This window comes from Ovis aries, chromosome 5, assembly GCF_016772045.2.
Source record: "Ovis aries strain OAR_USU_Benz2616 breed Rambouillet chromosome 5, ARS-UI_Ramb_v3.0, whole genome shotgun sequence".
In the NCBI taxonomy this organism is placed as follows: domain Eukaryota; kingdom Metazoa; phylum Chordata; class Mammalia; order Artiodactyla; family Bovidae; genus Ovis; species Ovis aries.
Genome location: NC_056058.1, coordinates 12,463,924 through 12,737,562, shown reverse-complemented (window position 1 = coordinate 12,737,562; position 273,639 = coordinate 12,463,924). Strand labels below are relative to the sequence as shown.

General features: G+C 51.6%; 17 protein-coding genes and 3 non-coding genes across 48 annotated transcripts in view; 9 read left to right on the top strand and 11 right to left on the bottom strand.

Moving 5' to 3' along the window:
- Window positions 1-5,609, top strand: part of TYK2 (tyrosine kinase 2) — a 29,408-nt gene extending 23,799 nt beyond the window's left edge. For all 9 annotated transcript variants that reach the window (XM_027969630.2, XM_027969629.2, XM_027969628.2 and 6 more), the window contains 6 exons: window positions 198-390; window positions 762-880; window positions 1,268-1,440; window positions 1,670-1,787; window positions 3,309-3,419; window positions 3,604-5,609. In XM_027969630.2, coding sequence (XP_027825431.1) covers window positions 198-390; window positions 762-880; window positions 1,268-1,440; window positions 1,670-1,787; window positions 3,309-3,419; window positions 3,604-3,738 — 849 coding nt within the window. In that variant the 3' untranslated portion in view covers window positions 3,739-5,609. The remainder of the gene's footprint in view (window positions 1-197; window positions 391-761; window positions 881-1,267; window positions 1,441-1,669; window positions 1,788-3,308; window positions 3,420-3,603) is intronic.
- Window positions 5,610-12,972: 7,363 nt separating this feature from the next.
- ICAM3 (intercellular adhesion molecule 3) lies at window positions 12,973-20,908 on the top strand. Its single transcript, XM_027969622.2, has 7 exons — window positions 12,973-13,331; window positions 14,163-14,429; window positions 18,454-18,762; window positions 19,087-19,368; window positions 19,939-20,193; window positions 20,302-20,550; window positions 20,639-20,908. Exons 1-7 carry the CDS (start codon window positions 13,250-13,252, stop codon window positions 20,797-20,799), a joined length of 1,605 nt encoding a protein of 534 aa, XP_027825423.1. The 5' UTR covers window positions 12,973-13,249; the 3' UTR covers window positions 20,800-20,908.
- Window positions 20,909-21,136: 228 nt separating this feature from the next.
- Window positions 21,137-34,851, top strand: RAVER1 (ribonucleoprotein, PTB binding 1). Of its 4 annotated transcripts, none has more exons than XM_027969621.2 (14): window positions 21,137-21,377; window positions 22,895-22,961; window positions 24,555-25,024; window positions 28,610-28,801; window positions 28,900-29,029; window positions 29,361-29,455; window positions 30,421-30,508; window positions 30,822-31,033; window positions 31,131-31,224; window positions 31,300-31,436; window positions 32,193-32,267; window positions 32,730-32,870; window positions 33,291-33,374; window positions 33,464-34,851. In XM_027969621.2, the coding sequence occupies exons 1-14, from the start codon at window positions 21,159-21,161 to the stop codon at window positions 33,608-33,610; spliced, it is 2,151 nt and encodes a 716-aa protein (XP_027825422.1). In that variant the 5' UTR covers window positions 21,137-21,158; the 3' UTR covers window positions 33,611-34,851. The 4 variants fall into 4 exon arrangements, with proteins under 4 accessions (XP_027825422.1, XP_027825420.1, XP_027825419.1 ...); XM_027969619.2 differs by having other exon boundaries at window positions 33,249-33,374; XM_027969618.2 differs by having other exon boundaries at window positions 31,131-31,436.
- Window positions 34,852-35,024: 173 nt separating this feature from the next.
- FDX2 (ferredoxin 2) lies at window positions 35,025-39,351 on the top strand. Of its 3 annotated transcripts, none has more exons than XM_042249933.2 (5): window positions 35,025-35,237; window positions 35,325-35,379; window positions 35,591-35,697; window positions 35,961-36,080; window positions 38,644-38,731. In XM_042249933.2, the coding sequence occupies exons 1-5, from the start codon at window positions 35,062-35,064 to the stop codon at window positions 38,693-38,695; spliced, it is 510 nt and encodes a 169-aa protein (XP_042105867.2). In that variant the 5' UTR covers window positions 35,025-35,061; the 3' UTR covers window positions 38,696-38,731. The 3 variants fall into 3 exon arrangements, with proteins under 3 accessions (XP_042105867.2, XP_060272265.1, XP_027825424.1); XM_060416282.1 differs by having other exon boundaries at window positions 35,961-36,149; XM_027969623.2 differs by lacking the exon at window positions 35,961-36,080 and adding an exon at window positions 38,923-39,351 and having other exon boundaries at window positions 35,075-35,237.
- A 494-nt stretch (window positions 39,352-39,845) lies between these two features.
- On the top strand, window positions 39,846-42,942 carry ZGLP1 (zinc finger GATA like protein 1). The gene is made up of 6 exons (XM_042249931.2): window positions 39,846-39,983; window positions 40,230-40,592; window positions 41,782-41,870; window positions 42,242-42,335; window positions 42,498-42,623; window positions 42,761-42,942. The coding sequence occupies exons 1-6, from the start codon at window positions 39,847-39,849 to the stop codon at window positions 42,822-42,824; spliced, it is 873 nt and encodes a 290-aa protein (XP_042105865.1). The 5' UTR covers window position 39,846; the 3' UTR covers window positions 42,825-42,942.
- A 3,663-nt stretch (window positions 42,943-46,605) lies between these two features.
- ICAM5 (intercellular adhesion molecule 5) lies at window positions 46,606-53,929 on the bottom strand. 2 transcript variants are annotated; one of them, XM_042249918.2, is made up of 11 exons: window positions 53,281-53,929; window positions 52,063-52,332; window positions 51,547-51,867; window positions 51,037-51,324; window positions 50,332-50,586; window positions 49,954-50,202; window positions 49,245-49,487; window positions 48,886-49,164; window positions 48,542-48,781; window positions 47,891-48,157; window positions 46,606-47,026 (listed from the first exon to the last, which is right to left on the bottom strand). In XM_042249918.2, the coding sequence occupies exons 1-11, from the start codon at window positions 53,360-53,362 to the stop codon at window positions 46,752-46,754; spliced, it is 2,769 nt and encodes a 922-aa protein (XP_042105852.1). In that variant the 5' UTR covers window positions 53,363-53,929; the 3' UTR covers window positions 46,606-46,751. The 2 variants fall into 2 exon arrangements, with proteins under 2 accessions (XP_042105852.1, XP_042105853.1); XM_042249919.2 differs by having other exon boundaries at window positions 46,910-47,162.
- Window positions 53,930-54,899: 970 nt separating this feature from the next.
- Window positions 54,900-56,065, bottom strand: ICAM4 (intercellular adhesion molecule 4 (Landsteiner-Wiener blood group)). Of its 2 annotated transcripts, none has more exons than XM_004009292.5 (3): window positions 55,673-56,065; window positions 55,250-55,555; window positions 54,900-55,110 (listed from the first exon to the last, which is right to left on the bottom strand). In XM_004009292.5, the coding sequence occupies exons 1-3, from the start codon at window positions 56,046-56,048 to the stop codon at window positions 54,992-54,994; spliced, it is 801 nt and encodes a 266-aa protein (XP_004009341.2). In that variant the 5' UTR covers window positions 56,049-56,065; the 3' UTR covers window positions 54,900-54,991. The 2 variants fall into 2 exon arrangements, with proteins under 2 accessions (XP_004009341.2, XP_042105854.1); XM_042249920.2 differs by having other exon boundaries at window positions 55,805-56,065.
- A 1,252-nt stretch (window positions 56,066-57,317) lies between these two features.
- Window positions 57,318-66,912, bottom strand: ICAM1 (intercellular adhesion molecule 1). Its single transcript, NM_001009731.1, is given in 7 exon segments — window positions 57,318-57,831; window positions 57,914-58,162; window positions 58,295-58,549; window positions 58,630-58,911; window positions 59,280-59,588; window positions 64,596-64,856; window positions 66,826-66,912. Coding segments are annotated over 7 exon segments (1,599 nt in total). The 5' UTR covers window positions 66,893-66,912; the 3' UTR covers window positions 57,318-57,655.
- Window positions 66,913-101,718: 34,806 nt separating this feature from the next.
- MRPL4 (mitochondrial ribosomal protein L4) lies at window positions 101,719-110,607 on the bottom strand. The gene is made up of 9 exons (XM_027969612.3): window positions 110,508-110,607; window positions 110,355-110,421; window positions 110,126-110,276; window positions 106,986-107,037; window positions 104,982-105,099; window positions 103,972-104,078; window positions 103,721-103,830; window positions 103,564-103,640; window positions 101,719-102,506 (listed from the first exon to the last, which is right to left on the bottom strand). Exons 1-9 carry the CDS (start codon window positions 110,562-110,564, stop codon window positions 102,361-102,363), a joined length of 885 nt encoding a protein of 294 aa, XP_027825413.1. The 5' UTR covers window positions 110,565-110,607; the 3' UTR covers window positions 101,719-102,360.
- A 7,804-nt stretch (window positions 110,608-118,411) lies between these two features.
- Window positions 118,412-118,515, bottom strand: LOC114115053 (U6 spliceosomal RNA). The gene has a single exon (XR_003589556.1). It is a non-coding gene; the product is annotated as a U6 spliceosomal RNA (small nuclear RNA).
- A 7,401-nt stretch (window positions 118,516-125,916) lies between these two features.
- On the top strand, window positions 125,917-133,687 carry S1PR2 (sphingosine-1-phosphate receptor 2). The gene is made up of 2 exons (XM_027969611.2): window positions 125,917-126,048; window positions 131,116-133,687. Exon 2 carries the CDS (start codon window positions 131,158-131,160, stop codon window positions 132,214-132,216), a length of 1,059 nt encoding a protein of 352 aa, XP_027825412.1. The 5' UTR covers window positions 125,917-126,048; window positions 131,116-131,157; the 3' UTR covers window positions 132,217-133,687.
- An 18,044-nt stretch (window positions 133,688-151,731) lies between these two features.
- Window positions 151,732-195,290, top strand: DNMT1 (DNA methyltransferase 1). Of its 4 annotated transcripts, NM_001009473.1 has the most exon segments (42): window positions 151,732-151,863; window positions 160,013-160,049; window positions 160,711-160,818; window positions 161,007-161,226; window positions 162,015-162,090; window positions 163,391-163,466; window positions 166,345-166,379; window positions 166,779-166,860; window positions 168,304-168,338; window positions 169,267-169,354; window positions 171,037-171,071; window positions 171,561-171,642; window positions 173,636-173,670; window positions 173,975-174,020; window positions 174,117-174,197; window positions 174,272-174,381; window positions 177,568-177,686; window positions 178,021-178,113; window positions 178,539-178,690; window positions 178,989-179,176; window positions 179,284-179,397; window positions 179,399-179,411; window positions 179,414-179,467; window positions 180,697-180,794; window positions 181,142-181,289; window positions 182,262-182,377; window positions 182,787-182,991; window positions 183,071-183,204; window positions 184,150-184,323; window positions 186,014-186,235; window positions 187,097-187,289; window positions 188,172-188,256; window positions 188,451-188,579; window positions 188,737-189,019; window positions 189,341-189,482; window positions 191,334-191,500; window positions 191,886-192,063; window positions 192,763-192,958; window positions 193,262-193,425; window positions 193,551-193,667; window positions 194,437-194,527; window positions 194,933-195,290. In NM_001009473.1, coding segments are annotated over 42 exon segments (4,833 nt in total). In that variant the 5' UTR covers window positions 151,732-151,783; the 3' UTR covers window positions 194,965-195,290.
- Window positions 195,291-207,119: 11,829 nt separating this feature from the next.
- On the top strand, window positions 207,120-211,762 carry EIF3G (eukaryotic translation initiation factor 3 subunit G). The gene is made up of 11 exons (XM_004008511.4): window positions 207,120-207,189; window positions 207,338-207,384; window positions 207,980-208,063; window positions 208,172-208,260; window positions 208,405-208,464; window positions 209,633-209,737; window positions 209,842-210,031; window positions 210,796-210,903; window positions 211,026-211,162; window positions 211,250-211,356; window positions 211,638-211,762. The coding sequence occupies exons 1-11, from the start codon at window positions 207,170-207,172 to the stop codon at window positions 211,651-211,653; spliced, it is 963 nt and encodes a 320-aa protein (XP_004008560.1). The 5' UTR covers window positions 207,120-207,169; the 3' UTR covers window positions 211,654-211,762.
- Window position 211,763: 1 nt separating this feature from the next.
- P2RY11 (purinergic receptor P2Y11) lies at window positions 211,764-214,425 on the bottom strand. Of its 2 annotated transcripts, XM_042249910.1 has the most exons (3): window positions 214,303-214,425; window positions 213,485-213,612; window positions 211,764-213,125 (listed from the first exon to the last, which is right to left on the bottom strand). In XM_042249910.1, exons 2-3 carry the CDS (start codon window positions 213,537-213,539, stop codon window positions 212,029-212,031), a joined length of 1,152 nt encoding a protein of 383 aa, XP_042105844.1. In that variant the 5' UTR covers window positions 213,540-213,612; window positions 214,303-214,425; the 3' UTR covers window positions 211,764-212,028. The 2 variants fall into 2 exon arrangements, with proteins under 2 accessions (XP_042105844.1, XP_042105843.1); XM_042249909.1 differs by lacking the exon at window positions 213,485-213,612.
- Window positions 214,426-214,714: 289 nt separating this feature from the next.
- On the bottom strand, window positions 214,715-218,722 carry PPAN (peter pan homolog). The gene is made up of 12 exons (XM_027969610.3): window positions 218,642-218,722; window positions 218,383-218,553; window positions 217,764-217,865; window positions 217,518-217,568; window positions 217,041-217,211; window positions 216,358-216,434; window positions 216,053-216,160; window positions 215,815-215,938; window positions 215,648-215,726; window positions 215,414-215,543; window positions 215,174-215,340; window positions 214,715-215,083 (listed from the first exon to the last, which is right to left on the bottom strand). The coding sequence occupies exons 1-12, from the start codon at window positions 218,657-218,659 to the stop codon at window positions 214,872-214,874; spliced, it is 1,410 nt and encodes a 469-aa protein (XP_027825411.2). The 5' UTR covers window positions 218,660-218,722; the 3' UTR covers window positions 214,715-214,871.
- LOC114115098 (small nucleolar RNA U105B) lies at window positions 216,239-216,318 on the bottom strand. Its single transcript, XR_003589595.1, has one exon. It is a non-coding gene; the product is annotated as a small nucleolar RNA U105B (small nucleolar RNA).
- Window positions 217,644-217,727, bottom strand: LOC114115089 (small nucleolar RNA SNORD105). The gene has a single exon (XR_003589587.1). It is a non-coding gene; the product is annotated as a small nucleolar RNA SNORD105 (small nucleolar RNA).
- Window positions 218,723-219,271: 549 nt separating the features above from the next.
- On the top strand, window positions 219,272-228,287 carry ANGPTL6 (angiopoietin like 6). 5 transcript variants are annotated; one of them, XM_042249913.1, is made up of 8 exons: window positions 219,272-219,928; window positions 223,892-223,962; window positions 224,054-224,195; window positions 224,388-224,970; window positions 226,088-226,265; window positions 226,803-226,990; window positions 227,069-227,339; window positions 227,838-228,287. In XM_042249913.1, the coding sequence occupies exons 4-8, from the start codon at window positions 224,395-224,397 to the stop codon at window positions 228,026-228,028; spliced, it is 1,404 nt and encodes a 467-aa protein (XP_042105847.1). In that variant the 5' UTR covers window positions 219,272-219,928; window positions 223,892-223,962; window positions 224,054-224,195; window positions 224,388-224,394; the 3' UTR covers window positions 228,029-228,287. The 5 variants fall into 5 exon arrangements, with proteins under 5 accessions (XP_042105847.1, XP_042105848.1, XP_027825407.2 ...); XM_042249914.1 differs by lacking the exon at window positions 223,892-223,962; XM_042249915.2 differs by lacking the exons at window positions 219,272-219,928; window positions 223,892-223,962 and adding an exon at window positions 221,118-221,203.
- Window positions 228,246-232,557, bottom strand: SHFL (shiftless antiviral inhibitor of ribosomal frameshifting). 2 transcript variants are annotated; one of them, XM_042249916.1, is made up of 8 exons: window positions 232,449-232,557; window positions 231,867-231,990; window positions 231,626-231,675; window positions 230,217-230,255; window positions 229,925-230,074; window positions 229,389-229,492; window positions 229,093-229,247; window positions 228,246-228,635 (listed from the first exon to the last, which is right to left on the bottom strand). In XM_042249916.1, the coding sequence occupies exons 1-8, from the start codon at window positions 232,467-232,469 to the stop codon at window positions 228,427-228,429; spliced, it is 852 nt and encodes a 283-aa protein (XP_042105850.1). In that variant the 5' UTR covers window positions 232,470-232,557; the 3' UTR covers window positions 228,246-228,426. The 2 variants fall into 2 exon arrangements, with proteins under 2 accessions (XP_042105850.1, XP_027825408.1); XM_027969607.2 differs by having other exon boundaries at window positions 228,246-228,549.
- Window positions 232,558-243,774: 11,217 nt separating this feature from the next.
- On the bottom strand, window positions 243,775-273,395 carry LOC101115706 (complement C3). Of its 5 annotated transcripts, XM_042249908.2 has the most exons (41): window positions 273,272-273,395; window positions 272,952-273,159; window positions 271,178-271,352; window positions 270,964-271,034; window positions 270,787-270,875; window positions 270,623-270,705; window positions 270,285-270,372; window positions 269,297-269,399; window positions 269,037-269,157; window positions 268,665-268,780; window positions 267,851-267,991; window positions 267,550-267,759; window positions 267,141-267,347; window positions 266,680-266,841; window positions 266,284-266,413; window positions 265,037-265,117; window positions 262,814-263,011; window positions 262,547-262,658; window positions 261,710-261,795; window positions 261,457-261,596; window positions 260,794-261,000; window positions 259,759-259,810; window positions 259,499-259,585; window positions 259,166-259,369; window positions 257,102-257,177; window positions 256,695-256,863; window positions 254,196-254,291; window positions 253,893-254,046; window positions 252,732-252,913; window positions 252,375-252,533; window positions 251,122-251,181; window positions 249,888-249,978; window positions 247,791-247,836; window positions 246,657-246,744; window positions 246,286-246,372; window positions 245,962-246,067; window positions 245,213-245,302; window positions 244,852-244,935; window positions 244,673-244,762; window positions 244,426-244,561; window positions 243,775-244,006 (listed from the first exon to the last, which is right to left on the bottom strand). In XM_042249908.2, exons 1-41 carry the CDS (start codon window positions 273,340-273,342, stop codon window positions 243,874-243,876), a joined length of 4,989 nt encoding a protein of 1,662 aa, XP_042105842.1. In that variant the 5' UTR covers window positions 273,343-273,395; the 3' UTR covers window positions 243,775-243,873. The 5 variants fall into 5 exon arrangements, 4 of the variants coding, with proteins under 4 accessions (XP_042105842.1, XP_060271441.1, XP_060271442.1 ...); XM_060415458.1 differs by lacking the exon at window positions 272,952-273,159 and having other exon boundaries at window positions 270,964-271,062; XM_060415459.1 differs by lacking the exons at window positions 243,775-244,006; window positions 244,426-244,561; window positions 244,673-244,762 and having other exon boundaries at window positions 244,919-245,302; window positions 245,990-246,067.
- Window positions 273,396-273,639: the final 244 nt, after the last annotated feature.

The following is a 273,639-nucleotide window of genomic DNA, read 5'->3' as shown; positions in this document are numbered from 1 at the left end:
CTAGGCTGTAAGAAAGCTTTGGCCTTAAAGACCCTCAGCATCAAGGGAGGCCCTGGGAAATTGAAAGGGAGGCCTCGGCTCTCAGGGGCCCCCATCAACAAGGAGCAGGCGGGGCCTAGGATTTTCCAAATAGACCTGCCTGGAAAGTGGGCTTGGGGGGCTGGGGTGGGGAAGACCCTCCTGCACACTCCGGCCAGGGTCACTTCGGAAAGGTCAGCCTGTATTGCTACGACCCCACCAACGACGGCACTGGTGAGATGGTAGCCGTGAAGGCTCTCAAGGCAGGCTGCGGTCCCCAGCTCCGGACGGGCTGGAGGCGAGAAATCGACATCCTACGCGCGCTCTACCACAAGCACATCGTCAAGTACAAGGGCTGCTGCGAGGACCAAGGTGGGCGGGGCCCACAAATGTAACGGGGCGGGGCTAGCGCTTGGGTGGGGCTTTGTGGGCAGGGCCAACATGACCTGGTCATGACCTCCGCCTCTCAGTCCCAGGCGGAGGATGCAGTTTGTGGACACCGAGGTGGGCGAGGCGGGGCTGCCTTCTTTCCATTCTGAGATACTTTTCTGAGATCAGGATGGGTGGGAGCCATGTCAGCTCCCTTGCCAGGGGACGAGTCGAGATTTGATGGTCCCCCCTGAGGACAGGTGCTAGTGTGGACGGGTCTTGGCTTTCCCTCCTCACCTTGGGATTAGGGGGTGGAGGGTGGACAGTGGTCCTAGCCTCCACCGCCCTTATGGGCTGCCCCTCTCTGGTGTCAGGCGAGAAGTCGGTACAGCTGGTCATGGAATACATGCCCCTGGGCAGCCTCCGAGACTACTTGCCCCGGCACAATGTCGGGCTGGTCCAGCTGCTGCTCTTCTCCCTGCAGATCTGCGAGGTGGGCCGGCCCGCCCCTACTCCCAGAACCTGCCCCCTCTTTGACTTGGCCTGAGCTTCCGATCCCCTCTGCTGGCCTCGACGCGCAATCCCTGGGCGGGCTCTCCTCCATCCTTGTCCATCCAGCCGATCATCCATCATCGGGCCACACCCCCGCCGGCCCAGCTCCCCAACCCACGTAATTCCCACTGCTGACGTGGTCCCGCCCAGCGCCTGGCTCCTCCAAAGTCTCTCGCCCCCAGCCCGGGAGCGCCCCCTTGCGGCCCCTCCTCTGCCGGCCGGCTCTGCTCCCGCGCTCTCTGCTGTCTTGCCCGCTTCTCCGCCAGCCTGGTCACGCCTCCTCAGGCCGGGCCCTGCCCCCACTGATCCAGACTCGCCCCGCCCCCAGGGTATGGCCTACCTGCATACACAGCACTACGTGCATCGAGACCTGGCCGCGCGCAACGTGCTGCTGGACAACAACAGGCTGGTCAAGATCGGGGACTTCGGCCTCACCAAGGCCGTGCCCGAAGGCCACGAGTATTACTGCGTGCGTGAGGATGGGGACAGTCCTGTGTTCTGGTAAGCAGGTGGGACCCAGTGGAAGGGGTGGGTGGGCGGTGCCGCGGTCACCCGGAGTAGACAGAGTGGAGTAGGCGGATGCTGGGGCCTCAGACAACAAAGCTTGGGTTCAATGACCCTGCCCCTCCACTCTTAAGTGGGGGCCCTAACTGGGGCCATAGGGCTCCTAAGCCTCAGATAAGGACTCCAATCTGGCCTGGCCCATGGCTTGAGTGCCTTTTCTCCCCAGGTATGCCCCGGAGTGCCTGAAGGATTGTAAGTTCTACTATGCATCAGACGTCTGGTCCTTTGGGGTCCTCATGTATGAGCTGCTGACCTACTGTGACTCCAGCCAGAGCCCTCCCTCGGTGAGAGCCAGGCCTGCACACCAACCCCATGGATGTGCCTCACAGTCCTATTCTGTAAAGTTGGCCACTTACATTGCAGAGGGCTTTGACTGTGACAGAAACTCACTCAAATAGGAACAGTTAATTCTGTCATTTGCAAACCCCAGGGGGACAGTGAGAACATGGCTTGATCTAGATCCTCAGATGTCATTAGGAACCGAGTTTTCTCCATCTCTTAACTCTGCTGTTCTCTGTAGTAGCTTCTTTCCCCCCCCCCCCCTCCCTTGCCACACCATGCAGCAAGAGGGATCTTAGTTCCCTGACAGGGATTGAACCTGTGCCTCCTGCAGTGGGACCTGGAGTCTTAACCACTGTTAGCGTTTCTCACGGCTTTCCAAGAAGCTCAGCTGGTAAAAAGAATCTGCCTGCAATGCAGGAGACTCCAGTTCGATTCCTGGAAATAGGCTACCCACTCAAGTATTCATGGGCTTCCCTGGTGGCTCAGACGGTAAAGAATCTGCCTGCAATGCGGCAGACCTGGGTTTGATCCCTGGGTTGGGAAGATCCCCTGAAGGAGAGCTTGACAACCCACTCCAATATTCTTACCCGGAGGATTCCATGGACAGAGGAGTCTGGCAGGCTACAGCCTATGGGGTGGCAAAGAGTTGGAAACGACTGGGCAACTAAGCACAGCACAGCACATTTCTCAAGTGGACCTTCCTTTTAAGAAAAAAAAAAAAGCAAAGCAAGCCTGCCCTCTGCTTTGGCCGCGGTGGACCTAGCTGAGAGGAGGAGGATTTTTCTCTTTCCAGCATGATTCAGGACTCTCTGACTGGTCCAGCTTGGTTCACGTGCCCTCAGGGAAGCCAATCACTGTGTAGTTCTGGACCGAGAGGCGGAGCCTGCAGTGTGTGAGGGCTTTATGCCCAAAGCCAATCAGAGTGCGTATATTGGAGAAGAGGAAATAAGATTCTCGACAGGCAAAAACAACTAGCTGGGAGGCTTAGTAGTAACACCAAACCTCTAATCCAATCCAGACTTACACTGTGAATATTAGTTTATCTAGGGACTTCCTTGCTTCCAATGTAGGGCGTGCAGGTTCAATCCCTGGTGGGGGAACTAAGATCCCAGATGCCACATGGTGTGGCCAAAAAAGAAAAAAAAAAAAGTTTTATCCAACTTCACAATAACCCCAGGTGGTAGATTTTATCACCCATTTTACAGATGAGAGAACCAAGGCCCAGAGAGGTGAAGTCATAAGTCTAAAGTTATACAGCTGAGAAATGGTTGTGGTTCATTTGCCAAGACATGTCTGAATTCTTGCAACTCCATGAACTGAAGCACGCCAAGCTTCCCTGTCCCTTACCATCTCCTGAAGTTTGCCCAAGTTCATGTCCATTGAATCGGTGATACCATCCAACCATCTCATCCTCTTAGCCCCTGAGGGTCCCTTAGAATCCCTGCCATCCAGCTCCTGGCTCCTGACCTCCTATTGAGGCAGCTCTATCTCTTAAAAAACAGCTACTCTTGTTTCTTCTGTAGAAATTCATCGAGCTCATGGGCCTCACCCAAGGGCAGATGACTGTGCTGAGGCTCATGGAGCTGCTGGAACGAGGGGAGAGGCTGCCACAACCAGAGAGATGCCCCTCTGAGGTGAGATCCTCCCTTTCCCCTTCCCCACTATGGGACCAGGGAGAGAATGGAGTTCACAACCTGGCAAAGCCAGCCTCCTCGACTCCCTGTGCCCTACCGCTATCCCGAGCCCCCACCCCAGTGAACTGACTTTCCTAGACTTACTCTGTTTGGACTGCTATAACAAACTTTTTCCTTTCCCCAGATCTATTGCCTCATGAAGGACTGCTGGAAGGCAGAGGCCTCACTCCGCCCGACCTTCCAGAACCTCGTACCCGTCCTCAGATCATACCACGAGAAATACCAAGGCCTGGCCCCCTCGGTGTTCAGTGTCTGCTGAAGCCCACCAGCAGCTCTGTTTGAGGGGATTGGAGCAGACAGTACCCACTAAGTACTCCTGTTCCTTAACCTAAGTGGAGCTCAAGATGGGAGGCCAGCCTCACCAACTCCCTGTGCCTTACCGCTATCGGGAGACCCCACCCCAGTGAACGGACTTTCCTAGACTTTCTCCGTTTGGACTGCTATAACAAAATACTGCAGACAGAGTGGTTTATAAACAACAGAAATTTATTTCTCATGGTTCTGGAGGCTAGGAAGTCCAAGATCAAGGCACCAACATGGTTGAATTTTGGTAAAGGCCCTCTTCCTGGTTCATAGCCTATGCATTCTCACTGTGTCCTTGCAAGGTAGAAGGGGGAAAGACATCTTTCTGGAGCCTCTTTTATAAGGGCACTAATCACAGTCGTGAAGGCACCACCCTCATGACCTATGCACTTCCTAATACCATCACTTTGTGTGTGTGTGTGTGCACGTGTGCATGTGTATGCTCAGTCATGTCCAACTCTCTGCAGTCCTATAGACTGTAGCCCACCAGGCTTTTCTGTCAATGGACTATTCCAGGCAAGAGTACTGAATGGGTTGCCATTTCCTACGCCAGGGTATCTTCCTGACCCAGGAATCGAGCCTGCATCCCCTATGTCTCCTGCATTGGCAGTCGGATTCTTTACCACTGAGCCACCTGGGAAGCCCCATTTTTGGAATTTAGAATTTCCACATAGAATTTTAAAGGGACACAAACATTCAAATCATGGACCCTTCCAAAGTCATGACTTGACACAGACCCCTGAGGGGCCCAGGACAAGCAAGGAGCTGACCAGGCCCTTGAATTTGATTCTTTTTCGGCCATGCCACTCAAAGCATGTGGGACTTCAGTTCCCCACCCAGGGATCAAACCCATGCCTCCTGCAGTGGAAGTGTGGAGTCTCAGCCACTGGACCACCATGGCAGTCCCGAAGCTGATCTTTCTGCCCTCCCCAGCTCCTGCCCTTTGAGCCCACTATCTCCCCTAACAGGGTATAAACTGGTATTTCCTCTGCTAGAGCCGTGGTCCCTGGGCCCTTTTTCAGCAAGGATCTGCTCCCCTGAGGAATGCAGCTAGGGCCAGACACTCACAGCAGAAGAAGCGAGATTCAAATCTTCAGCCTTTGCTCACCTCTAAATAACCAGCCAGCAATTAGACCAGTGCCTAGAACACAGAAGGCCCTCAAGATATATGTTAAATATATCAACGAAGGACTGGGGGACCGCATGCCATGTAGATAAGATTGCTAGTTCACCCTTTTCTCACTGTGTGACCTCAGGCACATGGCTTCCCATTTTTGAGCCTGAGCTCTCAACTATAAACTTGGGATGTTCCTGCTTGCTGCCTCGTTGTTCAGTTACTATTGTTCAGTTCGACTCTTTGCAACCCCATGGACTGCAGCATGCCAGGCTTCCCTGTCTTTTACCATATTCCAGAGGTTGTTCAAACATGTCCATTGAGTCGGTGATGCCATCCAACCATGTCATCCTCTGTCACCTCCTTCTCCTCCTGCCTTCAGTCTTTCCCAGCATCAGGGTCTTTTCCAGTGAGTCAGTTCTTCGCATCAGGTGGCCAAAGTATTGGAGCTTCAACATCAGTTCTTCCAATGAATATTCAGGGTTGAGTTCCTTTAAGGAGCATGATGTCCATGTGAGAGCTGGACCATAAAGAAAGCTGAGTGCCAAAGAATTGAAGCTTTTAAAGTGTGCTAGAGAAGACTCTTGAGAGTCCCTTGGACAGTATGGAGATCATGCTGCCTTGTAGGACTGTAAAGAGCTAGTAAGGTCATCAAATGCTTAGCAGAGAGATATGCAAACAAGTGCTTAATAAACATTTGATATTATTATTAATCTGGTGTTTGCCAACCTGTTCCTACTTAATGGGTGTTCTTGAGTTGGGTCAGTTACATTGTGAAATGAAAGTCAGTCATGTCTGAGTCTTTTCGACCCTGTGGACTATATAGTCATATAGTCCATGGAATTCTCCAGGCCAGAATACTGGAGTGAGTAGCCTTTCCCTTCTCTAGGGGACCTTCCCAACCCAGGGATTGAACCCAGGTCTCCCACATTGCAGGTGGATTCTTTACCAGCTGAGCTACCTGGGAAGCTACATTGTGGAAGACAGTTAAATTTCTTTCCCCAGGGATTTCTCAAGACCCTCTGCATTGCAGCTTTCCTGGCTGGACAACTTCACATGAATCTAGTGATATTTTCTTTATGTAACAGTTTTTTCTTTTTTTTTCTTTTTATGGCCATACGTGCAACTTGCAGGATCTTAGATCTCCGAGCAGGGATCAAACCCATGCCCACAGTGGTGAAAGCATGGAGTCCTAACCACTGGTCCGCCAGGGAAGTTTGTATAATGGCTTTTAAAATTAAATAATCAGGGAATTCCCTGGTGGTCCAATGGCTAATCCTCCACAATCCCAATGCAGGGGAGCCTAGGTTCAATTCCCTGGTCTGGAAACTAGATCCTACATACCACACTAAGAGTTCACAGGCAGCAAAGAGAGATCTCATGTGCTGCAATGAAGATCGAAGCTCCCATGAGCCAGCAACTAAGAACCGCTGCAGCCAAATAAATACTTTTAAAATAAATACTCAAAAAAGGTTGATTAGGTTAATTTTAAAATAATTAAATAAAATATTCAGTATAATTCTAAATCCTCTCCCCCTCTCTTTTTTGGATGGGTAATATTGACATAAGTACTGAAATGTTTCCCTCCTCTGTCCTTCGGCCACCATTGTCACCTCCCTGGGAGACAACTAATGTCATCTGGTTTCCTGTTCTGGCTTCCAGACACATTTTATCCAGACATAAGGCAATCTGTACACATGTTTTCCCATCATTCACAAAAAGAATAATATGCACTGCTATTCCCCCACCCCCAGCCCCCACATAACAGGTCTCAGAGGCAAGCTTTCTATTTTATGGTTGTGTTGTAACTCACCATTCAAAAGGCATCAGTGGGCTTTCCTGATGGCTCAGTGATACTGAATCTGCCTGCCAGTGCAGGAGACGCAGGTTCTATCCCTGGTCCGGGAAGATCCCACATGCTACGAAACAACTACTGAGCCTGTGTTTTAGAGCCTGGGGACTGAAACTACTGAGCCCATGCTCTGCAACAATGAGAAGCCCAGGCACCACAACAAAGAGCCGCCCCCCCGCTCACCACAACTGGAGAAAAGCCCTGCGCTGCAACGAAGACCCAGTGCAGCCAAAAATGAGCAAATCTTAAAAAAGAAAGCGCTTAAGAAAAAAAATATATCAGCGTTTGTTCCCTGCCGAGGCTCATGTAGTCATTCCTAATCCTTTGCTGCACACGTGCTGCCGTTACAGTGAGTGACTGTGTGCTCACAAGGCATCCCTCACGTTCAAGGGCACCTATAAGACAGGTTCCCAGCAGGAACAGCTGCACGATCTAACCCAGTAATTTAGAAAGTTATTGCCACCGGAAAATGTTTCGATGGTTGATAAGGCAGGTTTCTCTTCATTCTTTTTTCAACATTATTTTGGCTTTTTCTTGGGCAGCTTTTTTTTTTTTTTTTTTTGCATTCTTTTTTTAAAAAAATTACTTTCCCTTATGGTTTATCACAGGATGTTGGGTAGAGTTCCCTGTGTTATACAGTAGGACCTTGTTGTTTCTCTCTCTCTTTTTTCTTTTGTCCTACCCAGTTACGTGGAGATTTTCTTGCCCTTTTAGAAGTCTGACATCTGCCAGTGTTCTGTAGACTTGTTTTTTTTTTTTTTCCCCAGCCAGGCAGCAGGTGAGTTTTTAGTTCCCCCAGGGATTGAGGAGGGCATGGCAACCCACTCCAGTATTCTTGTCTGGAGAATCTGCATGGACAGAGGAGCCTGGTGGGCCACAGTCCATAGGGATTGCATAGAGTCAGACATGACTGAGCGACTAAGCACAGGGATTAAACCCATGTCTCCTGCTGTGGAACCACAGAGTCCTAACCACTGGACTGCCAGGGAATTCCTTGTAGATGTATTTTTTCCTTATTTATATTTAATTGAAAGATAATTGCTTTGCAATATTGTGTTGGTGTCTGCCATACATCAACGTGAATCAGCCATAAGTACGCATGTGTCTCCTCCCTGTTGAACCTCACTTGCCTCTCCCACTCCATGCCATCCTTCTAGGTCGTGTATTTTTGATGTATGTGTGGGAGAAGGTGAGCTCCTTGGTCAGATCTCAGGACCTTGTTGCTTATCCATTCTGTATTTAGTAGTTTGCATTGGGCAGCTACCTTTTTTAAACTTTCATTTTGGACAACTTAAAGCATATTCAAAACCAGGAAGAATAATATAATGAACCTACGTTTAACCAAGAAGGGCTTCCCAGGTGGCGCTAGTGGTAAAGAACCCACCTACCAGTGCAAGAGACCCAGGAGATGTGGGTTCACTCCTGGAGGGCTATGATCCATAGGGTCGCAAAGAGTTGGACAGGACTGAAGCGACTTAGCACACACGCACACTTAACCAACAGCCAGCACCAACAGCTTCTAATACTCATGGCCCAACTTTTTTTTTTTTTTTTGGCTATACTAGGTCTTAGTTACAGCACTCGGGAGCTTCGTTGCAGCATGTGAGATCTAGTTCCCTGACCCAGGATCAAACCTGGGCCCCCTGCGTTTGGAGCCCACAGTCTTGGCCACTGGACCACCAGGGAAGTTTCCCCATGGCCAGTCTTGTTTCAGCTTGACCCCTGCCACTGGATCATTTGGAAGCAAATCCCAGAAATCATGGTATTTCATCTGTTAAAACTGGTATATATCCTGAGAGATGTTACCACAAGCAATAACTACAATGTCATTATCACAATTGAGAAGTTTAAACAGTCATCCCTCAATATCATTATATAGTTTAGAGTGTTTAGATTTTCCCAATTGTCTCTTCAATATTTGATGAATGGTTGTTTATAGTTCATTCAAATAAAAATCCAAACAGAGGACTTCCCTGGTGGTTCAGTGACTAAGACTCTGTGCTCCCAATGCAGGGGGCCTCACGTTCTATCCTTGGTCAGGGAACTAGAGCCAACATGTCATGACTAAGTCTCAGCACAGCCAATACTGCTGCTGCTACTGCTGCTACTGTTAAGTCGCTTCAGTCGTGTCCGACTCTGTGTGACCCCATAGACGGCAGCCCACCAGGCTCCACCGTCCCTGGGATTCTCCAGGCAAGAACACTGGAGTGGGTTGCCATGTCCTTCTCCAATGCAGGAAAGTGAAACGTGAAAGTGAAGTCGCTCAGTCGTGTCCGACTCTTAGCGATCCCATGGACTGCAGCCTATCAGGCTCCTCTGTCCATGGGATTTTCCAGGCAAGAGTACTGGAGTGGGGTGCCATTGCCTTCTCCAGGCACAGCCAATAGGTAAGTAAAATCAATAAGTAAATGTTAATTAACAATCCAAACAAGGGTCATGCACAGCTTCTGGCTGGAGGCAAGTTCCTGTAAGTTTTGGGTTCTTCTTCTTCCTTTTCCCCCCTTGCAACATATTTGGTGAAGAAACTAAGCTATTTGAACTGTAGACTTCACCAGTCTGATAGTGTCCTTGTGATGTAGTTTAACACATTACTTTGTTCTCAGTTTGACCAACCAAGTGTCCTGTTCCGTGTCCAGTTTGGGGGCAAGTCTCTCCCACAGAGGGTAGTGAGTCCTCTCAGCAGGTGACACTCAGGGAATGCTTTCCCTCCTTTTGTGACACAAGCTGCCACCTGATCAATCAAGAGGCAGGCTTTCTTTTCCAACATTTTATCTGAACAATTACAAACAGAAAAGCTGGAAGAAGAGTATGGTGAATATTCCTGTGCTGTGCTTAGTCGCTCAGTTGTGTCCCATTCTTTGTGACCCCATGTGCTGTAGCCTGCCAGGCTCCTCTGCCCATGGGGATTCTCCTGGCAAGAATACTAGAGTAGGTTACCATGCCCTCCTCCAGGGCATCTTCCGAGGCCAGGGGTTGAACCCAGGTCTCCCACGTTGCAGGTGGAGTCTTTACCAGCTGAGCCACCAGGGAAGCCCATGTAGGTTCCACAATTACCACGGTGCTAAATTCCCTTTATCATGCTGTGTCTCTCCAACTAGCTATCCATTCCATCTGTCAGTCCATCTCATGTTTGGGACACAAACCAAAATAGGTGGATGTCACTTCATTTTGTTATGAATGTTATAATTTTAGCCATTTTAAAATGATTTAAGGGGCTTTCTTGATGGCTCAGTGGGTAAAGAATGCGCCTGCATTGCAGGAGACACAGGAGATGCGGGTTTGATACATGGGTTGGGAAGGTGCCCTGGAGAAGGCAATGGCAACCCACTCCAGTATTCTTGCCTGGAGAATCCCATGGACCGAGGACCCCGGTGGGCTACAGCCCATGGGGGCACAAAGAGTCAAACATGACTGAGCAACTGCTGCTGCTAAGTCGCTTCAGTCGTGTCTGACTCTTAGCGACCCCATGGACTGCAGCCTGCCAGGCTCCTCCATCCATGGGGTTTTCCAGGCAAGAGTGCTGGAGTGGGTTGCCATTGCCTTCTCTGACTAAGCAACTAGGCACACACAAATGGTTTAAGTATATAATTCTGTGGCCTTAAATACATTCATGATATTCTATAGTCATCATCCCAATCTGTTTACAGCACTTTTTCGTCTTCCCCCAAAAGAAACTGTCCTCATTAAATACTAGCTTCCCATTTCCTTCTCCCTCTAGCCCTCCTTCTAATTTCTCTATGAATTTGCCCATTCTAGGGACCTCGCATAAGTGGAATATTTCTTCTTTTGCATCTGGCTTATTTCACTTAACGTAATGTTTTGAGGTTCATCCATGTAGCATGTGTCAGAATTTCACTTGTTTTTGTGTGTGTTAGTCGCTCAGTTGTGTCTGACTCTGTGACGCTTGTTTTTAAAGCTGTATAATATTCCAGTTTATGGCTATGCTTCAATTTACTTACCCATTCTTCTGTCGATGGGCAGAATTTGGGTTTCTTCCACCTTTTGGTTAGTCTGAATCATGCTGCTATAAACATTGGTGGGCAAGCATCTGTTAGAATCCTCGTTTTCAATTCATTGTGGGTGTGGTGTCCAACTCTTGCAACCACATGGACTGTAGCCCTCTGGGCTCCTCTGTTCATGGGATTCTCCAGGCAAGATTACTGGAGTGGGTTGCCATTGCCTTCTCCAGGGGATCTTCCTGACCCAAGAATCGACCCCGAATATCCTGCATTGCAGGCAGATTCTTTACCGACTGAGCTGTAGGAGAAGCCCTTGCAATTCTTTGAAGGTCTATATATCCAAGAGTGGAAGTGCAAAATCACTCAATTCTATGCTTAACTTTTTGAGAAACCACCAAACTCTTTCCTACAGTGGTCGCACCATGTTATATTCCTGCCAACAGAATACAATGGCTCCGTTTCTCCACATCATCACCAACGCTTGCTACTTCCTGTTTTGTTTTGTGTTTTTGACGGTTGCCATCGTGATAAGTGGAAGTGCTATCTCACTGTGGTTTTGATTTGCATTTCCCTAGTGGCTCGTGATGTCGAGCATCTTTTTTCATGTCTATTGGCCATTTGTATAGCTTCTTTGGAGATCTACTTGAGTCCTTTGCCCATTTTTTATTTTTTAAAAAATATTTATTTGGCTGCACCGGATTTTAGCTGTGACATGCAGGGTCTTTTCATTGCAGCATGTGGGATCTAGTTCCCTGACCAGCGATAGAACCTGGGCCCCTGCATTGGGAGCGTGGAGTCTCAACTACTGGACCACCAGGGAAGTCCCCTTTGCCCATTTTTGAATTGAGTTTGTCATGGTTGAGTTGCAGGAATTCCTTACAATCTAGATATTAATCCCTTATCAGATATATGATTTGCAAATTCTTTTGATTTGGGTGTTAGTTTCTCTCTTGGCACCATGTAGGAAGTGGACTTTTGCAGAGGCGGGGCAAGGGAGGAGAGATTTAACTGGGGCAGGAACTCCAGGTGAGAAGGGGGCGTGGCCTCAAGGATGGGGCAAGTGGATGAACCCTGAGTGCTATCAAGGTCCTCAAGGAGGTCCCTCTCTGGAGCTCAGATCAGAGGCACGGGAGGCAGGTCACAGGCCTGAGAGAGGGAGCTGATGGAGTAGGAGTGCCCACCTCTCTCTCTCTCTTTCTCACTCACACACACACACACACACACACACACACACACACACACGTGTCCCTTCTCTTGGGATGAGGAGACCAGCTACCTGGAGGAAAAGGGCAAGAGGGATGAAGACAGGGATAAGAACTCAGTTGAAAGTATCCCCCTTGGCAGACGGTGGCTCAAGATTTAGCTGTCCCTGAAACGCTCCACCTCAGCACCGCATGCAAGCAATGGGAGAGCACCCGGAGATCTTCAAAGACTTGTTGTTCAGTCACTCAGTCGTGTCTGACTCTGTGACTCCTTGGACTGCAGCATGCCAGGCTCCTCTGTCCTTCCCTGTCTCCCAGAGTTGGCTCAAATTCATGTTCATTGAGTTGGTGATGCTATCTAACCACTTCATCCTCTGCCGCCCCCTTCTCCTGCCTTCAGTCTTGCCCAGCATCAAGGTCTTTTCCAATGAGTTGGCTCTTCACATTAGGTAGCCAAAGTATCGGAGCTTCAGCATCATTCCTTCCAATGAATATTCAGGGTTGATTTCCTTTAGATTGACTGGTTTGATCTCCTTGCAGTCCACGGGACTCTCAAGAGTCTTCTCCAACACCGCAGTTTGAAAGCATCAATTCTTCTGCACTCAGCCTCCTTTATGGTCCAATCCTCACATCTGTACATGACAACTGGAAACATAAGGAGCCTATAGAAGTCACTCTGGCAGCCAACAGAGAGCCCGGCACAAGTCCCCAGTAAATGTGGGCTCTGTTCACTGTCACAGTTTTACTCATCATAGGGGATCCTTCATTGTCACCCCCCCCCCAAATCGTTTATTTGCCTCCCAGGAACGTTGAGATCTCTTGTTAACTCTTTGAAGCCCTGCCCAGAAGTCTGCCCATTGTTCCCTCCTTGAAACGTCACCTCGAAATCCCACCCCTTTTCCTTCAAGGCCAGTGTGCAGATATCCCCATTAACTTCCTCTTTGGGAACAAAACAGCCTTTTTCACCTAAGTTCAACAGGAAGGGGAGATGTCTTTCACCCCTGCCCCCCTCCAGGCTTTCCAGTACTGAGAAAAAAGGAAGCTGCTTGCACTAGCGCTTCCTGTGGGTTGATCTGGGGACAAGGAGTGTAACCGAGGTTTGCCCTCTGAGACTCCTAGGAGACTCGCCAGCACGCTCCATTTTCCTGAGACCCTCACTGTGGACTCCCAGGGGGTGGCATAAAATATTCCCCTACCCTTCCCTCATCCTGGGCAAGGTGTGGCCCCTGGACTGCTGCATTCTTAGCTGCAGTGACGGTTCTTCCTTCCCCTGGAGGTCCTGCCTGTTCACCGGTGCACAGCTCTTCATTAAGGGAACTTCCGCCTCCAGGCTGAGCACCATGATGCCCTCAGGGCCACCGCCCAGGGTCTACTGGACTTCGCTCATCTTTCTGCTTCTTGCCTGCTGTCAGTTGCCCACAGGTGAGGCCCAGTGAGCTGGGGAGGGCTGGAGATGGGGGGTTGCTGGGGAGGGGAAGGAGAACAGTGCACCTCACACCCTGCTGCCCAGGGCTGCGGCAACACTTCTTTGACTCAGATCTGTCAGGGGGCTTCCCAGTATCCTTGGGGAAAAATGGTGGCTCCTTAACTCAGCCTTCAGGGCTCCCTGAGGCCAGGTTCCTGCCTTTCACTTGTTCCCTGCCCCCTTCACAGCATAGACACTTACCCACCCAAACACTCAAGTGAAAGTGAAAGTGAAGTCGCTCAGTTGTGTCCGACTCTTTGCAACCCTGTGGATTGTGGCCTACCAAGTTGCTCCAACCATGGGATTCTCCAGGCAAGAATACTGGAGTGGGTTGCCATTTCCTTCTCCAGGAGATCTTCCCAACCCAGGGATTGAACCCGGGTCTCCCGCACTGCAGGCAGACGCTTTACCATCTGAGCCACCACTCATGCCTGCACTTATTCGCTCCCTGCTCCATCCGGACTCATGACCTCTGCCTATGTTCTTCAGTCTGCCAGGATCCCTCTTGCCTTTCACTTGGCTAAATCCTCCTTGACCCTTTAAAAGAGACCGTAGTGGTTCCCTCCAGGAACCCTTTCCTGACTCACTTCCTCCTGGCCTCCTTCTCAACTCTCCTTGGTTCCTGATCCATCATCTGTCTTTCCCACTAAACTGAAACACCGCCGAAGGCAGAGACCTTCCTATCTTGGCTGGTGGGAGTGGGGGGGGGGGTGGCGTTGAAGGATGGAACCTGCAGCTGGGTGGGCTGGGGGGCACTGGAGCCCCCAGCAGAGACTCTGTTCATGCAGGTGCCCAGGGACAGACGTACCAGTTACGAGTGGAACCGAAGGACCCAGTGGTGCCTTTTGGAAAGCCCCTTGTGGTAAACTGCAGCTTAGATTGCCCCAGCCCTGGATTAATCTCCCTGGAGACAGCCCTCTCCAAGGAGCACCACAGCAGGGGCCTGGGCTGGGCAGCCTTCCGCCTCACCAACGTGACTGGTGACACAGAGCTTCTCTGCTCTGGCCTCTGCGATAAGTCCCAGGTGGTGGGTTTCTCTAAAATCACAGTGTATGGTGAGTAGGCGTGGCTGGAGGTGGGATGGCCTTGGGCAGTGGTGGGGGTAGATGACCAATGGTGCAGAGGAGCAAGGTGGGGCTGGGGCCCTGAATTTGCACAAATGGACCAGGACACTCAGTCAGAGCTCAGAACTGGGGGTGTGTGTGTGAGAGAGAGAGAGAGACAAAGTCAGAGATAGAGGGGTACATCTCAACTGCATGCCAAAGCAGCAGCTGTGAAACCAACTCCTTTGGTTCTCAATAAGCATTTTGTATGTGTGCATGCATGCTAAGTTGCCTCAGTCATGTCCAACTCTTTGTGATCCCATGGACTGTAGCCCGCCAGGCTCCTCTGTCCATGGGATTCTCCAGACAAGAGTACTGGAGTGGGTTGCTGTGCTCTCCTCCAGGGGAATCTTCCTGACCCAGGGATCCAACCTGCATTTCTTGAGTCTCTGGTATTGGCAGGTGGGTTCTTTACCACTAGTGCCACCTGGGAAGCCCAATAAGCATTTTAAAAATGATAGTTCAGGAATTCCTTGGTGGTCCAGTGGTTAGGACTCCAGGCTTTCACTGCCAAGGGCCTGGGTTCAATCTCTAGTCAAGGAACTAAAACCATGGAACACTCTCAGTATGGCCAAAAAAAAGGACATGTCTTTTACTCAATTTTTAAAATTTATTTTAATATAGTTATTTATTTATCTTGTTTGGCTGTTAGGTCTTAGTTGCAGCCCACGGGATCTTTCTTCGTGGTGCACAGACTCTAACTGTGGCACGTGGGCTTCAGCAGTTGTGACATGCGGGCTCTGGAGCGCATGTGGCTCTCGGGCTTCGTTGCTCTGTGGCATAGGGAATTTTAGTTCCCCAACCAGGGATTGACCTCGTGTCCCCTGAATTGCAAGGCAGATTCTTAACCACTGGACTACCAAGGAAGTCCCTACTTTTTCTTTTTTGTGTGTGTATTTACTTATTTATTTGGCTGCACTGGGTCTTAGTTGTGGCAGGCAGGAGGTAGGACCTAGTTCCCTGACCGGGGATTGAACCCCTGTGCATTGGGAGGATGGAGTCTTAGCCACTGGACCACCAGGGAAATCCCTTACTGCTTTTATTTTTATGACAGGTAATAAATTCATGTGGTTCCCAAATTTTAAAGTATTTAAAAAAAAGGGGGGGTCAGTGTCAAGTCTCCATTTACCTAGTGTGGGCTGTGAGTGGCTGTTGTTTTTAGTGTGGACGCATAGGTGCTCACCCAAAAGCCCTTATGAAAGCCTGGGCTGGGGAGGTACACTTATGAGCCTCATTTCACAGAGAGGAAACTGAGGCTCAGTCACTTGCCAGGGTCCGTGAGCAGAGATGCCTGGAGTCCAGGTCTCAAATCCCTGCTCTTCACAGCTGAAGTCTTCCTCTCTGGACCTGATATCCCCCTGTTACCAGTTTCTTATGAATCCTTCCAGTTTCTCTGCATTTAAAAGAAGACAGGGAGTTCCTTTGCTGTCCAGTGGTTAGGACTCAGCACTTTCACTGCTGAAGGTCCAAGGTTCAGTCCCTGGTCGGGGAACTAAGATCCCACAAGCCACTTGGTGCAGCCAAAAATAAACAAACAAAAGAACCCAATAGACTAGGAAATAGCTGAGTACATCACTCAGGGTGCCTATGGTTTTGTGAGGCCTCAGAAAAGTGTAGTGTATATCTGTAGCTGTGTGTATGCTCTTCCTGTGTGTGCACCAGTGTCTGTATTCATGGTTGTGTACCTATATGCCTGTGAGCATGTGGATCTGAGTGTCCTTATCTTTGTGTGAGTGTACTTGTATGTCTACAAATGTGTTTGTATGCTGTGTGTGCCTGCGTGTGTCTCTGGACTTGTACCTTTTAAAAATAACCTTAATTAATTAATTTATTTATTTTTGGCTGGGCTGGGTCTGCATTGCTTCAAAAGCTTTTCTCTCGTTGTGGTGAGCAGGCCTATTCTCTGGTTGGAGTGCTCGGGCTTCTCATGGCTTCTCTTGTTGCAGAGCCCAGGCTCTAGGGTGCACAGGCTTCCGTAGTTGTAGCTTGCAGGCTCTGGAGCACAGACTCAGTAGTTGCAGTGCACAGGTTTAGCTGCTCCTTGGCATGTGGGATCTTCCCGGATCAGGGATCGAACCCATGTCTCCTGTATTGGCAGGTGGATTCTTTACCACAGAGCCACCAGGGAAGCCCCTGGATTTGTATCTCTGTGTGTGTCTGCATATGTGTGTCGGTATCTGTGCCCGCGTGTATATCTATGTGAGTACGTCTGTTTCTGAGCATGTGTGGATGTCTGGGCCAGTATGTGTCTATATGTATATTTGTGTGTATTTCTGCACATTTGCCTATGTGTGTATCTGGGTATCCCCGTCTGTGTGACTGTGAGATAGATGCCTCTGTCCAGTGCTGTGCAGGAGCCTATTTGTCCTGGCTCACAAGAGCCCAGTGGGCTCATCTCTTCCCAACTCTGTGTAACATTGAGTGGCTTTGCCAAATCACTTCAGTCGTGTCCGACTCTGTGTGACCCCATAGACGGCAGCCCACCAGGCCCCCCCATCCCTGGTATTCTCCAGGCAAGAACACTGGAGTGGGTTGCCATTTCCTTCTCCAGTGCATGAAAGTGAAAAGTGAAAGTGAAGTCGCTCAGTCGTGTCCGACTCCCGGCAACCCCATGGACTGCAGCCCACCAGGCTCCCCCATCCATGGGATTCTCCAGGCAAGAGTACTGGAGTGGGGTGCCATTAAATCAGCCAAGAGTGGGAGTATTTACACCACAGAAATTGGCAAATACGCCACGTGGGGGCTCCCTCATCCACCATAGAAAGCCCAGGCATAATCATCATTGGCTACCATATCACTAGCCCTCGAGTGGAGGTTAAAATGCGGGCCTCCTTGTTAAATACTCTAAAATTGTACATTTGTTGTTGTTCAGTTGCTAAGTCGTTGCTGACTCCTTGCGACTCTGTGAACTGTAGCCCACCAGGCTCCTCTCTCAAGGCAAGAATACTCCTGGGGATTCTGGAGAATACTGGGGATTCTCCAGGCAAGAATACTGGAGTGGGTTGCCATTTCCTTCTCCAGGGGATCTTTCTGGGCCAGGAATCAAACCCAAATCTCTTGCATTGGCAGGCAGGTTCTTTACCACTGAGCCACCAGAGAAGCCCTGTAAATGGTTAGATGTTAAAATTTTTCCATGGTAGTCAGTCCACAGGCCTGTGACAGCTTCAGAGCCAGGCTTGAGAGCTGCTCCCCCAGGGGAGGCCCAGGGTTTGGAATGTGTGCCTTTGAGGGCCACTGCAGCTGCAGCTGGGATTGGACCCAGCCTGGATCTGTTGAGTACCCCCAGGACTGTACAGAGCCCCCTCAAGAGGCTGCCCTAGGCTTTGAGCACCTGGGACAGACTGGGGAGGACTGGACCAAGCTCTGGGAAAGGCCAAGATCGGAGTCCAGGCCAGAGGCTGAAGGAGGGGTCAGGGGACTTCCTAGATCTGATGTCATGGAGGTAGGTGGGCACACAGGTCTGGAGTTTGGGAAACCCACTATCTAAGCCTGGCTCTGCCCCTTCCTGGCTGCACATCCTTGGGCAGATCACCTCACCTCGCTGGGCCTGTTTCTCTGTCCATAAAAGGGAAGAGTAATAGAGGAGATTTCACTTGGTTGGTGTGTGAATGAAGGTAGATGACATCTGGAAAGAGGAAGGAAAACTCAAGATAAACAGGAAGTTTTATGATTACTATTAACATCATAAATGGCCATAAACTTTAGTCCTCTTCCTTGCCGTTTTTTTTCCCCCTTAACTGTGAACAGAAAAACTGATTCATTTCAATGCTTGCCAAGGTGTCCAACAAAACAGGAAATAATAATCATGATGTTAATGATAATGGGAAACACACATACTAGCACACTTGTAAGTCCAGCAGGTTTATTAACTTGAAGTTCACAGTCCTGCACTGGGCCACCCTGGGCTCCCCTCCACGGTGGGGGTTGCCAGGCTGGCTGGTAAGTTCTACTCTCCCCTTCACACGCCTCCATTCAGGGTTCCCAGAGCGTGTGGAGCTGGCACCCCTGCCCCTCTGGCAGCCGGTAGGTAAACACCTCAACCTGAGCTGTCTGGTGTTTGGCGGGGCCCCCCGGGACCACCTCTCCGTGGTGCTTCTGCGCCGGGAGGAGGAGCTGGGCCGGCAGCCCGTGGGAAAGGAGGAGCCTGCCAAGGTCACGTTCATGGTGCAGCCGAGAAGAGAGGACCATGGCACCAATTTCTCCTGCCGCTCCGAACTGGACCTGCGGTCCCAAGGACTGGAACTCTTCCAGAACACCTCGGCCCCCACGAAGCTTCGAACCTTTGGTGAGGGGAAGAACTGCAGATGGTGGGTGATGAGTGGAGCCAGAGTAAGCGTTCCCTGGCCACGGGAATTCCTGAGAATGGGGTGGCCTGGCCCTCAGGGCTTTAAGGAACACATGCCTTGGCCATTGGGCAGGGTAGCCTCAGATGGGAGGCTCACAGCCTTGGAATTTCTGAAGGCTGTGTGTGTCCTGGAAAGGGGGTGACACAGGCCGCAAGGTATCCTGGGAAAGAAGGACCCTGGTTTAGGGGGATGAATGTCATGGGGAAAAGGGATCTCCACAGCTGTGAGACCTCCTCCTGCTCACTTCTTATCCTTCTTTCAAGCCATGCCCAAGACCGCCCCGCGCCTCGTTTTCCCCCAGTTCTGGGAGATGGAAACCTCCTGGCCTGTTAACTGCAGCCTGGATGGGCTGTTCCCAGCGTCGGAGGCTCATATTCAGCTGGCGCTGGGGAACCAGATGCTGAATGCCACAGTAGTGAGCCACGCGGACACGCTCACGGCCACAGCCACAGCGAAAACCGAACAGGAGGGCACCCAAGAGATTGTCTGCAACGTAACCTTGGGGGTCGAGAAGCGAGAGACCCGGGAGAACTTGTTTGCCTACAGTAAGAGGGGGCGGAGCCAAAACTGCTCAGGAGGCGAGGGGTGGGGCTGACCCGGAACGTGACTGCATGTAGTAAGAGGAAAAGTGGAAGTGTCCGACTCTTTGTGACATGGACTGTATAGTCCTTGGAATTCTCCAGGCCAGAATACTGCAGTGGGTAGCCTATCCCTTCTCCAGCGGATCTTCCCGACCCAGGAATCGAACCAGGGTCTCCTGCATTGCTGGCGGATTCTTTACCAACTGAGCTAACAGGGAAGTCCGATAGTAAAAGTAGTAGTAATAGGGGGTGGAGACAAAATAGCTCAGAAAATGAGGGGCGGGGCTGACCCAAGAGAACAAGACGGCCTCTAGTCAAAGGGGGCGTGGCACACAAGCAAAGACTAAACCTGAGACAGGAGGGGCCTGAGTAACCCGAGAGGAGCCTGAGTGCCTAAAACTGGGTGGGGTGAGGGCTGCAGAGTAGACGAAGGGGTAGTCTGGATACCCCGAGGGGAAGGACGCAGGTCGGGGCAGGGCTTTACCCAAGGGAGGTGTCTGGTCAGCAAACTCCTGGGCAATGCCCCGCCTTTAGGCTTCCAGGGACCCAGCCTGACCCTGAGTGAGTCTAACACCACCGAGGGGACCCCAGTGACTGTGACTTGCGCGGCCGGACCCCGAGTCCAGGTCACGCTGGATGGAGTTCCAGCCGCGGTACCAGGACAGCCTGCCCAGCTTCAGCTAAAGGCCACCGAGAAGGACGACAGGCGCACCTTCTTCTGCAATGCCACCCTCAAGGTGCATGGGGTGACGTTGCACCGTAATAGGAGCGTCCAGTTGCGTGTCCTGTGTGAGTAGGTCACGCTGACCTTTAATCCCTTGCTTCCTTGATTTGAGACTTGTCTCTCCCTTGCCCCATTGTGTCTCGGGTGTGTCTGATAATTTGGTGATCCCACAGACGGCCCCACGATTGACAGAGCTAAATGTCCCCAACGCTTGATGTGGAAAGAAAAGACTATGCATATCCTGCAGTGCCAGGCCCGGGGCAACCCGAACCCCCAGCTACAGTGTCTGCGGGAAGGCTCCAAGTTTAAGGTGCCCGTCGGGATTCCATTCCTCGTCTTGTTAAACTATAGTGGTACCTACAGCTGCCAGGCGGCCAGTTCACGGGGCATGGACAAAATGTTAGTGATGATGGACGTTCAAGGTGAGCCTCGGCAAGGCGTATTTATCCTAGACGGGCAAGTTTAGGAGGGGCTGAGACGAGCGTATTTATTCTTCGCTTTTCCGCACAGGTCGGAACCCGGTCACTATCAACATCGCCCTGGGAGTGTTAGCGATCTTGGGCCTGGTGACTCTCGCTACAGCCTCAGTGTACGTCTTTTGGGTGCAGAGGCAACGTGATATTTACCACCTAAAGCCAAGAAGCAGCCGGTGGCGCCTCAGGTCTATATAGCCCGTGACTGTGGTAGAGGAGTTATCCTGAGCTCAGTGATACTGAGCAAAGACGACAGGGGCTTGGCTGTATCTATCTTCGAATCTGAATAAAGGCTTTAAAATCCTTACTCTGTGGCTTGATTCCGTCTCGCAGCTTCGCGAGTCTATTGAGTGACATCGCGATAGCGGAAAAGGGCGGAGCCTGTAGTGCCCAGACAGGGCTTGAACACCGAGAGGCGGGCCGGGCCTTACCCAATGGCCTGAAGGAGTCGAGGGGAGGCGGGGCTCCTCTTGGCCAATCGGCGGGCGCGCCCTCGTTGCCGCTCTATGCCGCTCCGCCCCGGCTCGCTGGTCCCAGAAGGCGCCGGGTTTCCCAAGATGGCGGCCGACGTGTCCGTTACTCACCGGCCGCCGCTGAGCCCCGAGGCTGGGGCCGAGGTTGAGGCTGGTGATGCCGCGGAGCGCCGGGCGCCTGAAGAAGAACTGCCGCTGCTAGATCCAGAGGAGATCCGGAAACGCCTGGAACACACCGAACGCCAGTTCCGCAACCGCCGCAAGATACTGATCCGGGGCCTCCCGGGGGACGTGACCAACCAGGTATGGGGGGGGCGCCGTGTGGGAGCGTGGCGGGAAATACCACCGTGCGCGTGCGCGGGGGGAACCGGGCGACACCAACGGTGGCATGCCCGGGGGTGGGCGTCGTCGGCGGTGAGTCCACGCGGGATCGGGAGAGACCAAAAGCGGGACGTAGGGGTCGGAGATGGAGGGAGAAACCAACTTTGGACTGAGGGAGGACGTTGCTAGGGGCGACCAGAGGCTTGGAAGGAGCCAAGTGGTTGAAGGGGGCGGGGAATGGAAGGGGGCGGGCAGCTTTGGCCTTGTTGGGGGGATAGTGAATGAACAGCCAGATTGGGACAGTGGAATCAGGGACGCCAGTTGGTTCCTGCTCTAGCATGGAGTGGTGGGATCTCATATCCATAAGCTTCATGATTGACTAGAATGTGCCTTTCCATAGCAAGCGTTTTGAATTCCTTTTAGGGATAGATCGGAAGTTAAGGCAGCCCCAGGGGTCCTTTTTCCTCAAAAGCCTCAGGATTAATTTCGAAAAATGGAGTCATCTCCTGTCCCCATGCCACAGACCTGCAGAGAAGGAAGGGGCATTGTTCCATGTAGCCCTCCTTGGCTGATCCTTGGTAATCCAGGGGTGCCCTTCTCTTGGCGCCAAATGGGGCAGGACTTCCCAGTGCTCTTTGGACCCAGGAAGATTGAACCTAGTCTGCCCTGCCCTTCAGCAATGGAATGGGTTCTTTGTCCCTCCTGTGGAGAATCCCTGCTCCCTGGCCCCTCCAGCACACCTGCCACTGGCTCTCTCTGCCCATGGGTGGTGGGACCCTAGGAGTGTTGGGAGGGGTGTGACTTGGGGACAGATCTGAGACAGGTGTTTATAGAGTCAGTCATCCTCCTACTGCCCACCATCTCCCAGCTGGAAACGTTTCTTATCTCCTGCAGGGTGCACAGTGTGTCTGGCAGTAAAAGGCCCCAGAGCCTCGCCTCCGCAGCTGGCTTGCAGGAAGCTGTCAGTAGGAGGGAATGGGGAGGCACGTGAAGTCACACAATGTGGGCTTATTAAGTACACAGGGTCCCCAGTCAGGTACCCAGGGGTGGCATTCCCACTGCTGTGCCCTGACCAGCTGCTTGAACTTTGACAATTTCCTTCACCTCTCTGAACCTCCAGTTTCCTCATCTACAAAATGGACATGTTAATGCTCAATTTGCAGGGTTGTTGGAAAGAGTCAGTCTTGCAAACTGAGGTTCAGACGGGTTAAACAACTTCCCTGTGGGCAGAGCTGGGTCTTGAACTCAGACTGACCTGACTGTCTAATAAGAGCGTGTTGTGTTGGTTAAAAGCATGGGTTCTATAGCTGAGCTCTGCCTCCCAGCCCTGCCAGGTATGGCTGCAATGGCCTTGGGCAAGCAACTGCTCTGAAACTGTTTTCTCACTTGTAAAATGGGGCTGGTGATTGACCTGCCTCATAGCTGGTCCACGTGAATGTGCCGCTGGGTTGCTCTCTTCATTTCTCCGTGATTCCCTGTCCTTTGGCTTGTCTCCACAGGAGGTGCACGACCTGCTCAGAGACTATGAGCTCAAGTACTGCTTTGTGGACAAGTACAAAGGGACAGGTTTGTGGGACCCTGGGGTGGGGTGAGGGGGGGCTAGTGGCAGGTGATGACAGTCCCTGAAGCTGGAGAGTCCTGGCCCAGTGTCTCCTGAACTTCAGGCCCAACGTTCAGCAGAGAGAGGGGGTCCATGAACCAGATGGGAGCCAAGGGATTGGAAGGGCACCAGTTATTCTGGAGGACTTGAAGAAGATCAGACAGGCCTGGGGGACTGGCCGGCAGAGGGAATGTTTGGGATGGGGTCCCCAGTACCCAGGTATCTGCTGGGTAGCCTGGAAGAGAAACAGCAAGGATGCCCCACGATGGGCACCCAAGATGAGGGACAGATGGGGCAACAGTCTGTCCTGCCCTGGGTCTAGGAGACATGTCTGCCGAAGTGACGGCCTCCCTCTGGCCTCTCTGCCTCCACGATTTCATGCCCCTGCCTGCCTTCCCCTAGGCAGCCAGCTTTGATATGATTGCAAATCTGATCAAACCTGGTCCTAATCCTGATCATGCTTCTGTCTCCTCACAACCTGTCTGAGCTCCTCCTGATATTACCTTGCAAAGAGGTACCTCAGCCTTACCATCTCTTCAGGTGCGTAAGGTTCCAGGCTGTTCCCTGTGTTTTTAACGTCTCTTCCATTCAGGGCAGCTCCTCCCAGTGCCCAAGCACACCTCGTACCCCATCATAGCACTGACCACCCTAAGCTGTCCTACTGACCCGCTCGCCTGCCTCCACACGGTCGTCATTTCTATGGGAACAGGGACTGGTCTTGGCCCCCAGCATGGAGGATGTCTGTGTCCACCAGGCGTTGTGCCAGGTGTTAAACCTGTCAGGGCCGTTGCCTGCAGTCTGTAACATGGACGAGAAGGAGCTGAGGATAGGCGACCCCTCGAGGCCTACCTGGTGGACTAGGGTTGTGGGTAAGATTTTGGGCCCCAGAGGCTGAGAGTCCTGGGTTCTTGTCCTGGTTTGTCCTCACTGTTTGGCCACAGGCAAGTGACTTACCCTCCCGAGCTTCAGTTTTCTCACCAACAAATTGGACATGGCCTGTTGGAGTTGGCTGTGAAGCCAAAAGCATTAAAACATCTTAAAAACTGTGGGTGCCTGGGAGGCAGCCTGCCGGCGTTCAAGTCCAGGCTTCTCCAGTGAGCAGGGCGCTGCCCTGTGCCCATTTCCTTGCTGGAAAGATAGTGGTTGTGAGGAGGAAGTTATTCCCATTTGACAAAGGAGGAAACAGACTTCAGAGCCACTCAGAGGCTGGCGTTGAAACCCAGGATCCAGGGACCACATGGGTAACCACTACCACATGGCATATCTTATAGAAAAAACCAAACTTTTTGGCCAACACAGTAGTTCTTAGGATGGGGCAGGCCCCCAGTGCGTGAGCATCACCATGGGTTGTAAGGAGCAAGCCTGGAGGAGCCAGGCAACACTGGCTGTTGTTGCTTATAGCTGGCGACTATTCCAATCCGCTGGTGCCCATGATGTCCTGGTGGTTCAGTATTCCTGAGGTCACCTGTGGTTTAGAGGGAGGTGGGTGTGGGCGGGCATGGGGTAGAGGCGCAGGCCCTCGGGGGGCCCCGCTGACCCCATGCTCCCACCTGCCGCAGCCTTTGTGACGCTGCTGAATGGGGAGCAGGCGGAGGCTGCCATCAGCACCTTCCACCAGAGCCGCCTGCGGGAGCGGGAGCTCTCGGTGCAGCTGCAGCCCACGGACGCCCTGCTCTGCGTGGCCAACCTGCCCCCCAGTCTCACGCAGCAGCAGTTTGAGGAGCTGGTGCGGCCCTTCGGCAGCCTGGAGCGCTGCTTCCTGGTCTACAGTGAGCGCACTGGTCACTCCAAGGGCTACGGCTTCGCCGAGTACATGAAGAAGGACTCGGCCGCCCGCGCCAAGTCAGACCTGTTGGGCAAGCCCCTGGGCCCACGCACCCTCTACGTGCACTGGACAGATGCCGGGCAGCTGACACCTGCCCTGCTCCACTCGCGCTGCCTCTGTGTTGACCGCCTGCCACCCGGCTTCAGTGATGTAGATGCCCTGCGCCGGGCGCTGTCAGCCGTCCACACTCCCACCTTCTGCCAGGTAAGCCCGGTGCCCGGTGCAGGGACCTGGGGAGCAGATGCGAAGCCCAGAGCACCTCGGAGGGGCCTTGTGGGTCACCTGCTCTCTCCAGTCTTTTGGGTTCCTTTCAGTAAGGCAGCGGTGAGGCCACTTTGAATGGTGTTCTTGTTAGAAAGGCCATGTGGTACAGTGGGTGACCGCCCAGCTAGGAGCCAGATGGCTGGGGTTCAGATCCCTGCGCACCCTCTGACGACTTGCTTGACCTCCCCCTGAAAAATGCAAACAAGGCTACTTTTGTAAAAAAAAAAAAAAAAAAATGCTTTGAGTCACACATGGCCAGATCCCAGCCCTGCCTTGTGGCCCCAGACAGGTCACTCACTCTGAGTCTTGGTTTCCTTCCTACCCTTGTAAGTAGAGATTCGGCCCGCATGCAGTGGTTTAGGAGAACAATCCCTGGTTCATTCCGGTCTCACTTGTCAGGCCCTTCTGTAAGGGTGCCTAGCCCTGTGACAGGTGCAGTGGGGCGAGAATAGGCCAGGGCCAGCTTTCAGAGAGCCCCCAGGCCCCCAAAGTGGACATGCCTTCAGCACACACTGGGCTTAACTACTCTCTCTCCACCCTGCCCATAACGGCCCAGAGGGGCAGGAGTCACCTGTGCTTTCAGGTGGGGACACACTGAAGATAAAGGGGGAGATCAGTTGACACATCTCAGGACAGACAGCCAGGGTGGGCAGAGGCAGCCCAGGAAGCCCAGGCCACCCTGGAGGAGGCTGGGATATGGGCTCAGAGCCCAGGTCTGCTGCTGTGGGTGTTGGTAGGAACCCCACTCCTTGCTTGCTGCTGCTTTTGCCGCACGCCTGCTGTGTGCCAGGCCCTGGATGGGACTCAGGACGCAGGTGACATGCTTACAATCAGCAGCCACTGACTAGAGATTGAAGGCGGCAAGGCCATGACCAGTTACAGGTTCTCTCTCTGGGTGTGGCTGTCCCCATCTCAGAACGGATCTGGTCCTGCTTTGTGACTGGGTTATTTTGAATGGTTGCTCACTCATTCCCCCGCTTATCTGCTGAATCCCTGGCCAGGAGGTGACCGCCTCCAAGGAGCCCAGTCACACAGGGCATCCTTGTTGAACAGAGCCTGAGCTTGGGAGTTAACCAGGTCAAAGTCTGAGCCTCCATCCCCCTATTTAGGAGCCACACGGCCTCAGTTGCCCTTTGACCCCTTTCTGTATTCATCAGATGAGATGGATGTGATTGTGAGAAGCAGCCCATCCAGGCCGTGGTGCAGGGCCTGACCGGCAGCAAAGGTGAAGTGTTCACTAGAGGTGGGCTGAAGGCCAACTTGCCCTGCCTAGGCCAGTGGGTGCTAGTCCCCCACCCATAGCCACCTTACCCAGTGGATCCAGCTGATGGTCTCATCTTACAGATGAGGAAACCAGGGGCCATGGATGGGCACTTGCAGTGACCTCCCCAAGCTGGCCAGAAAGAGATGGACTGGGAGTCACGATCAGGCAGCTGACCCAGGGCCCACGCTCTTAACTGGGCACCCCCGCCTCCCATAAGGGAGTTTGCTGCCCATGTCGGGGGTGTTTTATTTCCGACACGATTAAGAGGAGAACGTGAAGGAAAGCCCATAGCAGCCTAGTCTGGCTCACTCTGTCATTTATCGACAGGTCAATTTATGTGTGTGTGTGTATATATATATATATATATGTGGATATATATATGGCTTCCCAGGTGCCTCAGTGGTAAAGAACCTGCATGCCAAGCAAGAGAGGCAACTTCCATCCCTGGGTAGAGAAGATCCCCTGGAGACGGAAATGGCAACTCACTCCAGTATTCTTGTCTGGGAAATCCCATGGACAGAGGAGCCTGACGGGCTATAATCCATAGGGTCGTAAAAGAGTCGGACACAATTTAGCAACTAAACAACAAACAAATATACCTGTCATTTGTATTTATTCATTAAAAAAATTTTTTTTTGGCTGCACAGAACTAGTGAGATCCTAGTTCACTACTGACCAGGGATCAAACCCTTGCCCCCCTGTAGTGGAAGTTCAGAGCCCTGACTACCAAGGAAGTCCCTACATATTTTTTTAATATAAATTTATCTATTTTAATTGGAAGCTAGCTACTTTACAATATTGTATTGGTTTTGCCATATATCAACATGAATCTGCCTCGGGTGTACGCGTGTTCCCCATCCTGAAACCCCCTCTTCCCTCCCCATGTCATATCTTAATTGGTTCATTTTGTTGCAAAGTTGCTTAAAAGACTATGAGTGCTATGTAGTAGTGTTAGTTGCTCAGTCCTGTCCGACTCTTTGCGACCCCATGGACTGTAACCCGCTAGGCTCCTCTGTCCATGGGATTCTCCAGGCAAGGATACTGGGGGGTAACCATCTCCAGGGGATCTTTCCAACTCAGGGATTGAACTGGAGTCTCCCGAATTGCAGGGAGTTACTTCACCTGCAAAGTGGGTGTGCCGGGACCACCTATATCTGCGGTGCAGTGAAACAGCACCTGTGGCCCCTGGCCCATGGGCGTGTGGGGCGCAGCCAGATGCTCTCCCAGGACCTGCCCACCCTGGGACAGCCCTGGATAAGTGTCTAGCAGCCACAACGCCCTGAAAACCAAGAGTCTTGTTACCTGAGCTAAACTGACATGAGGTCATCTGTGGCCTTCCTCTTTGCATCTTGCTGCCAAGCTATTCTCAAGCTTGATTTCCAGGGTGCCCCAGAACCCCATGGAGGTGACTGATACATAACATAGGGTATGTTTGGCTCCCTCTTCTCATCTCCAAAACAGCCTCAATCCTGGAACATAGGGACTTCTTTGGTGGTCCAGTGGTTAAGATGCTGTGCTTCCAGTGCAAGGGGTGTGGGTTTGATCCCTGATTAGGACTAAGATCCCATATGCTGTGCAGCGTAGCTAATAAAATTTTAAAAAGGCCTGGAACACATCCTCCCCTAGGATCGAGGGCTGAGGGCCTGAAGCACCAAATGACTGCTGTTAAGGCAGGTGAAGGGGCCTCTGATTACATCTCTATTTCTGCCACACACTGGCTGTGTGACCCCACCCTGCTGGCCAGCACTACCAGCCTTAAACCCAAGCTCAGTGGCTATCTGCCTCCCCATCAGACTGTGTGCCCTTCCCAGCTGCACTTGTAGCATCCTCGGCCTGAGGCGTGCAGTTGGGCTGAACTCCAGAGCTACCTGCTTCTACCACCAGCCCGTCCTCTCCAGGCTCTGCAGCGTGTACTCCGGAAACCCAGGCAATGTCCCCAAGAGGCACTGGCACAAGGCCTGGTGCCTCTGACCAGTGGGAAGCCTGGCTCTGCCCTCCCACCAGCAGTGTGACCTTGAACATGCTGACCTCTCTGAGCTTCAGCTGTCCCCTCGGAATAATGGGCAGGATACAGCCTCCCAGGGCTGTTGACAGGTTCGATGAGTTAACACAGGAACTGGGCACTGGGCAGCACAGGGCCCAGAGTCCATTCTCTCTCTGCGGGTTACTGTCATCAGAATCCTCATCTGGTCACGGCTGTCGCTTCAGCTGATGGTGGTCACTGCCACCCTGGTGCTCACAACTGCCTCTCCCCTCCACAGCTGGCATATGGCCAGGACGGGCAGCTGAAGGGCTTTGCTGTGCTGGAGTACGAGACGGCAGAGATGGCAGAGGAGGCCCAGCAGCGGGCAGACGGCCTGGCCCTGGGAGGCAGCCATCTGCGCGTCTCCTTCTGCGCCCCCGGGCCCCCTGGCCGCAGCATGCTGGCCGCTCTCATTGCTGCCCAGGCCACGGTGAGTGTGTGCTGGGGGGGTGGGTGCCCCAGAGGAGGGGCATGGGGGAGCCAAGGAGTTAGGCAGGGCTCTGAACTGCCCCTCTGATCTCTCTGCAGGCCCTCAATCGGGGCAAAGGGCTCCTGCCAGAGCCCAACATCCTGCAGCTGCTCAACAACCTGGGGCCCTCCGCTTCCCTCCAGCTGCTGCTCAATCCCCTGCTCCACGGCGGTGCGGGTGGCAAGCAGGGTAAGGCGAGGGAGGCCCAGCATTCTCAGAACTGGGCACCTCCCTGGACTCTTGCTGTCTCAGCTCCGAGTGACATGAGCCCACAAAGAGGGTCTGGGATGACACTCCCCAAGGGAGCTGGTGCCCTGAGTCCCTTGCAAGGGGGCAGGGTCATGGAGGAGGGACTGTCCTTCCCTGGGGGGTGAGGGGGGAGCTCATCACCCAGGCTGTTTCTTGGGGTATGTCAGTTGTCCTCATGTTCTCAATGGGCCTGGCACTGTGTTTCCTCGGCAGGTGGGGGTGGGGGGGGGTTCCACCCTGGGACCACTTCATTTTCTGGGTCTCCCCCTAGGCCTCCTGGGGGCGCCCCCAGCCATGCCGCTGCTCAACGGGCCTGCCCTGTCCACAGCGCTGCTGCAGCTTGCCCTCCAGACCCAGAGTCAGAAGGTAACCTCAGGCCTGTAAGCCACAGGCTCCCTCCTCACACACATCCCGAGGCCCCTCATGATTCCATTTCCAACACTGCTTCTTCTGCCACCCGGTAGCTTACCATCTACCAGCTGTGGGCCCTCGGACTGTGTCCCTGGGGGCCTGGTTCGCAGGTGCTCAGGAAGTGACACAGTGAAAGCCGAGGCCCCACAGGGGAATAGAGGGGCCTCTTGTCCCCACTCCCTCAACACGCACACGGAAAAACTGACCTACCACACACAGGTGGCGCTAGTGGTAAAGAACCCAGCTGCCAATGCAAGAGACTTAAGAGACGCGGGTTCAGTCCCTGGGCGAGGAAGAGCCCCTGGAGGAGGGCACGGCAGCCCACTCCAGGATTCTTGCCTGGAGAATCCCATGGACAGAGGAACCTGGCGGGCTGCAGCCCTTCATGTCACAGAGTCAGACAGGACTGAAACGACAGCACACACACAGAAACACACACACAGAAACACACACCACCCTGTCCAGTTGGGGGCAAGTCAGTGGCTTGGGTGTGTCTGATGGTAACTGACAGGTGAGGCTGTGGGCATGACCTGTTGTGTGAATAAGAATGACTGAATCTACGTGTGGCTGTCACACACTGCATCTCCAATCAGGGTGGTTGTGTGTGTTAGACCCTGTGCGTCTGTGATAATCAGCAAGGGGACTAGGTGTGAACCGGTGGCCATCACTGTGTGAATTGCTGACAGTAACTGACTGGGTGACAGGCTTTGACCCGCTGAGCGTGGCCCATGTTCCTGGGGTCTCCCCAGCACCTGGGCAGGCCCTGGCATGCAGGAGGCCCTCAGTCACTGTTGGCGAGTGGGTAATGGCCAGGGTGTCACAGACATTGGGAGATGCCCTGTGTGTCTGCCTGTGATTGGCTGTGGGCTGGGCCTGTGACCCCCCCGTCTCATCTCCAGCTCACTATCCTCTGTCCCTAGAAACCTGGGATCTTGGGAGACTCTCCTCTGGGCACTCTCCAGCCTGGGGCCCAGCCAGCCAACCCCCTCCTCGGGGAGCTGTCTGCAGGTAATGCCAACTCCCTCTTCCCCATCTCTCTGGGCTTCATCCCACTTCCCCTTCCTTCTCCTCCCTGGGTGTGGTACATTCCCAGTTGTGCAGCTCTGGGCAAGTGACCTAACCTGTCTTGAGTCCCAACCTGTCAGTTGAGCACATGGTGCCCGCCTCCTTGGGGAGCCACGGATGTCCTGGAAGTTGATGGACTTCGAGAATGCTGCTCAGTGTCCAAAACTTAGTGGCCCTGGTCCAAGCAGAGGCTCGCAGGCCCCAGAAGAAGGGGTCCTGTGTGGTTGGGCTGCTGACACCCTTCTTCTCTCTGTAGGAGGGGGCCTGCCCCCTGAGCTGCCACCCCGGCGAGGGAAGCCACCACCCCTGCTGCCGCCACTGCTCGGCCCCTCTGGGGGTGACCGGGAACCCATGGGCCTGGGTCCTCCAGCACCCCAGCTTACTCCACCCCCCGCCCCCGTGGGGCTCCGAGGTGCAGGCCTCAGAGGCCTCCAGAAAGACAGCGGGCCTCTGCCAACACCCCCTGGGGTAAGGCCCCACTCAGTGCCCAGCCATCGCCCCAGCCTCCTGCCCTGTGGGCTCTCCACTGCCAGGAGCCCTCATGAATCTAGCCCTCCCACCACAGGTCTCTCTGCTGGGGGAGCCCCCCAAGGACTTCCGGATCCCCCTGAATCCCTACCTGAACCTACACAGCCTGCTCCCAGCCAGCAACCTGGCGGGTAAGGAGGCCCGGGGCTGGGGAGGCGCTGGGAGAAGCCGCCGCCCAGCTGAGGGCCCCCTGCCTCACCCCCCAGCCCCCGGAGGCGGTGGTGGAGGTGGCAGCAGCAGCAAAGCCTTCCAGCTCAAGTCCCGCCTGCTCAGCCCCCTCTCCAGCGCCCGCCTACCCCCCGAACCAGGGCTGCCCGACAGCTATGGCTTCGAATACCCCTCAGTAAGTATATGCGGCCACCCTGGGGGCAGCCCTCCCAAAGGCCCTGTGTGCCGAGAGCACGTCATTCTCCAGTCCGACATCTAATACTGACTGCTGGGCTGGGCTGAGTGCATGGGAGACAGGAGGGAACATGCCAGACGTGGTCCCTGCGCTCAAGTCTCTTGTCTGTTTGTCTCTGCGCATCATCAAACCCTGCTTCCTGTCAGTCAGTCTTTCTCTCCCAAGAGGCCTGTGGCCACACGTCTGCTTCTCCGTAACAGATGAAGGCTCAGCCTCCTCTCTGTCTGTCTGTCCTTCTCACTGCTCCCCTCTGCAGTCCCCATCTCGGTCCCTGGAGAACTGCTCCTTCTATGGTTCTGACTTCTAAGCCAGATGTTGCAGACTGGCCATATGTGTTGTGTTTGGCCCACACTGGATTTAAAAAAAAAAAAGAGATAAATGCCAGTGACAAAATACTGAGACCACAAGAGTTCGCACCTGGGTGCCCTGCTTGCCTTAAAAGACTCCAAGCTCCTGCCTCACACCTTCACAGCTCTCTGGGTTCCAGGTGCAGCCACCCCCTGGGACCAGGCACCACTTCTGTGTCACTGCCCCACCCTGCTTGCTGAGTTTGCCCCAGGCACTAGAGTCTGGCCCCTCCTGGAGGAGGCAGACTTCCCCAGTGACAGCTGTGCTGTGGAACTGAATTTAGGTGAGGTTGGTTATAGACACACCCCCGCCCCCTGCACTCAACATGCTTCTCCCACTCTCATTCAGGATGTGGGACCTCGGCGGCTCTTCTCCCACCCACGGGAGCCAACCCTTGGGCCTCACGGACCCAGCCGACACAGAGTAAGAGCCTCCCTGTCCATCCCACCTCCTGGATGTATCAGTTAGCTCATGCTGCATAAGAAGCAGTCCCAGTACTTTGTGACTTAGAACAGAAAATATTTTATTATTCTCACTCGCGGGGGGTGGGGGGGGCAGTTATTTGTAGTCACCAGGCAGTTCAGCTGGGCCGTGGGGGTTCGCAGTGGCTTCCTTCATGTGTCTGGCAGTCAGTAGGCTGGAGATGCAGCCCCGGCTGCAGTGACTTCCCTGTTCCACTTGGGCCTCATCCTGCAGCTAGCCAGCCTGTGCTCATGCATGTGGTAGTGGTCCCGGGGTTCCCCGGAGGAGGAAGGGCCCGCTGGCCCCTCTGCTGGCATTGTCACACACTCTCCTAGGCGCCAGAGCCCAGACTTGTTTGGGGGACCTCCCAAAGTGGGTGGCACGGCAGTGACCTGCCTTACTGAGCCGGCCTCCTTTCTGCAGATGTCCCCCCCACCCGGTGGCTTTGGCGATCGGGGCGGTGGAGGTGGCGCCGGGCCTCTCTCCCACCTCTATGCGGGCTCCCCCACGTCCTGCTTCACCAGCGGCCTGCAGGCTGGCCTCAGGCAGAGCCACCTTAACAAGGTGAGGCGACCCCCCCACCCACCCCCCCCCCCCCCCCACCCCACCCCGCCCCCTGAGAACGAGGCCCCTGGGGCAACTAGCATGCATGGGGCCCCGGGGGCCTTCAGTGTCATGGCCAGGGGGGTGGCAGGGGTCAGTTTTGCTCAGGGCTGAGCTAAAACAGGCTGTCCTCCTCAAGCCTTATGTCTTGCATGTAGTACTGCCCAGGCTTCTGGGCCTCTCACTTCCTACCCCAGCAGCCTAGGGTGTGGGTGATATAGCCCCAACCCACAGATGAAGAAACTGAGGCCCAGAAGGATGACATAATCAGCCCCCAGTCTCAGAGCTCATAACTGGCAGCGGCAGGATTTCAACATGAAACCCTCGCCTCTGCTCCAGGGGCTGCTTCCTCTCCCATCCCACATTTCCCATTTCTCCCAGGTGGTTGGCTCCTCCCCACTGGGCTCCGGAGAAGGGCTCCTGGGCCTCGGCCCTGGGCCCAATGGCCACAGCCACTTGCTGAAGGTACAGGCAGGGGGTGGGGACCCTCAGGGCTGGGGAGTGGTGGCCCCTGGGTGGCCCCCGACCCACCAGCCCTTCCCCTCTGTCTCCAGACCCCACTGGGTGGACAGAAACGCAGCTTCGCCCACCTGCTGCCCTCACCTGAGCCCAGTCCAGAAGGCAGCTATGTGGGCCAGCACTCCCAGGGCCTTGGTGGCCACTACGCAGATTCCTACCTGAAGCGCAAGAGGATTTTCTAAAGGGCCAAGTGCTGGAGATGCTCAAAGACCTGCACCAAATCGCTTTGGGGTTTTCTGGTGTTTTGTTGTTAGTTTTCTTTTCCTTTGGGTAATAGAAAAATCTCTGAAAGACTTTGCTGACCAACCAGCAGGAGCCCAAGGAGTGCGGGGGGCATCTGGGAGCACTCTGCACCTCTGGCCTGCTCCCAGCATGGAAACCCTGCAGCCTTAAGAGGGAGGGGCACCAGCCTGCTCTCTCTCCCCTCCCCCCTGCCACTGTGTCCGCCTGTGTCCATCTCTCTGGGAGTCCCCTCCTGCCTCGTTGCTCCTGTATCTTGGCCTTTCGAGTGCCTTGGAGGTTTCCCTGACCTCCCGTGAGGATCAGAGACTGTCCCCCCTTTTCTAACTTTGACAATTGACTTCAGTTTCCTTTTCTAATTTTTATTATTTTTAAACAGTCCAGGATGTTCCCTCCCTGCCCCCTCAGCTCTGATTCCTTCAAGGCCCAGCATGTCTGGGCCTCCATTCCATACTTTCCGGTTTAAAATGGCTCAGCCCTTTTTTGTTTCTCCCACACTTGTTGCAGGCATGGCTGTCTCTTGCCCTGGCCTGCCCTCTCTGGCCTGTACCCCAGCTCCAGGTCCCCTGCTCCCTACCATAGTCCCCTTGCCTTCTGATGCCTTAAAAGCCAGGCCCCAGACCCCGCCGGCCAGAGCCTCTCAGATGCTGAGCTCCGGAAGCTTGACTCAGGACCAAATGGCTCTGGCCTGGGGATTGGGCCCTTCTACCCAAGGTCCCCGATTGTGGGGACAGTAGAAGGCCAAAGTTTTGGTCTTGGCAAACTGGTCCCACCAGCCCTTTCTGCCCAGGCCTAGGTGCGGGGTGGGCTTTCTCTGCCAGCTTAACCCAGTTTCCCTGCTGTCCTACTGTCTGTCGGGCATTGTGCATCTGACTGAGCCTCTGTCCTCTCCCCCATGTTGAAGATGAGCCCTGCCTTGTCATCCCCAAGCCAGATCACCCAGAGCTGGCCTCCCTATGGCCCAGTGCTGGAAAATAAGACAAGGTGCAGATAAACTCTGCCCCTTCCCACCAGCAGGACCTGTTAGCCTGAGGTGACCCTGGGCCGTGACCCTGGCCAGCTGGGCCACCCAGCTCCCCTCCCCTGACTCGGCGTCCACATCCACTCCGGGGGGCTGTCTCCTCCCCAATCTCACACAAACCTTTGCTGAATTAAAGTTTGTAAGTAAATGGTTTTAAAGAAAGCAGATCCGGCTGGTTCTTGGGACAATGTGCCTGGGTGGGAGGTCTGGGATAGCCCTGCAGGTCTTGGCTCATTCGAGCCTGTGCACTGCCCTCCCACTTTGGCAGCCTCCCCTGGACTCGCCTCCTTCCCGTGCAGCGACGCCAAAAAAAGAAAAGGCGCTTGTATTCGGGTAATTACAGGGCCGTCGCTTCTAAACGCGCCAAGGCGCATGCTTAGTCTCTGGTCACGTGATGCCTGTCATGGCCGCCTCCGTGGCCTGGGGAGGTGTGAATGCTGGGTTCCTGCTGCGGGCTGCCAGAGGTGCCTGGTGGAGCCGACCTGGAGGCTTTTGGGGGTCCGGGGAGGCGGCGGCGCCAGCGATAGCCAGGAAATTCCGGGCGACAGGTACCTGGGGAGCCTCGGCTGGGCATCGTTAACCCATCGTACGTCAGCTGTGCCGGGCACGGCAGCTCACCCAACCGTGTTTTCCAGGCTCGTGCCCGGCGGGGGAGGAAGAAGCCGGCGGCCCCGAGCGGCCCGGGGACGTGTGAGTGTGGGAGCCAAGTCCCCCGTTAATAATAGCACGGGGTTCCTCCGGTCCCCACGTTGCCATACAGCCTCATCCCTGTGTCCCCCCTTCTGCATCACCCTATTTCCATGTCCCGTCAAACCCCAAGCATGAGTTCCTCAGCCTATATTCCACCTGGCCCCTGCGCCCATCATCCAGTTGAGGCATCTGCACTCTCATCTGTCCCCAGGGTGAACGTGGTGTTCGTGGACAGGTCAGGCCAACGGATTCCGGTGAGCGGCAGAGTCGGGGACAATGTTCTCCACCTGGCCCAGCGCCATGGGTTGGATCTGGAAGGTGGGAGCCGGGCATAGGGAATTGGAGATATCTTTATTCATTTGTTTAAAAAACCCACAAGTGAGATAGGATTCTCCACTACTTAATCTTGCACGGCTTCCCACCCAGCATGGTTTACTTCAGACTCCTCACCAGGATCTCATCCCCTGCTCTCATAATCTTTATTCATTCAGCAGTTATTTATTGAGCATTTAGTAGAGGTTCCTAAAACTCCTGCCTGCCAGGAGCTTGTATTTTCTTCCTTTTTCCTTCCTCTCTTCTAGCCACACTGACTTGCTTGCCGTTCCTCAAATAGCCAAGTTCATGCCTGCCTCAGGGCCTTCGCGTTTGGTGTTCCATCGAAAGTGCTTTCCCACCAGACCTTCTGGCTCATCATCCTTCAGGTCTTGCTGTAGATGTCATCCTCCTGACAATCGTGTCCCTCTCGGCCCGGCTGCAGTCCCCATGCCCCAGTAACTGTTCTTATCAGCGTGCCGTATTGTCTGCATAGCACTTCTCATTGTTTTGTTTCCTTCTTTGTCGTTTCTCCCCAAAATGAAGTCAGAAACCGTGTTTGCCTGTTCACACTCATCTGTTGCCTGTCACGGTATTTAAATGTAACAGGTATTAAATCAGTATTTGCTAAAGGAAGGATAATAATAGCAGACGTTACTTTAAGCCCCTTACCACATTTTGACTGATTGAATCTATTTCATGACAACATTATGCAATAGGCGAGAATGTTATCCTGTTTTATAGGTGAGGAAACAGCCTCAGGTTGAGCAGACCTGGTCCAAGGTCAAGTAAGTGGCAAAACTAGATTCAAACCCAGCCTATCTTAGCCACTAATCTGTGCTACTCTTCTGTGAATATTGAACACATACTGTGTGCCAGGTAGCAATGTAAAAAAGCAGATAAGGCCCTTGTCATTTCACGCCAGTTTCAGCCTAATAGGGACAATAATCCCATGCATAAACATGTAATTATATCATGAGCAACTAGGAGAGTGGTCTTTTCAAAAGTATATAGTGTTGGGTGTATGGATGTATGCATGGCATGAGTACGTGCTCAGTTGTGTTGGACTCTCTGCAACCCCATGGACTCCTCTATCCATGGAATTTTGCAGGCAAGAATACTGGAGTGGGTTGCCGTTTCCTACTCCAGAGGGTCTTCCTGACCCAGGGATCAAACCCACATCTCTTGCATCTCCTGCATTGGCAGGCGGATTCTTTACCATTGCACCACCTGAGAAGCCCCGGTGTATATAATAAGGAGCTGATTTAATCATTAGACAATGGTTGGGGGAGGGGGATGAATTGGGAGCAGTCCTGGCAGACCTACCTTAAGTTCTGTTCTGGAATCCAGTGGCTGGCAGTTCATGACAAAGATTAGAACATGGGTTTTTGAAGCACGTGGCCTGTGTTCAGATTTTTCTGTTGCCAGCTGTGTGACCCTGAGCAAGTTACTTACCATCTTTCAGCCTCCTCATCTATAAAGTAGGATAATTTAGTTCCTATCTCACCGGGTTGCTGTGAAGATTAAGCAGATTTCACGTGTGTAATACCTGGCACGTGGTTGGTGTGCACTGAGTAGTTGGAATGATTATATTAGGTTTATCTCTGTCTCATGTGGTAAGTACGTTAACGAGCTGGGAGAGAGGGCTGAGAAAGACACCTGGGGATGACTTGAGTTTTGAGGCCCAGACTGTTTCTCCAGACAGGGAAGGTGGGCAAGTTAGTCACTGCAGCCCACGAGGGAGGGTCTGCTGGGTCAGAAAGCTGTCTTGCAGCTCCACCCTCATGGTCCGACCTGTCTGGAAGAGGAAGGAGAATTCTGTCCTCTTTACTTAGAACAAGTATCTCTCAAGGCATCTACAACCTCCCAGGCTCAGTGCTGAATGCAGAAAAAAGAGGCAGGTTGACAGAGCACAGGAAAACCCAGAAATGATGGTGGTAACTTCAGATTGTGATAAATGCTGTCCAGAAATTTTTAAAGAGATAACAAGAGTTGGGGGAAGGACAAGAAATAGGAGATGGGAACTTGGAGGATAACTGAGTAGTGCCCCAAGACAAAAAGGACCTAGCTATGGAAAGACTGGAGAGAATAGCATCCCAGATCAAGAGTATGCCAAGTGCAAAGGTCCTGTGGTAGGGGCTGAGCTCGGCATGGAGGAATTGAGCGAGGGGGCTGGGGTGGCTGAAGTAGGTGAGTGCAGTGAGGTGAGAGAATCTCAAGGACTGAGGTAACGAGTTTGGATTTTATTCTATCTATGAAAACCCTTTGGAAGAGGATACTATCCGGAAGCACAGTGCCCAGTGCTCAGTCAGAAGCTTGGGAATGTGTCCGGGGGAAGCAGGAAACCCTCGACTCTGTACCTTTCACCCCTTTATTTCCTGACCCCTTCTCCTGTTGCAGCACTAGATGCTGAGTGAGTCAGTCCCTCCTTCAGGAGCATCAGGCAGCCCAGCAAAGTGGCAGGGTCTCAGCAAGGGTTCACAGACTACAGGGAACCTGTCTGGCCTGTCCCCTCTCAGCTACACTGAAGTCCAGTCCACCCTCGTTAATGGTGCCAGGTACCCAGCCTGGTCATCAGCCTGCTGGAGAGTTTGGGGGGAACCCTGAAGTCCGTTTGCAAAACCTGTGTGCAGATCAGCAACAGTCAGCCAAGTCAGTGACAGGGTGGAGGATGCACAGAGTGGGCCTGCAGGCCTGGGAGGAAGAAATGAGAGTCACACGGTAAAACAAAGAGATTCACCGGATTCCTTCGTAGTCCAGTTGTTTTCATTGCCATAGACCTGGGTTTGATCACTGATCGGGAACTAAGATCCCACAAGCCTCAGGGTGTAGCTCCCTACCCCACCCCCCAAAAAAATAAGAAACAAAGGGATTTTTTTTTTAAGCCCTTCTCTGAATGGCGCTTGCCCAAGAACAGTCCCTCACCAATGGTCCCTCACTTGCCGCTCCCAGGGGCCTGCGAAGCTTCCTTGGCGTGCTCCACCTGCCACGTGTATGTGAGTGAAGACCACCTGGACCTTCTGCCACCTCCTGATGAGAGGTGAGCAGGGTGGCCCCTCCCAGCTCTGAGCTGCAAGGCTTGGTTGCTGAGCCTCGGCATTTCGGGATCCACCCAGGCCATAGCAGAAGGCAGCCCCAGCTTTTCTCTACCCTCCTGCTGCTGGCGGGAGAGCTTCCCTTCTGGCCCCTAACCCTGGATCCATTAACAACTACTGCCGCCTTTTACTCCAGGGAGGACGACATGCTGGATATGGCCCCTCTCCTCCAAGAGAACTCCCGGCTGGGCTGCCAGATCGTGCTGACTCCTGAGCTGGAAGGGGCCGAATTCACCCTGCCCAAGATCACCAGGAACTTCTATGTGGATGGCCACGTCCCCAAGCCCCACTGACTCGGGCAGCTGGACGGTCCCAGACACTGACGGCCGCAGGGCCAGGACTGGAAGAACACAGCCAAGATGCCAGCCCAGCCCGGAGCGCGGACAGATCGGAGAGGGATGGCGGAAGCACCCAGAAAGTCAAAACCCTTGCTTCAGAGAGATCCCATGTCCCAGCTCCGGTGGGGTCAGGGCCCCTAATGGGGCCGCCTCAACCAAGCTCCTGAGAATGGGGGTGTGGATAGGGGTGGAATCTAATTGGAGCGATAATAAAACTGTCTCACAGATATCTGGCATCTTGAGCGTCCTTGGGGTTGGTGGGGGTGGGTGCAGGCTCTGGGATCTACAGCTGCATCTTCCAGACCTCCCCAGCTTTCCCCTACCACGGCGGTTGATGGGCCAGTGGGAAACTGAGGCAGAGAGGTCTGAAGCAGAGGTTCCGTGAGCCAGAGGATCAGCATGGCAAGGCCCCGCCCCGCCGTCGCGGAGGGATTTGGAGGGCCCCAGGCCGCCGTTGGCCACAAGGGGTAATCACATAGTCTGAGCAGAGTCGGAAGGGAGAGAGGGACCCAGGCGGGCCTGAGGGTGGAGTCTTGGAAGCCCGTGCCCAACATCACCCGCTAGAGGCGCCCAATCCTACTGGCCCCGCCCCCCGCCCCCCCAGGTGGAGCCCCTTGCACCCTCAGCCAGAAGCGCCCCCCCACGCAGGTGGGGCTCATCAAGTGGGCCCGGCGTGGGCGGGGCCAAGCGAGATTTGGGAAGGGGGGCTGGGCTAGGACGCAATGGAGGCCGAGGCAGCCCCGGACTTCGCCATGCTTCGAGAGCTGCTAGCGCCGCCCTGCCTGAACCCCGAGCCGTCCCCGGAACCCCCGATCCGGCAGGCATCAAGAACCCTGGGATGCTTCAGACCCAGTGGCAGGTGCGTACACGAGCAGCCCTTCCCCCCAGCTGGCCCAGTGGTCAATGGGTCATGATCTCTGGTTCCTAGGGTTACTGAGGGGTCAAAATGTTAGTTACTGGTACTTGCAAGGACGAGATCCTGATCCCCAGGGATATTGGGGGGTCATATGGGGGTCAGAGACTGTGCAGTTCTTGCTCCATGTCTTTGAGACCCTCATAGTTGCCGCCCACGGAAGGGGGTGACCACACCGGCCGTTGTCCCCAGGTCCTTCTGGTCTGCACACGAAGACTCGGTCACTGCCCTGCGCTTCCTCCAAGAGACAGCAGAGGAGCTGGCCCAGACCCCCTGGGACACCCAGGCCCTGGGGCCCTACTGGGAGCCAAAGGCCCTGGGACCCCTACCTCTGGCCAAGGATGCTGAGAACATGCTGACCCCAGTCAGCCAGCAGAGCCCCAACCTGGGGCCCCCACAGGCTCCCTCGACTTCTCCAGCCCAACCACAGAGGAGGCCCCGGAAGCAGTCAAACCCCCAGCGGGGTGCCGAAAAAGTGGACCCCCTCTTTGAGGGGGTGACCCTGAAGTTTCAGATAAAGCCGGATTCCAGCCTACAGATTATACCCAGTTACAGGTAGGAGCTGGCCTGGGCAAGGGCACCCTTTATGCAAGTAATAACAATAGCAGGGGGGCTTCCCTAGTGGCTCAGTGGTAAAGAATCCACCTGCCAATGCAGGAGATGCGGGTTTGATCCCTGGGTGGGGAAAATCCTCTGGAGAAGGAAATAGCAACCTGCTTCAGTATTCTTTTGCCTGGGAAATTCCATGGATAAAGGAGTCTGGCAGGCTATAGTCCATGGGGTCAAGAAGAGTTGGAGAGAGGACTCAGCAACTAAACAATAATAATAGTGCTGGGGGGTAGGGAGGTGCTTCCAGGCATTTGCTTATGGACTACCACCCCAGGCCTGCATTACAAATGGCCTCATCTCTGTAACTGCCTTTCTCCTTTATTTATTTATTTATATTTTTAAAAAACTTTTTTTGGCCTGTCAGATCTTAGTTCCCTGACCAAGGGTGGAACACTCACCCCCCTCCATTGGGTGCGCAGAGTTTTAACCACTGGACTGCCAGGGAAGTCCAAACAGCCTCATCTCTGAGCGAGACCTCAGGCTGATGCCTGTTCCTGTCCTTTCTGCTACGAGCCAGTCAAATCCAGGACTGAGCCAGAGTCTTCTCCTAGTGAAATGGCCTCAACATACCTGGGGGCTGCTGCTTCTGTTAGTTTTTCCTGCAAAGATAATAGCTACCATTTGTCAGACATGACATTAGCCACAGAGGTAACAGCACTTGGTGTGTATGGACTCGCTGAGGCCTTGTGAAGCCCACTTTACAGATGCAGAAACTGAGGCACAGAGGATGAAATCCCCATCACACAGCAAGGACAAGGGAGAATTGAGTTTTCAACCTGACAAAGCTGGCCATAGGCTTACTGTCTCCTCAGATTATTATGTTTATGATTACTAATGAGGGGCAGGGCCAGGCCTTTCAGACATCAGATGCCCCCTTGGTTGGGGGAGAGGGGACAGTGCCAGATGCCTTGATAGTAAATCTTCATTTGGGGGAACTCCCTGGCAGTCCTGTGGCTGAGACTCTGCGCTTTCATTGCTGAAGGCGTGGGTTCTATCCTGGTTGGGGAACTAAGATCCCACAAGCCACGGTGTAGCCCAAAACTAAATAAATACATATCATTTAAAAATCTGAAATTTGGGGGCTGTCTGGGGCAGGATCCAGACCCTCTGTGCTAATGCCCTGTCTACTCCCCAGCCTGGCCTGCAGCAGCCGCTCTCCAGGGTCTCCCACTCCAGGCCCTTCCAGAGGCCCAGAGGCCAACCCGGGAGGCAGCGAGGCCCTGGGTGAGTCCTGGAGACTTAAGAGCTATAAATACTGGGGAAAGGTGAAGGGGGCAGCATTTTCTTTTCTTCCTTATCTTTCTCCCCGTCCCGCTTCCCTATTTAGACCCATCCAGGAGCAGTCGCAGCATCCCCCATCCACTCAAGCTGAGTCACTCCCACCCCCAGCTTCCTCCTCTGCTGAGCTTTGCCATCTGTCTCCCTTCCTGGCTTTCCGTCTGTCTTAGATCTGGGGCTGGCTGGGAGTGTGGGGGGGTGGCTTTCACAGAGAGCCCCCTCCCACCCACATGTACACAAAAGGCCCATCCCACACAGGTCTCCGGAGCTCAGGCTCTTGGCCTCTGACCCCTGCCCTTTGGCCTCTGCCCTTTCAGCGCCCCGCTGCTGTGCTTCCTGTAAGACCAAGAGGACCCCTCTGTGGAGAGATGCTGAGGATGGTACCCCTCTCTGCAACGCTTGTGGCATCAGGTCCTCAAAATGGACGAGGGGTTGGGGGTGGGGTCCTCACTTGAGTCTGCACTTAGCATGGGGTATTGGGAAAACACCCACCTCTGGGAATGTGCCTCTCTCGTGGCGGTTTCTGGGCTCCCCCTGCCTGCTGAATGTCGGTTTCTTGCACCCCCATCCCAGGTACAAGAAATATGGCACCCGGTGCTCTAGCTGCTGGCTGGTGCCCAGGAAAAATGTGCAGCCCAAGAAGCTATGTGGCAGATGTGGGGTGTCCCTGGGCCCCCACCCAGCCTCAGCTCAGGAAGGGTAAGCCCTTCCTCACTCAGCCGAGCCTGTCCTGCCTCAGTTTCTCCATGGGGAATGTGGGCTGAATTCCTCCTAGGGGGAAGAGCCTGAATCTAGAGGGGTCCAGCCTACCTCCTTTCCACCCCCTCCCCATGCAGAGACCTCAGATGGAAGACCCAGGCCTCAAGGCCCCAGAGCTCCTGGTTGGGGGGGGGTCACTAGCCCCCTCTTTGGCTCCTGCTTCAATCAGGCTTGGCTGAGCACCCCCCTCAGGAAGTGCTGTCAGCACTGACACTCATATTGTTAATAAAGTGACAATAAAGAATAGATCTGTTCAGAAGGGGCACTGTAACTTTGGGACCCCACCTTGCGCGCCCTCACCTGCCTCTCCCCTGGCCTGGGAATGTGGGGGAGGGGTTTTTTCACCGGGTTTTCCAAGGGACCCAGACAGTCATCTAAACAGCTATCAGCCTCTGCCCCACAAGACAGTCACCTTTGTTACAACATCCCATAGAGGGCAACTGCCAGCACACCCAGAGGCAGCACATTCAGAAAGACAGACACAAGGACTTCCCTGGCAGTCCAGTGGTGAGAACTCTGTGGTCCCCATGCAGGAGGCAAGGGTTCAGTCCCCGGCCAGAGAACTAAGATCCTGCGTGCCGTGCACTGCAACCAAAACTTTAAAAAAAAATTTTTTTTTTAAAAAAACCCAAGACAGACACACAGGCTGGCAGATACATCAAAACACACCAGAGATACATCAGCAGACACACGCGTGCTGTCACTCATCAGACACAGACCACACACAGAACAGAACGACACACACGTCTACCGAGAGACACATATGTTGATAGACGCAGGACACACACGCGCAGTACAGACACACATGGACTCAAGTGGGCCCTTCATCTTGCAGCCCCACCACTGCCTGCAGAGTGTCCCCTTCCTGCCTCCTTCCGCACACCTCTGTGGCCCTTCCCCCTTTCATGTTCTCTCTGACCCCACCGAAGGGTGTCCCTAGCCTGAAGCCAAAAGCCACATGGGAGAGACATGGAGCTCTGCCCCTGTCGCTAGGACGTGCAGGCCACCACTACTGGGAAGGGAGGAGGGAGGGGCGGAGGGAGGGGCGTGTCAAGGATGGGCGGGATGGTCCCTGCTGTGGGGGGGGGGGGGGGGGGGGGGGGCCTGCTTGGCCTCAGAGGGAAGATAAGCCCCTCTGAGACCCCCTTTGTCTCTCCTGACTGAGCCTGTGGGGAAGACCTGGGGCAGATTGCTCAGCCCTCAGATCCCTGACTCACCCTGTCCTGCCTTCCCTCCTCGGCTCAGCATGCCCTCCTGCACCTCTCCAGTAGCTGCCACCTTATCCTTTGCAGGGTGCGGGGGAGGATGCTCTGCTCGGACACCACATCTTCAGAGAAGCCTTCCTTGAGCATCCAGCCTAAAATGGACACCCTTCCCACCCATATTAGGCTCTAGTTCAGCTTCTTAGAACGCATCTCCCTCTTAGAAACTGGGGAGATTCTAAGAGGTTCGGAAGCTTCACCTCTCAGGACTTCCCTGGTCCAGTGGTTAGGACTCTGTGCTTCCACTACAGGGGGTGCAGGTTCAATCCCTGGTTGGAGAACAAAGATCCCACAAGCCACGTGGTGTGGCCAAAAATAATTAAAAATTTTAATTAAATGTTTCCCTTCTGTACTGGTCCAGGGTTGTTTCGTCCACATTCATCTCCCCTACTGGACCATGACTTCAGAGATCCAAGCTCACCACCTCTGTGTTCTTGACCATGAGTTCCCCACCCCACCACCAGTGCCCAGCATGGAGAAGCTCTTGAGGGATAGATACAGCACACAAGGGTCTCATTTTGTGTGTCTCCAAACCCCTGGCTGTTTGTATCCACCAAGTCGTATCCACTAAGTCAGTGTTTATGGAGCAAGTATTGTGTGCCAGGGCCCTAGGGGGCACTCAGTTGGGAATTTAACAAGGATCCCTGCTCTAGCAAAGCCAATATTCTAGAATGATAGTAAGCAAATATTCAGTGAGGACTAATAGAATGTCAAATAGTGATCGTGCTACAGAGAAAAATAAAGTGGAACTTCCTGGTGGTCCAGTGATTAAGACTCTGCCCTTCCAATGCAGGGGGCCTGAGTTTGATCCTTAATCAGGAAACGAGATCCCACATGCTGCAACTAAGATCTGGCACAGCCAAATTAACAGAATTAGAAAAAGAGGGCTTCCCTGGTGGCTCAGGAGTAAAGGATTCACCTGCTAATGAAGGAGAAACAGGTTCAGTCCCTGATATGGGAAAATCCCACATGCTGCAGAGTAATTAAGCCCACGGGCCACAACTACTGAGCCTGTGCTTTAGAGTCCAGGAGCCGCAGCAACAGAAGTCTGCCCTGTGCTCGGCAATAAGAAGGTGCGTGCGTGCTAAGTCACGTCAGTTGGGTCCGACTCTTTGTGACCCCATGGACTGTATAGCCTGACAGGCTCCTCTGTCCGCGGGATTCTCCAGGTAAAGAATACTGAAGTGGGTTGCCACGCCCTCCTTGAGGGGATCTACCCAGGGATGGAACCTGTGGCTCCTGCATTGCAGGCAGATTCTTTACCACTGAGTCACAAGGGAAGGCCCCGAAATACGGTCACACACAACGAAGAGTAGCCATGCTCACTGCAACTAGAGAAAGCCAGTGCAAAGCAACAAAGACCCAGCCAGCCGTAAAGAAAGAAAGAATAAGAAAATAAAGTACATAAGGAGGTGAGGAGTTGAGGATGATACCATGTTCGCAGGGAAGGCCTCTCTGAGCAGGTGACCTCTGTGTAGAGACCTGATGGTAAGGAACCAGCTACGGGGACTATTTGAGGTGAGGACACCTGAGGCCGAGGCAATAACACGAGCCAAAGCCCTGTGGCAGGGAGGACTCTGTGGGACTCTGGAAACCTTGAGGACTCGGGTGAGGGCAGAGAGAGGTGAATAAAGGAGGGGGTACAGCAGGGATGGCACCTCTCTTGGGCCTTGTCGCCTTCTGTACCTGGCACCCAGCACTGGCTTGGCCTCTGGTGCCCCTGTTTCCTGCTCTCACCTTTTCTCCTGAAATTTTGGGGTGGAGTGGCCGGCCTGTGGAGCTGGAGCTGTCCAGGCCTGCTTCCTTCTGGCAGCTCTGTGTTCCTGCTTTTGAGGGAGGAGGAAACGGGGCAGCAGAGGCACAGCTGTTCTCTCCTGCTGCTGCGGAGGGTGAGGGGGATGGCTGGTGGTGTGCTGTGGGGGTTGGGGCACGTGGCTGGTACCCTCTGTGTCTCTTCTGAATCACGATGGCCAAGTCGATGAAAGGCACGTTGGGGGACGTCCCAGTGGTCCAGTGCTTAAGACTGCGCCTTCCAATGCAGAGGGTGTGGGTTTGATTCCTGTCGGGGAACTAAGATCCCACCTGCTTCGGGTGCAGCCAATAAATAATAAAATACTGAAAGACAGGTTAGGGGTAAACTCCACTATGGATGGCACAGGATGAAGGAGGCCTTGAGGGTGGGGCAGGGGTGGCCTCTGTAATAGGAGGGACATCCCAGAGGCTGACACTCACAGACACAGATTTGTTTACCCATCCCTGCAGGGCATTGGGGACTGGTGGTGCCTAGACCCCTGGGAAGGGCCTCCACCCATCCAAGGAAGGCAGGCTCAGCTCTGCTCGGAACCCGGCCTGGGGGAAAGCTCATGTAGCTCCCACCCCCAAACATCAGCCGGATTAGAAGGCAGCGCTGGGCGGAAGAGATAAGCGGCTGAAAGGGAGGAAGGAGCAAGGTCCCCACCCTGGCCCAAGGGCCTAGGAAGGGCAGGAAACGGTATGGAGAGCAAACTCCAGGTCTAGTCATGAGAAGGTGGCTTGGACCGTGCCTGACATGTAGTAGGTCCTCAAAAGCCAAAAGGTTTTTTTGAATCAGCAACCGGCAGGGCTGGGATTCAAACCCTGGATTGCTTCCGCATCGCAGACTGAAGCAGATGGAACCGGAGTCCTTTATAAAAATTTTATTGGGGGAGGGGTAGAAAATGCGGGGTGACGCCCCTGGAATTGAATACATAAATAAATAGAACAATAAATCAGCCCCCGTGTGAATCTGGGGGGAGCGTCCCCGGCCCGCGGGGAGAGGGGTGCGGGCTCACGCTGACGTCAGCTGGATGGCGAAGACCTCGCCCCCTGCCGGCACCTCCGAGGTGCCCGCAGCTTCTGATCCACCTTCAGCACCTGCATCCCTGCCGGCGCCGGCACCCGCGCCGTTGAGACATACGGCCTCGCCTGAGCTCTCGGCCTCCTGCACGTTATACTCGCCCTTCTTGCAGGCGGTGGACTGCACGTAGAAGGCCAGGCCGGCCCCCGCGGCCAGGAGTGCCGCGCCCCCCGCCGCGCCGCCCACAGCGACCCAGAGCCACGGACCTGCGGGGTGGAGACGCTCAAAGAGGATGACGAGCTCCGGGCTCGGTCCACACGCCAAGCCCGGGCCACTTCTTCCCCTCCCCACAGGCATGAAGTCAGTCCTCATGCGGCTGGCAGGGAGCATCAGGGAACTCAGCTTTGGAGGAAAAGAGTGACCCCAGTAAGGGCACCCCCAACTCGGGTGATGCCCTTGACCCATTTTACACACCACCCCATCACAGAGAGGATAAAAGCCCCTAACCCCAGGGATACCAAGTCAACCAACTCTCCTCACCCTCAAAACGATGGGGAGGGTGACCTGGTCATTCCTACTCCCCAGAAAGACCCCAGCCCCTAGGGATTTCCCCAGCGGTTGAGACTCCGCGTTCCAACTGCAGGGGGCGCAGTTTCCATTCCTGGTCAAAGAACTAAGATCTCACATGGCAAAAAAAAAAAGTTAAAAAAAAAAAAAAGACCCCAACCCCACCTAGAGATACACGAAATGAGAGTGGGAATCTTGGGGGCCTCACCCCAATCCTCTTCTCTTGGTCCCTCTTCAACCCCCTTCTCCACAGACACACAGTGGAGGCTAAATTGTATCAAGTCTCCACCGCTCAAAAGTTAATATGAAGTCCCTCCTCATAACAGTCACATCCTCGAAGGTTCCCTTACTTTCACTCCAGCCAGCTCCCTGTCCCTCCACTTGCCACCTCGAACCCGCCATCAAAGCCCCACCCACCAGGGCGCCCCTAATTTCTACCCTGGTTCACATCAGTGTCATCTGTGGAGATTGAGAGGGAGGCAGGGGTGGGATCAATAATACCAAGGCGCAGGTCACAGCCGCCTTCAGATCCCTCACCCCGCCTCCTCCCCATTGCCACTTACCAGCCACTCGCACTGTGATGCGCCGCGTGTGGCGCCCATGCGCGTTGGTGGCTGCGCACTCGTACTCGCCGCCGTGGCTGCCCATGGCGCCAGCCACGCTCAGCGTGCTGTTATTGCTCGACAGGCCAATGTTGAGCGCCCCCGGGGGCGCGCGCCAGCTGATCTGGGCTGGGGGCCAAGCCTCGGCTCGACAGGTCAACGTGAAGTTCCCACCTGGCCGCACGCCTCCTGGAGGTGAAGCAGCCAGCTCGGCCACCACTGGGCGATCTACAGGGGACAGGATGTGGAAGGGGACCAGCTGCTGACCAAGCGCCCCCTTTTGAGACCACCCCTCCTGAAATGAACAGGCAAGGATTCTGCCTTCCATCAGAGTCCCCTCCCCCCACCACTGGCCTGTTGGGATTAAACTGAGCCCTGCTTCACTGAGTGGAAGGAGGTAGGGACCCAGGCCAGTGCCTTTCAGACCCAGAAACTGAGGGGAGCCGACTTTTGTTCCCTAGAGTTTTCCTTTACCCTCATGTTAAGGCCGGGATTCCTTGTCCCTGGGAATGGGACTAGGAGAGGTGCCCTTGAACAATCCTGGGCAATCCCACCTCTTCTATTCACTGTCCTGGAGACCAAGTGCCCTCCATCTGGTGCTGCCCTACTCACATTCCACGCCCACGGTGATCATCCGGGCGTCCGTGCCGTGTGCGTTGGTGGCCAAGCAGCGATAAGTGCCCGCATCCTCTCGGGACACGCGCAGCCGCTGCGGCCGGGGCGCGCCTTCCCGGGAGCAGCTCACTTGCGGGGAGGGGCGACCCCGGGCGGAGCAGGCCAGGGCAGCAGCCTCCGCGCCTTCCAGCCAAGACTGGTGACTTGGACAGGTAGATTCATCCATTTGCGGTGGCGCTGCAAAACAGCCACGGGGTTGTGCGGGGGGTGGGGGGAATGGGTCAGGGAAGGGCCGAGACCCGCAGCGCCCCCTACCCTCCGCCCGCCTGGGCCTCGCTCACACTCCGCGCTCACGGTGACCATCTTGACCATGGAACCGTGCCGATTGGTGGCATTGCAGATGTAGGTACCCGGTGCCAGATCACTAGGGATGCGGGGGGCTCTGGAACCTGGGTCTGGGGGTGCCAGCGGCAGCAGCATCCCCTCACTGGTGCCTCCGGAGCCAACACACTCCACGCTTGGCTGTGGCTTCCCAGCCACCTCACAGGAAAAAAGTCGCCCAGATCCTTCTACCCATGTCCAGTTGCTGGGGCAGCTCACCTCCTCAAATCTGGGGCCATCTGGGGAGCACAGCAACTGAAGTCAGTTATCCAAGGTTATTCTGACATGCCCCATCTTGAACCGTGTTGTACCCACTTACATTCCACTGTCACAGCCACATTTTTAGCTGCCGACCCTCGGGCATTAGTGGCTTCGCAGCGGTAGGTGCCCGCGTGCTCCCGGGCCACACGCATTAGGCCCTCGATGACCTCAGCTCCCCCAAAGCGCACACAGCTCACGTTGGGTGATGGGACCCCATGAGCCACACAGCTCAGGGAGGCCTCTGTTCCTTCCAGCCAGGTAATGCGTTCAGGGCAGCCCACGCTGTCCAGCGCTGGTGCATCTAGAGAGGGGAGCATTGTTGAGTCTGGGGTTTAGTAGACAGTCTAGAGTCCCTGGACCCTTTTTTCCCATCCTAGGCAGGCAGGCTACACTCTGCACAGGGACTGGCCACTGAAGCAAAGGAGTTTGGCACTGATCACTGTTTGACCCTCCCCATTTTGACCTAAAAATTGTTAGTTGTTTTGGAGCACCCACCTTTCCAATATTCAGCTCAAACGCCACGCCCCAGGCCCCTGTACACACTCCCACCTCATCCTCTCCTTCCTTCTCATAGTTCAGTTCAGTGTAGTCATGAGAACCCCATGAACAGTCCTTCTCATAAGATCTTCCCATAAACCCGCTCACCACCTTCTCAAAATCCTGCTCAAAAGCACACCTTAGACCCTGTTTCCACCCTCCTGTGTAGTCAGGCCACCCCTAGGACCTGAGAACCAGACAGAGGTGTGCCCCATGCACCCCCCACTCACACTCCACCGTCAAGGTCACGTCCTTGACCGCCTGGCCTTGGTCGTTGGTCGCAGTGCAGCGGTAAGTGCCAGCGAGCGCACGAGTGACCGGTCCCAGCAAGCCCAGGGCCAGCACCGCCCCGCCGTCAGGCCGCGTGCAGTGCACCGAGGGCTGTGGGTTTCCGCGGGCGTCGCAGCGCAGTGTCTGCTCTGGTCCCTCCGGCCACGTCCAGCTCCTGGGACAGTCTGAATCGTCCAGCCGGGGAGCGTCTGAGGGCAGGGGCATATATATACAGGAGCCTAGACGTGAGAAAAGCCTCCACTTCCACGATACGGCCAGAGATCAGGTAGGCCCTTGAGATGACGAGGAGGGAGGCGAGAGGTTAAAGGCCAACTCACATAAGACGCGCAGTTCTACGCTCCTGTTCTTACTCAGGGTCTCCCCGTCAACTTCGAGGGTGGCGTCGCAGAAGAAGCCACGCCTGTCGTCGTTCTCGGTGGCGTTTAGCTGGAGCTGGGCGGGCTGTCCCGGGGCCGCAGCTGGAATTCCGTCTAGTGTGACTAGGGCTTGGGTCTCCGCTGCGCAGGTTACTGTCACGATCGTCCCCTCGGGGGCGTTGGGCTCGCTCAGAGTAAGGTGGGGCTCCGGGAAACCTGGGGCGGGGGGCATTGGCCGGGAGACCACTGACCACGCCCCTCCCACCGCTCAAGGCTGCAGCTCAGTGACCCGAAACTTACCCCCTGCAGCCGAACAGTTCGTACAGTGCAGGTTCAGAAACCGCATCTTTCCAAGACTCAGCTCAAACTCCACGCCCCAGACCCCTGTGGGCACGCCCACCCCACAGGTGGGCTGTTCCGGCTTCTCTCCCTTCTTGCCCCGCCCCCTTGAGGAGGTCAGGCCACAGATCTAGGTATCCTCGTCGGGTCTGCGATCTTGCCTTTGGGGCAGCTCAGACTCCACCTCTCTAGCGACTATCCAACAGGTAGTAGCTGCCCCGCCCCTTCAGGACTCTCGGGCAACGCCTATTCGGATACCACGGCCCCACCCACTATTGGCCCCGCATTCGCCTTCCTCTGGCTCCACCCCCGAGGTCCCACTCTTACTGTAGACAGTCAAGTTCTCCCGGGTCTCTCGGCTCTCGCCCCCCAGGGTCACATTGCAGACCAGTTGCCTGGCGCCCTCCTGCTCTGCGCTGGCTGTGGCTGTGGTAGTGACCATGAGAGCGTCCCCTTCGAGGGTGACATTGGGACTCAGCCTCTGGTCCCCCAGCGCCAGGTAGACACCAGCCTCCGAGACTGGAAACAGCCCATCAAGGACGCAGCTCACGGGTCCTTCTGAACCCACTTCCAGGAGCCGGGGGGCAGTGAGGCGAGGGGGTTCCGGAGGCAGGGCTGGTGGTAGAAGAACAGAGCTTGAACTTTTGTACCGAACGCTCAGTACGTTCTAAGCGTTTCACATGTACTATAACATGGAATTATCCTCAACGCAGAAAGGAAAATAACTTTCGGCTGGTGAGTGTTGGAGCAAGAATCAGAATTCTGATTTCTCTGCCTTCAAAATTCTTAAACACCAGCCCGACCCCTCTTGGGCCCCTTCTCCTCCTAGCTACTCACTGAAGGTTCGGAGCTCTCTGGGGGCTGACGTGTTCTCAAACAGTCCCAGGCCATGCGGCCGAAGGTCCAGCTCAGCACGGCAGGAGAAATTGGCCCCATGGTCCTCCCTGCGGGCCAGGACCGTGGCTGTGAGCACTGCGCCCCGCGCTCGGGGTGGCTCCCCAGCGAAGCTGCGGCGGATCAGCTCCTGGGGTCCCCGCAGCAGGGTCAATGTGAGACTCCCACGAGGTCCAGCACCAGGGACCCTACAGCTCAGGGTGAAGTTCTCGCCCACTGGCTGCCAGGCTGGCAGCGGCACCAGCTCCACACGATCTGGCCGTTCTGCAAGGAGGAGGAACCACGGCTGTTGGAAATGCCACGCTCAGAAGGACTTGGCTTGGAACTCCGGGGACCAAGAAGGGGAGGGGGTGCGGATTCAGAGAGTGGGGTCTGGAGGAGAGGACCCCTTGACCCAGGGAGCGGGACCTGGAAGGGAGGGAAAGTAGTGGAGTAAGAGCGTGGCCGCTGAGAACTCACGAAAAGTGCGAATGAGCCCACGCGCCTGCAGTGTGCGCCGCGCGCAGCGGAAGAAGCAGACCGGCTGAGTCTCCGGCTCGCGAATGTCCACCAGCTGCCGCGCCAGCCAGCGCAGACCCCTCTGGGTCCCATTCCGGCGCAGCGAGGTCTCCAGGCCACCGCGCTCGGGCCGTGGGCAGTTGGTGCTGCAGTTCAACCACAGCGATCCCCCGCGTTCCACGAGCGCCACTCGGGGCTGCAGGTCCGCCCAGAAAGGTTCCTGCGTGACGGCTGCTCGAAGAAATGCAAGCTTAGCCTGGGAGCCACCTCCCTGGGATCTACGTGCCCCTCTGCCCGAGTCAGGGATTCCCAGGGAATGAGCAGAGGCCACAGCCGGGAGTTCCAAATCCTGCCGGGGTCTCGGGTTTACAAGCGCGCTCCCGCGACCCAAACCTCGAGGGTGTCTCTGGTACGTGGTAGCGAAGAGTCCTGCTCTCCCAGGTGCCAGCAGAGTGATGGGGAAGCATACGGGGAGGGGAGAGATGAGAGGAAAGATGGGGTCTCCAATGCACACAGCAATCCTGGGAGGAGGGGACCCCGGGCGCAGGAAGGGAAACCACCTGGTTCTCACTCCCTCTCGCCAAGAGATGGGGAGACTGTGGTTGAAGTGGAGGGGGTGTCGAAAGAGAGATGAGAATGAGTCAAGCAAGGGTTAAGGGAAGATTACAAACCCCGGTGAAGAGGTGAAGAGTACGGAAAGAGGTCTGGGGCTGGGCTCAAGAAAATAACCGCGGGAACAGCCGACAGCCGATGGACTCGGTTGCTAGGGCTCCGAGCGGAGCGGAAACAGCGCCTTTGAGTCACGGCAGTTGGTGAGATCGGGTCTTCGTTGATTTCGAGTAGGGAAGACGCCGTAGGGACTATGGTGCATAGTAGAACATAAGGAGGTACCCCGGGAGGGGTCAAGGGAGACGTGGTGTCTCCAGAGCTCGAGGATGCATGCAAAAGAGCAACCAGGATCTCGAAGAAGGTAGGGTAGAGACCTGGGCCAGCGAGAAGTCAGGAAGCTGGGTCTTCAGTGTGTGTTTGGGGGAAGAGGGTTAAAGAAGGCCCCTGGGCTCAAGGTGGGAGCAGAAGCGTGGGAGCGAGGCGAGGGCGGAGAGGGGAGGAGCTTGTGGCCGCTTCTCGGGTCCAGGAACTCCGCCCCCACCCTGTCCACCCTCAGCCAGACCGGCTTACCTGAGAGGCTGAGGAGCCCCAGGCCCAGGGCAGTCCAGAGGCCGAGCAGCGCCCGGTGCAGCCCTGGCGAGGGCCCTGGCATCGCCGCCGCGGGGGAAGCTCAGGAGGCGAGGGGACCGCGAGCGCTGAGCTGGGCTAGAGGACGGCGCTGCGCGGCGGGTGGGGTGTGGAGGAGGCTGAGTTGCGCTCGGGGATTGGTTTAACGTTGGTAACTTGGTTTCCAAGGAGGGGGCGGCAGCAGAGGCGGCGGTAGGGGGCGGGAAGGCGAGCTTGCACCAGGCTACAGGCTTTGGTGAAGGCGTGCTGGCAGGAGCTAGCGACCCCCGGGGTCTACGTGGAGGCCGGCCCCATCGCCCGGAGCCTTCTGGGGGCGGCTGCGCGCTCCCGCGTCATCCCCGGCGGCGACGCGAAGGTTGTGGGGGATGCAGGGTTGTCCTTCGCAAACCCCCACCCACCACTTGCTTCCATAATGAGCTGGACTCCGAACTCCATCTCCATATTTAATCCCTCCCACCAGAGCCCCTGGAAGCCGTGCTTGAGTTGGGGGCTAGGAGAGATCTGAGAAGCGGAAGCTGGCGGTGGAAAGGTTCTAGGAGATTTCGAGATGCCTCGCTCACAGAGCCTTCTCCCCTTTTAACCCCTGGGAGCTAAGAGTTACAGCCACGCCTCAGGTCTTTCTCTGGCTCCGCCCCCGCACGCGACAGAAGGGGCGGGGACGAAAGTGACAGCGAGTTGGGAACACGTGTGCGTGCGCGCTGCGTTCCCGGGCGTCTAAATTAGGGTCGGCTCCGCTCTGGGTCTTGTATTTACCCAGCGTGCAGCAGGCACGTGTCTGCACGGCGTGTGTGAGCTGGAGCCGCCGAAGAGCGTCCCCATCCACTTTCTGCGCGGCGGGAGAGGCCCTGGACCACACGGGCCTTGCCAGGCATCCGCTGCAGGTCTGGATTCTGTGTCCACCCGAGGCCAAAAGGCCAGCTGTGATACTTTTGACCCTACCTCTGGGCCCCAGATTTGGACGCTCTCCATGCGCCCACCTGGCCGGGTGACTTCCAGGATGTTTCCAGGCTGCGAGTCTATGACACACACAGCCCCCTCCCCCACACACACCATATGGTTGCTCCTTCTCCTCAGTCACCACCCGGGTATCTTTTCTGCAGATCCACGTCCCTCAAAATATACATATGACCCCGCCCACCTGTGCCCTCCCTCTTAGAGCTAATGGAGAACTCTGGGGATTACTTCTCGCCCCGCCCCTGCCCTTCAGTAAAGTGCAAGGTCTAAAGGGGGCGGGGTAGGAAACTTAACATCCAATCAGAGCTGCTGTGTGGCAGCGCTGGAGCCAATCAGAAGAAGCCACACCAGGAAGCCGCCTTCTTAGATCTTGAAGCCCCCTAGGGCCCATGTTTTGCCCTTCTGCTCCTCACTGATAATGACCAGGAGAGAGGTTTTTACTACACAAGCTGGCAATGCAGGGGGATTGGGAGCCCAGAGTGAGGAAGCCTCAAGGGCCCTCAGGGAGACAAGGAACTTGGAGAAAAATGAAAGAGGCTAGGCCAAAAAAGACCACTTCAGTCAAAGGAGGTGCTCTAATGGGGGAACTTTAAGCCCAGGGGCAGAGCTGGCTGAGAAAGTCTTTATTGATCCAGGCAAGGTTCCACCAATTGTCCCAGATTGCTTTTTCCTCCTGTTCAGCCTGCATGGACCAATGCCTCTATGCCGGAGGCTGCATCGATAGGTACTTTCGCAGAGAGAGGGCCCCCACGACAAGAAAGATCCCCACAAAGGCTGCGATGGAGGTAGAGGCCAAGGCTTTGGACGCAGGACTCCAAGCTGGGAATAGGAGGGGAGAATTCGAAACAGAGCGCTTGGAGGTGTAACGACCCCCATGGACATGCTCTAGCTTGGCCCGCGCCCCCTTTTGGGGTCATAACACCTCCCCACTCCTCCCAGAATTATAAGGGTGCCTCACCGGGGACTGGCAGCGTCGCGGGTGCCGAGCTACTGAGGACCACCAGGCCGTCGAGATTGAGGCGGGCGTGGCAGGTAACGGGCTGCCCAAAGTCACCGGGCCGGGAGCGTAACAGGTAAGTCAGCGTCACGTTGGCCAGATCCAGGCCTGTGAAGCGCTCCAGGCTCTCGGAGTAGATGACTCGGCCACCGCGCCTCAGAGTCACCACGAAGAAGCCCACGGGGAAGACGTGCGTCACGTGGCAGCGCAGAGTGTAGTCACTGCCCATTAAGACCGGAGGCTCCAGGATCACACTGGTTGGCTGTTCTAAAGCAAGAGGGGGCCGCTGGGCACGGTCCGAAGGCTCCTCCTAACGCGACTGTCAACTACCCATACTCCGTCCTCCTCCCCTCACCCCAGACCGGCTTGAGCCCTGTCCCTCACTGTAGGCTGTAATCCTGGCGGTAGCCCCCCGCGTTTCTCCCGCGCAGGTGACGAAGCAGTGCACATCGGAATTCCAGGCCCTCACATCCAGCAGCTGGTAGGATACCCAGCGGGGCCCACTGAGCGTCTCACCCCGCCGCAGCTCGGTGCGGAGGCTGGAACCCTCCGGGAGGGGGCAGCTGCTGCTGCAGTTGAGCCACACTGAGCCCCCCAGCGGCACTGCCTTGAAGTCGGGGCTTAGTCGCACCCAGAACGGTGGGTGAGAGCTGCCCCCCGGGCTTTGCGTCCGCGCACCCCGACTCCTCCGCGCGCTCCCGCCTCGCGGGTAGGAGGGCGACAGCAAAAGCAGAAGCAAGACGAGGAGCAGAGACCCCATGGCAAAAAGCCCGGACTGAAGGGCTGGGCGCCAGGGAGTCACGTCTGGCTCTGGAGATAAGGAGGCTCGTAGCACCGCCTCCTTGGCCCCACCCGGTGGGGAGGGTGGGGAAAGGGGGGTGAGAGACAGAGAGTGAGGGGCCCAGGAGCCTTGCAGGATACACCCCACTCCCACAGCTTAACAAATGGACTCTATAGGCCATTCCAAACCAAACGTCATGTTTTTTTTCTGGAGAGGGATTTTTCATTTTCACTAAGTCTTCAAAGGCCCTAATAAACCTCACATTTGGATTAGAGCCTGAGGGCTGGGCCTTGAACCCCCAGCCTTTTCTTGGAGCAGGAAGTGGGAAAACTGGTAGAAAGGGCTCCAGCTGGACATGAAACCTCGCCTCAACTCACACAAGGCTGGGAAGATGAAACAGCTTTATTAGCACAAGGGAGAGGCTTCCCACGCTGGGAGGGGCTACTCCCAGGCCTCTCCTCCCCACTGCCTGCAGGACCCTCATGGCTGCAGGAATTTGGAACTGTGTGGTCCCACTGAGATGGAAACAGGAAGGGCAAGGCAAGGGCACACAGGGGATGGGCAGAGTTTCATGCGACCCTGTGGGGTAACTATGAAGGAGTGAGCACCGACATTTAGGCCTGCCACCAAGTATCAGAATCCCATGGACAGAGCAGCCTGGGAGGCTACAGTCCATGGGTCGCAAGAGTTGGACATGACTTAATGACTAAACAACCACCAAGTGTCATTGTGAGCATTAGCAGAGATGCATATGGGTGGAGAGGTGTGTTGACAGAGGTCAGTGCTAATTCTGGGGTATAAGGGCTTAGTGGGTCATCTCTGGGCATGTCACCAGCAATACCCTATCATCATTACTAATCCCTTTCTAGGAGAAAGCAGCTTGGCCAATAGAGTGGAAGATCCTAGCCCCACTTAATCTTTTTGCCAGGCACTCTTGTGCAGTGCATAGCCAGAACAGTTGTACCTAACGACCCTGAATGAGATTCGACTAAGAGCTCCCTGGGGGCTAGAATCAATGTTCTTGTTTATAAGTTCTAGCCCCCATAGAAGTCACTCAATAAATAGCTAGTAGAAAAACCAGTGAATAAATATGTCATCATCAAGATTTGGGAACAGTCTGTGGACAGTAATGCCGGAGCTGGTTTCTGTTCAGGAAGTGTGGGGATCTGTGTTTCAGTGCTGCATGTGTCTGAGGAGGGCCACATCTCTCTTAGGACTGTAGGGCCTCAGCACACGCAGCAGAGGGTGAGTTTCAATGTTTCCCAGCTGAGTGTCCCCATGCTGGAGGTAAGGGTCTCCATCACACAGCCTCTGGCCAGGTCAGACTTTGACATCCCTCAGAGTCATGCCCTGAGTCTTGGCCCCTTCTTTTGTCTTAGTCCTGTGGCTCCAGGTCAGGTGTGAGGCCTGGGGTCATAACTGTGCAAAGGCCATGACCCCAGATGCTATTTGTCCTGAGTCCTCTATTTGGTCCTCTGGCATCCAGGGAAGGTGGGTGTAGCTTAACAGCATGTGTCCACCATGGGTTGACGCAGCCCCATTTGTCATGGCTCGGGGAGCTGAACAGGTCCTATCCTGGGGTGGGCTCAAGGCGGCGTGGATTGTGCATTCAGTTTCAAGGCAGCCTCTTTTTGGGCCTTCTGCAGCTCGTATTTCTGGATCTTCCGCTGGTAGTTGTAAATATAACCAGCGGTGCCCAGAGTGCCCAAGATGAGGGTCACAGCTACCACCGGAATGACAATGTCCAGGATATTCTGGCCGTCTGTGGGGAGGACACAAGGCAGTGGTGAGTGTTGAGCTGGCCAAATTGCCCCTGCCCTGCCCATCCCAGAACTCGAACTCACAGAGCACATTCAGGACCACTTCACGGGTGACTCCGCCACGAGCGCTGGTGGCCCAACACAGGTAGGTGCCCGCCACCTCCCGCGTGACGGGCCTCAGGTCCCCAATGGGCAGTGAAGCCCCGTCCCCTTTCCGGCTACAGTTCAGCTTGGGGATTGGGTTCCCCCTGGCCGCACACTTCAAGGTCTGCTCCGAGCCTTCCTGCCATGTCCAGTTTCCCAGGCAATCCCGCTGGTCTAGTCGGGGGCCGTCTGAAGAAACACAGCAAGATTGTGGGAGGGGGGTTGGTAGGGGTGAGGGTGGGCCTTGGAGGGCAGGAGCTCTTAGGGTCTTGGTGTTTGGGGCTTGGAACTTAGGGGTCATTGTCCAGCGGCCTCACTCACACAGGACATGGAGCTCCCGGGTCTGGATTTTGTGGACCTCCTGCCCAGCTATCTTCAGGGCAGCAGAGCAGGAGAAGTTGCTCCCATGGTCGTCGGCACTGACGTTCAGCTTCAGTTGGGCCCTCGGACCCGGAGGCTCAGCTGAGACTCCGTTCAGCCTCACCACAGCTCCATCACGGGTCACGCATTCCACGGTCACAGTAGTCCATTCTGAGACCTCAGGAGGGCTCAGGGTCAGGGTGGGAAGTGGGAAGCCTGGAGGTGAGACACACAGTAAGCCCCGCCCCTGGCATTAGCCCCACCCCCTCGGAAGGCTCACTTGGGTTTCTACTTACTATACATGGTCACGCTGCCTCGCGTCCTCCGGATCTTCTCTCCCAGACTCACTGAACACCTCAAGGAATGGGTGCCCTCCTCATTTTCCTCTGTCCAGGCCTCGGCCAAGACAGAGTCACCGTTGTACGTGATATTGGATTCCAGTTTCTGGTCCCCCAGCTGCACATAGACCTCAGCGTCCGAGGCTGGGAACAGCCCATCCAGCGTGCACTTCACCGGCCACCGTGAGCCTACTTCCACAACCGGGGGGGCCTCAAGGTGCGGGTCGGTCGATGGCAGGACTGGCGAGACAGAGCCGGTGTAAACAGGGGGCAGACAGACATCCTGAAGCCCTCTCCCGGGCCATTTCCATCCCCCCCGCCTGGAACGCCCTCTTCCAGGGAAACTGGCTGGGTCACTCTTGTCTCAGGACACAAGTACCACTTGCCCTGGGTCGCAGCCTTCTCAGATCATCCTTCAGTGCAGGCACCCAGTCCAGAACATTCCACCCCAGTGGCCAAGAAGATGCTCTTCCCAGAAGCCTTTGCAATCAAGGTTGCTACTTTCTCAGCAGCCCCATGGCCAGGGGCCTCTCCTTCTCAGGGACCCCGCATCCCAAGCAAGAAATCCCCCTCAGTCCATCTTCTCTGCTGGCTCCCCAGTGCCTCACCATAGGTCTGGAGCTTCCTGGGGGCTGAGGTGTTCTGGAAGAGTTCCAGCCCTTGTGACCGCAGGTCCAGCTCCCAGCGGCAAGAGAAACTGGTGCCATGGTCCTCTCTTCTCGGCTGCACCATGAACGTGACCTCGGCGGGCTCCTCCTTTCCCACGGGCTGCCGGTCCAGCTCCTCCTCCCCTCGGAGCAGCACCATGGAGAGGTGGTGCCGGGGGCCCCCGCCAGACACCTGGCAGCTCAGGTTGAGTTCTTCACCCACAGGCTGCCAGAGGGGCAGGGGAGCCAGCTCCACGCGCTCCGGGAACCCTGCAGGGGAAAGAGGTGTTGTGTGAACAGGACAGGCTGGCTGCCTGCCCACAGCGAGTGTGTTGAGGCCCTGGACACACCTGCTCCAGGAACCTCACCATTTTCTCCCCAGAACACTCCCCAAACCACCTAAGCCAGATCGGAATGTTAAGAGCTTCAGGATAACCTGGTGAGACGTCCCCAAGTGGTTGTGAAGGAGGCAAAACAATTCTTTATTCACAGCAGCATCTGAGAGTCACAAGTGGGAAAGGAACTTAAAGGCTATTGCCAGGAGTCCCAGCAAATAAATACAGTATATTTAAGCTGCCCAGTCTCTAGACTTTGCTGTAAAAAACAAAACAAAACTTCTGTTCTCTCTTTGGCCATATTTTTCTGCATAGCATCTCTCACCTCTGAGGTACAAAATCATCGACTGAGTTCATTTGTTTCTCTATTATCCCTGCCATGGAATGTTGGTCCAGGAGGGCAGGAATCTTTTTGTTGTTGTTCCCTGTTGTACTGTTGGCACACGGGAGGTGCTCTGTGTTTGTAGAAAGAATGGGGTTGGACTACCCACACCTATTCGAGGCCTTTCGGAAGCCTGCTTTTGAAGGTTCCCAAATAAACTGATCCCCTGAAATATCAAAAATGTAAGAACAACCCACAGATGCTCAAAAAAAAAGTACCCCCGAGTATCCCCTGAAACCACCATCTGTGGGCAGGGTATTCACAGGCCAGGGTCTCCATTCTGCATGAGGTAAGAATTCCAAGCCTGGATCTTCCTGCCAGTGGAAACTGCCAGCATGAGCTGTGGCTTAGCATTGAGAGCCCCCTGCTCTACCCTAGACTCCCCAAGGAGGCTTCCCACTCCTAGTCCCTTCTCAAGTGGCCCTGAAATGTTATTTAAACAGCAGTGATGTTGGGAGTTGGTTTTGAGACATGAGTTCACCTTCTCCCCAGATTGCCAACCCCCTAACAAAGCAAACTTTCCTTTTCCAACCAAAAAAAAACAGAAAAAGCAGAGATCTTAACATGTTAGGAACCGAGAGTTGATTCTTAGCTTTTCTGCTTCTTTGCTATGGGTTACGGGGGAGTGACTTTGTCACTGAACAGTCCCAGCCCTTGTGGCTATAGAAACCAAGCCTCAGTTTTCTAAGCTGTAAGCTGGGACTAATGAAGGTAGGAGTAATATTATTTTTTTTAGGACTATTATTAATCCACTTCAGAAATCGAGAGAGTGACTGTAAATGGGCATGAGGTTAATTTTAAGGTGAGAGATATGACAGATACATTCTTACAGTAGATTGTGGTTTTTCACCTCTATAAATACACCAAAGTTCATTGCATTGTTCATTAAAAGCTATTAAAAAGAGGGGGTGAGAAAACCCCCAGATACTCAACTCTTACTTCTGACCATCTGTTGCAAACCCTTGCTTGCAGAGCTGAAGGCCTCCTCAAACCACAGTCCCCAAATGGGACTCACATCTGCAAGCGTAGCTCCTTGCCCTGAAAGCCAGATGGGGGCAGGAGGTCTGTTCCACCGGTATCTCTCCTTGACTCCCCATCTTTAGTCCCAAACTGAGTCCTGATTATTCCACCCTTCAAATGTTTGTCAGCCACTCCCTTCTTGTATGTGTCACTGCCCATGAGATGTGTGACCTGGGCTGGGTCCATCGCCAGCTGCTCTCTGGCCTCCTCTAAGTTCAGCCCTCTGCTCTAGATCCCTGGCCTGCTCACACAGCCTCCATGGCTCCCTATTTCCCAAAGGAGAAGTCTTAGCTTCACAGCCTGGCATTCGAGGTCCTGTCAGACTCAGGTCCAGTGACACTGACCTTTTGATTGTCAATCCCTCTGGTTTCCCCAATCCCAGGCTGTTTGTTTCTGCACTCCAAACCTTTGCCCAGTCTGCTTCTTCTGACTAGAATGCTTGTCTTTACCAACTCCTACATGTCCTACAAAGCCCAGCTAGGGATTCCCTCCTGCAGGAATTACAACTCCTTCTAGAGAAAGCTCAGCCACCCACAGATGCTCCCTTATCTTTCCACTGGTGGTGGGGCAAGACCAAGCTATAGTGTCTCCTAGGTGACGCCTTGCTACTGGGTACGCCCATCTGTTCCATTTCACAGAGGTGAAAACTAAGGTAAAGTCTGGAACCCAAAGAAAGAGAAATATAGTAGTGCAAGGACTCAAACCTGGAGGGAGGGGCTCTCAACTCTCAGGCTGAGAGGCAGACAGTCCTGTGAGGAAGTTTCTGGGTGGGGGTGTGGTTTCAGAGGTCACTGGGAATGTTTGGGGACTTCCCTCACTTGGCTAGCTGCTGCTCAAACATCCTTCAAACCAGAAACAAACCTGATATTTACCCCAAAGCTTCTTTGACACAGGTACTGTGAAGCCAAAATGTCCTTCAGGCCTCACTGCATCATTAAATCCTTCCAAGGAGGTTTCAAGTGAAAATCAATCAGGAGCCATGGGTTCCCCTCTCGCTCCCCCACATTGGGGTCACCCAGTTAGTGAGGACCCTACTGGGACTAGGGGTTTCCCAGGTGGCTCAGTGGTAAAGAATCCATCTGCCAATGTAGGAGACAGTGGATGCTTGTTCAAACCCTGGTCAGGAAGATCCCCTAGAGTAGGAAGCAGCAACCATACCAGTATTCTTGCCAACAGAATCCCAAGAACAGAGGAGCCTGGCAGGCTACAGTCTATGGGGCTGCAAAGAGTTGGACACTACCGAACACACACACACACACACACACACACACACACACACGCTGGGACTAGAACCCAAGGCTGTGTAATCCCAAGGCCAGTAGGCCAGTCCTCTTTCTTTCCTCCTTTTTTATTTTCTTCTGTTTTCATTTGAAATTCATGTCTCTATTTCTTTACCAACTGAGCTATCAGGGAAGCCCAAATGAATAATATAGTATCCATGGAATTCTCCAAGCCAGAATACTGGAGTGGGTAGCCTTTCCCTTCTCCAGGGGATCTTCCCAACCCAGGGATAGAACCCAGGTCTCCCGCATTGCAGATGGATTCGTTTTTCCAGTAGTCATGTATGGACATGAGAGTTGTACCATAAAGAAAGCTGAGCGCTGAAGAATTGATGCTTTTGAACTGTGGTGTTGGAGAAGACTCTTGACAGTCCCTTGAACTGCAAGGAGATCAAACCAGTCAATCCTAAAGGAAATCAGTCCTGAATATTCATTGGAAGGACTGATGCTAAAGCTGAAACTCCAATACTTTGGCCACCTGATTTGAAGAACTGACTCACTGGAAAAGACCCTGATGCTGGGAAAGATTGAAGGCAGAGGAGAAGGGGAAGACAGAGGATGAGATGGTTGGATGGCATCACCGACTCAATGGCCATGAGTTTGAGCAAGCTCCGGGAGTTGGTGATGGACAGGGAAGCCTGGAGTACTGTAGTCCATGGGGTTGCAAAGAGTTGGACATGACTGAGAGACTGAACTGAACTGATTTATTGCTTATATTCATGTTAACTCACTGTCACACTTCAAAATGCCCAAAGGAAACAAAAGGTACACAGAGAAAACTAGACCCTCTGCCCTCTCCCAGACCTCCCCAGCTTCTCTCCTCACAGCCAGCTATTATTCTCATCTACTGCGTTTCCTTTCAGGGCTCTTTAATGCAGAAACACAGTCTTCCTCACCTAGCCCCTGTGGCTCTCTAACACTGTGGTAGGTGTACTACTGATTCTGGACAGGACCTTACTTCTTTTGAACTTGACAGTGCACGTGAGAGTTTCCATCTCATTCTTTTTTAAAAAATATTTTTAATTGTTATACTAAGAAGCAGAAAACCATAAAAAAGTAAATGTGCACGTTAACATACTGCTTTAAGGTTAGGACTCTTGTAAATACTACTCAAGATAGAATTTTTTTAGTCACCCCGGAAGTCCCCTAAATCCCCCCATCAACCACTAGCACACTCTCTCTGCTACAGTGACCACTACCCCACCTAAAAAGATGGAAACAAGCCAAATGGCCATCAACTAATGGGTAGATAAAATGTTCTACATCCATACAATAAAATATTATTTAGCCCTAAAAGGAATTAAGTACTAATACATGCTGCAACATGGATAAACCTTGAACAGTTCGAAAAGTGAAAGAAGCCAGATACACCAGCCCACACACTCCACGATCCATGTAAAGGAAATGTCCAGAATCGGGAAACACAGAGACAGAAAGCAGACTAGTCATTGCCAGGGGTTGGGGAGCGCGGTCTCCTCCTTCTTTTATACAGTTGCATACTATTCCAGAGCAGTTCCCTACATTTGAGTGGCTTGCAAACTTTTGCGCTTCCAGATCAAGCCACAGTGAATAACCCCGTCCCCTCTCAGTTCCCTCATGGGTAGGAACATCTATAGGCCCAATTCCCAGGAGTGGGTTTCTCTATCAAAAGACCCCCTTATATGACATTTTTGAAGACTGATGCCCCCTCCCCCACTGGAAGTTGTGCTTTCTGCGCCCCCACACTGTCAGCAATGTTCTAGGATAACCTCCTTCCCCACACTCTTGCCAGCACAGCTGTTATCAATTCTCTGGATTGTTGCCAATATGTGAAAAGTGTCATCTCAGGGCTAATTTTAATTCTCATCTTTCCCTCCCCCCCGCCTTTGGCCAAGCTGTGAGGCTTGCAGGACTGTAGATCTCAGGGATTGAACCCAGTCCAAGGTTGTGAAAGCCTGGAATCCTAACCACTGCCGGGAAACCCCCAGCATCTTTTTCTAAAGAGTCAGATCTATGACCTTGTCATCTGTTTAAAGAGGCCTAGAGAGCCAGCATTCTTGAATGTTCTGATTCTCTGACCATACTCCAAAGGCACACCCAAGAAAGTTCAAGGAAGGGTTCCAGACAACAATGAGACTTTCCGAAGACAGACCCCCTGCTCTTCAGTGAGACCCTGCCTTCACCCACCAAGTGATAAAGGTTGTTCCAACCTGCTGGGGACTCCCCTGTCCACTTCCCCCACCCAGTCTGCCTAGTCCAGGCCCTGGACCCAGCCACTCACAGTATATGGTGAGGTTCATCGAAGCTACAATCTGTTCCCCGTGACAGTTTGAGTAGCACAACGGGTTGATTTCTTCTTGCACATCACTCAGTTCAAAAACCTTCCAGTTGGGCCCACGGCTCACTTCCTCCTTGTTTAATACAGTCTCTAGGCCAAACGTTGTCTTTCGGTCACAGGAGATACTGCAGTTCACTCTCAGGGAGCCTCCACGGGGTATGATGGCTTTTGGAGGATGTATTGATATTTCGGCACCTCCAGACCCTGGAATCAAAAGGGGGGTGGTCAGGCATGACAGCTGGGGCTCATCAATATTAATGCATCCAGCCCGTGCTGGGGACACAGCATTGAACAAGACAAAACTCTGCCTTCAGTGTGGGAGACAGGAAAATTCATGAGTAAACAACATAATTAACAACTGATGCTGACAAGGGTTTTGGCAAAAACAAAATGGGATGAGAGAACAGACCGTGCCTTGGTGACTGGGGAATATGTGAGCAGAGATTAGGATGAAGAGCAGAAGCAAGCCATTCCAGAGAAAAGGGAAATGGTCTCCAGGAACAGCAAGTACAGAGGTCCTGAGGCAGGGTGGCTGGAGCAGAGTAAGGGGATAAGTTGGGGGGAAACAGGGTCAAGAGGATCATGCAGGCAGTGTTAAGCCATGCCAGGGATGTGGTCTTCATTCTGAGGAACTTCTAAGCAGACGTGGAGGATTTTAGCAAAAGAGGGGCATGAAGTCAGTGTATGTTTCAATCCCAAGAGGTCAAGGAGAGGGAGCTAGCCCTTCAGGGGTGAAGGGGCTCCAATCAGGCTGGTCCCCACTCCCTTGGACAACTGGTTTCCCCTCTCTGGGCCTCACTTTCCTCTTATCTATAAAGTGGGCAAATACAGTCACCACACCTTCTGCTGACGCAAGCAACTCCTAGCACAGGGCAGGTAGGCAGTGGCTGCAGATAAGAAAGAGGGGGTCTGTTCTGATGAGCTCCCTCAGACCATGGCACTTTCAAAGCTGAAAAAATGTCTCTCTGAGCCCATCCATCAGATTTCTGCCTTCAACTTTGGGTCTACTCCATCTGGGATGGAGGGAAACAGCAGCTCTTTGAATTCTCCAAGGGTGATTCTGGAATCCTTCTCATTTCAGAAGGAAATTTTGAGATCGGAAGGGATGTTGGGCCTTCCCAGGTGGCACAGTGGTAAAGAATCCGCCTGCCAGTGCAAGAGATCCCTGGGCGGGGAAGATCCTCTGGAGGAGAAAATGGCAACCCACTCCAGTATTCTTGCCCGGAAATCCCATGGACAGAGGAGCCTGGTGAGCCCCACACACGAAGGGAGGTTATTCAGCTCGAAAGGGGTAGACTCCAGATTAGAGTCTGAATTAGAACTCTTCGTTGAGCTGGTAACCACGGTGTGGATTTTTCACACTCCTGCTTTTCGAAGTGGCCACCATTTGAGACCAGCTGTCCGGCTTCTCCTGGGCTTCCCCGGTAGCTCAACAGTAAAGAATCTGCCTGCAATGCAGGAGCTGAAGGAGACACGGGTTCCAGTCTCCCCACCCAGGAGACTGGGTTGGGAATTCAGTATTCATGCCTGGAGAATTCCATGGACAGAAGAGCCTGGCAGGCTACAGTCCATAGGGTGGCAAAGAGTTGGACACGCCTGAAAGAACTTAGCACAGCACACAGCCCAGTTCCCCTTCTCTCCTTCCTCCTAGCTGGAGGTGGGGAAGAGCTGCTGGGGCATCCCACTTCTTAACCTCTGCTCCCTGGGCAAGTCAGCCCTGGAATTCCCCCGAGCAGAGTCCTGGACTTCCCCCTAGAGGCACGGGGTGAGGAACAGAATGTGCATGGGGGGGTGGGGGTGGGGGGGGGGGGGGTTCCAGTCTACCTAAAGGTTGGGGCGTGTGTCTACACCGTCAGACCACCTCCTGGGGCCGGGACACAACCACTGCGAGGTGGCCGCTGTTAAACGTCTCCATTTTACAGCGGAAAACCTGTAGATTCTCGGGAGGGGCAATCCGCAGTCAGAGAGCACAGGACAGAGCCATGAAGGGTCTGGATGGGAACCCTCGGCTGCTGACTTTCAATCGGTGCCTCTAACCCCAACTTCCCAGGAACACTGACCTAAGTACGAATGGCCTTATTCCCAGCCAGTCGGGAGCCGGTCCTCCCACGGCTTCGGGGCGCACCTCGGATCCCGAAAGCTGACTCGACGGCAGCCCTCACCCCTGACTCACCTGGCAGCAGAGTCCCGAGCAGGACCAGGAGCGCAAGCAGCGCCGCAGGGGCGGCGCCGGGAGCCATCGCAGGCGGAGGCGGGGCGGACTAGCTGGGGCGGAGGCGCGTGGCTAAGACTGGCGCCCAGGCCTTCGCGGGTCCTTTTATATTGCTGGCTGGCCGAGGGGGGCCGAGGGGGCGGTGCTTCCCGGAAACCTCCTGCTTTCCCCTCCGGAACAAGGGCCCTGGCATTTCCGGATTGAGAGGGTGCCTGACCAAAGTCTGGTTGTCCTCCTCGCCGGCCGCTCAATACCGGAATTTCCGAATTCAAATCGTGAGGGCTGCCTGGCGGCAGCAGCCAAAAAATAACCCGGGGACGGCTCCTGGAGCTAGGGTTCCTGTCCCCGGGCCAGGCTAACCTTGATTTTGCGTTTACACTGCGCTAAGCGCTTTATCGGATCTTGCCAACCACCCTGGACGGTAGGGACTGTTATCGTGTCCCTTCCACGGAGGAGTAGACTGAGGCTTCCAGCTTCGAGGGCATTCGAACTCAAGTCTAACTCCCCAGCGCAAGCAGGCCTCTAATTGAGTGGACCGTCCCTGGCTTCGGTGGGGGCCCAGGATCCTCCTGGGCGCGATCACGGGTGCCCCTGCCCTAAGGGGCAAGTACCCGCCCAGATGACACCGAGATTTCTCGAGAAGCGACCGCAGCAGGCCCAGGCACTTCCAGGCGCCTGTGAACCCTGGAGGGGAAGACTCAAGGCGCATCACATCCGGGGTGCTGCGTCCCCCACGAATGGGCGCTCCTACTCCCCCACTCATCGCTTCCCCTTTCGGCCTGGACCTCGGCCACGGGGGCGTCTTTACAGCTTCCAGGAAAAAAAAAAAGAAGGAAGCCTCGTGGTCCTGACACAGCGAGTTGCTGTTCCCAAGCTCCGCGGGGAAACTGAGGCCAAAGACCTTGAGCGGGGCAGGGAGCGGGGGCCCTCGAACCCTTGACCTCGGCAGGGAAACTGAGGCAGCTCTCAGGCCCGGAATGGGGGAGGAGAGGGGCGCTCAAACCCCCGCCCTCTGCGCGCAGCTTCTGAAACTCCAACCCCAGGTGCCAGCACTAAATCTGTGCGGGTGTTTTCTCGGGCTTGTTCTATTTGCTTTTGTAGGGAAGGGGCGCGGGATGCTGGGAGGTCCGGCGCTGCGCATTTAAGCTGCTCGCAAGCCATCGCCCCCCGCTTCAGGCCTCGCCTGCGCGGGTGATCCACAAACTCGGCAACCGCCCCTTCAAGGCTGGGGATCCTGGAGTCTCCAAGCGCGGAGCCCCGCCGCCTAAGGCTTCCTGTTGTGGGGCGCGCGCCTCGTCGCCATGGAGACCAGAGAAGGGCCAAGAAGGTCGCGCGGCAGACGGGGAAGGGAGGATCACTCAGGGACGCTTGAGCCCTTCCCCCCGGGAAGGGGCTGCCCAGCCAGAAAAGCTTTCCTCGCTCCGCCCAGATTGTTCCTAAGGAATTTCCACGGGGATCTTTCTTCTTAAGGGTGGAGGGTGCTGAATTCCCGCCCCAAACGACCTGGGAAAATGTGCCGAGTGGGGACCGGGGACGTCCCCCGGAAGGTCTGGGAAAATCCTACGCTGGGGTCACTTTCCGGCGGGTTTTTAGCAAGTTCAGATCATTGTTTATTTTGGCCCCAGCCCCAAGTGTGCGAGCGGAGAGCTCCCCCGCGCGGCCCAAGTTTTACAGAGGGTTCAGTTCAGTTCAGTTCAGTTCAGTTCAGTTCAGTTCAGTTTAGTCGCTCAGTCGTGTCCGACTCTGCGAATCGCAGCAGGCCAGGCCTCCCTGTCCGTCACCAGCTCCCGGAGTTCACTCAGACTCATGTCCATCGAGTCGGTGATGCCATCCAGCCATCTCATCCTCTGTCGTCCCCTTCTCCTCCTGCCCTCAATCCCTCCCAGCATCAGGGTCTTTTCCAGTGAGTCAACTCTTTGCATCAGGTGGCCAAAGTATTGGAGTTTCAGCTTTAGCATCAGTCCTTCCAATGTTCAAAAACCATAAACCGTGGTTCTTCCTTCTCTAGCTCCACAGTGGCTTAAACAGTGTTGACAGCCTAGAGTGTGGACTCCCGGGTTGCTCAGTGATAAGAAATCCACCTGCCAATGGAGGGGACACAGGTTAGATCTCTGATTTGAGAAGATCCCACATGCCTCGGAGCAACTAACGCCATGAGCCACAACTACTGAGCCTGTGCTCTAGCGCCTGGGAGACGCAACTAACCGAGTGCCCATCCTACAACTACAGAAGCCCAAGTGCCCTAGAGCCTGTGGCTCCACAAGGAGAAAAGCCCCTTCAAGGAGAAGCCAGGGAAGTACCACTAGAGAGTAGCCCTCATTCTCCACTACTAGAGAAAAGCCCACACAGCAGGGAAGACCCAGCACAGCCAAAAAGAAAAAGAAAATTTAAAGAACCTACTATGCGCCAGCCATCATTCCACGTGCTGGGGGCACAGTAATGAGCAGAAGAGACCAAAATTCCTGCCATCATGCGGAGATTGTTATTAAAAATAGGAGCAACAGAAACAAAAATAAAATACATATAGGGACTTCCCTGGTGGCCCACTGGCTAAGATTCCACTGTCCAAAGGCCCCAGCCCAGGTTCCATCCCCGGTCAGGAAACTAGATCCCACGTGACATCACTAAGAGTTCACATGCCTCAACTAAAGATTCCCCAAGTGGAAGCAGAAGACGGAGGATCACCGAAGCAATAACTAAGACTCAACACAGATAAATAAATGCATAAATGTTTAAAAAATAAAACATGGAGACGTAGCTTGTGCTTGGTGCTAAGAAAAAAAATAAAGCAGGGAAGGGAATAGGAAATGTGAGGGTTCAGAAAACTCTAAATAGAGCATCCTGGGAAAGACTGAGAAGGTGATATTGAGCCAGGAATAGAGGGAGGTGCGGAGTGAGTCCTGATTATATCAGGGAAGGAACGTACCAAGCAAAGTGCACTGGATGTGCAAAGGCCTTGAGGTAGGAATTGACTTAAGGAAAAGCCAGGAGGCTGCTGTTGCTGGAGTGCAGGGAGGGAGCGAATTAGGGGAGAGGCAGGGAGGGAGGGAATGGGTAGAACATGGGCTAGGGAGAACTTTGGCTTTTCCTCTGAGTGAAGTGGGAGCCGTGGAGGGTTCTGAGCAGAGGGGAGACACCCCTGACTCGAGCATTTATAGACACCCTCCTAAGACAGCAAGAGCTACAGTGTGTGGCAGGAAGGTTTGGTGGAGGACAGGGTGGATTCAGGAAACCGGGAGTAATGATGGAGCCTGGAGTGGGCCATGGAGACTAGAGACGTGGTCCAATTTGGCATTCATTTTGGCAGCAGGGCACATTGCACTTTTGGGACTTGGGAGCAGGGCAGAGTCAAGGTCAGCTCCTTGGTCCTGCTGTGATATCCTGTGAGGGTGGAGGGCCATTTCCTGAGATGAGGATGGGATGATAATGAGGGACAGTTTGGCAGAAGAAACTTGCACTCTCCATCCACACTCCTTTGTGCTTTCTTGAAAGAAAGGGAAGCAGATGCTCCCCCATCGCCTTTCCATAGCCACCAGGAAGGGCAGGGCTTCCTCCAGGGTGCCAAGCAGTCTGAGGAAGGAAGGAATGGCTCCAGTGCAGACCAGAGGCTGTGCACCAGGGCAGAAGTACCCAAACCCCACTCCAGGGCACTGTGCCTGCTCGGAACTCATCCTGAGCTCAGGTGTGACCACCTTGCTGTTCCCTTGAACTGGATTTCACTTCCTCTCATCCCTGATGGAGCCAGCCCTTTCTTGGTGTCTCAGCCTCCACTTACAAGCTTTCCTGAGGACATCCCTGGTGGTACAGTGGATGAGAATCTGCCTGTCAATGTAGGGGACAATGGTTCTTTTCCTGGTCCAGGAAGATCCCTCATGCCTCGAAGCATTTAAGCCATGCCCCACAACTACTGAGCCCAGTGCTGCAGCTGCTGAAGCCTTCACACCTAGAGCCTGTGCTGCACAACAAGAGGAGCCACTGCAATGAGAAGCCGGCTCTCCCCAGCTAGAAAGATGTCCAAGCAGTAATGAGGACCCAGCACAACCATAGATAAATAAATAAATACATTCAGTTCAGTTCAGTTCAGTCGCTGAGTTGTATCCAACTCTGCGATCTCATGGACTACAGCACACCAGGCTTTCCTGTCCCTCACCAACTCCCAGAGCTTGCTCAAACTCATGTCCATCAAGTTGGTGATGCCATCCAACCATCTCATCCTCTGTCCTCCCCTTCTCTTTCTGCCTTCAATCTTTCCCAGAATCAGGGAAATTTATTTGTTTTTTTTTTTTTTTTTAACTTTTAAAAAATGCTCCTCTGGCCCCTTCCATCCTAGGCCACAGCCTAATCATTCCCTGTCACTTGCTCTAATGGTTTCATTACTGAAACTCATTCACTGGTTGAAATTCTTTTGACTGACTTGATTATATCACCTCCATTTGCGTGAGTGCCAGAAGGCCAGGGAATCTCAGCCTCGGCACCTGAATCAATGTCCAGTCATTAGAGGCAGACGGTCAATAGTACTGGTTGAATGAATGAACTTCACTTATTCTCAGCATTCTGTACATGCTGTTCTTCCAACCCAGGACTCCTTCCCCACTGCTTTTATGGAAGATACCAGAGGATTTCATCTCCCAGGTTGTAACAAGGCTAGGAACACAAGGTCCAGACATCTTTTCACTTTTTTGGCTCCCAGGCTCTTCGTTTTACCGAGCAGGCTTACTAGCTGCCACACTCAGGCTTAACTGCCCTGCGGCAAGTTCCCTGACCAGGGATCAAACCTGCAACCCCTTCACTGGACAGTGGATTCTTAACCACTGGACCACCAGGGAAGTTCTCTTTCTTTCCTTCCTTTTTTTTGTTTTTTAAGCTGCATGTTTGTGAGCTCTTACTTTCCCGACCTGGGATTGAACCCGGCCCCCACAATGAAGGTGCTAAGTCCCAAACACTGAGTCACCAGGGAATTCTCAGCTATTTTTTCAAAAGAACAGCTTTGTTTCCTTCAGATAAACACCCAGGAGAGGAATGCTTGGGGCATACATTAGTTCTATATATTTATTGAAATAGAGTTGATTTATAATGTTTTGGGTAGTTCTATTTGTAATTTTCTGAGGAACCTCCATACTGCTCAGGCCCTAGTCTGAGTAACATTCCATTGATAGGCCAAATCAAGTTGTGTTTTTCATTCATGGAATGACTTTGGTAGTTTCCACCTTTTGGCTATTCTGAATCATGGTGCTATCAGCATTCCTGTACAAGTGTTTATATGAGCATCTTTCATTTCCTTTGAGTTTCTACCTGGGAGTGGAAATGTTGAGTCACATGGTAATTTCGTGGTGAACGATTTGAGCAACTGTGAAACTGTTTTCCCTGGCAGCTGTACCATTTTACATTCCCACCAGCAACGTACAAAGATTCCAGGGTTCCAATTTCTCCACATCTTTGCCAGCATATATTTTGTTTAATTATTATGGTGATTGTCATCGTAATGGCTGTGTATTAGTGGCCCAGTCGTGTCCTACTGTGTGACCCAATGTACTGTAGCCCACCAGGCTCCTCAGTCCACGGAATTCTCCAGGCAAGAATATGGGTAGCCATTCCCGTCCCTAGGGGATCTTCCTAATGCAGGCAGTGAACCCAGGTCTCCTGCATTACAGGCAGATTCTCTACTGTCAGAGCCCCCAGAAGGGGAAGTGGTATCTCACTGTGGTTCCTCAGTACTTCTGGTACGTCCAGTGGATGAGCCCAAAACAGAGTTGTGATATGCAGCTGGGATGTTCAGGGACCAGCAATTGTTGAGAGGAAGGGGCCAAAGGGCACAACCACCAGCTGTGCCCTTGACAGGCCACTTCCCCTGGTGATACCTTGATGGCCTCAGCTGCAGAAAGGGATGGTAATGCATCCTGCGAAGGGTGGGAGTGAGATTTTCATAAGACCATCAGGGACTGCTGTGCTGGTCCAGCGGTTAAGAATCCACCTTCCAATGCAAGGGACACAGGTTCAATCCCTGGTCCAGGAAGACTCCACATGCCTCGGGGCACCTAGCTGGTGCAGCACAAATGCTGAGCCCACGCTCTAGAACCCCTGCTCTGCAACAAGAGAAGCCACTGCAGTGAGAAGCCCGTGCATCACAGCTACAGAAGTGTCCCCTCCCACCTCGCTGCAACCAGAGAAAGCCTGCAAGCACCAAAGACCCTCGCAGCCAAAACAAAACAACCAAAGAAAGAAAAACTAAGATAAAAAGACCATTCATGGGGCATCCCTAGTGGTAGAGTGGTTAAGAATCTGCCTTCCACTGCAGGGGACACGGGTTCAATCTTCGCTCAGGGAACTAACATCCCACATGCCTCAGGGCAACTAAGCCCTCAAAACTACTGAGCTTGTGAGCTTTAGAGCCCATGCTCCGCAATAAAAGAAGCCCACTCGCCCCAACAAAGACCTGGCACAGCCAAGAGAATGAATAAGTCAATAAATAGACAAATAAAATTCAAAAGACCGTTCCTGCACAGGGAGGAAACAGATAGCTGTAGTTGCAAGTTGTCTGTTTCCTTACGACTGAGCTCTGAGAATCCCACCTCAAACTTCCCAGTCAGGACCACAGGCTTCCTCCTTTTTCCCCACAGATGAGTTCACTCTCGAATCATGGTTCCTCATAACAGCCCTAGAGTGGAAAGTAAAGCTGCGTGGTATGTGGATGTTGATCGAAACAGAACTCAGCTCCTCCAGCCACTCAGTTCAGTTCAATTCAGTTCAGCTGTTCAGTCATGTCCGACTCTTTGTGACCCCATGGACCGCAGCACACCAGGCTTCCCTGTCCATTACCAACTTCCGGAGCTTACTCAAACTTATGTCTATCAAGTCAGTGATGCCATCCAACCATCTTAGCCTCTGTTGTCCCCTTCTCCTCCTGCCTTCAATCTTTCCCAGCGTCAGGGTCTTTTCAAATGAGTCAGCTCTTTGCATCATGTGCCCAAAGTATTGGAGTTTCAGCTTCAGCATCAGTCCTTCCAATGAACACCCAGGACTGATTTCCTTTAGGATGGACTGGTTGGATCTCCTTGCAGTCCAAGGGACTCTCAAGAGTCTTCTCCAACACCTCAGTTCAAAAGCAGCAATTCTTCGGCCCTCAGCTTTCTTTATGGTACAACTCTCACATCCATACATGACTACTGGAAAACTGAAAGTGTATTGTGTGGCGGACTCTGCCATGCCACTGGCTGCGAATCCTGCCTGGAACTCAGGTCCACATTAGCCTCATGTTCAAATCTCTGAACTTGGTGTTGGATGGGAGCCCAGGTCAGGCTTCTCCTGGCTGGAGGCCCTGCTAGAGCAGAAGGGTCTGGACCCCAGCTCTTGACCCTCTGTCTGTCCCCCTCGCCTCCTCTCACCAGCCTTTGGGTCTCTCCTACTGAGGTGTAAGGAGGCATTGCAGGGCAGTTCCTCCTGGGCTGGCGGCTTCCCCTTCCTTAGGTTCCCCAGCAGTGTGCTCGTGTTCTGAGCAGCTTTGTGAGGTATCTTCTTTCCTGGGTATGTCGTTACTAGGTGGAGGTGTCTTTTCTTTTTTTTTTCTGTGGCCCCATCCTGAGCCATGGAACCTGCACCCCCTGCAGTGGAAGCACAGAGTCTTACCCACTGGATCCCCAGGGAAGTCCTGAGATGGAAGCATCTTTTTTCTTAAATGTATTATTACTATTATTTGACTGCACTGGGTCTTCCCAGGTGACGCTAGTGGTAAAGAACTCTCCTGTCAATGCAGGAGACATAAGAGCCTGGGGTTTGATCCCTGGATTGGGAAGATTCCCTGGAGGAGGGTACAGCAACCCAGTCCAGCATAGTTTGCCTGAAGAATCCCATGGACAGAGGAGCCTGGTGGGGGTACAGTCCATGGGGTCACAAAGAGTCGGACATAACAGCATGCACACGTCACCGGGTCTTAGTTGCAGCATGTGGGATCTGGTTCCCTGACCAGGTTTCAAACCCACACTCCCTACCTTGAGAGAGCAGAGTCTTAGCCACCTGATCACCAAGGAAATCTGAGATGGAGGTATCTTTGGTGGGGCTGTGGCTCTTTCCTCAGCCCTTGGGGTCCTCCTATCCTCTCACGTCTCCTATTAGGCTTCTGGGTGTGTGTGTGCCACTCAGCCATGTCCGACTCTTTGCGATCCCATGGACTGAAGCCTGCCAGGCTCCTCTGGCCATGGGATTCTCTAGGCAAGAATACTGGAGTGGGCATCCATTCCCTTCTCCAGGGGGATCTTCCCGACCCAGGGATGCACCCCAGGTCTCCTGCATTGCAGGCGGATTCTTGACCATCTGAGCCACCAGGGAAGCCGAGTGGATTTCCACACCAACCACCAATAAGCAGACACTTTCACTCTACATCACAGCCCCCTTCCTCTTGCCCTCTGCATCTCCAGGATATCAGATCGCAGCCCCATTACCTCACTTGAGCTTTCTTAAGCCAAAGTCAGTCTCAGTCTTGGGTGTTCTGTCTTTAGGATATATTTCAAATGCTATGAAGTCTTCTTTCTCTCTGGGCTCTGGGTTAACCTATGTCCTAAAAGTGTATGATAGGGTTGTTTTGGTTTTTTTTTTTTGGCTTCACTGAAGGGCATGTGGGATCTTAGTGCCTTGAGGAGGGACTGAATCCCAAGGAGCAGTGAAAGTATGGACTCTCAACCACGGGACCACCAGGGAAATGCCAGTGTGATAAGGATTTGCATGCAGCAACAGCTCCCCTGAAGAAATCTCTTCACCCATCTCTCTCTCTCTTTTTTTAAAAAATATTTTAATTGCAGAGAATTTCAAAATAGGCAACAGTGAAGAGGACATGTGGTGAAGCCACAAGTGCCTACTTACACTCCTCATGGCCAGTCTTGCTCCATCCTGTCACGGGTTCAACTACTTCTCTGCCCAGGAAGAGTGGGGAATGTGCTGAGCCCCAGACTGTGATCTTATTTAGAAACAGGATTTTTGCAGATCCTCAAGTTCAGGAAAGTTCATTTGGATGGGCCCTAACTGAACATGACTGGTACTCTTATAAAAAGGGGAAATTTGAACAGACACACAGGGACTTCGCCATTTGAAGATGAGGACAGAGATCATGGTGATCAATCAAATAAAGAAGTGCAGAGTGTTCGTTGCTCAGTCATGTTTGACTTGGACTGTAGCCTGCCAGTCTCCTATGTCCATGGAATTCTCCAGCCAAGAATCCTGGAGTGGGTAGCCATTCTCTTCTCCAGGGGATCTTCACAACCCAAGGATGGAACCCAGGTCTCCTGCATTGCAGGTGGATTCTTACCATCTGAGCCACTAGTGAAGCCCATTGGATATGCAAAGAAGTGTAAAGGACACCAACGAACCACCTGAAGATAGAGGACAGGGAATCGACAGAGCCTGCCTCACAGCCTCAACAGGCATCAGCCCTGTTGATACGTAATTTTTTTCTTGGCTGGGCTACCAGGCATGCAAGGATCTTAGTTCCTTTTCCAGGCCTTGAACCCATGTCTCCAGCAAATGGAAGCACAGAGTCTTAACCACTGGATGCCAGGGACGCTCCAACCCTGATGACATCTTTTTTTCTTAATAATGTCTGTTTATTTACTAAGCTGGGTCTTCCTTGCTTTGTGGAGGCTTTCTCTAGTTTCAGGGGTCAACAGCTACTCTCTAGTTGTGGTGTGTGGGTTTCTCACTGCGGTGGCTTCTCTTGTTGCAGAGCACAGGATCTAGGTGGGCAGGTTTAACTGGGGCACACAGGCCTAGCCTCTCCATGGCATGTGGAAACTTCCCACAGGAGGGATTGAATCTGTGTCCCCTGAGGGATCGAACCTGTGTCCGCTGCATTGGCAGGCAGATTCTGAACACTGGACCGTCAGGGACGCCTCCTGCTGACATCTTGATCGTGGACTTCTGACTTTCAGAACTGTAAGATGGTACAGTTCTATTATTTGTTTGTTTTTTTAAAAATCAGGTTACTACATTTATTTTATTAGTTTCTTCTTCTTCTTTCTGGCTTTACCGTGTGGCAGGTGGAACTTACCCCACCAGGGATCCAAGCCATGCCCCCTGCAGTAGAAGCAATCGGTCTTAACCACTGGACTAGGAGGGAAATCCCAGTTCTATTGTTGAAGCCCTTGTCTGTGCTACTTTGCTAAGGCAGCCTAGGAAATGAATTCACGCATTATGCCCTGATCATCAGCACATCCTGACTCAGAATCCTTTTTAAAATTATTTATTTATTTATTTTTGACTGCTTGGGTCTTCATTCCTGTTCGTGGGTTTTCTCTAGCTGTGGCTCACAGGCTTCCTTCCGTGTGGTGGCTACGCTTGCTGTGGAGCTCCGGCTCTACAGTGCAGGCTCCGTAGTTGTGGTGCGAGGGCTGTTTCTCAGCCACATGTGGAACCGTCCCGGATGAGGGATCGAACCCGTGTCCCCTGCACTGGCAGGCAGATTCTTAACCACTGGACCACCAGGAAAGTCAGGGATCACTTTTTCTGATGCCTTTTTCATCCTTGATCTGGCCAAGGAATCGCAGTGTGGAGCAGCTACTTCTGACCTCTTTCTTCATCCTGTTCCCTGTTTTCAGCCTTGCTGAACCCTATTAAGCATCTCTATGACTAGGCTGGGAGCTGTAAGAGCAATAGAATTGTCTTTCTTGGGGCCTTGGTTCCCTGTGGGACTGATGAGAGGCAGAGAGAGAGGCTGGTAATGATTTGGGTTTAGCTCAGCATTTCCCGCTCAGCCTCTGTATCCTTTCCTACTATTTGTTCCAAATTGTTTTCCTTTGTTTTTTTTTTTTTTAATAAAAAACTGTATTGTTATTTCTAATGGAAATATAGTCGGTTTACAATGATGTGTCAGTTTCAGACACACAGCAAAGTAACTCAGCTATGCAAGCAGACATGTGAGATCTTAGTTCTCCAACCAGGGATCAAACCTGCACCCTTAGCACTGGAAACATGGAATTCAAACCACTGGACTGTCAGATTTTTCTTTTTCTCTCGGTCAAATATGATGCTTTAAGGATCACAATTTATGTCCGTGGAGGACTTTTGAAGAGTGTGTTGTGAGCTCTGTAAGCCAGTCCTGGGAGGCATCCCAGAGATGTTTTCAGGGAGGAGCTGTTCAGTCAATGGGTCACTGTGTTCACATGGCCAGGCCCACACACCAGGTGGCAGTTTTGGCTGACTGTAAAGAAACTACCACATTATTTTGTACTCTGTGTTGTGGCTATTAAAGAAAAAGAATAACTTGGGGGATTAGGGACATCCTTGACCCTAGATACTAGATGCCAGCAGCACCCCCACCCCAGGGGGAACAACAAAAATGTCTCAGACATTGCCAGAAGTCCCCTGGGGCCGTGGAATCACCTGGGAAGAGAAGGACCGATTTAGCCCCAAGAAAGTGCCAAAGCAATAGTCTTGTCCTGGCCATATTTCCTCTGGGCAACATCTCAGAGCCTAAAAGCAGCCCCCAATCAGTCTTTTGAAAACAGTTAAGTCATGGATGGGGTGCATCAGGAGGGGTCCAGGGTGAAAACGCAGAGTCCTGGGCCCTGAAGGCAAATTCTGCAGGTCCTGGTAGGGCCCAGGGAGCTGTATTTCACAACCTCTCCGCTTAAAAGTTTAGAAAGCATTTTCCCCGGCTCTATTAAGATGTAATTAACAAATAAAAACCGCATATATTTAAGGTGTACAACACAATGATTTGATATATACATACCCACTGTAAAATGACTACCACCATCAAGCTGATGCATTCATCACCTCACTTGGTTCTCCCTTTCATTCTTTTGGCCATACCACACAGCCTGAGGGATCTTAGTTCTTCAACCAGCAACTGAACCTGCACCCCCTGCAATGGAAGCCCAGACTTTCAGCCACTGGACCACCAGGGATGCCCTTAGCTAGCATTTTTTGTACGTATAGTAAGAATACTGCCGTCCAACTACACAGTGCGGTATTATTAGCTATAATCACCATGCTGTACATTGAATCCTCAAAACTTACTCATCTAACAACTGAAAGCTTAAATCCTTCAATCAAATTTGCCCCCAGCCCCAGGCAACCACCCTTCTACTCTCTGCTTCTGTGCGTTTGATTTTTTACAATTTCACATGTAAATGAAATCATATGGTATTTATGCTTCTGCGTTTGGCTTATGTTAGCATGATGTCCTCCGGGCTCATCCATGTTGCGGCAAATGGCAGGATTTCCTTCTTGATGGTTGAATAACATTTCCCGTGTATATGTGTCTGATGATCCCTTTCTTCTTTTTGGCCACACTCAGCGGCATGTGGCATCTTACTTCCCCGACCAGGGATCAAACCCATGCCCCTTGCAGTGGAAGCACGGACTCCCAACCACGGAACTACCAGGGAAGGCCCTGTAGCACTTCTGCTTTATTCAACCATCCATTGACAAATGCTGAGGTTTTTTTCCGTATCTTGGCTGCTATGAGCAATGCTGCAAAGAACATGGGGGTGCAGATATTTCTTCAAGAGAGTGATTTCATTTCCTTTGGATATATACCCAGAAGCGGGATTGCTGGATCATATGGTAGTTTTACATTTAATCCCATGAAGAACCTCCACACTGTTTTCAAGAATGGAAATTACTTCCTAACATGGTACCATATACGTGCTTTTATGGCTTGTCTCTCGTACTACCATGTAAGATCTCCGAGGGTAGAAACAAAATGGAGTGTTCAATATGGACTTAGAGGTCTGAATTCTCTTTTAAATAAGCTTACAGAAGCAAAATTTAGAGGCCACAAAATTTTTACCCATTTTAAGAACAGAAATCAATATTTTCTTAGTAAACTTGCCAAGTAGGTGACTGTCATCACTACCCACTTTTGAAACATTTACATCATTCCAAGAACCCTCATGCCTGGTCCCAATTAATCCTCATTCCTGCCCTTCAACCCTAGGCAGTCACCAATCTACTTTCTGTCTTTATAGATCTGTCTCTTATGGACCTTTTATAGAATGGGTCATGCAACGTACATCATTTTGTGTCTGACTTCTTTCACGAAGCATAATTGAGTTCCATCGTGTGAGTATGTGTCAGCATTTTGTTCCTTTTTCTTGCTGAGTCATACTCCATCGTATGGATGAACCAGATCGTGTTGATCCATTCATCAGCTGATGGACAGCTGAGTTGTTTTCACTTTAGGTCTATTACGAAAAATGCTGCTGTACATATGCATGGACAAGTCTCTGTGTGGACATACCTGTTCATTTCTCTCGGGTAGATACCTGGAGTCAAATGTCTAGGCCGCATTGTAAGTTTAGGTTTGTCTTTCTGAGAAACTGCTAAACTGTTTTCCAAAGTGGCATGGCCATTTTGCATTTGAGGTTGGGATTATGAACACACCATTCTACAGACGATGAAACCAGCGGAGACTTGTCAGGCGATTTGTGAGTCTACTTGGAGTGTCAAGTGTTGGAGTTGAGATTCAAATCTGTCTGTTTTTGCTTTTCACTTTAGAATATGCACTCTTGAAACTAACATCGCAAATGCTGCTGACAATGAGTCACACCTACCCATCTCCATTTGCCTTTCATGACAGATTTAACTATTCTCGGACAGGACTGCTTAGGGAAAGGCAGTAAATGTTGGATGTCTGAATTTGAGGAAGTACGTTTGCTTCGTAGATACATGAGAAAGATGTAGACAGTGTGAGGATGGAGAGATGGATTAGAAACCCTTCGAAGATGGCTAATGAAATGACAGGTCCAAGCAACTGTCCCTGGAGGATCAAATCATTAGGGAACAGTCAGAGAGTTTACAAAGGTAGGATCAGGCGGATGGCATGTGAACCTCTTGATCAGTTGTAGTCCTCAGAAACGGAAAGAGAAATGCAGAATCCTGTCCTCCTGGTGAGTGTCTCCAGCACCACCTAGAACGAATTAATGGCTTTCATTTCTTGAATTTGACTGGTGACAAAGGAACACGTTAAGTGACATAAGGGGATGCCATCAGCCAATATCAAACTATGGGAAACCGCAGGGCAAGCAGCCTGGCTTAAAAAAAAATTTTTTTTTGCCTGACTACACAGCATGTCAGATCTCAGCACCCCAACCAGGGATTGAACCCCTTGCCCCTGCAGTGGAAGCTCTGAGTCCCTTCCCAGCCCCAAACTCCAGGACTCACAGAGCATGTTCACGACTACTTCACGAGTGACTTCACCACGAGCACTGGAGGCCTGACACAGGTAGGTGCCCACCACCTCCCGCTTGACGGGCCTCAGGTCCTGATGGGTAGTGAAGCCCAGTCCCCTTTCTGGCTACAGTTCAGCTTGGGGATTGGGTTCCCCTGGGCCTAACACTTCAGGGTCTGCTCCGAGCCTTCCTGCCACATCCAGTTTGCCAGGCAAACCCACTGGTCTAGTTGGGGGACTCTGTGCGACCCCATAGATGGCAGCCCACCAGGCTCCCCCGTCCCTGGGATTCTCCAGGCAAGAACACCGGAGTGGGTTGCCATTTCCCTTTCCAATGCATGAAAGTGAAAAGTGAAAGGGAAGTCGCTCAGTTGTGTCCGACCCTGTGCGACCCCATGGACTGCAGCCTACCAGGCTCCTCCACCTATGGGATTCTCCAGGCAAGAGTACTGGAGTGGGGTGCCATTTAACCCCGCCCAGCATTATCCCGACCCTCCTCGTAAGGCTCTCTTGGGTTTCTACTTACTGTTGATGATCACGCTCTCTCGCGTCTTTCGGATCTCGTTCCCCAGACTCACTGGACACTTCACGGAATGGGTGCCCTCTTCCTCCTCGTTTCCCTCGATCCAGGCCTCAGCCAAGACGGAGTAATCAGGGTACGTGATGATGGTTTCCAGCCTCTTGTCCCCCAGCTGCACATAGACCTCAGCGTCCGAGGCTGGGAACAGCCCATCCAGCGTGCACTTCACCGGCCACCGTGAGCCTACTTCCACAACCAGGGGGGCCTCAAGGTGCGGGTCGGTCGACGGCAGGACTGGCGAGACAGAGCCGGTGTAAACAGGGGGCAGACAGACATCCTGAAGCCCTCTCCCGGGCCATTTCCATCCCCCCCGCCTGGAACGCCCTCTTCCAGGGAAACTGGCTGGGTCACTCTTGTCTCAGGACACACATACCACTTGCCCTGGGTCGCAGCCTTCTCAGATCATCCTGAAGTGCAGGCACCCAGTCCAGAACATTCCACCCCAGTGGCCAAGAAGATGCTCTTCCCAGAAGCCTTTGCAATCAAGGTCGCCACTTTCTCAGCAGCCCCATGGCCAGGGGCCTCTCCTTCTCAGGGACCCCGCATCCCAAGCAAGAAATCCCCCTCAGTCCATCTTCTCTGCTGGCTCCCCAGTGCCTCACCATAGGTCTGGAGCTTCCTGGGGGCTGAGGTGTTCTGGAAGAGTTCCAGCCCTTGTGACCGCAGGTCCAGCTCCCAGTGGCAAGAGAAACTGGTGCCATGGTCCTCTCTTCTCGGCTGCACCATGAACGTGACCTCGGCGGGCTCCTCCTTTCCCACGGGCTGCCGGTCCAGCTCCTCCTCCCCTCGGAGCAGCACCATGGAGAGGTGGTGCCGGGGAGCCCCGCCAGACACCTGGCAGCTCAGGTTGAGTTCTTCACCCACAGGCTGCCAGAGGGGCAGGGGAGCCAGCTCCACGTGCTCCGGGAACCCTGCAGGGGAAAGAGGTGTTGTGTGAACAGGACAGGCTGGCTGCCTGCCCACAGAGGGTGTGTTGGGGCCCTTGGACACACCTGTTCCAGGAACCTCACCATTTTCTCCCCAGAACACTCCCCAAACCACCTAAGCCAGATCGGAATGTTAAGAGCTTCAGGATAACCTGGTGAGACGTCCCCAAGTGGTTGTGAAGAAGGCAAAACAATTCTTTATTCACAGAAGCATCTGAGAGTCACAAGTGGGAAAGGACCTTCAAAGTCTATTACCAGGAGTCTCAGCAATACATTACGCTTAAACTGCCCAGTCTCTAGACTTTGCTGTAAAATACAAAGAGAAATTCTTCCTTCTCTTTGTGGCCTTATTTTTCTCCACGGCAACTCTCACCTCTGACATACAAGATCATGACTGAGTTCAGTGGTGTCTCTACTCTTCCTGCCACGGAATGTCAGCCCAGGAGGGCAGGGGTGTTTGTCTCTTCTGTCCTCAGTCGTACGGTCGGCACCCAGGAGGTGTTCTGTATTCGTAGAAAGAATGAAATAGAGCCATCACCACTGATTCGAGGCTTTTCAGGAGCTTCCTTTTAAGGGTTCCTGAATGAACTGTGTGATCCCCCGAAATGTCAAACATATCAGAACAGACACTCAAAACAAAGCCCTGAGTATCCCCTGAAGGCACCATCTGTGGGTGGGGTACCCACAGGCTGGGGTCTCCATTCTGCATGAGATAATAGAATTCCCAGCCTGGATCTTCCTGCCAGTGGAAATTGCCAGCAGTGGTTGAGCACTGAGACACTCCCCAGAGTCCCCTGGGAGGGGTCTTGAGGCCTCCTGCTTCTAGTCCCTTCTCAAGAGGCCCTGAAGTGAAGTCGCTCAGTCGTGTCTGACTCTTTGCGACCCCGTGGACTGTAGCCCACCAGGCTCCTCCGTCCATGGGATTCTCCAGGCAAGAATACAGGAGTGGGTTGCCATTTCCTTCTCCAGGGGATCTTCCTGACCCAGGGATCGAACCCAGGTCTCCCGCATTGCGGGCAGACGCTTTAACCTCTGAGCCACCAGGGAAGCCCAGAGGGCCTGAAGTGTCACTTAAATAGCAGCATTGCTTCGAGTTGGTTTTCGGACCTGAGTTCACCTTCTCCCCAGGTTGCCAGCATCAAAAAAAAAAAGGGATCAGTGATCTTAAAATGTCAGGAGGCTGACATTCCTAGCTTCTCTGCTTTCTTGCTTTGGCCAGTGGGGGCGTGACTTTGCCACCCGAATAATCCCTGCCCTCAGGGTTAGGGAAAGGAAGCCTGAGTTTTCTAAGCTATAAACTGGGTCTAAAGAGAGTAGGGCTCTTGTTATTATTATTAATTTACTTTTAAAATATTTATTACCGTATGTGTGCAGGATCTCATTGCAGCATGCCAGATCTTTCCTTGAAGCAAGAAGGCTCTTCCTTGCAGCAAACCGTGCTTCTCTCTAGTTATGGTGGGCGGGATCCAGAGTGCTCAGCGTCAGTAGATGTGGTGCTTGGACTTAGCTGCCCTTTGGCATGTGGGATCATAGTTTCCCAACCAGGGACGGAAACTTCTGCGTTGGAAGGCAGATTCTTAACTGCTGTACCACCAGGGAGGACTCATAATGGTTTTATTTGGACTATAATTAATCCACTTCAGAAGTTAAGAGGATGACTGTAAACTGCAATGAGGTTACTTTTTAAGGTGAGGACTGTGTGTGTGCTTAGTCATATCTGATTCTTTACAACCCCATGGACTGTAGCCCACCAGGCTCCTCTGTCCATGGGATTTTCTGGGCAAGAATTCTGGAGTGGGTTGCCATTTCCTTCTCCAAGGTGAGAACTACATTCTTTCAAAAAAAATTTTTTTTTTATTTATATGGCTGTGCCGGGTCTTCATTGCACACACAGGATCTTTAATTGTAGCATGTGGGGTCTAGTTCCCTGATCAGGGATGGAACCCGGTCCCCTGGGAGTACAGAGTCTTAGCCACTGGGCCACCAGGGAAGTCCCTGCTATTCCCTTCTTGTACACACTACTGCCCACGACATGTGTGACTTGGATTGGGTCCACAGCTAGCTGCTCCCTGGCTTCCTGTAAGGTCAGCCCTCTGCTCTAGATGTCTGCCTGCTCACACACTCTCCATGGCTCCCTATCACCGGAAGGAGAAGGTCTCAGTTTCTCGGTCTGGCATCCGAAGTCCTGCCAAACTCAGCTCCAGTGACACCAATCCATTGATATTCAGTTCCTCTAACTTCCCCAATCACATGTCAGTTTGTTTCCCCACTTCAAGCTTTTGGCCAGGCTGTTCCTTCTGTCTACCCTTAAAAAAAATGATTCTTTTATTTTTGGCTCTGCTGAGTCTTCTTGCCGTGTGAGCTTTTCTATTATTGAGGTGATGGGGGTACTCTCTAGTTGTGGTGCGCAGGCTTGTCTGATGGGGATTCTGGGCTCTAAGGCTGGCAGGCTTCAGTGTTGTGGCCTACGGGCTTAGTTGCTCTGCGCCATGTGGGATCTTCTCAGATCAGGGATTGAATTTGTGTCTCCTGCACTGACAGGCAGATTCTTTACCACTGAACCACCAGGGGAGCCCTGTTCCCTCTATCTAGCATGCTTGTCTTTACCAACTCCTGTGCGTGCTTCAAATCCAGTTAGGGGCCTCTCTTGCAAAAATTACAACTCTTTCTAGAGAAATTTCAGCCACCCAGAGATGCTTCTTCATCTAAATACTGGCAGTGGGGCAGGACCAGGCTACAATCTCTCCTAGGTGATCCTTTGCTACTGGGTGCAACCGTGTGATCCATTTCACAGAGGTGAAAACTAAGGCAAAGTCTGGCACCCAAAGAGCGAGAAATTTAGCAGAACCGGAACTCAAACCTGGAGGGTGGTGCTTTCAATCTCAGGCTGAGATGCAGAGGGTCCTACTAGGAGGTTTCTGGGGGGTTTTCAGAGGCCACTGAGATCGTTTGGGGACTTTGCTCACTTGGCCAGCAGCTGTTCAAACATTCCTGAAACCAGAAACAAAGCCACTGATTGCCCCAAAGCTGCTTTTACTCAGGCACTGTGAAGGTGAATGTCCCTCAGGCCTCACTGCATCATTAGACCTTTCCAAGGGGGTCAAGCGAAAATCAATCAGGAAGCCATAAGTTCCCCCTCCCTCCCCAACATGAGGATCACTCCAGCACATGGACTTACTTGCTCACAGGCATATCTTGGTTCCCCCACTAGGGACTGAACTTGTGTTCCTTCCACTGCAAGGCAGGTTCATAACCACTAGATCACTAGGGAAATCCCTCTTTCTTCCTTTTTTATTTTCTCTTAGTTTGAATTTCGAGTATCTATTTATTGCTTGTGTCATGCTAACTCATTGTCACACTTCAAACATCCAAAGGAAATAAAAGGCACATGGAGAAAATGCATCCCCTGCCCTCTCCTGGAGCCCCCTCTCCCACCCCGGTTTCTCTTGTCATAGCCAGCTGCTTTTGCTGTGTTTTTGTCCAGAGCTCTTTAATGCAGAAACACAACCTCTCTGTCCCTGCCCCCATGTCTCCCTAACACTGTGGTACCTTGACAGTCCTTCTGGGCAGACCTTACTTCTTTTGAACTTGACAATACCTCAAATTTTCTGTCTCATTCTTTTACACAGTTGCATACTATTCCATGGGATGACGGAACCATTGTTTCTCTCCTCAGCCCCCTATGTTTTTTAAAAGATTTTTAAAAAAAAAATTTGGACTATTTTTAAGCTCTTTATTGAATATGTTACGATATTGGCTCTGTTTTATGTTTTGGGTTTTTGGCCGTGTGGCACGTGGGATCCCAGTTCTGGACCAGACATCACACCCGCACCCCCTGCACTGGAAGGTGAAGTCTTAAGCACTGGACCACCAGGGAAGTCTCCCCAGTTCCCTACATTTGAGTGACTTGCAAGCTATTTCCTTTCCAGATCAAGCCACAGTGAATAACCCCCTACCTGCTTCAGTTCCCTCGTGAGTGGAAACACCTATAGGCCCAATTTCTAAAAGTGGGTATTCTATGTCAAAGGACCCACACATGTGACATTTTGGGGCCTGATGTCTGCTTCCCCACCAGAAGTTGTGACTCTTGGGACCCCCACTCTGTCAGCAGTGTCCACAGACTGTCTGTTTCCCCACACTCTTGCCAGGCCAGTTGTTACCAGTTTTTTGGATTGTCGACAATGTTCGAAAAAAAAAAAATCTCAGGGCTAATCTAAATTCACATCTTTTACTTATTTATCTATTTCTTGGTCTCAAGGCTTGTAGGGACTCAGTTCCCTGACCAGGTACTGAATCCAGGCCACATCAGTGCCACTACCAGGAAACACACCGCAGTGTGTTTTTTTTTTAAAGAGTCAGATCTAGGACCATCTCACCTTATTAAAGAGGCCTCGAGAGGCAGCATTCTGGAACATTCTGAATCCCTGTCCATATTTGATGGGCACCCCAAGGAAGTTCAAGGAGGGCGTCCAGAAGACATCAGACTTTCCAAAGAGGAGCCTCCTGCCCGTCAGTGAGACCCTGCCTCCACTCACCAAGCTACGAAGGCTTTCCAACCTGCTGGGACTCCCCTGTTCACCTCCCCCACCCAGTCTGCCTAGTCCAGGCCCTGGACCCAGCCACTCACAGTGTACGGTGAGGTCCATCGAAGCCATCGTCACTTCACCGTGACACATGGAGATGCGCATGTCATCTTCTTGCACCTCACTCAGTTCAAAAACCTTCCAGCTGTTCCTGCGGTCCACTATCTTCTTGGCTGATTCAGTCTCTAGGCTCAAAATTGCCTTTTGGTCACAGGAGATACTGCAGTGCACCCTCAGAGAGCCTCCTGGGGTATGATGGCTTTTGAAGGATGTATTGATGTTCCGGCACCTCCACGCCCCGGAATCAAAAGCGGGGGGAGGGGTCAGGCTTGCCAACTGGGGCTCATCAATATTACTGCAACCAGCCTGTGCTGGGGACACAGCACTGAACAAGACCAAACTCTGCCTTCAGTGTGGGAACCAGAAAAATTCATGAGTAAACAACATAATTAATAACTGATGCTGACAAGGGCTTTGGGAAAGACGAAACAGGATGAGAGAACAGACAGTGCCTTGGTGACTGGGGAATGTGTGAGCAGAGATCAGGATGCAGGGCAGGGGTGGGCCATGCCAGGGAAGAGGGAAATGACCTCCAGGAAAAGGAATGGCAAGTGCAGAGGTCCTGAGGCAGGCGGCTGGAGCAGAGTAAGGGGATAGGTTGGGGGAAAATGAAGTCAGGAGGGTCACGTAAGCAGTATTCAGCCATGCCAGGGATGTGGTCTTCATTCTGAGGACCTTGAGTGGCCATGGAGGATGTTAGCGAAAGAGGCGCGTGGGGTCAGTGTCCATTTCCCTCCCAAGAGGTCAAGTGTGAAGAAGCTCCAATCAGGCTGGTCCCCACTCCCTTGGACAAGTGGTTTCCCCTCTCTGGCCCTCAGTTTTCCCTATCTGTAAAGTGGGCAAATACAGTCACTCCACCATCTGCTAGCACAGGGCAGGTAGCCAGTGGCTGCAGGAAAGAAGGGGGTCTGTTCTGATAAGCTCCCTCAGACCATGGTGCTTTCAAACTGAAAAACTATCTGTGTGAGCCCATCCATCCTAACACTGCCACGCATCCCCCCAGACCCCCCTCAAAACAATCTCTGCCTTCAGCTCTGGGTCTACTCCATCTAGGATGGAGGTGTGTGGAAACAGCAGCTCTGAGTTCTCCAAGGGTGGTTCTGGGAGCCTTCCCACTTCAGAGGGAAATGGTGAGACCTGAAGGGAGGCTGGGGCTTCCCTGGTGGCTTAGATGGTAAAGAATCCACCTTCCAAAGCAGGAGACGTGGGCCGGATCCCTGGGTCAGGAAGATCCCCTGGAATAGGCAATGGCAACCCGCTCCAGTGTGCTTGCCTGACAATTCCATGGACAAGAGCCCCTGCAAAAGGGGAGGTTACTCAGCTAGAAAGGGGTAGAATTCAGATTGGAATCCCAGTTAGAACTCTTTGTTGAGCTGATGTGGATTTTGCAGTCTCTTGCTTTCTGACAGTGACGGCCATCTGAGACCAGCTGTCCCCCTTCTCCCCTTCCTCCTGACTGAAGGTGGGGAAGGGCTGCTGGGGCATCCCACTTCTCAACCTCTGCTCCCTGGGCAAGTCAGCCCTGGAATCCTCCTGAGCAGAGTCCAGGACTTCCCCCGGGGGCACCGGGTGAGGAACAGAATGTGCATGGTGGGGTGGTGGGGTGGGGACCCCAGTCTACCTAAGCTTGGGTTGGCCCTCCTCACAGTCAGACCACCTCCTGGGCCAGGACACAACCGCTGAGAGGTGGCTGCTGTTAACTTCACTTTACAGCGGAAAACCTGTAGATCCTCGGGAGAGGCAACCCGCAGTCCGAGAGCACACAGTCGGACCATGAAGGGTCTGGATGGGAACCCACGGCTGTTGACTTTCAATCGGTGCCTCTAACCCCAAATTCCCAGAAACAGCGACCTAAGAACGAATCGCTTTATTCCCAGGCGGTCGCGGGCTGGTCCTCCCACGGCTTCAGGACGCACCCCGTGTCTCCAAAGCTGACTCGACGGCAGCCCCCGCCCCTAACTCACCCGACAGCAGAGTCCACAGCAGGGCCAGGAGCGCAAGCCGCGCGGCACCGGCGGCGCCAGGAGCCATCGCAGGCGGAGGTGGAGCGGAGGAGCTGGTGCCAAGGAGCGCGGCCAAGACTCTGGCGCCAGGGCTTCACGCCTGGCCGAGGGGGCGGAACGGGCGGTGCTCCGAAGAAACCTCGCGCTTTCCCCTCCCGAACCGGACCCTGGCTTTTCCGGATTGAGAGTGCCTAGCCGTATCCTGCTTTGTTCCCCCTCGCTGGGCGCTCAGCACTGATATTTCCGAATTGAAATCCTGAGGGCTGCCTAGCGGCAGCAGCAGTAAAACAAACGGCGGAACTGCTCCCGGCGCTAGGGGGTCCGTCCCTGAGCGGACCTGACCTTGATTGTGAGTTTACTTTGCGCTGAAGCGCTTTAAACTGTGGAAAAATTCTTCAGTTCAGTTTAGTTCATTCGCTCAGTCGTGTCCGACTCTTTGCGACCCCATGAACCGCAGCACGCTAGGCCTCCCCGTCCATCACCAACTGTTGGAGTTCACCCAAACCTGTCCATTGAGTAGGTGATACCATCTAACCATCTCATCCTCTATCGTCCCCTTCTCCTGCCCTCAATCTTTCCCAGCATCAGGGTCTTTTCCAATGAGTCAGCTCTTCGCATCAGGTGGCCAAAGTATTGGAGTTTCAGCTTCAACATCAGTCCTACCAATGAACACCCAGGACTGATCTCCTTTAGGATGGACTGGTTGGATCTCCTTGCAGTCCAAGGGACTCAAGAGTCTTTTCCAACACCACAGTTCAAAAGCATCAGTTCTTCAGTGCTCAACTTTCTTTATAGTCCAACTCTCACATCCATACATGACTACTGGAAAAACCATAACCTTGACTAGATGGACCTTTGTTGACAAAGTGATGTCTCTGCTTTTTAATATGCTATCTAGGTGGGTCAAAACTTTCCTTCCAAGGAGTAAGCGTTTTTTATTTTCATGGCTGCAATCACCATCTGCACTGATCTGGGGGCCCAGAAAAATAAAGTCAACCACTGTTTCCCATCTATTTGCCATGAAGTGATGGGACCAGATGCCACGATCTTAGTTTTCTGAGTATTGAGCTTTAAGCCAACTTTTTCACTCTCCCCTTTCACTTTCATCAAGAGGCTCTTTAGTTCTTCTTCACTTTCTGCCATAAGGATGGTGTCATCTGCATATCTGAGGTTATTGATATTTCTCCCGGCAATCTTGATTCCAGCTTGTGCTTCATCCAGCCCAGCGTTTCTCATGATGTACTCTGCATAGAAGTTAAATAAGCAGGGGGACAATATACAGCCTTGACATACTCTTATTTGGAACCAGTCTGTTGTTCCATGACCAGTTCTAACTGTTGCTTCCTGACCTGCATACAGGTTTCTCAAGAGGCAGGTCAGGTGGTCTGATATTCCCATCTCTTTCATAATTTTCCACAGTTGATTGTGATCCACACAGTCAAAGGCTTTGGCATAGTCAATAAAGCAGAAATAGATGTTTTTCTGGAACTCTCTTGCTTTTTCCATGATCCAGCGGATGTTGGCAATTTGATCTCTGGTTCCTCTGCCCTTCCCAAAACCAGCTTGAACATCTGGAAGTTCACGGTTCACGTATTGCTGAAGCCTGGCTTGGAGAATTTTGAGCATTACTTTACTAGCATGTGAGATGAGTGCAACTGTGTGGTAGTTTGAGCATTCTTTGGCATTGCCTTTCTTTGGGATTAGAATGAAAATTGACCTTTTCCAGTCCTGTGGCCACTGCTGAGTTTTCCAAATTTGCTGGCATATTGAGTGCAGCACTTTCACAGCATCATCTTTCAGGATTTGAAACAGCTCAACTGGAATTTCATCACCTCCACTAGCTTTGTTCATAGTGATGCTTTTTAAGGCCCACTTGACTTCACATTCCAGGACATCTGGCTCTAGGTGAGTGATCACATCATCATGATTATCCGGGTCGTGAAGATCTTTTTTGTACAGTTCTTCTGTGTATTCTTGCCACCTCTTCTTAATATCTTCTGCTTCTGTTAGGTCCAGACCATTTCTGTCCTTTATCGAGCCCATCTTTGCATGAGATGTTCCCTTGGTATCTCTAATATTCTTGAAGAGATCTCTAGTCTTTCCCATTCTATTGTTTTCCTCTATTTCTTTTCATTGATTGCTGAGGAAGGCTTTCTTATCTCTCCTTGCTATTCTTTGGAACTCTGCATTCAAATGGGTATGTCTTTCCTTTTCTCCTTTGCTTTTCGCTTCCCTTCTTTTCACAGCTATTTGTAAGGCCTCATCAGACAGCCATTTTGCTTTCCTGCATTTCTTTTTCTTGGGGATGGTCTTGATTCGATCTCCTATACAATGTCACAAACCTCCGTCCATGTTCATCAGGCACTCTATCAGATCTAGTCCCTTAAATCTATTTCTCACTTCTACTATATAGTCATAAGTGTTTGATTTAGGTCGTACCTGAATGGTTTAGTGGTTTTCTCCACTTTCTTCAATTTCAGTCTGAATTTGGCAACAAGGAGTTCATGATCTGAGTCACAGTCAGCTTCCGGTCTTATTTTTGCTGACTGTATAGAGCTTCTCCATCTTTGGCTGCAAAAAATATAATCAATCTGATTTTAATGTCGACCATCTGGTGATGTCCACGTGTAGAGTCTTCTCTTGTGTTGTGGAAGAAGGTGTTTGCTATGACCAGTGCATTCTCTTGGCAGAACTCTATTAGCCTTTGCCCTGCTTCATTCTGTACTCCAAGGCCAAATTTGCCTGTTACTCCAGGTGTTTCTTGACTTCCTACTTTTGCATTCCAGTCCCCTATAATGAAAAGGACATCTTTTTTTGGTGTCAGTTCTAGAAGGTCTTGTAGGTCTTCATAGAACTGTTCAACTTCAGCTTCTTCAGCATTACTGGTCAGGGCATAGACTTGGATTACCATAATATTGAATGGCTTGCCTTGGAAACAAACAGAGGTCATTCTGTTGTTTTTAAGATTGCATCCAAGTACTGCATTTCGGACTCTTTTGTTGACTATGATGGCTACTCCATTTCTTCTGAGGGATTCCTGCCCGCAGTAGTAGATATAATGGTCATCTGAGTTAAATTCACCCATTCCAGTCCATTTTAGTTCGCTGATTCCTAGAATGTCGACGTTCACTCTTGCCATCTCCTGTTTGACCACTTCCAATTTACCTTGAATCATGGACCCGACATTCCAGGTTCCTATGCAATATTGCTCTTTACAGCATCGACCTTGCTTCTATTACCACTCCCATCCACAACTGGGTGTTGTTTTTGCTTTGGCTCCATCCTTTCATTCTTTCTGGAGTTATTTCTCCATTGATCTCCAGTAGCACATTGGGTACCTACAGACCTGGGGAGTTCATCTTTCAGTGACCTATCTTTTTGCCTTTTCATACTGTTCATGGGGTTCTCAAGGCAAGAATACTGAAGTGGTTCGCCATTCCTTTCTCCAGTGGACCACGTTCTGTCAGAGATGGGCATTCCAGACCACCTTACCTCCCTCCTGCAAAACCTGTATGCAGGTCAAGAAGCAACAGTGAGAACCAGAGGTGAAACAACTGACTGGTACCAAACTAGGAAAGGAGTATGTCAAGGATGTATATTGTCACCCTATTTATTTAACTTTGATATGCAGAGTACATCATGCAAAATGCCTGGCTGGATGAAGCACAAGCTGGAATCAAGATTGCAGGGAGAAATATCAATGACCTCAGATATGCAGATGACACCACCCTTATGGCAGAAAGCAAAGAGGAACTAAAGAGAAAGAGGAGAGTGAAAAAGCTGGCTTAAAATTCAACATTCAAAAAATGAAGATCATGGCATCCGGTCACATCAGTTCATGGCAAATAGATGGGAAACGATGGAAACAGTGACAGGCTTTATTTTCTTGGGCTCCAAAATCACTGTGGATGGTGACTGTACCAATGAAACTTAAAGATGCTTGCTCCTTGAAAGAAAAGCCACGAGAAACCTAGACAGCTTACTAAAAAGCATTTAGGAATCTTGACAGGATTTTTGCCTAAAAAGGTTGGTATAGTCAAAGCTATGGTTTTTCCATATGTATGGATGTGAGAGCTGGACAATAGAAAAGGCTGAGCGCCAGAGAAATGATGCCTTTGAATTGTAGTATTGGAGAAGACTTTAGAATCCCTTTGGCCGCAAGGAGGTCAAACCAGTCAATCCTAAAGGAAATCAGTCTGAATATTCACTGGAATGACTGATGCTGAAGCTGAAGTTTGGCACCTGATGCAAAGAACCAACTCATTGGAAAAGATCCTGATGCTGGGAAAGACTGAAGGCAGAAGGAGAAAGGTTCGACAGAGGATGAGACGGTTGGATGGCATCACCATCTCAGTGGACATGAGTTTGAGCAAGTTCTGGGAAATGGTGAAGGACAGGAAAGCCTGGAGTGCTGCGGTCTCAAAAAGTAGGACACGACTGAGCGACTGAACCACAGCAAGAAGCAGGGAAGATCCAGCACAACCAAAAATAAACAAGTAAATTTTTTTTAAGTGTTTTTTTAAAAAGAGCCTACTGTGGGCCAAGTGTCATTCCAGGTGCTGGAGACACAGTAATGAACAGAATAGACCAAATTTCTTGCTATCACACAGAGATCATTTATTAATAGTAGGAGCAACAGAAACAAAAATACAATATGTAAAGTTGGTCCTTTGGCTAAAACTCTGCTGTCCAAATGCTGGGGCCCAGGTTCCATCCCTGGTCAGGGAACTAGATCCCATGTGGCATAACTGAGTTTGCATGCCGCAACTAAAGATTCCCCAAGGGGACGCAGAAGACGGAGAATCACCCAAGTGGCAACTAAGACTCGACACAGCTAAATAAATACATAAATATTAATATATATATATATATATATGGAGATGTAGCTTGTGCTTAGTTCTAAGAGAAAAATAAAGCAGGGAAGGGAATAGGAAATGTCAGGATTCCTAAAGCAATAAATAGGGTATCATGGGAAAGACTGAGAAGGTGACACTGATCAAGAAATGGAGGGAGGTGAGGAGGGAGTCTTAACAATATCAGGGAAGGAATGTACCAGGCAGAGCTCACTGGATGTGCCAAGGCCCTGAGGTAGGAACTGCCTTAAAGAATAGCCAGAAGCCTGGTGTGGCTGGAGTGCAATGAGGAAGGGAGGGAATTAGGGGAGAGGAGGGCATGGAGGGGATGGTGTAGAGCAAGGGCTGGGGAGAACTTTGGCTTTTCCTCTGAGTGAAGTGGGATCCATGGAGGGTTCTGAGCAGAGGGGAGACACCCCTGACTTGGGAGATTACAGCAGGAGCTACAGTCGGGGATGGGGGGGTGGGTGGAGGACTGGGTGGAATCAGGAAACTGGGAGCAGTGATGGTGCCTAGAGTGGGAGTGAGGACCAGAGATGTGGTTCAATTTGGCATTCATTTTGGCAGCAGGGCACACTACAGTTGATGCGTGGTCCTGCTCTAATGTCCTGAGAGGGTGGAGGGCCATTTTCTGAGATGGAACATGGGATGATAATAGCGGCTAGTTTGGCAGAAAAATTTGTGCCCCCAGTCTACCCTCTCTTTGTGCTTTCTTGAAAGAAAGGGAAGCAGATGCTCCCCCATCCCCTTTCCACAGCCATCAGGAAGGGCAGGGCTTCCTCCAGGGTGTTAGGCAGTCTCAGGAAGGGAGGAATGGTCCCACTGCAGACCAGAGGCTGTGCACCAGGACAGAAGTACCCAAACCCCACTCCAGGGCACTGTGCCTGCTCGGAACTCATCCTGAGCTCAGGTGTGACCACCTTGCTGTTCCCTTGAACTGGATTTCACTTCCTCTCATCCCTGATGGGGCCAAACTTTTCTTGTAGCCTCAGCCTCCTCTTAACAAGCTTTCCCGAGGATTTGCCTGGTGGTACAGTGGATCAGAATCTGCCTGTCAACGTAGGGGACAATGGTTCCTTCCCTGGTCCAGGAAGATCCCTCATGCCTCGGAGCATTTAAGCCCATGCACCACAACTACTGAGCCCAGTGCTGCAGCTGCTGAAGCCTTCACACCTAGAGCCTGTGCTGCACAACAAGAGGAGCCACTGCAATGAGAAGCCGGCTCTCCCCAGCTAGAAAGATGTCCAAGCAGTAACGAGGACCCAGCGCAACCATAGATAAACACATACATACATCAACAATTAAAATAAAAAAAACTTTCCCCGTACTCGCCTACTCGCTGGCTCCTTCCATCCTGGGCCACAGCCTAATCATTCCCTGTCACTTGCTCTAGTGATTTCATTACTGAAACTCATTCACTGGTTGAAATTCTTTTGACTGACTTGATTATATCACCTCCATTTGCGTGAGTGCCAGAAGGCCAGGGAATCTCAGCCTCGGCACCTGAATCAATGTCCAGTCATTAGAGGCAGACGGTCAATAGTACTGGTTGAATGAATGAACTTCACTTATTCTCAGCATTCTGTACATGCTGTTCTTCCAACCCAGGACTCCTTCCCCACTGCTTTTATGGAAGATACCAGAGGATTTCATCCCCCAGGTTGTAACAAGGCTAGGAACACAAGGTCCAGACATCTTTTTACTTTTTTGGCTCCCAGGCTCTTCGTTTTACCGAGCAGGCTTACTAGGTGTCACACTCAGGCTTAACTGCCCTGCGGCAAGTTCCCTGACCAGGGATCAAACCTGCAACCCCTTCACTGGACAGTGGATTCTTAACCACTGGACCACCAGGGAAGTCCTCTTTCTTTCTTTCTTTTTTTTTTTTTTGAAAGCTGCAAGTTTTCAAGAACTCAGTTTCCTGACCCGGGATTGAACCCAGCCCTCACAATGAAGGTGCCAAGTCCCAAACACTGAGTCACCAGGGAATTCTCAGCTATCTTTTCAAAAGAACAGCTTTGTTTCCTTCAGATAAATACCCAGGAGAGGAATGCCTGGAGCATACATTAGTTCTATATATTTATTATATAGAAATAGAGTTGATTTATAATGTTTTGGGTAGTTCTATTTGTAATTTTCTGAGGAACCTCCATACTGCTCAGGCCCTAGTCTGAGTAACATTCCATTGATAGGCCAAATCAAGTTGTGTTTTTCATTCATGGAATGACTTTGGTAGTTTCCACCTTTTGGCTATTCTGAATCATGGTGCTATCAGCATTCCTGTACAAGTGTTTATATGAACATCTTTTCGTTTCCTTTAAGTTTCTGCCTGGGAGTGGAAATGTTGAGTCACATGGTAATTTCGTGGTGAACGATTTGAGCAACTGTGAGACTGTTTTCCCTGGCAGCTGTACCTTTTACATTCCCACCAGCAACGTACAAAGATTCCAGGGTTCCAATTTCTCCGCATCTTTGCCAGCATATATTTTGTTTAATTATTATGGTGATTGTCATCGTAATGGCTGTGTATTAGTGGCCCAGTCGTGTCCTACTATGTGACCCAATGTACTGTAGCCCACCAGGCTCCTCAGTCCACGGAATTCTCCAGGCAAGAATATGGGTAGCCATTCCCATCCCTAGGGGATCTTCCTAATGCAGGCAGTGAACCCAGGTCTCCTGCATTGCAGGCAGATTCTCTACTGTCAGAGCCCCCAGAGGGGGAAGGGGTATCTCACTGTGGTTCCCCAGTACTTCTGGTACGTCCAGTGGATGAGCCCAAAACAGAGCTGTGATGTACAGCTTGGATGTTCAGGGACCAGAAATTGCTGAGAGGATGGGGCCAAAGGGCACAGCCACCAGCTGTGACCTTGACAGGCCACTTCCCCTGGTGATACCTTGATGGCCTCAGCTGCAGAAAGGGATGGTAATGCATCCTGCGAAGGGTGGAAGTGAGATTTCCTTAAGACCATTAGGGACTGCTGTGGTGGTCCAGCGGTTAAGAATCCACCTTCCAATGCAAGGGACACAGGTTCAATCCCTGGTCCAGGAAGACTCCACATGCCTCGGGGCACCTCGCTGGTGCAGCACAAATGCTGAGCCCACGCTCTAGAACCCCTGCTCTGCAACAAGAGAAGCCACTGCAGTGAGAAGCCCGTGCATCACAGCTACAGAAGTGTCCCCTCCCACCTCGCTGCAACCAGAGAAAGCCTGCAAGCACCAAAGACCCTCGCAGCCAAAACAAAACAACCAAAGAAAGAAAAACTAAGATAAAAAGACCATTCATGGGGCTTCCCTAGTGGTAGAGTGGTTAAGAATCTGCCTTCCACTGCAGGGGACACGGGTTCAATCTTCGCTCAGGGAACTAACATCCCACATGCCTCAGGGCAACTAAGCCCTCAAAACTACTGAGCTTGTGAGCTTTAGAGCCCATGCTCCACAATAAAAGAAGCCCACTCGCCCCAACAAAGATCCGGCACAGCCAAGAGAATGAATAAGTCAATAAATAGACAAATAAAATTCAAAAGACCGTTCCTGCACAGGGAGGAAACAGATAGCGGTAGTTGCAAGTTGTCTGTTCCCTTACGGCTGAGCTCTGAGAATCCCACCTCAAACTTCCCAGTCAGGACCACAGGCTTCCTCCTTTTTCCCCACAGATGAGTTCACTCTCGAATCATGGTTCCTCATAACAGCCCTAGAGTGGAAAGTAAAGCTGCGTGGTATGTGGATGTTGATCGAAACAGAACTCAGCTCCTCCAGCCACTCAGTTCAGTTCAATTCAGTTCAGCTGTTCAGTCGTGTCCGACTCTTTGTGACCCCATGGACCGCAGCACGCCAGGCTTCCCTGTCCATTACCAACTCCCGGAGCTTACTCAAACTTATGTCTATCAAGTCAGTGATGCCATCCAACCATCTTAGCCTCTGTTGTCCCCTTCTCCTCCTGCCTTCAATCTTTCCCAGCGTCAGGGTCTTTTCAAATGAGTCAGCTCTTTGCATCATGTGCCCAAAGTATTGGAGTTTCAGCTTCAGCATCAGTCCTTCCAATGAACACCCAGGACTGATTTCCTTTAGGATGGACTGGTTGGATCTCCTTGCAGTCCAAGGGACTCTCAAGAGTCTTCTCCAACACCTCAGTTCAAAAGCAGCAATTCTTCGGCCCTCAGCTTTCTTTATGGTACAACTCTCACATCCATACATGACTACTGGAAAACTGAAAGTGTATTGTGTGGCGGACTCTGCCATGCCACTGGCTGCGAATCCTGCCTGGAACTCAGGTCCACATTAGCCTCATGTTCAAATCTCTGAACTTGGTGTTGGATGGGAGCCCAGGTCAGGCTTCTCCCGGCTGGAGGCCCTGCTAGAGCAGAAGGGTCTGGACCCCAGCTCTTGACCCTCTGTCTGTCCCCCTCGCCTCCTCTCACCAGCCTTTGGGTCTCTCCTACTGAGGTGTAAGGAGGCATTGCAGGGCAGTTCCTCCTGGGCTGGCGGCTTCCCCTTCCTTAGGTTCCCCAGCAGTGTGCTCGTGTTCTGAGCAGCTTTGTGAGGTATCTTCTTTCCTGGGTACGTCGTTGCTAGATGGAGGCATCTTTTCTTTTTCTTTTTCTTTTTTTCTGTGGCCCCATCCTGAGCCATGGAACCTGCACCCCCTGCAGTGGAAGCACAGAGTCTTACCCACTGGATCCCCAGGGAAGTCCTGAGATGGAAGCATCTCTTTTCTTAAATGTATTATTACTATTATTTGACTGCACTGGGTCTTCCCAGGTGACGCTAGTGGTAAAGAACTCTCCTGTCAATGCAGGAGACATAAGAGCCTGGGGTTTGATCCCTGGATTGGGAAGATTCCCTGGAGGAGGGTTCAGCAACCCAGTCCAGCGTAGTTTGCCTGAAGAATCCCATGGACAGAGGAGCCTGGTGGGGGTACAGTCCATGGGGTCACAAAGAGTCGGACATAACAGCATGCACACGTCACCGGGTCTTAGTTGCAGCATGTGGGATCTGGTTCCCTGACCAAGTTTCAAACCCACACTCCCTACCTTGAGAGAGCAGAGTCTTAGCCACCTGATCACCAAGGAAATCTGAGATGGAGGTATCTTTGGTGGGGCTGTGGCTCTTTCCTCAGCCCTTGGGGTCCTCCTATCCTCTCACGTCTCCTATTAGGCTTCTGGGTGTGTGTGTGCCACTCAGTCACGTCCGACTCTCTGCAACCCCATGGACTGAAGCCCGCCAGGCTCCTCTGGCCATGGGATTCTCCAGGCAAGAATACTGGAGTGGGTATCCATTCCCTTCTCCAGGGGATCTTCCCGACCCAGGGATGCACCCCAGGTCTCCTGCATTGCAGGCGGATTCTTGACCATCTGAGCCACCAGGGAAGCCCAGTGGGCTTCCATGCTGACCATCAATAAGCAGACACCTTCACTGCATATCAGAGCCTCCTGCCTCTCACCCTCTGGATCTCCTGGGGGTCAGTTCCCAGCCCTTTTAGTTCATTTGAGTTTTCTGAAGCCTGGTCAGCCTCAGCATGGGCATTCTGCCTTCAGGGATATTTTTCAAAGGTTGTGAAGGCACTTTGCTATCTGGACTCTGGGTTACCCAATGTCGTAAGAGGATGTGATAAGGTTTGTTTGTTTTTTGGCCCCGCTGCGTAGCATGTGGGATCTTAGTTCCATGACCAGGGATTGAATTTGGTCTCCAGCAGTGTAAGTATGGAGTCCCAGACACCGGACCACCAGGGAAGGCCCCCTGTGATAGGCATCTTCAGGTAAGAACAGCTCCCCTGAAGAAATGTCTTCACACATCTCTATTTTTTAAGAAAATATTTTAATTGCAGAGAATTTCAAAATAGGCAACAGCAAAGAGGACATGTGGTGAAGCCACAAGTGCCTACTTACACTCCTCATGGCCAGTCTCGCTCCATCCCTCCGCTTACTCCCTGTTGTGGGTTCTACTACTTCTCTCCCCAGGGAGAGGGGGGAAAGTGCTGACCCCAGATTGTGATCTTATTTTGAAACAGGGCTTTTGCAGATGATCAAGTTCAGTTGAGGTCATTAGGATGGGCCCTAACTCATCTTGACCAGTGCTCTTATAAAAAGGGGAAATCTGAACACACACACAGACAACACCATTCGAAGATGAGGACAGAGATCAGGCTGATGGATCAAGCCAAGAAATGCCAAGGATGCCAACAGATTTCCAGAAGCTAGGGGAGAGGGACGGGACAGATCTTGCCTCATAGACTCAGAAGGAATCACCCCTGCCCACTTTTCTTTTGGGGAGGGGGGATGCTCTGTAAGGTGTTTGGAGATCTTAGTTCTTCGACCAGGGATTGAACTCATGCTCCCCTGCAGTGGACTGAGTCATAACCGCTGGATCACAAGGGAATTCCCGATCCTGCCAGCATATTTTTCAATATTTTTTTATTTTGTGGCACCAAATCTTTAATTGTGGCATGTGGGATCTAGTGCCCTGACCAGGGATCGAACCGAGGCCTCCTGCATTGGGACCATGAAGGCTTAGCCGCTGGACCACCAGAGGAGCCCTCCAACCTTGCCAACATCCTGCTCTTGGACCTCTGGCTTTCAGAAGTGTGAGATAGCACAGTTCTATTGTTGAAGCCCTAGTTTTTGTGTGTTAAGTCATGTCCAATTCTTTGTGACCCCAAGGACTGTAGCCCACCAGGCTCCTCTGTCCAGGCAAGAATACTGGAGTGGGTTGCCATTTCCTTCTCTGAGCGATTTCCTGACCCAGAGATCGAACCTGCATCTCTTGCATCTCCTGCATTGGCAGGCGGGTTCTTCACCACAGAGCCAGCTGGGAAGACCCTCCTAGTCTGGCGTGCTTTACGGTAGCCCAGGAAACACACACATTTTATGTCCTGATTATCAGAAAGCACATTCTAGACCCCAGGTCATTTTTTCTGATTACTTTTCCCATCCTTGATCTGGCTAAGGGATTCCAGTGTGGGGTAACAGGTTCTGACTGCTTTCTTTACTGTTTCCTGATGGCCATGTTGTGGACAACTGAGCCCATTAAACATAGCTATGGGGCCGGGTGCTGTCAGGAAAACAGATGTGTCTTTCTTGGGGCCTCGATGTCCCTGCAGAGCCAGTGAGAGGCACAGGCAGAAGCTGGTCATGGTTTGGGTTTAGTCCAGCATTTCCCACCCAGCCTCTGTACTCCTTCCTACTACTGGCTCCAAATAGCTTTATCTTCTTAAAATTATTTTTAAAAATTGAAACAGTTGACTTACAATGCTGTTAGTTTCAGGTGTACAGCAAAGTGACTCAGCTATACATGCACACCGACCAGGGGTTGAACTTGCACCCCCTGTACTGGAACCTCAGAATCTTAACTACTGGACAGCCAGGGTAGTCTCAGATTTTTCTTTTTCCCTCAGTCAAATCTGAAACTTTAAGGATCACAATTTCTGTCCACTGAGGACGTTCAAAGAATGTGCTGTGAGCTCTCAAGGGACTCCCGAGAGGCATTCCAGAGATGTTTTCAGTGGCGAGCTGCCCAGTCAATGGGTCTCTTTGGCCGCCTGGGTGGGCCTGCAGGCCAGATGGCAGTTTCAGCCAACTTTAAAGAAACCGACCACATTATTCTGTAGTCTGTGTTGTGACTATTAAAGAGATAATAACTTGGGTGGGGGGGGGGGGAGACAGATAACATCAGCAGACTCAAGAATCAGTATGTCGGACTGGTGCTTAAAAAATGTTTATTTGCACATTTACTGACCACACTGATCCTGACTCCATGTTTAGGGAAAATCCCTGCGATGGAAGCCCCAGTTTCCATGTTATACGCATTTGGAGAATCAGGCCCACAGCTGGACGGAAGGATGGTAGTAAACGGGACCATAAGCCCCATCAGGGATGTGAGCACTTGGTCAGAGTGCCTGGGATTGGGAGGCAGCAACCAGTGGGTTCTCAGAGATGGCTGCTTCTCTGCTGCGTGCTCCCCGAGGCTGACTTGCCCTGGCAAAGTTGATCCTGGGTCATTTCTACAAACGGGGTCTTGAGGCAGCTAGGTACCCAGGGACACCCAGCACCAGGGAAGGCACCAAATGGAATTATTCACAAAATGGCAATCAGCTGCTGTGCTTCCCCTCTTTGATTACAAAACAAAATGTGTCTGACACGAAACAGAGATGTGGTCTCTGGCGAGCTGCCTTCTTCCCAGTATTGACGCCTGCTTGGCTGCTCTCTGGGTGTGGCCTCAGCCTCCTGCTGGGACCAGGGGGCCTGGGATGGGGAGGCGTCTCCCAAGCCCACTCAGGGCTTGGCCTGGTTCCGAGCAGGAAGGAGGGTGGTCTGTGTGCCCAGGGGGTGCGGGGTTGGGGCTCAGGGGAAGTCTCGGTAGGGCAGGCGGAAGGGGTAGAGGGGTGTGTAACGTGAGTCATGCCAGAGCAGCTTCTCTTCCAGGAAGGCGACAGTGGGCAGGGTCAGGACCAGGGTCTGGTGTTTGAGCATGCTGTGCACGTTCAGGCCTGGGGGCAAAGGGAAAGGGGGGCACAGTTAGGGCCAGTCCCCCCCTCCCCCAACAGAGACACCGCAGTCTAGTGTAGGGTCCTGAGCCCAGCAGCCTGGGTTCAAACTGGCTCAGCTGCTCACCCCTGGCAAGACCCTGGGCAAGGGGTGGTCCTCAGCTCATCAACGTCAACCAAAACATCCAGGATACCCCGACTCTGCCCTGTGCCAGGGAAGGATTCCCACCTCACCTTCCCGTTGGGGAGACAGATGATAAACAGAGCAGATGAATAAACACGATGTACTGAGGGGGGTCCATGTGGCTGCAGGGAGTGACGAGGGAGGGAGGGGAGGGGAGAAGGGGGAGAGGAGGGCAGGAGGGCAGGATCTGTGGGCCGCCAGATAAGCCAGGTTTTTACCCTGAGTGAACTGGGAGCCCTGGAGGGTGGTGGGCAGAGAAGGGACGGGATCTTATTCAGGTGCTCAGGGGCCCTCTGGCGGCCATAAGTGGGACTGGGAGGGGGATGCGAGATCAGGACAGATCATGACAGTTAGCAGGTGCCTGGTCCCAGGGCAGAGGCGACAGAATGAGATGCTGAGGGCTGGCCCAGGGTGGTGAGAAGTTGCTGGATCCTGGACACGTTCATAGACAGAGCTGACAGGGTGCGCTAACAGACTGGCGTGGAGGAAGGAGGTCTTATGCACTGCAATGACTGAGACCCCCATGTGCTGCTGTCCAGGAGGCAGCTGGGCCTGCAATCAGGAGGCCAAGAGAGGGCTCTGGGGACTAGTCAACCCCTCGATGGATCGGGGGTCCTGCTCAGGGCAGCTCTGATCCTGCGTGTCTGAGTGAGGAGCTGGGTGGGAGCAGCCAGGGTGCCCTTGGACTCACTCCGCCCTAGCACTGAATCCAAGCTTGGACTGACGCGACCTCAGAGCATTTCTTTAAGAAAGACATCATTCTCCCAGGGCTGGGCCAGCTGGGGGTTGTGTAGGGGAGGGCGGTCACTGCCCAGGGCCGCTCGGTGATTGAGTTATAGATACAGGATGTGAACTGGCCTGAGGCCCTTTGCTCACCGACAGCCGGGATCAGGTTGAAGGTCTTGAGCCCGGATGTGGCTGCTACGGCATTCTGGGGCATGTCCTCGTGTTCTCTGAAATACAGGCCAGGAGGTGAGCCCTGCCAAGGACGGAGCCTGCCCCCCACCGCCCCTGCCCAGGGCGGCCCCCTCACAAGTCTACAAAAAGGACAGAGTCGCCCCAGCGGCGGTAGCGGGCCAGCTCCATCAGGTACTGGGGGTCTGTGGTGGGCAACTCCAGGGAATCCACGATGTGCAGGTCATCCTGGTGGGAGGAAGGGACGGGCTGAGTCTCCTACTGCCCCCCTGCGAGCCACTTGGGCCCCCCTGCAGCTACTCAGGCTCCCCTACCCCCACAGGCCGCATCCCAGCACACAGTGGCTCCCGGCAGGATCGGTGCTGTCACCTGGGCCAGCTTGACGGTCAGCGCCACCTTGAGGCCTTGCACCCTCACTTTCATGGGCAGCATGTAGTAGTAGCTGGTGGGGCCCCGGGGGCCATGGGCGATACCTCCTGCAGGGGAAGAGGGATGTGTGAATGGGTGAAGGCCCCAGCTGGGCTCGGAGGTCAGAAATCTGCCCCAGTGGCGGGCCCAGAGAGGAGGCTGCTGGCAGCCAGGCTGAAGTGCAGCAAAGAGGGTGGGGGTGTCAGGGAGGGGTGCGAGCGGAGGATGCATCAGGCACCACCTGGGACAGGTAACTTTGCCTCAGAGGAGCCTGGTGTCCTCAGCCATCAATCCCTGAGTGAGGATAATTCTACTCGGCTGCTCCCCCTGCTCGGCCCTGGGAGGCGGCAGGGGACCTAACAGGATCCCTCCCTCGTTCATATTCAGACAGAGGCTTGATCGCAGAGGGAATCAGGGCTGTGTGGGGCAGCACAAGGGGATTCAAGGGGTGGAGGGGACCCAAAGAGGATCACGGTGGGCTTCCTGGAGGAGGCATGGCCCAAACACAAGGGAAAGGGAAAGTTGCTCAGTTGTGTCCTGCTCTGCGACTCCATAGTCCATGGAATTCTCCAGGCCAGGATACTGGAGTGGGTAGTCATTCCCTTCTCCAGGGGATCTTTCCAACCCAGGGAAGGTTGAGAGGAATTGGCCAGGTAAATGGAAGATGACTGAGTCAGCTCTATCTGGTCAGGAAGGCGTGGAAGGGACAGGAGGGAGAGGGGGTCTGCAGCCACCAGGGCCTGGAAGGCCAAGAGGAGGAGCTCAGACTTCATACAGGAGCTAAGAGGCTTGGGAAGATCCCTCTGGGTGCTGTGTGAAGTGTGGGCCAGGAGAGCTGAGCTGGGAGGTGGGGCAGAAAGGGGCTGTGGCCACGGCCTGATGAGAGGTTGAGGCCAGAGCTGCGGGGACCTGCGGGGAAGTGCTCAGTCTCGCCAGCCTCTGGCCGCACACACGTGGGCAGACCTGCTCACCTCCTCGCCAGATTGGGGAGCGGATGCTGCCGTGTCTGGCGCGCCCACTGCCTTTTTGCTGCCAGGGCTTCCGGCCACCTCCCCGCACCTCGGCCCTGGTCTTGGTCTTGGCGTAGCTCTGTGGGCACAGAGTGAGGAGAGAGTCAGGTTCACAGGCAGATGCCATCACAGCCGAAAGGCACCAGGCCCACGGACAGGGCAGTGAGCTGGGAGGACCGGCTACTGCTGGGGAGCTGGAGAGGAGGCACCGAGACTGGGGCTCCATCAGGACAGGCAGAGTGCTTTGGGAGGGAGGGAGGGATAAAGAAGTCAAGAGCTCCCTCCTCCACTCCAGAACGTCAGCCTCAGAAGGGCAGGGCTGCTGCTGCCTGGCACACAGTCGGTGCTTCGTATTTTTTGAATGATTTCCATGTGTTGTAATTAAAAGGAAGGTAAGGGCTTCCCTGGTGGGCCAGTGGATAAGAATCCATCTTGCAATGCAAGGGACACCAGTTCAATCCATGGTCCCTGAAGATCCCACATGCCTTGGGACAACTAAGCTTGTGTGCCACAACAATTGAAGCCCACCCCCGGCTAGAGTCCATGCTCCGAAACAAGTGAAGCCACTTCAATGAGAAGCTGGTACACCACGACAAAGATAGCCCCTGTTCGCCGAAACTAGTGAAAGCCAGCGTGCAACAATGAAGACCCAGCACAGCCAAAATTAAAATAAATCAATCAATCCAGCACAGCCAAAAATAAGTAAATAAATATATATAAATATATACCTTTTAACAAAAAAAGAAGAAAACAACCTAATTTTTTAAAAAAGGAAGGTGGGGGAATTCCCTGTCAGTCCAGTGATTAGGACTCTGTGCAGGGGGCCCGGGTTCAATCCCTGGTTTGGAAACTAAGATCCCACAAGCCAAGTGGCCAAAAAAATAAGAATAAAATAAAATTTTAAAAATGAAAGGAAGGTGGGATATGGGGAAAGATGTGGGGGTTAGAATCAGGGAGAGGTGTGGGATGGGGGATCCTGTGAGGTTTCCAATGCCAGGCTGATGACTTCATTCCCAGGGCCATGGGGAGCCAGGCAGGGCTCACAAGACTCGAGGTGGGCACATGAAAGGCAGGGACCCTGACTGAGAACGGCATCTTCCATGCTCTTGGCACCAAATCCAAACATCCCACGTTGCCCCTGCTGACCTCCAGGGCCACCCTGGGCTCCCTCTGATCCCACAGGCCTTTGCCCGTGCTGCTCCCACTCCCTCCATGCCAGCCCCACTGCCCCCTCTACCTACTTAGCTCCTACCTATCACACAGCTGAGGTTAAATGCCCCTTTCTTCTGAGACACTTCCCTAACGATGCATTTACAGGCATGACTGTTTGACTCCCATTCTCCCATTCTGACTAGACTGGGAGCTCCATGAGGGCAGGGACCTGGCCTGTCATGCCCCCTAGCACAATGGCCAGTACACAGTGGGTGCTCAGAAAATGCCTAGTGGGAATTCCCAGGTGGTCCAGTGGCTAAGAGTCCTTAGAAGCCTGGTGGGGGGGGCGGGCGGCTATAGTCCATGGGGGTCACAAAGAGTCAGACACAATTGAGCACGCAGGCACACACTAGGGCTTCATCAACAGAACTGTACTGTCTCACACTTCCGGAAGCCAGAGGTCCAACAGCAAGATGTTACTAGGGTTGGAGGACTCCCCTCGAGGTCCAGTGGCCAAGCCTCCATGCTTCCAGTGCAGGGGGCCTGGGTTCAATCCCTGGGCAGGGAACTGGATCCCACATGCCACAGGAAAGACCCAGAGCAGCCCAACAAATAAATAAAGGTATGAGTATAATCAGTAATACATAAAATCTTGAAAAATTCTCAGTGCTCATATCTAAGAAAAAGAAAATGGCCCACTGGGGAATGGTTCAGGAGAGAGAAAATGGGGCCTGAGCCAGCCATCCAGAGAAGACACAGCACAGCCTTCCTCTGCCTCAGCCTCACCCCGCCTGCCCTGCCTGGGGCACTCACAATTCTCTTGAAGTTCTTCTGCCAGATGGCAACCTGGTGCAGGATATCCAGCCTGTGAAGGAAGGAGATATAAGAGGGCCGGGTGCACTTAAAACGCTCCCCGCTCCATGAGATGAAAGCCCGGGCTCCTCCCATCCACTGCCAGGGCCCTGCGTCCGCTCCAGTCCCTCTCTGGGCCCATCTCGCACCACCTCCAGCCTGCTCCATGCCCGTTCTGTCACTTCTTTACAGACTAGCTTGCCTCTCTAACCCTATGCTGTCCTGTACAGTGGATGGCCATATGCGCAGCTACTGAAGCCCTAAAAAGTGGCCAGGGCCACACGACAGTATTTCATATTTTTTTAAAAATACTTGTTTATTTTGGGTTCCCCTGATGGTTAAGTGGTAAAGAATCTGCCGGCCAATGTATGTTCGATCCTTAAGATGGGAAGATCCCACGTGCCTAGAAGCAACTAAGCTCGCGGGCCACAACTATTGAACCTGTGCTCTAGAGCCCAGGGGCCACAAGTACGGAAGCCTGGGTGCCCTAGAGCCCATGCTCTGCAAGAAGAGAAGCCACTGCAATAAGAAGCCCGTGCACCGCAACTACAGAGTAGCCCCTGCTCGCCACAACTAGAGAAAAGTCTGTGCGGCACTGAAGACCCAGAGCAGCCAAAAATAAACAAATGAAAATTTAAAATATCTTTATTTAATTGACTGCATCAGGTCTTAGTTGTGGCATGTGGGATCTTTAGTTCTGGCATGTGAACTCTGAGTTGTGGCATAAAGGATCTAGTTCCCTGCCCAGGGATCCAACCCGGGACCCCTGCACTGGGAGTGCAGAGGCTTAGCTACTGGACCACCAGGGAGGTCCCAACATTTTAGACTTATCAGGCCAAATGAAATATATTACTGAAATCAATCTTACTTGTCTCTTGCCATTTGAAAGAAAATATGGCTACTAGAAGAACTGAAATTACACATGGGGCTCGCATTGGACAGGGGTGCCAGGCTGCTGTGCCAAGGGTTGGCAAACTATGGTTTGGTTCAGTTCAATTGATCAGTCATGTCTGACTCTTTGCAACCCTGTGGACTGTAGCATGCCAGGCCTCCCTGTCCATCACCAACTCCCGGAGCCTACTCAAACTCTTGTCCATTGCATCGGTGATGCCATCCAACCATCTCCTCCTCTGTCATCCCCTTCTCCTCCTGCCTTCAATCTTTCCCAGCATCAGGGTCTTTTCAAATGAGTCAGTTCTTCCCAACAGGTGGCCAAAGTATTAGAATTTCAGCATCAGTCCTTCCAATGAATATTCAGGACTGATTTCCTTTAGGATAGACTGGTTGGATCTCCTTGCAGTCCAAGGGATTCTCAAGAGTCTTCTCCAACACCACAATTCCAAAGCAGCAATTCTTCAGTGCTCAGCTTTCTAAGTCCAACTTTCACATCCATACATGACTACTAGCTTTGACTAGATGGACCTTTGTTGGTAAAGTAATGTCTCTACTTTTTAATATGCTGTCTAGGTTGGTCATAGCTTTTTTTCCAAGGAGCAACGGTCTTTTAATTTCATGGCTGCAGTCACCATCTGCAGTGATTTTGGAGCTCCCAAAAATAAAGTCTCTCACTGCTTTCCTTGTTTCCTCATCTATTTGCCATGAAGTGATGGGACTGGATGCCATGATCTTAGTTTTCTGAATGTTGAGCTTTAAGCCAACTTTTTCACTCTCCTCTTTCATTTTCATCAGGAGGCTCTTTAGTTCTTCTTTGCTTTCTGCTATAAGGGTGATGTCATCTGCATATCTGTGGTTATTGATATTTCCCCCAGCAATCTTGATTCCAGCTCGTGCTTCATCCAGCCCGGCATTTCAAATGACGTATTTTATGGTTAGAAAGGCCACGTCTGGCCTGCTGCCTGTTTTTGTAAATATGCTTGACTAGAACACAGCCACGGTCATCCACTTACTCATTGTGCACAGCTGCTTTTGTACAGCATCAGCAAAGATGAGTAGTTGCCATGGAGATATTACAGCCTTCAAAGCTTATAATATTTACTCCCGGGCTCTTTACAGAAGTTTGCCGTCCCAGCTCTAGGCTGGGAGCAACATCAGCAACCTCAGTGCTCATTCACTGCTATATCCCTGACACCCAGAATGGAATCTGGCACCTGGTAAGCACTTCCTAAATATTTACAGAATAAATAAAATGCCTTCTCTCTCTCTCTTTTTTTTTTTAACCTCGCAGCATGTGGGATCTTATTTCCCCAACCAGTGATGGAACTCATGCCCCTTGCAGTGGTAGCTCAGTCTTAACCACCAGAAAAGTCCCAAAATACATTGTTTTTAATTTTTTTTCCTTTGGTCACCCCTTAGCAGATTGGATTCTGTAAAAACAGGGGACAAACCATACAAACATTATAGTAATAAATTAACAGCAGTTATTATCTGCCAGACACAGTAGACATAAGAGACATCAAACTCTTTGCAAGTGAAAACTCAGTCCAGGGAGTTGGCCCATATACTGTTGAGTATATAGTTTACAAGCTATGTGACCATAAGCAGATTTCTTAACTTGCCTGTGCTGTTTCTTTAGCTACAAAATGAAAATTAAAAAACAATAAAAAGGAATTCCCTGGCAGCCCAGTGGTTAGGACTTTGCACTTTCACTATGGAGGGCCCGGGTTCACTCCCTGGTCAGTGGACTAAGAGCCCACAAGCCACATGGCAAAAAAAAAAAAAAAAAAAAAGAAGTTAAAATAGAATGCAAATAGGCTGAGCCAGGCACACAGTAGGACTTAACCACTGTTAGTGCCCATTTTTGCAAAAACCAATAACAGCAACAATAATCAACATTTCTATAGACCATACTATGGGCCAGAATTATCTCATTTAATCTCTTGAGGTTTGACAGAATGGAGACATCAAAACACAGAGGGAAGGTAGGATTCCAATCCAGTCACTCGGGATACAGAGCCCTGTGCCCTTAACCCACAGAGAACGTTACCTCTCAACCCTCACCTTCACACAATTCTGAAGCAAGAAAAACCATCATTCCCTTTGACAGCTGGAGAAAATGAGGCTTGAGCCCAGGTCATCCTGATTCCTAAACCCCCGATCCTCGTCCCTCTGCCACCCAGTTTACCATTTCAGCTGCCACTGACCTGGGCGCCGTGGAGAAAACGTCTGGGTGCAGTTCGGTCAGACCCACGCGCTCCTGCTCATAGCCCCGCAGAGATTCAACCCAGGCCTGCACCGGACGCCGGTGCAGGGGTACCGGGAGCTCGCACCTGCGCAGTACGGGTGCCTGGGGACCTGGAATGATTGGAAAGTCAGGAGTAAGGGTCATAGTTCCCAGTCGCCACCCTTCCTGGGGTGACCAAGCAACCTCACCTGCGCTCGCCAAGGGTTCTGGTTTCTCCGCCGACTGCACTGCCTCTTCTGCCAGCGCGTTCAGGCCCTGTAAACAGTGGGCGGGAATGAGAGAGAACCCCCCGGGCCCTCCAGCTTTTATCCTCCGACCCCGCCCTCCGTCCTCGGCCTCACCCGGCAGCCCCTGGGCCGAAGCCAGGCCCGGGCCCCGGCCCGGACTAGCTGCTGCATCTTTGCGTAGCTCTCCACGCTTAGAGAGGTCACGGCTTCCTCTGGAGTCTCGCGACGCCTCGAGATGACGTCACTCCCGCGACACCGCCTCCTCGGCTCGTTTTCGGCTTAGGAAAGCGGGGCATGGAAGATCGAGGACGGCGGGGCTCGCCTCAGCGTGCCCCTACCTCCGCCCCAAGACTAACCCCCCCAAACCCCAATTTTCTCTGCAGGCCTAACAACCCTCTGCAATCCCGGGAGTGCGAGCCCACAGTGAGAAACACCGCCCCTTCTTCGGTCCCGCCCCCAAAGGGAGCCTGAGGGAATCCAGCCAATGAAACCTCCCTACTCAAAGGACACGCTCCTCATTCAGCCAATGAGCTGTTAGGTATGAAAAAAAAAGTTCTGGGGCGGGCACTAAAGGGAATATGGCCAATAGTTGTTGCGCTTTTATATCGGCCACGCCCTCTAGGTCCCGCCCAATTGGGGCCCAGAAGACTCTAAGCTGCAGTTTCTACAGGAACGTGAATTTTTGTTTGTTTAAAAGCAGGGCGTTAACTCCCGCAGAAAGCCCTCAGGATAGGACCTGGAGGATAGATCCCCAGGGTATGTCCCCGTTCAATGCCTCAGGTTAGGGATGTGTCTCCCTCATATCCTTGGCCAAGATGTCGCGTCTCATACAGCCTGAGTTCTCAGAGAGTACAATGGAAAGTCCACAGATCCTAGCTTGCTCTGTCATCCTCTCTCACAATAGAAATCCAAATGCTCATTTAAAAAAATAATTTTATTCATTTATTTGTTTATTTAGGCTAGTTCTTCCTTGGTGCGCGAGATTTTTTCTAGTTGTGGGGCACCGGCTTCTAAATGTAGTGGCTTTTTTGCCGAGCACGGAGCTCTAGGCGAGTGGGCTTCAGTAGTTGGGGTACGTGGACTCAGTATTTGCGGCCTCTGGGGTCTAGAGCACAGGCTCAATAGTTTTGGCTCACAGGCTTAGTTGTTCCGGGGCATTGGGATCCTTCGTGACCAGGCATCGAACTCGTGTTTACTGCATCGCCAGGCCGATTCTTTACCACTACTGAGCCACCAGAGAAGCCCCAAATGTTCCTTTTCTAGGTTCTTTGCCACGTTCCCCGTCGGGCCTCCAGGCGGCGCCACGAGCACGAGCCTTTCTTGCCGGCCTCAGTTTAGTCGCTCAGTCATGTCCGACTTTTTGCGACCCTATGAATTGCAGAACGCCAGGCCTCCCTGTCCATCACCACCTCCCGGAGTTCACTCAAACTCACTTCCATCGAGTCGGTGATACCATCTAGCCATCTCATCCTCTGTTGTCCCCTTCTCCTCCTGCCCTCAATCCCTCCCAGCATCAGAGTCTTTTCCAATGAGTCAACTCTTCGCATGTGGTGGCCGAAGAACTGGAGCTTCAGCTTTAGCATCATTCCTTCCAAAGAAATCCCAGGACTGATCTCCTTCAGAATGGACTGGTTGGATCTCCTTGCAGTCCAAGGGACTCTCAAGAGTGTTCTCCAACACCACAGTTCAAAAGCATCAATTCTTCGGCGCTCAGCTTTCTTCACAGTCCAACTCTCACATCCATACATGACTACTGGAAAACCATAGCCTTGACTAGACGGACCTTGCCGGGCTGAACCTGAGCATTTGGCTGCCAGCGCGATTTGGACCGAGTTCAGTGGCTGAGAACGTGTTTTCAGAGACAAATTCAGTGTACTCATCTGGAAGATGGGGAGGTTGTAAGATTTGACGAAATGATTGAGGCAAAGCATGTCATGCATGAAACATGCAGAGCATTATTATATTATTATTATTAACTGAAGGTGAGTTTTGTCATCAAATCAAGACAAGAACCAAGGCAGGGAAAGGGGTGGGCACTGGAGGACCTGAATGCTGTGCTAAAGATGTAAGACATTGTTTCTTTTCTTTTTAAAATTTTCATCTGATATATGACATGGATATTTTTATATTAACGAAAATTTACAATGTTATATTTCATTGTGTACTCTACTCTTGTAAGAACTGTGAATGTGTGTTTTAAACTTCACATACTTTGCAATTTCAAAAGGTCTTTTAAATCCTTTATTTTGTACAGTCTTGTTTATTCACTTTATGTTTGCGTAATTCACACACCTAGTAAAGAAAATTTCAAAAACTGCATAAAGAAAACTAGAGTGAATGAAAAATCTGTCTCCTCCAACCTCTGTTCCCTGCTGGGCCCGCCCCACATCCCTTTCCCTTCCCAGAATCCACCGCCACAACCAGCTGTGTCTCTTCTCTGAGAACCAGTTTATTATTTTACAGGCAGCTTTTCCAAGTCTGTCCTGGGCAAGAGAATTTAGACTTTATGTGGTGAAGAATGGAACGGCACTTAGTTGCTTAATGATTTAGTGGGCACCTACCGTGTACCGCTGGGGTAAATCCAACAGACACCCTTGAAATACTGACAGCTCAGTGCAGAAGGCTGAGAGATCGGAATGAGGGAGGGAAGTCAATAGAGTCTCTGAGAGCCCAGGGGAAGAACACCTAACCCATAGGGACAGGAGTCTCACAGGCGACTTCTCTGAAGCTGTAACCTGAGAGCTAAGGCTTAAAGTTCCATCAAGAGTTTGTCCAAAGGAGAAAATGTGATCCAGGCTGAGGAAACAGCAGTTGCAAAGGGCAGAAGTTGGGGCGGGGGCTGGGGTCAGGGGGAGGGAGGAGGGTTGAAGGGGTGGCTGGACCTTCCTACTTGCCACAGGCTTTGTTTATTGACTCATTCATTTCTGTTGACCCCCCCCTCAGGGTTTTTGCATTGTTGTTCCTTCAGCCTGGATCATACTTTTCTTTCTCTTTAAAGGCTTTTTTTTTTTTTTTTTTTTGACGTGGACCAACTGAATGGTTATGAATTTGAGCAAACTCCAGCAGATAGCGAAGGGCAGGGGAGCCTGGCATGCTGCAGTCCATGGGGTTACAGTCAGGCACGGATTAGCAACTGTGAACAATAGCAGGTTTTATTTTTTGTTTTTTTATTAGTCACTCAGTGATGTCGGACTCTTTGTGACCCCATGGACTGTAGCTCACCAGGCTCCTCTGTCCATGGGATTCTCCAGGCAAGAATACTGGAGTGGGTTGCCATGCCCTCCTCCAGGGGATTTTCTCGACCCAATCTCCTGGGTTGGGAGGCTGGAACCCGTGTCTCCTTCTTCTCCTGCGTTGCAAGCAGATTCTTACCTGTCTGAGCCACGAGAGAAGCCCTTATCCTGCCCTATTTTTTTCCATCAGTATTTATCTTCTAATATCTTCTATAACTTCCTGGATTTTTTTTAAATGTCTTTTGTCTGTCTCCCCAATTAGAGGAGAAATTTTTGTCTCCTCCTTGGCAGAAATTTTGTTCTGCAGCCAGTATAGTGCCTATAACACAGTAGGGACTCAAGACATGTTTCTTTTTTTACATTTTTTATTTTATATTCAAGTAGAGCTGATTAACAATGTTGTGATAGTTTCAGGTGGACAGCAAAGGGACTCAGCTACACGTATGCATGTATCCATTCTCCCCCAAACTCTCCTCCCACCAACGCTGCTGCATGACATTGAACGGAGCTCCCTGTGTTACACACTAGATCCTGTACTGTATGGATAAATGTTGATTATCCATTTGAGTTTTTACGTATTTATTTTAGTTTTACCTGGGCTGGGTCTTCGTTGCTGAACACAGGCTTTCTCTAGTTGTAAGACCGGGGACTGTTCTCTGTGGTGTGCGGGGTTCTTATAGCGGTGGAGCACGGGCTCTTCAGCATTCGGGCTTCAGTAATTGCAGCATGCGGGCTCTAGAGCGCAGGCTCAGTAGTTGTGGTGCACAGGCTTAGATGCTCCATGGCGTGTGGAATCTACCCGAACCAGGGATCGAACCCATGTCCCCAGCATTGGCAGGTGGAGTCTTATCCACTGTGCCGCCAGGAAGTCTGGTTTTCCTTTTTAAATATAGCAGTGTGGACATGTCCATCCAGACTCCCTAAATATCCTTCCCCCTCCTGAGTGAATCCCTTCATTCATCATCCTGATGCAGTGCTCAGTCACTCATGCCGACTCTTGGTGACCTCATGGACTGTAGCCCACCAGGCTCCTCTGTCCATGGGGATTCTCCAGGCAAGAATACTGGAGTGGGTTGCTATGCCCTCCTCCAAGGGATCTTCCCAACCTAGGGGTCAAACCCAGGTCTCCCACATTGCAGGCAGAGACTTTACTGTCTGATCGTCAGGGAAGCCCTGATGGAGGTATGTTACCCAAAACAGAATCGTCTCTGTCTCTTGGGTCTCAGGATCTGTATCCCCCCTGAAGTCATTGGCAAATAAGGTACCCAAAGAATGATTATTTACCCAATGACCCTGGAATCATATAGACACAGGTTTGAATCCAGGGGCTGCTGCTAAGTGGTCAGGTGTCCCTGGGTATGTGGTTATCACTTTCAGAGTTCAGTCTCCTTATTGGGAGATGGGACACCCACAACCTCTCCCCTGACTAGCTGTGTGGTTGATGAGCTCTCTTTCCTTCCATCCTCGGCCCCCACAGTGTCTCTCCGCTCCCCACAACAGAGAGAGCCTGTAAATACCTGACTCAGATCACGTCCCTCCTCGGTTCAGAACCCTCTATGCCTCCTTTTTCACTTAGGGCAAAAGCCAAAGTCCCCACTGGAGCTCACAAGGCCCTGCAAGACCTGTCCCCACTACCCCCCACTGTCCTTCTCTTTCCCTCTCTGGTTTCCAGTGTGCTGGTTGTTCTAGGCTCCCTCCGTGGCGGGGGCAGGGGGAACACTGTGGGGGCTGAGGATGGAAAGAAAGAACTCATCAACCAATCAGCTCATCACGGGAGCGTTTGTGTGTGTCCCACCTCCCAATTAGGAAACTCTACTCTGAAAGTGCTGACCCTGTGCCCAGGTAACGCCTGACCAATTAGCAGCAGCCCCTGGATGCACTGGTTTTCTCACTAGAACCTGTCAGTCTCACACCAGCCCCAGGGCTTTTGCACTAGTCATGCCTTCTACACGGACCACTCTTCCCGAAATATCTGCATGGTTCACTCCCTCACCTCCTTGTGTGTGTTTAGTCGCTCAATTGTGTCTGACTCTTTGCGACTCCATGGACTGTACCCCGCCCATCTCCTCTGTCCATGGAATTTTCCAGGCAAGAATACTAGAGTGGGTTGTCATTTCCTTCTCCAGGGGATCTTCCCAATCCAGACTCAAACCCGTGTCTCCTGCCTTGCAGGCTGATTCTCTACCCACTGCACCATCGGGGAAGCCCTCACCTCCTTCAGGTCTTTACTCAAATGTCACCTTCTCAGGTGACACTAGGTCTAAAAATCATGGTTCTGTTCCTACCCCATGTATCTAATCTACCTTCCCAGTGTCATTGTTTCCTGAACTTTCACCACATCCTAACAGACGACATCATGTTCTTATTTGTCCTGCCTCTTGTCTGTCTCCTCCATGAGAACATCAGCTCCTAGACAACAGAGATCTTTGTTTCTTTCACTGTTGGATCCCTTTGCTAAGAAGGAGAAGGGTGCCAGGCACCCAGAAGGTTTCAGTACATAGTCATTGAACAAATAGGAAGTAGAGGAAGCAGTTTGCACATGGCTCTCCCACTGGCATATTGATTGCAAGCCTTAATGAAAGGGGGTAATGACCTTCAGACCTGCACACCGACAGGCTCAAAGTTTGACCATTTTGGTCCAAGCCTGAGTAGAGGTTGAAGGTCAAGGTGTCCAGCCCTCCCCTGTGGCTCAAAGACTCAATTGTAGTGACCTCTGACCCCAGTGGGCCAGCATCAATCCTTGCAGACCAGAGAGGGTCTCTGCTGGCACCGGGCACGATAGCAATTTCGTTGTTGTTGTTCAATCACTAAAGTTTTGTCCAGCTCCTTGCGACCTCATGGACTTCAGTATACCAGTCTCCTCTGTCCTCCACTATCTCCCAGAGTCTGCTCAAATTCATGTCCATTGAGTCAGTGATGCCATCTCACCATCTCATCCTCTGCTGCCCTCTTCTACATTTGCTTCAATTTTTCCCAGCATCAGGGCAATTTAGGGAGCATATACTGGAAACTGGAAGGTCCCCCAAGGTCTAGTCATTTCTAGCCTCCCATCGTTGTGCCAGGGTTTTCACAAGGGCAGGAGGTCAAGACTGGGATATTGGGGGGCAGCCTTCAGATAGAAGATGAAGACCATGGGTGCAGGCTTGCCTGGGGGCTCTGACCTCTTGGGGGGTGCTGTTTAAAGTATACCCCCATCATCTGCCAACACAGCTGCTGTTTTGCAGCTCAGTTTGTGGGTAACGGCCAAGCAGGTGAGGAGGAGGAGTCCCCATGGAGGTTTTCTCCACTCCCCTCAACCCCTAGGGATGGGCATGATTTGCATAGATGTTTCCATTCTCTTCAGTTCAAGTGGGTGTTTGGAGCAGAAAAAAAGGCTCAAAACCAGCCTCCCAGGTTTTGGCAGAGAGTCAGGCCCCCGCAGGGCACATGGGTTCTCTCAGCCTCAGTTTTCCCTTCTGTAGAATGGGAGTATAGTTGCCCTTTCCTCATTTGGTTTGTGTCAGCCTTGAGCCTATGTATCCTCAGATCACCCACTCCCTGTTCTGTCCCTGCCCCATGGTTAAGGTCTGACCCCTGCATAGGATAGCCCCTCTTTTGCCCACTATTTTTTGCCCAGATTCAGTCAATGGCAGGCACTAAGGGTAGATCGGAGGGTGGGAGGATGGAACAAGCCAGAGTCGTTCTCCCCATTTGCTTCCCACATCATCTCCCACTGGACATAGCCTCCCTCTTTATCAATTTCTCATCAACATAACCAATCCTGGTATTAAATACCGTCTGTTTGAGATACTTCTATTTTCCTAAATTGACTCTGACTCATTTGAAGAGACCCTGATGCTGGGAAAGATTGAGAGCAGGAGGAAAAAGGGATGACAGAGGATGAGATAGTTGGATGGCATCACTGACTCAATGGACATGAGTTTGGGTAGGCTCCAGGAGTTGGTGATAGACAGGGAGGCCTGGTGTGCTGCAGTTCATGGGGTCGCAAACAGTCAGACACGACTGAGCGACTGAACTGAACTAATGCAATGCAGTAGTGAAGGATTTTTATTTAAGATACAATTAAAAAAAAAAAGATGGAGAAGGAAATGGCAACCCACTCCAGTATTCTTGCCTGGGAAATCCCATGGACAGAGAACCCGTCAAGCTACAGTCCATGGGGTTAAGAGAGTTGGACACAAGTTAGTGACTAAACAAACTACATTTAGTACAAAATACTCAAATGGAAAAATAAGTAGGTTTATACCTTTATAAACCCAGTGAAGTAAGCCAAGGATTCAAAAAATTCTTCTAAGTAATGTACTAATGGTTAATTAAGATTCATATCTTCTTCCTGGTTACATTTATAGTTATATTTGGAAGTGTTTTTTTAGGTACATTAAAATGTGACCTGCATTAAAAAAAAAAAACAAAACAGAAATTCTTTTTTTATAGTGCACAGTTCTGCAAATTTCCACAAACATATGTAGTCATATTACCACCACCACAATCAAACTATAGATAGGTTCCATCACCAAAAATTTCCCCCATGCTTTTTTGTTGTCAACCCCTCCCTCCACCCTCAGCCTCTATATATCCCTGATTATTCATTCATTGTCCGTATAGTTTGGCCTTTTTTGAAATAACAGAAAGGGAATCATACAGTATGTGGCTTTTTGTGTCTGCCTTCTTTCTCTCACCACAATGCATCTGAGATTCATCCATGTTGTTCTATACCATTGCTTTCTTTTACTTACTTGGCAGCACCACGTCTTAGTTGTGGGATTTGAGGGCTTTTTTTTTTTTTTCATAATGGAACGCTTCATGAATTTACCTGTCATCATTGTGCAGGGGCCATGCTAATCTCAGTATCATTCCAATTTTAGTATACGTGCTGCCTAAGTGGGCACCACATGTGAGGTCTTTAGCTGCGGCAGGCAAACTGTTAGTTGAAGCATGTGGGATCTAATTCCCTGATCAGGGATCGAATCCAGGTCTCCCACAATGGGAGCCTGGAGTCTTAGCCACCAGACCTCCAGGGAAGTCCCACCACTAGTTCCTTTGAGGACTTGAAGTTTCAGATGTTGTATTCCTGAGTGGTCTTCCATGTGAAGACAAACTGTAGCATGTCTACTCATTCGTAAAAGGAGCTGCTGTGAGCTTCTGCTGGGTTGATATTTACACAGGACCTAGGACAGCAAACTGGCGCATGGTGTATGTTTCAGCTGTTATTACTATGCTGGAGCGGGGCTGAAGTGGGCCACGGGGGCTCCCATCCCCTCACTGCACATCTCCCTCATCTAGAAGAGAGAGCCGACCCTTCCCAGGCTCAACGGGCTGCAGCTCCATCTGGTGCCGACGTGGCAAGGGTGGCCTCCCCCCGCAGCCTCCCTACCCTATCCCTGAAGCTGAAAGTGGGCCTTGAGCCCATGGGTGGATGAAACGAGGCCACTGCAGCTCCACTGCCTGCCAAGATCAGCATCTGGAAGGCCTCTCTGCAGCTGGGCCCCTCCCCCGCCTCGTGCTGGGGTGATGATGAGAAAGTTGGGACCTGTCTCAGACACTTCTCCTCCTGCCAAAACCTGAGAGCTGGGGGGTGGGGTTGGGGGGACAGTGGAGGCCCAGGGTGGATCAAGGGACATTCTAAGCCTCATCCTCATAGGGGAGTTCACAAAATCGGGGGTGGAGACTTCCCTGGTGGTCCAATGGCTAGGAATCCAAGCTTCTAATGCAGAGGACCTGGGTTCCATCCCTGGTCAAGGAACTAGACCCCCACATGCTGCCACTGAAAAATCCTGCAGGTGACTGCTAAAGACCCCATGTGCTGCAACTAAGACCTGGTACAGCCCAAATAAATAGATAAAAAAATTTTTTTTAATTGGGGAAGAGTGGGATCAGAGGTCAGAGGGATTCCTTCACCTCTGGACTGTGGAGAAGAACATTCTACACCTCACCAGTTGGTGATGTGGTTCTGAGCAATAACCACAGCCCTCCTATTCCAAGGCACCAGGGCAGGGATAGGGTGGGAATGGGGGCGGGGTTCACTGCGTCAGGAGTAGGACAGGGGCTTGGGATAAAAAGAAGAGCAGAGAGGGCTCTGGTTCAAATCCCACCATGACTGTGTGCCTCAATTTCTTCATCTTTCAAATGAGGTGATGTGGAAAATGCAAAACTATGGGGACAGAGGAAAAAACTAATGGTTGTCCGTGATTAAGGATGAGGGAGGGGAATGAATGGCCAGAGCACTGAGGCTTTTTAGGGCAGTGAAACTATTCTGTATGATACTATAAGGGTGGATAGGTGCCATTATTTTTTCTTCCATTTTTTTTCCATTTTGTTTAGTCACTAAGTCATATCTGACTCTTTTACAACTCCACGGACTGTAGCCCACCGGGCTCCTCTGTTGGTGGAATTTTCCAGGCAAGAATACTGGAGTGGGTTGCCATTTCCTTCTTCAGGGGATCTTTCCGACCCAGGGGTTGAACCTGCATCCCAGGTGGATTCTTTACCACTGAGCCACCAGGGAAGCCCATGTATCATTATACATTTGACCAAACCCATAGAATGTACAAAACTAAGAGTGAACCCTCATGTACACCATGGACTTGGGGGGTGATAACGATGTGTGTTTGTAGGTTCATCAGTGGAAACAAATGTCCTACTCTGGGGGGCGGCTGTTGACACTGGGGGAAGCTATGCATGTAAGAGGGGGTGGATGGGCCATTCTCTGTACTTTCTGCTCAATTTTCCTGTGAACCTAAGACTGTTCTAAAAAACTAAAGTCTAGGGACTTCCCTGGTGGTCCAACGGTTAAGTGCTTCCAATGCAAGGGGTGCAAGTTGGACCCCTGGTCTGGGAACTAAGATCCCATATGCCACTTGCTGCAGCCAAAAAATGAAAGAAAAAGAAAGTCCACATAAACAATGGAATTATGATGATAACAATAATACCCACCTCCTAGGCGTGGAGGACTCCTGCAGCCGCACCCAGCACAGTCTGTGTCTGCGAGCGTTAGCCATTAGTGTCGGTGGCCCTGTAATTAGTGAAGGCTGCTCCAAGCCTCTTCCTTTTCTTCTTTTTCCCTTGCTTGGGAGCTCGGTAAGAAAAGGGCCCCATTTCCTTCCTCTTCCACTGTTCTCTCACTCAGAGATTCCCCCCTCCCTGAGTCCCCGCCACAGGGAGGTTCCAGCTTTCCTCTTGACAACCCGCCCTGCCGCCCAGACGATCTGGGTGTCTATGCAAGTGGTTCCCAGTTCTCTAGCCTGTCCCCTCAGCTGACCCGGTGTAGATCTCATATGGCCCCAGTAATGGGAGGTGGAGGGGGAGGGGGAAGTTGCTTGCGGGTGTATCTGTGTGTCCCTGGGGACATCACCTTTGTCTAGGCTCCACGATACCCCTAACAGACGGCCGGATGTATCTGCAGCCTTGATATTACCCACACGCTCCCGCCTCCTGCAGGTCCCTTGAGAAGACGGCAAACTGCTGAGCCAGCCAAGGCGAGCTGGGGAGGGGGGCACTTCCTCCCCAGTCTCAGGTCCTCACAGAGGGCTAAGATTTCCGCTCTGATAGCTCCCTTGCGTAGAGAGGACCTGGTTTTTCTTTTTTTTTTTTTTTGGTGTGTGTGTGTGTGTGTGTGTGTGTGTTTTGTCCTCTGTGGGTTGGACACCTGGTTTCTAGACTTTGCATGGCTGCACTTCATCTGGGCAGAGGATTCGGTGAGGTTTTGCTGAGGTTCTGAGTGGACCCCACCATCTAGCCCCGAAGCTGAGTGGACACTGAAATCTGAGTCAAGAAAAGGAGCAAAGTCACTCTCTGGCTTTTTAAAATCTTCTCAACAAAGCCCTGCTACCTCGTGTGTTAGAACTGGTTTCCTCTGTCTCTTCCATTGGACTTTCAGTTTTGGATGGCAGAAACCAACAAGGTATCACTATAGTTAGCTCAGAGCATTCTCTGTTGCATTATATAAATATATATGCCACAGACATGCAACACTAATATATTGACTCTTAATATTTATTTCCTTATTGATAACTTAAATATGTGTATTCTTAATATAAATTCATTTCATAGTGACATGTTGAATAAATAACACAGGTATGTTTATTGATGATGTTATTGTTGATTTATGTTATTGATACTATTTGTTATTATTATTATTGTTATAGAAACAATTTTACAGCTAAAAAGCCTGGTGATTTGTTATTTCAATGTGATTTTTCATGTCTTCGTAAATTTTTTGAATTTGTAATATGAGCTAAAAATTTCAAACATTCCCTCCCCCATGTAAAGTCTGGTCCCCTCTCACCTGTCCCCCTGCCCCCTCTGTGTCCCTCCCTGAGGGTAACCACTGTGACAGGGCCTTGTGCCTCCCCCCTCATCCCCCTGAGATGGCCTGGTTGTCCACAGGCAAATGTGTATGTATTTTCACCTGTCCCCCTGTCTCCCTCCCCGGGAGTAACCACTGTGACGAGGTCTTGTGCCTTCTCCCCAAGACGGCCTGTTTCTCCACAGGCAAATGTGTGTGTATTTATACAATCCTTATAAATAAATATATCCAGAAACGCAGGCAAGCGAGCAATGCAAACTCATCTACATTGTGCTTTTTTTCATCTTACGTTGAAAACAGTTTCATATCAAGACGACTCCGATTTTCCTTTTTAGTAGGCATAAATGGATCAACTTTAATTTCCTTTTTCAAACTTTTGCTTTTCAACCTGATTTATGGAGTATGGTATGCATACAGAAGCGTCACTAAACTTCTCTTTCTCTCTTTTTATTGGTTGCATTTTGTGGGATTCAAGCATCCATAATTTAAAAAAAATTTTGTCTTTTATGAGGCATGATTGACGTGTAAAATGGTAAGTTAAAGTGTACATCCAGGTGATTTGACATACATATATATTGCGAAAGGATTCCCCCTCATCCAGTTAATGAACACATCCTTCACCTCACGTTTTTATCTTTTGTGTATGCGTAACAGCAGTTCAGTTCTACTCTCAGCAAATTTCAATTCTTTGATACAGTATTATCAACTGTAGTCACTGTGCTCTATATCAGATTCTCAGCCTTATTTATCTTATAACTGAAAGTTTGCACCCTTTTGCTAATCTCTCCCCATTTCCCCCACCCCCCCCATCTGGCAATCACCTTTCCTACTCTCTGTTTCTATAAGTTTTTTTTTTTTTTAAGATTCCATATATAAGTGATAGCGTATGGTATTTAGGGGCTTCCTCTGTGGCTCAGTGGTAAAGAATTTGCGTGCAATACAGCAGCTGCAGGAGACCCTAGGTTGGGAAGATCCCCTGGAGGAGGGCATGGCAACCCACTCCAGTATTCTTTCCTGGAGAATCCCCATGGACAGAGGAGCCTGGCAGGCTACAGTCCATGGAGTTGCAAAGAGTTGAACACAACTGAAGTGACTTAGCACGCATGTGGTATTTATTTATTTTTGTCTGGCTCATTTCACTCACCATAAAGCCCTCAAATTTCATCCATGTTGTTGAAAATGACAGAATTTCTTTGCTCATTGGTGAACAATATTCCATTATGTATATGTGTATGTATATATATGTATATTTATATGTGTGGGTATTCTCAGTCACTCAGTCGTGTTCGACTATTTTGGACCCCATGGACTGTAGCCTGCAAGGCTCCTCTGTCCATGGGGATTCTCCAGGCAAGAATACTGGAGTGGGTTGCCATTTTCCACTCCAGGGAATCTTTCCAACCCAGGAATTGAACCCTCATTTCCTGTGTTGGCAGGTGGATTCTTTACCCCGGGGGAAACCGAATGTATAAGTGAATCTTACATCTTTATCCATTCATCTCTTGACAGACACAAGTTGTTTCCATACCTTGGCTACTGAGAATCATGCGGCAACACACATGGGAGTGCAGATACCCTTTTTTGTCATTTTGCTTTACAACACTCTTTACTGAAGTGTATTAGACATACGAGGAATTTCCTGGTGGTCCAGTGGTTAAGACTCCTCACTTTCACTACCAAGAGCCTGGGTTCTATCCCTGGTTGAGGAACTAAGATCCCACGTGCTGTACCGCACAACCAAATACACACAGAAGAGTGTACCTATCTTCTCCCTCTTTTTTCTTACACCGTCTGGGTATCAGGGCTTCCCTGGTGGTTCAGACAGTAAAGAATCCACCTGCAATGTGGGAGACCTGGGTTCCCTCCCTGGGTTGGGAAGAACCCCTGGAGGAGGGCATGGCAACCCACTCCAGTATTCAGTAATCCACAAAGAGACGCTACGAAGTGACTAAGCACACATCTCGGTACAAGCAGTCTAACTTCCAGTTTAATTGATCAATTAATTTTTTTGACCGCATGGCTTGTTGGAGTCTTAGTTTCCTGAGCAGAGACTGAACCTGGGCCATGGCAGTGAAAGCCCCAAGTCCTAACCACTGGACTGCCTTTGAATTCCCTCAGCGTAACTTATTGTTGAAATAGGCCAAGTATGTACATGTTACAAAAGCCAAAAGATACAAAAGCACTCACAGAGTGAAAGTTATGTCCCTCCCATGCCCTGTCCCCTATCTTTCAGTTCCTCTCCCAGAAAATTTATCAGTTTCTTCTCTCTGTAATACTTTAGATATTCTGAGCAAGTATGTGTGCATGCTAAGTCGCTTCAGTCGTATTCAACTCTTTGTGACCCTATGGACTGTAGCCCGCCAGGCTCCTCTGTCCATGGGATTCTCCAGGCAAGAATACTGGTGTGGGTTGCCATTTCCTCCTCCAGAGGAAACTTCCTGACCCAGGGATTGAACCCAAGTCTCCAGCAGCTGCTGCGTTGCACGAAAATTCTTTACCACTGAGCCAGTAGGGAAGCCCTGAGCAAGTATAGTAGAACATCAACTTGGGACAGGGAGTTTTATCTGTTTTGTTTCCTGATATATCTCCAGCCTTTTAGAATGGTGTCTGGCACATGCAGGTGCTTACTGTATTGTGGTAAGTAAACACATAAGCAGTTGATGTATTCATTTCCACAAATAGCGCCCTTCTGAACATAAGTTCCACGAAGGGAAGGACTTTTTCCCTTTTCGGTTCATTGCTATGCCTGTGCTTGGGATCTTGGTCACTCAGTCATGTTTGACTCTTTGCAACCCCATGGAATATAACCTGCCAGGCTCCCTCGTCCATGGAATTTTTCCAGGCAAGACTATGGGAATGGGTTGCCATTTCCAAAGGAGTGAGGGACATATTGTCTAGTCCCTGATTTCACACACACACATCGGTAAATGCAGGTGGGCTTCATCTCTGCAGCCAGGCACACAGAGATGCCCAGGAAAAGCTCAATGAGAAAAAAATGGGAAACTAAAGAACTGGCTAGGACTTCCCTGGCGGTCCAGTGGTTAAAACTCTGTGCTTCCACTGCAGGGGGGATGGGGTTTGATCCCTGGTTGGGGAATTAAGATCCCGCATGGCTCAGCCAAAAAAGACTGGGACTCAACTTGAAAAGCAAGAATTAGCTTGGGCCTGCTGGTCGACCACAAGGAGGGTACTCCACCGACGGAGGCAGTGGAGGCTGCTGAGTGCTCCCAGTCTTCTAGGGCAAAGGGACCAGGGCCTCAATTCTGGGGCCTTATCAAGGCAGAAACCAATCCATTCTTTGTGGCAGGACCTAGAACATGGTCGGTTTCCCTGGCTCAGTGGTAAAGCATCCACCCGTCAGTGGGTCCTGGGTCGGGAAGAGCCCCTGGAGAAGGAAATCGCTACCCACTCCAGTATTCTTGTTTGGGAAATCAAAATCCCAAGGAGGAGCCCGGGGGCTACAGTCCTTGGGGTTGCAAGAGTCGGACACCACCTAGCGCCTAAACCACCGCCACCGCCTAGCACATAATAGGAACTTGCTTATTTGTTGGATGAACACATAGTGGGCGCTTAATGCCTGTTTGTTGTGTTGACCTTAGTAGGTGCTTCGTGGCTCCTTGCTGAATAAGTAAGGAAATTCCTTGCCCTCCTGCAATTCCAGGATCCCAGGCAGGGGCCAAGAGTATATCTGCAATCCAAGACAGTTATCTCAGGTTGAGGCCACCTGGGCAGGAGCGACTGGACAGTACGGGGCTGCGTGACGTCATGCGCTGGCCGGTTCTCACGGGTGGGGGCTGGGAGGGGGCAGGGCTGGAGGTGGGGGTGCGGACAAAGGGACCCTGCGCGCCTCCCCCACGCCCGCCCTCGCGCGCGCCCCGCTGAGCTGATCACATCTGGAATTCATTGCTGCTGCCGCCGGCCGGAAAGGAGGCGGAGACAGGGCGGGGCGAGTGGGGGCCAAGGCGGCTCTTCCCTCGGTGCCCCTGAGTCCCCAGTCCCCAGCCCCGGGACGCAGTGGAGCCCGGCGGGCAGTCCCAGCCCCTGCCGCGGCCGTCCCGGGGAACACAGGCGCCAAAGCCCCTCCGGCCCGGGCAAGGAGTCGGGTCGGCCTAGCCAGGTGAGCGTGCGTGGCGAGGGGGAGGCAGAAAGGGCGGGCCCCGGGCCCCGGAGGTCTCGGATCAGAGCTAGGAAAGCCCGCCAGGGGTCGGGGGCTCCCTGGGCGCGCATGCACTGCCCGTCCTCCGGCTGCACCCAGGGAGTGGTCATCGTGCGCCCTCTCCAAGATCCTAGGAGGCCCCATTGCCTTGGCCGCGAACCCCCAGACTGAGTTCGCCGCCTTCTCCAGCGGCAGGAAGTTGGCCGGGAGGAGAAGGCGGAATCCAAGCGCTTTCGGTCGGAGACTGGGAGGCAGGATGGCGTGCACCCCAGACCAGGGGTTTGGGGACTGTGTATGGGGGAGGGGAGGACGCCCCTCTTTGCTGACAACGGCTGGACGCGGGCGAAAGGTGCTGGCCGTCGCAGTACAGCCAAGCCAAGGGGCGGGGCCCCCGAGGAGGACAGATGCCCACCTCCTGCACTTCTGATCCTCTGCCTCAGTTTCCCTGAGTAGTTCATCTCTTCCAGTCCTCCCTCCCGCCCCCCGTGGGGTCGTGGCTTTGTTCTGGAAGGAAAGTGAACCTGAGACTGCGTGGCTTCGGCGCCTCTTCTTTCCCCTGGGGCCTGGGGATGGGGCGCTGGCGCGGGCACGCGTGGCGCGGACGCCGCGCGGTTCTGGGCCCAGACAAACGTGGGAACCTCGCCCACTTCTTCTGGCACGAATTGACTCACCGGGGATTTCCATCCCTTCACCAGACTCTTCCCTAGTCAGACACTCCAGGCGCCACGCGCTGAGCCCACGGTGCCCCGCGTGGCGCGACACGGGCGCGGCACTCGCGGCGCAGCTGTCGCTGACCCTCTCCCCGCCTCTCCCCAGTCCTCTAGGAAGATCGAGGCGGGGCACCGGGCTGGACGCACAGGCGTCCCCCACCCCCACTTGGAGACTTGGGGGTCCCCTGCTTGTGGCTGTCGCGGAAGAAAGGAGGCGCGGCCCCAGAGGCAGCCAGTGTGGATACCGTGCATTCCACCGCCAGATAAGGAGGCCGAGACTGCGGCCCGAGGGCGGGGGCGGGTTGTGCCGTGTCTCCAAGGAGACTCTGGGCTTCGCCTGGTGGGGGTGGCCTGCCAGCGGACCAGGGGTGTCTCCCGCGTCCCTTTACCGTTGTCTGAGCCTGGGCTGAGTTTAGGAGCCTCCACCCTCGGGGGCCCTCGTTCCCTTGTTCATTCATTCATCAGTTCGTCCATCTATCCATTCATCCATCCATCCCACACAATTTCTGAGTGCTTTCTAAGTATGCCAGGCATTCTTCCAGGGACTGAAGGATTTAGTTGCTGGCCTCTGACACACATTCAACCATGGAAGCTGACAAAAAACAAGAAATACAATGATAATTTCTGAAATTGGCAAGTGCTGTGAATATAATAAAAGATGCTGTGATAGGAGGGGCCTAGGGAAGGTGACTAGGATAGCCTAGTGATTAGAGGCCACTAAAACAGAAACCTGAAAGATAGGAAGGCCGTGGCAGGTGAAGAAATAGCAGAGTTAAAGCTCTGAGGTGGGCATGGGGCTGAACCGGGGAGAGGCCAGTGTGGTTCAGTGGAATGGCTCTGGGGGAGAGTGGGAGGAGGGGAGGTGGGCGGGGGCCACCTTGGATACTGGGGAACCATGGAAGAGTTTGGAGGTGAGGAGTGACATATTGAAGCTATAAATTTAAAAGCTCCCCCTGGCTGCTGCTTGGAGAATGGCAGTATAGGGGGGAATGGATGCATGCACGTGAGCTTGGTCGTGTCTGACTCTGTGATCCCATGGACTGTAGCCCGCCAGGGATTTCCTCTGTCCTTGGGATTTCCTAGGCAAGTATACTGGAGTGGATTGCCTTTTCTCCCTCCAGGGGATCTTCCCGACCCAGGGATTGAAATGCAGGCAGATTCTTTACCACCGAGCCACCTGGAAAATAGAGGGAAACTGAGCCCAGGGGTTTATCCCAGGGCAAGGGGCATGGGACCTGTGAATGCCCAGAGGAACAGTAACCACAGGGCATGCCTCCATAGAACTTGCGGGAGGGGCTCCTGGAAGCCACTGAGACTTCCTCCTGCCTTCCTCTCTTTTAATCTCCCCCTGAACAGTCTTGGTGTGTTTCACTTTCCTTCCCTCCAAACCCCATCGCTTGTCCCTCTTGCTTCAGGCCTGGCCATTCCCCAGTGCTGAGCCTAGTGACCTCTTACTGAGCATCTGGGAGGTGACTGCCTTGGTGAAGGTGAAGAGGACTCAGGCCCTGCGCTAGCCACGCCGGGAGCCTGATGCAGGGAGGGGAAGCAGGCCAGGCCTGTATTTGCCTCAGGGTGACTGTGCCCGCTCCAGCCTCCAGACCCTGGTTCCTCTTTCTGGGAATCGCCTTAGTGGAGAAGAAAGACGCATTCGTCTTCTCTAACTAACCACCCCTCCTTCTGAGGCTATAAGAAGTGAGGGTAGTCTCCCAAGGAAGAAGACGGCATTTTAGTCAGTCCCTGGGGTATGAGGACTGAAACCACTTCTTATTTATCTAGGAATCGGCCATAAATCTTTCTCTGGGCCGCCAGACAGGAGAGGGGTTTGAGGGGCGGTGCAGGGGGCACACCCTGGGCTTCTAGCCCACCAGCAAGGGTGCTTCCCAGACCTGCCACGGGCCCTCAATTCTCAATTATGATCCCCAGGGGGGGGCCAGTAGGCCAGGGCAGCCCGAGGGTGACTGGTACGGGTGACCCAGCGGTCAGGCTGTGGTTCAGACTCTCCCCGGGGACATCCACACAGTCTTAATGTCCTCGAGACGAAATGAACTGCAACCGCCTGGAAAGGACCCTCTCAGTAGCGCAAGCAATAGAGCGCCCCCACCTGGGCCCCCAATCAAATGTCGAGGATGCAAAGCTCAGGCCAATAGGCCTGAGTTGCTCAATACTCTGGGATTGAAAATGAACCAATCAGAGCGCGGGGCTGTTTCTGGCCTGTCCGTCGGTCTGGTAAGGCCCAAGACCTGGACCAAGCCCGCTACAATGGGCAGAGGGCATTGGGGCGCCTGGGCCCCGACCGGCAGGGGAACAAGAGGCCTCTGTGTGGCGATCTGGGCGGAGCGACAGTCCCTGGGGATGCGCACAAGCCTTTCTCTGTTCCCAAACTAGGACGGATGTTCTTTTGCCCAGGGGGAGCAGCTGCCTCTATCAGGCCGGGGGCCAGGGCGCCCCTCCGAGGGGGTGTCCGAGACTGAGATGGCTGGGCGACCCCGGAAGCCCCTCATCCTTCCCAGGCTCACTGAGAACCGGCCTAACCAGCCTTTTCTGGAACTGGTGCTCCTGGCATGCCCATGGTCCTTGCAAGGCATGTTTCCAGGGACTTGGGGAGGGCTGTTCCCGCACCCCGCCCCCCCCATTAACTAACTACTGGTCTGGAGCTTCCTCCTGGCCCCCGTGAAAGGCAGACTCTACACCAGTTCCTCTGAGACCACCTCCTGGCCCCCGCCCCAATTCCCAAGCTGGGGGAAGGCCATGGTATTGGCCTCTAACCCTCTCTGCCTACGCGCTGCTTCCAGCCCCCTCCCCCCACAGCTCAGTTTTCCTTGGGAGAGGGGTGACTCAGGCTTTCATGGAAGGGAATACCGTCCCCTCCTCTTCCCCGCGGGGCTGCACGCCCCCTCACCACTCACATGACTTCAGCCCAGCTGCCCCATCCTCCCAGCCAGGACCTCCCAGACGGGTCTCCTGTGACTCCCCCATCCCATCATCCCCTCCCAGCCTTCCCCACACCGGATGTGACTGGAGAGCAAGGACTCCACCCTGTGTGTTCCAAGGCCCTCACATCTGGATTTCATCCTGGCTGGGGAGGGGGGTGGGTGCCACAGGGCCCTGCCCACCCAGCAAAGACCCTGTGTCCCAGGGCAGGGCTAGATGGTGCTGATGAGAACAGGCTGTTGTGGACTCTTGCCAAGCTGGCTCACTCAATATCCCCTCCCAAAAGACTGGGAGGAAGGCACCTAGTCCCTCCCTGTGGTATGGCAGGAAGAGGGGAGCTAGTGTTATTAGGTAATATTTATTGTGTGCCTGCTATGTGCTAAATGTGCTGCATGTATCATTCAACAGGATTTTCCTATCACCCCTCTGAAATGGGCTTTCTTCTCCCCATTGCACAGATGAGGGCACTGAGACCTAGAGACCAAGCATCGAGTGACTTGGCCCAGCATACCACACCATGTCAGATGTGGGAGTGGGGCTGAACCCTGGATTGCCTGCAAGGTCTATGTCCTTGAAGACGATGTGACCTCTGTGATGCTCAAACCTCGGGGCCGCCCCGGTGTCTCCCCAGAACCTTATCTCGGGAACACCCAGGGCCTCTAGGCTTAGACCCAGCCTGAAATCCAGAGCAGTGGGTGGTAATGAGCAGGGGATGGTGCTATCAGCAACCAGCATCTCGCTGACCCAGGTTGGCAGGTGGCATGGGGCCCGAGGCTCCAGGGTATTCAGGAAAGGAGACAAGCCTCCAGGTTCTGGCTAAGACTCCCTCTCTGGGTGGGTGGGTAAGGCTTCCAGAAGTCCACTTCACGTCTCTTATGCCCTTTAGGGGAGCTTCTGTTCCTTTGCAAGATGCTGTAGCCTAGAGGTTTTAGATGCTTTGGAGTGGGCCTCTGAGGCTCTGCCACTGACTAGTTTTGAGGCTTTGGGAAAAGTGAATTGACCTCTCTGGGTTTTCCATTTGTAAAGCAGTGCTCATTTGCTCAGTCGCTCAGTCGTGTCTGACTCTTTGTGACCCTGTGGACTGAAGCCCGCCAGGCTCGTCTGTCCATGGGATTCTCTAGACAAGAATACTGGAATGGGTTGCTATGCCCTCCTCCAGGGAATCTTCCCCACCCAGGGATTGAACCTGCGTCTCTTGCCTCTTCTGCATTGTCAGGCAGATTCTTTACCACTAGTGCCACCTGGGAAGCCCCCCATTTGTAAAGCAGAGATGGTGATAATTCTGACTTCATGTGACAGAGCTGGAACGTGAACCACAGCCTAGTCCAGAGTCAGCCCAGGCTGCAGCCACAGCACTGACCTGTCTGTCTGTGTTTTCTCTCTGCAGCATCAACAGCCCCATGGCCCCAGCTGGCTACTGAGCCCCACCATGGGCAGCGTGTACTCAGAGTACCTAAGCTCCAGCAAGGTCAGGGAACACTATAATTACACCAAGGAGAGTCCTGACACGAAGGATACGCCCTCCCGTCAGGTGGCCTCGGCCCTCATCATCCTCCTGTGTTGTGCCATCGTAGTAGAGAACCTGCTGGTACTCATCGCAGTTGCCCGCAACAGCAAATTCCACTCGGCCATGTATCTGTTCCTGGGCAACCTAGCGGCATCAGACCTGTTGGCGGGCGTGGCCTTCATAGCCAATACCTTGCTCTCGGGTTCGGTCACACTGGGGCTGACACCTGTGCAGTGGTTCGCCCGCGAGGGCTCTGCCTTTATCACGCTCTCCGCCTCCGTCTTCAGCCTCCTGGCCATCGCCATTGAGCGGCACGTGGCCATTGCCAAGGTCAAGCTCTACGGCAGCGACAAGAGCTGCCGCATGCTGCTGCTCATTGCGGCCTCGTGGCTCATCTCGCTGGTCCTTGGTGGCCTGCCCATCCTCGGCTGGAACTGCCTGGGCGACCTGGAGGCCTGCTCCACCGTTCTGCCGCTCTATGCCAAGCCCTACGTGCTCTGCGTGGTGACCATCTTCTCAGTCATCCTGTCGGCCATTGTAGCTCTGTACATCCGCATCTATTGCGTGGTCCGTTCCAGCCAGGCCGATGTGGCTGCCCCACAGACGCTTGCCCTGCTCAAGACGGTCACCATCGTGCTGGGTGTCTTTATCTTCTGCTGGTTGCCTGCCTTTAGCATCCTCCTCTTGGACTATGCCTGTCCAGTCCGGGCCTGCCCTGTGCTCTACCAGGCCCACTACTTTTTTGCCTTCGCCACCCTCAACTCGCTGCTGAACCCGGTCATCTACACGTGGCGCAGCCGGGACCTGCGGCGGGAGGTGTTACGGCCGCTGCAGTGCTGGCGGCAGGCGGCAGGGGTGCAAGGGCGGCGGGACAGAACCCCGGGCCACCACCTCCTACCCCTTCGCAGCTCCAGTTCCCTGGAGAAGGGCATGCACATGCCCACCTCACCCACATTTCTGGAGGGCAACACAATGGTGTGAGGGGCAAGTGGGCTGACAGCCAGGCCACCCTGGCAGAGAGTTCCGTGGAGAAGCTCCGGGGACCCGGGACAGAAATGGGGCCGAGGGGGGCGGGGGTTGCCAAGTAAGATGCCCCCAATCCACAGACCCGGGTGATGCTGAAGATTCTTCATGCTTGGGATGGTCGACTGAGGCTTTGATCAGTCAGATGGCACAGCAGCAGCAGGGTCCTGGGGCTCAGCATGGTGACTTCTTTGGAACTGGATCGTGGGGAGGACTGGGGATGGGGGTGGGGTTGGGTGGGGGAACCTGGAAAGGGCCCGAGTGACAGCAGGCAGGTGCTCAAATGGAACACAGCATAGAGGCCATTTCCAATCCCGTCTGAAGGATGTCAGCATTTCACAGCGCCTGACCCTCCGCCCTGTTTCTGACTCCCCACTCTGAATTTACCATCCCCCCTTGCCACCTTCTTCTGGCCACCTCGGAGCCTACTCCCTGGAACCACTGTGTTCCGAGGGGCTGGAGACCTCCTCTTTGACCTTTCTGGGCGGCCCTGGGGCTAACAGTTCCTGGCCTCAAATCCACAGCTTCCCCAAATGTCACCAGCTGCCACTCTGGCAACTTCTTCCCTGTCTTTTCTTCTCATTCTACAAGTGAGATGCCAGGAAACCACGTGGGGGGTGGGGGGGACTAACCCCCATTCTCAGACCTCATCGGCCAGATTGCACTACTGGGGGCTCAGAGGAGTCACCCAGGGCTGGGAAAACTGGTCTGGGGGCCTGAGGAGGGCTCTCCCAGTAGGGCAGGGTGGAATAGGAGAAAGTTCTAGGGGAACTGTTGACACCAGACCTCCGGCCCCCCGTAAAATAACCACCCTCCCTCAAGCTCCACTCCCAGACCCAGCCAAGGGACCCAGTCTAAGGCAGGACAGCCTTGAGCCTCCTGTGCCTGCTTTCCAGCTACATCAGATGGAGCACAGGGGGTGGGGGTACCAAGGACAATGGTGGGATACCCTCTTTTAACCCACTCCAGAAGGACTTTGCTAAATTCTGTGGATGGAGGGAAGGGATATTGCGGTACAAACATGTATTTATGCGCGTCTGTCAGTGTCTGTCTGTGTGTGTGTGTGTGTGTGTGTGTGTGTGTGTGATATCTGTGGTCCCCTCCCCTCGCCATGTCTCCCAGGATGCATGCTATTTTGTCTCCTCTCGTCTGTATTGAAGCTGCCAAAGAGGGGTCTGGTCCCTGCACCAACCCCTGTGTCGTTGCTGGCTTATCTCCCCACTGGAGAGCTGGGGTGCAGCTCACCTGGGGGTGGGGGGACAGAACCCTCATGCCTGAAAGTGATTTCTTGTGACTGCAAAGGCTGGGGGAGGGGATCTTTGGGGGGGCAAGGAGCCAGTTGGGGGCTTGTCTCCCCTTACACAGCTCCCCGGATGCCCCTCCTGCCAGAGACTCAGGCCCAGGCCAATAAACGGTTCAGTGTCTCTTTCTGGTGGTGGTTGTCTTTTGAGGCTTAAGGCAGCGGTTGCCCCATTAGCACCCTGGGGGTGGGTGGGGGCAGGGAGGGTGGCTGCTATCCAGACAACTCATCCTTTTCCAGCCTCCCGGTTCATTTGTTCCCCTACCTACCCCTCGCCCTGTCAGAGCCAGGATCTCAGTGGCTTCTGAGAAAACCTGGTAAATACTGACATCCTCCCCACCCCTGGGCAGTTGTCTGGCCCCTCCCAATGATAAATTAGTCCCAGGACCTCTGTGCCATCCTTCAAAGAGAAAGTCTGGCAGATGGTGGGTGCCCCCCTTCTTCATCCCAAGTGCACATTCCTCCCAGGGAGCTGGAGAGATGGTCTTGGGAGACACAGACTCAGTTACCCCTCTAAAGCCCAGTGTTCCCTAAGTGAATGGCCAACCTCATCATGCACTTTCTTTTTTTCCCTCTGAATTATTTATTTGGCTATGCCAGGTATTAGTTGTGGCACGCGAGATCTATCTTTGTTGTGGCCTGTAAGATTTTTAGTTGCAGCATGTGAACTCTTGGTTGTAACATGTGGGATCTAGTTCCCCGACCAGGGATAGAATCCTGGGCCCCCTGCATTGGGAACATGGAGTCTTAGCCATTGGACCACCAGGGAAGTCCCCAGCAAGCACTTTCCAGGCAGGAAGACGGAATCCTCAGGAGGCAGGAGTTACCGATAAACTCCTTTTATGGAGAAGAGGACTCAGAGAATTTAAATGAGCGGCTTAGGGTCACACAGCTGGGTGGGACAGTGCCTGGCTGGATTTTTTTTTTTTTTTTTTTTTAGTAATAAATGTTCCTGTCTGGATTTGAACTCAGACAGACTGACTCCAAACCCTACCAGTTCCACCAGTGGGCCAGAGAAAGGATCCTCAATCCCCTCTTTGCCATGGAAGGAGTGGGGAGTGTGGGCAGCCAGGCCCCACCAGCACCTGCCCCACCCCCTCGATCCAGGAGATGCCCAGCTGGGATGCAGCTGAAAAGTGGCTCCGTAACTGGACTCCGGGATGACACTCCCTTCTTTGTCCACAGGCACAGGGCCCAGCGGCTCCTTTGAAAATAGATCTGGAGTTTTGATGGGGAACCCAGGCCCTCAAACCAAAGCTCTGCCCAGCAACACCTACACAAAGCTAGGGAAGCCAGTGGAAGAGAGGAGTGGAACAGATGGTGGCCAGAGAGTGAGACCCGCGTATGTGCACACGTACACACACACACACCTGCCCCCATCGGAATTCCCCTTCCTCCAGCAGTTCAGAGACAACCTCTGTTTGGAAGTTGGAAGGAGGTTGTTGGGGTTGGGAGGAGGAAGAGGCACAGACCAGGCCAGAGTCAATAAATTTCCCCCAAACACTCACATGCTTCCTTCACCTCCTCCTTCCAGCCTCCGCTCAAATGCTACCTCCTCAGAGAAGCCTGCTCCGACCACCTTCTTCCTCTATCTAGTCCCTCACCAGCTTATCAGCTGGCAGAGTAATATACATCAGTCTTATTCAGTCGCTAGGTCATGCTGCACTCTTTTGGGAACTCACAGACGTTAGCCTGCCTATCTTCTCTGTACCTGGGATTTTCCAGTCAAGGATACTGGAGTGGGTTGCTATTTCTTTCTGCAGGGGATTTTCCCAGCCCAGGGATCGAACCCACGTTTCCTGCATTGGCAGGCAGATTCTTTACCACTGAACCACCAGGGAAATCCATTAGTAACTAAGAGCAACTGATTTCTCACTCATGTACAAGAATTTCAGAGAAAACTGATCCTGGTTAAGAAGGATCACTTACACTTCAGTCCAGGCTCCTGTCTATGTATCTATCTGTTCATACATACTGCTGCTGCTGCTGCTGCTAAGTCGCTTCAGTCGTGTCCAACTCTGTGCGACCCCATAGACGGCAGCCCACCAGGCTCCGCCGTCCCTGGGATTCTCCAGGCAAGAACACTGGAGTGGGTTGCCATTTCCTTCTCCAATGCATGAAAGTGAAAAATGAAAGTGAAGTCACTCAGTCGTGTCCGACTCTTTGTGACCCCATGGACTGCAGCCTACCAGGCTCCTCCGTCCATAGGATTTTCCAGGCAAGAGTGCTGGAGTGGGGTGCCATCGCCTTCTCCGATTCATACATACTTCTACCTAAATATTTCACTTTTCCTAAGGACAAGGCATTCTCTTACAAAACCCAGTAGAATGGTCAAAATCAGAAAATCTACAAACCTTGATCATATTTTGCCAGTTGTCCCACTGCTGACTGATAATAGCAGAAGAAAACCCCAGCTTGTTGTATTCACTTGTCTTTTTAGTTACCTTCAGTCAGAACAGTTTCGGAAGCTTTGTCTTTTGTAACCCTGACATTTTGGAAAAATATATGTCAGTCATCTGGACGCATGTCCTTCAGCAGAAGTTTGATGTTTTCTCATGGTTAGATTCAGGTTATAGATTTTTTTTTTTTTTTTTGCAGAAATATCAAAGAATTGATAGGTCTTTCTCAATTAGTTCCATCACTAACAATGTTAACTGATCACCTGGAGATAGGGGCAAAGTTTCTCCACCTTAAAGTAACTATTTCCTCCTTTGAAGTTAAGTATCTTGTGGGGAGGTCCTTTGAGACTGCAAACAATTCTGTTACTCATCAAACGTACTAATTTAGCATCCATTCTTGTCTGAATCAATTAATACTCACTGGGTATTCTTAAGAAAAACCGGATGATATCACACCATTTCATTTGTAAGTATTCTCCTTTTTATCTTTTTTTTTTTTTTAAAGCGAAACACTTGAAAAAAAAAAACTTAACCACAATATTGTGATCATACTTACATGTTTATCGGAAGTATCAGTCTGTTAAAATTCCCCCATCAGGTGTTTTTTTTTTTCAATTGAAGTATAATTGAGTTACAATGTTGCATCAGTTTCAGATGTTAGGGTTTTTTTTCTTCTTTCTTTCTTTGATGTGTTTGAGTCAATCTAAATGAGATCTTCACATGGCATTTTGTTAATGAATCTCTGAAATATTGCTTAGCAAGTTTGTCTAACCTGGTTAAACAATAAGTTTAAACCAGGTTAAACCTATTTAATGGCTTGATGGCATCACTGACTCACGGATGTAAGTTTGAGTGAACTCTGGGAGATGGTGATGGACAGGGAGGCCTCCTGGCATGCTGTGATTCATGGAGTCGCAAAGAGTCGGACACGACTGAGTGACTGAACTGAACTGAACTGAAACCTATTTAACCCTGTTTTACAGGGTTAGACTTCCTTTCCCTCTTTCTTGTTTGTTTGTTTGTTTTTTGTAATTCATTTGCATGAGAAGTTAGGTTGGGATTCCCCTGGTGGTCCAGTTGTTGGGACTTGGGATTCCATACTTTCACTGTAAGTGGCATAAGTTTGATCCCTGATGAGAGATCTAAGACCACACGTGCTTCGAGGTGGAGGCCAAAAAAAAAAAAAAAAAACCAACCAGGCTGTTTGCTCTACAGTTTCCCCTAGTTTGGTATTGGCTGATGGCATCTCCTTATTATGTCATTTAACATTTGTCTTTGTCCCCAGTCAAATTCAAAAATGGAAAGATATTCAATTCTTTCCAAGTGGTGCTGGAAACTCTCACCAGGGGGATATAAAGTCTGGCTCTCTCCATTACTGAGGACTATTAAGGGTTCACATGCCATCAGCCTGATCCTGCCTTTGTAAATTTTCCTTTGACTGTCCCCTACTGGTTTGATAATCTGTGGACTGTTGCTTAGACCTGTCACTTCATTAGCCATCTTCTTATTCTCACATTCTGGCTATCTTTTTCCTTTGTCTACAAAGCAAATGTACTCCCCCAGATTCAGACGTCTGAATCAGACGTACCACTTTCAGACATACCACTTTTCCCTAAGTGTCTTGTCCGAGAATAGTGAAATTTGTATGAAAGGGAAATGAAGTTGGGTAGGTGTGACTCACTGTTGGCGGCATTTTTGGGTGTTACTTTTAAAAGTGCATACTCTATCTAAAGTGAAAAAAAGAAAAAAGAAAAACCAGATCTGAATCTCAACTCCAACACCTGACAACCCAAGTAGACTTTCAGCAAATCACCTGACAAGTCTTAGCTGGTTTCATTGTCTGTAAAATTGTAGTTCAAAATCCTAACCTTGAATCCAAGATGGCCCTGGCATTTTGGAAAACAGTTTGGCAGTTTCTTAGAGAGGCAAACCTAAACTTACTATGGGCTTCCCTTGTGGCTCAGCTGGTAAAGAACCCGCCTGCAATGCTTGAGACCTGGGTTCGATTCCTCGGTTGGGAAGATCCCCCAGAGAAGGGAAAGGTTACCCACTCCAATATTCTGGCCTGGAGAATTCCATGGACTGTATAGTCCATGGGGTCACAAAGAACTGGACACGACTGAGTGACTTTCACTTTCAAACTTACCATGCAGCCTAGAAATTTCACTCCAGGTATCTACCCAAGAGAAATGAACAGGTGAGTCCACAGAGACTTGTCTGCGCATACATACAGCAGCATTTTTCATAATAGTTCCAAAGTGGAAACAACTCAGATGTCCATCAGCTGATGAATGGATCAACACGATGCGATTCACCCATATGATAGAGTATAACTCAACAATAAAAACGGAACAAAATACTGACACAATAATACAATGGCACCCAAAATAATTATGCTTAGCGAAAGAAGTCAGACACAAAATACCATAAATTATATGGTCCGTTATGGGCTTCCCTGGTAGCTCACTGATAAAGAACTCTCCTGTAATGCAGGCGATGCAAGAGACTCAGGTTCAATTCCTGGGTCAGGAAGATCCCCTTGAGGAGAAGATAGCACCCACTCCAGTATTCTTGCTTGAAAACTCCCATGGGCAGAGAAGCCTGGTGGGCTACAGTCCATGGTGTCAGAGTCGGACAGGACTGAGCAACTAAGCATAGCACAGCACATGGCCCATTGTATGAAATGTCCATAAGAGGCAAATCTGTGGAGACAAAAAGTAGATTGCTGGTTTCGTGGGGTTGAAGGCAGGAGTGGGGGTTAACTAGAACCGGGCATGAAGATTCTTCTTGGAGTGATGGAAATGTTCTAAAACTGATTTGTGATGATAATTGTACAACTTGGCAAATTTACTAAGGAAACAGTGGTTCCTGTGCTTAAAATGGGTGAACATTTTGTGGCCTATAAATTTTACTTCAATAAGCTTATGCAAAAAGAATTCCAAAGTCTCAAATACACATTGAAGCCTCTTTTATTCCTACCCTCAGTGATCTTAGGACTTCCCAGGTGGCGCAATGGTAAAGAATCCACCTGCCAATGCAGGAGATGCAGGAGACAGAGGTTCGATCCCTGGGTTGCGAAGATCCCCTGGAGTAGAAAATGGCAACCCACTCCAGTATTCTTGCCTGGAAAGTTCCATGGAGAGAGGAGCTAGGTGGGCTACAGTACTTGAGGTCGTAAAAAGTTGGACACCACTGAGCACACATACACTCAGAGATCTTACATGCTAGTAGGGGAGACAGGCCCTAAATGCAAATCTATAATACAATTTAGGAAGTTTCCTTTATGGAAAACAGTATGGAGGTTCCTCAAAGGATTAAAAATAGAACTATCATATGATCCAGCAATCTCACTTCTGGGTATATCCAAAGGAAATGAAATCAGTCTCTTGAAGAAATACCTGCTCCAACATGCTTGCTGCTGCATTACTCAGAGTAGCCGAGATGTGGAAACAACCTAAGCATTCGTCAGTGGATGAATGAATAAAGAAAATGTGATAAATGGCTTCCCTTGGTGATCCAGTGGTTGGGAGTCCATATCTCCACTGCAAGGGGCATGGGTTCAATCCCTGGACAGGGAAGTAAGATCTCACAGGCCACACAGTGTAGCCAAAAAGAAAGAAAGAAGGAAATGAAAAAAGAAAAGAAAACATCACACACACACACATATATATATACACAGGGAATACGATTCAGCCACAAAGGAAATCCTGCCATTTACAACAACATGGATGAGCCTGTAGGACAGCATACTAAGTGAAATAAGCCGAACACAGAAAGACAAATATTGTATGATTTCATTTACATGTGAAATCTAAAAAAGCTCAAACTTGCAGAAGTAGAGAGTAGGACGGTGGTTACTGAGGGCTGGAGGATAATGAGGAAATGTTGGTCAAAGGATTCAAACTTTAAGTTATTAGATGAGTAAATTCTGAGGCTCTAATTAATGCACACTGGTGATTATAGTTAATGACACTGTGTCCTGTAGTTGGCCAGTAGTGTTCTCAGCACACACACACACACACACACACACACAGAATGGTAACTAGGGCAGTCCTTGGCAGGCCAGTGGATGAGACTCTGAGCTTCCAGTGCATGGGGTGCGGGTTGGCTCCCTGGTTGAGGAACTAAGATCCCACATGCTATGCAATATAACCAAAAAGTAAATAAATAAGGTAACTAAGTGAGGTGATGAATGCATTACAGCCTGATTGTGGTAATCATTTCATAAAGGACACATATATCATCATCGCATTGTACACCTTAAACATACGCAATTTTTATTTGTCAATATACTTTAATGAAACTGGGGAAATGCTTCTTAAGGGCTTCCCAGGTGGTGGTGCTAGTGGTAAAGAACCTGTCTGCCAGTGCAGGAGACACAGGTTCGATCCCTGGGTTGGGAAGATCTCCTGGTAGAGGGCATGGAAACCCACCCCAGCATTCTTGCCTGGAGAATCCCATGGACAGAGGAGCCTGGCAGGCTACAGTCCATAGGGTCAAAAAGAGTCAGACACGACTGAAGCGACTCAGCACACACACATACCTGCTGTTCTTAAACTTCTCAAGTAGGGAGGATGTGAAAAAAGTACAGTTAGCTGGGCCCTACCAGGGCCTGCAGGATCTAACTCCATGGCCCAGGTCTCGGCATTTTCATGCTGGAACCCTCCTAATGTGACCCATTCATGACTTATAGTTTTCAAAATGCTGATTTGGGGGCTGGCACCAAGATATTGCCCAGAGGAAATATGGCAAGGACAAGACCATTGCTTTGTCACTTCCATGGGGCTAAATTGGTCCTCCTCATCCAGGGTGATTCCACACCCCCACGGGAACTTTGGCTATGTCTGAGACATTTTTGGTTGATCCACCTGGGGGTGGAGCTGGCATTTAGCGGGTAGAGGTCAGTGATGTCGTTAGTCACACTGCAATGCACAGGACAGTCTCCCATGATAAAGGCTTATTCGGCTCCAGCTGTCAGTGGTACTTAGGTGGAAGAAGGGTGCCTGCCCCTCCAGCTCCTTCTACCTGGTCAGCCCGGTTCACCTGGGAGAGTGGGGGAATGCCTCACTTTGCCAGGTATTTGTAATAACTTGGTGATTGCCTTTGGAGAGGCAGTTGTGGCTAATTAGTGGTCATTTCCAGGAAGGAGGGCCTTCATGTGATTTAATGGCCAGGGCAGGCTCCATTCTCATCCCTGCTCAGTGTGGTGAGGATGATTTTCTTTGCAGCTCAGGGGCAAATGTGGTGTGTTTTCACTTCGTGCTCCAGAAGGTGAGTGATGCCCAGAGGTCTGAGCACTGTTTTTCTTTAGGGACTGGTGGCTGCAAATGAGAGATGATCATGGGACCCAGAGCAGTTGAGGAGTGCTGGGGTGGGCTGAGAGAGGCAAGATGGGACCCTGTGTGTCTTGGAAGGAAGAAAGGATGGAGGCCCAAGCTTTAAGTGGGTGACAGAACTGGAAAGACATACCCTGGATCAAAGCGCTCATTCTAGGAGTGCAATTACTTAGGTCAGAGGGCAGGAATATGCTTAGCCTTAGTAGATATCACCAAATCATTTTCCAAAGTGACTGTTCTCTTTGGGGCTCTCCCAGCAACAGAGGAGAGTTCTGGCCTTGCTAAAACTAAAAAGCTTTTCTTTTTCCATTTTAGCCACCCTAGCATGCCTGGGTGTATGTGGGAGCTGATGTCACACTGAGGTTTCATTTTGCATTTTCCTGATGACTAATGAAACTGAGTAGCTTCCCATTCTGGCTGTTTGGATATCCTCTTTTGTGAAGTGCCTGTTCAACTCTTTTGTTTACTTAAGAAGAAGACAAGCAATCTCTTCATTATTGAAGACTGTATTTTAGACACAAGTCCTTGATTAACAGACATATGTCTGTGGCTTTGTCTTTTAGTTTGGCTTAGTGGTAAAGAATCTGCTGGCCAGGCAGGAGATGCAGGTTCCATTCCTGGGTTGGGAAGATCCCTTGGAGAAGGAAATGGCAACCCACTCCAGTATTCTTCCCTGCGAAGTTCCATGGACAGAGGAGCCTGGTGGGCTATATAGCTCATGGGGGTCACAAAAGCATCAGACATGACTTAGCAACTAAACAACAACAATTTGATGAACAAAGTTGTCTTAATACAGCCTAGCATATTTTCCTTTATGATTACAATTATTTGTGTCATGTAAAAGAAATATTTGCCTACTCCAAAGTCACAAAGATGTTCTGTGTCTATCTTGACATTGCTTTCCCATTTGGGTTTCCCTGGAGGCTCAGGTGGTAAAGAATCTACCACAATGTGGGAGACCCAGATTTAATCCCTGGGTCTGGAACATCCCCCGGAAAAGGGAATGGCAACCCACTCTAGTATTCTTGCCTGGAGATTTCCATGGATAGAGGAGCCTGGCAGGCTACAGTCCATGGGGTCAAAAAGAGTCAGACACAACTGAGCAACTAACACTTTAGAACTGCAAGACATCTGGAACTGAGTTTCGTATATGGTGTGAGGTAGGAATCAAGGTTCACTTTCTTCCATAGGGTCACCCAGTGATTCCAGCATCATTCACTAAAAAGACCATCCTTTCACTGACGCTCTGCCAGTTGTTTTTGTTCGACATAAATAATATAGCCACATGGTCCAGTAGTCCAAAAGGGCTAAAAGATTCAGAAAAAATTCCTCTGCCAGTAGCTTCCACTCTGCTGATTAACATCCCTTATCTCCAGAGATAGCATCCCTTATCTCAAGACATTTATTCATATCTTATTTCTTTCCCAAGATTTTACATGTAAACCAGTAAATATACATAATTCCTTCCTTCCTTCCTGTTTTACATAACTGGTAGCACGCTAAGGGTTCTGTCCTCCATATCTTTTTTTTTCTCTCCACTTACAGATAAGAAAAGTCTTTAGGATATTAAGTAGAAAAATATCCTTTTTTTGTTGTTTTTGTTAATGTGGAGTTTGTCACTGTATGAACGGGAAGCCATTCTTTTAAATTAATCCCCACTTAGATTCTTCCCAGTATATTGCTAAAGACAAGGCTCAGTGGGGGGCTGCATCCACTTCTCTCCCTCTCTCTCTCTTCTTTTTTTTTTTTTCTGCACCTCAAGGTTTTTGAGATCATAGTTCTCTGATCAGAGCTCAAACCTGGGACACTGGCACTGAGAGGGCCAAGTCCTAACAACTGGCTGCCAGCGAATCTCTCACTTCTCATTTTGCGTATGTTTGTGAGTACATTTTAGGAGAAATTCCTGGAAGTAGAATAGCTGAATAAAAGGGTGTCTGCCTTTGTTCCGGTGAATATTTGCAGACTGAGCATTTAATATAGAGGGAGAGCCAGCATGCCTTACTCAGGCAGGGCTCCTCGAGTCTTTGTTCTGTGCCAACTACCTCTTGGACACTTTGTTAGATGATGGCAAAAAGCTATCACCCCAAAATGTGTGATCACCAGCTGAGGCATAGGCTGTGAAAGAAAGAGCCTATCAACTCCGAGGCCTGTGGCGGGTGTTGACACGATGTGCGTTCTGCCTAGTGCTCTAATCTAGAAAGATGGTACTGTTGAATCTATTTGCAGGGCAGAAATGGAGACACAGGACTTCCCTGGTGGCTCAGACAGTAAAGCGTCTGCCTACAATGCGGGAGATCCGGTTTCAATCCCTGGGTGGGGAAGATCCCCTGGAGAAGGCAATGGCACCTCACTCCAGTATTCTTGCCTGGAAAATCCCATGGACGGAGGAGCCTGTTAGGCTACAGTCCACGGAGTCGCAAAGAGTCGGACATGACTGAGTGACTTCACTTTCACTAATGGAGACACAGACATAAAGAACAGACTTGTGGACACCGTATGGGAAAGGAGAGCGGGGGGTGCACTGAGAGAGTAGCAATGACTACATTACCATATGTAAAATTAGATAGCCAGTGGGAATTTGCTGTATGTCTCAGGGAGCTCAAACACAGTGCTCTGTGACAACCTAGATGGTTGGGATGGCGTGGAAGGTGGAAGGGAGATTCAAGAGGAAAGATACATATATATACCCATGACTAATTCATGTTGATGTATGGCAGAAACCAATACAATATTGTAAAACAATTATCCTCCAATATAAATTTATTTTTTAAAAAGCCTATTGGGACTTCCCTGGTGGTCCAGTGATTAAGACTTTGCCTTTCATTGCAAGGGAGTGCAGGTTTGATCCCTGGTTGGGGAACTAAGATCCCGCATGACTTGCGGCCATAAAACTAAAACATAAAACAGAAGCAGTATTGTAACAAATTCAAGAAAGACTTAAGAAAAGAAATGAAACTTAAAAAAAAAAAAAGCCTGTCAAGACATCTGATAGTCTTGGGGGAGGTCAGGAAAGGCTCCTTGAAGGAAGTGATGGGTGAGTCAAAATAGAAAGAATGACTAATGATTCTCTAAGCAGGAGAAGTGAACACATGGAGCAGCAGGCTAAAACAACAGCAAGTTCTGAAACCCTACAATATTTTTTTATGGCTAGATAACAAAAAAGCCCACGGTCTAGTGGCTTAGAACATTACCAGCCATGTGTGATTACTCAGTGGTTTCAATAGGCTGGGGATCAGAAAGCAGCAAAGTGAACGGTTCCAGCTTGAGGTGTCTCAGAGAATACAGTCAGATATTCGCTGGGGTTACAATCATCTGAAGGCTTGACTGCGGCTGGAGGAACCGCTTTCAAAGTGGCTCACTCACCTGGCTGACAAACTGGTTCCTCTTCCCATGGCCTCCCCACAAAGCTGCTTGAGCATCCTCATGACATGATGGCTGGCTTCCGCCAAGAGAACAAGGTGGCTTTTGTGGTCTAGACTCAGAAGTCCTTTTTATACTGTTCATGCAGTTCTCACATATAGTCAAAGCTATGTTCCTTTCAGTAGTCATGCACAGATGTGAGAGTTGGACCATACAGAAGGCTGAGAGCTGAAGAAGTGATGCTTTCAAACTGTGGTGCTGGAGAAGACTCTTGAGAGCTCATTGGACTGCAAGGAGATAAAATCAGTCAATCCTAAAGGAAATCAATCCTGAATACTCATTGGAAGGACTGATGCTGAAGCTGAAGCTCCAATACTTTGGCCACCTGATGTGACGAGCCAAGTCATTGGAAAAGACCCTGATGCTGGGAAAGATTAAGAGCAAAAGGAGAAAGGGGCAGCAGAAGATGAGATGGTTGGAAAGCATTACTGACTCAATGGACATGAACTTGGGCAAACTCTGAGAGATAGTGAAGGACAGGGAGGCCTGGTGTGCTGCAGTCCATGGGGCCACAAAGAGTCGGACAGGACTGAGTGACTAAATGACAACAACAACTCAGAAGTCCTACACCTTCACTTCCACCACACTCTCCTGGCCATAGAGACTGGCCCCGGTTCATTCTTGGAGAGGATTCCAGAAGGGTGTGAGTACTGAGAGGCAAGGAATGTTGGAGGGCCCTGTAGGAGGTGGGCTTCCACAGCTTTTAGACAGGAAGGAGTGGGGAGCCTTTAGGATGTAGCTCAGCTGGGTGAACCAAGGGATGAGTGGCAAAAGCTGATGTGGTTGGAGCTAGGCCTGTAGAGGTTGGGTTTATCCTAAGAGCCCTGGGAAGCTATTCAGGTGCCTTCAGTAGGGTAGAGAGGACGTGATAAGATCAGATCTAGATTAAAAATAATAATTTTATTTATTTTTGGCTGTGCTGGGTCTTCATTACTGCGTGGGTTTTTCTCTTGTTGTGGCGACAGGGGGGCTACTCTAGTTGGGGTGCACAGAGTTCGCATTGCGGCAGCTTCTCTTGTTGTGGAGGATGAACTCTAGGACATGAAGGTTTCAGTAATTCTGGTTCATGGGCGCAATAGTTGTGGTTCCTGGGCTCTAGAGCATAGGCTCAGTAGTTGTGGCTTAGTTGCTCCTTAGCATGTGAGGTCTTCCCGGACCAGGGATCGATCCCGTGTCTCCTGCATTGGCAGGCAGGTTCCTCACCACGAAGCTACCAGGGAAGCCCCTCAGATCTAGAAACTTCACACTTCCTTGTGGAGAGTAGGTGGTAGAAGGGCTGAAGGGCAGCCCGGGAAGGAGACCAGGCAGGTGTCCAGGGGAGCGGGGAGGAATGACTTGAGTCGGGGCACTGGCCCTGGAGGGGCAAATCAGCTAACTGACTCAGGGGCTGTTTGAAGGAAAACCTGGCCAGGCGTGGTGGCAAGCCTAAACAGAAAGCCCTCAGCCTGCTCAAAGGCCCTGCAGAGGAGCAGACGGGTCTGCCCAGCACTATTCACCATTGGTTTCCCAAGATCCGATTTCCGGTCACTTGAGCCTAGAGAGTTTGCGAGGCTCTGTCCTGGTGGTCTTCCTGCTGGGCCACCTGCCTGGGGCTGGGAGTGGCAAAGTGTCCCTGTGCAAGCCTTGAGTGCTGCTCCCGGGGCCTTTGCTGGGCTGGCATCAAGTAAGAGCTCAGTGGCTGTGACTAATTCCCCAGCATGTGGCGTGACTTAGCTTCGGCCTTCTGATTGACCATGGCTCAGGACATGTAGCCATCCCTCCACCAGTCCTGTGCTCTGGGCTGCCGAGACCTCAGTTGGGCTGACCCCCAGGACTCTCCTGGCCTCTGGAGTGTGGCCCTCCAGCTGGAGGCAAGAATGTGGCCCAGGAACTGGGGAGGTGGGGAAAATCTTTAAAAAATTTTTTTGGGTTACACTGGGTCTTTGTACACGTGGGCTTTCTCAAGTGTGGAGAGTGGGGACTGCTCTTCATCAGAGTGTGCGGGCCTCTCATTGCGGTGGCTTCTCTTGCTGCACAGCACGAGCTCTAGGCGCATGGGCTTCAGCAGTTGCAGCCCACGGGCTCAGTAGTTGTGGCACATGGGCTTGGTTGCTCTGAGGCATGTGGAATCTTCCTGGAGCAGGGACTGAACCCACCTCTCCTGCATTGGCAGGCGGATTCCTATCCACTGCTGGGGAAAAATCTTCTGCAGGGAAGGAGTCTGGTGGCCCAGCCAGTCACTCTGGAAGCCATGTGTAGCCCTTTCCCCTGACCTTGGCCAACATTTCACCAGTCAGGTGAGTCGAGCAAAGCAGGTGCTTCAGGGACTGTAGACAGAACCTGGGTTTGCAACTGATCTGGTTTGGACTACAGTTTCTGAGTTTGTGAAATGGAAATCATAGTGTTGTGGCGGGGGGCAGGGGAGAAAACCACTGTATACCTACCAACATTTGCATCAGGCACCTCCCATGTGGTAGCCCCCATGTCCTATGTATTCAAAGGATATTTGGATTCCAACTGAGTGAGCCCTTGGAGAGCCAGCTGTGAACGAGGCAGACCACCAAATCCTTGCCCTCTGGAGATCAGTCTTTTCTTAAAAAAAAAAAAAAAATTTGATTCAATTTCTTTGGGGCTGTTCTGGGTCTTCCTTGCTGCATGTCGGCCTTCTCTAGCTGCAGCAAGCCAGGAGTTCTCTTTCGTTGCACTGCTCAGGCTTCTTGTTGCAGTGGATTCTCTTGTAGAGCATGCGCTCTAGGGCGTGCAGCCTTCAGTAGTTGTGGTGCCCTGGCTTAGTTTTCCCACAGCACTGGAATCTTCCCAGACCAGGGATCAAAACGGTGTCCCCTGCATTGGCAGGTGGATTCTTAACCACTGGACCACAAGGGAAGTCCTGGAGCTCATGATTTTTGCAGGGGTTGGCTTGCTAAGTCCCATGGGCTAAATCTGGCCCAGCAAGTTGTTAGAAATTAAGTTTTTTTTAAAATGTAAATAAAGTTTTATTGGAATACAGCCATAGCTAGTCATTTGTGTATGTCTATGGCTACTTCTATGCTAGAAAGGCAGCATTGAGTTGACTGAACATATGGCCTGCAGAACCTAAAATACTATCTGATTCTTCATAGTAAAGTTGTCAACCTTTCCTCCACTCTAGTGGAACAGAAAGACTATGACAGAAATAAGAGTCAGTGACAGTGCTAAGTGCCACGAAGCCACAGGAAGATAGAACAGAGAGGCGGGGGTGAGGGGTTGTTTCCAGATGAGTGGACAGGTTGGGGGATCCTGTGGGTAGCAGCAACTTTTGAGCGGTAGATCTTCCAGAAGAGTAGCCTGGGCAGCATTGACATTGAAAGCAAAGGCCCTGGGGCACTGGCACTTGAGAGCTTGAAAGACTAAAAGTGGGTCAGAGAAGCTGGGGCTCATTGAGGTGGGTGGAAATGAGTTGCATCATGGCAGGACTTTGCGGTGGTGGTGGTGTTTTAGTCATTAAGTCGTGTCTGACTCTTATCACCCCATAGACTGTAGCCCGCCAGGCTCCTCTGTCCATGGGATTTCCCAGGCAAGAATACGGGAGTGGGTTGCCATTTCCTTTTCCAGGGCCTTGTAAAGGTAGTTAAATGCTTACATTTTATTTCAAGGGCAGTAGAAAGTTCTGTAAGATTCTAGTGGGAAAGAAAAGGGCATTAAAAGTGTTTGAAAATGCCCTCTGGATGCAGTGGGCTGAGAGATTGGGGAAGGGGCTGCTATTATAGTACAAGTGAGAGATGATGGCAGTCTGGGTTACACAGAAAGTCATGTGTGTATTTCAGAGGAAGAAGCAACAAATTTCTCACCTCCAGCAGGTGAGGGGAGGAGAGGAATTAAGAGATGGTGCCTGGCTGGTTTCTTCTGAGCAACATGAACAGATCAGCTGGGCTAAGGTGCAGCTTTGACACCAACTTGCTGGGTGAAAGTGAAAGTGTTATTTGCTCAGTTGTGTCTAGCTCTTTGCAACCCATGGACTGCAGCCCACCAGGTTCCTCTGTCCATGGGATTTCCAGGCAAGAATACTGTATTGGGTTGCCATTTCCTTCTCCAGAGGATCTTCCCAACCCAGGGATTGAACCCGGCTCTCTTGCCTTGCAGGCAGATTCTTTACCATCTGAGTCACCAGGAACCTCAGCCAGTCTTTGTCCCTGAGCCCTTGGCCCATCTGTAGAATGGGTCGAATTATCCCTTGGCAAAGGGATTACAAAGAGAATCTACCTGAGAGGGAAGTTCCAATAAATGCAGCTGCTCTCCTGTGAGCTGAGGCCCTTGAACAGCAGGACTGCTCATCTACCTCTTTCCCCTCCCTACCCCATCCCATGAGCGCCCCCGTTCCTAAGCTGGGTTAGGGACCCAGATGCTGGCTTTTGACAGGTCTACACATCAGGCTTTGGAGTTAAAGACACCTGGATTGATAGTTCTTCCTGCTTACTGAGCCTGTAATCTTGGGTAAGCCAGCCTCCTTTGTGATGAATCTCCTAGGCCATGGGAAATGGAGGGGGGAGGGGTCTTGAAACCTCCCTTTGTGGTGGTTAAGGACTGAGTGTATGTTAATCGGTCAGTCATGCCTGACTCGTTGAGACCCCATGGACTGCAGCCCACTGGGCTTCTCTGTCCATGGGATTCTCCAAGCAAGAATACTGGAATGGGTAGCCATTCCCTTATCCAGGGGATCTTTCTGACCCAGGGATTGAACCCAGGTCTCCTGCATTACAGGTGGATTCTTACCATCTGAGCCACCAGGGAAGCCTGTTAAGGGCTAAATAACTCCTAAAGATCCTGGTACAGTAAGTAAGGAAGTACTGATTAAATATTCAATTAATAGCTATTAGTTTTATTCCTAATATTTCAGTTCTCCTGGATCCTGACCTGCAGTGGGTAACCCATGGCGACCAGAGGGTCTGAGGTCCACTTCTGGAAGCTCTCCACCAGTTGCTGGGGGAACTTAGTTTATGTGCATGTTTACAAATACATTCACTTGTAAATTGCATAATACAACAATGTAAATGTATACTGTAACCTGGAACTCCATTCTGATGCTTACGTTGTGGCAGATAAAGTACTTTAAAAACAATGTAGTCCTATCCTATTGATGATTTATTTCTTTATTGGGATAAAAAAACCATAGCATTTATCATCTTAATTGTTTTTAAGTATATAGTACATTACTAACTATAGGCACATTGTTCTGCAGCAGATCTCAAACTTTCATCTTGTGAAACTGAAACTCTATTCCTATTGAACAACTTTCCTCTTCCTCCCAGCCCCTGGCAACCACCATTGTTCTTTCTCTATGAGGTGACTAAGTCAGATACCTCTAAGTGGAATCACACAGTGTGTCTTTTTGTCACTAGTTTATTTCACTTAGCATAATGACCTCAAGTTTCACCCAGGCTGTTGTAAAAGGGCAGGATTGCCTTTTTTTTTTTTTAGGCTGAATAATCCATTTAATACATCCATAATGTATATGCCACATTCTCTTTATCCATTCATCTATCCTGTCCTTTGGGTTGCCTCCACCTCTTGGCTATTGTGAATACTGCTACTAAGAAGATGGGTGTGCAAATTTTTCTGAGATCGTATTTCCTATTCTTTTGAATATTTATCTAGAAATGGGGTTGCTGTTCATATAATTCTATTTTTAGTTTTTTGAGGAGCCTCCACACTTTTCTATAGCAGCTGCAGTATTCTAAATCCCCACTGACAGTGCAAGGGGGGTTCTAATTTCCATGTTCTAATCGATGCTTTTTGTTTTGATACTGGCCATCCTAAAGCATGTGAGGTGATCTCATGGTGGTTTTCATTTGCATTTCCCTGATTGGTCATACTGAACCTCTTTTCATATACATTTGTCCCTCTGTATCTACTTTATGAAACTTTCTATTCAAGTCCCCTGTCTGTTTTCTAATTATCTTCGAGTTGTAGGAATTCTTTATATATTCTACCTATTAAGCCCTTATCAGATACGTGGGTTGCCTACATTTTTCTCTCATTATATTGGTTGCTTTTTCACTTTGATTCCTTTGCTGTTCATGAGTTCACTTTAATTTTCATGAGTTCACTTTAACATAGTCCCATTTGTCTTAGTTTTTGTGACCTGTGGTTTTGGTGTCATTTTCAAGATATTATTACCAAGCCCAATGTTGTGAAGCTGCCCCCTCCTCCACCACACACACACTTTCTTTTAGAAGTGCCACAGTTTATTAGGTCTTTACTCCATCTTTTGAGTTATGTAGTTGTAAGGTAAGGGTCCAATTTCATCCTTTCGCAGGTAGATATTCGCATTCTGGGTATCTTTGGCGTGTACTGGAGAAGGAAATGGCAATCCACTCCAGTACTATTGCCTGGAAAATCCCATGGACAGAGGAGCCTGGTAGGCTACAGTCCCACGGGGTCGCAAAGAGTCGGACACGACTGAGCGACGTTCCTTCCTTGCTTGGTGTGTAGATATGGCTTCTCAGCACCATGTGCTGAAGAGACTATCCTTGCCCGAGTTCTGATGCTTCTTTAAGTACACAGGCTGTGGAAGTGGCCCAGGTCTCTCTACACTGTGAGATCCTTCGTGCATCCTCAACACTTTCTGGAGTAAGTTCTGTTAGCTCCTTTTCACAGATGAGGAAACTGAGGCTGGATCCAAGTGACCTGCCCAAGGTCGTTATAGTGAGCAAATATACTGTAGGTGGGATTGGAAATGAGTACTTGAACTTTAGAGCCCACAGGGTATAATGCCCTGGGGATGTTCCTCGTTCTATCCCTAGCAAGCGGGTAAAGAATGAATGAATGAATGTCTCAGGCAAGGCTGGCAGCAAATGGAGGAGCTTGGACAAATCCACTGCTCCGCGCAGGGGTGCTCTCCTCCCTCGCGCATGCGCGACCCCTGTGCGGAGCCAATTCCACTGCCTCCGCCCACTCATGGTTCAGCCTCTCTCTGTGTGGTACGGCCCGACTTCCCCCACGCCTGGGCCGGGATGGTACGCGCCGCCTCCGCTCGCGGCCCCTCCCCGTCGGTTTCCGCGCGAAAAGCCAGGGCTGCCTGTGCTGCTGCCGCCTCTGCTGCACCTTCCAAGATGCCTGCCCGTACCGCCCCGGCGCGGGTGCCTGCGCTGGCCTCCCGGGCCTTCTCACTGCCTGACGATGTCCGCAGGCGGTAGGTGCCGCGGGGAACCGGGAACCTGGGTGGGTGGCACGGCGGTGGGGGTGGGGGTCATTTCCCCTCGGGGTAGCCCGTGGCCGCCGCTGACAGACGGGCGCGCATGCGTGGGCTGGCTCGGCGCGCGGCGGCAGTTGGCGCGGGCAGGGTGGCACTTCCGGTCGCGCGCGCCCCTGGCCGTTTGGCGCCAAAATGGGCCAATGCCCCCCTCCCCGTTCCCTGGTGACTAGAAACTTGGGGTCTCTTCTGACCTCAAAGTAGAGCAAGCTTTGGGTTTTCCTTGGAGAGCCCCTTCCCGGAGCAGCCTCGGGCCCAGCTCCTGCCGCCAGCCTGGTCGCGCAGGAAGTGGGCAGCCTGCGGCCTCGGGGTACCCCTCGGCCCGGGCACTTCGGCCTCCACTTCCGGTGCCCGGTCCACTCGAGGGGGTTGGGCTGGCCTGGTCCCCGGGGGTATTTGGGGGGATTCTCTCGGCGTCCCACGCCAAGCATCCCGATGGCAGCCTCCAGAGACAGATGCCGCCGCCGGTCGGGGCCCAGGCGCGGCCGGCTCAGGTTTGCGAGCCCTGTCTTCCTTGGGGGGCTCCCTCCATCACCTCATACGATAGTCGCATCCTGGAAGGACCCCTTATCCTTCAGTGAGGGCTAGAGCTGGGCAGCATGACCCCTTATCCTTCAGTGAGGGCTAGAGCTGGGCAGCATGAAAACTGAGTGGTTTCTTCCAGTAAATCTGAGCCGTGGGCATCAAGGAAGCCTTGCTAGGGAGAACTGGCTGGTTTCCTTGTGTATGTGTGCGTGTGTATGTGCATGTGTGGGGAGGGGAGAGAGGGGGGCAGCAGCTAATATTGGGGACGCAGCTACAGCTACTCTGTGCACAGGGATCTTCAGGCAAGACCATTGTGCACCCTAGGCTTCTTGCTGGTGAAGGGCATCAGTTTCTCTCTTGGAAACTTGCAAACCTCACTTAGAACAATGTGGGAACCAGCCCTGAATGCTTCCAACCAGATTTGTGAACCTGATTTTGCCATTTTCCTATTTCCCTTTGCTTGTTTCCTATAGTTGTGCCAGACCAGTTCTGATTTGGGCTTTTGAAAGGTGGGAAGTAGGTGATAGAGGGTATTTGGATCTTCCTCTCAGGTGTCAGACCATTCTTAGCCACAGTTAGAGGGTGATGTCCCTTGCTAAAGAATCCCTATACATCTCCGCCAAGATAAAACATGACTTGAAGTGGAAATGGATTTATGAAAGTGCCTCGCTTCATTTTAGACCCAGGACAGGGATATCGGGCCCAGCCTTCTTTACCTTGATGGTGAGAGTGCTACTCCATTGAGCCATCCATGACCTTGGGCAAGTTTCATAAACAGGTCGCGTCTGTGGACTTGGACAGTTAACATGGGCTTTAAACTGGTATTGGATTAAATGAGAATATGCCTGGCACATAAAGGCCCCCATGTTAGCATTCTTGACTAATCTAACTTGCTTTTTTTTCAGTTCTGCTAATTGTATAGAACACTTTACATGATCTCACTTAATCCTCAACTGTTCTCAAGAGTGGTTGCCCCAGTAATTAACTGTAAGGAAGCAAAGATTTCTGTTAAGATCTGCTGCTTGGCAAAACCTTTCCCTTCTGTGAGGGGTTTTATTGGGCCAGAGCAAGCGTTCTTTTTAGCTGAATTTGAATGTTCTTAGGTGAGTGTTACAATCCATCAATCTATCATTCACCCTAGGTTCCATATTACCTTGAACTAGAATTGCCTACTGTTAGGTATAGAGTCTGGTTTTGGGTTTTTTTGTTTGTTTGTTTTGGGTTATCTTTTGACTACACCTCACGGCATGTGGGATCCATCCCTGACCAGGGCTCAAACCCATGCCCTCTGCATTGGGAACATGGAATCTTAACCCCTGAACCACCAGGGAAGTCCAGTGTAGGCTTAGGTTTCTGCCTCAGACCACTGACATTGTCACTTTATGTGACCCTCTCAACAGCTTTTCTTAAATTTTGAATTTTAGCTTCTAAAATACAGATGTAAACATGGCACTCAATATTCCCTTTAAAATCTTCCCTTATACCACCTTGTAGATGGAGATATAACTTTTTGATTCATGAAAATTAGGTACCTCATGTTATGGATTATACTAAATCTGGTAGAATAGGAACAAAATTTAGGCCTAGTCCTCACTGAGGAATTCTTGTCACTTATGCTAACTTGTGTTTATATGGCAGCTTCTTTTAAGACTCATACCATTACATTAGCTATATAATGATACTAGAAAATGTTCTTAATGTTTCAGTTCAGTTCAGTCCAGTCGCTCAGTCATGTCTGACTCTTTGCGACCCCATGAATCGCAGCACGCCAGGCCTCCCTGTCCATCACCAACTCCCGGAGTTCACTCAGACTCATGTCCGTTTTAATGCTTAGGTATTTGTAAATCTATTTATGGCTGCACTGGGTCTTTGTTGCTGTGCGTGGGCCTTCCCTGGTTGCCGCAAGCAGGGGCTACTCTTTGCTGTCGTGTGTAGGCTTCTCATTGTGGCTTTTCTTTCGAAGCACAGGCTCTAGGTGCATGAGCTTCAGTAGTTGCAGCTCTCAGGCTCCACGGCACACGCTTAGTGGTTGTGGCACACGGGCTTAGTTGCCCTGCAGCGTGTAGAGTCTTCCCAGACCAAGGATGGAGCCTGTGTCCCTGCATTGGCAGGCAGATTCTTATCTACTGCGCCACCAGGCAAGTCCAGTGTTTGAGTTTTTAAAGTATAACTAAGTGTGAAAATTAAGTTCAGGGCTTCCCAGGTGGTGCTCGTGGTAAAGAATATGCCTGCTAATGCAGGAGACATAAGAGACACGGATTCAATCCCTGGATTGGGACGGTCCCCTGGAGAAGGAAATGACAACCCACTCCAGTGTTCCTGCCTGGAGAATCCCATGGACAGAGAAGCCTGGCGGGCTACAGTCCATAGGATCATAAAGAGTCGGACACGACTGAGCAACTTAGCACGCACACGTCCTAAGTCTTCTAAAAATCGGGCCTTTCAGGACAAGCCACATTTTTCCACTTGATTTTTCTTACTGTCCAAGCCACCATCTTTTGTGTAGAAAAAGCATTAGTCTTCCCACTTGTCTTTCTGTTGCCATTTGGTCTTTTTTCTCTAAGGAAACTTATCCTCTTAAGATATAAATTGGAGCTGGAGGTTTTCCTGCCCTATACGCCACGTGATGACTTGAAGTCCAGGACTGCCGTCCCCTTGCCTGACTTGTCCTGTGCCCTTCTTTTCCTTACAAGCCATTCAGGTTATCTTTTAGGTTCTTAGGGCCTGAGACCATGCAGAGCTACCAGTGTGAGGCTGGGCTGCACCTAACCCCTTCCGCATGGTGGCTACTGTCCATTCATTCCCAAGACTGCTCAGAAAGACAGTCCCCTTTTCCCTGCGATGAGAAGGGGTTAAATTCTGTCAATGTACCCCTCATGCTGCCTCTGCAATCTGGAGTTGGTGATCACTTGTCGTCCAAGCATATTTGCCTCATTGATTGCATCTGCAGCTTAGAATCCAGTAGACTCAGATTCTTGCTTGCTAGACTTTCACCTTCAGTGAAGCCTGAATTGACATACTAATACTAGACACCTCCTCACACAAATCTGACTCAGCCTTTGTAATTATGACAGCTTTCCTATCTGCTAACCACTCTGATTGGATTAGACTGGGTCTTCAAGTTCTTAACTAGTCTGTGGCTCGTGAGTAGGTACGGAAGGCATAACTGACTTTTCTAGTTCTCCCCTGAAGTAGGATTCTAGACGTGCAGACTCCTGGGGTTCTAAGCCCACCCTGCCCACTTGCCAGCTATATGACCCAGTAGCCTAACCTCCTGATGCTTTATCTATAAAATGGGACAGAGGTGCCCACCACACCAGGGCACTGTGAAGACTGAGCTGAAAGAGGTAAACGTGGCAGAGCAACACCTGCCCAGAAACCTGCTTCCCGGCTTATCACGTGGCAGCTGTATGTTTCACTTCCATTATTGGGGGGGTGGGGAACATACCTTATTAATGAATTACCAACTTGCAAACCTGATACTAAGGCAGATACTAATACAGCAGCCCATGCCTGCTTATCATTCCAGCCTTCCTATTTGCCTGGCTTCTTGTATACTCATCTGGACCTGTTCTTTGTGCTGCCACCTTAGCTTAGCTTTTGCGCCAGGTGTCCAGTCATTCCTCAGTTAAGATGGTTTCCTCTCTCATTAATTCTTTGTATTCTTGACTTTTGTGATGCTTTTTACTGCCTGGGAGCTTCTTCCCTGATCTCCCCCATATTTCTTTTCAATTCCTGGATCCTTAGTTTCCTCCAGTCTTAGGATTTCTGCTTTCGGCAGTTGAACAGTACCAGCCAGAGATGCCTCTTTGGAGAGCCAGTTCTAATTTCTAGCTGTTAAATAGCCATGTAGATTCACTGGAATGTCTTTCACTTCTAAAATTCATGATCTGCTCCCTTCTTCCCTACCAAAAAGTTCTGAATTTTTGGTACTGTATTAGTTTTTAACTGCTGTCATAACAAACCGCTGCAGTCTTAGCAGCTTAAATGAAACACATTTGTTATCCTCTGATTCTGTAGGTCAGAAATGTGGTGTGGGTCTCACTGGATTAAAAGCAAAGCGTCAGCAGGCTACCTTCCTTCCTGGAGGCCCTAGTGGAGAACCCGTTTCTTACTCTCTCAGGTTGTCAGCAGAATTCAGTTCCTTGTGGTTGTAGGACTAAGGTCCCTCTTTTGATGGCTGTAGGGTGAGAGCGGTTCCCAGCGCCTGGAGGCGACACCATCTGTTGGCTCGTGGCCCCCTTGCTTCATCTTTTAAGCCCTCAAACCCAGTTCTCACGTCACATCTTTTTGACCATTCTGTAGTCACATCACTTGAAATGCAGCTGGGAACTTTCTCTGCTCCTAGGATTTAAATGATTTGATAGGGCCCACCTGAGTCATCCAAAATACCCTCTCCATCTTAAGGGCTGTACCCTTAATCACATCTGCAAAGTCCCTTTTGCCATGTCAGGTAACAACATATTCACAGGTTCTGGGGAATTGGGGGAGAGGGTCCGTCACCCTTCCTTCCACAAATACTGTCTCTGGCCACCCTGTACCACCCACCATGCAGCCAGTTACAGAAGGCACAATCAACAGAACTTTGTAACTTCTCCAGGATGTTCTCAGCTGCTGCTGTGAAGCCATATTACAGATCAGCGTTTCTGATTTAGGATGTCAAGAGTTAGCCATTCAGTCATGTCTGACTGTGATCCCATGCATTGTAGCCCGCCAGGCTCTATCCATCGGATTTTCCAGGCAACAATGCTGGAGTGGCTAGTCATTCCCTCCTCCAGAGGATCTTCCTGACCAGGGATCGAACACAGGTCTCCTGCGTTGGCAGGCAGATTCTTTACCATCCAGCCACCAGGGAAGCCCAATTTAGGATGTTAGAGTGATTTAACACCTTACCTCTTTTTAACTAATACATGTCGTATATTTCTGCCACCTTGACTTTGTTTTTCCCCCACTAAAACATGGCTGATTCTTGGGTTCTTATCTCCCTCATGACTCTTCCAATGGTTTGTTAACTATGGAGAAAATCTGTGATTTTTTAGCCTGACATTGCTGACCTCCTTGAGACAGGCACCCAGCTCCTCTCAGGATTTGCCTTTCTTCCCCTGTGTTGGCCTGACTCCTGTGAGTTTCTTGCCCCTGCTATGGCAGCTCCTCTGCCCAGTTCCCACTGAGCTCTCACCTTCCCTGTGTCCCTCCCTCCTGATTCCATTTATATCCTTTTTCTTCAGAAACCTCAGACTTAAACTCTATTGGCCTTCACAGTGGTCGACGTATATCTTTTTTGCCTTTCAAGAACTGCTCTGATGGAAGCAGCTAGGAATGAATCATGGGATCTTGGACCAGAAGGGAGCTAAGGTTTTATATATATAATGTTGCCATCTTCTGTGACTACTCTACTTGGTCCTTCATATCTGCTGCTTATCCTCCTGGCTATGAACCTAGATGGGAGGTAGTGTTACCAGTTTCACTCGGATGGGGATAAACTCTCCAGTGAAAGCCTGGGCATCAGGGGAGACACGCTGGCCAGCCTTCCTCCCGCCCTGCCTCTGGCTCCTCAGTGCCTGCCCTGGGCTCCCGCCTCCCACTTCAGGGCTGAGCAGGTTAAATCTAGTCTTCACAGGGTGAGACTTTTGAAATACCCCCAAGGTCTGTTTCTCCCTGCCAAGCTAAATATCCCACTTCAATAGGAAAGATTCAAAAAATTCCCACCCGCAGATCTGTCTCCTGCCCAGATGTAGGTGTTGTCAGCGTCGGGCAAAGGGCCCACTGGTGGGCTTCCATCTGAGCGTTGTCCTTGACGCCCGAGGTGACCCAGTCGAGGTGGGAGCTGTGTCCTGCCAGGGTTTTGTGAGCGCAGTGACTGAAGGTGGGTGGCTGTGGCGCTCCGGCTCTGAGCAACCTGTTCTGCAATCGTCCTCAACTAAGGCTCTCCCAGGACCTGAGTTGCTTTGAGGGTAGAATGACTTTTGCCTGGAAGGGCCTCCACATGCTTCTGAAAAGCCTGATTCTGAATCTTGGGTCCAGATTACAGAACACATGTGATACACAGCAGTCTACCGACAGAGTGGTTAATATGCTATCTTTTTTGTTTTGGCTGTGCTCCGTGGCAGTGTGGGTTCTCAGTTCCTTGGCCTGGGATCAGACCCAGGCCCCCTGCAGTGGAAGTGTGATTGTCTTTGCCGCTGGCCCACCAGAAAGCCCCTGCTCAGTCTCTTCTATAGCCAGACCTCTGCTGAGCATGCAGCGCCAGCCAGGAGGCCCCTGCCTGGCAGTGCCTACATCTCAGCACTCAGCTCGTTGCCTGAAACAGGGTCTGGCGCAGAGGAGGCACCCACAGATGATGTTTGCAGCTAGAAGCAGGATCCCCACCCACTCGGAGTAGCCACTGTCTGTCACTAGTCCAGCAGAGCCTGTCACTCACATTCCTGTCTGTGCTGCTTACATCTGCCCTCCCTCTGGGAAGGTCCGTCTGGGAGAGCTCTATTCCTGCCCTTTAGGTTGGTGGTAACCGAGCGCCTTGCCTGGGTGCCCAAAGGGAGGACCCACGCATGGTGGAGGCCCAGTCCTTCCCTGCCCAGGGCAACCCCCCTCTGCTGACGGACGCTGGCTTAGCTGGTTGGACCTGTTCTTACCCCGCTGCCCACAGGAACACTGCCCAAGCCAGGAACAACAGCCTCTCCATTTCCTCTGTGTCTTTTGCTTCTTGTTCTTTTATTCTCTTTGCTCCCTTCCCCTGAAAAGAGGCAAGACACTCATCTTCAGTAATCAAGTCAGACCATGATTTTTCCAGCGAAACTCATGACAGTTCTGCATACCTAAATGGCTAGGTTCAAACATTCACAAGGATGAGCTCTGGGGGGAGGCGCCAGCCAGCTTCTCTGACTTCCTCTCTCTCCCTTGTGTGGGGGGCACCCTGTGCTGCCCCAGGTGACCCCGACTCCATCTCCTGCTCAGGAGTGCTGCCACTCCACTCTCCCCATCCTGGCCTTTGGGGGTGTCAGCTGACTGTTCCCGCAGCCTCCTATTGCCCTGGTTCACTCTCTCTAACCCCTGTATGCCCTTCTGTGGACTCTTGGTCAGGTCCAACTGGAGGAAGACCACCTGTTGGTCACTTAACTTGGGAAGGACCCCAACTATGCTTCCTCTTTCCCAGTGTCTTTTTTTTTTTTTTAATCTTAATTTTTGACTGCACTGTTCAACATGCGGGATCTCCGTTCCGCAACCAGGGATCAGACCTGTGCCCCCTGCATTGGGAGTGCAGGCTCTTAACCACTGGACCGCCAGTGTCTTTAAAATAACATTGTTATAGAGTGCCTGTATTATCCCTTTCCACTATCAGAAAAACACCCCCAGAAAGGGAACCTCATTCAGATCGCAGATGACCTCTTAATGTGTATGTAGGCACTGCAGTGGGGCATTCTACACTTTGGGGGTGGGGGGGAAACTGTTGTATTTTCTAGTATCCGTGTTGAAGTTATTTCCAAAGTTCTTTAAACTTTGGTATTATAGATGAACAGTGTTGCTTAACAGGTATTTTCTTTCTTCCCTTTTTTCCTTCCCCCAGGCTCAAAGATTTGGAAAGAGATAGTTTGACAGAAAAGGTAAGGTCATCTCCACCTTAACAAAATCTGTTATCAGATGTGACTATCTGATAGACTGTGTGGCTCAAAGTGGAAATGGCGCTCTCTTCCTTAAGCTCTTAAGGATAACTTGGATGTTTTTGTCTAATGTGCTATATTAATAGGCTGTTATCAGTTAGCTTTTGGTCACTCATCAAGTTTCCCAATCTAGGCTGCCTATCATCCGGTCTAGATTATAACTTGCCCTGGTCACACTGCTTTTTCAGAATCCGTTTTGTTCTACTATACCATTATGTGTCTGTTTCACTTCCTAATCTTCCCATTTTTCACCACCCTATAGATGGTGTGATATGATCTTTTTTAAAAAAAAAAAAATTATTTGACTGTACCAGGTCTTAGTTGCGGCACATGAAGTCTAGTTTCCTGGCCAGGGATCAAACCTGGGTCCCCTGCATTGGGAGTGTGGAGTCTTAGCCACTGGACCACTAGGGAAGTCCCTCTTAAGAAACAATAATAAGTAATATGATCTTAATGGAAATATCACGAACATGCCTTGACTCAGCATTGCCTGCCATTCAGTCATTTGTTATGTGGCCAGGCAGTGTAACTGTGCCTTAGTCCATTAGTTAGAAACTCATAGTTTCGGAGTGTGGGGACTTCTAAACATGTATCCTTCTCTTAGGAATGTGTGAAGGAGAAACTGAATCTCTTGCACGAATTTCTGCAGACAGAAATAAAGAATCAGTTATGTGATTTGGAAACCAAACTACATAAAGAGGAATTATCTGAGGTAAGTCTTCAGGGTCCTGGCAAGTGCCTTGGCCTCCCGGGTAACTGGTCTGTGACAGGGAGGCCGAATAAGCCCAACTCCCCATGTCACCTGTTAGTTATATAAAGGGAACACTTGTGTTTCTTATTATTCTCTCATTGCCACTTGTTTACATTCACTGCTACTCAAATTATCCTTTCCTGCTGTAGGAGGGCTACCTGGCTAAAGTCAAATCCCTTTTAAATAAAGATTTGTCCTTGGAGAACGGAGCTCATGCTTTCAGTCGGGAAGCGAATGGATGTCTAGAGAACGGGAGCCAGACAAGTGGTGAGGATTGCAGAGTGGTAATGGCAGAGAAAGGCAAGCCCCCCAAACCTGTCTCCAGACTTTACACGCCCAGGAGAAGCAAGTCTGATGGAGAAACAAAGTGTAAGAGCATTCGACTCGTTTGACCTTGTTGGAGTGTGGTATCACCAAAGAGGAGGACACTTAGACTTGGCGCCATAGGTTCATCCCACCCCCTCCCCTGGGTAGCACTGATTTCTTGTGTATCCATATATGTATATATTTTTGGCCGCACTACTCGGCTTGTGGGATCTTAGTTCCCTGACCAGGGATCATACCTGGGCCCATGGCCGTGAAAGTGCCCAGTCTTAACCACTGGACTGCCAGGGAGTTCCCCCTTGTGTACACTTCTAACTAGCTTAGATGTAGAAAAGAAATTTTTGTCTTTGACCAAGTTTGAGAGCATTAGATCTCCAAACGTGGATGAATTTGAGGTATAAAGTAACAGGATCTACTGATACTTAGAACTAAGTTATATGCCTGTTTAAGCTAAACATTTATTCTTAGACTCCTTCCCCGTTTGTAGTCAGAGTAACTCTTCTGAAATGTTTAAAAGAATAAGAGCGTGGGACTTAAGCTCAGGTCAGGCTCTTGACCACTTCACCTTCTGATGATGTAAGTAGAGGTTCCGTTTCCTTGTCTGTGTCAGGGTTGGGCCTGTCATATAAGAGGTTGTGTTAAAATGGTTCAGCAAACTGGCAGGTGCTAATTTGGTGAGTTTTATCAAGATGGTGGTTGCTGAGAATAAGAAGAGGAGGAGTCTTAATCCTTAGAAGCTGGTCTCTGCAGCAGCCTGGTAATTCTGAAGAACTGTACTTTGCTGTGAACTTTTTTATTCTTAGTGACTTTTTTGTTTCTTTTTCTTTAAACAGCTGAAGTCTCTTCTAGCCCCAGGATTACAAGGCAGACTACCAGGCAGACCACCATCACATCTTATTTTGCACAGGGGTCAGTATATAATGAATGGATGAGCCCCTCTTTTAGGGGCCAGCTGTTTTTGGTAAAACACGTATAGAATTAGTAGGATGTAATTTAGTAATTCTGACTTCCACATTGCCTGGGTTTTCACTTTGGTATTTTGTTATTAGATACTCATGAACAGCATTTCTGAAGACCTCATCCATTTTTACTGTTAATGTTGTTGTTCAGTTGCTAAGTCCTGTCCAACTCTTTGCGACCCCATGGAGTGCTACACAGCAGGCTTCCCTGTTCTTCACTATCTCCCAGAGTTTATTCAAACTCATGACAGTCAAGTTGGTGATGCCTCCAACCATCTCATTCTTTCGCCCCCTTCTACTCCTGCCCTCAGTCTTTCTGGGAAGCTTCAAATATGCATACACAAAATCACCAAGAGTAGTAAAATGAACCCCTTGTATATGGCCCAGTGACAGCAGTTAACAGCTCCTGGTGATCGTCTCATCTGCAGCCCCATGTGCCCCAATTGAATTATTCCAAATGAATTACAACTCCATACATACCACATCCCCCCAATTGGGTTACTCTGAAACAAGTCAGACATGTCATCTTATCCATAAATACTGTATTTCTAGATGACAGAGTCTTCCTCCGACAAGTTTTACTTCATATTTTGCTATAGTTGCTAACATTTAGCCAACGAACAGTCTTTTTAAGAAGATAAAACAGAACTATAATTTTGTGCCTCATGAAGTATAATAGCTCCTGACTACCAGGTATACAGCAGTGTTCACACTTCCATGTGTGTTAACAGAGTTTGGTTGACTTCTTCCTTAATCCTTTCAAGATTCCTTATTTTCTTGCCATTTATTTAAAGAAACTAGGTTTTGTTTTAGCTTCTGAAACAAAAGGATCTAGCTGACCTCATCATTAGTGGTGGTTAGTGTGTTCAGTTGTCTCTGGTTTTCTGTAAACTGGTAGCTAGGTCTAGAGGCTTGTTCGGATTCCAGCTTTATTTTCTGAAACTTCATTGACGAACTGGGGCTGTCCATCAGAAGCATGTCACGTCTTTTTGGTGATGTTAGCAGCTGTTGATCAAAGTCTAGATCCATGATTCTATAAGGTTTGCAAAATGGTGGTATTCTAAACCTGTCATTTGAAGAAACGTTAAACTTGAACATCCTGACAATGAGGGCTTCTCCTTGGAGGGAAGGGGGAGTCCATGCCCTGAATCTTCCCATACAGAGGGAGGAATGTAGCAGTAAGTTGCTTCATGCCCACTGGAGGTCTAGAGTTGGGCTGAGCTAACAGTTGGCTTTACTGTGTGTGACAGCCCTGCCAAACGAAAACCCGAGGAAGAACCTGAAAAAGTGAAGTCAGACGATTCTGTTGATGAAGAAAAAGACCAGGTGGGGCTTGCGTTTAAGTTTCTTAACTCTGCGTTATTTTGGTGCGTTTTCTGTAATTGTGAATTTACGCTTGGTCTGTCTGTGGACCAGAAGTGACTGAGAAGGTGTTAGAACATATCCCTGGTCCCTGGGCAGCACAAAGTGTATCGTGATGAGACCCGTGGGCTTAGCAGGCCCGTGGCTTGAGTCTGCTCTCTCCTGTCTCCTGCCTCTCCACCTGGCAAGATGAGATGTTCAAACCAGCAGAGGTGATGTGTTTAAAGCATTTGCTTCTGACATCAGATAAGCTCCTTTCCCACATCTAATTTTTCAGTAAGAGCAGAATTGTCATGTTATTATGTGCATTGTACTAATGCTGCTTAGACTTTTTAGGTTGGAAAACTGGTGGCTTGCCAAAGGCCTCTGGTAAAGACAATGCCTCTGGCGCTGTCCCATGTGGCTTAAGGGGCAAATCTAGGTAATACCAGCTGGCCACATGCTGTCTATTTCAGTTCTGCCGCAGGATTAGCTGTGTAATTTGGGAAGTCTGTAGGCTTTCGGGTGGGTAGTAAATGCCTTGTTACCTGCTAAAGATGAATATTTGTGGTTTGTTCTACGGCTGGATGTCTCAACCAAGGCCTTGACTTTTGGGGGCAAATAAACCTTTGCTGTAGGGGTCAGTCCTGTACATTGGAGAGTGTTTAGCAAGGTCCTGACCTCTACTCAGTAGATGCCAGTAACATTCCTTCTGTCTCCCAGTTGTGACAACCAAAATCACTTTTGGTCTCTCCCAGATGTCTCAGAGGGGCAAAATTGCCCTGGGTGAGAAGCATTGAGCCCGGTATCACTGAGGTAGACTTGATAAGACACACTCATTGTCCTGTCTTATTCTTGGAAATTATATGCGACCATTCATGACCCTTATTTAGGTGTCTGTAGTTAGGTTTAGTCAGAGTACCCACTCACGGTGGGAAACTGAGATGGGAAACGTCTAAGCCATGTGGCCAAGTCCCTTGCCTCCTAGGAGAACATGTCGTGGGCAAGCTGGCTCTTGTAATATTGATAAGTCTTTAAAAAATAAACAAACGCATGTACCAGTTTGAGTTGTTCTTTTCCCCCCTTCTAACGTCTTGGAGGGCTTACATAGCCTTTTCTTTTTGCTTTTAAAGAAATTAACCAGGGTGTTCTTTCCCTAGTAGGAAGCTGTTTCACTGGTGGTGTGTGTGAGGCCTTGCAGACTTTGAGGATGAACCCCTGTGGGAACAGGGTTTATTCCAACATGCTAGAGTACTAGTGCACCAAACCAGTGATATCAGATGGTATTGGTCGAATAAGTCAAACAAGGTCAAAACCTTATACTTCAACCAGTTTAAAGTGTCTTTAAAAAAAAAAATTTATTTATCTGTTTATTTGGCTGCATTGGGTCTTAGTTGTGGCCCACGGGCTTAGTTGCTTCACGGTGTGTGGGATCTTAGTTCCCTGACCAAGGATTGAACCCTGCTTTAAAAGGCGGATTCTCTACCAGGGAAGTCCCCCAGTTTAAAGTTTTGCAATCTTACTATTTTTTTTTTTTTTGAAACAAGTATTACCTACACTTGGTAAAACAGTACAAACAGCTATAGGTTACAAAGGGGTGGTATTCCCACCCTTCTGTCCATCCCTCTCCCGCGCCTCCCTCCTGTATTCCTGCTAGAGGCGAGTATTTCTCGGTCTCCAATATATTGTTTTGGATAGTATGTCTATACATAGTACTGTATTATATTAGTATATAATCTGTATTAGGGTTCTCCAGAGAAATACAGTCTGTGATATCTGTATATATGAGATTTATTTTAAGCAGCTGATTCACATGATGTCAGACTGGCAGGTCCAAAATATGCAGGACGGGCCAATAGGCTGCAAATGCAGGGAAGTGTTGATGTTGTAGCTCAAGTCTGAAAGCAACTTGGAGTCAGAATTTTATATACAATACACACACACATAGACTAATTCCATATAATATATTATGGAGGGGTTCTGTATAATTTACCCAACTTTCTCCAATGGTAACATCTCAACTATAACACAACAGTAAAACCAGGGAGTGGACACTGGTATAATCTGCAGACTTTGTTCACTCTGCATGCATAGTCAGATGTATGTGTGTGTAGATTCTTGTAATCTCCACCTCAAATGAGATTTCCGCTTCATCACCACAGTGTTTTTATCCTGTTTAAATACATAAATCAGAAATCCTGGAAATGGCAAGTCTTGTGAGCTTAGGGAAGCAGTGTCCCGGCCGTTCATTGGAGAAGAGCTGGTGTCCAGTTTAGGTTGTCATCATCCCTTTCTGATGGGAACCCCAAATTACTGGGTTGATTTTTTTTTTTTTTTTGCTAACACTAACAAATCCCTGACATGAGGTAGATCTTTAACTTCACGTAGCATCACTAGACAACCTCTAGTTGTGCGGATGTGCGCTGGGTCAACTCCTGGGCCTCTCCTTTGTTTTGAGGCTGGTGGGACCTCAACACCAGAGTGACAGTTGTTCACATCTTCCCCAAACCCAGATTACCCCCATCCCCTGTTTATAACCATGCATGCATACATGCCAAGTTGCTTCAGATGTGTCCGACTCTGTGACCCTCTGGACCATAGCCCTCCAGGCTCCTCTGTCCATGGGATTCTCCAGGCAAGAATACTGGAGTAGGTTGCCATGCCCTCCTGCAGGAGATTTTCCTGACCCAGGGATCGAACCCATATCTCTTGTCTCCTGCATTGGCAGGCAAGTTCTTTACCACTAGCAACACCTGGGAAGCCTGTATTTAACCATATGAAATGTATTGACACTTTGACTCGTGCTTTTGGTTTTGATCTTCTTTTGAAATAAATGTTCTTCTCGTCCCTTCTCTCCACATAGGAGGAAAAGAGACGTCGAGTTACATCCAGAGAACGGTAAGAGTTTATACCTTTTTGTTCTGTGTAATTTGTAATGTTGACTACTGAAATTGCTTTTCTGAAATGTTTTAAAAGGAAGAACTAGCAAGTTGCCAGGGTGATCATAGATAGCTTAAGGACACTGAGTTTGCAGCCAGATTATTAACCTTGTGATTCAGGTCGAATTCTCTTGCAAAGAGTGAATTGGGGTGGGGGGCAACTGGCAGTTATCAGAAGCAGATCTAAAGGTTGTATTGAATCTTAAATGTTAAAGTAATATGTACTTTTCAGGGCTACTGAAATGAAGATTGGCTTTTGGTGGTCGGGTGCGGGGGAGGAAGGAAGCCCTTTTGAAAGCTGCTTCCAGGGGAGGAGTCTCTGAAAGTCATCCTTAGGGTATGTTATTTTGCTTGATAGAGTTGCTGGGCTGCTCCCTGCAGAAGAACCAGGAAGAGTAAGACCAGGAACACACATGGAAGAAGAAGGAAGAGATGATAAAGTAAAGCCTGGTCACCTCCGTGTTTGTCACTTCTACCTGAATCAGAGTCCCCATTGGTTCTAGGAAGAGGGATCAGGGCGTGGAGAGCATGTAGGAACAGAATGACTTTCACTAATGATCACAATGACCTTGACTTTAGCAAAAATGCTCTTCAAACTCCTCTTTCTGCTGCTTCTCTATGTGGAAGGTGTGTTTATGTGGTTCTGGTGACAGTAAACCACTGATAGGCCTAGAAGTCACCTGGACCTCTGCTACTTGATCAGTTAGTCTCGCAGCTTTAGCCTCTCCCCTCGCCTACGCATCTTGGTTGCTCATGAGGTCTTGGTGGAGATCTCACTTTCAGACACACAGGGTGCTAAAGTGCTATATCATTGTCCAGGGTTAAAGCTGCATTCTTAACTGAGATCAGACCAGTTCTTTCCCCAGACTTGTAAAATCAAGGTGGGCTTAAGGTTCTGTGAAATACAGATGTACCACCGAATCCCATCCCAGGAGCTTGGGGGAGGGTAAAAGAAGGAATTGGGGTTCTGAAAGTGGGAGCTTTACCAGAAGACAGCACTGCCCCATTCGGTAAAAGGCTGGCATTGGTCTGTCCCAGGTGGTGGAACAGTCTCAGATCCCCAAAAGTTTTATGACCACACTGATTAGAATTTTCTTAGAAACTCCCACGGGTGGTGTGTGCCCTTGAGAGCCTGTTAAAGAATGGGTGTCTGTTATTTTGTCCTAATAGGGAATCAACCAAGATGCATGATAATTCTTGAACCATTGGGTACTTGAAGCTAGTCTTTAATTGATCACTTCCCTACCCTGATCCTAGTTAAAGTTAGCAGCAGTTACAGTTGGGACATATGTTAAATCATTTGCGAATAAGCAGTTCCAGTAGACTGGCTCAAATCCTCCAAAGAAGGATTTAGGGCGTGATTGAAATCCCTTGTCTATGGCCAGACTCCATGTGTTTTTTCTGTTTACGTCACCAACCTTTGATCTCCTCACAAAGTGTGAGGGGTTCCTGAGGCTGAATTCTGGAGAGGTGCATTTAGCTGTCTAAATTCAGACTCAAAATGATTTGTTGTCCATGTTTGAGCTGGAGCTCTTGTTCCAATTGGTCATATACTACTTCATTCCTTTATTTAGATTCTCATTTGATAAAGTTATCAAGGAGATTGTCAACACCTAATCCTGACAAGTGACAGTAATTTTGCCTGCAAATTCATCTTAAACAACAGAATCTAAGAGTTCTTTAACTTCCTGCCTACCTACCTCACCCCCCCCCAAAAAAAATGTGGTATCTGAAAAGAAGAGAATCCTTCTTCTTACCAGCTAGACTATAGGATCAGTTTAGGTATTTTATTTCCATAAAGCTCTTTAATAGAAATATTAGAATCAAACGGGGGGAAGCTAACTAGTCTTTTTTTTTTTCCCCTCCCCGTCTCATCCACTTAGGAAGAAAAGAGACTCAGAAGTCAAACCAAAGAACCGTAAGTACAGTTAACATGCCTTTTGTACTTTGTGAAATTTACTTCCAAAAGTAAGTGTTCTTGTAAAAATTATGGATTGGATAGAGCATTAAGGTCATACATGTAATATGTGGCTAACTTCTGTTCTTGGAAGGTCAGGCAACCATAGTGTAGGCTGAGGTCAACTGAGATTTACCTGACCTTGACTGCTGGCCTGTCCTTAGTGGTCTGTCCTTACTGATGTTCATACAGGAAGCAGTTTGTTAGGTGGTGTTTAAAGAGCGTTGAGCAGCTCTTGTCTCTTGCCTGCAGCTATGAAGATGCTATGTGACAAATTGCCCTAGAGCTCAGCGGCTTAGGACAGCAGGCACTTTTTGACCTTATATGTTTGCGGCTTGGTGGCCATTGACTGATCTTGGCCAGGCAGACCCGCTTCAGCCCTAGGACTAGCCCAGCTGGGGCGTGCGCTCTCAGCATTGGCAGTGTGTGAGGGCGGCAGTGGAAAGCAGTCTCTGACATGCAATGGACTGAAGCGAGTATTGACTGGGCCTGAGTCTGGAGTGGGCAGAACTCCTGAACCAAGTGCCTGGGCCCTTGAAAGGAGGGGAAGACTTCTCAGATGTCACCTCAGGCCAGCTACCAAACCTGCACAGGAATCCACCACAGGCAGGATTCCCGTCAGGTTATCAGGGATCAAGGGAGCCCTTTTGTCTCTTGTTTTTAAACTGCGGCATGTCTCAGTAACACATGAAGTGTTGGTGGCATTCTGAGATCATAAGTTCTGAAGTACCAAATGCCTCTTGGGTTTCTTGCAATGAAAACTTGCCCTTCAGATGAGAAAAATCATCCATGCTCTAACTTGGGGAAGGGAACCGTGTAAACCCTCACTGCGGCTTCTTGAAACGGTGATGGGCTCCCTGAGCTGACTGTGTGTTTTCTTCTGTGACAGGACACCTAAACAGAAAGCTAAGGAGGAGCCAGACAGAGATGCGAGGCCTGGAGGAGCTCAGGCTGAAATGAATGAAGGAGAAGACAAAGTAAAGACTGACTCGTGTCACTTATCCCTACCCGATCCTTGTATTCCCAGTTGGTTGGGAGAAATGGCATGGGTTAGGGCTGTGCATTGAAATCCAGCCCTACCTGCCCTGGGGTGGTCTTGGGCAGGTGACCTGCCCCTCCTTGTGGGGCTCGGCAGCTGTCGCTGCGTGTTAGCGCCTGATACGTAGTGAGCGTTCAGTTGTCTGTTTATGGTAATGGTGGCAAGGGCCTGTGTGTGCCTGGGCTAAGATGTGTGTGGACCAGCTTCTCTTCATAGCCTCTGGCCTGAGAAGGCTTGACGTGTCACCCCAGATACCCGTGTCATCACGCTTGTGCTGCTTTATCGACCAGCCAGTCTCCTGAGTTCTGAGTCTAGCTCCTCGCGTCCCCGCCAGCTCCCACAGTTCGGCTTAGTTAACATATTGAAACCCTGAAATATTGTACACTGACCCAGGGTTGGGACTGTAAAAAGTCTCAGATGGTGAGGTTATCCACAGGGCTGTAAACTCCAGGGGACTGGGCTACATCTGCTGGGGGCCATAGCACAGGGATCTTATTAAGCTCCTTAGCAATTTGCTCTAAGAAAAGCCAAACCAGGATGGTCCCAAGATTGTCTCTGGTTTTCTGTGAGATCCAGGGAGCAGAGCCTGAGGTCAGACTTCCTGGGTCCTGAGTGTTCTCGCACCCTTGCTTGTTCTGTGGCCACGTGATCCTTTTGGTGTCACCTCCAGCTTGTTCTGTCTAACATCTTATTGTCTCATCTTTTCTGATTACTCGTGATCTTAATCGTCAGCACTTGCCTGGGATCCCTTCAGGTCTAGAGAGATCTGAGCGGTGGTGTCAGACCATCCGTTTTCCTCAGACAGCAGCTGGCAGGAGCTTCAGACCCCATAGCCAGCGCTCTTGTCTCATGGCAGAAAAGGACAAAAGGACCAAAAGTTTGACTTTGTCTAGTTTTTTTTTTTTTAATTATTGACTTAGTCTGTGTGTATACTTCTTTATAAAGGTCAGCAGCATATCAGCAAGGTAGTCTTTGTATGTGGGCTCAGCTGTCTTGAATGAGTTGGTGGCCGCGTTGGGAATCCCTACTTTTCATTCTTTCCCTTACTGGATTCCAAAGTTCAGCGTCACCACGTGCTTTCCCCACTCCTGTTCCAGTGCCTGTTCATATGACATCTTCACCCCTGACCAAATGACAGATTGAGCTATAGACGTCTGGGCTAACATAAGCAAAATGGCTCTAACAGTCCTTTTTGCTTTGAGCTATCCCGGGACTGGTGTGTAAAATTGTGGTCCACAGGCCAGAATTGGCCCTCTGCCTGTTTTCATGAAGTCTTGTTGCACCACAGCCATGCCATTTCGCTTATGTATTGTTTCTGGCTATTCTCGTGCTGCAGTGGCACAGTTGAGTAGCTGTGACGCAAAGTCTGTGGCTTGGAAACCTGCAAATGTCTGTTTCATGGCCCTTTACAGGAAATCTGCCAACTCTTGTTTGTAGGCGTTAGGGAACTGACTTAAAATTTTTGAAGCCTCATCTCTAGCCTGTAGACCTGCCCAGATTTTCCAATTCTCTTGTCCCACGATGCTGCAATCATTAACTGATACTTTGGGGTTTTGTCTCACTCTTGCTCAAATTAATTTTCCCCCCTTTATTTCTCTACCCACACGTTTCCCCTCTCAGGATGAAAAGAGGCACAGAAGTCAACCCAAAGATCTGTAAGTGGTTAAAATGCTTGTGCTTTTGTGCTGTGCTTTGTGTAGTTTAAATTACCAAAATAACTATTGGAGATCTGTGATGTAGATGTTTACAGGGAATTGCTGGTGCTGTTGGAAGACTGGATCAGTTTGGGTGGGGCTGGATGAGAAATCAAACTGTGGGCCCCATCTTGCCTGTCGCCCTTTGCCACATGGGTAGCACTCCCATCACCGCACTGTCAGGTGTCTTAGTTTCCCGTATCTCATCAGGCCCCATGTCAGGGTCACACGGGGTGTCTGAAGGCCTCTTTTCAGGATCACGTGTTAGTGACGCACCTTTGGAGCCACTGTGACAAGGGGGCTTTCTTTTGGATGGGAAGAAAGTGTCTGTTCACCAGATCTGTTCTGAATATTTTGCTTTTCTATAGGGAAGCATTAGTTTGTCATTTTTTATGTGAATTGGCAGTACAGGTTTCAAGCTGACGTTTGGCTTATTTGTTTATCCAATAGAGCTAGCAAGCGGAGACCAGAAGAGAAAGAGCCTGAAAGAGCAAAACCACAAGTCTCTGATGAGAAAGATGAAGATGAAAAGGTACGCTCTTGTTTTTTCAATTCTTCTGTATTTCATAACATCCCATTGGCTGGAATATCTTACAGTGATTTTTCAACAACTTTCCTCATGGAAACTTTCAAACACACCCTAGAGTGGGCAGAAAAGGGTAGCAAACCCTCGTATTCTCATCAACCTTCATCAGTTATCAACCCATGACTAGGCATGTTTTATCCAAGCCTCAGTTATTCTCCTTGCCCTCCCTAACTCTGGTAAACAGATCCCAGTCATATTACTGAAATATTAACAGAAGTGCTTCTATAAGGTGCTTCCTTCTAAAAAGGAAAGGAGTCTCTTAAACATCATCACAGGGACTTCCCTGGTGGTCCAGTGGTTAAGACTTTACTCTCCAGTGTAGGGGGTGCAGGTTCAGTTCCTGGTTGGGGAGCTAAGACCCCACATGCCTCGTAGCCAAAAAAAAAAAACAAAACGTGGAACAGAAGCAATGTTGTAACCAATTCAATAAAGACTGTAAAAGTGATCCACATCAAAAAATATTAAAATTAAATAAACATCACCACAATACCATTTTGCTAACACCATAGTATCAAAGTCCAATCTCTGTTCAGATTTCTGTGAGGTCTGCATTGCATGTTTTGCTGTTTGATTCAGGACCCAGCTAAGTCTATATATGATACACTTGGTTGCTGTTTGTCTCCCCTGTGTCATCTACAGCGTCACCCCATCCTCTTACTTGCAGTTGGTGTAAGTAGCAGGCTTACCCGTAGCATTAGTGGGTTCTCAGGTTTGACATCTTCCCATAGCCCTGTCCCCTGTAGACCACTAGTTAGGTCCAGGGGCTGGACCAGAGGCGTGTCTCTTGTTTCCCAGAGGACTTCTAAGGTGGTGCTGTATGCTTCCCGTTACATCACACCAGAGGCATGGTTATCTTCGTAAGGCTTAGGACTCATCACTGAACCCAGGTGCCCTCAGCCTGCTCCATCCATCATAAAGTTCCCCTCAGCTTTTCACCTTTTCGCCTGTTTTTAACAAGCACTGTTTCAATCCATTATTTCACTGGGAGTTGCAGAGTGATAGTTCTGTCATTCCTTCATTTACTCGGAATAATTCTGGAAATAAGTTTTCTCTTATTAGTCACCAGGGGTGGGGATGGTACCATAACCAAATACGGCAGTCTGGGTGACTTAACCAACAGACGTTTATTTTTCTTACAGTTCTGGAGAATACAATTCACATATCAAAGTACCAGCAGGGTTAGTTTCTGGAGAAGTCTTTCTTCCTGACGTGTGGACGGATGCCTTCTTGCTGGGTCCTTACATGACCTTTCCCTGTGCAAGCACGTAGGGAGGAGAGTGCTCTGGTGTCCTATTGGATTAGGTCTCTCCCACTTACGACCTCACTTAACCACAGTCACTTCCTTAAAAGCCTCATCTCTAAATACAGTCACATTTGAGGTTAGGGCTTCAACATAAGAATTGGGTTGGGGAGCAAGGACAAAACTCGGTCCATAGCGCCCCATATCAATTATAAACTTATTGAGGTATCACTTAATACAGGAGAGCTAATTTTTGTCAGGCTTCCCTGGTGGCTCAGGGATAAAGAATCTGCCTGCTAATGTGGGTTCTGTACCTGGGTGGGGAAGATCCCCTAGAGGAGGAAATGGCAACCCACGCCGGTATTCTTGCCTGGGAAATCTTATGGACAGAGAAGCCTGGTGGGCTGTAGTTCCATGGGGTCATAAAATAATCAGACATGACTTGGTGACTAAACAACAAAAGTTTTGTCTTTTTTTTTAAACTAGTCTCTCATGAGTCTTTTAAGGAAGTCTGGTTATAAGAATTTTGTTTGTAAAACTAGACACTGGAGGTGGCTTGGGTCTCACTGGTTTTCTGATTGCCTTCTTGCCTCTGGCTAGGTTTTGTGATAACCATGTACATAAAGTTCTTTAACTGCGCAACATAGTCCGGATGGAAAAGACATTTTTACCCTTCACTCTTCTGTTTTCTCTACTTAGGAGGAGAAGAGACGCAGAACTACATACAGAGAACTGTAAGAACTTATTTTTTGTCTTTCTACCAAGCAGATCGTAATACTAAACAGTTGTCTGAGAAAGAAAGAAAAAGGGGCGTTTAGTGACCTCCTGGAGCAGCCTTAGCTTTGTGTGTGATGGACAGTGAGCGTAGGACTGAGACATGCTGGTTCTGCTGTGTGAGGCAGATCCCCTCTGCGTGGCAGAGACACACTTGCCCCTTATGCAGCAGCTGGCGCTCATCTGTGTCTGGATCCGGTATAACTTTGACAGATTCTGACATGTCGTGTAATGACTAAAACAAACCTTCTGCTTTGTTCCTAGAACTGAGAAGAAAATGACTCGAACCAAAATAGCAGTGGTGTCCAAGGTAAGTGTACACCTGGGAATAGAAACCATTGTGTGACGCGAAGGGACTGGCTTAGGGCTGGCTCTCTCAGCGCCGTCTGCGTTCTCGTCCCCACAGACCGATCCTCCGAAGTGCACCGAGTGCTTGCAGTACCTGGACGACCCCGAGCTGAGATACGAGCAACACCCCCCTGATGCGGTAAGTCCCGGCTCTGTCTTCAGCTGTACAGTTGCCGTCTCCCGTGTCCCTGCTCACTGTCCACTGTCTCTCAGGTGGAAGAGATACAGATACTGACCAACGAGAGGTTGTCCATCTTCGACGCTAACGAATCTGGCTTTGAGAGTTATGAGGATTTGCCCCAACACAAACTAACCTGCTTCAGGTAACTGACAGGTTTTGTGTGTTTTTCTTTTATTTAAATCCTGCTGGAGTCTTTTTATTTATTTGGCTGTGCTGGGTCTTTGTTGCTGCTGCTGCTAAGTCGCTTCAGTCGTGTCTGACTCTGTGCGACCTCATAGACGGCAGCCCACCAGGCTCCCCCGTCCCTGGGATTCTCCAGGCAAGAACACTGGAGTGGGTTGCCATTTCCTTCTCCAATGCATGAAAGTGGGTCTTTGTTACTACACAGGATTTTCTCTAGTTGTGGCGAGCAGGGGCTCCTCTCTAGTGGCAGTGGGCAGGCTTCTTGTTTCGGGGACTTCTCTTGTTGGGGAGCACAGGGTCTGCGGTGCAGGGGCTTCAGTAGTTGCAGCCCCCGGGCTCTAGAGCACAGGCTCAGTAGTTGTGGTGCACAGGCCCAGTTGCTCTGTGGCATGTGGGGTCTTCCCGGACCAGGAATTGAACCCGTGTCCCCTGCATTGGCAGGGGAATTCTTTACCACTAAGTCACCAAGGAAGCACAGGTAACTAATATGCTTCTTATCGTAACAAAGCATTTTCTTAAGACAGCTGAATCCTTAATATCTTAGTAAAGTTTTCAACACCTGATCTGCAACGTTTCTTAAGCTGCTAACACTTCAGGGCCACCAAGCTGGTAGATGACTGGTAGGTCTTTGGTTGTTAAAGTTATTCCTGTTAGATCTTGAGTAGGTGAACATCCTTTTAAAAAGCACTTATTTGGCTGTGCCAAGTCTTAGTTGTGGCTGGCAAATCTTTGGTTCTGGCATGTGGGATCTAGTTACCTGAAGAATTGAATCTGGGCCCCCTGCAATGGGGAGCGTGGAGTCTTGGCCACTGGACCACCAGGGAAGGCCCTTGAGTCGGTAAATATCCTAAAGCTCATTCATTCCACTGAGGGCCAGCTATGTACGGTGGGTATTATAGATACAGCACTTCAGATCCCTGGTTTCATGGAAGCAGAACAAGCTGTGCCTGTGGGTAGTGACATTGTGATGGATGTGAAAAGCCTGGGGAGCAGAGAGAGTAGGTGGGAGAAAGTTGTTCAGAATGGAGGGGAAGGGACTTGAGCAAAGACCTCAGCTTAAGAACAAGCCAAGGAGATAGTGAGGGAAAAGACATCCAGGAGGAGGGAACAGCAGGTGGAGGCTGGGAGGGGGCCACGTGGGCTGTGGAAGACTAGGTAAGAGGCTGTGTGGCTAGAGTGGAGGGGCTGGGGGGTTGAGTGGTCCGGGAACAGGGACCCAGGGCAGGGACTGGATCCTGCGGGGCTCTTCAGGCTGAGGCAGTGATGCTGGGGTCTTCTTGGAGGTCGTGGAGTTTGGACTGCGTTTGGGGTTCAGACAAGCCTGTGATTGGGCAGAGTCGCCCTCCTCTCTAGCCTCCTTTGTTCTGCTCTCTCCTGCTCAGTGGAGGTGCTTCCCTTTGCCTCTCTGTGTAAAATAGCTTGGCTCCAGCTCATGTCTCCTTTCAGGGCTCGGCACATGCTTTTCCTCTCCCTGGACAAGAGAATAGTAGGGGCGGCTGGATCGCCTGTTATAAAGCCTCAGGTGGAATCATCTCAAGATGGTCTTTTTGACATTCGTGCCCCACAGTGGGCTGGGCGCCCTAGGAAACCCCGGTGTGTTTCTTCGCAGTGCTCTGTATGCTCGCCGCGTTGGGTGTGTCTCTCCCTCTCCACGAGCAGGAGCCTGATCCACACTGGGACGCTGTCCACTCCCCGGCCACTCCCCGGCTCAAACCTCTGCCTGACAGCACGAGTGATGTTAGCATCGCTGATGTTCACAGCCTTGTGCTGCCCTGTGGCGCTGCTGGGGCAGAGGCTCACGAGAACCAGGGGCTGGAGCCGCTGCAATCAGGAGTATCAGGGCTTGGGGTCTCTGGGTGGCTCCTCAAGAACAGGTCTGCCCCAGACTCCTTCCTGTGGGTAGGGAAATACGAACACACGCCCCAGGAATGGCATATGCATTTGAGCATCAGGCCGTTGAAGCCAGACCACCTGGGTTAGCTGGGGACTCTGTTTACCTCTGGTCCTTGGGCTGAAGGTGGCAGGTGGAAACTAGCCCCTTCTGCACACTAATGGGCCCTGCCCCGGCTGGGGACTTGGCACTTCTCCCTGATGTTACCTCTCCTGACGGAGCACGAGGATAGTCTGTCAGGCTGGGCCCTGGCTCCTCCCCTTCTGTGCATCCACCGTGTCCTGCCCTCCGTGGGTGTGTGTCTTTCCTTCCCACGGCTTCAGGTCCTAATGGCAGGGCTGTGCCCCATGTCTGTCTGCTATGCCTGGTAGAAGAGCTCCACTCAAAGTACTCATGTGTTCATTTTTCTTAATTTGGTAAGATTTCAAGATGAGAATTTCTTGGCTTCCAGGGGCCTAGGCGGTGGGAATGTGGCGGGGGATACTCTCAGACCTGCACAGCACTTCTGGCCTTGAGGCCAGCACAGGCAGGTCCGTAAGCAGAACCCACCCCAATCCCATCCTGCTATCTCAAATTCAGCATCCCGCTCGATGATACACATTCTCCAAATGTCACGGAGCGTCTCTAGGCGTTGGATGTTCTTGAACTTGAGGCTTCACCCCCCCGCCTAGAGGGAGGTGGAAGTCCCTCCTTCTCATGTCCTCAGTGCACCTCGCCTCTTATGATGCTGTGTAATATGCATTATCTTAATCTTTTTGAGGTGAAAGTCATAATGCAAACATAAAATAGTGTGAAGCAGTAAATCCAGAGAAACAAAACAGATCAGGAATTGCCGGGGTGGTGTGGGGAGCGGGGAAGGAGTGACTGCGCAGTGGGTTTGAGGTTTCATTTTCAGCAGCAAGAACGTTTTGGAGCTAGAGGGGGTGGTGGCACAGGTCTGGGTAGGAGGTATTGGAACAGCCAGTGCGTCTCCACAAGCCACTCCTCAAGGGAGGACGCGCCAGGGGCTCCCCTGTGAGGCTTCCCGCTGTCAGTCTTGCTGGCCTCTCCACATTCCCTTCTCATACTCTTGCTCTGGGTGCCCAGGTGGGCGAATCAGAGGCTATGGGGTGAGAGCACTGTGCTGACCCAGTGCTCTGGCAGCCAGGGAGGCAGTGGAGTCTAGGAGCCACACCCCTTCCCCCCGTGTCTAAGCTTGGCTCTGCCTCTGCCTGCCTCTGGTCTCCTGGTAAACGGCCTCTGTCGCCCATCTAGCGTGTACTGTAAACGCGGCCACCTTTGCCCGATCGACACCGGCCTCATTGAGAAAGATGTCGAGCTCCTCTTTTCTGGTTCAGCAAAGCCGATATACGAGGATGACCCATCTCCCGAAGGTAAGGGGAATGTTCCAGATTGTCTGGGACAGTCAGTTTATAAACCGAACAGAGTCTGGGCTGTGAGCAGCTACAAGCAGTCGCGCTCTGATGGCTCCAGTAAGGCTGCCCTGCTCATCTGATCAAGAGGTGTGGGCTCAGGTGGGGACTCAGTGCCACTTAACCTGCTTGGGTTTTTGAGGCATATTCTTTTAGTCGTGTCCAACTCTGCAACCCCATGGACTGTAGCCCATCAAGGATCCTCTGTCCATGGGATTTTCCAGGCAAGAAGACTGGAGTGAGTTGCCATTTCTTAGTCCACTTCATTTTAAGAAACCTTTTCCTCCTCTTTTAGGTGGTATTAATGGCAAAAATTTTGGGCCCATAAACGAATGGTGGATTGCTGGTTTTGATGGAGGTGAAAAGGCTCTTCTTGGCTTCAGCACCTGTAAGTATGTGGCCAACTGTGGACTGTTCTGGAATCTGAAGTGAAAGATGCTTCTGTCTTCCACGGGGCTTGGTTGGGCTCTAGAAAGTCTCGGGCTCTCATGACTGTGTGGGAAGCATGTCAGGCTTGATTGGGATGGCCTCTCTTACTAGTTACAACTGACCCTGGAACTGACCTTGCAGCTGAAACCCAGACCGAATTCCAAAAGCCAGAGTCGAGCTGGGAAAGCCACTTGGCCAGTCTCTTCTCTGGTTGGCTCCGACAGGCCCCTTCTGAATGAGCTAACCCTGACCGTACCTCCTGGGTTTTGACGCTTGAGTGTGGAGTGACTGCCTGTCCCGTGAGCCTCACAGCCTCATCCCTGCCGTTTGGCTACTGCCGCTGCCGTCAGGCTCACACTGCTCTTATGCGTCTGTCTACTCCAGCATTTGCCGAGTATATCTTGATGGATCCCAGCCCAGAGTACGCACCACTATTCAGCGTGATGCAGGAGAAGATCTACATAAGTAAGATAGTGGTTGAGTTCCTGCAGAGCAACCCTGACTCCACCTACGAAGACCTGATCAATAAGATTGAGGTAAGAGGCTTAGGTCCTTCATTATCTGAGATTCACAGATCGTTTACATGTGATGTTGTTCATTCACTGATTTGGGTCCAACTCTTGGTGACCCCATGGGCTGCAGCTCTCCAGTCTCCTCTGTCCTTGGGATTTCCTGGGAAAGGATACTGGCAGGCGGGTTCTTCACCACTGAGCCACGTGGGAAGTCCCATTTACATGTGATACAGATGTACCAAGAAGCATGTTTGTTTGATGTAAACCAGTTTTGCTTAAGCCTAAGAGAAACTTCCGTTTTTGTTTTTGCTTTTTCCAAAAGACCACTGTTCCTCCTTGTATGCTCAACTTGAATCGATTCACAGAGGATTCTCTCCTGCGGCATGCCCAGTTCGTGGTGGAGCAAGTAGAGAGTTATGATCGGGCTGGGGACAGTGACGAGCAGCCCATCTTCCTGAGCCCCTGCATGAGAGACCTCATCAAGCTGGCCGGGGTCACCCTGGGAAAAAGGTGAGGGTGCAGCAGGAGTGAGCCTGAAGACCTGAGACGGAGTCTGGAAGGCAGGGCACTGTGGGAGCGCTTCCTGGGCCACTAACACCGTGGAATCTCTCTCCCAGGCGAGCCGAAAGGCGGCAGACCATCCGGCAACCCGCCAAGGAGAAGGACAAGGGCCCCACCAAGGCCACCACCACCAAGCTGGTCTACCAGATCTTCGACACTTTCTTTGCGGAGCAAATTGAGAAAGATGACAAGGAAGACAAGGAGAATGCCTTCAAGCGCCGGCGCTGTGGCGTCTGTGAGGTAACCTCGCCTAAGCTGGCTCTCCTGCCCCTCATGATCTCTGAGGAGCTCGCTGTTTTCTCTTTTTGGCTTGAGAGTCTTACTGCGTAGACGTGACCCCCAAAAACAGAGCTCAGAGAAGGAGTTACTTATCCAAGGGGACTTGCACGTCTTACGGGACAGCTGTCAAAAGAGGCACGCGCAGGCACTTTGCCATCAGTGCCGCTGCTGCCGCAAAGCAGTCTGGCCACGCCCCATCGTGTCCTCAGGCCCCGTGTGAGGGTGAGGGGTGACTGCCCCACAGAGGCCAGCACTGCTTCCTCCAAGCGGGGTCGTCCTCCCAGGATCCTGTCTTGTCTTATGGTGTAACTGTCCTCAGAAAGTGGGGGCTTCGTCCAGCTTAGCTTTGAGGCCTGAGACGACCCCTCTCTGAATTATTTAGTATAATATATATCTACTTCACCCTGGAGGAATTAATGTCCCTAATTCTATCACTGACCCAGAATCAGATCTGTTTTGGTGTCTATTTGACTTAATTTGGATGAAAGCTTGAAAGTGAAAATATAGCAGCTGCCTTCAGACCCATCCTCCATTCACACTAGTCCCTGGATTCTGAGGGTCTCCTCAGCCTCCTATTGAGTGGCTGCCCTCAACAGGGATTTGTGTGTTGAACCGGTGTCCCCCAAGCAGTGGAAACACGGAGACCTAACCACTGGGCCACCAGCAAACTCCCTGTCCTCACCATTCTTGTTTTGGTTTTTATTTCATCTAGCACATGTGTGTCCAAGCTTTAATTTTCTTTTTTAAAAAATATACATAAACTGGCATCTTTCACGACTACTGTGTGTTGATACGGGTAGACCTAGTTACCACTTTATTCCATAGTATTTCACTGTGACTCTCCCAGCCTATCCCTCGGTGATGGGCAGTGCGATATTCTAATGTGTCTTCTGTGATTCTTCACTACTTAGAAGCAGAATTGCTGGGGTGTAGGTTACATACTTGACTTTGATCTAGAACACTGTTTTCCAGAGTGGTGTCACCAGCTTACCTCTGAGCCACCTGAGTTCTCCTTTCCCCACACCTGTGCCAGCACCGTGTCTCAGGGTTAACCTTTACAGGCCTCACGTCTTGTTCCTAACTCTCACTTCCCTGAGTTCTAATGAGGTTAAACTTACATATTTTAAAATTCACCAAAAATTGGTTGTTAGCTGGGACTAATGCCATTCAATTTTTTTAATGTGTTTTAGATTTGTCAGCAGCCCGAGTGTGGAAAGTGTAAGGCCTGTAAGGATATGGTTAAATTTGGTGGTAGTGGACGGAGCAAGCAGGCTTGCCAAAAGAGGAGGTAAGTTTGGCCAATGATTGTTTTTGGAATGGAGGGAATTGCCAGCTGATGGCAAATAGGCTTCGTGTGGGACAGCTGGGTTGACACGTATAGAATAGGCAAGATCCCTTTGTCTAGCGTTGTCGCCAAACCTGTCCCTGTTTTCTTAGTGAAACACCTTCAGTTGGTTTTACTTTTTTTTTTCTGGCTGCACTGTGGGGGCTTGTGGGATCCTGGTTCCCCAACCAGGGATTGAACCTGTGCCCTTGGCAGTGAGAGCACAGAGTCCCAACCCCTGGACCACCAGGCAGTTCCCAGTTGGTCTTATTTTTTAAAGAAGACCTTGCTTATCACAAGTGACTTTGTAGGTGTCCCAACATGGCCATGAAGGAGGCAGATGACGATGAGGAAGTGGATGACAATATTCCAGAGATGCCATCACCCAAAAAGATGCACCAGGGGAAGAAAAAGAAGCAGAACAAGAATCGGATCTCTTGGGTTGGCGATGCCGTCAAGGTAATCCAGGAGTGGGCCCTCGGCTGTCCTCGTGCTGCTGCGCTGCTGAGCAGCCAGGTGCCTCACTGCCAGCCATTCTGAGAGCAGCCGGAGCCCTGGAGCTGAGAAACCGGCCCACGCATCCCACAGCCGCAAGCAGAGCAGAGCCGGCTGAGAGGGCTGGGGTCTGTGGCCAGGCGCCAGAAATGCGTTTTTACTTATGTGCCCAAGGACGCGATGTTCCTCGCCCTCCAAAGCGGGCATTTGATACAGTCCCGGTGTGCGAGACTGGTTCCCCTGTGAAGCTGGTTTTGAGGAGAGCCCTCACTGCCCCCTCGCTAGGAGTTGGTGTTTGGAGCATTAGCAAACCGCCTCCAGGGTTTCTGTGCTCATCTGCCTAAGAGTCAAATCCTTTGCCACAGCTGGAGAGTAAATATGTTCTCCGTGTTGGTCCCTTGGTGTCCATAAGCTGGAGACGGGCCAGTTCCCTCAGCCAGCCTGAGGCCTGCCCCTTCTGCGTGCTGCTCTAGGTCTGGGCGACACAAGTGCTGTCAGGCAGGTGGGGCATGGGAAGAGGGCTGGGGCCGCAGAGGCTTCTTGCTGGAACAACATCCCGAAGGGTTGGAGAGCAGCTGGCCACTTAAAGTCCTTATGAGGAACTAGGGCAGAGGCCGTGTGGTGGGAACCAGCTTTCCTTGTGGGAGAGAAGGAAGAGGGGGTCCGTGAGTCTGAGGGGAGTGTGATGAGTGGGATGTGGCGCTGGTCTAATTGAAGGCTAGGATCTGACTTGCTGACAAAGGAGGGCGGAGCTGGCGGCTTCCAGCCAGGGGAGGGGCTGCTCTCTGCAATAAGTAGCCAGGCTGCTGGAGCTTACGGCTGTTTAGAGAAATCGTCATGAGCTATGCTTTTCTGTAAAGCAGCAGGAACTCGCAGGACAAGCCTTGTTCAGACCTTCAGATCCATCCTCTCCTGAAACTAAGCTCTTGTTTTCAGACTGACGGGAAGAAGAGTTACTACAAGAAGGTATGCATTGACTCGGAAACCCTGGAAGTGGGGGACTGTGTTTCTGTAATTCCAGACGACTCTTCAAAACCACTGTATCTAGCAAGGTTTGTATCCTTCCTTCTGCCTGACTGCAGCCCACACTTTGAGTAAAAGCAGGAGGTGCCTGTTTTGCAAAAATAGCAGCAGCTCTTTGCCTTAGACTAAAACCGAGAAATGGGCTTCCCTGGTGACTCAGTGGTAAAAGAGTTCTGCCAATGTAGGAGGCCTGGGTTCTATCCCTGGGTTGGGAAGATCCCCTGGAGAAGGAAATGGCAACCCACACCAGTATTCTTGCCTGGAAAATCCCGTGGACGGAGGAGCCTGGTGGACTGTAGTCCATGGGGTCACAAAGAGTCAGACGCGACTGAGTACATACGCAAGCGACACCACAAACAGTTATCTGTGCTCCTGAGGAGCCTCGCCAGCTCCACCGGCCGAGCGAGAACCTTCTCCCTCCCCGTCTTCCGGCTCCAGGGTCACGGCGCTGTGGGAGGACAGCAGCAATGGGCAGATGTTCCATGCCCACTGGTTCTGTGCTGGGACGGACACGGTCCTCGGGGCCACTTCGGACCCCCTGGAGCTATTCCTGGTTGACGAATGTGAGGATATGCAGCTCTCGTACATCCACAGCAAGGTGCAGGTCATCTATAAGGCCCCCTCGGAGAACTGGGCCTTGGAGGTGAGTCCCCGGTGCCCTGCACGTGTTCTCACCCCTTGCTGCGTGGCGTCATCATGACTGATGGTGGCCCCATCCCCAGGGAGGCGTGGACCCCGAGGCCCTGATGTCGCAGGACGACGGGAAGACCTACTTCTATCAGCTGTGGTACGACCAAGACTACGCGAGATTTGAGTCCCCTCCGAAAACTCAGCCAACAGAGGACAACAAGTACAAGTGAGTGCAGGGCCTGGGCTCCCAGGCTGCCCTGTTGGTGCTCCAGGATGCTGTGCCCTGCTTGTTCTGTGCTTCTCTCTGCTGGGTCTGCTGTCCCTGGATCCTCTGATTGCTCTCCCCGCCAACTAGAGACCAGCCTGACTCGGTTGCACTGGCTGGGGACAGCCTGGTTGGAGGTCGGGGTCACCCCCATGAGAAGCTGTCCCACTCAGGGATAGGATGTGTCTTTCTGTGTCTGTCCCACAAATCTGTGTCTTTCTCTCAAATCTATGTCTTTCCTCATAAGTGAGATCTTTGATTCCATTTAACTCTAATACTTTTAGAGAGGCTTGCTTCTTAAATGCTTAGTGCTCCTGTTTTCCTTTCTAACCTTGATACCTCACTTTTTTTAACTAACGGTGTTGACTGGAGTCTTCCATCATGAGCAGTGTGTGGGAGTGAGGCTGGGAGGGTTTGCCGAGCTGCCTCTGGTACTTCTCCGGTCAGCCTGGGCTGCTTTGGGGCTTGATCTGTTTTTAAGGCACTCTAACTCTCCTCTGAAGGGTTTATTAATCAGGAATGTTGCATTTTACCAAGTCCCAGTAGCCTTTAGAGATAGTAGTGTGAGCCTCCTTTGACATGGTTTGAGTTCCTGGCTTTACCGTGGTCTGCATTGTCATCCATGTTGGAGTCTTACCAGATTCTAGGTCATTTGCTAATGTCTCTGGGTTTTTCTGTTAGCTACTCAAAAGTGGGGTCAACTTGACATTTTCCTGATGTGCATATTTCTGGGCTTTGGTTCCCAATCTAAGTGTGAACATAAAAGTATAGGAGAGCCAGTGCCTTCTAACATCCGTGTGTACTTCCTCTTGGTCACCGGAGTCTCTGGAAGTACGCCAGTGGCAGCTGCTTAAAATCACCACCAGCCACTCAAGGGCCTTTGGTTTCTGTCCACCGCTCCTTCAGGTTCTGTGTGAGCTGTGCACGTCTGGCCGAAATGAGGCAGAAGGAAATCCCCAGGGTCATGGAGCAGCTCCAGGACCTGGAAGGCCGTGTCCTCTATAGCCTTGCCACCAAGAACGGCGTCCAGTACCGGGTGGGCGATGGCGTGTACCTCCCTCCCGAGGCCTTCACCTTCAAGTGAGTGCCCCTTGAAGCCAGTGGGGCCAGGCGCTCCGGGCCAGCAGCAGGCTGGCTGCACCACATGCCCCCCACCTCAGCCCACTACCAGCTGCTGCTGAGCCGTCGCACTGGCGTCTGTGTTGAGCAGACGCCATCCAGCGGTCCTGTGTGGAGCTACTGTCCTTCTGTGGCAGTGAAGCTGTCTGTGAAAGAAGTCAGACAGAGCCTGCTGGCTAAAGGAGGATGCTGGGGTCAGTGATGGGTTCCTGCCCAGCGGGTCATGTCAGAGACCCTGCCCCCAGTTCCCGTTATCAGATGGGGAGAGGAGTATCTTGTCTTGCCTGCCAGGCCTCTAAGGAGTAAGTGAGTTAAAAGTGCTTATTAGGGACTTCCCTCGTGGTTGAGTGGTTAAGACTCTGCCCTTCCAGTGCAGGGGGAGCAGGTTCAGTCCCTGGTCAGGGAACTAAGATCCCACATGCTATACAGTGTGGCAAAAAAAATCTAAAATTTAAAAAAAAAAAAAAGTGCTTATTAGCACAGTGCCTGGCTTAGTGTAAAGGCTGACTGTGAGTTACTGCTTGGTAACTGGGAACTGCATCAAAAGACTTCCACATCAAAGGACTGAGGCTCTTCAGGGAAAAATCAAAGCCACAGATATTTCCCACACTTGATCCCTTCCTTGTTGGTTCTTAGAACTAGCGTGTGGTTGGATTTACAACCAGCATTTTGGCAAGCTTAGCTCAGTTTCCCGACTTATTTTCCTCGAGTCCTCATTGGAACCCATTCAACTGAATGAGTTCAACCCAGTCAACCCATGCACTGAATTGCAGAGCCTCAGTCCTCCCAGCCCTGCGAAGTGAGTGTGCATGGTGCCCTGAAACACCGGCTCTTGGCCTGGAAGGGGAGCCGGCCTGTAGGGCTGTTGACCAGGTATTCCTGGCCCAGCTGGAAGTGAGAGCACAGGTGCTCAGAGGGTCTCTGGGGCCTGACAGACTTTGGGGGGCCTGGCGGGAACACACGGCCCCTGCCCTCCTGAACTGCTCAACTTCCTGTCTTCAGAGTGTGGCCCTGTGGTCCTGGCAGCTTGGCTTCTGATGTGATGGCCTGATTCCACCAGTACATGGCTGGGCCAGGTTCGGCTAGCTGGGCCAGGTTCGGCTAGCCCATCTTCTCCCCTGGCCCCTCCCGCAGTGCCCCGAGGTTAGTGCCTCAGTCAGAATGTAGGTTATGCCACCGCCACAACTCTCAGACCACAGGAGTTTACCTCTTGCCTGGACTCTGTGTCCACTGTGGTTCAGGGGACTCAAGACTGTTTTGTCACTCAGGGACCTGGGTTGACAAGGCCTCTGCCTTCAAGTTGCCTGTCCAAGGCAAGAGGAAGCTCACTGGCAATTCTCCTGCCAGGGCAGGGCTTGTTTATCACGGCTACTCACACCTGTGGAGCTGAACACACCACCTGCCAGGAAGTCCTGCCCTAAGGCCAGGTGCAGGGAGAATGTGAACAACCTCAGCAGCGAGACCCAGAGCACAGATGGGGAATACCTGTGTTAAAGTGTGGATGAGATTGAATCTCTAAATCTGTGCTCAGGGTACTGAGCTGCATTAGTTCAGGCGCTGGAATTTGAACAGTGATCATCACTGGTCAGTCACGCCGAACCACTTTCTAACGTTTGACGTTCAGTCACTCAGAGTAGTCGCTTCTCTGCAGCATCAAGCTGTCCAGTCCTGTGAAACGCCCCCGGAAGGAGCCTGTGGACGAAGCTCTGTATCCAGAGCACTACCGGAAGTACTCCGACTACATCAAGGGCAGCAACCTGGATGCCCCCGAGCCCTACCGTGTTGGCCGCATAAAGGAGATCTTCTGCAGCAAGAAGAGCAACGGCCGGCCCAATGAGACAGACATCAAGATCAGGGTCAACAAGTTCTACAGGTTGGTGAGGGCTCTGCCCTCCAGGGGCCTCTGCCTGAGTCATGGGAGGTAGTGAATCGCACACACAGTGGTGGTCTAAGGGGTGGAGGAGGTAGTCCTCCCAGGTGTTCCTGACTACCTGGTGGGTGCTGAGGATCACTACAACTGTGTAACACAGCCCTGGATTCCTGTCTTAGAGCTGCAGAGCTTTGTCCAAAAGAGATCAGTGAGCGAGGTCCAGAGTGCGACCAAGGCAGGCATGGCATATCCTGGGCTCTGTCTGAGGCGCCATCAAAACCCTGATATCTGTTTAAGTTGCCCTTGTGTTCCGCCCCTCCCTACTGCCAGTCCTCCTGTCCTTTCCAGGCCTTCTTCTCCGTTTCTGGGGTTTCTCTCTGTCCCAAGGTCTTGGCTTCACTGAGTTTTGGGGATCCTGATAGTACTTAGGAGCTTAAACTGAAGCTGATCCATACAGATAAGTCTACAGTTGCTCCACTTCTTAGCTAACATACAGGAAAGTTTTTCTGAAGTCTTTGAAGTAACAGGTACTAAGAGAACAAGGAATCTGGCAGGCATAGGGGGAGGAAGGCAGCTCTAGACATGCTTCTCAATAGGAGGTCGGCACCTGGTCTCAACCCAGGCCCACCCAGTCTTCTTGGAGGCATAAAGAGCAAGCAAACCCTTAGTTGAGATCACAGTAAGAAATCCCACTTAGTTTGTGGTGTTTAGTGCCGACTAAGGGGGTTAGTAATCAAGGTGACTTAGTGAGGCATGGGGCCTAGTCTTTACCCTCTGATCCTATGAGCACATCCCCAGGAATATGCCGTTTAATTCATTTTCAGCTTGCGACAAATGAACTAACAAAGACTCTTGCACTCCCAGGCCGGAGAACACACACAAGTCTACCCCAGCCAGTTACCATGCAGACATCAACCTGCTCTACTGGAGCGATGAGGAGGCCGTGGTGGACTTCAAGGCCGTGCAGGGCCGCTGCACTGTGGAGTACGGAGAGGACCTGCCTGAGTGCCTCCAGGACTTCTCTGCTGGTGGCCCCGATCGCTTCTACTTTCTCGAGGTGGGGCCCTGGGCTCACTGCAGGGAGGGCCTCTGGGTCAGACACAGCGCCCGAGAAGTTTACTTACCCAGAGCATGAGTCTGTGACACTCACGTTGATCTGGAATTTAACACTTAAAGCAAAATGAAATATTTTAACATCCTCATGCAATAACTCAGACCTCCCTGGTGGTTCAGACGGTAAAGAATTCACCTGGAATGTGGAAAACCTGGGTTCAAACCGTAGGTTGGGAAGAGTCCCTGAAGAAGGGAATGGCAACCCACTGCAGTATTCCTGCCTGGAGAATTCCATAGACAGAGAAGTCTGGCGAGCTACAGTCCATGGCATTGCAAAGAGCTGGACACAACTGAGCGACTAACACACACACACACACACAAATAACAATTTTTGTAGACTGTTAGGTGGCCTCTGCTGGTCTGGCCAGTGTCTATGAGTTAGGAAAATGGACCTCTAGGCCCAGGAGATGAATCCCTGCCCCCAGTCCCTTCAGCCTCATAGCTGAGCTTGTGGCCTGGTTATTGAGAGAGAGAAGAGCCAGGAGTCTGTTGATTTAAGCTAATCACTTTAAAATTGTTTGAGCACAGCTTCTTTGTGACAGGCATGTATGGTCTTAAGATAACCCGTGTCTCCCCCAGGTTCTGGTGCCTATTTTCAGAATGAGTAGTCCAGGTACTTAAAATAGCAGGAATTTCTGTCAGGCAGGTAAAACATTTTTATTAATAGACTTTTCCCCTTTTCTCTATTAGAATCAAAGCCCTCTTGGCTTCTGGCCATACTTAGGAAGAAATGAAGTATATTCTTATCAAATTAACTTAAATCCTATTTGTTAGAGAAGGGAACTGATGTTTCTCTTCCAGACCGCTGTGGTTCTTTCCCCCTCAGGCCTATAACGCCAAGAGCAAAAGCTTTGAAGATCCTCCGAACCACGCCCGGAGCCATGGAAATAAAGGGAAGGGGAAGGGGAAAGGTATGTCGTGGTGTGCCATTCCCCCAGGTTCCTCTTCAAGTCTGTGTCCTCTAGCTCGGATACTCATGAGTCAATCAGTATGGAAGAGCAACCTCTGATGTTACCTCCTCAAAACGAGGTGGACTCTGAGTCACCAGGGGCTTTGAGGAGGGCCCATCAGGACCCTGCTCTGACTTGGGGTCCATCTCCTGCAGGAAAAAACAGGACGAAATCTCAGACGTGTGAGCCGAGTGAACTGGAGACAGAAATCAAACTGCCAAAGCTGCGGACCCTGGACGTGTTTTCCGGCTGTGGGGGACTGTCAGAAGGCTTCCACCAAGCAGGTACGCTCCGGGGGCGGGTCTCTCCACACAACCTGTTAAAAACTGGATCAGGCAGGCTGTGTCTGGAAGACCTCTGTGGCCCTGGCCACAGTTCGGACTAGAGAGTCTCTTTCTGAGGAGTTCATGACACGTCTGTGTCCTTGTATCCCCCACCTAGGCATCTCGGAGACACTTTGGGCCATCGAGATGTGGGACCCTGCGGCCCAGGCGTTCCGGCTCAACAACCCTGGGTCCACGGTGTTCACAGAGGACTGCAACGTCCTGCTGAAGCTGGTCATGGCTGGGGAGGTGACCAACTCCCGCGGCCAGAAGCTGCCTCAGAAGGGAGACGTGGAGATGCTGTGTGGTGGGCCGCCCTGCCAGGGCTTCAGTGGCATGAACCGCTTCAACTCTCGAACCTACTCGAAGTTCAAGAACTCCCTGGTGGTCTCCTTCCTCAGGTAAACAGAGCTAAAGCCCCTCTGCGTTCAGTGCCATCCAAGGGCAACTAGATGGCCTGCCCTTGTGCTGCAATGCCTGGTGCCAGGGCCAAGCAGTCACCGCTTTAGCCTTCGCTCCTACAGAAGGCCGCTGCTGAGCGAGGCACCACTCTCAGCCTTCAGGGAGTTCACGGCTCCCTCTCCACTAGGGAGAGACCCTGAGAGCCGGCAGGTTTGTCTTGACAAGCGTCAAAGCAGTTGGGAGTGACTTCTGGCCAAGGAGGCCGCCTTGCTCTCTCCAGGCGTGGGGCTGACTCTCTCGGTCACTCCTGTCCCCCACAGCTACTGTGACTACTACCGGCCCCGCTACTTCCTCTTGGAGAACGTTCGAAACTTCGTCTCCTTCAAGCGCTCCATGGTCCTGAAGCTGACGCTGCGCTGCCTGGTCCGCATGGGCTACCAGTGCACCTTCGGCGTGCTGCAGGTGCGCCCAGGTCGGGGGCAGGCGGGGGCAGGCGGGCGCACGCAGAGGCCAGAGGCGGGGGCAGCCATCCCTGGGCAGGGGCAGACGGGCGCACGCAGAGGCCAGAGGCGGGGGCAGCCATCCCTGGGCAGGGGCAGACGGGCGCACGCAGAGGCCAGAGGCGGGGGCAGCCATCCCTGGGCAGGGGCAGAGGGGCGCACGCAGAGGCCAGAGGCGGGGGCAGCCATCCCTGGGCAGGGGCAGAGGGGCGCACGCAGAGGCCAGAGGCGGGGGCAGCCATGCCTGGGCAGGGGCAGACGGGCGCACGCAGAGGCCAGAGGCGGGGGCAGCCATGCCTGGGCAGGGGCAGACGGGCGCACGCAGAGGCCAGAGGCGGGGGCAGCCATCCTGGGCAGGGGCAGACGGGCGCACGCAGAGGCCAGAGGCGGGGGCAGCCATGCCTGGGCAGGGGCAGACGGGCGCACGCAGAGGCCAGACGCGGGGGCAGCCATGCCTGGGCAGGGGCAGACGGGCGCACGCAGAGGCCAGAGGCGGGGGCAGCCATCCCTGGACTGCAACAAACTGTCCGTAACTGAAAACAGAGCTCCAAAAAACTGTCCGTAACTGAAAACAGAGCTCCAAAGGGGACTTCCCCAGCACTTCCACATGGGGGGGTGTGGATTCAATCCCTGGTGGGGAGCTGAGATCCTACATGCTGCTGAATGTGGCCAAAAATTAAAAACAAAACTCCTCAAAGGATCAGGCTGTAGGGTGATGACGTATAGTCTGGTGGAGGCAGATGCTGGCCCGCACTGCACTATAGATAGAGCCTTTGGCATTGAGATTCTGGAGGAACTCAGAGCCAGGACCCCAGCAAGTCCTGAGGGACCATGTGCAAGAGACCTCTTTGCTGCGTCGTTTCCAGCTCGTTTCCCCTGATGGGGTGTAGGGGTGCCCAGCTGTGGAACTCCAGGTAGCAGTTAGACTCCCACACAGGGTGGGTCAGGAACAACACATAGACCACACTGTTTTATAGACTAAATGGCCGAGTCTCTGCGTGAATGGACGTGCTTATGAACACCTCGAGGGTGTGCATGGTGAAACTCCAGGGGCCTCTCAGTGGCTGTGTGTGCAGTGACAGGGCCTTGGGGTGGGCAGAGGGGACGAGGCCTCTTCTGAAGAGCGACTGCTCTGTGTGTGCCTGTTCAGTAACTGATGGCATAACTAAAACTGAAACGGGTGCTGAAACAGGAGGGAGAGATGGCTGGAAAACAGTGAGCGTGTGGAGGGGAGAGGGTGGCACTCGGCCCCAAGCCCTCCCTGTTGGTCTCCACAGTGTCTCAGCCTAACCGAACAAGCCTCGCTGGTGGCCGTGTTCTGTCTCTGTGACTGTGGGCTGCCAGGCGGGAGGGCGGCTCCTGGTGTCTCCCCTGGCTGCTCTCCTCCCCAGTGCTAAGACCACGGCACCCCCATGTGTCCAAAGAACCGGCTGAGAGCATCTCCTGAGCTCACTCCCACCTCCCCCGCGGTTGCTGGCCACCTCTTGGGATCGCTTGTCCTGCCCTCTGGCCTCACTCTGGTTAAGTGGAAGCCTTGGGTTAACTTCCTGGAGAACGACATGGCAATCTATTCCAGTATTCTTGCCTGGGGTATCCCATAGACGGGAATCTGGTGGGCTGCAGTCCATGGGATTGCAAAGATTCGGATGTGACTGAAGCAATTTAGCACTAGCACTGTGGGTTAACTAAGGGCTCTCTGGGTGAGCTTCACACCGGCCAGATGCTCCCCAAAGTCAGATGCCACGGACCCCAGCCCTCAGACCAGCGAGTCAGGGTGCCCGCTGACTGTGCGTCTCTGGTCCTCCCTGCACAGGCTGGTCAGTACGGCGTGGCCCAGACTCGGAGGCGAGCCATCATCCTGGCTGCAGCCCCTGGGGAGCCACTCCCTCTGTTCCCCGAGCCGTTGCACGTGTTCGCGCCCCGGGCCTGCCAGCTGAGCGTCGTGGTGGACGACAAGAAGTTTGTCAGCAACATCACCAGGTAGGAGCCCTGCCCGCCCATGGTCGTGGTGCCGGTGAGGTTTGGGGGAGCAGGGTGGTGCCGGGGGACCTCAGTGACAAGGCCCCGGGCCCGGAGAAAGTGTTAGCGAGGAGCAGTGGTGTGGGGTCCAGCCTGCCCCCAGAACGCTCTGCCCCTCTGGGCTTATCCTGCCCGAGCACCCTGAGTACAGGGCCACAGCCAGAGCCCACGCTCTACACAGGGTCTGAGGAGAGTGCTGCCCCGGTGACCTCGGGTAGCCCTTTGACCCCAAGTCAAGGTCCCCTTTTCTGCAGAAGACGGTGCCAGCCGTCGGGGATAGCAGCTGTGACTCAGGTAACAGTAGCTGTGTGTCCCAGAGGTGCCAACCCTCCATGCTTTGCTGCAGGTTGAGCTCAGGTCCCTTCCGAACCATCACCGTGCGGGACACCATGTCCGACCTCCCCGAGATCCGGAATGGGGCCTCGGCACTGGAGATCTCATACAACGGGGAGCCCCAGTCCTGGTTCCAGAGGCAGCTCCGGGGCTCGCAGTACCAGCCCATCCTCAGGGATCATATTTGCAAGGTGACCAGAGCAGGCCTCCCTGCAGCTGCCTGTTGGGGACAGAGCTGCGGGGGGAGCGCAGCCTGGGCTGGAGGAGCTGATGTCCGCCCCTCCCCTTCCACCCCTTCTGCTCTTGACTGCTCACCCCTAGCCCAGCGTTATCTCAGCCGGCCCCCAGCCTCACCGCCTCACCGCCTCCTGCTTTTCCAATTACCCACCCTCTCTCCACCACCACCCTCCCCCACCGCAGTACTTGGTCGTGGGGTGTTCATCAGAGCTTATTACTCCGAAGTAATAGGTCTAGGAAGACCTTACACCCTAGAATAGTTTACACTCTTCCTAAATAGTTCTGGAATGGCCACTGTTTCCCACCGCGTCTCTCACCACCCCTGTTCTCTGGGAGACCCCAGGGCTCCCCACCTCTGGCTCCACCTGTGCCACGCCAGCTCCTCCCAAACCCTGCCTGCACTTGCCCAAAGCCACCCCCTCACCCGTCCCCCGTTCTCCCACATCCCCGCTCTGGAGTTATCAATGCACGTGTGTGACTCCAGGCTGTGCACTGGGGTTACTGTCAGTCTCCCCCAGTGGGATACAAGTGCCTGGGGGCTCCTAGTCGCCGCCAGCGTGCCCAGTGCCCACCATGACAGCACCCAGCCCCCATGGCACCTGCTTGAGTGCTCCCCCAGCTGGGCGACAGCCGGGCCTTCTGTGCTCCTCCAGGACATGAGCGCCTTGGTGGCTGCCCGCATGCGGCACATCCCCCTGGCCCCGGGCTCGGACTGGCGTGACCTGCCCAACATTGAGGTGCGGCTCTCCGATGGCACCCTGGCCCGGAAGCTGCGGTACAACTACCACGACAAGAAGAACGGCTGCAGCAGCGCCGGCGCCCTCCGCGGGGTCTGCTCCTGTGTGGAAGGTGGGGCAGCCCCTCCCCGTGCCCTGGCCTCCGGGTATGGCTTCCTCCTGCTTGGTGTGACGCTTCCAGCCCCGTTAGGATCTGCAGCCATGTGGGGGGCTCAAGGGAAGGGGCACGGTCTCAGGCTTTCTCAGCAGGAGGTGCAGGGGCTCAGGAGGCCAGCGGCCCTGAGCTGGGTGCAGACCCACCGGACCTGGGTGTCCCTGCTCTAAATAAAGGCTGCTGAAAACAGGGCTTATGGGGAGGCTCCGCCTGGTGGACTGTCCTCCACCACGGCCCCATCACAGCCCTATCTCCCTGCAGGCAAGCCCTGTGAGCCTGCGGCCCGACAGTTCAACACCCTTATTCCCTGGTGCCTGCCCCACACTGGGAACAGGCACAACCACTGGGCTGGCCTCTACGGGCGTCTTGAGTGGGACGGCTTCTTCAGCACAACTGTCACCAATCCTGAGCCCATGGGTAAGCAGGTAGGTCTGCGGGCCCCTCGGGCCTGGTGGGGACGGACTCACTGGCCAGGGCCAGCGTGGGCTTCCTGTGGCAGTCGTAGGTGGTTGTCTCTCACACCCTCCCCCACCATGCTTCTTGCCCCCAGGGCCGCGTGCTCCACCCCGAGCAGCACCGAGTGGTGAGCGTGCGGGAGTGTGCCCGCTCCCAGGGCTTCCCTGACACCTATCGGCTGTTCGGCAACATCCTGGACAAGCACCGGCAGGTCAGTGGATGGACACTGAGGCAGGGCCGGCCGGCAGCTCCCACGAAGCAGGCCTGGCAAGAGGGAGACGAGGGTGGGGTGGGTCTGTGGGGAGCTCAGCTCACACGGTCACTTCTGAGGGGACCCTGAACCCCCACAGCTGGTTAACTCACTGGCCTCAGTATTCCCAGGAGGGGGGTGGTAAGAAAGGGGTAACTAGCCATCCCTGGGGCCTCGGGTCCTCATGGGTCAGGTGGAATCACCAAGTGTGTGGTTGCTATTGACAGCGGAAGAAGATTTAGCCCAAAGGAAACTTCCAGCACATCACACAGAGCAGGCTGAGTGTGTGGTGGTACACATTCACTGTCTTGTCGCTAAGCGTTGAAATGAACCAATATTTCCTCCTGTTTCTCAGAGTACTAGGTTTGGCTCTTAATTAAGGTACATCCAAGTAACGCAGGTGCATGGCTGAGGTTACAGCGAGACCTTCCCATTCCACACCACCCTCACCTCCCCCAACATGCTGTTCTCCCGGAGTATCAGCTTTCAGCCAGAAGTGAGACCTGATGGCTTCTGTATCTGGATTCTCAGATTTTCTAAAGCGCTTTAAATCCCCTTTCTCTGGCTGATTCTTGACCCATCAGTGTTTGGGGTGGGAGGAGGGTCCAGTGGAAGGGCTTTGGAGGCCCCTGTGAGCCTGAGGCCAGGGACCCAGTGCCCAGGTCTGAGTGGAGGCTGGTGCTGACTCCAGCCGTGCCAAACCAGGTGTCGCCCTCCTTCCCTCCTGCAGGTGGGTAATGCTGTGCCGCCACCACTGGCCAAAGCCATCGGCTTGGAGATCAAGCGCTGCATGTTGGCCAAAGCGCGTGAGAGCACCTCAGGTATGGTGGGGGCGGACTCGGCAAGGGTGTGACATTAGGCTCTGGGACTGGGGCAGCTCATCCAGTGGCCTCCCGTCTCTCTCAGGGTTGCTGAGACTGAGCAGGCAGGTGGGTGGGTAAGTGGACAGGCACTGGAGCCCGGTTCTGTCCTGTGGCAGAGTCTGGCTCGGCTGGGCCCACTGTGGACGCTAACCCAGGCCATCTAGAAGCCTTTAGGGGACACCTGAGTAGGGCTCAGTCTCTCTGAATGTTGATACAGAGCTGCCACAGGTTCTTACCTGGTCATCCTTTAATATCGACACCTGGGTATTAACATAGCTCCTGATTAATGTACCTGTCTTACTTGTCTGTTGCTTACTGTAACATACGTTCCCTGCGGTGACTCTCCCTTTTATTTCCCTTCAGCTAAAATCAAGGAGGAGGCTGCCAAGGACTAGTTCTCTCCTCCTATCACCCATGTTTCTGCCACCAGAGATCCCCAGCGTGCACTGATATTGTTGTATTTTCACATGTCAATCAGTCAGTTCAGGTGTGTCGTATGCGGTGTTTGTGGCCTTGGCTGACATGAAGCTCTTCAGTGAGATTTGCCTATCGGCTAATTTGACTTAGTGATCAAACTGTGCAGTACTTTGTCCATTCTGGATTTTAAAAGTTTTTTATTACGCATTATATCAAATTTACCACTGTATGAAGTGGAAATTAAGACTTTATGTAGTTTTTATATGTTGTAATATTTCTTCAAATAAATCTCTCCTATAAATCACCCTGGGTGGCGACTCACAATTTACGAGGGACTTCTGGGTGCCTCTCCACTGAGGCCGGATGAGAGTGGGATCCTTAGTGCTGAGTGTGACCCCACAGAGGTGTTCGTCTGAAGTTAGATCATTCCATGTGTGTTTGGGGTAGAGATTGTGACTCAGTGCTGGCCAATAACATGAAAGTAGAACTTGCTGGTGGTGTTTCCAGGAAAGCCTTTTATTTTGTTTATTTTTTGGCTACACTGTGAAGCATGCAGGATCTTAATTCGCCAACCAGGGATCAAACCCATGCCACCTGCATTGGGAGCATGGCGTCTTAACCACTGGACCACTAGGGAAGTCCCCAGGAAGTCTTAGTTGGCCTTCCTTGTGGCCTTTTATCTCTTTGGTCTGGAGTGGGCTGTGATGCCTGGCAGTGTAGCAGCTGTCTTGGGACCACGAGTCCAGAAGCCCCACACAATGGATGGTGGCACGAGAAGAGAAGCATCACTTGGAGCCCTGGCCTGCCACCCCCAGACAGACGCTTTATTTGCTTAAGAATCTGTTAGGTGGACTTTCCTCGTTTTCAGCCTGACTCAATGGTACTGAATTCTAGGAGGAACAAACCTGTTCTTTGGTTCATCTTTGGGAAAGACCTGTATAAAATGACAGTGAAGCAGAAGCAGACAAAGAAGTATCACTCACCAGCACAAACGCCCCAGAGGGCCACTGTTAAGATGTGGCCTTGGCTGACATGCCCAGTCAGCCAAGTAGCACCTGCCCCACCTCTATGTGTTCAGGAGGGCACTCTGTGGCACCTCCGCTGGAACATGACATGCAAGTCACAGGTGCCTTAATCCTAAGACTAAAGGACTAGAGAGCGTTCAAATGTAAAATCCATTCAGCTCCTTCATAAGTAATCTGGCTTCCCTGGTGGCTCAGTCAGTAAAGAATCTGCCTGCCAATGCAGGAGGCTCAGCTTTGATCCCTGGGTAAGGAAGATCCCCTCAAGAAGGAAATAGCAACCCACTCTGGTGTTCTTGCATGGAGAATCCCCAAGGACAGAAGAGCCTGGTAGACTACAGTCCATGGGGTTGCAAGAGTCAGACATGACTTCATGACTTAGCAACTAATCTACCACATAGTAAGTAAGTAAATGTTTCAAATTTCTGCTGTTGTAAACAGCACCATGCTGAGCATCCTTGGATGGACTCTTCCATTGTGTCACAAAGGTCTGTCTAGTCAAAGCTATGGTTTTTTCCAGTAGTCATATAGCTGTGAGAGTTGGACCATAAAGAAGGCTGAACGCAAAAGAATTGATGCTTTCGAACTATCGTTCTGGAGAAGACTTGAGAGCCCCTGGGACTGCAAGGAGATCAAACCAGTCAATCCTAAAGGAAGTCAACCCTGAATATGTGTTGGAGAGATTGACGCTGAAGCTGAAGCTCCAATACTTTGGCCACTTGATGTGAAGAGCCCAACTCATTAGAAAAGACCTTGATGCTGGGAAAGATCGAAGGCAGGAGGAAAAGGGGACGATAGAGGATGAGATGGTTCGATGGCATCACTGACTCAATGGACATGTGTTTGAGCAAGCTCCAGGAGACAGTGAAGGACAGGGAAGCCTGGCATGCTGCAATCCATGGGGTCACAGTTGGAAATGACTTAATGACTGATAATTTAATTTATTCTGTCAAAAATCATGACTGAGATTTGAGGGGTTTTAAGCCTTTTTGTGTTTGTGTACAGTTTAGTGGCATTCAATACAATCACTCTGTGTATTTCCAGAACATTTTTATCATCCCAAACAAACTTTATAGCCACTAAATAATAACCCCTCATTCCCCACCTCCCCCCGCCCAGCCCCTGGTAACCTCTACCCTATACTTCTGAGTTTCCCCAGTCTAGGCATCTCATATAAACGGGATCATAGTTAGCCTTCTGCGTCTGACTTCTTTCACTCAGCAGAACGCTCTCTAGGTTCATCCATGTTGTAGGCCTGGTTGGAACTTCCTTTTTAAGGATGAACGGCATTCCCTTGTATATCTACACATGTTGTCCTCCACTCTGTCAGTGGGTATTTGCATTGCTTCCACCTTCTGGCTGTTGTGAGTAATGCTGGAGTAAACACTGATGTACAAGTATCTCTCTTGAGTTCCCGCTTCCAAGTTTCTGGAGTATATACCTTGGAACAGAATTGTTGGATCACGGGGTACTTCTATGTTTTAACTTTTTGAGGAACCAGCAGAAAAAACAGCTGTACCATTTTACATTTGTGGTAGCAACACACAGATGTTCAAATCTCTTTACATCTTTGCCCACACTTGTTACTTTCTGTTTCATAAATAGTGTCGCTGTGTTTTTTACTGGTTTCAGGTTTCTGGTGTATGCGTGCATGTTCATTTTTATTTTTTTAAAATTGTGAAATACATATGATGTAATTTTCCATCTTAACCATTTTTAAGTGTGCAGTTCAACGGCACTAAGTAATTTCACACTGCAGTTACATCAGTACCATCCATCTCTAGAACTCTCTTCATCTTGTGAAACTGAAACTCTGTCCCCATTAAACACCAATTCTGAAGGCTGGGGGAAGGATGGATTGGGAGTCTGGGGTCAGAGATGCAAATGATTATACATAGGATGGATAAACACAGTTCTACTATGTAGCACAGGGAACTATATTCAAAAGCCTGTGATAAACCACAGAGGAAAAAAATACAGGAAAGAATACATACATGTATAGTTGCCTCAGTTTGCTGTACAATAGAAGTTAGCAATACTGTAAATCCACCACACTTCACTTTAAAAACACCCTAACTCCCCATCCCTCCCCACCTCAGCCCCCAGCCCCCACCGTCTACCTTCTGTCTCTATGGATTGCCTCCTCTAGGGACCTCATAGGAGTTGGAGTCATGGAATCAGTGCTGCGTGAAATCATGCAGTACTTGCCTCTTTTGTTTTGTTTTGGTTTTTTGGCCATGCCCTGTGGCTTGCAGAACCTTTTCTTAAATTTTAATTTTTATTGTAGTATTGTGAAAGTTGCTTAGTCGTGTCCGACTCTTTGCGACCCCGTGGACTCTAGCCTGCCAGGCCCCTCTGTCCATGGGATTCTCCAGGCCAGAATAGTGGAGTGAGTTCTTTCTCCATGGGATCTTCCCAAACCAGGGATTGAACCCAGGTCTCCTGCATTGCAGGCAGATTCTTTACCATCTGAGCCACCAGAGAAGCCCAAGAAAACTCCAGTGGGTAGGTAGCCTATCCCTTCTCCAGGAGATCGTCCCAACCCAGGGATTGAACCCCCGTCTCTTACGTCTCCTGCATTGGCAGACAGGCTCTTTACCAGTAACACCACCTGGGAGGCCCTTAGGTCACCACAGAAGATTGAATAGAGTTCCCTGTGCTATACAGTAGGCTCTCAGTTATCTGTTATATACAGTAATGTACATATTGCAATTCCAGCCTCTCATCTCATCCCACCCTCTTCCCTTGCTATCCGTAAGTTATCCTCTATATCTGTATCTCTAATTCTGCTCAGCAAATAAATTCATCTGTACCATTTTTCCAGATTCCACAAAGAAGCATTATGTACAATATTTTTCTCTTTCTGACTTACTTCACCCTGTATGACAGTCTCTAGGTCCATCCACGTCTCTGCAAATAGCACTATCTCATTCCTTTTTGTGGCTGAGTAACATTCCACTGCATATATGGACCACATCTTTATCTAGTCCTCGGTTGTTAGCCATTCAGGTTTCTTCCACGTCCTGGCTATTGTAAATAGTGTTGCAATGAACATTGTGGTGCAGGTATCTTTTTGAGTTACGGTTCTCTCTGGGTGTATGCCGTGACAGCTTGCAGAATTTTAGTTTCCTGACCAGGTACTGAATAAACCTGGGCCCTCGGCAGTGAGAGCCCAGAGTCCTAACCACTGGACCACCGGGGGATTCCCAGAAGCTCCTTCCTTTGTAAAGCTGAGTAGCATTCCTTCCGCTGTATGGATGGACCACATTTTGTTCACTCGTTCATCCGTCGGTGGACACTAGGGTCGCTTCCACCTTCAGGCTGGTGTGAATCACGCTGCGACGAACGTGGATGTACAGACATCCGTTCAAGGCCACACTTTCAACTCCCCTCTGTATATACCCAGAAGTAGAATTGCTGGGTCATAGCTCTATTCCGTAGTCATTCTATTTCTACATTTTTGAGGGCCCATTGCTGTTTTCCACAACAGCCAAGTTGTGTTTTTGTTTTTTATTTTTTGACTTCACCCCATGGCATGTGGGGTCCTAATTCCCTGATCAGGGGTTGAACCCACATCCCCTGCATTGAAAGATGGAGTCTTAACCACTGGACCGCTGGGGAAGTCCAGATTGTTTTGTTTTTAATGAAATGAGTATCCAAAGCACAGATGACACACTGTCTTCCCCACCTGCTGTCTTCCCCTTCTGCGTCTGTGTTCCTCAGACGCAACCATGATGAAAGTGTTGCTGCGTTTCCTTCCTGTCTAGGGTTTTCCACCGTTACCACATGTTCCTAAACTCAGTTATTCTCTGCATCTTCAAAAACCATTAGGTTCATCTATTCTACTGCACGTATCTATCGGCAACCTTTTTTTCTCAAGCACGTTTGCAATTTTCAAACAAAAGTAAGCTATAGAAAAAAAGACGACACTGATTCCCACAATGGCCAAAACGAATGGTCAGTACTTGTTTCCCGTTTTTGTGTCACAAGGAAGCTTTTCTAACACCCCATCATTGCCACGATGACCACGATCACGCGCGTATGTAATGTGTCCACACTGACATGCAATCATTTGCAACTACTGATTGAAAACTGACGCAAACAGTCACACAACCACTGATCTACCACTGACTATTCCAGCACTGGTTCCAGGGCCGGGCATGCATGCAGCAATCACACAGACCAGCATCATCCCCAACTGTCTCAAGAACAAGGCAGGCAGACAAACTCCACAAAGAATGAGGGGATTTTAAAGAGCAAGAAATACTACAATCAAAATAAAGCAGAGAACCTGGGGATTTCTCTGGTGCTCCAGTACCTAAGACTCCACGCTCCCAATACAGGGAGCTCGGGTTTGATCCCTGGTCAGGGAGCTGGTTCCTGCATGCTGCAACTCAAGATCCCACATGCCACAACAAAGATAGAAAATTTCACTTGGCCAAATACATAATTTAAAAAAAAAAATGAATTGGGATGGTCTGACTCTGATTCTTAATTTGCTCCTTTCCAGATTTCATTATTAAAATGCACACATGTTGTATGTGCAGCTGGACGTTTTTCTAAAGATCTGGCTCTTCTTTTTTTTTTTTTCTTCCAAGGATAGCTGGACTTTATACTTGTGTATTTGCCTATGTCATCAACTGCCCAGATCAAGATGCAGAAAATTCCCTTCACCTGCCTGGCGCTGCAAGCTGGTTCCATCTCCATTAAGAGATGATCACAGATGACTGGTTACTATGGATTAGTTTCGCCTGTTAGAGAATTTCACACCAGTGGAATCCTATGGTGTCTGTTCGTTTGTGTCTGAGACACGCATCCATGTCACTGTATCAGTCACGCGCTTCCCTTTATGTCTACATGGTACTCCATTGTAGAGATGGGACGGTTTGTTGGTCCAAGCCTCTGCTGATGGATTTTTGGATTCTGTTATGGCCTGCATTGTGTCTCCCACAAAATTCATATGTTGAATAACCCCCAGTACCACTGCAGTGGAAGTACAAGTGTATATTTAAGGGCAGAATCTTTAAAAAAATTTTTTAAAGATAAATGAAACGAGGTCATTAGGGTGGGCCCTAAGCCAACAGGCCTGGTGTCCTTATAAGGACCATGTGAAGACTCAGGGAGAAGACACCCAAGCCAGGGAGATAGGACTCAGAAGGACATTTTGGTCGCACACTCCCAGCCTCCAGAACTGTGAGAAAATAAATTTTCATTGTTTATAAGCTGTTCAGTCTGTGGTATTTTGTTATGGCAGAAACAAATTCAAATGATTCCCAATTTGGGCCATTGTGAATAAATCTGCTAGGAAAGTTCATGTACATGTCGTAATATGTGCCCTTTTGTGGATGTGTGTTTCTGGTGTTTTTGAAGAATACCAAGAAGTGGAATTCCACCTGTGAGCACCAGTGAGTCCTTTGAAACTGCTGCCAAGTTTCCGACCGGTGCCACACCCTGAGTGTCCACGCTTCCCTCCTGACGCCCTCTGTAGAGTTCCTTCTGGTCTTGTCTGTTTTTTTTTTTTTTTTAAATTATTTTTATTTTGGGCTGCACTGGGTCTTCACTGCTGCGTTCGGGCTTTTCTCTAATTGTGAGCAGGGGGCTCCCATCGCAGCGGCTTCTCTCGTGGGGCACAGGTTCCAGGCATGTGAGGGCTTCAGCAGTTGCGGCTCCCGAGCTCCAAGTGCGCAGGCTCAGTAGTAGCACAGGAGTTTAGTGTTCCACGGCACGTGGAATCTTCCCAGACCAGGGATCAAACCCCTGTCCCCTGCATTGCTGGGCAGATTCTTTCCCACTGGACCACTAGGGAAGTCCTGCTGTTATCTTGGCTGCTGTCCTGTGGAGTCTCTGGATGTGGAAAGGATGTTGGTGTGGTGATAAAGGACCAAAAGAATGGCTCAGGGACTTCTTTTCCATCCAACCTTGGACTGAGTCTTCTCCCCACTGTCCTATGCTTCCCTTGGCTCCCTTTTATTATCCCTTAGAAAATACCTGGTTTGAAAAAAAAAAATACATGTTCAATGTTTAAGAAAAAGTTTTCCAGGGACTTCTCTGGCAGTCCAGTGGTTAAAACTCTGTGCTTCCACAGAAGTGGGTGCAAGTTCAGTTCTTAATCAGGGAACTAAGGTCGCACATGATGTGTGGGGTAGCCACCACATAAATAAATAAATAGAGAACTAAAAAGAAAATTGTACTCCATACAGAAAGAATACTGTAGTGGAAGTACAAGCAAACCTCAGAGAGGTTGCAGGTTTAGTTGTAAACCACTGCTGCTGCTGCTGCTGCTGCTAAGTCGCTTCATTCGTGTCCGACTCTTTGTGACTCCATAGACAGCAGCCCACCAGGCTCTGCCGTCCCTGGGATTCTCTAGGCAAGAACACTGGAGTGGGTTGCCATTTCCTCCTCCAATGCACAAAAGTGAAAAGTGAAAGGGAAGTCGCTCAGTCGTGCCTGACTCTTCGAGACCCCATGGACTGCAGCCTACCAGGTTCCTCCGTCCATGGGATTTTCCAGGCAAGAGTACTGGAGTGGGGTGCCAGCGCCTTCTCTGTGTAAACCACTGCAGTAAAGCAAATATTGAAATTAATCGATAAAGAAAATATTATGAGTCACTTTTTTTTTTTTTTTTGCTTTCTAGAGCATATAAAACTCATGTCTGGGGGATTCCTTGATGGCTTAGTGGTAAAGAGTCTGCCTGCCAATGCAGGAGACACGATTCAATCCCTGATCCAGGAAGATCCCACATGCTGCAGAACAACTAAGCCTATGTGCCACAGCAATTAAGTTTGTGCCCTAGAGCCTGGGGGCCACAACTCCTGAATCCATGGAGCCCTAGGGCTTGTACTCCGCAACAGGAGAAGCCACGGCAATAAGAGGCTTGGGCACTGCAACGAGGGAGTAGTCCCTGCTCTCCACAACCAGAGAAGAGCCCAAGCCGCAACAAAGACCCAACACAGTCAAAAATAAATACATTTTAAAAATAAATAAGAGTCATGTTTGGACTTCCCTGGCGGTCCAGTGGTTAAGAGTCTGCCTGCCAGTGCAGGGAAGTGAAGTGAAAGTCACTCACTCATGTCTGACTCTTTGAGACTCCAATACAGTCCATGGAATTCTCCAGGCCAGAATACTGGACTGGATAGCCTTTCCCTTCTCCAGGGGATCTTCCCAACCCAGTGACTGAACCCAGGTCTCCCACATTGCAGACGGATTCTTCACCAGCTGAGCCACAAGGGAAGACCACCAGTGCAGAGAACAGGGGTTCAATCCCTGGTCCAAGAAGATTCCACATGCTGTGGGGCAACTAAGCCGGTGAGCCACAACTACTGAGCTTGTGCTCTAAAGATCCTGCTGTGCAACAGCGGAAGCCACCACAGGAGAAACCCCTTTGGCTGCAACTAGAGAAAGCCCTCACAGTAATGAAGACCCAGCACAGCCCAAAATAAATAAAATAATTTTTTAAGTCATGTTTACACTATGTACATACATGTGTATGTGCTCAGTGGCGTCCAAGTCTTTGTGACCTTGTGGACTGTAGCCCACTAGGCTCCTCTGTCCATGGCATTCTACAGGCAAGAATACTGGAATGGGTTGCCGTTTTCTTCTCCAGGGAATCCTCCCGACTCAGGGATCAAACCCACATCTCTTACATCTCCTGCATTGGCAGTTGGATTCTTTACCACAAGCGCCACCTGGGAAGCCCTATGTAGTCTATTTAAAGGGCACAATAGTATTATGTCTAGGAAAAAAAAAAACTTTTAATTTAATAATACTTTACTGCTAAAAATGCTAAATAAACATCATCTGACCATGCAGGGTTCCCATAAACCTTCAACTGGTAGGAAATCTATAAAGTGCAATGAAACAAAGTATGCCTGTAAAGATGAGGCCAAGTCGAAACACCCAGAAGCATCAGTGTTTAGTGGTTAAGGTCCTTTTGGGTAGCCAGAAATGGGCCCAGTTTTCTCTAACAGGGGTGAAGCTCGTTGGGCAATATTTAGCTAATCCCTTAGTCATGACCGTTGTGCTGTTTTCAGTTCCAGCCCTTTAAACCACATTGCACTGGACGCCTTCTTATAGCCAGTTTAGTGCACTTGGATGTATATTTCCTTAGGTCCCTTCTAGAAGAGGACATGCAAATTTGTGAGTATGAAAAACATGTTAAAAGGACTTTCCTGGTGGTCCATGACCAAGACTTCAAGTTACCAATGCAGGGGGTGGGGGAAGGGGCCCAGTTCAATCCCTGGTCAGGCAACTAGACCCCACATGGTGCAACTAAAGATCCCACATGCGACTAAGACACGGTGCAGCCAAGTAAGTAAACACAAAAAGAGAAGAGATTTAAAAAATATATTAAAATATATATACATACATTATATCTTGCATACATAACATAGGATGTATGCTATATATTAATACAAAAAATATAACTATAGTTTATGTATATGTTTATATTTAAACCAAAAAAAATCAGATGGTAAAAATTTTAAGTAAAACAGAAGTTTAGAAATAAGCTGCTCTTTCCTGATGGCTTCCTCTCAAAGCATTCTCTCAGCAACAGTTTGATAATTCTGATCCTAAAATAGCTTGAATGTATCTACATATCTATCTACTATTATTAAAGATGTACAAAAATTGGTTCCTATAGCATATGCCATTTTATACCTTGCTTCATCTCCTTTTCTTAGATGTATTTTTAACATGACCTCAAGTAGATCTACTTCCTTAAGGACTGAATAGCATTTAATAGATTACAGCATAGCATGCCTTTTTTTCTTTTAATATTTATTTATTTGGCTACACCAGGTCTTAGTTGCAGCATGCCAGATCTTCCCTGACCAGGGATCAAACCCAGGCCCCCTGAATCAGGAGCTCTGCATCTTAGCCACTGGACCACCAGGGAAGTCCCAGCAAGCATAACACGTCTTAATCTATTTAACCAGCTGCTGTTAATGGGCAGATAGGAATTTCCAGTTTTTGCTATCATGAACAGTACTGCTCGCATAGCTTGTTCTCACATCTTTACATACATTCCCAGGTTTTTCTCACAGGTTGAATTGTCAACTGGCTCAAAGGAAGACATGTAAGTGTATTTAAGCTTTAGTAGATATCATCAATATGCCATCTGAAGAGTTTGCATAATCTCACTAACAAAGTACGGGAGTGTCTTTTTCTCTGTATCTTTGCTACCATTGAGTAATATCGAATTTTTACAGTTTTGCCCAACTGCAACATTCAGTGTTTGGATTTTGCATTTCTTGAAGTAAACTTGAGTGAGTTTGCACAAATGTTTATTGATTCTTTGTACAAACTTTATAATAGTTTCATCTGTTGCCAGACTGCCCTCTTTCTTTTCTTTTCTTTTTTTTTTTTTGGCAGTGCCTCACAGCTTGCAGTCCTAGTTTCCTGGCCAGGAACTGAACCCATGACCCCTACAATAGAAGTTTGAAGTCCTAACCACTGATTGCTACTGTCTTGTCCGACTCTTTGTAACCCCATGGACTGCGGCATGCCAAGCTTCCCTGTCCTGCACTATCTCTCAGAGTTTGCTCAGATTCATGTCTACTGAGTCAGTGATGCTATCTAACCATCTCATCCTCTGGTGCCCTCTGGACCACCAGGAATTCCCAACCACCCTCTTTATTTACTTATTTTCCCAGCCTCCTTCCTGGTCTGCTGATTTATTCCTTTCCACCCTATCCTCTACAGGCTTCCAGAATAATCTTTCTCACAAGAAAATCTGGTCACATTGGGTCACCATTCAGAACATGTCAGCGCCTCACTCACACCCCACAGCCTGCAGGATAAAGAGCCTGTGCTGGGAATTCCCTGGTGGTCCAGTGGCTAAAACTCTGTGCTCAAGATACAGGGTGGCTGGGTTTGATCCTTGGTCAGGGAACTAGTTCCCACGTGCCACAACTAAGACTCTATGCAGCCAAATAAATAAAAATAAATATTTTTAAAAATGTTATATATGTTATATATATATACATGTATATATATGTAATATATATATAAGAGACTATGATCTTTAGTCTAGTTTTTAAAGTCCTTTATAATCTGGTTCCTGTCGGTTCCAAATACCCATGAATTGAGCACTTATCAAGTGTAGACACCCTGAGGGTGCTGGGGACCCAGAAGTGAACAAAGCAGGCAAATGTGTTTCTGCAGAAGTCTGCAGCAGTTTTTACCATTTTTTTCATTATCATCCCTCTAAAGGAGAAAAATGGAATTATCTTCCATTTAAATCAGTGTTAATCTAATTACATTTAATTTCTCCCTAACAATAGAAATTAAATGTTTAGAAATAAGATTTTGTCTGGGAGGGTTGGCTTTGGAGGCCACAAGTCATTGTCATCTCCAAGTTGGTTTTTTTTTTGTTTGTTTCTTTTTTGCCACAGAACAATTAATTTTGGTCCCCTTGGGAGTCATATCACTCCCACTGAGAATGCATACAGTAGAGGGAACGCTGGACAATAAGCAATAAATTAAAGAAAATGGAAAAGATTATATCAGGGAGCCAAGAATGTTACTAGGAATTCCCCGGTGGTCCAGTGGTTAAGACTCTGCACTTCCACTGCAGCGCCCAGTTCTGATACCTGGTTAGGGAATTAAGATTCTGCAAGCCTCACAGTGCGGGGGGGGGAGTTACTCAAGGAGGGAGAATAGTTAGGGGGTGACTTGATATCTTGATCATTTGAATCAGAAAAGTTATTTCCAGGCAAGGAAGACCAGTTTTGGTTTCTTCAGCTGAAAAATGGAAACGATAATTTCCTCCTCACAGTTCCTGCAAACAGTCAGAGCTATATAATTGAGCTTTATTGTCATTATTTTTAATTTTTAAAAAAAGTAAAAGAAAAGGTCCGGTGGTTAAGATTCAGTGATCCCAATGCAGGCCCTCCTGGTCCAGGAACTAGATCCTACATGCCGCAACTAAGACCCAGCGCAGCCAAATAAATAAATAAATAAATAAGATTTTCAGGTAAATGAGCCGAGCCTCTAATAGTAAGATACCAGGGCCCAGCCTCTCACATAGGCGGCGCTTCTACCTCCGTCCGTAGGGGGCGCTGTGGAGTGCTACGGCTGCTCTAGGCAGCGGAGCCGGAAGTCTCTTTCACCTCTTACTTCCGGTCTTTGGCCCAGGCTTGGGCTGCGTGGAGATTTTGCGATGCCGACCGGAGACTTTGAGTGAGTCAGGGGTCGTGGAGGGGGTTTGGTAAGCAGACCGGGGATGGGGGGCGGTCCTAGGAGTTAATATAGAGCCTGGGTGCGTTGAGGCCGCGGGAGCTGGGCCTCGCCTCACTCATCCCTCCTTTTGACAAACTTGTCCCCGCAGTTCGAAGCCCAGTTGGGCGGACCAGGTGGAAGAGGAAGGAGAGGACGGTGAGTCTACCTTGTCGCCTCGGATCACCGCAGCCCGGCCTCCCCCCGCCGCCCCAGGCCGTCACTGCTGCCTGCTCTGATCCTCCACCCTGGCACCGCCGTCAGACCCTGCATCTCCCCTCACAGCCAGCCCCTGCCCCGCGCCACTCTCATCTGGGCCAGCCTATCTCCAACTCCATACGTTCACCAGCCAGCCCATCTTCTGCCGTGCCACCGCCCAAGTCCTTGATGCCAGCACTTCTGCTTCCCTGCTCCTGGCAGGAAATTGTTTAACAGCCACACTCCTGCCTTTGTATTAATACTATTGCCCGGATGCCTGTGGCCCTCCCCTTCCCTCAGGCCCTCAGGCCCTCAGGCCCTCAGGCCAAGGATCCCCTTCCCCTTCTCATTGCTGGAAGTTACTACCGGCCAGCTCCGTGTCCCTGAATGGCTATCCCAAGACACTTCCTGGCCAGTCCTCTGCCCTTGGTCCCACCTTTCTCAGCTCCTGGTGCAGGCATCATCCCAAAGGTCCCTTGATTTCAGCTTGGGAGTTCCTGTCGCTGCCCACCCCTACCCCCCAGCTGACCCCTGCTCCCTCCACTCCCTGTCACAGACAAATGTGTCACCAGCGAGCTCCTCAAGGGGATCCCCCTGGCCACTGGGGATACCAGTCCAGAGCCTGAGCTATTGCCGGGAGGTGAGTGCCCGACTTCACTCCAGCCCTGGGCCGTCTCTCTCCCCAGCCTCCTTCCTTCTGGTCCCTATTACCCAGGGCTCAGTTCCTTTGTCTCTTCCTCTCTCCCAGCTCCACTGCCACCTCCCAAGGAGGTCATCAATGGAAACATCAAAACAGTGACGGAGTATAAGATAGATGAGGATGGCAAGAAGTTCAAGGTGAGGCTGGGGAAGAGGTGGGAGCCCTTTGCTTGAGGGGCACTTGGACTAGGGAGAGAGTGGTGTGTTGGATGTCTTGATGAGGAAGATCTGCTAGGAACCTTGAGGAGCAGAAGGCCCAAACGTTTCCCCTCCTATCCACAGATCGTCCGCACCTTCAGAATTGAGACCCGGAAGGCCTCAAAGGCTGTGGCAAGGAGGAAGGTAAGACCCTTCTCCCCCTTCCTTGGGGGCTCCTCCAGGGCTGACTCAAAGAAAAAATAGGAGTTCTTTTCCCTATTGCCTTCATTTTTAGAAGTGGGGTTTAACTGTTTGTTAAACAATTTCCTGGTGGCTTCCCTGGTGGCTCAGTGGTAAAGAATCTTCCTGCAATGCAGGAGATGCTGGTTCATCCCTGGGTCAGGACGGTACCCTGGAGAAGGGGATGATTACCCACTCCAGTGTTCTTGCCTGGAGAATTCCATGGACAGAGGAGCCTGGTGGGCTATAGTCCATAGGGTCGCAAAAAGTTAGACATGATTGAGAGACTGATGCTTTTTTGTTTCTTTCTAATTGTTTGGTTGCACCACACAGCATGTGGGATCTTAGTTCCCCGAGCAAGGCTTGAAACCACACCTTGTGCATTGAGAGTGCGGAGTCTTAACCACTGGGCCACCGGGGAAGTCCCCTGGGTGTACCTCTTCTGTTGGAGCAGAACTGAGGCCTGTGTGCAGTCCGTGGGGGCCCTGAAAAGTCCAGCAGGTGCAGGAGTGGGAGCGGAGGGGTTGGTTCTTACTTCTCTCGGCTTGTCGCCTGGGAGGAACAGAGCCAAAGCCCTCCTGTGAGGTGGTCGTAGCAGCAGAAGTGATGGCAGTAAATACGTTTTGCACAGTTACCTACATACTCGGTGTTAGACTCAGGTGCTTCGTGGGAAGTATTTTCTCATTCATTCCCCTAGCATTCCAGGGAGGTGTGGGGAGCATTGTGGTCCCTTATAGGGGAGGATGCCAAGGTACAGGTTGTTTAAGGAGCTCAAGGCCCCTGGAAATCTGGGTGATCCTGCACACCCCTGAGTATCACTCGGTGGAAGCTGGTCAGCCCCTGCCAGGGGTTGTTGGCTCTGGACCTGTTTACCCCTGAGCCTCAGTTTTCTCATCTGTAACATGAGGCTGAGAGCTGCCCCTACTCTTGGAGCTGGCATGGAGCTGGGGCCTGGCATGCCCTCAGGGAATAGCAACTGTCATCATCGCTTCTCCAAGGAGCATTTGAGGGCGGTGAATAGGGTTCAAGACTCACTCACCCTCAAGGTGGCTCTTGTTAAGTCTAGGGTGCAAATGGAGGGGGTCCCACTTGTCCTTGCCCTGACCTGTCCCCCATCCTGCCTTGAGCTCAGAACTGGAAGAAGTTTGGGAACTCAGAATTTGACCCACCGGGGCCCAACGTAGCCACCACCACAGTCAGCGATGATGTATCCATGACATTCATCACCAGCAAAGAGGTAAGTGTGGTGGCTGGCAGGGGGAGCCAGTGGCCAGGGTGTTACTGGAGGCAGCAGGGGAGCAGCTGAACTACCGTCTGAACTGCCACCACCTGCCCTGCCAGGATCTGAACTGCCAGGAAGAGGAGGACCCAATGAACAAGCTCAAGGGCCAGAAGATAGTGTCCTGCCGAATCTGCAAGGGTGACCACTGGACCACCCGCTGCCCCTACAAGGACACGTTGGGGCCCATGCAGAAGGAGCTGGCCGAACAGCTGGGCCTGTCCACTGGCGAGAAGGAGAAGCTCCCCGGAGGTGCCAGGACCTTGGGATATTGCTGGCAGGCTTGGGGGTTGGGGGGAGGAGTGGGAGTGGAACACAGGAATTGCGTGCATCTCTGGGAGTCGTGGGTCCTCACCTGGGGTCTGGACAGGACCAGCAGTGTTGGTGGTTATCACCTCCCACACGGCAGTAAGGCTGTGGCCACAGCCCACGTTGGTTTATGTGAAAGGCTGCAGGTGGGTGCTCTGCTGGTGACGTCACCTGTCTCTTCCTGTTGGGGCTGGTGAGAGCCTGTAGTGAGCACGGCTGCAGGTGTAAGGACATTGCGCGTAGTGAGGGAAGATGGCTGTTCTCTCAGTGTGTCTGTCCTGACAGGAGCTTGCTGTGTTTGCACACGTATGCATGCACACACACAGACACACACACATACACTGGAGTTCTATACTTGTGACTCGTGTGCACAGCCACTTGTCACCTGTCCCCGGGATGGGACCCTGGGGGCTGTTGCTACCCTGTGCACCGTCCTGGTGTGTGTGTGAGGCTGGGCGTTTTCTCACTGTGGGTTCTCTCGCTTTTCCTGTGCTGCTGGCAGGCCGGACATGTGGGTGGATCAGCCTGGGTGTGACCTTTAAGTCCTTTTAGTCCTTTTAAGACCTTTAGCCCTTGAAGAGATCCCCCAGATGGCCTGTGGTTTGAGAGGGAGGGTGCTTGGGGCTGGATCATGGCCGGAGCGGCTAGCGTCCTGGGCCAGGCCTGTGCCAGGGGAAGCTGGACCTAACCTTGCTTTTGGTCCCCAGAGCTGGAGCCTGTGCAGGCCACTCAAAACAAGACTGGGAAGTACGTGCCTCCTAGCCTGCGCGACGGGGCCAGCCGCCGCGGGGAGTCCATGCAGCCCAACCGCAGAGGTGAGGCGGGGGGGGGGGGCACCCCAGTGCTGGGCTGGTGCGCGGGCGGGCACCCCTTGTACCCTGTGATTATCCTGTGGGTGGGGCCGGCCCCTCAGCGACGCCTCTCCTTGCCTGCCCAGCTGATGACAATGCCACCATCCGTGTCACCAACCTGTCTGAGGACACTCGTGAGACTGACCTGCAGGAGCTCTTCCGGCCCTTTGGCTCCATCTCCCGCATCTACCTGGCAAAGGACAAGACCACTGGCCAGTCCAAGGTGGGCCAGTGGCCGTGGGGGCGGGGCGGGGTCCTGACTCCCAGCGGTGCCCTGAGCATTGTCCCTGACCCCCACTCCCTCCCCCAGGGCTTTGCCTTCATCAGCTTCCACCGCCGCGAGGACGCTGCGCGTGCCATTGCCGGGGTATCCGGCTTTGGCTACGACCACCTCATCCTCAACGTCGAGTGGGCCAAGTAAGACCTCTGCCCTCCGCCGCCCCTCATGGCATTGTAGCTGATGCTTGGGCTGACTGTGGGCCTCACCAGGGATGTCCCGGGGTGTGGGTCTTTGCTTCTCATGGAGGGCCCCACACCCCTAGGCCTGTCTGGCCCCAGGTGTGCTCCGTGCCGTGTCCCCCTTCCTCCCCGTTGAGTTCGTGTTGTGTATGTAAGATGGGTGGTGGTCCTGGGACTCCCTAAAGGGTCTAGAGCCCCCTCACTTGCCATCCTCACCCACCTCCTGCTTCCCTTTCTAGGCCATCAACCAATTAAGCCAGCTGCTGCTGTTGCTGCTCAGCCCCTGGCCCCGGGAACCTTCAGTGACAGAAGGCAGCCTCCTGGAGCAGAGGGCTTCAGGGCAATAAAAAGTCTCTAGTCTCTAGCCTTGTGCCGGACCATTTATTCCCTGATGTCAATCACACTGTTGTGGGTGGGGCTAGAGCCGGGGCCAACCCTCCACCCCCCACCCCCCCCATCTTGGGTTTGCTCTGTGGCCCTGCCCAGGGTTAGTGCTGTGAGTGGAAGCTCCTGCAGCTTTGGCAGCCTTTCTGTGGGGAGGAAGTGGCTCCTGGGGGCCTGCCCTCTGCCTCCATTCTGCTGCTGGGTTCCAGCATCTTGTGATGAGGAGGGGGCTGAAGATGGGCCAGGTCACGGGCTCAGCTCGGGGGACTGGAGCTCTGAGGTTTGGGGGGTTGCTGTGACGTTGAGGGGCAGGGCTTGGCTGGAGCACGGAGTGTCCTTTGGGGTCTGTCCCTGCCCGCAGCGTTGGCGGCAGCAGTCCAGGCTGGGCACCACAGCCATGTAGAGTAGCGGGTGGATGCAGATGGCTAGGGGTACAAGGCCCCGTGTCACCTGGTGGGCCAAGTATGTCCTTTGGTCCAGTGCCTTCTCAGCCGCGGCCTCACTCGCAAAACCTGGGCAGAGGGCTTGCCAGCGCAGCCGGGCGTACACGTTGAGCACTGCCGTGATATAGTAGGGCACGTAGGAACTGGCATAGAGGGCCACGCCGCTGGCCACCAGCACCATCACCTGCAGCTTGTTGGCTGCTGTCATGCCGTGGCTGTGCTGCACGGCCCGCCCCAGGGCGCCATAGGCTGCCAGGGTGAGCAGCAGCGGCAGGCCGCAGCCCAGGGCCGCCAGCGCCAGGCTGTAGACCCGGTAGGCCTCAAGCTGGCTGTCACCCGCTGTCCCCAGGCACTTGGTACAGGCCCCTGGGCTGGTCACAGAGCACTGGCCTTGGCGCTGGGACCTGCTCAGGTGAGAGAAGCTGAGCGTGGGGGCAGCGAGCAGGACCGCCAGCGCCCAGCCAGCGGCGCTGACAGCCCAGGCGTGCTTGGGCCGCAGTTGGCTGTGGGTGAAGAAGGGGTGGACGATGCCCATGTAGCGGTTGAGGCTGATGCAGGTGATGAAGATGACGCTACCCAGCAGGTTGCAGGTGAAGAGGAAGCGCTCGAGGCGGCAGGCAGCCTCGCCGTAGCGCCAGTGCTTGGGCGGGTAGAAGTAGGCAGCAAGGGGGGGCAGCGTCAGGGCGTAGAGCAGGTCGCTGACCGCCAGCTGGGCCGAGAAGATCACAGCTGGGGGCCAAGGGCGCTGCTCCCGGCTGCAGAACCGGTACAGGGCCAGGCTGTTGCAGGCCAAGGCCACCAGGAACTCGGCTACCAGCATGGGCCACAGAAAGCCCTCTTGGAGGCCACTGAGGAGGCGATCTGCAGCCTCCGAGAAGTTGACTGGGCACTGCATGGCACCTGTGAGCAGAGGGTTTGGCACATCAACCCTGCCCCTCACTGTGGCTCCCGCTGTGGCACCCTTACCTATTGTGTCCCAGGAGCCCCTTGTGGGCATGTTTCCAGAGTGCTTTTGCACACCCAGGATGGGGGGTGCCAGCCACAGCACGTTTGTACAGAGGGACTCAGAGACCAAGGAAGGTTAGAAGCCCAGGGTCCATTAGGCTGTGTCCTGGGGCAAGAACCAGGGAGGCACATAACCTGGCATCGACCACCAGCGCCACCCGGGCCTGGGGTGAAGCAAGAGCCCCCCACCCCCACCCCCCTCTACAACTCTAAGTCCCACATGTCAGTCTGTACCCCCAAGTGTCACCATCTACCTGGATCAGGAGTCTGGTCCACCTCGCTGTCCCTGCTCCCACCCTCATCATCCATCTGTCCTCACAGCCTCCAAAGGGCACCTGAGTCAGGTCACAGCCATACACTCCCAGACTCTCTCCCTACCTACCTGGAAGAAAAAACAGTACTCATCTCTTCCCACAGTGCCCTGAGGGAGCTACCGCTCCCCCACCACCCACTCATTTGTGGCTCTCACCAACCATGGTGTCCTGGCTGTTCTTTAAGGCAAAACCTACCTCAGGGCCTTTGCACTGGCTGATGCACCAGGCTTCCCTGGAGGCAGTCCCCCTCTCCTCCTCCTGGTCTCGGGTCCTAAGGGGACCTAACCTGGCGACTGCTCCCCGTGGTCCCCTACCGTGCTTACTTTTCCTCCACAGCTCTATCCCCATCCATGTGACCACTGTAAAGAAAATCCCCAGAACTTTCCCTCCCGAGGGTAGAAGTGCCCTGCTCCTGGCCTCCGCATGCCAGCACTTGGGATACGGCAGTGTAGGGGAGCTGAGCTCTGTAACCTATCCTTCATACACCCTACTCAGCCTCAGCTTTCTTAGGAATGGCCTGGACTCCTGGCTGGTCCAGCAGGCGGGCCATTAGCTCTGTGCACATATCCCGTCCATGACTCAGATGGCTCCTCCACTTTCACTTCTGCCTTCCTATCCCAGCCCTCTGGTCTGGGAGGAAGTGGGTCCAGCAGTGACTCTTTACCCATCTCCCCACCACCGTCTAGGAGCCGGCCACCTCCACCCCCAAGGCCCTGGACGTGCCTGGTTTCACTAGCCCGGTCTCGCTGGCTCCTCACCTGAGATGTTGCTGGCTGAGGCTCGCATGGCCTGCTTCCGGGTCTGCAGCCGCACTGTGCCCCATGTAGCACTGTGCCCCATGTGGCGTGCTCCCTTCTGAGACACAAGCCGCTGGCCCCTCCCCTTCCTGGCAGCACCACTTTCAGCCCGGGAAGCAGTCTGGACACACGCCTCACTTCTACTTCCTGTTTCCCTCCTCCTGACAGCACCTAACCTCCAGAGCTCCTTCATCTGCTGTGGGGGCACTGGGTAGGCTGGGGAGGGGTCCAGGGCCCCAGGGCACCACAGAAGCGTCACACCTGTGTCACCCTGGCATATGAAATAAGACCTTGCACATCCACTGCCCAGGTGCAGACAGAGGCCCAGGTACGGAGCAGAAAGCAGGCCCACCATTTCAAATGCAGACTCAGCCTCATGAGAAATGAATTTATTAGAGTGGAAAGTGGGACAGCAGCTCTCCTTTATGAAAGGAAACCGAGGGCTGTGCCTGGAGGCCCAGGAGGGGAGCCCAGCACAGCATCTCTCGGGCCCCAATCTGGGGCATTCTATCTGCCACCCAGGCTTGGCCTCAGGCTGCTTTCTTGGGTGGCCGAGGTCGGCCTTGCCCATGGTTCCTGGCAGCCCCCCTGTGTCCCATCTTGGCCTGGGCGCCTGGGCCCCTGCCCTTGGCCTTTTGAGGCCTCCGTTCACTGCCTCGGTCCGGCTTCCGTTCCTTCAGCTGCTGCTTCTTGCCTGGGGGCCCAGTGGGCCGCCTCCTCTTGGCTGCCTTTGGAAACATGTCTGCAGGGAAAAACGGTGTCAGGGCCACCAGGGCGCAAGGACAGACAGGCGCGTGGTACCCAGGTGCCCTGAGCCCTGTCTGCCACACACCTTCATCAGGCTCCTCGCCCACAGCCTGGCGGAAATACTCAGCCTCATCCTCTTCTTCCTCTTGCTGGCTGGTTCCCTCTGCCTCTGGCGGGGCCCCGGGGTCCTCTGCATCGCTGTCCCCATTGGCCTCTGCCTGCACCCGCTTCATGCCCGCCAGGCTCTTCTTCCTGGAGGAGGGACATCAGTCAACATGGCAGCCTGCACCTGGGACCCCGCCCCACCTGCCTGGTGACCACACACTTGTGAGCCTCTCGCTGCTCCCGCTTGCGCCGAACATTCTGGGCCTGCTGGTCCTGTCTCTGGGCCTTGAGCCGCAGCTTCTCCTCCTTGGCAGCCAGGATGGCCTGGAGCTCCTCCTCTGTTTTGTGCACTGAGCAGGAAGAGGCGGCCACTGAGCTCTTCATCCCCAAGACCCAGGGGAACCCGCCCATGACCAGGCCGCAGGCCCCACTGTGCCCCCGGCCCCACCCTCACCGAGCCTGTGGAACAGCACGTTGCCCTCTCCGACCCCCTCTTGGATCTTGATGAGCTCCAGCGTCATCCGAGGCCCAATCTGGAGGGACAGCAGAGGACAGGATGGGGTGTCAGTGCCTCCTCGGGGATGGGGGGAGGCACCAGGCCTACCCTGCACTGGGCCTCACCTCTGTGAGCCGCACGGCACTCTGCTGGGCCCGCATGTTACCACGCCCTGCCACAGCCTGCGGCAGTTCTGTGATGTTGTGCTCGCCGTCGGGCTCTGCCTCACTCTCCGACAGCCCTGCGCCCCTGCGTGGGGGACACAAAGGGCTCAGCAGGGGCTCCCTGGCACCAAGGACAACTTTGGGGTCCCCTGGAGTGTGGTGCCCCTAATCCCCCACCTCCAGCCCCAGCCCTCCTCACGTGGCCAGCAGTTCACTGATGTCCTGCAGGCGACTCATGTTGGGGAACTTCTCCTGGAGAAGCTTCTTCATCCCACAACTGGCACCCACAGGGACCACCTTGATGCTGCTGTAGGGGTCAGAGGGAGGCGGGGATGGGGGTCAGGAGCCATGGGGTCACAGGTCAGCTCTACCCTGCCAGCCCTTTCCACAGTGCGTCAGTGCGTTTACTTTGAGATTGAGCAATCACAGAGTCTCAGCAGCTGTGCTGTCATCAGCCGCACATGGGGCCAGGCAACCCCCGCCAATTCCCCACTGAGAACTCACTAGTGACGGAAATCCAGCTCCTGGGTGTCAGGGTTGTAGTTGATGAGAAGGCAGCGCTTGATGGTGTTCAGGTTCACCTGGGAGAGAAAAGCGGGCACAGGACCTGCTGAGTGTTCCCTGGGCCTCCCTATGTGCCAGAGCCCCTGCTGAGCCCTGGCTATGGCCACACTCCAGAAGGGCGGCCTGGGTGCTGCCAGCACTGCAGGGACAGATGGGGCTGCAACTGGCGTCCACGGGCTACCAGGGGTTAGAAATCCAGCTTCCGAGGCCCGTTGAGGTTACCCACACTGGACTCCCGGATGACTGGCATCTAATAAGCCTAATTTGAGACCCACTAATGCCAGGGATCAGGAGCCAGGGTTCTGGAGCCAAACCGATTTAAAGAATCCAGTCCTGCCTTCTTGTCCTTCGTATCTAACCTCAGACTAGTGTCTTCACCTCTGGCAGCCTCCGTTTCCCTCTCTGTAAAATGGAACACACTATCTAGCTTAGATCAGCATTCAGTGAAAGCATGCTTAAAAAATAAAATACCATGACCTGCCAGATGGGAGAGCATGAATGGGTCTAGAACTCAGAACCCACAACTCTCAACCTTCGGGCTAGGATGTAAAGACTGAGCCTGAGTGTGGTCCTTGCTGCCTGCTTTACCTACACTCACCTCCATCACACATGGCCTGGCTTACCTTATGCACGTTGATGGAGGGGAACAGGTTCTGGAACATGGTGGCCATGAGCTTCACATGCATGCCATGCGGGCCAAAGCTGTTGAGCACCAGGAGGGGTGGGTGGGCAAACTGCTGCTCATGCATGCGGTGCCGGCGTAGTGAGGAGACCACGTCACGCACCAACGTGTACTGCAGGGGGAGGCGAGGAATGGGTGACCACCCGTCCAGCACATGCAGCTGGTGCAATCCCCAAACCCAGCTCCTGCCCCTCGGAGGCCTCACGTCACCTCTTGCGTTGCCAAAGTCACTCAGTCACGTCTGACTCTTTGTGACCCCAAAGACTATACACACAGTCCATGGAATTCTCCAGGCCAAAATATTGCAGTGGGTTCCCTTCCCCAGGGGATCTTCCCAACCCAGGGATCAAACCTAGGTCTCCTGGGTTTGCAGGCCGATTCTTTACCAGCTGAGCCCCATGTCACCTTGAGTCCTTACCTTGTTGATCCTGAAGGTCAGGGTGGGGCCTCCTGGGAGACGCATCAGTTTCTGCAGAAGAAAAGATCTGTGAGGGTTGAGGTGTCTAATTCAGGAGCGGGGTTGGAGGGGGTGGGAAATGGAGACCACCGCCTATCTCTTCAGAGCGTTTACTTTGAAGCCAGAATCATGGCAGCTCAGAGGCACAAGGGTCATCATGAGAGCTGGCAGCGGAGGAGGGTATGGGGAGTAAGAGCATCCACTCACAAAGTAGACGTTGGTCTCTGTTTTGCTCACAATCAGGAAATGTGTGACCCCAAGGGGCCCAGCCACTGCTACACAATCTTTCAGAGAGTTTTTCTTCCGTATCTGGAAACGATAAAAAGAAAAATGGACAATCACAGATAACCTCTTATTAAGCAAAGCCTTTAAGCCTAACCTGTTATGCCATTTCTTACACTTAACCCTTTAGAGAACTAGGGGGAGAGAGGAATGGAATGCTCTTGGCCTCTAGAGCCAATCAGACTTTAACTGAAGCTTCTGTCTCTTGACACTGCATCACCACATTTTTCAGAGGGCCCATCTGAGGCTCAGCGAGGTTAAGTAACTTGGCTCGGGCCTTTCAGAGAAGCCAGCTTTGCTAACTCGACTGCCCTCTTAACCATCAGCCTTTAGGCACTCAGCCAAGTTCCATGTTGGGTGCGTTCATCTGCTCGCCCTCGCTGCTGCCCCTCAAAGACCTGAGAGGCAGGCACGATGGTCCCCATAAAGGTCCCTTTCTCCAGCCTGGGAAACTGAGGCCCCCAGCGGTTTCGAGGATGAAGCCACCCCCGCAGCTGAAAAGACGAGGCCCAGGATGGGTGAAGGTGGGCTGGGTGATGCAGACCTGCAGGCGGGTGGCGGTGAGCGGCTCCATGACCCGCCTCAAGTCCATACTGAGCTGCTGGACGCTGCGACCCACGCGGCCCCGAGCAAACACAAACGAGTGCGGCTGCGCGGCATAGGCTTCGAGGTTCCGGAGATGGGCCTGGGCGCGCGCGCGCTTCTGGTGCCGGGACTGCGGGGACAAGAGGCAAGAGGTGAGACCCGCGGCCGCTGGCGGAACCCCGCCCGCGCTGCCCGCTGTCCTGGCCGCCGCGACTCACCCTCCCCGACTGTCCCATGCCGCCGTCCTTTCCACGAGGCCTCGTTTGCCGGCTGCTTCCGGCACCGCTCCGCTCACTTCCGGCTCCGGCGAGGCGACTATGGGAGGCGCCGCGATGACGTCACCAACAGTGCATGCGCACCAGGCAGCGAGAAAAACTTCGGAGGGGTTGCTATGGAGACATCGAGGGCCTGTTTCTACGGAAACCAGGGCGGGGCCATGGTTCGAAATGAGCCGCTGGTTCGAATCCCGCCTCGGCCATTTCCACGAGCTGTGCGATTCTGAGCCAGATTCTCCACTCTGAGGCTCCTAAAATATCCTAAATGATCATCATTTTCTCTCTGACCTGCGAATTAAGAGAGATGATGTGTACACAATACTTGGCACCCTGGCGCCAGGCACTTGGGAGCCTGAGAGGAGGGTGGCGCTTGGCAATTACTCGCTTGGGCGCCCAGCTCCTGAGGATCAGCTGTCCCTCGCAGAGGCCCTGTCTGTGGACTGGCTGGGGGATGGAAACTCCACATCACCTTCTGGAAATTCAGGGCAAGGCGGGCGCTTGGTCAATAATTCCCCCCCTCCCAGTTTCCGCTCAAAGCCCCAGTCTTGGCCTCAGGCCTCTGGCTTCTTCCCCAGAACCTTCGGGTGGGGGAAGAGATTTCCCCCAACATCTCTCTCCCTGTTCCATCTGTTTCCTTCCCATGTCTCCACTCCCCACTTTACTCCCCTCCCTCATTTGTCTCCCCACCACTTGCTTCCCCTCTCCTGTCTCCGCACTCTAATTTTTTCTCCTCTCCCCACTTCTGTCTCCCCCTCCCCATCCCTGCCTTCTCCCTGTCTGCCTCCCTCTCCCCAGCCTTGCTCCTGCCATCAATTGTCTCGTTCATCATCTACAAGTTTCCGTCTTTCTCCTCTCTCTGCCCCTTTTCCCATTTCTCTCTTCTCATCTCTCTCTTCATCACCCACCTTTCTCCCCACCTTCCCTACGTCTCTCCTCTGTCTCCCAGACACTCCCTTCTACTAGCCCCTCTCCTTCCTTGACTTCTGAGGTTTCTTTCTCTGCAGCCAAAAGGGGGAGCCGGAGGAGACTACCAGTGGGGGGCGGAGGGGCCCCAGCCCAGGCCCAGAGCCCAGCCTGGCAGCTTTTCTCTCAGATCTGGGACGACCATTTCCTCCTTCAGCCCTGGAGGCCACTCGGGTTACGAGCTCAGGACAGTAGCAACTGGGAGAGTGTGTCTGCTGGTCCGGGAGGCCTTCTTACAAGGAGACCCTAGTCCAGTGGGGGCTCTACGTGAGTCGCTTTGTACCTCTGAGGGATGAGTGTGTGGTTACTGCTGCCTGTTTCCGTCCTTGCAGGACTTGCCCTGTGTGAGGATGTGAGAGTGTGTGAGAGATAAGTGGAAACTCGCACTGGGTGGCAGGCGGCTATCAGGGGCTTGTCTCTGCGCTTTCCAGTTGGTTTGTGTCTCTGCCCTTGCCGCTGTTTGACTGAGTGTACTTGGGTGTGTATGTGCCTGACGTGCAGATACGGACACGCTCAGCCCACAGGATATTTTCTTTTGTCGTGATGTATGTGTGTATGTGACCACGCTTTGAAAAGTCACTGCCCAAATCTGTGCTGTGTTTCCAGCTGTCTTTTTCTTTTTTTGCCACACCACAAGGCTTGTGGGATCCTAGTTCCCTGATCAGGGATGGAACCTGGCCCCCGGCAGTGAAAGAGCAGAATCCCACCCATTGGGCCACCAGGGAATTCCCTCCAGTTGTGTCTTTATAATTGGGTGTGCCGGGCAAATCCATGGACACACACACATACACACAGATTCCATCCATCTTTGCTGCTTTGTGCAATGGTTTGCATGTCTTATTGGGGTATCTCTATGTGTCTTTGTGCTGCACTGTTACACAGGAGTGTGTGACTGTCGTGGTTCTGTGTGTGAGTTCTGGAGCCATGTTACCTGGGCTGAATCCCACTGCTGCTTTTTTCTTTGGCTGTGACCCACAGGCCAGTTGCTCACCCTCTCTGAGGCTCAGTTCTCTGCTGTAAAATGTGGCTACTTATGGAGACCAGCTCAGGTGGCCAGGATTAAATGAGATACAAAATGTTGAGTTTGGAGTCACCCCCATCAGGCAGCAGGTGCTGCTGAAACTCGCCGTTGTGGTTCTCTGTGATGTGTGTCTGTGTGTCTGTGTCCGAGGCTGGGATTCACCCCAGCCTCCTGGGCCTGCAGCCTCCCACGCTCTGTGCTCTGCTGTTGGGGGGACGTTCAGGACACTGAACTGCGTTATCAGGCTCTGGTGGCCTGAGCAGGAGGGTCTGGCAATTCTGCCTCTGTTCTCACTTGGGAAATGCTAAATATTTACAGTTGGAGCTCCCTGGCTTAGCATTTCACAGCTCCAGTTCCAGGCTCTGGGTGGCTGGGGGTGGTTACCACGCCTCCTTCCTCCTTGCTCTCCCACTAGCCTCTCCCCTTCTCCAGTTCAGAGGCCCTGCTGGACCCTCGGCTCCTTCTTGGACTTCTTGTGTCTGCTGTGGTCCTTGTGGAACTCAGGGTCTTGGTCGTGAGAGGTGAGAGCACAGGAGGGTGGGAGGGTCAGTGGAGGCTGAATCTGTCTGTTGGGAAACCTGGGCCTCGGTTTGGCTGAGGGGCTCCCCAGGCCTCCTCTTTACCACAGGCTGAGATTCCAAAAGGCAGCAGATGTTACACACACTCTAGTTCCAAGGGGTTTGTGTGCATGCATGTTCAGTTGTGTCCAAGTCTTTTGCGGCCTCACGGACTGTAGCCCTCCAGGCTCCTCTGTCCATAGGATTTCCCAGGCAAGAATACTGGCATGGGTTGCCATTTCCTCCTCCAGGGGATCTTGAGACCCGGGATTGAACTGCATCTGCTGTGTCTCCCTCATTGGCAGTCAGATTCTTCACCACTGCACCACCTGGTTTGGTCCATCCCTATTATGTAGGGCCTGAGGTCTTCCAGGGTTGGGGGCAAGGAGAGGACCCTGCTCTGCCCTGGGGAGCTAGTGCTTGGTGTTTGAGTACCGTTGTGAATATGCCTTTCTGCAGCTCAGAACCCTCCACTGCTCCCACAGGACTTGGAGTAAAACTCCAGACCCTCCTCTGGTCCCTGCACACTGTGCCTCCATCACCTCCTTGTCCTCGGTGCCTCCTGCTCTCCCCCTTTCTCATTCCGTTCCAGCCTCACAGGCCTCCCTGTTATTCCCTGGGCATATCAAGTTAGGTTCCACCTCAGGGCCTTTGCACTTGCTGTTCCCTCTGCCTGAATGATTTTCCCTTTATCGCTCTTCCTTCAGGTCTTCACTCAAGTGTCATTTTCTCAGTGACCTCTGACTCCTCTACTTATTTACTTATTCATTTATTTATTTATTTTTGGCCTCGCCACATGGCTTATGGGATCTTAGTTCCCTGACCAGGGATAGAACCTAGGCCCCTGGTAGTGAAAGCAAATTCTGACTCCTTTATTTAAAGTGCCCCCCAGCCCAGGTCTCTCACATCCTTCCATATTTTTTCTCCTAAGACTTATCACTCTAAGACCTACCTACCGTTTTTTTCCAATCTGCCCTGTGAGGCCAGGGGTTTTGTTTGTGTTGGTCACAGCTGTGTCCCCATCTCCTGGCACACAATAGGTGCTCAAGGAATGCTTGTTGAGTGTGCGAATGAGGTAATGTGTGTGATGATGAAGCCCACAGGACACACGCTTGTGTGGCCACTAGGATGTGTGAGTTTAGACAAAGTGGATGTTGGTGCAGACAGGGCTGACATGTAGACCATTTTCTGAATGTGGGCAAATGTACATGGGAGGAACGTGTTTCCCCATCTGAGAGGCTGCAAGTGTGTGAACCCCAAGAATGAAGACAGTGGGGGCCTGGGTGTGGATCCTGCAGGGCAGAAGGTTAGTGGCCACAAGTATACGTCCTTGAGCGAAGACACCTATATGAGCTCACCTGTGGGAGTCAGGGAACACCTGTGGGGGAGCATGTGGGTGTTGCGGGGCCTGTGTGGCACCAAGCACTGATTTAGGAGCTGAGAACAGAGCAGTGAACAAAACCCAGACTCAGCCTCTGGGAGCTGCTATTTTGGTGGAGGAATTCAGAGCATAAACAATGGCAAATCAATGAGGCAAATGCAAAGTGACAAATGCTAAAATGACAAAGACCACAGGGACTTCCCAGGTGGTTCACTGGCTGAGATTCTACGCTCTCAGTGCAGGGGGCCTGGTTAAATCTGTGGTCAGGAAACTAGATCCCACATGCTGCAAGTAAGACCAGTGCAGCCAAATAAATAAATATTTAAAAAAAAAAAAAAAAGGAAAGAAGAAAGAAAAAGTCCGTATAGGGTGTGCCCAGGAGGGGCGACTTTAAATGGGGTTGTCGAGGAGGGCTTCTAAGGAGACAGCTGAGACCTGAATAAGGAGAGGGAGGCATGATAAATTCAGAGCAGCATATTCTAGGCTGAGAAAACAGCAAGTGCAAATGCCTTAAGGCTGAAGGATGCCTTGTGTGTTTGAGGAACAGCCAGGAAGCCAGGGTGGCTGGAGCAGAGTGAGTAGGGTGAACAGGAGGAGGTGAGGAAGGGAGGGGACTGGACAGAGCTTGTGGAACTTTCTGCGCTGCAGGAGGACTTGGGTTTTTCCTCTAAGTGGGGACATGACCTGACTTGGGTGTTCACAGGCATTCTCTGGCTGCTGTTGGAAAACCAGAACAGAACCTGAGGACAGAAGCCTGGAGACTGGGAGGTAGCTGCTGTCAGGAAAGCCAGATGGTGTCTTGAGCTTGGATCATGGGATGGGGTTAGCACGGGGTGGTGGGGGGTGATGTGCAGGAATTCAGGGTCTAAACACCAGAGCTGACAGGCCTGGCTGATGAGTTCCATCTGCCATGGAGAAAGAAACGCAGACAACCCTGGGGTTTGGGGCTGGGTATATGGGAAATGTGGTGTCCGCTACTAGACTGAGTTAGGGGGACTTTTCCCTCATCCCCTCTCCCATTTTCCCATGGCTTCTGCTTCAGCTTCCTCCAGGTCCTTTAACACATCAGGCATGATCCACCCTCAGGGCTTTTCAAGTTTCAGTTCCCCCTGCCAGGGACCTCTTCTCTCCTAGAAACCCCATGGTTTCCTCCCTCAGGTTTTTCTATAAAAATGTCACCTCCTCCAGGTCTTCCCTCCTCTCAAATCCCTGTCTTTTCACTGGTGTCTTTTTTCTTTTTTTTTTTTTTTTGGCCTCTTGTGGGATCTTAGCTCCTGGACCGACCAGGGACGGAATCCAAGTCCCGAACAGCGAAAGCGCAGTTAAACCACTGACGGCCAGGGTATTCCCCTCTTTTACTGCTATCTTTAATACAAACTAGGGCCGTCTAATACTCTATGAATTCTAACTTAATTTTGTTTCTTGCTCACCAGGGCAGGGATTTTGTGTGTGTGTGCTGCCCCCGACTGTATTCCCAAGCGCCTAGAACTGAGGCCAGTAAACACTAAGCTCAGTGAAGCCTTGCAGAGTGAATGCACGAGGCATATTGACCTGCAGGGCGCCTGGAACTCAGGGGTGAGGCCAGGGATGGGTTCTACTGCAGCATCTCCAACCTTGGGCCTGGGAAGGGGATGTATCCGGCGTGTGCGGCCCCTGATACACGCAGGTGTAGACATGTGCGTTCCCGTGTGGGAGAGGACAGGGTTTGGTCCGACTTGACAGTCGGGGGTCCAGCCCCCCTCCTTCCCGTTCATTCTCTGCCCGCAGGTCCGCCATGTCGGCACCCCGGCTGCTCACGTTGCAGCTGCTGCTCCTGCTGGGCGCGTGGTGGGCGCGCGCAGCCGCTCCGCGCTGCACCTACACCTTCGTGCTGCCCCCGCAGAAGTTCACAGGCGCCGTGTGCTGGAGCGGGCCAGCGGCCGCGCGCCCGACGCCGGAGGCCGTGAACGCCAGCGAGGTGGCGGCGCTGCGCGTGCGCGTGAGTCGCCACGAGGAATTGCTGCGCGAACTTCAGCGGCTGGCAACGGCCGACGGCGCCGTAGCTGGCGAAGTGCGTGCGCTGCGCAAGGAGAGCCGTGGTTTGAGCGCGCGCCTGGGCCAGCTGCGCGCGCAGCTGCAGCACGAGGCGGGCCCAGGGGCGGGGCCTAGTCCGGGGGCGGAGCCCGCCTCCGCGCTGGCGCTGCTCGGGGATCGCGTGCTGAACGCCTCGGCAGAGGCTCAGCGCGCTGCCGCCCGCTTCCACCAGCTGGACGTCAAGTTCCGCGAGCTGGCACAGCTAGTCAGCCAGCAGAGTGGCCTCATCGCCCGCCTGGAGCGCTTGTGCCCGGGGAGTGCGGGAGGGCAGCAGCAGGTAACTCCGAAACTATCACCCTCCCCAAATCTCAGCCACTTCTTGTGGGCGTTGTCAGTAAGGTGTGGCCTCTTGAAACCCCAGGATCTCTTATCCGCAGTTCTGAAGTACAAAAAGCTCCATAAACCGGATCCCTACCTCTCCACCAACAACTCATTTGGGTCAAAACGCTACTGGTAGCTACTTAAAGTCTTTACTTATCTACCTGATATGAATACTCAGTGGTGGTGCTTTAGTCGCTAAGTCGTGTCTGATTCTTGCGACCCCCACGGACTGTAGCCTGCCAGGCTCCTCTGTCCATGGGATTCTCCAGGCAAGAATACTGGAGTGGGTTGCCATTTCCTTCTTCAGGGTTTCTTCCTGACCCAGGAATTGAACCCAGCTCTCCTGCATTGCAGGCAGATTCCTGTAATTAGGTATATTACTAATATGTGCATGAAGACCTCATTGGGGATGCTAGGGAATATATGTAGACCCTGTGTTACTGTTTCTTGTTGCCCTTTAGTCTAAGTCGTGTCTGACTCTCTGCAGCCCCATGGACTGTAGCCTGCCAGGCTCCTCTGTCCATGCGGGTTCCCAGGCAAGAATATTGGAGTGGGTTGCCATTTCCTTCTCCAGTTATTGTTTCTAACTCCTGCTCTATTATTTAGAATTCTGGACTATGTCTGGCCTTGGGTTTTGAATAAGAGATCGTTGCTCTGACGGTAGCTACCTTACAGGTTTGGGAGGCTTCAGTAAGTTAATACTCAAGTGTTGCATTGCCTCATATTATCCCTGCTTTACAGAAAAGTTTGGAGGAACAGATTGGTTAAGCTGTGGACACCAGAGCAAGAGTTTAAGCCCAGCTCTGTCTCTTTTAAAATTTTTTGGCCACACCTTGAGGCATGGGGGATCTTAGTTCCCCGACCAGGGACTGAACCCCTCCCCTTGCAGTAGAAGCAGAGTCCCAACTGCTGGACCACCAGGAAGTCCAGCTCTGTCTCTTCTTGACTGCTGGAGTTAGGCTGGGGAAGATCAAGCCATGCTCCTGCTTGATCGCCTTCCCATCTGGGTGCTGGGAGATGTAAGAGCCCAGAGCCTCCAGGGCTAACGCATCTGACTTTCTTGGTTACCCCAGGTCCTGCCCCCACCCCTGGTACCTGTGGTTCCCGTCAGTTTGGTGGGTGGCACTGACGACAGCGGCAGGAGGCTAAACTCAGCCGCAGAACCCCAGAGAGATCAGACCCTGAGACAGCCAGGACCCCTGGCCTCTCCTCTGCCCTCAGGGCACCCTGCTGTTCCTCCTAAGCCAGCAGGTAAGTCAAGGGCATGGCTGTTGGGGGTGTGAGGAGCCAGGGGATTCCCAGTGCAGCATGAATAGAGGGAAATAGGAGTCAGGACCTTAATGTGAGATTCCCCTTGTGGTGAGGGGACTGGGGGGGAAATGATGCATTTTTATTCTGTTGATGGAACAGGGAGATATGGCTCTTAAGGAACAAAATTCTTACTATGGTGTGAAACTAGGAGAGGTACTCTTATTTTGATGAGAGGGCAGCAGATTTAAGAATGCTACTTTGGTGAGAATTTGAGGAAGTTCAGAGAGCCATGTTCAGGACCTCTCTTCTGGTGAAACCATAGGATTTAAGAATCCCAGCCTCCACATTTGCTCTACTGAGAGAAGAGTGACTTAGAGTCTAATTTAGGTAAGAAAAAGGGTTTGGGGGCTTTTATCCTGGAGAGGGAATAAGAGAAGCAGTACTTCTGGTGAGGGGACCAGTGAGAATCAAGACTCTTACTCCAGTAAGGGGTTGACTGGTGTAGCTTGTGCCTCTCCCATATCCCTGTGCCCATAGGCCCATGGCGGGATTGTGCAGAGGCCCGCCAGGCAGGCCATGGACAGAGTGGAGTGTATGAGTTACGAGTGGGCCGGCACGTGGTGTCAGCATGGTGTGAGCAACAGCTGGAGGGCGGAGGCTGGACTGTGATTCAGAGGCGGCAAGATGGCTCGGTCAACTTCTTCACTACCTGGCAGCACTACAAGGTGGGCACAGGTGGGTGGGGCAGGGCTGGGCGGGGAAGGGGCCCAGCGCCTACCTTTCTGACTTTCTTGCCCTGCCAGGTGGGCTTCGGGGAGCCTGATGGGGAATACTGGCTGGGCCTTGAACCTGTGCATCAGCTCACCAGCCGTGGGGACCATGAGCTACTGGTGCTCCTTGAAGACTGGGGAGGCCGTGGGGCACGCGCCCACTATGATGGTTTTTCCCTGGAGCCTGAGAGTGACCACTACCGCCTGCGGCTTGGCCAGTACCATGGTGATGCTGGAGATTCTCTTTCCTGGCATAATGACAAGCCTTTCAGCACCGTGGATAGAGACCGAGACTCCTATTCTGGTAAAGGGCTCTTATTTTGGTGGTGTGTGGGGGCAGGATAGAAGACTCTTAGTGAGGAAATGAAAGAGGGTGGGGTAAGACTTTCCTCTGGTAGGGATCAGGGCAAACAAGAGAATGGAGGACAGGACTTTTATTCTGGTGAGGGAGTCTACGTTCATTCTCTAATGAGTTAATAAGTCAGGGCCTCAGCCTTTGTGAAAGGAGGTGGGGGAAAGGGGGAGCTGTGAGAGCTAGGACTTTTAACTATTGTAGAAAGAAAGTAGAGAAGGTTGTTTTTTCTGGTAAAGGAATGAGAGGAAAAGCTCCTTGTTTGCAGAAAGGACGGAGGAAAATGTGACTTGTACTTTGGTAAGGGGATAAGGAAGAAACTAAGGCTATTACTTTGAAGTAGGGGGACAGAGTATGCCTGGCAAAAGCCTTGTGTTAGTGAGGTGCTGGTAGAGGCTTTTATTCTGGTGAGAAGAATAAAATAAGGCTTTTTTCCCCCTCTCCCCTCAGGTAACTGTGCCCTGTACCAGCGGGGAGGCTGGTGGTACCATGCCTGTGCCCACTCCAACCTCAATGGTGTGTGGCATCGTGGTGGCCACTACCGTAGCCGCTACCAGGATGGGGTCTACTGGGCCGAGTTTCGTGGTGGGGCTTACTCTCTCAAGAAGGCTGCCATGCTGATTAGGCCCCTGAGGCTGTGACCCTCTGTCCATCTGTCCCTCAGGTCCCAGGGGATGTGTGTCAGCAGGAGCCCAAGTTGTCCTGGCCACCCCTCCTTTGTGGCTCCATGCAGACCATGCCCCACAGACCTCCTCCCATTGTGGATCTGCAGGGCTTCCCCAGGGCTTTGTAGACAGTGCCCAGGAATCCCCCTGCCAATATCCTGGACCCAGACGGCTCCCCAAGGGCATTGAGATCTCAGTTTGAGCTCATATTTTATAACAACACAAAATAGCCACAGACCGTGTCTGGTTTTCATCTGCATCTGGCAGGGGTCACTCCCCGTGCCCGCCCTCCTCCTCGTCCTCCTCCTCTTCCTCCTCCTCCTTCAGGTCCTCCAGAATGAGGTTGTCCAGGTCTTCCAGGAGGCCCCCCTGGCTCAGGCAGGTAGCCACAGTGGAGCCACTGCTGATGTGGAGGTTGCTGGGGTGCAGGACTTTGGGCAGGTGGTTCTGCTTTCGGCTCTTGGGGTGCGCACAGGACGTCCCAGGCACATGGGGCTCTGGGGAGGGAGAGGTTCTGAGCCCTCTCCTGGGGCTGGAGGCCACGGGGTGCTTTGGGGGAGGGGAGGGGCTGCGGCCACAGGCTCTAGGGCAGAAGTGGAAGTCACAGACGTTGAAGCCACAGGAGACCCACGGTCATGGGCATCACCTGAGACTACAGAGGACCACACAGGAGCCAAGAACACAGAGAGACTGCAGGGGCTGAGTCCACAGGACCCTGGGATGTGGGTTGTCAGGGTGAAACCACAAAGCCTCATGGGTGAGAACATGGAGGGTGGCTGATGCCACGGGAGGTGAGTGTGAGGAGGGACCCCCCCTCCAGGAGAGACCTGGAGGCAAGGAGGTGGAGGACGGTGGAAGATGTGGAAGGAGGGGCCGATGTGGTAAGAGATGAAATGGCCTCTAGAACTAGGACCTAAGGAGTTAGGTGCAAGAAGCAAGCAGACACCTTGGTAGGTAAAGCCCCAGAGGTGGAAATCCCAGGAGTCCAGGCCACATAGACTGGAACAGGGGGAGGCCATGCGGACGCAGCAGGCGCTCACCTCTCCGATTGTAGCAGTCCTCAGCGGAGCAGGAGTGGGTGTGGGTACTGCGGCGATCCGGGTCGCGATCCCAGCGCGGAGGGAGGATCCGTGTCGGATACACAGGGAAGCCGCACCCGTAGCAGGGGGACCGGGACCCCATCTGTGCCCAGCCCCTGGGGGCGGGCAGGGCCGTGAGGGTCCAAAGGCCAGCTGGGCCAGGATGGGGCCAGGGCAGGGAGGGGCGGGGCGGGGCTGGGGCGGGGCCGAGGGTGAGGGGGTGGGGTCAGCACCCTCTCGGGAAGTTGTGCCCTCACCGGAAGTTGTGTCGACATTTCGGGCAGTGGAATTCAGCCACGCCCCACATCTTGTCACTGGGCACGGGATCATAGCGCTTCCGGCATTTCCTGCATCTGGACACCTGGGGGTACAGAAGAGCGGAGCAGATGGGCACCGATAGCCTGATGGTGGTCACGTTGGGATTTACACCATCGAAATTGGCGAACACTGTAAATCTGGGGGCACTTCGTTCCTGGTTGGTAGGCGTTTATCAGAAGCACACCACTGGTCAGGGGGTTCAGAAGCCAGATTTGGGGTTCAGGCTTGATTTCTGTGGTAGTGGTCAAACGCCATAGTCAAGAGTTCAAGGGTAAGTTGAGCTTCTCCAGTTGAATGTTGAAAGTCCAGCTCAGTAGGTCAGCGTTGGGGCTGAGATTGGGGTTGATCTCTGAGGCTGCAGGTGTCCGGGGTTGGGGTCTCAGAGGCTGATGTTCTTAGGTCAGTTGGTTTGGACACAGAATGGGGGTTGGGAGCAGAGCCGGGACAGAACCAAGGTCAGGGATTGGGTTATCACCTCTTTCCGCTGGGGCACGCGGCGCCACCAGACATGGTCACAGGAGGAGCAGGCGAACTGCCGGTCCACGGCAGGGATGAGGTCTTCCTGGGCACGCTGGAACATGCGTAGATTGTCTTCTGTCAGTGGCAGGAGGGATGTCGCCACCGCCTGCAGAATGGGGTGGGCGGGGCCAAGAGGGCGGTCAGTCCTCTTCTCTTCCAAACCCCTATCCTGTCCCTCCTTCTCACGTATGGATACCCCCAGGGGTGTGCACACCGCTCCACCTCCCCATCCCACACCCTGGACTCACCTGGATGTCCTGGTCCTGCTTCATGTCCTCTGGGGGGTCCTGGGTGGAAACATCAGGGGTAGAAACTGGGGAGGTGGCTCATGCCTCTTTTCTGGGGGCAGGGCTTCTGGATGGGGAGGCAGGGTTCTGGCCCCATATGAGTAAGGTGTCCCCAACTCAAGAGGAGTTAATTGAGCAGTTTCCACTTCCTGAGGGCAAGGGTGTGTGACCTCAGTTGTCCTCATAGCAACCCTGAGAGGTGGGCACACCTGTGATCCTCATTGCTCAGATGGGGAAACTGAGGCCCAGAGCTCTGAGAGGGCTTGCCTGAGATTACCCTGAGTGAGTGTGGGCAACAGGCCTGGGCCCCATGCTCCCTTCATGCTGGCAAATGCCACACACTTGCTGGCATTGTGACAGGTCACCTGTTTGAGGCTATGCTGCTTTAGGCTAAGTGCTTGAGCTCTGGATTCAGAGAGCCACAGGTTGGAATCCTGGCCTCATCACTTCCAGCTGTGGGGTCGTGGCCAAGCCACTCTCCCTAATGAAGGACATCTAGGAGTCCAGGTTCTGACTCTAGGTGACCTGGGTTCAAATCCCAGTCACCACCTGCATTCAGCATGAGCCTGGTGAGTGACTTCATCACCCTGTGTCTCAGTTTCCTCATCTGTCAAGTGGATATGATAAATAATAGGACTTGTCTCACAGGACCTGTGGCAATAAGTCAACAGAATTCCTGGAGTCCTGTTGCAGGGAAAGTGCTCAATCAATGATACTCTTTGCTAGTTTTATTATACTCATTATATGTATAACTGTAAATATATAAATGTTACAAGTATAAAACATACTTTATTATACTCTTTAACAGCTCTGTGCTGGGCCCTTTCAGACAGGCAAACCAGTGCACCAGCTACCAAGGCCATCTAAGGGGCAAAGTGGCCATACAAAGGCTCTCATTCATTCATTGCTTTAGTCATTCATTTACATGGGCTTCCCTGCCCCTCTTTCCTCCCCTATCTCTTACTCGTCCCAACCTGTCTGCAAGTTCCTCTGCTCAGGTCACCCTCTCTTCCAGGAAGATCTCCAACCCCTCCCCTTCCCAGGGATCACTCCTCCCTAGGCTTGAAGAATGTGGTACCACCTCCTCCAGGAAGCCTTCCCTGACCTCTTTGGCTCCTCTGTAATGATGATAATCCGGATTCTTTTCACTGCCTAGTTTCTTGTCTCTCTCCATTTCATACAATCAGCATGTAATGAGCACCTATGGTTTGCAGGCTCCTTGGTCAGATCCATAACTGAGAGGTAAGTGAATGAGGCTAGACCATGAGTTGTGGATGGACAGTGCACAGAAAGAGCTCTGCCAGGGATGAGCCTGACCCTTCCCTTCTTCCTTCCCTTACCACGTGTTTTGAGGGGAGGGGGCAGTTTACCTGGGTGTCCAGATCATTACTCAGTTCCTGTCCATCCTTCTGCTTTACCCCTGGTGGGGAGAGTAAGTGTAAGTGAAGGCCCCTTGAAAGGTTTTGTGGGAATTTCAGGGCCCCCAGAACCCCGATCCAGACCGCCCCCCAAAGAGATGATCTCATCGCCTCTTCCAGCCCCCAGCACAGACCACACCCCCTCCCTGCTCCCCAGCTTAACTCTCACCAGGCAGGACCCCCACCTGCTCACCATACACGATGGAGCGCCCCACTCCAGTGTGGTCGCTGCCAAATTTCCTCATCAGAGTCCCTGCCTTCTTGGAGGATACCTTTCCATGAAACTTCTCCCGGAGGCGCCGGACGCTTTTCTCCAGCTGGGGTAGGGGACCGGTGGGGGAAGGAAAAGCGCAATTGCCCTTCCTCCATCCCTAGGCTTCCTTTTTTCACGGCCCGAACTTGACCCCGGGTTTTGGCCTTCGCACCCCCCCCCCCCATCCCTCTACTGCATTTCCTGGAAAAAGCCAAAGTCCCCACAGAGTACTGGGGGAGGGAGCGGACTAGGGCGAGCGTCCCAGGCTAAGGGATGAGGCCGGCCAGATGACCCCTGGCCTCTGACCCTTGACCCAGCAGCCCCCGCTTTCCCTCGAGGAGGCCGCATTTTGCTCCGGGGCATGTGGCGGTCACTCTCCTTTCCGAGGGAGACGAGTGCCAGCCTTGGGGGGAAGGTCTGGGCTTGGATGGAGTCCCCAGCAACTGCGAAGCCCGCTCCGTGCCCCTAGCTCCTCCTCAGCATCTCTCGCGGGCCACCGGCCCAGTTGTAGCCATCTCCTACCTCCACACCTTCTTGAGACATGGTGGCGGCGTAGGTCCCCGCGAGGGTCCGCACTGCGCGCTCGGCGGCCCCCTACCTGGGCGCGCCCGTCGGTCCGGCCGCGCAGGGCAGGGGGCGGGGCCTCCAGGCCGGCTCCGCCCTTCCTTTCCTGCGCTCCGTTTCGCTTTCGTTTGGGAACGGGGGGGTGGACGGGGAGGGCTGGCTCCGCCCTGGCTCCGCCTCTGCTCTTGCGCCCCAAACCCAGGCGGGCGCCCCGGATCTGCACCCTGCGGCGGAGCGCGCAGAACTCGGGCGGGGGAAGCGGCGCGGCCTCTGCAGTCGGTCACATGTCCCCACGCTGCGCGGGGTCCGCGTCTTCACGTCCCTCGTGGGGGCGGGGCCGCATCTGAAGGCCGCGGCGAGTCTCCGTGCCCCCGCCTGTTCGCGCTCCCCTGTTCATCGCTCGGTCCCCTCCCTCCACCCGGAATCAGGCGCTAATGAGGATCTAGACCCCTGTCTCGCTCTGAGTGTCTTATCCGGCTATGTCTTCTCTCTGAACCTCAGTTTACTTCGCTGTAAAGTGGGGATGATGATAGTGGCTACATCCTGGGGACGGGTGTGTGTGCTCGCGCGCGCTCATGCCTGTGCGCGCGCGCGCGCAGGTGCAGGATTCGAGATCCCCAGGTCGAGTATTTAGTAGCGCCTGCCATGCTGTAGACATTCAACTAGTCACTGGGCCACCTACTATGTGCAAGATATTAAGAAGCAGGCAGTTGTGGTGGGGAGAAGATGCTCGTTAAAAATACGGATTCCTGGTTCCTCACAGTCTTGCAGAATCGGTCTGTCTAGGGGTTCCAGGGAATTTGCGCTGAAAAACGGAAGATTGAGAACCCCGAGGGATCAGGACGATTTTAACCCAGCATGGGGGGTGGGGGGTGGGCGAGGGGGCTGGAAGAGCCCTGCCTGGCGGCATCAGAAATGGTTTCTTTAAAAAAAGAAAAAAATGGCTTCTTGGAGGAGTCCGGAAGACCGAGGTCTCAGCAGTCAGAAGATCGGAGTGCGGGATGGAACAGCTTTGGGTGCAAAGACCCCAGAAAAAAGTGACTAGCGCTTTAAGCCAGGGCTTCTCAACCTCAACGCTATTGGCATTTAGGGCTGGGTGATTCTGGAGGCCTGCCCTGTGCATTGTAGGATATTTAGCAGCATCCCTGGCTTCAATCCGCTAGATGCCTGTGGCACTCTTGCCCCAGTCGTGGTAACTGAAAATGTCTCCAGACGTTGCCAAATGTTCCCTGGGGGTGGCAAAATTGTGTTAGGATAAATGACACCCCTCAAATTGTTTAACCTCCATCAGTAAAGATGTGGAAGCTCAATTCCTCGAAGAGTGTTTGTTTATGAATTATATACAAATACAGTATGAATTATATACAAATACTCAGATTCTGTGGTGGTGGTTTAGTCGCTAATTCGTGTCCGACTCTTGCGACCCCATGGACTGCCAGGCTCCTCTGTCCATGAGATTTTCCAGGCAAGAATACTGGAGTGGGTTGCCATTTCCTTCTCCATGGGATCTTCCCGACCCAGAAATCGAACCCAGGTCTCCTGCACTGCGGGCAGATTCTTTCCCAACTGAGCTACTAGAGAAAGATCAGATTCTGTAGATCATTTTATAATAATGTATTTGTTACATAATGATATTCGTTGGGCTTCCCAGGTGGCGCTAGTAGTAAAGAATTTGCCTGCCAATGCAGGAGACTCCAGAGACGGGGGTTCAATTCCTGGGTGGGGAAGATCCCCAATGATTAAAAATATAAATGTTCTAATGTTTTCTACTCGAACTCCAAAGTTTTGTTTGTGGAGTCTAGGCATTCCTCCCTGGAGCCTACTCTATTAACGAGTGTAAACAGTTCATGGTTCTTTGTGGCTGAGTGGTGGGGTTTCAGGCAGGAATGAGGGGCTGTAGGCGTCACAGAGCAGTGGTCCCTAACCTCTGGGATCTGATGCCTGATGATTTGAGGTGGAGCTGATGCAATAATAATCGAAATAGATCGCACACTAAATGTAATGCACTCGAATCATCCCGAAACCATCCCCCCACCCCCCACGCCGTCTGTGGAAAAACTGTCTTCCAGGAAAATGGTTTCTGGTGCAGAAAAGGTTGAAGACTGCTGAGAGGACCTAGGATTTTATCCCAGAGAAGCGGGGAGGCATGGAGGGGCTCTCTCCTTATAGTTCCCAACTACTACTTACCCAGTGGAGGGGGAGGTCACAGCTATGTCCCATCCCTGGTCACGGTGAGCACAGAACAGGCAGGGAACAGGTGGGAATCTGATCAAGCCCCAACACAATTCATGTCTGTTAGCTTCTCATCCTAATGATCACCATAGTGAGAGCTTGCTCTGTGCCAGGCACTGTTCCATGCACCATGGACACAGCATCACAGAAAACAAAGATCCCTGCCCTACAGAGCTAGCATTCTAGTGGGGGAGATAGAAGAAACAAATATGTGATGGGTAGGCAGTTTCCCTGGTGGCTCAGACAGTAAAGAATCTGCCCGCAATGCGGGAGACCTGGGTTCGATCCCTGGGTTCGATCCCTGGGTCAGGAAGATCCCCTGGAGAAGGGAATGGCTACCACTCCAGTATTCTGGCCTGGAGAATCCCATGGACAGAGGAGCCTGGTGGGCTACACTCCGTGGAGTTGTAGTCAGACACAACTGAGTGACTAACACTCTTACAACTTTCAGGAGATAATATGTGCCAGGATGAAAAATAAACTACGACAGGGGGATGGGTAAAGAGGGTTTAGGGAAGGCTGTGAGAAGTAACATCTGAGTGGAAACCTGAAGGATGCAGAGGAAGAGGGTTCCAGGAAGAATGGTAACTGGGGACTCTTCTTACCAGGTGTTGTAGTTCTCTGTTGCTGTGTAACAAATTATCTCCCCAAATGTAATGGCTTAAGGGCTTCCCAGGTGGCGCTAGTGGTAAAGAACCTGCCTGCCAGTGCAGGAGATGTGGGTTCGATCCCTGGGTTACGAAGATCCCCTGGAAGAGGGCATGGCAACCCACTCCAGTATTCCTGCCTGGAGAATCCTCATGGACTGACATGGGGTGATGTGGGGTGACATGGGCTGACATGGGGTGACAGAGATGGACATGACTGAAGTGACAGTACGCACACACGTAGCGACTTAAAACAAGAAACACTTATTAGCTCACACAATTTTTGTGGGTCAGGAACCCAAGGACGGCTTTAGTAGGCTTTCTGGCTCAGGGTCTCCATAAGATTGTAGTCGACATGTTGACTGGGGCTGCGTTCCTTTGAAGGTTTGACTGGGGCTGAAGGCTCTTGTTTCCAAGGAGGCTCACTCACACGTGACTGGCAGGTGAGTGCTGGTTGTTGGCGGGATGCCTCAGTTCCGCACTACCTAGGTTGACTTGAGTTTGATATGCCCAACCTGGCAGCTGGCCGCGCCAGGGCAGGCAACACAAGAGAAGGAAAGCCAGGTGGAAGTTGTATCGTTTCGTGACCTAGCCTTGAAAGTCCCAGAGCATCCCTTCAGCCGCCACATCCTGTGTGGTAAAATTGAGTTGCCAGATCCAGCCTGTGTTTAGGAAGAGGAGGATAAAGACCCTGCCCTCTCTCCCCTCCTCCCTCCCCATCTCCTACTGGAGTCTCTCGCTTCCAGCGCCAGAAGGCAAGGAAGGAAAGGGAGCCGGTCAGGCAGTCAGCCTGTCAGGGCACAGAGCAGGAGGAGAGGGTGAGAGTCACTCTGGAGGGACAGAGATACAGCCTGTGAGTATTGAATTTGGGCATTTATAGGTGAACAGAGGGCTTCCCTGGTGGCTTGGCAATTTCCGCCTGCCAGTGCAGAAGACACAGTTTGGTCCCCGAGCTGGGAAGATGCCCTGGAGAAGCGAATGGCACCCCACTCCAGTATTCGTGCCTGGGAAATCCCATGGGCAGAGCAGCCTGGCGGGCAACTGTCCGTAGGGTCGCAAAAGTCTCTGACATGACTTAGCGACTAAACACGATGAACAGAAAAACAAAGATTCCCAGCGATCACATGGAGGCGCTGCCTACATCAAAGTTTAGTTTGAGCTCTGTAACCATCTTGGTCTGTCTGGACACATATAGATAGCTTTCTTGTCCCATGATGTGGACACGAATGCATTTTATTCTTTGCCTTTAGGGAAAGGTGTGAAGAGGGGGGGGATGGATGGGGTGATAACAGTGATAAGAAGTGTAACCTCTGACATTTTAGTAATTGAGTCAAAGACGGAACCCATTTGACCTATCCGTTCATTTATTGGACAGACATGGATCAAACACCTCCTGTCTGGCAGGTATGGTGCTGGGCACCATTTCTATCCTTCTGGAGTCATGGTCTTAATCTGAAAGAGAAACAAGAAGCAGATGATAGCAGAAGGAATTATTTATATTTATGGTATGTACCAAAAAGAGAAATTGAGAGATCCATAAGAAAGGATAACACTTGGGAACCAGATGTGTGTAGGGTGGTCAGGGAGGGCCTCATGGATGAGATGTCTCTCGAACTGAAGTTTTTATTTTTTTGCCGCATTTGTGGCTTGCGGGATCTTAGTTCCTTTACAGGGATGGAACCTGGGGCCATGACAGTGAAAGCTATGAGTCCTAACCGCTGGAGGCCAGGGAAGCCCCACTGAAATGAAGTCTTGACACTTTCTGAAACACTGTGTCAAGGGTTTTGAACTGTGTATCTCATTTGATCCAGATAGAAATCATATAAAGGGGGTAATATTATTACAAAAGGGAAAACAAGAACCTCCTAGGGGTGGAGGGTTCTCTCCAAAGGATAAATAGGGAATAGGAACTACCTAGGGAAAACATGGAAACAGTGGCAAACCTTACTTCTTGGGCTCCAAAATCACTGAAGATGGTGACTGCAGCCATGAAATTAAAATTCACTCTTTGGAAGAAAAGCTGTGAGAAAGCTAGACAGTATATTAAAAAGCAGAGATATCACTTTGCTGACAAAGGTCTGTCCAGTCAAAGCTATGCCTTTTCCAGTGGTCATGTATGGATGTGAGAGTTGGACAATAAAGAAAGCTGAGTGCTGAAGAATTGATGCTTTTGAACTGTGGTGCTGGAGAAGACTCTTGAGAGTCCCTTGGGCAGAAAGGAGACCAAATCAGTCAACCCTAAAGGAAATCAACCCTGAATACTCACTGGAAGGACTGATGCTGAAGCTGAAGCTTCAATACTTTGGCCACCTGATGTGAAAAGCCAATTCACTGGAAAAGACCCTGATGTTGGGAAAGATTGAAGGCAGGGGGAGAAGGGGGCAACAGGGGATGGTTGGATGGCATCACCGAGTCAATGGACATTAGTTTGAGCAAACTGTGGGAGATGGTGAAGGACAGGGAGGCCTGGGGTGCTGCAGCCCATGGGGTCACAAGGAGTCAGACACGACTGAGCAACTGAATAACAACAACAAGGTGACGAGGTGCAGGTAGAGAGAGAAGCATGTGCAAAGGTCCTGAGGTGGGAGGGGGCTGGGTATATTGCAGGAATCTATAGGAGACGTCAGCTGGGGTTTAGTGAGCAGGGTGGAGAGTGAACGGAGGGGAAGATCACACCCAAATCTTGACCTTCAGTTGGACCTTCAGGGGCGTATGCTGGGTGAAAAGTATGTTTAGTTGTGGAGGAAATGGACATGATTGGAGGATGTGTGTGCTTTTCAAAACCTAGTCAATTTCTCCCTCAGCTTCATTAATTAGACCACAGTGAGCAGCATGCAGCATCTTAGTTCCCTGACCAGGGGTTGAACCTGTGCCCCCTGCAGTGGAAACACAGAGTCTTAACTGCTGGTTAAGTCCCTCCCTCAGTTTAACCAGATGAAGAAATTTGGGGATGCCTAGAACTGGGGATGTTGGGGTATGGGAAATCTCCATATTGTTGGTTGGAAAGAGTGTCCTTTGGTAGAATCATTGGAGAGAGCAACTCTGCAATACCTACTAAAGCATGATGTGCTATTTTTTTAAAATAACAAAGTGTTTTTATTAATTAACTGTCAAGCATGCCTCTCCAAACATCCCCCTACTTTTTATGGGTATATCCTCTTTAACCAGGGTTTCCCAGGTGGTGTGGGCTTCCCTGGTGGCTCAGAGGTTAAAGCATCTGCCTGGAATGCTGGAGACCCGGGTTCGATCCCTGGGTCGGGAAGATCCCCTGGAGAAGGAAATGGCAACCCACTCCAGTACTCTTGCCTGGAGAATCCCATGGAGGGAGGAGCCTGGTAGGCTACAGTCCATGGGGTCGCAATGAGTTGGACACAACTGAGCGACTTCACTTCACTTCACTTCACTTCACTTCCCAGGTGGTTTAGTGGTAAAGAATCTGCCTGCAATTCAGGGAACTCAGGTTTGATCCCTGGGCCAGGAAGATCCCCTGGAGAAGGAAATGGCTACCCACTCCACTATTCTTACCTGGGAAATCTCATGGACAGAGGAGCCTGGCAGGCTATAGTCCATGGGGTCACAAAGAATCAGTCATGACTTAGTGGCTAAACAACAACAAACTCTTTAACCGACTCTTCATGTGACAATGATTTGTAATATTTTCTTCAGATTGACTACAAAGATAATTTATTTTTTCTCTAGCATGATTGATCAGTATTTGTTTTTTATTATTTGTGGCTCAGAAAAAAGTTTCATCCACATAGTTCATTATATGTTTGTGTATATGTATGTGTTAAATTTCAGAATACTGTGTGTTATTTTAATTGTCTCTTTCAACCTCTGTGTTCTGATGCTTTGACAGGTGAGGCCTCGCTGACACTCCCTTGGCACACACACCCCATCCGTGTGCATTTCTGCATGTGGATCCCCACACTACCTTTACTCTCAATATGACATAATTCTCAAAATATCAAAAATTTTTTTGTTTGCAATAAGCATCCATCACTTTTGTAATGAGAATCGAGAAAATACACAATAAGACAAATCCAATTACTTTTTAAAATAACATGTACGAGACCCTGGGAATCTGTCTTTGACAATGACACCTAAGAGGTGAGAAGTAATTTGGAACTGCATAATTTGTGTAGCCCTTTGTAAACGCAGTGCCCTTGACAGCACAGCAATCTATTGTTCGACTTGCGCAAGATCGGCTTCAGATAGGTTTTCAAGAATGTGTTATGTGCAAAGCTGGGTGGCCCAAATGAATTCAGTGAATGGAGAAATCGAAGTGGTAGAAAGAGCCCGAATGTACCCGGGGTCAGCAGGGTGCCGAGCTCTCTGTGGAGTGTCCTCCAGTCTTTAGACTAGCAAGTGATCCCTCAACCTTCTGGCTTAGGCACTACTGCCCCTTTTTCAGATGAAGAATATGAAATTTCAGAGGGATTAAGCAAATCATGCAGTGATCTGGCTTGTAAGTGGCACAGTCAGGACTTGGACCCAGGACAGCTGCGCGCATCGCTCCTTCCAGATGGAATTAAGGATGAGTATAGAAGCCAAGGGGGTGCACCTTGGAAGCAGACAGTCTGGGTTTGAGCCTATTGCTAGCTCTCTGAGCAGTTTCTTCTGTTAAATTTCGGAGCCTAAATTTCCACATCTATGAAATGGGAATAGAGTTCCTGTAAAGATTCTGTGAGTTAATATAGATAAACCATTAAGAACTGGGCTGTCTGATAGGATAGCCACTGGTCACATGTAGCATTTGAGCCCTTGAAATATGGTAGCTCCTTATTCAGACGTGTTATCAGTGTCAAATTGCACGTTGGGTTTTGAAGATTTATGTGAAATAACACATTTTAAACTTTTTGTACTGATTACATTTTGAAACGATGATATTTTAGATATATTGGGCTAAATAAAATTGTTATAATTAATTTCATAGTTTTGTTTTGTCTTTTTAATGCAATGACTAGAATATTTAAAATTATAAGTATGGGGGCTCCTCTGGTGATCCACTGGTTAAGAATCCGCCTGCCAGTGCAGGGGACACAGATTCGATTCCTGCTCAGGGAAGAGCCCACATGCGGAGGGGCAACTAAGCCTATGTGCCACAACTACTGAAGCCTGCAGCCTAGAGCCCATACTCCACGATAAGAGAAGCCACCTCAATGAGAAGCCTGTGCAACGCAACAAAGAGTAGCCCCCCTCTCGCCACAACTAGAGAAAGCCTGTGAATGGCAATGAAGACCCAGTGCAGCCAAAAAATTTTTAAATTTTTACAAAAAATTACATGTGACTTTCATTATATTCTTATGGGACTGTGTTGATTTAGAGGATACAAAGCATAGTAATCCTTCAAGGACCGTGTAGCCATTTTTATGATCACACTACCTTGATTTATGGGCTTCCCGGGTGGTTCAGCGGTAAAGAATGCACCTGCCCATGCAGGAGGCACAGGTTTGATCCCTGGTTCAGGAAGATCTCCTGGAGGAGGAAATGGCAACCCACTCCAGTATTCTTGCCCGGAGAATCCCGTGGACAGAGGAGCCTGGCAGGCTACAGTCCATGGGGTCGCAGAGTCGGACAGAACCGAGCAACTGAGCATGCAAGCACCTTGGTTTCTATCGTTTTTCCTAAAGGTGTCCACTGTGGGAAAACAGTTCTGTGCTCCAGCCCTGGGCCTGGTAGCCTTGTGTCTGCTCCTGGCAGCAGAAGCATTCACAGTTAATCATTGATCCCACATTCCGGAAATCTCACAGGAAGAGTTTCAGGAAAGTGCGTGAGGTAACTCAACTCTGGGAGCTCGGGTGGCCAGATGACTTCGTCTCTTTCTATGTCACAGTTTGAAATTTCAAATCTGTGGAAAGCCCCCTTGAAAAAAAAAAGACTGCCTTTTTTTTTTTTTTTTCTGATTGCAAGAATTGTGTTTGTTCTTAACAAGAAATAACAGTTAAACATTAAGAAATGTTTGATTTAGAAAGAGGAGGTCTTTATATACATAGGAAAATAAAACCTTAAATTATAGTTTTGCCTGTGGTCATCAGAGTGTCCACAAACAGCAGGAAATAGAAGTCAGGGTATGCAAGCAAACTGTGGACAGTTCTGGTTCCTTTGGGGAGGGAACAGGGGCCCTCACATTTTTTCCCTTTATGTCTGCCTTTTGGGGAATCTTTTTTGCTAGAAGGTCCTCATGTATGATTAAAAATAACAAGAGGAGGAAGAAGAAGAATACAAGAAGGGGTGGGGTAACTCCTCATTGCCCTGGTCCCAGGATAAGTCCCATTAAATTAAAAAAAAAGTATTTATTTGGCTGTGCTAGTTTTTAGTTACAGCATTCAGTATCTAATTCCCTGACCAGGGATCAAACCTGGGTCCTCCGAATTGGGAGCGTGAAGTCTTAGCCACTGGACCACCAGGGAAGTCTCACCTGGGTAGGCGGGGTTGGGCAGGGGTTGCTGTGATCTGATTTTCTTTGACTGTGTGAATTCCAGCCATTTTACTCCCTCCCCAAGGCCTCTTATCTGGCTCACTGATAATAAGGCCGATGAAGGTTTATTGAATACTTAGAATGCTGGACACTCACAGTAACTCTCTGATGGGAATCAGGTTAGAGATGAGGAAACCAAGGCACAAAGAGGTGAATAACTGTTAAGGTCACACACAGCCATGGAGACGGGGTGCAGCTAGACAGCATTCAGGTAGCTGCTGCCATGCCATCCAGTGGGCCCACAACCCCAGCCTCCTCTTCTGCTTGCTTGCCATCAACTCAGTTTCTTCCCGTCAGTCAACTGGGCCATTCCACCTCAGAGCTGGTCAATTCCTCTTCCTGCTCAAACACCTTCCGTGGCTCCCCACTTCCCTTCATAACGACCAAGCCCTTTAGCCTGGTGTTCAAAACTCCATCTTTCTTTTTCTCCCTCACTTGCAGCCCCTCCTTGACACTCTGAGTTCAAGCCATCCTGGATGACTTGCAATGCCTCCAGAACTCCTTGAGGCGGGGGGTCCCTTGGCCCCCATGGGCTACTGCCTTGGCTTACCAGTCCCCTACTCCCATTCCAGGCCACACGGATGAAACTCAGTCATCCTGCCCTGTCCCCTTTCTCAATTCTCCAGTTTCCTAGAATTCCTGGTCAAAGCTTCCATCAAGACCAAGTGCAGAGTGTATGCTAAATTCACTCATTCATTCAACAGTCATTTCCTGAGCACCTTCTGTGTACCAGCCCCTGCTACTGGAGCTGGGAATTCCACGATGAACCAGACAGACATGTGGTGTCAAGGAGCTGATACTGTGGGGCAGGAGAAATACCTGATTAGCTAACAATCAAATCAATCAATGTCACATACTATGTATTTTAAATGTTATTGAGAGTGATGGGAGGAGGCCTATTTTACTTGTTTATTAAAATATATTTGTTTATTTATTTTTGGCTGCATCGGGTCTTAGTTATGGCACAAGGGGTCTCTTGTGGCTTGTGGCCTTAGTTGCTCTGCAGCATGTGGGATCACTGGCGGCCAAGATGGTAAGAAAGCTGCCTGCAATGCAGGAGACCTAAGTTTAATCCCTGGGTCAGGAAGATCCCCTGGAGGAGGAAATGGCAACCCACTCCGGTATCCTTGCCTGGAGAATTTCACGGACAACGGAGCCTGACAGGCTACAGTCCATGGGGTCACAAAGAGTCAGACATGGCTTAGCGACTAACACTCTCACTCTCTCTCGTGTGGGTTCTTAGTTCCCTGACCAGGGATTAAACTCACATCTCCTGAATTGGGAGACAGATTCTTAACCACTGGACTACCAGGGAAGTAAGTCTCAAGGGAGGGGGACTATTTTAGATATGTTATTAAAGCACATATCTTTGAGGACGTGACATTAAAACAGAGTCTAGAGATTTTCCTGGTGGTCCAGTGGTTAAGAATCTGCCTGTCAATGCAGGGGACACAGGTTCAACCCCAGGTCCAGGAAGATCCCAGATGCCGTGGAGCAACTAAACCCATGCACCGCAACTATTGAAGCCCACGAGCCCGTGCTCTGCAACAACAGAAGCCACAGCAATGAGTAGCCCCTGCTGTCTGCAGCTAGAGACAGCCTGCATGAAGCAATGAAGAGCCAGCACAGCCATAAATTAACTAATTAAATGAAACAACCAAAGCAAACAACTTCCTCCCCCAGACTGCAAATAAGGTAAGTGTTCAACCCATAAAGAAATCTGGAGGAAGGGTGCCCCTGACAGAGGGGACAGGGCCCTGTGCAAAGGCCCTGTGGTGGGAATCAGCTTGGGTGTTGCAAAGTCACAAAGAAGGCCAGTGTGACTGGAATGGAGCAGGAGTGAGAAAGAGGAGGCAGGTTCATGTCAGAGCGGGTTCTGCAGGGTCCCTGCTTAATTCTCCGGGTCAGGAACACATGTCTGGAGTTTGGGTACAATATTCTATGCTTTTTATTTGAGGTTAAGCCCAGGGGTTCAGTCGCGCTTGGAGACACTCTCCTGTGAGCAGCAGAAACCCTTAGGGTCTCAGGACTCGCAGCCGTGGGTGTGCATATAGTCTGAAAACCCTGCCAGGTGGTCCAGCAATTCCTTCTTGCCCACCGTCCCATTCGCTGGCCAGTGCATGAGAAACGTCTCCTTGCCCAGGACATGGATGTATCTGTGGGCGAGAGGAGGCAAGGACAGTAAGGAGAGCCTGCTGCTTTGGAAGTGTGGAGACCTTTCTGATTTGCCCCTCTGACCTGCTTGATGGAATCCCAGAACCACAACCTATAATGTCCTCCACAGGGCTGTCTCGCTGTCCCCCGACCCACCCCAGCCCATACTACTGGGGATTAGAAAAGTTTCCCTTTTCTCTGACTCTTTCCTGCCCTCTGTTGGAAAACCACCATCCCCTAATGAACAGTGGTGCCAGGAGCTGTGCAGTACACAGCCTACGCCTTCATCCAGGGTAGCCCTGAAACCCGAGACTCCTGTTAACTGATGCAGTAGAAATTTTGACACCAAGGACTGGCCTGGGGTAGGGAAAGGGGCCCAGGCCTGAGTCCCCAGGGTAGCAGGAGCCCCCCAGCCACGCACTCAGATTTGACTCTCCACAGGTCTGAAATCTGGCCCATTATGAGGTATGTCTCATGTTCCTGCAGCCCCAGGGAGTCTCGGCAGGTGGTGTGAGTGACGAATTTCTTTACGGTGAGGGGTCTGGCAGAGTCCGTGCCTGGAGGAGATGAGAGCCAGCGTGTGTTCGCTTGCATGGGCCTGGCCTGCCCCCACGTTGGGACCCCCGGTGTAGGCCCCCACACCATCTCCTCTGCCTCCCTAGACATACCACTCTTGATGATGGCTTGGAGCTTCATGTTGTAGTAGATGTAGGGGTTGGAGTCGGAGGTCTCCACAGACTCCAGACTGGTCTTGTACACTGGGGAAGGGGGCCAGGGGTATGTCGTGTTGGTGTTCAGTCTGCAGGTGTCTGCCCCCCCTATCCCCCCTGCCAAGCCCCACACTCACCAAAGTCCACTCCAGCCTCACAGGCTGCTGTCTGGAGCTCCTCCTGACTCAGGTGGTTACTGTCCTTTGGGGATGGGCACTGCTCTGCAAGGTTGGGGGAGGGGGAGGGTGCTCTGGCTGCGCTGGGAGTGGGGCCTTCCTCCACTCTGACCCCCATCTGGCCCCAGGGTCAACCCCGGGGGCGGGACGGGTCTGGCCTTTCTGGTCTGTAGTGTGCTCTCTCCTCCTCTGTCTCTTTTTGTCTTTCTCTCTCTCTCTCCCTCTTGCGGTCTAAACTCAACCCAGAAGGCACCCAGGAGGTGATAAAAAGCTCTTGACTCCCTAGCCTGGCAACGCCAGCCCTCCGTCTCCATGGCCTCACCCTCCGCGCATCTGCACACGTCTTTGTCGCAGATTTTCCGCAGGGAAGCGTGCTCTGTGGGCAGGTTGTAGAAGGAAGTGCACCTTCGGGCTGCGGGAGGGGCAAGTAAGTCGGGTTGGCTTGGGCCTCTGCTCCTGGACGGCTGGGTGCCGATCTGGCTCCGCCCCCAGAAGGCCCCGACCCACCGGCCCTGCCCATCGTTTTAACATTCTTCACGCTTCAGCCGTGTCCGACTTTTTGCGACCCCTTGGGCTGTAGCCCACCAGTCTCCTCTGTCCATGGGATTCTCCAGGTGAGAATACTGGAGTGGGTTGGGAATCTTCCCGACCCAGGGATTGAACCCGCGCCTCTTAACGTCTCCTGAAGTGGCAGGAGGGTTCTTTACCACTAGCGGCCACCCCCTTAACAAGGCCCTCCTCTTTGAAGACCCTGCCGGCTTTTCGCCCACCCTGACCCAGCAGGCCACGCCCAGTCCCTTCTCAGCTCGGCCACGCCCCCTTCCAGGCAACCTACCGCCCCACCTCCCCGCCACTTTAACCACCAGGGAAGGACACGCCCCTCAGCACCACGCCCCGTAAGTCCTTTCCCTCTGGCCACCCCTCCCACGGAGCCAAAGAAGACCCTGTCTGCCACGCCCCATTTCTCTTTTTTGGCTCCGCCCGCCTCACCCCTCCGTTTTGTTTTCTGAGCCCATCCTTCTCAGGCCTTGTACGCTCTGAGGATCCCCTCCGTTCCCAGGCCTTGCTCACAAGGCTCGTAGTAGTCGTAGACTGTGACCTGGGCAGCCTGCAGGAACTCAGCCTTCAGCATCCTGTGGACCCGGAAGCCGAGCACCGTGTCTTCTTTGTGGGAGAGCTGGAGGAGGGGCGTACAGTCTGAGGCCCGCAGGGCCACTGAGCATGGGGATACCGACCACCGCCTTGGTCATGACCACTGACCACGTAGTCTTGGATACCGAAGGGTCGAGCTCAGGGCGTGACTCTCCAGCATCACTGACCAGGGTGCTGAGCGTCGTTTCTTGGCCGACCCTGCGGCCCGCACAGCCCTGGCAGAGGACATCTGGCTTGCCTTACCTTCTCCAGGTAGAGTACAACGGTGCTGTCGCTGGAGTTCATCTTGGTCTCGTATTGGAAGGCGTACCTCTCCACCTCATTCGTGAGCTGGGGCAGAAGATGAGACCTGCCAGTTGGCAGCAGAGAACCACAGAGGCACCCAGCCCTGAGAGCTCCACTCTTAGAGTTCCCAACCTTTGTCCAATCAGCTCCAGTGTTGGGGAAACTGAGGCACAATCAGGGCAGAGGTTAAGCTAAAGTTGACCATGGCCACTGACCTTGGGGCACGGACCGTGGGGGCATTAACCTGGGGCCTTGACCCACAGACAGGTGCTCTGCACCCACTCGGGAGGTGTAGGAGGTTTCCAGGACATCCCCGCCCTGCTCTTTACCTGTTTGAGGTCATCCTGGTTGGGGTAGAAGCCAGTGAGCAGGGAGACCTCCATGATGGTCATTGTGGCATCTCGACGACCCCGGAACCTGGGGATTTCACAGCGCGAGTCTCTTCCCACTGTCCTCTTGCCCCTCCCCCACACTCCCACTGCTGTCACCTCTCGCCTGGACAAAGGCAGTGACCTCCTCCTGTGACTCCCTGTCACTCTTCTGCCCCCAGACAGCATACAGCTTTAGCAAACAGAAAGAAATCTGATACATCGCCTCCTGGTTTACCCTCCTTGTTTTACAAAACCCCTGGTCTCATCCTTCCAGTTCACTTCCTCCCACTCCAGCCTCCAATTGACTGCTCTGAAGTGTTGGTCTCTCTCCTGCCACTGGACCTTGGCACATGCTGCTCTCTCAGCCTAGAATTCTCCTTCCTCCCTCTTTGCCCTGAAAAATCCTTTCATCTTTGCAATCTCACCTGATGCATCCCTTCACCAACCATGCCCCCCACCCCCGCCCAGAAGCCTTCCTCAGCCCTCACAACTGATAATTCTCTAATTTGCCATCCCGCAGCTCTGTGGACCTCTCCTTCACCACATTTAATCACAATGGTCATTTTGCATTGATTCTGGGTGACTATTCAGTTATTGTTTGTCTCTCCTGAGAGGCTGTGGGCTTCTGCAGGCAGGGAGGAGCTGTCTTGCTCACAACTGTCTCCGTAGCTCCTAGAACAGAGCCTGACACCCAGGAGGCACTCAGTACATGTTTTGTTATCTAGACCTGGGCAGGGGTATTTGGGAGACAGAGCCAGACTGGAATGGGAGCTGGAATGTCTGGAGAAGATGAAGCCAGGGGAGAGCCACCACGCTTGGAGCAGGCTCTGGGCATCTGGGTCATGGTGCCTGTCCACCATTCAGGAGCCTGCCATTCTGGGACATGGCAGGATGAAGGACAGGATTGGGGCAGTGGGATAGTAGACAAGTAGGGGAGGGCAGGATGAGAGGTAGCGATGATGGAGCAGGCATGGAGAGGCGGGTTTGGCTGGTTCCCAGCCTCCACTCAGTATGCAGGGAGAGCTGCTAAGGACTCTGGACTCCAGGAGGTGCATCCTTCCTCCTGCCTAGGCGAAGATCCTGTGCCCTGACCTTGTCTCCATCCGGAGCCGAAAGGTTGCTTCCCCCTTTTTATTCTCTGCAGAAAGAAAGTGGGAATTTAGAGGCTGGTAACACAGTCTCTGGAGCTGGCTTCCTGGGCTCAAATCCTGGCTCTGCTGTGTGACTTTGAGCAAGTTGTTTAACCTCTCTGTGCTTTGGTTTCTTAATCTGGAAAAGGAGATCATGATATTCCCAACCAAGCTGGTTACTTTTAAGTGAGTAAATACAAGTGAAGCATTTAATATAGTGCTGGATCAGGGCTTTCTAATGGTCAGTTATTATTGCTATCATATTACTACTACTATTAAGAAATATGACCCCAACCAAAGTCCTGGTCACTTTTATTTTCATTTATTTATTTGTTGACGGCACAGTGTGTGGGATCTTAGTCCCCTGACCAGGGACTGAACGAGTGCTCTGTGCATTTGGAGTCTTAACCACTGGGCCGCCAGGGAAGTCCCCTCTTGGTCACTGTTAGGCCCCAACAGTCTTGGGACTGGTGAGGCTTGTTTTCCCCCACTACTCTGACAGTGAGCTCCCAGTGGCAGCGCCTTGGCTCTTCCTTCTTGGTACGCAGGACTGGAAATTCTAGAATCGATTTCTTCCTCTTCTAAAGATTTTATTTTTTGGCCACACCATATGACATGCGGGATCTTAGTTTCCTGACCAGGGATTGAACCCACACGCCCTGCATTGAAAGTGCAGAGTCTTAACCACTGGACCACCAGGCAAGTCCACTTCTGATCATCTCCAACATCCCTTCCCTGGTCCAGTCCATCATCTCCTGCAGGAACAGTGCAGTTGCCGCCTCCTTGTTGTCCCAGCTCCCGCCTATGCCCTCTATAGTCTGTTCCGCCCAGAAGGAGCCTGTGCAAGCTTGTTCTAGACCATGTCCCTCCTCTGCTCAGAACCCTCTCTGGCTCCTACTTCCCTCCAAGCCAAACCCAAAGTCCTCACCAAGGTCCGCACGTCCCTGCCTCATCATCTCTCCGACTCTTCCTCCTAAAACTACCCCTTCCTTCTCTGGGGGCTTCTCTGGTGGTGCAGACAGTTAAGAATCTGCCTGTGATGCAAGAGAGCTGGGGTTGATCCCTAGGTCAGGAAGATCCCCTGGAGAAGGGAATGGCTACCCACTCCAGTGTTCTTGCCTGGAGAACCCCATGGACAGAGGAGCCTGGCAGGCTTCAGTCCACGGAGTCACAAAGAGCTGGATACAACTGAACAACCTTCACCTTTGCTCCTCTGTAGCCGCACTGGCCTCCCTGCTGTTTACTCAAGCCAGGTGACCTCATTCTTGCCTCAGGGCCTTAGCACCCGCTGTTTTGCCTGCCTGGAGTGCTCTTCCCTCAGATCCTCCATGGCCCACTCTCTCACTTCTTCCGTATCTCAGTTGACAGCAGGCTGGGGAGAGCTTCCCCTGGACCTCCTTCCAGTCTGTGGCACCTCTTCCTACTTTATGTGACACTTAGTCATCACCTGCTACTCTGCTACGCATTACATTTTGCAATGCAGATTCACTCATGTTATAAATGGACAACAGTGAAAGTATGCCACACTGGTTTTGTCGTACTGTTTGTGTCCCTCTGCTAGAGTGTGATTTCCCAGAGAAGAAGGGCTGTTTTTCTGGTTCATGCCTGTGTTCTCAGGGCCAAGAAACAGAGTGAAGCACATGGTAAATGCTCACAGATTCTTTGCTGAATGGCTGAATAAAGCAATAGATGTGATTACTGAATGGCAGCTAAAACAAAATAAGAAACAAGAAGAGAGAGGGACTTCCCTGGTGATGACAGTGGATAAGACTTTGCCTGCCAATGCAGGGGACGCGAGTTCGATCGCTGGTCTGGGAAGCTTCCACATGTTGCAGAGCAACTAAACCCATGAGCTGCAGCTGCTGAAGTCTGAGCTCTAGAACCTGCGCTCTGCAACAAGGGAAGCCCCTGCAGCGAGAAGCCCGGGCACGGCAACCTGCTTGCTGCAAATAGAGCAAGCCCGTGGCACAGCAATGAAGACCCAGCACAGCCAAAAATAAATAAATAGGCACAATTATATTCAAAAAGAGAAGAAGAGCATCTCTGGGTCCAGGCTCACCTTCCTGGGCCTCGTTTAGAGTCACATTCAGGTGGTACTGCTTGCACGTGTCCTCCAGGAACTCTGGGGACCTGTGGTACACGGTCAGGATCTGTCGGGCAGGGGAGAGGCCAGAGCTCATTCACACCTACTCCTTTCCTTGCTTCAATTCTTGCCTGCCCAGCTCTCTGCTCCGTAGGGAATTCACAGTGAGGTCTTTCCTCCTCAATCCAGTGGGCTCAGTGGCCAGAACAGCCTATGGAGTCTATGCCCCCTCTGTGCAGTAGAATTTCCTGCACTGATGGCAAAGCGGCCTCTATCTGTGCTTTCCATGTGGCAGCCACTGGACGCATGTGGCTATTTTTCGTTGTGCTATACAGAATCTTAGTCCCTGACCAGGGATTGAACCCATGGCCTTTGCAGTGGAAGCCCAGAGTCTTAACCACTGGATTTCCAGGGAAGTCTGCGCGTGTGGCTAACCAAGCACTTGAAATGTGGCCAGTTCCACTGAGGAACTGAATTTTTTTGTTTTATTTATTTTAAAATGGACTGAAGCTGAAGGCAGAGTGTGATTTGCCTGAGGTCACACAGCAAAGGCAGGGATTCAACTGTGACTCAGTCACCTGACACATGATAGCAGGCTACCTTGAATTCAGGGACCAAGAGGGCTGTCCTCCTGGATCACAGGGCATAGGGCCAGATGATGTAATGGAGCCCCCAGATATTGGGGGAAGGATGGAGTTGTTCTCTGGGCCTTGGGAGGCACCCTGGAGGGAGAATCTTCCTTTGTGGGGGGCAAGGAAAGAAACATCTTTTCAGGGACTCAACATAGGAAGGACTCAATACCCAAAACTCTTTGACCTTGAGACCGCCCTGGGGGTCCAGTGGTTAGGACTCTGTGCTTCCACTGCAGGGATGTGGGTTCCATCCCTGATGGGGGAACTAAGATCATACATGCTGCATGATGTGGCCTAAACAAAACAAACCAAACCAAAATCCCAAGTATCTCTGGCTTTTACCCCAGCTCTTGACTTACTGCAAGTGAAAACCTCATTTCTCCAACTGTCAAATGGAGCCCATATTTTTACCTACTTCTCAGGGTTTTTTTGAGGTGTCCTTAGCTTGATTCCCATATTTGTGCTCTAAATGATAGCTAAGCTTATTGGTGATATCAACCTTGTTTTGGAGTCTATATTTGCCTCTCTTCGCATCAACAGGAGAGCCCTGGGCTCTCGCTAAGGAACGCAAGACCTACCGAGATGGTGCCTCTTCCAGTGCCGCTGGCTCTGATCTCTAGCTCTTCCTCAGCAGAGAACTGAAACGAAGGGGCAGGAGGATCTGAGGGCAGAGGAAGCAGCAAAACATGGCCCACACGCAGTGAGGATGAAGAGGGAAGCGTCCATGGGCACTGGGAACTCAGTTATTTCCCTAACTTGGGGTCTAGTGACTCTCCTGTCCCTCTCCATGAAGATGGCTTGACTTTTCCTTCTTGACTGAGCATTTGTGGTGTCTACACTGTCACAGATCAACTACAGCTGCTGGCTCAGTCCTGATGTAGATCTGTCTGCACCGTCAGCTTTGCAGTGTCTCTGAAGTTCCAAATGTGTGAAGCCCCCCCCCCCCCAAGACTCCTTTCTTTGGCTTCTCTGCACCTATTCTTGTTCCCTTCGTACATTTTTCCCTCATCTGCTTGAGCAAAATCTTACGCATTCACATCTGATCACACCACCCCTGCTTAAATCCCACTGTATTGGCCTCAGGGCCTTTGCACTTGCTGTTTCTTCTGCCTAGATCTCCAGAAGGATCACACCTCCCTTTCCTTAAGATCTTTGCTCAAATGTAACCTTCTTGGTGAGACCTTCCCTGCCCAACCTACTTAAAATGACAACTGCTTGATGTTCCTACCTCTCTCCCTGTTTCATTCTTTCCCGTAGCACTTGTCATCACTTAACACATTACACATCTTACTTATTCACATCTCTTTATTGTCTGTTCTCACTAAAATATAAAATTCTACAGGGACAAGGATTTTTTTTTCCTGTCTCATTTATGGCCATATTCCCAGAACCTAGAACAGTGCGGGGCACACAGTAAGTGCCCAGTAAAGATAACTGAGTGATTGAAGGTAAGTATCACCCCCTCCATGAGGTAAGGTCATGGAGATTACCTTTTCCACCATACCCAGGTTATTTTTTCCTTTATATACTCATTTCCTTTCCCTGTGTTCAGAAAGCTTAAAACAGAATATAGAATTAAATTTATTGTCTTAGTTTCTTTCTCGACTGTCAGTTCCTTGAGAGCAGGGACCACAGATGCTTCATAATGTACCCCAGGAGAATGTTTGGCACACAGTAGGTGCTCAGGAAGAATAAATGAACCAATACATTGACAGTATAGCCCATGGTGGCTAGATACTGTTGGTGAGGGAGACTGTCAGGGACATGACTCTTGGCCTCATCTCCAGTACCACTTCCGTGTGGACTTCCTGTCTGCCCCTGAGCTCCATACCTTTGCAGACCGTAGCTGGTAGGCATTCTTTTCATCAATGTCCCATTCCACATGCAAGGCTTTCTTGGAACTTTTGATCTGGATGTGGAGATCCTGGACACCATCGAAGGGGACAGCCTCGCGAAAGCGGGTGAGGGCTTCGATGGCCACGACCGTGGTCTGGGCGTTGGGACAGGGTGGGTGCGTGGGTGTGTGTTGGATCAGCACCAGGGACAGCACATTCGGACCCACTCCCCCCCTCCACGGGTACCAGCACCATGGACAGCTCTGCCCCGAAGGGCCAGTCGTGTCAGCACTTCGGCTAGCAACCCAACCCTCCACCCTCGACCCCTCCACCCCTAGTTTCCGTTTGGTCACCTGGGTGGACCGGAAGCCTCCTCCCAGCTGGCGTTTCTTCAATAGCCAGTTGGCGATGGCATGCGTTTCATTGCGCCGACCCAGCTCCAATTTCTGCATCAGTGCATAGGCCGTGGCCTCAATGGTGTACAGGGAGTCGTCTAGGTCCAGGTCATCCAAACCCACTGGCCAATGGGTTTTGTCTAGAAGATAGGCGTCCCCCTGGTCATGTAGATCTGGAGCCACCTCCCCAAACCTGTCCTCTCCTTGTGTCATTGTTTTGGTTCAGCTGCCAAGTCATGTCTGGCACTTTGCAACCCCATGCACTGCAGCACGCCAGGCTTCCCTGTCCCCCACCATCTCCTGGAGTTTGCCCAAGTTCATGTCCATTGAATCAGTGATGTCATCCCACCATCTCATCCTCTCTCATGGCTACTTTATTGAGCACCTACTTTATGTGAAAACCTTTACTGAGGAGACATATGGACACTGAACTTTTCAGAACCACTCTAGGGGACAGGGACACTATTTAGAGTTGAGGAAACTGAGGTTCAAAGGAGCTCCTCCACATCCTTCCCAGACGCACCACAAGTAAATTTATCTAACTCCACTCCTATTGACTTGGGGGATGGAGAGGATGAGATAAGGACCCTCAGCTATCGGATAGGGCAAGACCATGGGAAGCAGACCCCTCTCAATTACCTGTGTCTAATGACCTTTCTAGCCTCAAACATACCAAGCGCTTCACTTCAGGGCAATTGTATGAGCCAGCCCCTCTGCTTGGAATAACATTTTCATGAAGGTGAGCCTTCTCGTCTTTCATTTCAGCTGAGGGGGTCGCCTTTTCACAGAGGCCCTTCCCAGTTCTCCAGTCTATACTTCCCTCCCCTCATCATCATCACTCCCACCCACCTTGTATGTTACTATCTCAGCACCAGTCTCAATTTGTAATTCTCTAGTGACCTGTTTGTCTTCTGCCAGCCTCCCATAAAGACAGTGGCAGTTTTGAGGGGAGGGGCCACATCAGTCTTGTTCACTTTGGTTTCTCAGGGCCTGAGCTCAAGGGTTGGCACAATAAATGATGAATCACACCTTGCTGGATTTGAGATCATGCAGTCTCCCTCACTCTGCCTCCATGGCTATGGTGAACACACAGCTGGTTAAAAAGTGGCCCACACCCACCCTTGCTGGCAAAGCTGTCCAGGTGGTCATTGGCTCGGGGGCTCCTGATGAGGGCCAGAGCATAGGAGGTTATGGCCATGGCAAAAGCTGTCCGAATGTGGGGGAGCTTTTTCTCCAGGAAGTCACCGGCACGCTTCATGCTGTCAGCCAGACTCTAGAAAGTCAAGAGAGGAGGCTAGAGGGAGGTGATGGGGGGAAGGGGTCTGGGAGTTAGAAGACTGAGAAGGACATGATGGCAAGGGAGCATCCTGTGTGCGGGGGTTACAGCACCTTGCAGACCCTGCCCTCCTCTTTGAGTCCTACCGGTATCTTCTGGCTGCATAACTCCTTCCCCTCATTCAGGGCGATCAGGACAAGAGCTGTGAGTGAAATGTCTGCCTCAGAGCCTTGGTAGCCACCCTGCAAATGCAGAACCAGATCCATGACCCCTTTACCATCTTGGAGGCACCTTCCCCAGTCTCTCCTCTCTGACCTTGAACAGCTCCTGGGTGCTCAGCTCTAGGCTGGATGATGTTGAAAGCAGGATGTGGAGACAGGGAGAGGAGGAGGAGCTATCTTGAGACTTGCCTGTGCAGGGTCTGTCTTACTAACAAAAGCTGGCAGCCATGGAGGACGCTGTGCCAAACTCTCTCAGCTAGCTCAAAACATTCTTGCAGCAGCTCCATTTTCTTGGCAATGAACCTTAGGGTTGGAGACATGTCTCCATTGATAGTAAATGACCCACTTAAGGTTCAAACTCTTCTCTAGTCTCCGGGGTTCCACCCTCAATCCCTGTGCTGGGTTGAATAATGTCCACCCCCGCCTCCCCCAATTCTTGTCCACCCAGAACCTTGGAATGTGATTTTATTAGGAAATAGGGTCTTCGTAGATGTAACTCACTAAGTGAAGAACAGGTTATACTGGGACTTCCCTCGTAACTCAGTGGTGAGGAATCTGCTTGCTAATGCAGGAGACAAGTATTCGATCCCTGGTCTGGAAAGATCCCACATGCTGTGGCGCAACTAAGCCCCTGTGCCACAATTACTGAGCTTGTGCTCTAGAGTTCAGGAACCACAACTACCAGACCCATGTGCTGCAGTTATGGAAGCCTGAGAGCTCTAGGGCCTGTGTTTGCAACAGGAGAAGCCACGGCAATGAGAAGTCTACTCATTGCAACTAGAGAGTAGCCCCCACTCGCCACAACTAGAGAAAGTCCACGTGCAGCAGTGGAGACCCAGTGCAGCCACAGATAAATAAATAAAATTTAAAACTTAAAAAAAATTTAGAAAAGAACAGGTTCTACTGCTTCCTTGGTGGCTCAGATGGTAAAGAATCTGCCTGCAATGAAAGAGACTTGGGTTCAATTTCTGGGTTGGGAAGATCCCCTGGAGGAGGAAGTGGCAACCCACTCCAGAATTCTTGCCTGGAGAATTTCATGGCAGAGGAGCCTGGTGGTCCATGGGGTCACAAAGAGTCAGACATGACTCAGCGACTAGTACAGGTTCTACTGGGTTAGGGTGGGTCCAATATCCAATAACTGGTGTGCATATAAGAAAGCACACACAGAAGGAAGAAAGGCATGTGATGTTGGATGCAGAGATTGGAGTGATGTGGCTACAAACCAAAGGATGCCAAGGATTGCCAGGAACATCTAAGCTTGAAGAGACAAAGCAAGATTCTCCCCTCCCCATCCCCACCCTCCAGAGCCTTCCAAAGGAGCATGGCCCTGCCAAAACTTTAATCTTGGATTTTAAGTCTCCAAAACTGTGACAAAATAAATATGTTTCTGTTGCTTTAAGTCACCTAGTTGGGCTGCTTTGTTCCGGCCGCCTTAGGAAGCTAATACATAGCCCACAGCTCCTTCTTTCTGGAGTGGCCAGTGAAGCCCATGAACTCTTGGATCAGTTTGCATCCATCCTCTGCTCAGAATCTTCAGTGGCTCCCACCTTGACTCAGGGGAAAAGCTCAAGTCCTCCCTTTGGCCCAGAAGGCCCTGCGCAATCTGTTCCACCACCTCCCTCCTCTCACCTTCTCCCCCTCTCCCCTTGCTCACTCTGTTCCAGGCACACTGGCCTCCTCACTGCTCCTCAAACATGTTGGACACATTCCAGCCTCAGGACCTTTGCACATGCTGCTTCCTCTGCAAGGAACACTCTGGCCTTAGTTATCCACTGGGACTCGTTCCCTCTCCTCCCCAGGTCTGTATAAATATCAGAGTGCGTGCGCTTGGTCACTCGGCCATGTCCGACTCTTCACAACTCCATATGCTGTAGCCCACCAGGCTCCTCTGTCCACGGGATTCTCCAGGCAAGAAGACTGGAGTGGGTTGCCATTTCCTCCTCCAGGGGATCTTCCCGACCCAGGGATCAAACCCACACCTCTTATGTCCGCTGCACCGGCAGGTGAATTCTCTGTCACTGAGCCACCTGGGAAGCCCATCGTCCCCTCATGAAGCCTTCCAGAATCTCACACCTCCCACTTTAAAAGTTGTTTCTGGAGGCTGGTGTGGAGGAGTACTTGGTAGGGATGGGTGTATTGATTGGGGAAACAGGGAGGACTCAGACCCAGAGAAAGGTGGGCCGGGACTGGCAACTCGTTGAAGTAGGGTTGAGGCAGGGGTGGGTCCTGGATGTACCCCACCTCCCCACATTGTAATAGAGTCCAGGGTGGTCCAGAGCAGGGGGATGTGATGCTGGGTGCTGGGCCTCAGCCCTTTCCTGTTCTCATTCTACCTGTGAACATGCCAGGGGGCTGATATCCCCTCCCCACATGCAGAGCCCTGGGGTTTTATTTGAACAGCTCAGCCAGGCAGATGGTGGGTACCTGCATAGACCACATGACCACAGGGCTCTCCTCCACAAAGTTCCCACGTGTCCGCTGTCTGTGGGTGATGATCCAGTTGGCGATGTTGCAGACGGAATCAAGACTGAGCGCCCTGATCGTCATGGTGCGGTAGGCCAAGGCATAGACCCTGAATACGTAGCTCGTGAGCCTGTTGGGAGGGAGATGGGTGGGTGATGGCTGGCAGCATTAACCAAGGCATTCTAGGACAGGGGCTTCTGCTCTGTGGAGAGGTCTATGCCAGACACCATAGCAACTTGGAACACCACTGGCCCCACAGTCTGCCTGCCCCCCCCCCCAGCCTGCCTGCCCCAAGATCCCACAGTTGGGGTGCTCCTGGGGTCCCTGAGCCCCAGACTGGCTCCTCCCACCAGTGTCCTCATCTTTACCAGGTGCTTCCTGGGTTTCCCTTGCTGGTGTGGTAGCTGCCATCTTCACTCCGGTGGGTCAACATCTGGCTGTACCCTGGGGAAATAGGTGGATGGGAAATTTACAGGGAGAGTTGGTGTTTGGGTGTGGTCAAGGGAGGGGTCAGTTACCAGGCAGAATCTGGGGAGCAGGGTGTGGGTGAGACTTAGGGGTGCTTTGCATATTGATGGAACCTGGAGGTGGTGACTTGTCCAGGTGCAGAACGGAGAGGCCTGCAGGGCCCAGGTGTAAACGATGGTCATGGCCAAGTGTGACCGTGGGATCCAGGGGACAGTTGTATATGGGAATAAACTGGAAAGTGCTGTTGGGTCCTCCGGGGAAGGGTGTGATGGGGAATTACTGCTACCAAGGGTCGTGGAAGGTAAAACTCAGGAAAGGGCATATTCTGAGGGGTCATGTCTGACTCTTCTGGGACCCCATGGACTGCAGCCTGCCAGGCTCCTCCGTCCATGGGATTCTCCAGGCAAAAATACTGGAGTGGGTTGCCATTCCCTTCCCTAGTGGATCTTCCCAACCCAGTGATGAACCAGCATCTCCTGCGTTGCAGGCAAATTCTTTACCACTGAGCCACCAGGAAACCCTGAGGGGCCACAACCTAGGTGTTTTCTTGGGGGCTGTTTCTTGGTTGTAATCTAAAGGTGTCAGTAGCAGTCAGAAGGGGTTACTCCTGGGTGCAGTCTGGAGGGGGCACCTCTCTGTCGGATTCTGAGCATTGCTACTTGGGTATTATCTGAAGGTTATTGGAGGTTTTTTAAAATTATTTACTTGGCTGCACTGGGTCTTAGTCTCAGCACATGGGATCTTCGGTCTTCATTGTAGGCAAGCAGGATCTTTCATCGTGACATGAAGAATCTAGTTCCCTGACCAGGGATGGAACCCAGGCCCCTGCATCGGGAGCGCAGAGTCTTAGCCACTGGGCCTGCAGGGAAGTTCAGGTTTACTGTTAGGGCTTAACACGGGATGATAGCGTCTGGGTGTTAGCCGGATGGAGCACCATCCAGAGCATGCGGATGGAGGGTTGCTGTCTGAGTGTAACCAGGGAGAGGAGGGGTGAGTGTCCAAACTAACTTGAGGGTTTCTGTCTGGGGAAGTAGAAACTTGAGTCCGGTACCTTAGACCACTTGGCCATCCTGACATGCTTGAGGGTCTCCGTCTGGGTGTAAGCAGGGTGTGTATCTCTGGTTGTTACCTGGGGGGTTTGGATGTAACCTGGGAGAGTGTTGTCATTCAGGTGTAACCAGGAAGACACCACCTGGGATTATTCTGGAGTTTTCTACCTGGGGGTTCCCTGGGAATGTAGCCCAGGGCATGGAACTGACTGGCTAAAGCCTGGGACAGTGTCTAAATATAACATAACCTGGGAAGTTGCTGCTTTAGGGTAAACCAGGGTGTCTGTTATGAGACGTGTAGCCTGGGAGAAGGGTCAGGGTGAAGGAATAACCTGGGGGTCAGTCATAGTTGGAGGTCACCTGGGGAACTTGGTCTTAGGCTGCCAACTGGGAGAGAAGTCAGAGTTTGAGAACTGTTTTTTTGGCTGTGCCACAGGGCATGCAGAATCTTAGTTCCCTATCCAGGGATCCAGGGCTTCCCAGGTGGCTCAGTGGTAAAGAATCTGCCTGCCAGGGCAGGAGACGCAAGAGATGCAGTTTTGAACCCCGGGTTGGGAAGACCCCCTGGAGGAGGCCATGGCAACCCACTCCGGTATTCTCGTCTGGAGAATCCCGTGGACAGAGGAGCCTGGCAGACGATAGTCCATAGGGTTGCAAAAGAGTCGGACACGACTGAATAACTGAGCGTGCACACCAGACGCACACTTGCAATCAAGGAGCCAACCCATCCCCTGCAGGGCAAGTGTGGAGTCTTAACTACTGGTTCACCAGGGAAGCCCCCTGGGAGTCAGAATTCGGGTGCTATTGTCTGGGAGAGGCCAGTGGGGGCCTCCTTCAGCCCCAAGGGTACCTCAGCACTCTGCCTGAGAGACTCAGACACCCTCATCAAGGTCCCAGGAGGTGACCCGCTCTCACCTCTGGCAAGGTTCTTCATCACCTTCTCCCTGAGCTCCACCCCAACCTTGTTCCACTGGCCCGTGGTATCCAGGTAACGTGTCAGGATGACCACGGGTGTCAGGGAGCTCAGCGTCTGCTCAGGGCAGCCAGACGGGATCCTCAGCAGCCGCCATGCTTCACTGGGTGTCAGGGTCCCCAGGATGGTCTCGCCCAGGATGTCACCTGTCAGGTGGGCAGAGTCTAAGCCACCAGGTCTCCCCCATCGCTCTGTGCCCAGGTGGGCTCTGGAGGAGCCAGCACACCCCACACCCACTCCAGCCCCTACAGGAGCCAGCTCGGTTTCCTAGGTACCTTGGACGCTGACAAACACGTCCGCCTCTGTGTTGGGCATCTTGTTCAAGAATTCTTGTTTTGGCACCTGCTGCATCTGGGTCTGACCTGAGCAGGCACAGCCTTGTGTGATGAGTGGGCTCTGGGACTGGGGAGGTCAGGGTGCGTAGACTTTGGGAGAAGCTCAGACTGCCCACTTAGCCGGACCCCCTCATTTCAGACCTTCCCTACACCAGAGCATGGCCCCAGGATCCCACAAGCCCCATGAAAACCCCACAAACCTTGGGGGTTCAGGAGGAAGCTTTGGGATATTTGCTCAGTCTGACCCCCTGCCTGTAGGATGCAATGAAGAAGCAGGTTAAAAACAATAGGTATAATGACATTCATAATGACAGTAAGAGGACGTCTTGCTTAGCTATAAAGAGCAGACTCAGTCTTTCCTGGTGGTCCAATGGTTAAGACTCCTCTTGCTAATGCAGGGGACACGGGTTCAATCCCTGGTCTGGGGCAATTCCACATGCTTTGAGGCAACTAAGTCTATGGACCACAACTACTGAGCTCACTCACTGCACCCTAGAGCCAGTGCTCTGCAACAAGAGAAGCCACCACAAAGAGAAGGCCATGCGCCACAAACAGAGAGTAACTCTACTTGCTGCAACTAGAGAATGCTGACAGGCAGCAACAAAGATCCAGCACAGCCAAAAACAAACTAACAAAAAAGTAAAAAAAAAAAAAAAAAAAAGACCAGGGACTCTGGAGCCCAGATAACCAGGTTCAAATCCCAGCTCTTTTGCTTCCTAGCTGCATGACTTTGGACAAAACACTTCATCCCCCTGTGCCTCAGTTTTCCCATCCATAAAAGGGAGCGGATAATAACTCCTATCTCACAGAGTTGTTCTGAGGGCTCAATGAGTTAATATTTTCAAAGTGCTATATCCTAAGTGTTAAACACGTGTTTGTCAAGTAAATAAAATATGATTACTGATGGGTCAGGCACTGGTTGTGTGTAATGTTCACAGCTCTCTGATCACTCATGGCTGTGAGGATTATTCTCATCCTGCAAATGAGGCTCAGAGAAGTTAAGTAAGTTGCCCAAGATCACACAGCAGACACAAGGTTTGAACCCAAGCCTGACTCCAAAGTCCCAAAGTGAGGGGCTTTGTGATTGAACTTTTAAATCATTGGCATGCCCCTCACTCCTGCCTGTTTGTTGATCTTGGAACCACCAGCCCCTCCCCTGATCACACAGCCTGGAGCCCCAAATGTAGACACCCCACTGTCTACATGGGCAGCAAGGGCTGGGGAGTGCCCATTACCTGGACCAGGAGTGTCTTCCGCACGTGGTCCTGGACCATGGAGCCTCTGGCCCTGACCTCCACATCCACTTTGCCTATTTCAAGTGGAAGGAGCACGAAGGGCACCACCTTGGAGGAGAAGGGGGGCACAGCCACTATCCGGCGGGAAGGGGCATCTGGCTTTGCTGCGCTGCATAATGACTCCTTGTGAGGGAACTCTACTCGGACCTGGGGCAGAGGGCACGGTTAGGGCATCTTGATTGCCTGAGGAGGCCCAGGACCCTAAAGTCACAGTCTCCTCCCTGCCTCCGTCCTGAGAATCCTGAGTATGTGACAATGTCGCATAGTGGTTGAGAGTAAAGACCCTGCCTGGGTTCAAACCCCTTCTGTCACTTTTTGTTGACGTGCAGTCACTAAGTGTGACCCCAGGGGCTGAAGCATTCCAGGCTTCTGTCACTTGGGTGCGGAGTAACCTCAGGAAGCAATGATCTCTCAACTGAGAATGGTCAGAGCATCCATCTCCTGGGGTTATTGTGAGGCTTAAGTGAGAAAATGTCTTAGAAGCTTTCACAAAAAGGCTGCCACTTCAGTGGCCCCTTCGATAAATGGACACACTCCATCCCTTTTCATAAAACACGCCAACAGATACGTTTGAAGGGACAGGGGGAAGGCTGGGGGCTTCACCTTGATTGACTGCTGCAAGAAATTGTACAGCACAGCTTGGATCTGGACTTGCTCATTCCTGATCACGGAGAAGGGCAACTTAAGATCCACAAAGAAGGGTTTCATAACTGTCAGCTCAAAGGGATCTGAGACGCAAAGACCTAGAACCAGGAGAGCACTCGCCGTCAAGAAAAGGCCAACTGTCCTGGGTGTGGGGGTGGGGGCTGCTCAGGGCCATTCTCCTGTTTCCTCAGCACTGGGCTTGTGGGGTCACCTTGTCCAGTCTTGATGCTGACAGCCACGAACTGCCATGTGGTGATGGAATCAGGCACGGTCACATCGGTGGTGTACTGGGAGATGCTGCAGGAAGCCCCAGGGGGTGGATGGAGGGGACATGATGAGTCTGTGCTGCCTAGACAGAGCCTCTGATCTGAAGGTCACTGTCTTGGGCTTCACATCACTATGGAGGGGTCAGTGAGTCAGTCACCCAATTAGAGACATTATCCTTAGAGGGCCATCATTTGGGATGGGAACCCACTGGGATCTTTATCCCCACCCAGGAAGGCATGGGACGATTCTGAGAGCTCAGTATCACCCCGGGAGCACTGGCCCTGAAAAAAGTACATAATATGAACAGTTGTTTTATTTACGGCAACAATCAAGTCATATTACCGACCTATAGCTGTTCTAATAGTTGTTATGTGGTAGACAATAAGATGGTTAAATTGTTATATTTTAAAGTCTTTAAGTGCATCCCTTCAGTTAGCTAACTTAGAAGCATTCCACTTGCGGAGAAGTTGAGCTACAGAGAGGTCAATACACTGGCCCAGGGTCACACAGCTCACGAGCGGCAGAGCCAGGAGTGGGATTTATGCTGCTGCTGCTGCAGCTGCTGTTTCTCTTCCTCTTTTCTTTTGGAGAGGGATGGGCAATGCCATGTTTACTTATTAAAGACGCAATCTTAGGACTTCCCTGGTAGTGCAGTGGTTAGGAATCTGCCTGCCTAAGCAGGGGACACAGGTTCGATCCCTGGTCTGGGAAGATTCCACATCCCCTGATAATGCATGGAAGGGCCAGGGACCAGAGGCCGACGTGAGAGTCATAATCCTACCCCGCTGTGGTTTTTGGCAGAGTAATGGTCTTCCAGAACCAACTTTCAGGGAACAAGCTCCGGACAGGCTCGTCCTCCAGGAAGAGGTCATCTAAGTCATCGTCTTCATCCGCTGCAGGGGGCAGATGCAGGGCAGGGTCTCCTCTGCACGTCTCCCATGATCCACCAGGCCTTTCAGTGGGGTCTTCCCACTCCAACCCTCCATCGCACTCCATACCCTTCAGTGGAGCCCTCCCAACCCTGTGCCTCCTGCCATGGCCCCCTCACTTGTCCCCAGAAGCAGCTGCTCCTCTCTGGCCTCCCGAGTCAGGGTCTCAGACAGCTGGCAGCAGCTCAGGAAGGCAGCGATGCAGACTGGTCCATAGCGGACATGCGGGATCCTCTCCTCACACGACAGTCCCACTGGGTTCTCCCGGAGCCCAGCCTCACAGCACTTCTGCTCCAGCTCTGTCTTGAACTTGTTCACTGCAGGCCAGAGTTAGAGGGACAGAGGGGGAGCTGGGAGGGACCTGAAGAAGCAGGGACCCATCCACCTAAGCACCATGACACTCGACCTCTGTTTAGCCGCATCTCTGGCAATGCTGTCCCTAGAGCTTTGCCTCTATCTTTCCCCTGAAGCTTCACATTGAACCCTTCCCTTGTGATGTGTTCTAATGAGGAAATTGAGCACAGAGAGATCAGTTCACTGGCCCAGGGTCACACAGCTCAGAAGCACTCCTCTTCCTCCTTCCTTTTGGATGGGGATTGGCAATGCCATGTTTATTTATTAAAGATGCAATTGTGGAACTCCCCTCGTGGTGCAGTGACGAGGGATCTGCCCATCAACGCAGGGGACACAGGTTTGATCCCTGATCTGGGAGGATTTCACACGCCACAGGGCAACTACGACCAGGGACCACAACTACGACCAGGCACCACAACTACTAGGCCTGTGCCCTAGAGCTCGTGCTCCGCAACAAGAGAAGCCACCTCAGTGAGAAGCCTGCGCACGGCAACTAGAGCATGGCCCCTGCTCTCTGCAACGAGAGAAAGCTGCCTGCAGTAACGAAGACCCAGCACAACCAAAATTAAATAAATAAGCCTTAAAAAGATGCAATTTTGACACTTGGTTCTATTGTGTATTTTTAAAAAATGAAAACACAAAACTTGCTGTAGGGCATGATGCCAAGTTGAAAGGCTTCTAAATTATCCAACTGAAGGAATGCACGTAACGATTAAAATATTACAGCAGTTTAAAAATCTCGCCATCTACCATCTAACATGATAGAATATCTATAGTTAAGTAATATGATGGATTGTTATCATAAATATAACAACAGTTTCTAATATGTACTTTTCCATGAAGGTTAGCAGAATTTTTGATATTGAAATTCGATAGCGTTTTACCTAAATTTTTATTAGGCTTCACTTATTTCCCCCTTATTTAGACCCATAAAGTAATTAGCACTGCTCAAAGAGACTGAAAAGTCTAATATTCATAGAATCCATCTTCTAAAAACACCCAGTCTTACCTCCTATCTTCCTTCAGCTCTAGACTTCTCGATCCTGTCCACACCCTGGTCTTCGTCTACATGTTATCCTTCTCCCCTTTCAGTATCACAGACTCTAGACATCTAAAAACTACATTTCCCAACTCCCTTGCTGCTAGGGTTCTGGATGGAACAAGATTCTGCCACCTAGAAACTCTTGCGGGGGCTTTCCTGGTGGTTCAGATGGTAAAAGATCTGCCTGCAATGCCAGAGACCCGGATTTGATCTCTGAGTTGGGAAGATCCCCTGGAGAAGGTAGTGGCTACTCACTCCAGTATTCTTGCTTGGAGAATTCCATTTCACTTTTACTTTTCAGACGCTCTTGTATAGGATTTGGAAAGCGGAAGAGAGGTGGAGACCGTTTTCCCTACCATCAGTGGTAGTTGATAGGTGGGCTAACATCTGTTTCTGTAGCAGGCATAATTCTGTGTTTCATTATTGACCCATCAGCTTCCCAAGGGATATTGACAGCAATTTCCTGAGATTTTGTTTCGCAAGATCTCCAGTGGCGTGACGTTGAGTCCCAGCAAACACCCTTCCCACTTCCATTCCCAAAGCTCAGCTAATGAATTTCAAAGCTTCCATCATTAACTAACTTCCATCATTAACTCACTCCTCTCCTCACTGGAGTATCTAGAGTGGTTTCAGTTTTCTGTTCTAAGCCCTGGTAGGGCAATGGCACCCCACTCCAGTACTCTTGCCTGGAAACTCCCATGGATGGAGGAGCCTGGTAGGCTGCAGCCCATGGGGTCGCGAAGAGTCTGATACAACTGAGCGACTTCACTTTCACTTTTCACTTTCATGCATTGGAGAAGGAAATGGCAACCCAATCCAGTATTCTTGCCTGAAGAATCTCAGGGACAGAGGAGCCTGGTAGGCTGCCATCTATGGGGTCGCACAGAGTCGGACACAACTGAAGCAACTTAGCAGCAGCAGCAGGGAACCAAGCTTTAGTACTAACCTGCTTTCCTCTTGGTCTCCAACCTCTTCAAGGAGCGGAGGCGGCGATGGCTGGGAGAGGGGCTTGGGGGGCAGTGCCAGTCTGGGAGTCAGAGGGAAGAATGAGAGGACAAGTCAAGATCATTATCCACATTCTTGATACTTACTGGGTGCTTACTGCCTACCCAGTGCTTTATATGCATCACCTCATTTTATCTCATGGCCTCTTCATATTCAAGTTTTGACACCTAAAAGCTGTGCAATCTTCAGCAAGTCACTTAACCTCTCTGGGTTTTAATTTCTTCAGCTGCGTAAAATGGAATAATCACAGTTCTATCTGTGAGATCATGCATATAAAAGTACTTAGTGCAGGCTCCATCTTGCAGTAAATAGAAATCATTATTGTTTTTACTATTTATAGCTGAAAGAAGATATGCCTAGTTGTCCCCCATATATCCATTCTCCCCTGTGGTTTGTAGTAATTAAGCCTCCATCTTTAACGTATCACTCAGAAATGAATACTACATTTCCCAGCCTCCCTTGCGTCTAGATGGGCCGTGTGACTGAATTTTGGCCAATAAGATGAGAGAGAAGTGTCTTCTCAAGTCCCTTTGTCCTGGTGCCTGGAAGGAGGTCCTGATTAGCCTCCATCTTGGGATACAACAGAGCAATAAGCTTGAAGGAGCCTGAGTCCCAGAATAATCTCTGGCCTGTTGCTGCTGCTGCTGCTGCTAAGTCGCTTCAGTCGTGTCCGACTCTGCGCAACCCCAGAGACGGCAGCCCGTCAGGCTCCCTGGGATTCTCCAGGCAAGAACACTGGAGTGGGTTGCCATTTCCTTCTCCAAGGCATGAAAGTGAAAAGTGAAAGTGAAGTCGCTCAGTCGTGTCCGACTCTTAGTGACCCCATGGACTGCAGCCCACCAGGCTCCTCCATCCCTGGGAATTTCCAGGCAAGAGTACTGGAGTGGGGTGCCATTGCCTTCTCCACTCTGGCCTGTTACTGAGCAAGAAATAAACGTCTCCCTTGTTTAAGATAATGTTAATTTGTATCTCTGATAAACATGGCTAAAGTTGCATCTTAATTAGCACACAGTGAGTTACTTCTATTACTATGTATATTTTATGGTCAGATAAATTGAGAATCAGAGAGGAAATATGACTGACCTACGGTAAGCAGCAGCGTCCTGGATTTTAGCTCATCTGCCCACGTGCCTAACCACTGGACAGCACTTCCCCTGCCTCTGCCCTCCTCCTGTCCCCGATCTGTACCTGTGCTCGCCAAAGTGTCCATCCCTGTACTCATCTTCATGTCCAATCCAGCATCCTTGAACACGGCAAGTCTGTCTTTCCCACTGCCTGCTGTGCAGCCAACGTCATGTTCCTCTACAGTATCCCAGATCTGAGGGTCAAGAGAGGACCCTGGATTTGGAGCTTGTATTACCCCCCCAGGGAAGGTGCGATGGTACACTGTAATTGCTGGTTCAAATAATAATTTTCACACCATCATCAATTTATTGAGCTCTTACCACCTGCCAACTTCTCTGCTGTCCCCAGGCTCCTTGAATCTTTGCAATCACCAATATTACCCATTTAGTAGGTGAAGAAACTGAGGCTCCAGCTAGAATCTCCAGGAAATCTTTTGGCTCGAAGCCCACATGCTCTTACCTTCTTCTGTGTGAACCTGTGCTTGCTGTTCAGGATGTGGACAGCCTTGTCCACAGCTACTAGCCCCACTGTGGCCTCTGCGTCACCTGTAATCTTCAATGCCACCCGGCTGCTGGGTTGTATAGGCTGGACGTATGCTTCATGCTTCAAGCCAATCTTCAGCTAAGCAAGGAAAAAGAGAGATGTGAGAAAAAGAGGCTCATAGGTCACCAAGGGGCTTCCTGAGGTCCACTTTCAAGCCTATGCTCCCTTCAGCTCTGATGGTGCATCTGGGAACCCCACCAGGCCAGTCTCAACTCTGCACACTTACTTGCATCTTCTTCACCTCCGAGGTTGAGTTTTTAATGCCACATCACTTCCTCTTCCTCTCCCTTGCCCCCAGACTGAGAGCCCTTGACTTTGTACAGACTATCTCCCAAGAATTATGATGGCGGTGTACAACTGTAAGGAGTTAGGCTCACCTTCTCCTGGCATTTGTCATTCACATCAATCAAAATGGAATCAGCCACCAGTTCAGGGTCCTGTCCTGTCCCCTTGGGCAGTAAATAAAAGGCCAGAATGCGGAAGGAGGGCAGCATCTTGGAAGTCACATCAATAATGGTGGATGCTAAGACACTCCCATGAGTTTTTACTTCTTTGGCGTGCACAATCTGACCCTTACTCAAGACCTTGGAGATAAGGGAGAGTAAGGATGAGAAGGACAGGACCAGCCCTTCCCCAAGGTTATCCCAGCCCACAAAGGAGGCCCATAGTCCCTTTGCTTCAGCCCATGTGGGATGGTCCATCCCACATGGTTCCCACCAACTCAGCTTGCCAGGATTGTACCAGAGAAAGAATTCCTTAGTGCAAGTCCTGGTCCCAGCCCCTCACCAGGATGGTAAAGCGAGTGATCTTTTTATTGACAGAAGAATCTCGAAGATTCGTGTTGAGGCTCAGCTGGAGGTTGCTGCCAACTTCTGTGCTCAGTGTCTTCACTTCAATGTGCAGGAAGTTCCCTGACTCATCTTGAGTTGAGTAAGGCCGCGCTGTCATACTGGCTGAAGCCTGCTCCTCTGGCTGGATTGGTGCTTCAGTTTTCACCTCAGGAGAGTGATGGGCAAGTAAACCCCCCAATAACACCTCCAGCTTACAAAACCCCAGCCCCACCATCCCTGCCCCGTAAGTGTGGTACCCGGATAGTGAGCTCCTTCAGACTGGCATCTGTGTTGATGACCAGAGTAGCCTCACCGCTTAGTGTGGTTTGTGCTTTCTCATCCCTGCAGCTGACGAGGACTTTGGAGGCTGGGGACCCATCGGGATTTGAGACGAAGACCTGGAGTGGAATCTGGTGTGAGATCAAGGACAGGCCTGAGAGTGGCCTTAGGTAAGAGGTGGGAACTGTGAAGGCAGTCTGGATAAGACTGCTTTGCACAGCTGTACAAGTTGTGCACTGAACAACACCAGGAGCACCGCTCATTAGTGCCAATGAATGGTGCCGCTTAGAGTTTTGCAGAGTAAAGCCAGATGTGGCAGCCCTGGGGTTTGGTGTGCCAGGTGGGTAGCGGTGGGGGGAATTGAGGGAGAAAAGCATAGGAGGAGACATGCAGGGCTTGGGGAAGACTTGGAGTAGGATTGTCACCAGCTTTTATAATGCCCACCAGACATCTCAAAATCATCCCTAAAGAACGTATGCAAAAATAGCACACTTTCTGTGCAAATGCAGTCTCAAGATAAACGTCTAAGCACCACCTTCCAGGCTGACTGTGGTCTGTAACCATCCCCCCTCCATCTTTGGAGAAATTCTGGAGCCATCTCTGTGCTTTGATGGGATTTGAGTTGCGACTTGAGGGAACCCTGGAATAGGTCTGGAGACGTGATGGACCCAACTCTCAGACAGATGAATTCTGGGAGGCAGGTGAATCCAGTGTGGGATTTTGTCTCCTGGGAAGGTCTGTTTCAGGGAGGGGGGCCCTGAGTCCCTCAGTGGAGTAAACCCAGACTCTGACCCTAAAGCGGAATGGCATCCCCGGCTTGAAATACTGGGGTGTCTTGATGAACTTGATGTTGTACGGGCTCCGAACAATCTTCACCCCACAGATCTCGGCCTGGACCTTCTCACCCCCTGGAGAGGCAAGGGGACCATGAGATCTGCAGCAGATGTTAAGTTTCTTGGGGAAGACGCAGGGCCGCTGGTACGGAAGGCACCACTTGGTGAAGGCGAGATAAGATGGTAACACAAGCCCGACTCCTCCCAGTCCTTCTGGCATTTCCCAATTTCTCTGCTAAGGAGCTGGCCTGAGGCCACATGGGTGGAGTGCCTGGGTTGGGAAAGGACACAGGGTCGTGAGCTTAGCCAGGGGCCCAGGTGAGGATGGCACCTGAGGAGAAGACAGTGACGTTGACGAAGATTGAGGCCCCAATGAAGTCCTCTTCTGAGCCTTGGAAGGCAGCCATCAGTGCGTCCTTCTGGAGGGAGATGTGGCCATGGCCTTGAGCGATCTGCTCTCAGGGTAGGAGAGAGGAGAGGAAACGGTTTCTTGGGAAGTGCGGGATGGTCAAAGGAAGGGAGGTGGGAGAGGGGGAAAGAGGGGAGAGGAGGTGGGGGAGGAGAGACAGCAGAGGAGTAAGCCTCAGTCACCTCCACCCTCTGCAGGGAGCTTTGGATGGGGATCCGACGGGAGTCCTGCTTCACCCCAAAGATGGCCAGAGCATGTCCATCCACTGGCTTGTTGAATATATACCTGGAGGATGGATAGCCATCTCACTAGCTCTGAAGCACTCTCACAACCTCACGTGTCTGCAGACATGACCTCACGTGTCTGCCTGCAGACATGACCTCACGTGTCTGCCTGCAGACATGACCTCATGTGTCTGCAGACACAGCCTGTAGGACCTCATGGAGCTGGAGGAAAGGCTGTAACACTTGGGAAGGGCAGAGGGGGCCCCTGGTGACTAAGATGATTCCATTACTGACCAACACAAGCCTGGGAGGTGACAAAAGAATCCCATGAAGCCTTGTTGGGTTGCAGATGTGGCCTATGCAACCTCCCAGGATGGCAGAGGTAGGCTGTACAGCCATATGGAGCCACAGGGAAGTCTGAACACCCCTGGGGCGGCAAAGGCAGTCTGTGAAGCCTCATCAGGCAGTCTACGTGACCTGTGTGGGATGATAGAGTTGAAGAAGTGGTCTGCATAATGTCAAGAAGTGACAGACACGGCCACTACAACCCTGTGCAGACAGCATGGCCTGTACAGCCTTATAGAGCTGTGGAGCTGGTCTGTAAAATTCCAAAAGGCAGTGAATGTGCCATTTGCAGCTTTGTTGAGCTCCAGAGATGACCTGGACAATCTCAGGAGATGGCAAAGTTGCCTATGCGACCTCATGGATCTTTAGAGATGGTCCGAACCGTGAGATATGGTGTAACTTCGTTATGAAGACAAGGTGGCTTGTGCAACCCTGGAGACCTAGGGGATGATGTGCACGACCTCACAGGACAAGAATGTCTCATGGGTGGCAGAGAGTGTCTCTCTTATACCCTAAGAGCTACAGAAGGGCTCATTTCTCTGCCTATTCAGCTTCTTGGGCTCCCTGGTATTCTGGCCAGGCTAGGGGTAAAGGAACTCACCGGGCCTGGATATTCACACCCAGAACCTCATCCCTGAGGTAGAAGAAAGTCTTGGTGGGTGTCAGCTGGACCTCAAAAGATGGGAGCACTGGGTGGAGTAAAGAGAGTTACTTACCCTCAGCGTTTCACTGTGCCTGCCCTACTCTCATCCCTTCCCTGCCCCACTTGCTCCTTCCTCGATGATTCTGGCAGCTCTGGTGGGCTGGACACACGGTCCTGTTCACCAGCCCCCAGCTCAGGCCCTGGCACGTGGAACATGCACCACGAGACCTTCCTTGCATTTCCAGCTCCACTCCTTGTGGGGACCCACCTTGTCCTCCCCGGCACGCCCTTCTCACCGTACTCCTTCACTTCAAAGCCTGTCTTGAACTTCTGCTTGGGAGCAGTTTGGTAACTGGCTTCAATGGTCCAGGTCCCAATGCTGAGGCACAAAGTTAGGAGAGTTGGAGCCTGAGAAGGAAGACCTGCCCCCACTCCATCTCTAGAGCCCCTGGCAGGGTACCTGATACGCTCTGGGAGGGTGAAGGAATTTATGTAGACACCATTATCGGGCAGGAGATCCTTGCTGATCACAGCAATCCCCTCCGGGTTCTGCAGGAATAGAGAGCAGGTGGTTCACGCCCCAGCCTTCCAGCATATGATAGAACCTGGGATCCACTGTCCCCTCAGGAGAGGTCACCTTGATGTCCAGAGTGAAAGTCCTTGGCACAGGATCCATCCTGTGGTTCACGGTGTACACCCGGTATTGAACTGGAGGAGGGAAGACTCTGAGCGTGGGCTAGGGTTTGGAGAGGGGCTGGGTATCGTTATGAGGATCTTAGGCGGTGAGGGAGGGGGGCCTTGGACAGAAGGACCCCTTGGGAGGTGGAACTTGGGTCCCAGGGGGGCTGTACCTGATTGCTCGGGAGTGTAGATGGTCTTGTCCGTCTGGATGAAGATGTATCCAGCGTGGGGAGCCACCAACACCAGCTTCTCCATGGATGAGGAGACTGAGGTGGGCGACCAGGTTGCCTTGATGATGACATACTGCGTCCCGGGTTTTGGGGGGTAGACCAGGTCCTCGGGAATCTGGGGAGAGATGCCCACACTCCTTAGGGTCTGCTGGGGTCTCCATCCTTGCGGGCAAAGCCCTGGACCAGGTGTTGGAGAAGCAATTGAGTGGGAGCTCTCGGGCTCTGCCGTTGGGGGGAAGGTTCCCGCGTGCACCGCCCAGGTTGCTGCCAAGCTAGGGCATTCAGGCCGGATGCAATCCCGTTTAGGCTGTTTCCCGAGTCACCAGCAGAGGGCGCCTTTTATTCTTTCAAATCTCAAGCTACGATTTATTGTATTTTAGTTTAACTTTTTATTTTGTGTTGGGGTACAGCCGATTAACAATGTTGTGATAGTTTCAGGTGAACGGTGAAGGGACTCAGCCATACATGTACATGTATCCATTCTCCCTCAAACTCCGCTCCCATAAACTCTCCTCCCATGCAGGCTGCCACATAACATCGAACAGAGCTCCCAGGAGCTTGTTGGTTACCCGTTTTAATACAGCAGTGTGTACATGTCCATCCCAAACTCCCTAACTATCCCTCCCCCACATCCTTCCCCCCTGGCAAGAATAAGTTCGTTCTTTAATACTGTGAGTCTCTTTCTGTTTTGTAAGTTGATTGGTATTATTTCTTTTTAGATTTGCACAGAGGTGTCACGTGGGCTAATCAAGGCCTCTCTTGGAGCCCAGACTTAGGGGACTTTGAATTTCTAAATGGATAAAGCATGCCACCCGGTATAGAACGGATGAACAACAAGGCCCTCCTGTAGAGCACGGGGAACTCTATTCCAAATCCTGAGATAAACCATAATAGAATAGAATACGAAAAAGAATGTACGAAAGTGGAAGTCACTCAGTTGTGTCTGACTCTTTGTGGCCCCATGAACTGTGTAGCCTGCCAGCCTCCTCTGTCCGTGGAATTCTTCAGGCAACCATTCCCTTCTCCAGGGGATCTTCCCAACCCAAGGATCAAACCCAGGTCTCCTGCCTTGCAGGTGGATTCTTTACCATCTGAGCCACCAGGGAAACCCAAGAATACTGGAGTGGATAGACTATCGCTTCTCCAGTGGATCTTTCCGACCCGGGGATCAAACCAGGGAAAGGAATCAAAGCCTGCATTGCAGGCTGATTCTTTACCAACTGAGCTGAGGCCTAATAAGAAAGATCTTAAAATCTTTTTCTGCTTCCCAAACCACCATGCTGCATCTCCCTTCCAGGTCTTTGCTCAGACTGTTCACCCTGAAACAAAGCCATCTTCTCCTTCCCACCTTTAACCGTTCACTTGATTACTCTGAGATTTTCTGAAAAGAAGAAGTGTTAGTCGCTCAGTTGTGTGTGACTCTTTATGACCCTATGGACTATAGCCTGCCAGGCTCCTCTATGCATGGAATTCTCCAGGCAAGGATACTGGAGTGGGTAGCCATTCCCTTCTCCAGGGGATCTTCCCGACCCAGGGGTAGAATCCCAGTCTCCTGCACTGCTGCTGGGTACTTTACCATTGAGCCACCAGGGAAGACTATTGCTGTAGAGCAGTAATTAACATTGTAAACCAACTATACTTCAATAAGTTAAAAAATAGGACATAAGAGGAGCAGCAGGTATATCCAGCCCACTCATCTTGGCCTGTCACCCACCGTCACTGAGGCCTGGTCCATAAAGTGGTTTTCCTGTGAGAGAACGAGCTTTCTCCTGGCCACCAGAGTATTCTTCCTGGGGAAATCCCACACGCTGAGATTCACCTCAAGGGGATGGCTGAGGGGCTCACTGGAGTCAGAATGAGCCTCCACATGGATGGTCTCTGGGCTGCCGATCCGCAGGACCCGGGGGGTCACCAGGATGTACCTGCCAGTGAACATACACGGGGGCATGGGGGGATTCAAGTTGGGGAAGTGATGGACTGGGGTCAAATGCAAGGAATCATGCCAGCGGCAGGGTCCCCTCAGTTCTGACTCACAGCGGCTCAGCCTGGGCGACCGGGATCCCCAGGAGGAGAAGAAGCAACCCCAGGGCCCAGGGCACATCCATGGCGGTGGGTGGAAGATGCTTGTCCTCTTGTCCACCTCAGCGCTGGTCTGTTTGCCTTGGCTTGTCCTGGTTGAGTTAATGTCTAAACTAACAAGGGGAGTAACTTCCCATAAATCCAGTGAAAGATGAGGGGGCTGCTCCGCCCTTCTCAAGCAGCGCTCTGCAGGGTCGGGGGTGGGGAAAGTTGCACCTGGACTACTCCAGCCCCACCCCCACCTTGGGGGCCAGAGTGGGCGGAGGGCTGGGTTTCCCATCAGCCACTGGGTCTCATCCTGAAGCCCTCTCCTCCCACAGCAG

Bases quoted from the DNA above. Each gene is read 5' to 3' on its own strand.
- P2RY11 (XM_042249909.1), bottom strand. From the start codon at position 214,384: ATGGGGCACAGTGCTACATGGGGCACAGTGCGGCTGCAGACCCGGAAG. The intron at 213,126-214,302 runs GTGAGGAGCCAG...CTCTGCTCACAG, and splicing joins CTCAGCCAGCAACATCTCAG to GTGCCATGCAGTGCCCAGTC.
- DNMT1 (XM_042249410.1), top strand. From the start codon at position 151,784: ATGCCTGCCCGTACCGCCCCGGCGCGGGTGCCTGCGCTGGCCTCCCGG. The intron at 161,227-162,014 runs GTAAGAGCATTC...TTCTTTAAACAG, and splicing joins GTCTGATGGAGAAACAAAGT to CTGAAGTCTCTTCTAGCCCC. The intron at 180,795-181,141 runs GTAAGTTTGGCC...GTGACTTTGTAG, and splicing joins CAGGCTTGCCAAAAGAGGAG to GTGTCCCAACATGGCCATGA.
- FDX2 (XM_060416282.1), top strand. From the start codon at position 35,062: ATGCTTAGTCTCTGGTCACGTGATGCCTGTCATGGCCGCCTCCGTGGC. The intron at 35,698-35,960 runs GTGGGAGCCGGG...CCTCTCTTCTAG, and splicing joins CCATGGGTTGGATCTGGAAG to CCACACTGACTTGCTTGCCG. The intron at 36,150-38,643 runs GTAACTGTTCTT...TGCCGCTCCCAG, and splicing joins GCTGCAGTCCCCATGCCCCA to GGGCCTGCGAAGCTTCCTTG.
- EIF3G (XM_004008511.4), top strand. From the start codon at position 207,170: ATGCCGACCGGAGACTTTGA. The intron at 207,190-207,337 runs GTGAGTCAGGGG...TTGTCCCCGCAG, and splicing joins ATGCCGACCGGAGACTTTGA to TTCGAAGCCCAGTTGGGCGG. The intron at 210,904-211,025 runs GTGAGGCGGGGG...TTGCCTGCCCAG, and splicing joins CATGCAGCCCAACCGCAGAG to CTGATGACAATGCCACCATC.
- PPAN (XM_027969610.3), bottom strand. The intron at 216,435-217,040 runs GTAAGCCAGGCC...TTTCTCTCCCAG, and splicing joins CCTCCATCAACGTGCATAAG to GTGAACCTGAACACCATCAA. The intron at 215,939-216,052 runs GTGAGGAGGGCT...TCCCCCACGCAG, and splicing joins ATCAGTGAACTGCTGGCCAC to GGGCGCAGGGCTGTCGGAGA.
- ZGLP1 (XM_042249931.2), top strand. From the start codon at position 39,847: ATGGAGGCCGAGGCAGCCCCGGACTTCGCCATGCTTCGAGAGCTGCTA. The intron at 41,871-42,241 runs GTGAGTCCTGGA...CTGCCCTTTCAG, and splicing joins GGGAGGCAGCGAGGCCCTGG to CGCCCCGCTGCTGTGCTTCC. The intron at 42,336-42,497 runs GTCCTCAAAATG...CCCCCATCCCAG, and splicing joins TGCAACGCTTGTGGCATCAG to GTACAAGAAATATGGCACCC.
- S1PR2 (XM_027969611.2), top strand. From the start codon at position 131,158: ATGGGCAGCGTGTACTCAGAGTACCTAAGCTCCAGCAAGGTCAGGGAA.
- ICAM4 (XM_004009292.5), bottom strand. From the start codon at position 56,048: ATGGGGTCTCTGCTCCTCGTCTTGCTTCTGCTTTTGCTGTCGCCCTCC. The intron at 55,556-55,672 runs GTGAGGGACAGG...CTCTTGCTTTAG, and splicing joins CGCCAGGATTACAGCCTACA to AACAGCCAACCAGTGTGATC. The intron at 55,111-55,249 runs GTGAGGCACCCT...TCCTATTCCCAG, and splicing joins CGCGACGCTGCCAGTCCCCG to CTTGGAGTCCTGCGTCCAAA.
- RAVER1 (XM_027969617.2), top strand. From the start codon at position 21,159: ATGGCGGCCGACGTGTCCGTTACTCACCGGCCGCCGCTGAGCCCCGAG. The intron at 21,378-22,894 runs GTATGGGGGGGG...TTGTCTCCACAG, and splicing joins CGGGGGACGTGACCAACCAG to GAGGTGCACGACCTGCTCAG. The intron at 33,375-33,463 runs GTACAGGCAGGG...CTCTGTCTCCAG, and splicing joins GCCACAGCCACTTGCTGAAG to ACCCCACTGGGTGGACAGAA.
- ICAM3 (XM_027969622.2), top strand. From the start codon at position 13,250: ATGATGCCCTCAGGGCCACCGCCCAGGGTCTACTGGACTTCGCTCATC. The intron at 14,430-18,453 runs GTGAGTAGGCGT...GCCTCCATTCAG, and splicing joins CTCTAAAATCACAGTGTATG to GGTTCCCAGAGCGTGTGGAG. The intron at 20,551-20,638 runs GTGAGCCTCGGC...TTTTCCGCACAG, and splicing joins AGTGATGATGGACGTTCAAG to GTCGGAACCCGGTCACTATC.
- ANGPTL6 (XM_027969606.2), top strand. From the start codon at position 224,395: ATGTCGGCACCCCGGCTGCTCACGTTGCAGCTGCTGCTCCTGCTGGGC. The intron at 224,971-226,087 runs GTAACTCCGAAA...TGGTTACCCCAG, and splicing joins GTGCGGGAGGGCAGCAGCAG to GTCCTGCCCCCACCCCTGGT. The intron at 226,266-226,802 runs GTAAGTCAAGGG...CTGTGCCCATAG, and splicing joins TGTTCCTCCTAAGCCAGCAG to GCCCATGGCGGGATTGTGCA.
- ICAM5 (XM_042249918.2), bottom strand. From the start codon at position 53,362: ATGCCAGGGCCCTCGCCAGGGCTGCACCGGGCGCTGCTCGGCCTCTGG. The intron at 49,488-49,953 runs GTGAGTGGGGGG...TCCCCTCTCTAG, and splicing joins CGTGACCTTGACGGTGGAGT to ATGCACCAGCGCTGGACAGC. The intron at 48,782-48,885 runs GTGAGCGAGGCC...GCTGTTTTGCAG, and splicing joins GGTCACCGTGAGCGCGGAGT to CGCCACCGCAAATGGATGAA.
- LOC101115706 (XM_042249908.2), bottom strand. From the start codon at position 273,342: ATGGATGTGCCCTGGGCCCTGGGGTTGCTTCTTCTCCTCCTGGGGATC. The intron at 270,706-270,786 runs GTACCCTGCCAG...TTTGTGCCTCAG, and splicing joins ACCCTCCCAGAGCGTATCAG to CATTGGGACCTGGACCATTG. The intron at 244,007-244,425 runs GTGCGTGGCTGG...TCTCGCCCACAG, and splicing joins CTGTGGAGAGTCAAATCTGA to ATACATCCATGTCCTGGGCA.
- SHFL (XM_027969607.2), bottom strand. From the start codon at position 232,469: ATGTCTCAAGAAGGTGTGGAG. The intron at 231,676-231,866 runs GTGAGCAGGTGG...TCTCCCCACCAG, and splicing joins GGGGCGCTCCATCGTGTATG to GGGTAAAGCAGAAGGATGGA. The intron at 230,256-231,625 runs GTAAACTGCCCC...GTTTCCACCCAG, and splicing joins GTAATGATCTGGACACCCAG to GACCCCCCAGAGGACATGAA.
- MRPL4 (XM_027969612.3), bottom strand. From the start codon at position 110,564: ATGCAGCAGCTAGTCCGGGCCGGGGCCCGGGCCTGGCTTCGGCCCAGG. The intron at 110,422-110,507 runs GTGAGGCCGAGG...CACTGTTTACAG, and splicing joins TTCGGCCCAGGGGCTGCCGG to GGCCTGAACGCGCTGGCAGA. The intron at 105,100-106,985 runs GTGAGTGCCCCA...CTGTGCCCACAG, and splicing joins AGAAGAACTTCAAGAGAATT to AGCTACGCCAAGACCAAGAC.